At 40.6% G+C, this 243,793-nt stretch overlaps 1 protein-coding gene across 2 annotated transcripts; it reads left to right on the forward strand.

Annotated features, from left to right (window-relative positions):
- The first annotated feature begins 44,430 nt into the window (after positions 1-44,430).
- Positions 44,431-239,183, forward strand: VAV3 (vav guanine nucleotide exchange factor 3). Of its 2 annotated transcripts, XM_063135512.1 has the most exons (27): positions 44,431-44,740; positions 89,165-89,281; positions 113,369-113,427; positions 115,915-115,980; positions 116,522-116,630; positions 118,082-118,174; positions 120,657-120,725; positions 122,404-122,507; positions 124,786-124,885; positions 125,791-125,886; positions 128,276-128,344; positions 130,113-130,199; positions 131,871-131,956; positions 133,600-133,732; positions 134,491-134,600; positions 162,435-162,536; positions 165,158-165,255; positions 173,033-173,055; positions 176,881-176,926; positions 200,785-200,921; positions 204,127-204,192; positions 206,910-206,944; positions 208,420-208,536; positions 209,520-209,607; positions 216,161-216,290; positions 233,574-233,725; positions 236,572-239,183. In XM_063135512.1, the coding sequence occupies exons 1-27, from the start codon at positions 44,537-44,539 to the stop codon at positions 236,611-236,613; spliced, it is 2,538 nt and encodes an 845-aa protein (XP_062991582.1). In that variant the 5' UTR covers positions 44,431-44,536; the 3' UTR covers positions 236,614-239,183. The 2 variants fall into 2 exon arrangements, with proteins under 2 accessions (XP_062991582.1, XP_062991590.1); XM_063135520.1 differs by lacking the exons at positions 44,431-44,740; positions 89,165-89,281; positions 113,369-113,427; ... (10 more) ...; positions 133,600-133,732; positions 134,491-134,600 and adding an exon at positions 135,488-135,644.
- The last annotated feature ends 4,610 nt before the right edge of the window (positions 239,184-243,793 follow it).

A 243,793-nucleotide genomic window follows, 5' to 3' on the forward strand; every position in this document is an offset into this window, starting at 1 on the left:
ATTTTCTCGGTATCATCCCCGTGCATCCAAATGACACACAGGATATCCCGGGAGCAGGCAGGGACGACCCCTCCATTTGCCTGGGATAATCCTTAGGTCTAGCTAAGGCCTATGTCATCGTGGGCAGTATATAAATTACATTGTGCTATCTTAAGCAATCTCTAGCATAATACCAATAGTATTTGCTGGAGCAACAGGGTTTCTGGGGAAATGTGTCACGCCATCAAGCACTATTGCCTTCACACTAGAAATCACTAATGCAATATAATTTACATTTGTGGTGGTGCCAAACTGTATACTGCCCCATGTCTTGGTCACCTATGACGGCCCATTTGCAACTAAAGCCTCTTCTCATGATGCAGTTGGTGACATAGATAAGACTGCTTTCTCAAATCATCCATGTAATCCTATTTCAAACCTATCTTTCTATAGATACACATCTATCACATTTGCATCCTAAACTCGTTCCAAGAAGCTCATGGTGGCATCCATAATGCCTTCACAACAACCCCAAGAAGGGAGATTATGACCTGCTCTAACTAACACAGTGGTTTTCAACTGTTCTGCTGTCCCCTGACATGATGCTTTCCTTAATGCAGGTCCAGCCCAAGATATTTTGCTGCCTGAGGCAAAGTTGCCTCCCTGCACCCCAATTCCACATAGAAAAGAATCATAGAATAGTAGAGTTGGAAGGGGCCTATAAGGCCATTGAGGTTCAACAGGCTGAAATAGAGTGCAGTGGGGTGGGGGCTGCCACCATCCCATTCCCAAAATGCCTGGAGTATAAAATATATACTGGTCCCCAGCTGTCCATTTTAGTTTGACAAATGATGTTGCCTAGAGAGAAAGTGCTATTTTTGATACAGCATATATTACATGCTTGATTGGAGCAAATAACAGGCCTTAGAAAATTTAAATCCAAGGCCATTTTTATTATACACTGCTGCTGACAGGGTCCTCTTGACTAGCGGTAACAACAGATGGGACTTCAATGATTGCAGTTTTAAAACATTATGGTTAAAATGAGATGTGCATAAACATATATCAGGGCACTTCCAGTGCTGTTGCTGCCGCCGTTGCCCATAAGGATTTCACTGTTTCTAGCAAAATAATCAGCACATTAATAAACCAGCTTTCTGGGGAAGGAGCATGTAGAACACATTTTCCCTGTCTTTAAAATGTGCAATATTTATATGCTATTTAGAAAGGAGGCTGTTAAGTCTCATTACAATATACCTTATACCCTAGTGGGTTTTTTCTGCCTCCTCTGACTAGAATGAGGTCTTTGCATCATCTAAATAGGGCAAGAGAAGCACAGAGCTTTACAGGATTATTTCTAGCACTAATCAGCACTTTAATTACCTTCAGAATTCTTCAGAATTGACTTTGAAATGCTAACAAGCTGAGAATTCAGATTAGTTAAACCTCTGATCTTGTTTTTGTTCTGTTTTGGAATTTTGAAATCTGCTCTGGCCATTCCATCCAGCCTGAAGAGGGATGGAAATGAATAACTGGTATGTATGTATGTATGAAGGGAAGTTTCAGGTCTCCATAGGTGTTTCTAAATCATGAGTTGGCAAAGGGTAGATCTCCAGATGTTTTGGACTTCAACTCCCAGAAGGCCCTGTTAGTATGGAAAGATTGGATTTTTGAGGTCCAAAACATCTGGAGAACTGTTTTCTGCCCACCCCTGTTCTAGATGAGGCCTTTATCCTTCAATTGCCCTGCCTCACATATGAAATTTTAGAGGGCCCTGGATGGCAATGACTTCTATTTGTAGCCCTCTCATGTCTTAACCAACACTTCTTCCATCTCTTTTCTTACCCCAGAAAATCTGGTAAGGTGGAAAAGATGGAATCGCTGCACAATGCCTTCGGACTGGTAGCACTAGAAGGCAGGGCCGGCCCTACAATTAGGCAGAGTGAGGCAGTTGCCCCAGGCAGCAGATGCTGGAAGGTGGCAGCAATGTGATGGAGGACAGAACAGTGTGCCACATGGCCTGCCCTGTGTCATGCCCCACCATTGGACTCCTCATCTGAGAAGCAAGTTAGAAGTCCCAACAGACGATGATGCCCAGGTCCTGCACTGCAACAGGGGCCTGAATCTGTGGGGGAGCCTGCTGAGATCCAGCTGCTCAGGAAGAGGGGGACTCTGCATCAGAGGAGGAGGCTGAGCACCCCCCAGGTCCCAGGAAGCAATGGTACCAGAGGAGGCAGGCCCAACTCAGGGAATCTTGGTGATGTGCCAGGCTGCAGTAGAGGTCTAATCAGGAGGAAAGGGGCTCCTAATGAACAGGGCTCTGACCAGAGAGCTGTAACATGCTGCAGGTGAGCTGTGGGTGGTACAACATGCTTTGCTGTTAAAAGCCTTCAATGGCTGAGTTTGGATGATACTGTAATCAACAGTTGTTGCCCATTCTGTTCCTATTACCACCACCCCAGGTTGATTAGCGTGTTGTCCAAACTCAGCCAGTGACTGCCTAGCCACTGTTGGAAATAACCGTGTTCTAACAGCTCTAGTGCCTTGTACCTTGCCCTATGACTGATGCACTGACTGTGATATTGGCCTTGGACTCCTTCTTGGTTCTGCTTCTGGATTGAACAGTGTGTCTGACTGCCTAAGTATTTTGACCCTGTCTTCTCTTTTGATCACTCCTGGATTAGCCTGACCCCACATATTTGAGTGCTTGCCTGTGCTTAACCATTTGCCTGCTTAATTGACCACTCCCATGTTTATGTCCCTGCACTGGCTAGCAGAGAGCCAGGACTCAGTTCAAAGCAGGACATGGTGCCCCAAAGCTAGACTGCTGTGTACAGGTGCAGTGGAGGATGGTGTCCCATCATCACTATTGCAGAAAGATTCAACTGGTAATCCAGTTGGCTTTTGTACATGGAGTGGGAGGGGTGCTATCTTTTTCTTTGCCTCAGGCAGCAAAATATCTTGGGCTGGCCTTGCTATGAGACTTCTGTCTGGAAGCACCCCAAGTCTATCTCCTCCCCTGCTTATTGCTTGCTGAGTATTCATAACATCCTAGGTAACCTCCTCTTGTTACTTTTATAGCTGCTGTGATAGCTCAACTTGCAGCAGCTACATAGGTGCCTATTGTGTACACCTCCATGAAGTCATGGCTGGGCCGTGAGTCTTTGGGTCTCTATGGCTCCTCCTGGAGGCAACAACAATAGTGTGGTGGCTGCCAGTTGTATGAATCATAGAAACATATAGATGGAAGGGGCCTATAAGGCCATCAAGTCCAACCCCCTGCTCATTGCAGGTATCTACCTTAAAGCATCCCTGAATGAGCTGTCAGCAGAGGACACTCCCCCAGAACCTGGTGGGGAGTATCCCAACCCCTGAACCAAGGTAGTTTATTGAGAGCAATGGGAGGACAAAGCTAAATGTGGGAGGGGAAAGTATAACAAGTTAAAAAAGAAAACAATGCCCCAAACATATTCCCCAAAGGAAAACTGCAACCCCACATTTTCTGCCTGGCTGGTGTGAATTGCAGAGGGCTACCAAATTTGGCAGTTGGTCTACAATGGATTCTCCCTCTCCCAACCTGGTAGGATTACTCTGTAAGCAAATTATCAATAGAAAATTCAACCTATTCATAATACATAAATAACATAATGGCCAATAAATAAATAAATGTACAATATTGATTGAGGAATGTGCCTTCTTTCTCCTGTAATTAATAAAGGGAGATCATGTTGAGATTGCATATAGTTTGTAACTTTTGCCAGTACTGCGAAATCACCAAGTTTGTTGTATGACTGAGTGGGAAAACCAAACCAAAAAATACAGTGAATGGGGGCCTTCATTTTAATACCCCAGGGTAGTGTCACATCACTGGCATTATGGAAAAATCAACATGACAGCTCCCAAACCCAGTTGCCTGGTGGTGATCAGAGCACCAGGAATATTTTTAATGGTGTGTGTGTGTGTATGTGTGTCGAAGAATCAGGGGTTGCTGGTATGCATTTCTCTCTCTCTCTCTCTCTCTCTCTCTCTCTCTCTCTCTCTCTCTCATATTAGAAGAATCCCAGGCCATGCCATGTAGCTGATTAGTGGGAGATTCAGGAGTGATAAAAGGAAGTACTCCTTCACACAGCGCATAGTTAAACTATGGAATTCATTTCCACAAGATATAGTGATGGCCACCAATTGCTACTAGTCTTGAGGCCTATATGCTACCTCCAATATCAAAACAGTGTGCCTGTCAGTGGAGGCGGCTGAACCTTATACCCAAAATAGGTTCAGGACCTTCGATAGCTCCTTTAGAATTCTGGCTGGTTCTGACTGAAACCCATAATAGATTTACAGTGCCACTGAAATTGGAGCCACCAGGCTCCACTGATGCTTATGTATACCAGCTTCTGGGAAACATGGGTGAAAGAATGCTGTTGAACTTGTATCCTGCTTGTGGGTTTCCCACAGGCAGCTGGCTGGCCATTTTGCGAACAGAATGCTGAACGAGATTCACCTTTGGTCTGATCCAGCATGGCTCTTTTTAAGGGGTCGCTCCTGCTCATTCTGCTGAGTGGGACCTTGGATATCTGCCCCCAAATCCTGCCCTGAGTGCACCACTGCTGCCTTTGACCATCTGCCTCCTTCTCCCTGCTTGCATCCTGCTATTTGCTGACGTGCATCCTGTGCTCTAGTTTGCTTTCCTTCAACCTTGTCTGTTCCATTTAGGCAGCCCTGGTGGATCAGGATAGGATACAATGTTCCACTTTGCAGTTATCAGCACTACACAGGACCAAGCCAACGTTTACTTTTATATTACTGAGTTTTGTATGCAATTTAATTTTTCTGTCAGATCTAGTGAATGTCTATAAATAACCTTGCTGCTACTCAATGCAGCGTCCTTTTTAGTGCCTGACCTGGAATGTTGAAAGTCGCTGGAGCTCGACATTATGTTTGCTGGAGCAATTACCATGACTTCAGCACAGAGTAGTTCTTCATGGCAGGGATGCCAGCAATGATAACGGCAATTATATTCCTACAGTGGTTAAGGCAGCACAAGGGCGAGGGGGGTGGGGGGTGGGGAGAGTAGGATTTCTACTCATAGTGGAATTGTTTGTGTGGAGCAATTTTGACCTTTGCTAACCACACTAAGCTTACTTAGGATGTATTTTCTGTTAGCTCAGAAAATTCTAGAAGTTAACTATCCAATATGCTGTCAGAGAAGCCCACCATACAAAGGACATTTGGCACAGAGAGGTACATCCGTGGTATTGGCCCATGTCTTTATAAAAGGGAAATGTATGATATTCAATTTGAGAATGGTGTCGTGATTTATTTATTTTGTATGAGTCCTGCCATGGGGTCTCAATAACATGTAAGGTGATAATCATTTATACTATTAATTCACAAATTATGCCAGTGCACACAGCTCTGAAAACTTTGGGATTGTAAGAGCCATTAGTTACGGAATTCATTCATTCTCATGGCACACTTACAGTTCTGAAAACTTAGCTAGATAGTAATAAAATATAATAAAGTTCTCTCCCTTTGCCATGTTTTCCCCAAGAAACCTCACCTTTATCCCTATAGCAGTTTTGGACTTTAAAGAAAGGTTCAGTTTGTTTTAATTTTAAGTTCTTTTTATGGTCTTAAAGAACTAATGTTTATGGTCTGTGTGAGAGATAAAAGTATGGTGTTTAATAGACTGGGCTGCATCCAGATTTAGGTGTGTGCAACTGGGCTGGTGGAAGTGGACTTCTCTGCACCTTCCTCCCCGCAGCAATCCCTCCAGACCACTGGAAAAGCTACACCAAGGGTTGGGGACCTTGCTGATGGGGTTGAGCTGTGGTGCAGTGGGGAAGGAGAGGTACCTCTCCACACACCCCTCTCAAATCAGGCAGAGGCATTTTTTGTGCATGGAGCCCTTCTGTCAACAGAAGGCAAATCCTGGATTCAGCCTACAGAATTTATTAAGGAAGTGAATAAATTTTTTAAAAGCTGGGCTGGGGGACAGAGGTGGGTTTTTTTTAATGAATAAGGTATGAACGAATGTATAAAAACATGAGTGTCCATGTGGCACTTAAAAAAAAAAATGCAGCCAGCCTGCATGAGCATGGAAGGCAGGGCAAGATTGACAGCTGAGCCAGCATTCAATTTCCTGGTATGCACATCTTTCATTTGTGTTGCAAGGCCAGGCTCACACACCAGCTGAAGAATTTGCTGTGAGCTTGCTTTTTATATTACATCTGCCTTCACCCTCATTTGTGACTAAACCTCATTCCATTCAGGGCTGAGCTGCAACTGAACTTTACCTGGGCTGCACCGAATATGTTCCACACTGAAATATTAATACCATAATCATACACTATGAAAGCAATATTCATTTTCTCCATATCTGTGCCACACAGGCCCTTTCTACACCTAAGGTTTATCCTGGGAAAATGGAGGGATCATCCCTGTGTGTCACTTGGATGCACAGGGACGATCCAGGGACGATCCCGGGGAAAAAAACCAGGTATAGAAAGGGCCACAGGAAGTACAAGCTTTCAGTAAGTACAAGTTGGGGACCATGAACAATAAATGCCTCCATATTTTGAATTTGGTCTTACTCAATGTGAGAGAATTATTGGGTCACAGAAACCTTTGTTTGTTTATGTCTTTTATTTCATTGTACTTCGGCAATTTTGTATTATTTTTTCCATATCATTATACAAATTGTTCTGGAAACACCAAGGAGATACAGGGTTCGGACAACACAATGATCAACTGTTGCTTAAATAGTCAACCATTGACTATTGTGTCATCTGGTGATCCTTTTCCACACCATGATAATTATTTCCTTTTATTGGGTTGTGTGCTGGGCTCTGCTGACTATTTCACATGCCTACAGAGTCATGAGGCAAGAGCAGCAGAAATCCCTGCCACTCTTGCCCAGCGGGGCTCTATGGGCATGTGTCAGCCATCCTAGGAAGTGCATGGGGAGCCACCAATTGACGTCTATTGTGTGAAAAAATACAGTTGCCTAACCTATCTTTTTAGAGTATTCACAAAATATTTTCCAAATGTACATGACTTGTGGGTTGGGAGGGAAATGGCACATACACTAATGGAGGCTTCCCCAACCTCATTCCCTCCAATTGCACCTTCCATCATATGTGTTCATAGCTCATCTGCTGGCTGGGAATGCTGGGTGTTGTAGTCCAACACATCTGGCAGATGTTGGGTTGGGGGTGGCTGTTTTACATGGTCCACTTTCTCCATTTTTGGAATGAGGTAGAACATCTGAGGAGCTATATATCAGTGTGTGAGTGTGTTGCTTTATATATCTATATATCAGTAGTTCTTATAACAACCTTGTATAGTAGTTTGTATTATAATGAAACTACTCAAAAGTTGCAGCCCTAGGTCTCCTTCTATTCTCTCCTTTGGTAAATCCTAAAATTCCTGGTAAATTCTTAGTAACACAAATGTCTAGTAAACCAAAATGCATGAAGTGTCATGCATCTGATAAGGTCTAGTTTCAATCGTGTTAGTCCTCATATTGTAGTTGGGAGACTGAGATTGATTGGCTTGCCTTAGGCCACCTCTTATGTTCATGACTGAACTAAAATTTGAACTGGACACTTCTTGGTTCATGACTTCCAGTCTCCACAATTACACTACATCCATTACCACTATTTACTTATTACATTTATATCCTGCCTTTCCTCTCTGGAGCATATGTTGGCATGGTATCCACTGGGAACCAAGACAGTTTCCCATCCATGTACTGACCAGATGCAGGCCTGCTTAGCTTCAGCAAGTTAACTGTATCATGTACCTTCAGTCTATTTCTTGTGCCATTAGTTAAAATTAATTATCTGTCTTCCTTTAAAATGCTTTAAGTATTATACTAAAAACAATAAAATCAGATGTGTGGAATTTTATTTTTCACTCACATTTGACAATGTATCAAAGAATGAGGGAAAATATTTTATTCCTCCTCTTCCTTCTTCCCTGGTCATATTTAACATAAATTAGTCTAGCAGCTACTAATCTCTCTCTCTAATTTCATAGGTGTGATTGTTATAGCAGTGATTATTAGTGGAGGCAGTTTTTTGTTATAGGATAGGATTATCTGCAGACATCTTCTAACAACCCCCTGAAGAAGGCCTTTGAAAGGACACAGGCCAAAATGCATCAGGCTTTGTACAAATACATCTTATTTATTTATTTATTTATTTTTACTTATTTATTACATTTTTATACCGCCCAATAGCCGATGCTCTCTTGGCGGTTCACAAAATACAAAACAAGGATCAGTTCTTGATTTTCAAACAGAACGCGAGACAGAAAGTTCCTTGATTCTTAACTACAAAGATCACTCAGCTCACAGTTTGGCCGCACAGCTCTGGTTTGGCAGGTCAGGAGCGCTTCTTTTAAGCCCTTCGGATATTCCAGCTGAGAAATGCAAATGCTTCCTTCCGCCTTGGGGCCCATGCCGCCAGTCCACATGGAGAACAGGGCTGTGCAGTTAATGCGCCTGGCTTCTTTTCTCTTTGGGTAAGGGTGAAGGTGGTGAGAAAAGATGAGGAGAATGGAGGTAGAGATGCCACCCCAAGGAACCAGGGGGGCGTTAGAGGACCAGTCCCGGCCCACACCTCACCCCCAGCCACTGCGACGCCCACTGTCTCTCCACATCCTGAGGACCGATTTCTCCCTTCTTTTGATTGTTATGGCAAAGGGTTTTTCTTCTGAAGATCTTATTTCTAGGACAACATTGGCTCATGATTCTTTTTTGAGTTGTTTTCTTTTTGTAGTTGAGTCTTGGGTCATCCTTACATAACCTGAATAGCTCATTCTTCAAGAATCAAGCTAAATGGAAATCTTCCCTCTCCAACATATTGATTCCATTCCTGTGGGGTTTCTCATGAGATCTCCTGTGAAGAACACACCTGTAGAATTAGTGCTGATTCCACTCCATTTTAGATAGACTCATTCCCTGGGTTCCTGGCATTTCTTCCGCTATTTGGCAATGCAACCCAAAGCTGAATGCCAAGTATGAAAACTGTGGCTAACAGCTGCTAGTCAGTGGAGCTGAGCTTCATAATATTTTCCTGCCATTGAAAAACAACACTAGGCAGAGAATTAGAAGGGAAATTAAAGCCAAAGATGCTTCCATGGCTAATATCACAAGTCCCCACCCCCACATGACAAGATGCCAGCTGGGTCATGACTAACTACCTCTATATTTTAGGAATGTGCTTCTTACACACAGCCCCTGTTTGCGCAATCATGGTGTGGTTAACAAGCCATGGTAGCTTGTTAACCCTGCCATGTGTGCTGATTGGTGCTGGCAGGATTTCCCTAATTACCCTCACAGGCACAGCTTTCCATGTCTTCCGAACTTGGATGGCATGGTTTGTTTAAGAGGGCAGCAACCCTCAACCTATGGGCTATTGTTATTTGAGGGTTGCTGCCCCATCCCTCAACCAAGCGATGCTGCCTGGATTAAGAAGACACAGCAAGCCATGCCAGCCAGAGTAATTAGGGAAATCTGGCTGGCATGCAACTGGGACACATGGTGCACCTGGCACACACCTTGCTGCAATCATGTGAATCAGCCCACAGTGATTTGGTTTCTCACATCATGACAGCCTACTGTAGCTTGATTTTCCTATAGTGCAGTTGTGTTGTGCTTGCCATGGCTTATTGTGTTGTGTGAACATGGTAGCGGTTGCTTGTGGGCTTAGACAACCCTCAAACAACCCATGGCTTGTTTTAGGATTATTTTAGGGTTGGCCACTTGTGCATCACTAACAAAGAGGACAAAAAAAAAAAAGACATAGATATGTATACTTTTTGAATATGTTAATTTATATGAACAGATGCAAATTAAGAAATAATGACTATAATGCAAATAGAAATACAGTACATCTCACAATAGTGAGGGACATTGTGACCAGGTGACCTGTGTGTAGCGCTGGGGTCAAGGGTAGGCATAGTTGGGAACTGGTTGAGTTCCCTAATCCAGTAGGAGCCCACTGAAAAGAGCCCTGTGGACTTGCTCCAATATTTCCACCTGTGTGTTCATCTGCCTCTCACTCAGACAACTGTGATAGTGAGAAGGAGAAGGAGCAGGAGCAGGAGTTGCCACTGCTTGCTTGCTCTGTGACTGTCAAGCAAGTAAGTGGCAGCAATCATGAGAAACAGGATGCGAGCCAAAACAGCTGGTGACAATAGTGGTGAGAAGGTAGATTCACTGAGGGAGGAAGCACATTGAGGGTGTCCTAGCCAAGGGCCCTCCAAAACCTGGGGCTGGCACTGCTGGTGTGCCTGCTCAACCTGCTGTCCAGGTGCTAACTCTTGATGAGAAACTTCAAAGCCCCTGCTCTACCCTCTTATGGTTCTTTATCTTAAACTGGACTTTTTCTGGACAGCCCTTCCCAGGATATTATATGCAGTGCATGATGAGGCCTTGGTGCAATTATGAGTTCACTGCCTTAGCAAGTCATTATTTTGTCTGTGGGAATAAAGCATACAAACACCTCCCCTTGGGATGAGGAGGCACGTGTTATGTAGCTGTGTTATTACCTGCTATTAGAGTGCTTGACCATCTTCCTGAAGACAAAATCAGGAATGCTAGAGATGCCAGAGAAGGAATAAAATCACAAAGGCCATTCACTGATGTTCAAATGTTTGGTGGGATATTATTTCCTATGTATGGTGCAAATGCTGTATTAAACCTACTACTAATGCTGTCACAAAGGCAGAACAGAAGCAAATGGTTGGTGTTATGTAGAGAGAGATGCTTGAGGAAGAGAAAGAGAGAGATTGAACTATTGATGGCAATGCAAGTTTAATGTCACTGGTGGGCCTAGAAGGCTCAAAGGGGGAGCTGAGAAAACAAGGCCAGAAGCCTTGATACACTCTGTACGCAGGCCTCTGTATGTAGTTTGGTTCTTGCAAGTGAACTGCATGATGGGATTGGAATAATGTATGCGCCTGAATGTGCTGTAATGCTAAAACTGTTATATCAGCAAGGAAATGGTTAATTGGGATTTCTAACTGTCAAGACCTCTTAATATAGTAGAAGACAAATAAGCTAGCTTGAAAAGGAGGACTGACCATCCAGGTCAATCTGACATTGCCAGAAGAATTTATTTATTTATTTATTTATTTATTACACTTATATACCACCCCCATAGCCAGAGCTCTCTGGGCGGTTTACAGAAATTCTAAAATTGAGATAAAAACAAGATAAAATTGAGATAAAAACAAGATAAAATTGAGATAAAAACAATACAAAATTTAATTTTTTAAATTATTTTTAAAACACAGAACATACACACATAAAGCATTAAAAACCGTTAAAAAACTAAACATGTGGGTGATTAAGATGGTTATAGGCTATCTGTTGATAAGGAATAATGAAGAAGTTTTCCTTGATCTGTCTTTGTTTTGCTTTAGAACTTTGCGAACTGCTAATTGGTTAAGTTGCTACTATGTATAAATATACCTGCTTTTCACACTATCCATTGAGAAGTTCTTTGTCTGTAGGACTTTCTCCATTCAGCTGTATTACGCGCAATAAAACAGAGTTGCTTTGCAACCAAAGTAGATTTTTATCTTTGACAAAATAGGGGACACTTTTTAAATAGAGGACTGTCCTTTATAAAGTAGGACACATGGTTACATTGGAGTAATCCCTATTAGAATGTAAGCCTATGCGGCAGGGTCTTGCTATTTTATTGTTTTACTATGTACAGCACCATGTACACTGATGGTGCTATATAAATAAATAAATAAATAACAACAACAACAACAACTCACTAAGGCTTACTTCCAATTAAACACGCATGGGATTGGGATATAAAGATGTCTTGCAGTGCATGTGAGAGGCAGGAGTTACGAAAGAGGAAATGGGGGTGGGCGACAGTTAGAAGAAAAAAAAACACACAATCTGCAGGCCACCTCTAGCTATTCTTTCTCTCTGTAAACCCATTGAGTGCCAGGATGTCACCAGAGCAAAAATGCTATAGAAAGAAAATGAAACCAAGCTTCATGCAAAGTATTAAACAATTTTGCTTGCTGAATCTATTATTAACAAGGTTAAGAGCTAGCTGCCATACATATCAAATTAAAGACACATCAGGGGAAATTTAGTACGCAGTGGTGTTTTTAGGTTTTGCCACAGATCCAGCTTGCATGCTGTTATCACTTTCCATGTAAAAATAAAATTCATTTGAATGTTATGTGCATTATACCAAACACTGACAAATGGATTGCAGAAGTCTGTCACAAAGAGTTAAAGAGTAAGAAGGAATGGTTTATGCTGATAATCCCAATGGAATTTAGATTTTTAAAAAGGCTGTGAACTGTGAATCCAGTTAGTTGGATAGTGCGAATTAAAAGTTTAGATACTGAGTTTTTCAAGTATTAGGTGGTTTCCATGTCTATTCAGAGTAAGCTCCATTGAGTTCAATGGGACTTACTCCCAGGTAAGTGAGTATAGGACTTCAGTCTAAGTCAGCGTGCCTGATGCTGAGTCACAAGCCACACAAAGCTTGGGCTGATTATTTTTAGGCCAAACAGTTTTCCTAAAGATAGACTAGGCAGTAAGCCTATGTATGCCAGTTGCTGGGGAACATGGGTGGGAGGGTGCGATTGCACCTGTGTCCAGCTTGTGAGCCTCTTGTTGACAGCTGGTTGGCCATAATGTTGGACTAGATGGACCCTTGAACTAATCCAGCATGACTCTTCTTATGTTCTTAACAATTTTTGTGAGACATTATTTGAACACAAGTATATCACTTCAAGGGCAGTGATATAGGGCAGTGTTAGCATCCCACTTAGGGATAATTTCTTATGTGGGTAATTGTACGGGTTTGTTGAATATACTTCATTTAAGAAAATTCTTGAGTTTTGTTTTCTTTTGGATCCTCCTCTAGCCCACGAGTGGACAATTTGTAGCCCTCCAGAAATTTTGGCCTACAACTTCAATCTGCCTTCACTAGCATAGCCAATGTTGAAGGATGTTGTGTAAACCAAAACATCTGGAGAGCCACACCTCCCACACTAATCTCATCTCTTATAAACCATCATCACTTGATTCCTATACCACCTAGATATTTGTTAGGAGATGGAGTCCTTTGAAATCCCAACAATAGCTAGAAAGGATTTTTCAGTGTTAACCCAGTACTGGGATCTGAAATAGAAAAAGGTACAGAACGTGTATATCATGAAGCCTGTTACACATGGAACGTATAATTAAAGGTGATTTAAAAACAACAACCACAAACAGGTATCTGGGAGAGCTTGGAAAAGGGTAATTGGAGCAATTTTATTCTTGTGGCATTTGGTGGAAAGGAGGGGAGAAAATCATGGTTAATTATTCATTAGTTTGAAGATCTAAAACCTGCCTCAGACCGATTGACATTTTCACCATCTGCTACTAGGTTCATTTAAATGGAAACAGATATTAAAGCACTTTTGACAATTTATAAAGGCTGCTATTAAAATAAGGCTTGGGGCTTTCCCATTAATATCAATCCAATTATTTTTGGTGACTCATTCGTTTTTATCAAAAAGAAATGTTTGATGTTACAGGGCAGCACCAATTCTTAAAAAAAGAAAAGAAAAGGAAACTGTGCAAAACCATTTTGCTGTTGAAACTGAGAAGGACAGAGTCCCATCGCCTGGACTTGGAGACAAAATCTCTCACATCTTGCCATATTTGCGAGCTGTGTAAACACAGGCTCTTATATTCACACTTGTCTAACATTAGACATATGCACTATAGTTTTTACAGTTAAGGGTCAATGAACACATACTGCTTCATGCAAGGCAGGAATTAGTTTCATCCCCAAACATGCAAAGCTTCATCCCAAGTATCTGTTTCCCTCGAATTATCCCCTACAGCGCTAAATTGTCGGCATTGTTGTTGTTGCTAAATCACACCCCAGGCGGCAGCGCTCCTAAGATCATTTGCAAAGGGTTTAAGGGGGAAATGTAAAAAAACCCATAAAAAATCAACGGATGACCCAATCCGATTCAAATTTGGTGTGCTTAAAGCTCTCCTTAATATCTATTACTGTGCCAATTTTGAAGTCTTTATCTTTAAAGCTTACGCAGATGTAAGCATTTGTTTAATTCATATCAAATCCTGCTCCTGCGCCCCAGTGACCGCTTGGATGATACGCTCGAAAACTAGTAGCTAAATACCTCGATTCTTTTCCCTTTATAGCACAATTAAAGCAGGATGCATGGGAGTACTTCACCATCAAAGCAGATTATAAACTGGAACACTTCGAAGTCCTTTGCACGCAATTCACAGTGATTGCACAGTATAACGCTGGTGTGATAATGTTAGTAGTATCTACCAAAGGTTCCTTAGTTAATATGTATGCTGGCCATTGTAAACAGAAATAGCAGATAAAATATTGAAAAGGCTGGCAAATCTCTTCTTTCTTTCTTTTAAAGTAAAGCATCATTTATTTATTTTTGAAAAATGTACTAATAAAATACAATGAAGCCACAACAAGCCACCTTATATTTCAAACTATCATTTGTGAAGTATCGTATCATTGATATCATAGCACTATTGGTAACCATATAAGAAAAGGGCCAGTTACTAATGCAGGGATAGGTGACTTGCGGCCCTCCAAATATTTTGGCCTACAACTCCCATTAGCCTTTGGCAATAGCGACTGAAGATGGGATTTGTAGGCCAACACAAATGGAGGCCCAGGTGTTGACTATCCCTGCACTAATACTTTGTGGGAAGAATGTGCACTATCCAGTTGAGAGCAAAATTCAACTCTGCTAGAGCTATGGTGGCTGGAAAAAAGAAAGCAAGGGAGGCTGCACTGCTTATTCCCTTGTTTGCGTGGATGGGGCTCTGACAGTTCGTATAATGGCGGTTGGTAGAGGTGCACAATGGAGAAGAGAAAACTCTGCTGTCTAGGGCTAGCTCTGAGGGGATAAATGAAGAAGATCCCTCAAATTCCTATCCAGTCTTCCTGAGGTTTTGGACTTCAGCTCCCATTAGCCCCAGTCAGCATGGCTGGTGGAATCTTGGGAGTTGTAGTCCAAAGCATCTGGAGAGCAACAGGTTGGGGAAGGCTGACAGAGGCCTTCCTCATTTTGGGTTTGTACATCAGATTAGGCTGGAGAAAGTCCAGTGCTTCTGCTATTGCTGCTTCCTTTCCTGCATCTATTAGGAAATGGAGATGATGTCAACCAGAAGCTGTCATCCTGTTTTATTACAATTATGGGGGTAAGAGAAAGCTAGGGATAGATAGATCCATCTATTTCCAGTCCCTGTCAGTTTTCCATGTGTTCACTCATAAATCGGTTCTGTTCTGTTTCCGCATTAATCTGTTGTTGTTTTTAAAAAGAACTCATAAAAATCTACATTTAAATATTTATTAAAATAAGTATGCTTATCAATGTCTTTAATAACAGCATTTATATGCCACCCAATAACAATTATTAATAACTATTATTAATAATACAAGAAAAACAGCAAAGTCCAACATTAAAAATTCAGCATTTTTTTAAAAAAAATTCAAGCATATTTTCTCTTAAAATACTCATTTTTAAGTTTATTTCATCTCAAAATGCATTTCTTCTTAAAAAATAATTTATTAATTTTCCAAAACAAAATCAACCAAAAGAATGAAAAATAAAAGAAAAAGAAGAAAATAAATAAAAAGAAATACATTGAATTTAACTCAAATTATTGACAGAGGGTGGTATATATAACCTCTATTCATATTTTTTGCTTTGCTTTACAGAGCAAGACATACGTGGAGTCCATGGGCTGCTTAGAAGTTTTCTAATATGCTTTTGGATCCAAGAACTGCGTTGCAACATTCGGAGACGTGCAAAATCCTATGGATGGGTCAGTTCATACCAGAATTGGCAAATATCTGATTTCTCAAGCATCCTTACTAGGAACTCAGGAAGGTTGCAAATCAATGCTCATGGTGACTTTCCCCACTTTGGGTTTGTACCTCATTCAGCTTTGGCTGGGGACTATCTGGAAACTCTCATGCTACTGCTGCTGCTTCCTTTCCTGCATCTGTTCTGAGAAGGAGGACATGACGCTGAGCTTCTAAGCTGCCGTGCTGTTTCATAAGCACTGAGATTTCACCATGTTTTTTGTCTTAAGGAAAGAGAGTAAGAAACCCAGCCCTCCAACTTCTCATCTTTCTGTAAAGAATATATCTAGGGAAAAAGAAAGACTACTTTACATATATACTCAGAAATCCTTTACGTGTCTCCTCAGAAATAAGCCCCATTGAGTTCAGTGGGACTTATTCCCATGTAAGAATGTATAGAATTTCAGCCTAAAGGAAACAGAAGGCAAAGGCCCTTTCTTTCCTGCATATATGCAGGAATTATATGGTAACAGATGGGAAAGTGCTACTGCTTTTTCTTTTTTTTAATAGTCCCACTGTGTTCCCTCCCACCCCACCCCCAGTGTTGGCTGATCTAAAATGCAGCATCCAGAAGGACAATATGGTTTATCAGTAGGTTAATCCTGCTTCATTCTGACTATTACTCCACAGTGTGCGAGGAGCGGGGAGAGACACCAAACTCTCTGGAGCATCTTCCTGCTTATGCGGGTGGGTGGGGCAGCTCCGTCTGTTAAGATGTGACATCTGTTAAGCTGCCTATCTGAATTATCATAATGGCTGGCTTGCATTCAAGAGTTAGTCGAGAGAACAGGTTGAAGGAAGCACACATGCTGCATTTAAAAAAGAGCTGTTTGTATTTAACCTGAGAGCGTTCGTCTGTGCTGAACATCTTGCATTAGAACCCCAAATCGCGAGGGTTTGTCAAATGCTGTGATTCACATTAGGATCATTCCAGAAAAATAAACACAACACACTGAGACTTTAATCTGAACCAGACCAGATAAAATCTGGTTTGCAACTTCAATTTGGGTGTGTTGTATAATATGCATGTATCAAAATAAAAAGTTTCTTCAAGATGTTTGTGAAATATGATGTTTAACCCAATGCAGCACTATAATATATATGCCAACTCAAACACAGCATTGTAACAGTTATAAGTGATGTTTTGTTCAGCAACCTGGGCAAAGTAATTCTATGAACTAGGCCAGCCCTGCCATAAGGCAGAGTGAGGTGGCTGCCTCAGGCACCAGAAATTGGTGGTAGGGAGCACCAAGTGGTATTGGAGGCTGTGTGTGCTACACAGCTTGCCCTGCTGTCCTCAGGAGCAGTAAAGGATGCTGTCCCATTGCTGGTGTTGAAGAAAGATTCAAGTGCCAATCCAGGCAGCTTCTGTACATGGAATGAAAGGGCATATTGTCCTTCCCCTCAGGCAGCAAAAAGTCTTCGTATGGCCCTGCCCACAGGCTTGTGGGAGATAGATGTTGTGGCAACAAACCACCATATTGAAAGCTCTACCAGGCCCACACTGGTAGAGCAGAACTGATGGGTGTTCTTCCTTTTTTTCCTTTCCTTTTCAGCTGTTCCTTTATGGTGTGCTTACAGTTTCCTTCTCATTTGTCCCACTGGGAGACAAACTAAGTACACTAGCTCCTGGACTATTGTACTTCTTCCTTTGTTCTGGACATGGGGGTCTTGGAGTAACAGGAAGGCTTTGGTTTTAGAAGATCCAACATCTCCCTCAATTCACACAGATATGCTCCCACAGCACCTGCTTTTTGCCCTCTCCACCATTAGAGTACAAATGGTGGATGAGCAATAGCAGTGGACCTTTCTGCCGCCATTACAGGGAAGCCTCTGAGGGAAGGACCTTTATCTCCAGTGGCGGAGCTCTCTTGAAGCTCTCAGAGAAGGAGCTTCAGTATCTCCTATGGCTCCTGGGATGCCCTCTCAGGGATCACAGGATTGCTCCCACAACCATCATGCGGTGTTAATTTAATAAAAAAAAATAAACACTGGTCTTCCAGAAATATGTTACAAAATAATAAGATAAGGCACAAGCAGTAAAATGTATAACACTGAAAATATTCAATAATAAAAGTAGTCCACAAAAACCAAGTTTAGAGTGAAGGTGGGGGGAAACAAAGCTTGGGAAAACAAAAAGTTTGATGCCATAAAGATAACAAAAGTAGGCGTCCAACAATCCTTCCTGGAGAAAGCATTTGAAAGCCAGAGTGCCCCCATTGAGAAGACTCTCTCTTGGTTGCTACCTGCCTCACCTCAGACCATGGGAGCACCCAAACAAGGGCCTCCTCACCCTGAACACTCGGTAAAGCAGCTGACCTAGGCACACGTGCACAGAAATTGTTGTGTCCCACTTCACAGACACCTGAAGTGGTGGTGGTGGTTAAACAGTTGGGGTTCTGCATTTTCCAATGTGAAGCTATCCTAAGAAAGAGCATTCCATAGGTCACCCTGAAGAAGAGGACTCGACTTCCAACTCTGTACCACAGGCTAATGGCAACCCAGTATTAGCAGAGTGCACTGCCCCCACAAGCTGGGACACTGTCCATTTAGGTTAGTGCTGTGCTGGAAATTTCTCCCACATTAATTTTGATCATTCTTATTCAATTTGATTGAAAAGGAATTGCTTTCAAAAAGAAAATTAAAAGAGAAGAGAAAGACTCATGGGTTGGGTTCAAGGTTCTACGGCTTCCTTTACTGAGAAAGTGGCTGAGGAATGTGTACGAGTGTGTCCTGTTTTTCATTGTACAATCATCTCTCTGCACCTGCGCTAGAGATAAGATGTACCCACAATCACCCCTCAGAAATGTAACAATGTTACAAATGCTGAATGTAAAGAATGACAATTCCTCAGAGGACTTTTTTTTCTTTGAAAAGTCCTGAGATTTTTCTTCCCCCCCCACCCCCGGAAAAAGGCCACTTTGCAGAATTTCCTCAATTTTTTTCTTCCCCATATTTTGGTGGGTTTGGCCTCCCCTCCTGGAACAATGCTAGGTATAGCGTATTATGGAAAATAGAAAATGCGGTCCAGGCTACCAACACACTTTCTGCTGTTGCCACTTGGGGAAAAAGAAAGAAGCTGTGCTATGACGTTTGCCAATGGTGAGCCTTACCTGTGAGAAATTGTTGGAGAATTTCTCCTCCCGCTAGAGAAATTCGGTGGAATTCTCCTCCCAGTTTCTCTTTCCATAAGTAGAGTGGAGAATTTCGAAAGGTCATTTGTGCACAGCTTGTAATTTAGATCCCTACCAGCTGTCAGCTGTGGACCCAGTGGTGCAGTTAGGTCATTTTAAATACTGCTCTTATGGTCTGTGTGGGGTGGCGGTAATGTGTCTCACTTCAAAATGTGGTAAGCTAACCCTGCTGCAGTTGTACATTCTAATGAGCATTCTAATGAGCAGGGCCCTGGACTTGTGCCCCAAAGGTGGGTGGGTTGAATGCTTAGTCAGCCAACATCACTATTTAAGAACTCTGTTGGATTCTGGCCACTGTGGAAGCTAAATCCTCAGTCCCAGCTCTTGCAAAGCCTGTGCCTGCTCCTACTCCCATTGACAGGAATCTGTATCTGCTGTCTGAAACCTGTTGCCTGCTTCTCATTGTTGCATGACTCCTATTCAAGGCCAGCTGCTCCAGGCGTTATGGAATCATCATCTGACCAGAATAGAACACATATAACTGTCGCCGAAACTGTGAGAAAAAGGGAAGTGGGAGAGTTTTGAAGTGGGAGGGGGAAAGGGAAATGGGAATTTGTTAGGCCAGGCTCAAGTACAGCCATCTGAAAAGATGTGCGGGTGGTTATAGGTCCTCCTGAAACAGCATGGAATGGTATCCCATCACAATTTGGGTGCTGCATGCAATGTCATAACATGTGCAGTGAGCAATATTGCACATGTATGTGTGTATGCCCTGTGTCTTCAGTTGATCCATGTCTGTGGATATGACATTAGAACTGGACATAATATGAGCATGGCTTATACGTAGTAAGCCTAATGCTTGTGTTCCATGGTTTGTGTGGTGCAGAGAGGAGTGCACATGGACTCACTACACTTTCTGCACAATATTGTGAACCAGCCCTTGGGATTTAACGTGTCCAAGCTTCTGTACATGCATTATATGGATGACTTGGTCAAGAGGCACTCTAACGCAGATCCCCTTGCAAATTCCCCTAAATGCTTATTAGAAAATATGCTCTCTTTTAACAAGGGACTTGCATAGGTTCAACTGTATACACATTTTAAAGAGGCATGGCTGGAGGAAACCTTAATTCTCCCCCACCCCCAGCACACAACCAGAGGTAGAGCATCTGTTGCAATGGGCCAACAGCTCTTATTTTCAGTCCAAGCCCTGTAATCTATCCATTGTTCATCTCCATGAATTCCTAATTCTAGTCTCCACTAATGTCCCTTCACATGGTTTTGGACAACCCCCAAATCAGACATGATAATGTGTGGTTGTGTAGCTGATTTAAAAATAAAATAAACACCTATTTCAGAGGGGTATGAACGAGAAGGGGACTGGGTCATGGGAAAGGGGGGCTTTAACCCTTTTCCTACACAATGGTCCCAACTGGAAATCACCCCACCCCCTATTTGCAATGGCAGACTACCCCCTACTTGCCTGCTATTTACAATGTCACTGTTCAGACGACACACCAAGCCGCGGTTGTTAAGCATTTTGAGCAATTGGGCCTGTTCAGACAACACTATCCCATGGTTAGGCCGCTAACCCCTTTGCAGCAAATGGTTGGTGAGCGTGTTTAAACCATGGTTATGTAGCCACCATAGTTAGGAATGCTTCACACAACATGCTAAGCATGGTTCACACCACACACTAAGACATAATGTTTAGCTAAAAATACTTAACCCACTGGGGCTTAGCATGTTGTCTGAACAGGGTCAAATATTATGGCTACCATGGTTTAAACATGCTCACTAAACATTTGCTGAGAAAGGGTTAGCGGCCTAACCATGGCTTAGTGTGTGGCCTGAACAGCGGCAATGGTGGACTCCATTTTGCTATTTCTCACAGATGGTGCAAGGTGAGAGGTCAGCTGCTACCAGGAATGCAGCAGAAGTCAATCCCCTCTCCCCCATGCCATAGTGCCAATCCAGTTTGGATGCTTAGTTTTAAAATATTTACCAACGCAAGGGCAAACTATGACAAATACCATGTCTAGATTCACCCTAAACTGAACTACATCAGATTTGGATAGCATGCTACCGATTCGTGAGAGAACAATTTTAAGTAAAGGGAACTCAACTTATTTTTAGTCAGTCCATTCAGCAAATCCTTCTACCTTCATCATGGGAAACCAATTCCATTAAGTAAGAATCATGACAATATAGATTTCATAGAGGCTGGAGCAGGGTTAACCAGGAAGGGAAAGGTTTTAAAAATACAATTGAATCATTGTCTAACTTTCTTACAATTCATTTAGCATTTTTAAAGGGATATCAAACTGGCAAATTCAATGGCATACATGATAAACATGTTACTGTACTTATTTATTTCATGATTGTATTTATTTCATAATCATATTGGCCCGCAAGGAATCTAGGCAGTTGCCTGGCAATGTATTTGCCATGCATCTTTATGGATCCCTATGAAACCTTCTCCCAAAGCAGGCCAGGCTTTGTCAATGTAAACAAAGGATATTAGGGAGGATAAGGAAATCAACGCCTCCCCCCCCCCACAAATCCCACCCTTCCATAATCTGTCCACTTCTATTTTGTGTAGTTGTGGCTATTAGGTAGTGATTTGCTCAACACCACTGACTGTATCTTCTGAATCCATATCTAAGACCTATTTCTCACTGAGGTGGTAATAAACCTGTCTCTGGTCTGTACCACCTCAGACAGTAGCTGGAGGCTTTTGTGTATTCCTTCATACAAAAATAAGACAGCTGGCATCTCAGGGACTGAGTTAGGCTAGAACACTTTTCCCTGGCAGTTTTCTATTCTTGTTGGACTGCAGCTCTCATGATTCCTCACTATTGGCTAGGGCTGATGGGAATTGCAGTCCAACACCAGTAAAGTTTCCTACCTATGACCTACCATCTGAAGTGGCACAGCCTGCAAACACTTTTACCACCTCAGTAATTTTGTCCTACCTCACCAGCATGCTGTGACAAAGCGAGGCATGGAGTGGGGGTAAAGAGGGCTTTAGGGATAGGTGAAGGCTGTGGCTGAGATCCGTGGCTATGGCCTGCAGGAGTGGTAATTTGACTGAGGCCATAGCTAGATGGGGCAAAATCCTGGGGCGATCCCCGGGATTGTCCCTGTGCGTTCACATGACACACAGGGGATCCCAGGAGCAGGGATGGATGATCCCTCCCTTGCCCCAGGATCTCACCCTCCCCTTTAGGCCCATTTTTTCCAAGGTCTCAGGCGCTCTGTGCCCATTGGGGGTGGGGTGGGGGGAGTGGGGAAAACATTTTTTTTTTAAAAAAACACCTACCTTCTGCTTACGAGTGCTCGTGCGCTGCTGCCTGTTTAAAAATAATAATTGGCAGGCGCAATGCCTCTCCCTCTGAGGTTGTCGCACGCTGCGTGTAAACAGAGGGGGAGCTCTCGGGATAAAAACTTCGCAAGATCTTCACCCTTCCGGCGTGCAATAACAGGTAGGTCTAGCTAAGGTCTGAGAAAAATGGCTGGCCAAATGTGGCCTGTGAACCAGAGGTTCCCTGACGCTGCTGTACCACATGAATATGTTTTCAATGGCCGTTTCCCATCTGCAGACAAGAAAGAGGCAAATGGGAAACTCATGTTGGTTAAAAGCTCGGGGGAACTCTTGGGCAAGACGCCTTCAGTGGGCCATTCTACACCTTCTCCTTGCCATTGTCACTGCTGTCCATTCGCCTGCTCTCGCCTTCTAGAGCCAATTAACTTTTGTAAACCGCCCAGAGAGCTTTGGCTATGGGGCAGTATAGAAATGCAATAAATTAAATAAAATAAATAAATAAAATAAATAAATCCACACTGCCCCACAGAGGAAGAGGGCAAAACAAGCGGAAGCAGTGCTCCTTCTCATTCCTGTCACTGCTTGCTCACTTGGGTCATTTCAGCACCTGCCTTTTTCCTGGGATCATCTCTGTGCATGCAAATGACACCCCGGGGATCCCGGGAGCAGGCAGGGAGGATCCCTCCATTTGCCTGGGATAAACCTTTGGTGTAGAAAGGGCCTTGGAGAGGGCAGGTAAACAGCAGGAAGGACGGGCAGCAGGCCATGGATAAAGGATTGGTATTGCAGGGGAACATGGCCATTTAAATATATTTTGAATCAACCACAGAAGATAATAACACACATGCCATTTTGCCATTTAGTCTCATTCATTCATTCATTCATTCATTCATTCATTCATTCATTCATAGTTTATTGTGTCTTAGCAAATTGCCATTGTACACAAATACAGCAAAAGGAGAAGGGGAAAAAAACTATACAATTTAGACCATTAAGAATTGAATAATTTCCCACACAACCTTTGAACTTTATGGCACGTATTTGTAGAGCATTGACAAGAAATTTAGATGTTCTAAAAGATACATACTTTTCAGCATCAGACAATAGGAAACAAGCCTTAATAATCTCAGGTAATCCCTCTCACTCTCCCACAGTTCTGGTCCTCATCCGGATCACACACACCTTTTTAAACAGTGAATATACAATTGCTGATTGTGTGATTGGTGTCTTGTCTTGTTTGGTCCTAAGTACCTAACCTGAAATGGCAAAACGTATGTGTATTACTAGGCCTTGTGAATCAGGCAGGTGTCTCTGAACAGCCTGGAAATAAGTCCAATTGAAGTCTGTAGGATTTGAGTGAACCTACTTAGCGTTTGGCAGTAAGTTTTAATTTACAAGTTGACAATTTAAGAATAAAACATCAGACTCTGCCTGAACCTCTGGGTTAATCACCTCCTTTCCTTCCAGCAGAATATAGCAGTAAAATATGCCCTGCATTAGATTCAGCCACCATTGACTCTCTGAGCTTTAACATGCTTGGCTCAGCAGTTTTATTGTCTTTCATATGTAAAGTATCTTCAAATAGACCTCTGGGGAACCTTTTATAGCACTATAGATTCTTGTCTGTACTTACTTTTCACAAAACACTTTCACAGCAGCATCTGAAAAGACGGCTGCAACTAAGGCTCCCATCGTGACACATGCAACTAGCATATTTTGATCATGGTTAAAAATAAAAGGTGTTTTTGCAGTTACACTTGCCACAATGTGCCCTTTCAGAAAGCCAGCGTTGGTCCTCCTATCATGTCCTTGCAAATCTGCAGGGCAGGGGTGGGTGGACTTTAGGGTTACAGGATCTACTTTGCTTTTCACTAGAATCCCAAGATCCACCGATCAGTCAGGTGCAAACTAATGGCCCCAGAAGCTAGGCACAGAAATATAAAACAAGGTGCTTCTGAGTTCAGCCCAGCTATTTGTTTTCAGTACCAGAATTGGAGCTTGTACACAAATCTTTTCATGAATATTTCTATTATTATTATTTCTTCTCCTCCACCACCCACAAGTTTTAAAATTTCAACTAGAGTCGGAGTTACGGGTAGGCATGGTTGGTTGGGAACCAAAGGGTTTAGCTAAAAGGTTGCATTTCAGTGAGCAGAAGATCTTTTGTTAAACTCAATGTGTTTCACTGCTTATGCACGAACTCCTTAATAAACTACACATTCTGCTATGTACTGCTACACTTTGATATATGTGTGTATACACATACACTGTCATGGTGAGCTTCTGCACATCAAAATGTGTCTCACTACAACAGTACTCCCATTTTTAAAATAAAATAATACATCAACAGAGGAGCTGATGATAAACTTCTGAGGTCAACAGATTATGGTCCTTTCTAGTGGTTATTATCTTTTAACTTGATCAGTGTGTTTTCTATTATTAGGTACTACATCTATGCACCAATTTCACACTGCCACTGTGCTGATGAGCAGATAACCTATTTCCTCTGGGTGAAGGTAGTTGATTCAGGACTTGAAACAAACCTCAAATTCTGCCACCTTTGCAAAGAAATGATGCCAGTCAATCATCACATTGTCTAGTTATCTTCTACTTTTCGAAGTTTCCCTCCTTTGAATCACCCCTCCAAAGCTCTGGAAAGGCAATGGGTAGGATCTACCACAGAGAGGAATCTTACTTCAACATTGGCAATGGTTCCCTAGTGCACCTCGAGTCAGCTATTAGCTTAGGCGATGCTGGGCTGACAATATACCATACAAAGCTCTGTCCTCCAACACATAGCCACTGTTCCTGACATCTGCAGTATGAGGTTGTTGCCTCGCTTACTCTACCTAATGGTAGAGCAGGTCCTGACTAATTTATTTATTTATTACATTTCTATACCGCCCAATAGCCGGAGCTCTCTTGTATCTTCCATGCCAATTTTAATGTGTATCTCTGCATGATGAAGATTTTTTGATTAGATTGGCCTGCATATTAGATTGATAGGGTTTTTTTTTTGCTGTTTACTCTTTATCCTTGTAACCTGGTGTGTGTTTTCCTGTGATTTTTATCTGCTGTTTTTCTTGTATTAATCATTTTAATGTTTTGTTGTTGGTTTTAAATTTGTTTTCTAAGCCACCTTGAGTGGTTCAGGTTTTGAACCAGAAAGTTGGGATGTCAATATTGTCAATAAATCATCAACACTGCACATGGTAAGATCCAGGAAGTTGACCATTATAATCAAATGGAGTGCTTTAAACTCACACATCTATATCATTCCCATAGACTGGGAGAGTAGTTGCAAGAAACTTGCAAAATTGTCCAGTCTAGTGGGTCCTTCTGAAGAAAATTATCTAGTCTAGTGTGCTTTTAAGAAAAGTATCTAATCCAGGCCGGATCTACACGATTGCTTTAAAGCGCTTTATAACAGTTTTATAGCGCTTTAAAGCAGTTAAAGCGCTTTATAACTGTTATAAAGCGCTTTAAAGCAGTAGTGTAGATCCGGCCCCAGAATGCCTTCTCAAGAAATAAAATAGCTTTGTCAGCTGACCATTCAGCCTATTCTCAGAAATACCAAAAGGGGAAGAAATTTCACAATCTCCCTAGTCAGCCTGCTGTGAGGCTGAATTAAGAACTTCGATTTTCAGAAAAAATCAGTGTAGTTATACCTTTAATTTACAACTCTCATTTTTTGTCCTAATCTTAGTGGATATGAGCAGTTATGATTTACTTTCTCTAGGACACAACCCTATACATGTTTAGAAAGAAAAAAAATCCAACAACTGGCTTCCCCTGCTGACCGAGGAATGTGGGGAGATATAAGATATATTTTTTTCTGTCTAAACATGCATAGGATTGCACCCTTACACATTTTTCTTAACATCTAAGCTAAAGCTACCCAAGAAGCTAAGAGCATCCCTACATTAAGGGGAATCCTGTTGTTTACCCAGTGCTGTTGTGCTTTCTGGTTCTTTGGCATGATTGATATGAGTTGGATTACACGGGAGGAGAGGGGCAACAAGGCTGAAGATCCTTCTGCTTCCCGGGTCTCCTTTAAACAGCAGACATGGTTGAATTAAGGGAATGCCTCCCTACCTCCCTGGCATATGTGCAAAGGAGGAGGGAGTCTTATTTTTATCTGTTTCCCTGCAGCCCGCATGAAAACTAGGACTTACTTCTGAGTAGAAGTAAGATTGTGCTGCAAGTTTGCAACCCTCATCACACATACTTGGGAGTAAGCCCCATTGAACACAATGAGATTTACTCCTGAGTAGGCACATGGAGACCAGATCTGCCTCTCTTTGCTACAGGGAGGCATTTTACTTCCATTTAAAGTCTTTCCTCAGCAAATTCATAGCCCAATACCAGATTTACACGCTGCTGAGTTTGCACCATTAAGGGTTTATTCCAGCTTTTCTCTGATCTATCCCAAAACAGAATAGGAGGGGAAACCACAGGAGACATTCTGTTTGTTTACAGCATCATTTAATTGACCCGGAAACTTCCGTGAGTGGCCAGAAATGAGTGTGCTATAAATAGCTCATTTAGAGAAGCCCTAAGTCTTTCCTTTTATAACATGCTCCCCTGAGATTGTTTATTGCTAGAGTTTCAAATTTGCCTTGCAGTGTGTTTTCAATATGAGGGCACAGTCTGGGATGCATCTGAAGAAATAATAGCGACTGTGCTTTGCGTTGGTTACTGGAGTGTGATTCCCTCACTACAATCAATCCTGCATACAACTGGAATATGAAAGAAGGGCTTTCAGGTAAGGATGGATGAACCTGTCAGTCTCATTCCCCTCACCCCTCTCCACCAGGATCAATTCTTTAAAACAAACAAACAAACAAACAAACAAACAAATCAAGGCCTTTGTGTCCCATTTATGTAAAAGATGCTTGAGCCCAAGGATTTGTTTTGAGTACTGGAACTGACGAGAAGCCAAAGGTCTTCATATATATATAAAATCACTGGTTTCCCATCCCCATCCCAAGCTTTCTTAATTTCAGCAGTGTAATTTGGTGAGGGCAAGCCTGACGTCTGCCCACCCTGATTTTACATTGCTCTTTCTTTCTCATACTTTATATCTGCTTTGTTTGCCCTCAGTGACAAAATCATGTAATGCAATCTGACTGGCTACGTAGCTTTATGATGTCATCTCATTTATTATATGATCTTCAGTTGGCTGCAATCACCCATCTGACTGATCCACGAAGAAGAAAGAAGTAGTAAACAGAAAGAAAAAATGGCTCTGAAGTCTTAGTGATGTCACCCTGTAGCACTGTGACATGATCCCCAAGTGGCTCTCATGTGACTAATTCAGGAAGAAGAATGTAGTAGTAACTAGAAAGAATAAAAAATAGCACTGAACCAGCAGCAGACAGGGACCCATTGTGGCAGAAAACACAAATATTATTTTCTGTCTAAACATGCATAGGATTGAACCATTAGGCAGCTTTTATGTAGCCTCTGAAAAATAGGTGAGCTCATACAGGGAGATTCGTTCTATCAGGCTTAGAGTTCCACAGTTAAGCCTCCTTCACAGCAATCTGATTATAATCTTGTAATCATGTCCATGTACTGCACACATAATCATGTTAGAGATCCAATTGTAAGTGATGTGTATATAGGATCACAGCCTAAGACATCAGGTACTGTGTAGCTTCCCACTTCACATACTGCAGTAGGTGAAGATCATTTTGAACAGCTATGATAACAAAATGTGTCAATAACTTTTTTCTGATGTATTTAAAATAAACAAATAAACAAACAACAACACCCTTTTAGCTTTTCAATCACTTAGAGATTTTTTAAAAAATGAATGAACACAAGCAGGTGAAAAAGAGTCTTCTGCAACATGAAACAGAGGGGATGTCTGCAGGCAGTGATTTTTTTTCTTTTCCAATACGCAAGTTTCCATCTGTGTAATGATCATCACACCTTGAATCAGACCCAGAAGCTAATCGGCAGCTAGTGTAGTTACTTCAAAATTGCATAGCTATATAAAATCACTGTTTTGCATCTGTCAAAAGGTGGACAGCTGCGTTCTGCACCAGCTGCAGCCACACGCTCATCACACACGAAATAATTTTTAAAGTTGTAATGATGCACAAAACCATGTTACAAGCAGACCACTGGAAAGAGAGCTCCCTGCACAATGGGTGAGATAGATCAGGCCTGCACATTTGTGACCCTCCAAGTCAAATGCAGCCAACCACTTCTAGATAAAAGGCCCTGCCAGATACTTGACAACCCCCTTGTCTTTCAGCCAGACATCTACATTGTCCCAAATGTGACATAAGAAAAAGCCAGAGGCTGGGAGGGGGGAGGGTTGCAGGCAGAAGAGAAAGCTTCTGGTTTTTATATTTTATTTTCAACAACAGACATGGATTCAAATTCATTGTGCCAGGAGCAAATGTATCCAACGGCTGAGACTGTGACATGAACAACAGGAAGCCTTAAAAAAAAACACCCAAAGCACACACACCCTAGACTGAGCTTCCTACTCAGTATTTTCCAATGTAATAACAGCACTGCTGAAACAAAACTTCCAGAAGCCCATTACTAATGGAGTCAGCAGGGGCTCCAGCAGATGCCATAATACTGCTCAGAAGGGTTCAATTTGAGTGTTCCTTTGCATTTAACAGTTCCAGTGTCTGATAGCAGTAGGCACTGATCTCAAAAATAAGTTTCAGTTCTTCAGTTTAGAACAGGGTGTTGGCTTGATTTTCGAGCTGGGGGATAGGGGAGAAGGGGATCTTTTAATTCTATTTTATCATTTCCCACCATTCATACTGCTAACTAAAATCCCAAATGGCAGCAAAAGAAAACAGCCAGTGAACAACCAAGTCCTTTCAAGGGCTGTTTTAATCATCAATTGGGGGTGAACGGGTGGGTGGTGGGTGGGAAAGATGTGTTTAAAAGGTCAGAAATTCAGGGCTAACCTTAAGCAAACCTCCTTGGCAGGATGTCACACTGAAATAATCGTGACTTCTCATTTGCTTAGGACTGAAGTCTTGGACAGTGATAAGAATCCATACATTTTACAGAACGCAATGAGAGTAGTAACGAATAGGTATGAATCAGGAAGTCGTTGGTTTGAATTTCACCTCTGCCATGAGCTCACTAAATGCCTGTAGACAAGTCACTCTCTGTTAAGGCTGAACCATAAGCATCAGTATGAGGGGAGCCAGGAACCAAGAGTTGTGCCGGGGAATTAGAGCCAAGAGACATGATGAAGCACACTAGAGCCAGCAAAGACATTGTTGCTCTAAGGCAATGTCCCAGACTCCACTGGTGGATAGGGCCAGTCCCGGGATTCAGAATACTTCACTGTCAGAGAAGTTCCAAAATATAGCTCAGGATAACCACACAGAGACTCAAGAGTTCCTGGCTCTACCTCCTCCCACTCTCTCACAGCTATCCGTTCACAAGATGGGGGAAATAAGACTGTCCTTCCAAGATATTTGTAAGGATTATGACACAATAATGTATTTGAAACACTTTGAAGACTAAATGTTCTAACACCCCTGCATTTGCAGGTGTGTGTGTGTGTGTGTGTGTGTGTGTATGTGTGTGTGTGTGTGTGTGAGAGAGAGAGAGAGAGAGAGAAAGAGAGAGAGAGAGAGAGAGAGAGAAGTATAAGGTAGGGTGATCATATGAAAAGGAGGGCAGGGCTCCTGTAACTTTAACAGTTGTATTGAAAAGGGAATTTCAGCTGGTATCTTTTGTATATATGGAGAACCTGGTGAAATTCCATCTTCATCACAACAGTTAAAGGTACAGGAGCTCTACTAGAGTGACCAGATTTAAAAGAGAGCAGGGTACCTGCAGCTTTAACTGGTGTGGTGAAGAGGAAATTTCACCAGGTTCTCTATACATACAAATGACACCTGCTGAAATTCCCTTTTCAATACAACTGTTAAAGATACAGGAGCCCTGTCCGCCTTTCCATATGGTCACCCTGCTGCTGCAGGGAGAATTAGGCTAAAGAGAATAGAAACCTTTGAAGGAGGAGCTGGGACCAAAGAAAGTGAAATCATGAAAAGGGACATGAAATTGGGAAAGAATATTCCTTCTCTCTGCATGTCATTGTCCCAATTATGGTTCCCTACTGCTATCATCATCATCATCATCATCATCATCATCATCATCACCACCACCACCACCATCATCTAGGTGTGCTAAATGTATTCACATATTTAATGTATCATGCAATTTGGTCCTTTGCTTCCAGGCTGTTAAGCACATCAGCCTTTGTCCCTTTACTTGGGGTAAGTTATTCCGGTTGCCAGGCATGCAAATGGGTCTGAGACAACTGAGGCTTGGGTATCATAGCTGCCTATATTACGAAAACACCATCCCACCTAAAGCAGAGAAAAACACTGAGCATATTTGGCAGTATCTTTCTTCTTTACTTGAAATATTGCAGGTTCCCTAATAAGCACAGTCTGTTACTTTCCTTTCTTTTTGGCCATGTTTCACCAGCCGTTTATTCCATGATAATATTGAAGTCATCCCTACCAGGCCACATGACACACTGTGATCTCTGGTCAACCCGTCAGTTATTCAGGAATATCGCTGACTGGTTTTGTAGCGGTTCTTCCAGCTATCTCACTACAATCCTGACGTCCACGGCTGTTGCTGTTCGGAGCGAGCTCCTGGCTCTACAAACACCCAACCCTCTGTCAGGGGCATGTCCAGCGGTTTTGGAGGTGGACTGTCTGCCATTTTCAGCCCAGTTTTTGATTGGCTATCGGCACATTGTGGTGCCAACTATGCTTTTTTTAAAAAAAACAATCAAATCTCTATGCTGCATCACATAATCGCTGGACCTCCTATCCACCCTATGTGTAGCTGCGATTTTGTGTTCATGCGCATCCCTCCTGATTCATTATATATAGCGGCATCATCTGCGCCTCACTCACTTCACCTGATCCACATGCAGAAGCGCCATCACGGGACACACATTCTCCTGCAGCGGCTTTCCTTTACTTGCGGGAAACTTCCCTTGTGTGTGCTCCATGAGTGACGATCGCGCAAGTGGGAAAACTCGCAACCACTTCTCCTCCTTTGCGAAAGGCTGGTCGGTCGGCGTAGATGAGGCCTCACTCTCAGCTTACCTTCTCCCCTGCTGTTCACTCCAACAAAGTGGTTCAGGAACAGAAGGCAGAAAGACTCACAGACATTGGATACTTGGCTCATCAAGACTACAAGAGAGAAGGATCTTGGAATTGTTGTGAATAAGCTGAATATGAGCCAACAGTTTGATGTGGCTGCAAAAAAAGCAAAAAGAAAAAAAAAGCAAAAAAAGCAAAAAGCAAATGCTATTTAATAGAAGTATAGCTTCCAAATTGTGCAAAGTACTGGTTCCCCTCTATTCGGCACTGGTTAGGCCTCATCTTGAATATTGCATCCAGTTCTGGGCACCACACTTCAAGAAGGATGCAGACAAGCTGGAGGGGGTTCAGAGGAGGGCAACAAAGATGATCAAGGATCTGGAAACAAAGCCCTAGAACTGGGTATGTTTAGCTGTGAGAAGAGAAGGCTAAGGGGAGACATGATAGCACTCTTCAAATACTTAAAAGGTTGTCACACAGAGGAGGGCCAGAATCTCTTCTCAATCATCCCAGAGTGCAGGACATGGTCTAAGTTACAGGAAGCCAGATTCCAGCTGGACATCAGGAAAAATTTCCTGACTTTTAGAGCAGCATGACAATGGAAACAGTTACCTAGGGAGGTTGTGGGCTGTCCACACTAGAGGCACTCAAGAGGCCGCTAGATAGCCATCTGCTTTAAGGTGGATTCCTGCACTGAGCAGGGAGTTGGACTCAATGGCCTTATAGCCCCCTTCCAACTCTACTATTCTATGTTTCTATGAGGGTCATTAGTATAGAAATGACAACCAACAAAAATTTGAGAACAGGATTGTGATAAGAACTGAAATGTAGAGTGAACAAGTTGTTGTGTGAAGTGTCCTACACAAAGTGTCTAAACTTTATATAAGACACGGTGTATGCAAAACACTATGGGAACTATCCAATACTGTTACTGTGCTAGTGCTAATGATGTTACACTAGCATAAACCAACATTAACACAATGTCATTAGCACTTGCTTAGCAAAGGGGAAAAGTGAAAATTTGCCACAGATTTTCACCAGTGTGATTTGCCACTGAAATTCAGGGTGCTTCTCTCCACCTTTGCCTTGCAAGTGCCAGGTGTGGCTCTGTGGTAAATCAAATGCTTTGTATGCTGAAAGTCCCAGGTTGAATCCCTGGCTTCTCCACAGAGGGTTAGGAAAGAATCGTGCTTCAAACCCTGGTGAACTGCTTCCAGTCAGTGTTGACAATACTGGGCTAGATGGACCAATGGTCAGACTCAGTATAAGGCAGTTTCCTGTGTTCCTATGCTAATGATGTTGCACTAACGTTCATTTGCTCTAGTGCTGTGATAGCATTGGATACTGTTGAATGGGCTGCATCCGATGTTAGCCTAACCCAGGGGTTCTCAAACTTTTTACCTCCAGGGGCTGCTTGAGGGAACTGTAAATGACTGAGACCCAGCAGACACAAAATGGTGTACAGGGTCGGAGCCAGTCACAAAATAATGAGAGAGTTTGGTATAATCAGTGCCTAAATTGTTGGACTGGGAGTCAGAAGATCCAGGTTCTAGTCCCCACTTGGCCATGGGAACCCACTGGGTGACTTTGGGCCAGTCACAGACTCTCAGCCCAGCCTACCTCACAGGATTGTTGTTGTGAGGATAAAGTGGAGAGGAGGAGGATTATGTATGCCGCCTTGAAGGAAAAAAGGCGGGATATAAATGCAATAAAATAATAAATATTGATATTTAATCTGATTGATAGTTGCTAAATTCTTTGTCAATTTCCTTATAGCAGGGAATTCCATAACTGTTTGCCTCAACTATAGCTGTTGGCTCTAGAGGTATCATTACTCAGCCTCCCATTTTGGGAAGAATTTGTTGATCCAGAGGCTCTAAGTTTGGGTTTCTAATATGGCGTCCATGGGAACCAATGTACTCACGGATACTTCCCTTGGCTATCCTGGTTGTAATTGTTTCTTAAGATTTTTTTAAATTGTTCTTTAAACTGGGAGACTGCCATGCTGCAAAACAGAGTGCTGCCCTTTTTTGGATTCAAAATCTTTATTTGGGTTCAAAAGAGTGGTTTTACATTTTGGAGCTCAAACGTTCCACCCCCACTCACCAGGTTCTTGGGCTACTTACTTTGTAATTAATCTTACCAGTTTGCTTTCTGGGAAATGAGTGCTTTGTGACTGGTTAAGCCCACCATGACAGTCATTTCATGAATAAGCAAGCCTCTCCATCGTAGTCGTTTTGTGAGAGTGCGTGCCCACCAAACCAAAAGAGTTAGGGATCCCTGCTCTAAGTAGAGAAAACTGCCTCTCAAAGTCCTCTTACTCATCCCCTGTCATTTCTTCTTCCCTTCTTCTTTCACACTTAACTTTTACCCTTTTTCCAACTGCCAGTTTATTTCATCCCTTCATCCTGATGCTTTTACATTCACTTCCTCCTATAACAGCTTCCCTCTCTTAGTCCCTTCTTTATTATTTAATTATATTAAAATAATAATAATAATAAGCCTTGCTCTCTAATCACTTTCTGCTGCCACTCTTGCCTATGGCACAGGCCAGTCAACCATGGCACAGGCAAGTCAAGCAAAGAGGCACTGGGCAGATTGCAGCACCGAGAGTCACAATTTGAGAAACCTAATACTTTGGCCCACCTTCCTTAAGGCTCTAAACTCAAACTTCCAAGAAAAGAAGCACAATTTCTTCCCTCAGAACACAACTAAATAATAATCAGTCAAGATAATCTTGTAGGCAGAACATGATGAGAAATCCTGAAGAAACTGTAGGTGGTAACATCGTGATGTTGCAGAGAGGGTTACTTTGAAGTTAATTTAAAATAAGCTGAAATGGGCAGGGAGTACGATACAAGTAAGATTATTATTATTATTATTATTATTATTTATTTATTTATATAGCACCATCAATGTACATGGTGCTGTACAGTTAACACAGTAAATAGCAAGACCCTGCCGCATAGGCTTACAATCTAATAAGTTGTAGTAAACAATAAAGAGGGAAGGAGAATGCAAACAGGCACAGGAAAGTGTAAACAGGCACCGGGTAGGGTGAAGCTAACAGTATAGAGTCAGAACAAACTCAATATTTGAAGGCAATAGGGAAAAGAAAAGTTTTTAGTTGAGATTTAAAAGCAGTGATTGAGTTTGTAGTTCTCAAGTGTTCTGGAAGAGCGTTCCAGGCGTAAGGGGCAGCAGAAGAAAAAGGACGAAGCCGAGTAAGGGAAGTGGAGGTCCTTGGGCAGGCGAGAAGCATGGCATCAGAGGAGTGGAGAGCACGAGTGGGGTGATAGTGTGAGATGAGAGAGGAGAGATAGGCAGGAGCTAGACCATGAAGAGCTTTGAAGGTCAACAGGAGAAGTTTATATTGGATTCTGGAGTGAATTGGAAGCCAGTGAAGAGATTTCAGAAGTGGAGTGATATGGTCAGAGCGGCGGGCCAAGAAGATGATCTTAGCGGCAGAGTGGTGGACAGAGACCAGCGGACTGATGTGAGACGAAGGAAGGCCAGAGAGAAGAAGGTTGCAGTAGTCCAACCGAGAGATAACCAGTGCGTGAACGAGAGTCTTGGCAGAAGAGACAGACAAAAATGGTCGAATCCTGGCAATATTATACAGGAAGAAACAACAGGATTTAGCTACTGCCTCGATGTGAGGAGTAAAGGAGAGCGAGGAGTCAAATATAAAGCCAAGACTACGAGCTTCCTTGACCGGAGTAAGCGTGACATCGTTGACAGTAAGAGAGAATGAGAGGTGAGGAGGTTTAGGAGGAAAAACAAGCAATTCAGTCTTTGCCATGTTAAGTTTCAAACGACGATGAAGCAGCCAGGCTGAGATATCTGAAAGACATGCCGAGATACGATCGTGAACATCTGGAGAAAGTTCCGGAGATGAGAGATATAATTGTGTATCATCGGCATAGAGGTGATATTGGAGGCCGTGAGATTGAATAAGCTTACCCAAGGGCAGCATGTGTCACTTGATTTCTGGCAAAGAGTCTATCAGCTGGATGGTAGAAATTCAGCAGACGCTTGATGGCAAAAGCTGTACTGCTTGAGTATTTACTTGTCAAAGGTACAGAGTTTTTCTCAGGAATCTCCCCCCCGATAGCAATCTTTTGGGGGGACAAAATTGCAAAATTAGTAAGGGCACTAACTCTGGAGTACTTTTGCAGTAGGCTTCAAAGAAGTCTAACTGTATTCAGAAGAAGAGTAAGGCTGCAATCATATGCCCACTTACCTGGGAGTAAGCTTCATTGAACTTAGTGGGATTTACTTCTGAGCAGACATGCATAAGGTGACTAAATTTGCAACTGTACTCACATTTTGTTTAGTCCTACTGAACATAGTAGGAGTGATCATTCATAGAGCGAGACTCAGTCAGTCAGTCAAGTTTATTGCTTTTGGCCAATGGCCTTTGCATAAATAAGCAACAACAGTACAATCACCAACAAATATGGAAAAACAAAGAATTCACAGAAGTTAAACATAATGCATATAACACATGATATACAAAATGTAAAAATAGAAAATGGTATAAAATAGCATGTCCTAAGGATAAAATGGAAAGGAGGATTATGTACGCCGCCTTGGGTTCCTCAGAGGAAAAAAGGCGGGATAGAAATGCAACAATAAAATAAAGATCAATAAGTGATATGATGTAAATCATATATGATCAAATGCAATCATCTCCTTTACAATTGATGGCTCCGCTGCTATGTATTTCTTTCTGATCTGTGGCAAACAGAGCTACACGCCAAGTCACATATTTATCCATATCCGCTAAGAGGTAAAACATCACTTCCAGTGGGCTTGGGCAAGAACAGTTTTCAATTAAGAGTGCAAAACATAATGGACAAGGTACTCTGGCTCAGGACAACCACAAATGCAAGTACACTCATTCATTGGGATGCCCGTGTCTCCCATCTCTATAGGCAGTATCCATCATATTTAGCCTTAACTCTGTAAAAGCTTTCTGAAGTTGTACAAGTGTTAAATTGTTAAAATAATCTGCACATTCACAAACCTCTTTGAGTTTAAAATATAATAGTGCACATGAGGATATATAAGCAGAGTATAGGTCCTTTTGAGTAACAACCTCCCTTATAGTTCTCTTGATGATGTTTTTATGTATATCTGGTGGGAAGCCTTTAAGCTCAGTCAATGAAAACTATATTTGATGGTAAATTGAGCAGCATGATGTACCCAGTTTTTAATTGGTAATCCATTAGATAATTCTATCAAACATTTTTTGGGTAGCCTAGTATTATCCATCTGTTGTAACTTAAACCAATAGCATATTATTCTTTTGTCTGTTTGGCTCTCTATACTCAGCACACAGGTTTCTAACCTAATCATAGCAGATAATACATCTTTATGTAAGCCTAGCAACGCTCTCAAAAAGTCGTGCAGAGGGGGTTCTAAGTGTAACACCTTCGAGGTGCCCCAAGCCTCTGTCCCATAAAGGATTTGTGCCATTGTTTTGGCTTTATAGATAGTTAAGGCAGGGTTTACTAAATTTCCTTGTTTAGAGGCAGCAAACTTCAGAATCGCCTTAGCTGATTTAAAAGCTTCATTTTAATGTTTGACAATTGTTCTTTCCAGGAGGCTGTTTCTGAATGGACCAATCCCAAATATTTGAATGTTTTCACTTGATTTATGATATATTCATCCAAATCCCAGACATGCTTTTTAGGGCACTTCCCAAATACAATAACCTGTGTCTTAGCCTAATTTATGGTAAAGGCATTTCTCTTACAGCATGAAGCAAGCTTTACAAGAAGCCGTCTTAGTCCCATCTGGGTTCTAGACACAAGTATTAGGTCGTCAGCATACATTAATAGCAGAAGTTTTTGATTAAGAGTTGTAACAGGGGCAAACTGAGACCATCCAGTTCCTTTACTATATCATTAATGTAGAAGCTAAACAGAAAAGATGCCAAAATGCATCCCTGTTTAACTCGAACAAAAGTGTTTATTTTCGGTGTAAGGTGGCCTGCCAGATCAACTTTGTCTTGCACTGATGTAGTATACAACATTTTAATAAGAAATAAGAAATGATGGTCTATGTTTGTCAATTCCAATTTCTGCCACAATAAACGTCTAGAAACTGTGTCAAATGCTTTCAGATCAATAAAGGTGATATACAACTTTTGCTTCATATTACGAACATATTTACACATCAGAAAATTCATCACAAAACTCAAATCGACTGTAGACTTCCTTCTTTGAAATCCTGCTTGTACCTCAGATAATAGGTATCCAGTACCTTGGTCTCACCTTATAAAGTTCCGAGGGGATCAAGTCTTCTCCAGGAGCTTCATTAGCTGACTGTCTAGCAATGATCCCTTTGATCTGATTCAAGGTGACATCTGGCCATTCAGGGAAGTCTAATAATTGGGAATGATGGACTTGTGAGGACGCGCCAGTTTGAGGGACATATATTTCAGTAAAATATTTCTCCCACTCCTTTCCTTGCACTGATGCTTCTAGTGACTAAGTTATCATTCATGTATCTTGAGCAATCAAGTTTGCTAGCAATGTTTGCTTAATATGGCTTGAAGGGAGTTAAATCTACCTATTATAGCTAATTTTTTTGAGCAGGGGAAGTCTCCCATATGATTCTATTGAGCCTTCCTCATTTATTGTTTCAGGGTGAATACTAGGCCTAATCTACACCAAGCAGGATATTGCACTATGAAAGCAGTATGAAAGCAGTATATAGAAGGCAGGAGCCACACTACTGCTTTGTAGCAGTATTGAAGCGCACTGACAACTGTTGGGGCCCTTTGACACATGACATATACCGCTTTCATACTGCTATAGCCTGCTTGGTGTGGCTCCTGCCTTTTATATACCGCTTTTATAGTTCAATATACTACTTGGTGTAGATGAGGCCCAAGTTGGAAAATTCTGGATGTTACTTTCTTTTCCATTACTGTCTGGCATATCTTCTAGACACATCAAGTCCTTGGCTTCAACTATCTGTTCTACCTTACTCACCTTCCCTGCTAGATTTCCTTTCACTTGATTTAGCGGGTCTTCAAATAGGGGGTAAGTTGTTAAATAATCAAAGACTCTTGTGACTTCTATCCTCTGATGCCAGAATAAGCTCCTCATCTTATATATCTTTGCAGCTATAGTATCATCTCTAATGGTTATTAGGGCTCTAGCAGTCAAATAATTGTAGAAAATGTATTCTACCCTCTGTGTCCTCTTCTTTTAAGAAGTCTGTCCTAGGCCGTTTCTACACCTGCCTTCCCACCCCACCCCCATCCCCCGAGATCATCCCTGTGCATCCAAATGATACACAGCGAATCCTGGGAGCAGGTAGGGACAATGCCTCCATTTTCCTGGGATAATCCTTAGGTGTAGAAAGGGCCCTAGATGCATTTGCCTGTTGAATGAGATGTTTCCATTGGAGCTGTGTTTATGAAAGCCAGTTGAGATTTTTTCAATACTAAGGGGAAGGGATGTTTCTAATGTGTGGAGATGGTAATTCCTGTGGTTTTCTTTGCTCCATCAATTCCAATCCGCTCTCGCTAATGTCTTCATCTAAAGAATTTAATACTTTTGAGCAGGGGATTACATCCTTTACAATTACTATTACCTCTCCTTGCTGTCTTGGTTTGTGGGTAGGTTCTGCCAAACTTATTTCCTTTTCCCTCTCTTTTGTTCTTCTCATTTCACTCTTTTACTTTCTTATTTTTACAAGGTTTAACTTTGTTTTCCATAAGTTTGAACCATCTTTTAAAGTTAAAATTTACTGTTCTTTTCATATGGTTTAGCTTTTCCTTCTGATTTTGAGCGCTTACTCTCCTTTTACATTTTCTGCACTTCTTTCCCCTGTACTTCTCCCCTTTTAGCTTGCTTCAGGCTGAATTATAGCTTGGGGCTGCAAACTTCTTTTTGTTCTTTCGGTTGTTTGGCCACTTCTATAACATTGTCATTTGGAGGGGCTGCCTGCAATATCCCTTCACTTATCATTGGGCAAATTACTTGTGTATTAGCCATTATTGTGCCTATTATGGCTCATTGCTCTATTAACATAGCATGCCTTTCGAAGATTAAGTCATCTTTGGTATTATCTATATCATCCTTATTCCCATCTGTGTATTCTGCTTCCCATAGGTTACCCTGAAGATTTTGAGACTCTACCTCCACAGACATTAATTGTTTTGTTATCACTTTATCACACTCCTGAAATTCAGCCAGTATTTTCTCCTCCCTCCTTAGCAATTCATCTAAGGCTGGCAATCCATAAAAAAAAAGCTATAAGGCTCTCATTATGGCTACGGTGGGTACTCATTGATTCAATATGTGTCTTATTGCTTCTGTTTTCAACACACGAGTTAATTTCCTGTACTGTGTCATTATTTATGCTACTTAAGTCAGCAGGTGGTGATTCCTTGTCTGTTTCTGGTGGCATGCTTGATGACTTTTCCTTTAATTGGCCCTCTTGATTATCTCCTTCTGCACCAATAATGTGTCTTTCCTTCTCCCTCTGTTTAATCCTATCTGGTTTTCCCCTTCAACCACCAGAAGTGGTACCATATTGAGCTATTTCCCTGTGCAAGTATTCTGACTCCTAGTAATAACCATATCAGTTAGCCAGCACAGCTAGTTAATGCTGCCAAACAGTGTCACTCATTCATATCACCAGACGCTATTGTTTAAACCTGTTAATTTTCAAAACCAAACTAACCCATAAACTAAAACTAGACCCTTAAAATTGAAAAAACTGCTTCATACAACAATCGAAGATGCAGCTGCATATAACAGACAAAGCACATTTGCTATCCTTTTAAAAATAACATTCTCAAATTCAACCCTTCCGACCATCTCTCCATTCTGCTGTCTCTCCACTCACAGGTCTCTGAGCAATACATAGCTCCCCAGCACCCAGTAGACGGGGGAGCAAGGGACAGTAAGTTACAATGCTATAATTCTCCAAGTGTCTCTGGACTGTCACTTTGCCTATCAGTAGGCCTCTAGGCAGCAGCTTCTTGCCCATGGCTGAGAGCCCACAGGCTCGCACCTCCAGCACACTGGAGACTTTAGTACCTGTGAAGATGGGTGGAGCAGACAAACACTCTCAAAGCTCAGCCAGAAACACCACACCTTTTCTGCAATGGCCCTCCCCTTTAGACTTCCAGCACACTGGAGGCTTTAGTACCTCTGGAGATGGGTGAAGCAGACAAACACTCTCAAAGCTCAGCCCAAAACACCACACCTTTTCTGCAATGGCCCTCCCCCTCCATTGGGTGAGACTCATAATTATACCTTAAACCTGAACCCTTAGGCCATGAATAAATGCCACAAATACAACAATTAGGTAAGGTGTTACCTTTTCCTGATAGCACTCCTGTGTTTAATTGAGTAGATATTCTGATGAAGCCTTTCCATTACTTCATCGTCATACTGGGAAAAACTGCCCTATTAAAAATCTGCCTGTCATACAGGAGACCTGTCAGAAAAAACGTAGCAATCCTAGAGCAGACAAAGTGGGATTTTGAACTGTGAATCATGATCACTGCTGTAGTAGAGGGAGATTGCAGAGAAGTGCAGCTCTGGGATTTTTTTTTTAGATCAGGAATGCTTATATTATCTGCTAAAGTGTCAGGTTAATTTATGGATTTTCCTTGCTGTAGCAAGTGGATGAAGTAATAACAAGGCTTTCAAGGTTTACCATTAAAAATAACAAAAAGAGTTATTATGGCATACCCTTCGGTGGGCTACAGTCCATCAGATGATTCTCAGATATTTACTATTCTTTGTGATATCTTAACATAGAGGAAGTCAGAGAATGAAAAAGATAATCAAGCCATGGCTGGATATATTTCTTTCTGTGGGATATAAATGCAAGAAGCAAAAAACTTATTGGAGACTATCGGAAGGAGCCAGTGTGGTGTAGTGGCTAAGGTGTTGGACTGGGAGTTGGGAGATCCAGGTTCTAGTCCCCACTTGGCCATGGAAATCCACAGGGTGACTTTGGGCCAGACTCTCAGCCCAACCTACCTCACAGGGTTGTTGTTAAGATAAAAATGGAGAGGAGGATTATGTATGCTACATTGGGTTCCTTGGAGGAAAAAAAGGCGGGATATAAATGAAATAAATAAATAAATAAATAATAACCCCAGAACAATAAAACGTTTAGAGATGAAACAACAAAGAATCCTGTAGGACCTTAAAGATTAAGAAATTTATTATAACATAAGATTTTGTGGACCAAAATCAACTTCATCAGATGCATGAAGTGTTATCCTGAGTTAACTGGTATACAAGCACACACATATTTCCCCTGAGGCTTGCACAACATAAATATAATAAACACATATAAATAAATAAATAAATAAATAAATAAATAAATAAATGATATTAATTATTGGATTATCATGGAGCAAATTGATCAATGTTATTTTTTTGACCCGTTTAAAGACTGCTATCAGAAAAGCAAATATCAATTTTATAAATCTGAAACATTATTATTATTATTATTATTATTATTATTAATAATAATAATTATAAAGCGCCATCAATTTTCATGGTGCTGTACAGAATAAAACAAAACAAGACAATCTGCCGTATGGCTTACAATATAAAATAACACTGAAACATGTTATTTACTTTCATCTATTTCCTGTCTTAGCAAATCAAATACTGCCTCAAAAGTCCTGCAAGACCAGGGAATGGATCTTAAAATGTTGCATATCTGTTTCAGGCATTCAGAGCTTGTTTGTTCACATATTTAGTTTATGTTAACCTACAATGTGGTAAAGTTACCCACAACAGGGTGAGTTAGTATTCACAGGTTCCAGGGATGATTCTTCACATCGTAAAGAAATTACACGGCTCAGTCCTAGTATGTCTTTCCTATACACTGAAAGTTAGTTCCATTCAAACAGCTTGTTTAGAATTGAAATGCAAGATATATAAGTTTTTCATAGAGAAAATATTCATGGCGTTGATAGTGGTGTTCAAAGCTCTGCTTCTGTTATGTCCTGAGCTATACTCCCAGGACTTTCATTTAATTTGGTTTCAGCATGGTTTACAAAGTTAAGGTAGCAATAGACAATGGGCATAAATCTTGCCTTTCAATCCTAAACATGGTAATTGTATAGGACTTATTTCCAGTGTGTTAGTCTCAGAATCTCTTTGTAAGGTAAAGGCTGTACTCCTCTGAAGTAAAAACAAACCTGGTGAGACACCCTCTGAACACGTATAGAATGTCACACATTACAAAATTCTGAATAAGAGAGGTCCATTTATAGATCAATGTGAAACACACACATTGTCACATGATCACTACACATGAGGTATAGGTGTGCTTGGCTGCATGTTCTTATGCTGGGAAGCTGCAGCCAATTGTTTTGCAACAAACATATGCCAGTGGAAAACACATGATGTGATAATCTACATGTAGTTATTCATTATTTTTTAGATACAAGTGCTTTCCTTTCTATGTAAGAAAATTATAACACGTGCAACAAGATCTTAGAATATGTGAGGAAAGCTTTGGGCTGATTATAGGATTGCGCCCTTAATGACTGTATCATGGTGACTTGTACATGGCTCATCACAGAGAGGTTTCATAGCACCTGAAACTAAATGCTTTTTGTGGAAGAAAGTTCACTCAACTGCAAGTCCTCGAAGGTGGGTGGATGGATTTATGCCTGCTGGCCCCACCCTAGCTGAAGGTCTAATGGTGCCATTCTTCTGTGTTTTGACTACATACACAGAAGTAAGTAGTGAAGGGTGTCTTCTCTCTTCCTCTTTCTGCTGTCTTGCCCCCAAGAACTGGAATGTGTTCCCTCAAGAACTATGATTGGCCCCACTCTCTTGTCCTTTAGAAAGGGTGTGAAATTTTAAAATGTGTAGTTTTGATGATTTAGCAGTTTGTAATGTTCAGGCTTTTTAAAGAAGTGTTTTAATGTTAATTTTAAGTGGTTGCACAACTCTTCAACAACTTCTTTTTTTAGCAGATAAGGTGGTATATAAATATTAATAATAAATAAGTAAGCAAACAAATAATTCCCTTTCCCATGCATTTCTTTTTTATTTCTTTTAAGTATTTCTAGGCTGCCTTTTAGGGCAATGCCGTTTTTTACATAGAAAGAATAAAACATAATTCCTTCAATTAAAAAAATTTGGTGAGAGCCAGTGTGGTGCAGTGGGTAGTGTTGGACTGAGACTCAGGAGATCTGGGTTCTAGTCCCCACTCAGCCATGAAACTCACTAGGTGGCTTTGGGCCAGTCACTGACTCTCAGCCTAACCTACCTCACAGGGTTGTTGTGAGGATAAAAAATGGAGAGGAGGATCATGTAAACCATCTTGTGTTCCTTGCAAGAGGAAGAAAAGCAGGATATAAATGTAATAAATCAATAAAATACAATACATAACATACATTCAGTAAACAGCCTAGAGCTCAACTGGACAGTAGTCTCCTGTAGAAAAAAGCTGTGTCCATAAGCCCTTCTTAGTCATGGGGCCAGTGACCTAACCTGCCATTTTTATTTTATTTTATTGCGCGTTGCAGGGCCTCGAGCGCGGCTCAGGCCACTCTGTAGGGCAGCCTTCCCCAACCTTGTGCTCTCCAGGTGTTGAACTACAACTCCCAGCGTTCCCATGCCATGCGGGGGTTGCTGGGAGTTGTAGTCCAACACCTGGAGAGCACCAGGGGAAGGCTGCCCTGGGGGCTTGGCGCGTGAGGGGAGAGCGAGTGAGCGCGCGGGGTTGCGTTCCAAGGCGGACGGCACAACAGCCAAGCGCGCGGGTAGGCGCAGGCGCTCTCGCTTCCCCTCTCGCTCTCTCCGTTTCCTCTGTGCCGGTGCCGGGAGGGGGCAGGCGGGGAGCCGCACGCGCAGCGTCTCCGGCTGCCTCCTCTACAGCTGCTGCTCTTCTTCGCAGTGTGCGCCAGGGGCAGAGCAGGAGAGGCGCTGCGGCAGGCAAGGAAGGAGAGCGAGCGGAGCGCTCAACTCAACCCAGCCCGGCTTGGCTTGGCTTGTGCTGCTACGGAGTTCTGGGCTCCTTGCAAACGCGGGCGCTTCCCCGGTGCCGGGCTGGAGGGCGCGCATGGAGCCTTGGAAGCAATGCGCCCACTGGCTCATCCAGTGCCGGGTCCTGCCGGTCAACCACCGGGTGACCTGGGAAACGGCGCAGGTGTTCGACCTGGCCCAGACCCTCCGCGATGGAGTCCTGCTTTGCCAGCTCCTCAACAACTTGCGTCCGCACGCCATCAATCTCAAGGAGATCAACCTGAGACCTCAGATGTCCCAGGTAAAGTGAAGCGGGCGGGCGAGCTTGTGTGCGCCGCTTTCTTCCGGGTCTCTGTGTTATTGTGCCTGAAGCCCCTCTCCTCTCCTCTCCACCTCCCGATCCCATACATTAATCGCCCGGTTTATGCCTTTGTTCCGTTGCAGGGGGTCCTCCGGGGTTGGGTGGGTGGGTCACTTTTGTTTGTATTTTGCTTTCAAATTGTTAGCCAGCCAGCCCTCGTCGGGGGATGTTTGAAATTGGCAATAGAGTCGCAAGATGCGCTTTGGGGGTTACAGAGATGTAAATAGGGAGATGGCTGGCCAGATTTTTTTCGGGGGTGGACGCTTGGGTGGACGCAATCAAGAAACAAAGGTAGGGATCCCTATGGAGTTCCTGGAAGCTGAAAGCTCTTTTGGAAACAAGAACATCAGTTGTAGATCCATGATTTGGAGAGGGGAGGAAAAAGGAAGCACCTTTTAATAATAATGATAACAACAACAATCATTTTATTTCTCTCCTATCCTGTGATTGAATGTTTGCTTCACCGTGGCCCATGTATTTCTTTTTTGTGTGTGATGTTGATACTTTTTATGTGAGGTTGTAGGGGGATGGGGCGAAAGCCTAAAGAGCGGTATCAAAATACTTATTTTACTTTGGAAACTAAAGTATGCTGTCTTTCTTTAACCCTGTTTCCCCATTTCTGCCTGTATTCATTTGGGTCAGCAAGTTTAAACACACACACACACACACACACACACACACAGAAATGAAACGAAAGAGGAACTGTGTCATATAAAATGAGGCATCTAGGAAGTTGACTGCTTCCATTACCGTTATCTGTAATTACTATAGGCAGGGGACATGATAAAAATTCAGCCCCCAAGCAAAAAAAACCAAAAAACAAAACTGCTGTCGCCCTCTGAATGTTTCATGAGAGGGTTTAAGCATTTATTCACTTGTCTGTTGATATAATGCATATAGGGAGACTTGGGACAGTGCCAGAATTGCGTTTGTGAGGAATTTGGTCTCCAGAGAGGACTGAGAGCAAAACATCCATGGGGAAGCTGGTGTTATAAATCAGAATTGTGTTCTAGCATTTTGAATCGGGCTGGCTTCAAGGGTAGGCATGGTTGGGCCCTTGCTGAGGGAATACACCTCCTCATCAGGGGCCCAATGGCAAGACCCCCCTGGTGTTGCTCCTCCTCTTTACAATTACAATCTTTTTGTTCGCCTGTCTCTTGCTCTGGCCCTGATAATGGTGGTGGTGAGAGGAGCAGGAGCAGCAGAAGCCACACTGCCTACTTGCTCTCCATCTTGCAACCAAGTGGTAGCAATGATGATAACAAGGATGAGGAGCAATAGCAGTGGGTGATAATGACAGTGAGCTGGTTGGCTCACTGAGGAGGGGGCTCATTCAGGGTCTTCTGCTCAAAGGCCCTCAGAAACCTGGAGCTGCCATTGCCTTGAATGGTAATATTGGGGCTTGCAGATGGGCTCTTCTGTTTTGGTGAAGGTGGTTGGGAATATTTTGGCCTTTAAAGAGTAATGGGCACAATTCAGCCAAAGTGGTCATGCTTCAGTCCCATTGATTTCAAAGGGTGTGTTCAACGTAGGCATAAAATTGACTGCGCTGTGTGTTCTCAGATATCTAAATAAAAGGAAGAGATCCCTCTGACCTTTTTGACATTTACCACATTTGGAGAGTTGAATTGCCTTTATATTAGGTTTTAAAAATGAATAAAATTCCATGTGTTGAGCCAGTGTGAGTGTTGAAATGGGGTTTTGGAGATGTGGGGTTTAGTCCTACTCAGCCATGAAGCTCACTGGGTAATTTTGGGGCAGTCACTGACTTTCAGCCTATTTTACTTCACTGGGTTGTTTTGAGGATGAAATGGAAACAATGGGACAAATCAGCCATACAACTACTGTGTCCCATTATTTTCTATTGGATGTGCAGCACAATCCTAAACATGTGTATTCATGTAAAGCCTCCTGATTTTAATGGGATTCTGCATCCTGCTAAACTAACCTACTGCATTCAGGTACAGTGGAGGATGCTATCCCATCACTGGTTCTGAATTAACAATTCCATCAGCGGTTCTGTGAGCGGGTGAGGGGGCATCTTGTTCTTTGTCTCATGTTCAAAATATCTTGAACCTGATGGGACTTATTCTCAAGTAAGCATGCATAGGATTGCAGTCTTATGCCTAAATTTTGCTGGATTGGAACCTTTAATTTAACCTAGTTTTATTTCTACTGAAGCTAAAGGGACTGAATGGAGTTGCAGATCTGGCTCTTTTATTATTACAGAACTTAAAATCTGTGTGCATTCTGTATTGCTCACGTGCATATATTTATGCACATCTAAGACTGTATTAACTTCTTATTTCTAAGTTTCTAGCCTGCATATTAGCCTTACTGAAAATTGACAGCCCAACATAATGATGATGATGATAATAATAATAATGCATAATATTTATGTAAGGCCTTTAACCTTTTATGTGGTGGTTCTGAGTGCTTTACATGCATCATCTCAGTAATTATTGAAACCATCCTATAAAGTAGGTCAGTCTTCTTATCAGCCCCATATTTCTGATGAAAGGCTAAGACTACTGAGCAAGTTTATGACTGAAGTGAGATTTAAACTGGAAACTCTCTGGAACATAACTCAGTCTCTTACAGTGCCATCCTGTACATGTCTACTCAGAAGTGACTCCCATTGAATTCAGTGGGGTTTACTTTCAGGGGGTATAGGATTGCAGCATGAATCACTAAACTAGCTCTACATTCATACCTTCACTATACAGTCACTGTTAATTTGATATGTGCTGTTGCAACCTTTTGGGTGTGACACCAAGGCAGGTTCAAGAGGACTTCTGTATTATTTAAATCAATGTGATGTGGAAGCCCTGATCTTCTGAATGCTCATAGTAATTTTGCATATGATTACAGCCTTAAGTGTACTTGGGTGGGTGCTGAATTGTAACCTATGCATATATTTTTAATTCCTCCATTTTATCCTGTGCATAACTTTACTGGAGTCTCTGGAAATTCAGTCTTAATACTGGCTGTTATCCAGACTCCTGCAGTTTTCTTCTGCGAGAGAAAAAAACTTTAATGCACATACAGGGGAGAGGCTTTTCCCCCATGGTGCGTTGTATGCTTCTTCCCCACAGCAGTGAATGGGAAGGCCCATTGGGGGAAAAGGCATGTATCAGTGCTGCTGAGCAGTGGCCACTGGTCTTAAAACACCTTTTGTCCTTTGAAGACCCAAGTGCTAATTGTCGTTCTTTATAAATTAGCCATAGCTGAAAAGAGGCTTCTTCAGTAAGGAAATGTGGCTGCAGTGTAGGTGATATGGGCAGGATCTACACTACTGCTTTAAAACACTTTATAACGGTATTGACAACTATTGGAGCTCAGAACACACTCCATATATAGTTTTCAAACCGTTTTCAAAGTGTTTTATCCGGCTTGGTGTGGATCTGGTACTGGGCTGCAGTCCTATAGACAGTTTCCTGGCACTAAGTCCTATTGAACTGAATAGGACTTACTTTTGAGTAGGCATGTATAGGATTGCATTGCTAGCCTGTCAATCTCTAGAGCAGGAGTAGACAACTGGTATCCTACAGATTATTTTGGCTATAACTTCCATAAGCCCTAGCCAGCATTGCCAATGGTCAAAGGTTACTGAAGTTGTGGAAAGCATCAGGAGTGGAGCAGCAGGAAAAGGAAGGACAGTGGATTTCTCCCCCTTGCACTGTGGCATATTTGGGCAACATGCAGGGGGGGTACAATGGGGGGAAGCTGGGAAAACAAAAGAATACCATTTCCCCATGTGTGGAAATGGGAAGCCCCATTTGATCACATGGGAAAAATTTCAGGGAAGTGCAAGCAAGGTTCCCGGGCCTGTTTTTGTGCAAAAACAAGACTGGGAGCAAAAAAGAAAAAAGAAAGAAAGAAAGAAAGAAAAAGGGACCTGACCAGGCTGTGATCAGCCAGGCAGGGGGGTATGGGTAGTGACTTGGGTACCTAGATAGCGATTGCACCCGGCTGGGCAACAGCAGCAGGGATTTCTGCCTCTTTTTCCTCGTGACTCTAGGCAAGTAAAATAACCCATGGTGACTGACAGACAACATGATATCCCACAATGGGTTAAATAACCCACTCTGCAGAGCGTGGGTTATCAGAGTGTTTTATTTTGGTGAAATAAGCTATCACGGGTTAAACGACATGATAACTGACTTGGTTCGGACATCACGATAACCCACGATGGGTTAAATAAGCCATGATGGCTTATTTAGCCCATGTTAAATAACCCATCGTGGCTTATTTAATCCATGTTAAATAAACCGTCATGGCTTATTTAGCCCATCGTGGGTTACCGTGATGTCTGAACCAAGTCAGTGAGTGCTAATTGCTGCATAAGTTTATTCAGGGTTTATATGTACATGCATTCCAAAGCATGATACTTGGTTGATTACTGTAGACTTGAAACAGCTCCTAGGGTTGCCAGCTTCTAACTTAGACATGATGCCTGATCACTGAGATGTTATTTGGGAATACAGGCTCCAGCTAGATGAGTGCTATGTCAGTCCATTGTCCTTCCCCTTTCACTTCCTACTGTAGTGAGCATTATTCATTTTCTGCTTCCCAGCAGACAGGGTATGAGCAGTATCCCATAATACTAACATACCAATGGCTAGAGTGGTTTCTTGAAGGTTGTTATCTTTGTTCCTGACTGCATTGAACTTGAATGGACTTACTTCTGAGTAGACTTGCATAGAATTGTCCAACTTCTGTCTCTAAACAGCAAAAGTTCTAGGTTCTTCGAAGGCAAAACTTTTCTTCGGGTTGCACATGCCAAACTTGGGAAACTCACTTCAGGAAAGCTTTTATGCATGTAGAATGCATCCGTGGGATTTGTTCTGCATCCCAGCTGGCAATATGTTTGCTAATTGCTGCTATTTTCTCAGGCCTGAATTGTGAATCCACTTGTATGTGATTTTTTTTCTGCCTCTCTGATCTTTAAACTATTGCATTAGTCCCATTTAGTTCATTGGAACTTAATTCTAAGCATAGTATTACAGATTGGAGTTGCTAGGTCTTATTTACTAAGGTTTTTTTTAGCCCTGTGCCCAGTTATCAGTACTTTGTATACATGAGCCACTTTAGAGAGCCTATTGAAATATTTAAGTGCTGTTATATGCTTGCCTTGGTTTGTGGAAAGGCAGTATTTAAATATATAGGCTAGGTAATGGACTAGAATTGTTTCCATACAGTAAGTAATGTTCCAGTCTTTTCTTCATCATCTGCTAATTAATACTAGCTGTCTGGTCTAATAAAAATGATTTTTCAATCATCAGTAAGAAATAGTAGTGGTTTGGTGCTTAATTTTTGAAACCAAAGCAGACTCTGGTGTGCTTTTGCTAAAAGGCAGTTTGCTTAAAAGAGCTCCGATAATTGTTTGGATTTGTCCAAATATGATAGATGAGCTTATGCTTATCCACATTTTTGCTGTAAATTGTCGTTACTATAACAGACTGGCCAGTGATTGTAGGATTTGCCTGATCCATTGCATGTTTACTCAGAAGTAAGTCCCGCTGAGTTTAATATGACTCACTTACTAGCAAGTGTGCTTGCTATACACATTAGATTTACCTGGAGTAAGTCCAGAGTAAATATGCATAGGATCAAGACGTTAATGTAGTGTAACTCCTGATACCCTTCCATCTATGGCTTTTTGGGGAAATCTGTGTACTGTCTTCCTTGCCTTGATCTTGCAAGTTGTTTGTGTCATCACAGAGTCAGAATGGCTAAACTTAATGCAGATCTGTTTAGTTGTAGTTGACTTTACCCATATAGAAAAATAATGTGGCATTGCATCCCAAGTGGGTTTAAACCTGATCATGTGGTGAAACGTTAAAATTAATGGAGAACTACATTGTTGTTTAAATTGTTGATTGCCTCTCAGATAGAGTCAATAGAACTCTCCAATTTATTTCATGGTGCAGAAGGCTGCTAACCTCCTGTAAGTGCATGCTGTATTTCACAGAATCATGCTACGTATTTCCTCAAATAAAATGCCTTTGGTAAGCACAAAAATGTATTTTGAGAATCACTGACTACCTAAGATGTTTGTAGCATAGTAGGTTTCCTAAAGAGTAATTACCTCCTTGTAGGAAACCCCCCCCCAACTCGTACAATAAAGGTAGCTTTCACCAGATGCTGGGGAACATGGGTAGGAGGATGCTGTTACATCGTGTCCTGCTTGTGGGTCTCTGGTTGATAGCTGGTTGGCCACTGTGTGAACAGATTGCTGGACTAAATGGACTATTGGTTTGATCCAGCATGGGTCTTCTTATGTCCAAGGTTAAGAGTTACCTTCGTGGTGAAGATAACTTAGGCTAAACTCCAGTAGAGCATACATAATCTGCGGAGCTGTTTATGTCTAGTTTCCCTAGTGTATTACATTGCTGTGGCCTCATCTGATCTTGATCCCATCTGACCATATTGCTTTATGCTCAGTGGAATGATGCCATCCATGACAATGGGTGGTAGACTGTGGTGTGGTTGAGCTCTGTGTAAATGTCTTTCCATGTTCCCTGCATTGGGATACAGCTCAGATCTTTGGAGAACGTATGAGATATAAATGTAATGAATGTTGCTAATTGCATCATATGCTAGAGAATATGTAGGACTTTTTTTCCTGGCAAACTTTCATAGGATTGTGGCCTTACCTGCAATATTGTCCTGCAACTCTCAGCCTTCTAAGACAGCATGGCTGGCTGGGGAATGCTGGCAGTTGTAGGACTTTTTTCTAGCTAAACATGCATAGGATTGCACCCTAAGTGTATGGAAGTTATCACCTCATAAAATTGCTTTCTAGCCTGGCTGAGCCACATATGTTTTTTTAAAAACAAAAAAAACAAAAAACTCTTTTGAAATCCTTTAATCTCAGACCCTTAAATATAACTGTATAATCATGCTGACAAGGCAGCCATGCTCTTTGTAACAAGAAAAAAGGCTCCAGGCATGAGGGTGAAAATGCTGGCTCACTCATGCATGTGTGCTGAAAAAGCTCACTCAGTGTAAGGGTGAACATGTCCAATTTTTGTTTTGTTTTTTTAAGGGCTGGATGCACACTGAGGTTAAGCTTCACAAAAGCAGAAACATTTTATCAGCCCTGATCACCTGGGGACAACTTATACTCACCCCAGGCAATCAAGCGAGTGGTCATTTGCCTCCTTTAGGCCAAGTCATCCTTATAACTTGAACGAAAATAGCTTCATTGTTTTAACACTCCCTGGACAGCTGCTTCGTAAACTGGTTTTGAAACACTTTCTTCAAAGATGTCAGATTTCTAAACAGGAAGACTAAAATTACTGGGAAGCCAGTGTGGAAACAGGAATGTTTGTTTAAATATATTTAAAAGTAAACTTTGGATTAACTCAATAGCTTTATAAAATCCTTCCTTAACATTTAATTTTGAAGAGTGGAGAGGACCTAGTTTTGGGATGTGTGTACTACTGTTGGGCTATGGGCTGTGCAGTTATTTTTACTTCCAGGATTTAAGCACTAGAGATTAAAAAAAATCTTCCTAATGGACAAGAAGTTTTATCACCTGAAATCCATGTGCATAGAAATAACCCTGTAGCTGTCTTTGGAAGGAAGCAATGGAAGACGTATTAGGGGAAATTGTTCTAGATAAAGAAACATTTATAAGTTTCTGTTTATAGTATAAACATTTTTAAACTTTATACATTCAGAAGACCCAACTGTTAAATCTATGTGCTATATAGTAGATTGGATCAAGATTTAATCATACTTAAAATAGACCCACTGAAATAAAGGAGACATAACCTAGTAATGACTAACATAAGTTACTTATTTTAGTGGTTCTTCTCTAAGCATTACTATCCAATCCAATGTAATTTCTGGCTGCAGTTAGAAGGTTGCATGTTAAAGAACCATTTGTAGGAATTGTTCAATGTAGCCTTCCTCCTAACTTCTTATTTTTGTGTGCTCCGGGATTTTTTTCTCCCCATGGGTAAGCACTAAAGAAAGTGAACTTCCTAGTTCCAAGTGCACAGAAAGTTTTACTACTTGATTCTGCTGAACCAGGGATAGGCATGTAAGCAGGAGTGGCTGAATTAAGCAGACTGAATCCGGAAAGTGAAGGGCTTGACAAACTTTACTGAGTCATAAACAGGCTAAACAAAACTGTCAGTAAACTATTAATTACAGCCGTCTTACTGTTACAAAGTCCCTTAGCTAAGTAGCAGAGGAAACCAGGCTGGGTTTCTAAGCCACAGTGGTTTGTTTAAGCCCTGGCATATGCCAGTGCCTAATTGTGAACCTGGGTACGGCTTGTCGTCCAGACTGGGATAGCATAGCTTGTTGGAGGGGGAAATAATCCTCAAATTACCCATGGGCTATTGTTGGGTTAAATGAGGGTTGTTTCCCCTTCCAACAAGTCATGCTGCCCAGGTTCAAATAACATGACAAGGCAAGCCTCAGTGGGCAATTAGGCAAACCGCACTTGGCACACAGCATGCTTTAACAAGCCACCATGGCTTGCTCATGCAAAGGGCTATTAACTCTCAGCCTACCCTACCTCACAGGGTTGTTCTGAAGATAAAATAATGAGAAGGACCGCATAAGCCACCTTGGGCTCCTTGCAAGAGGCAAAAGGGTGGAATATAAATGCAGGGAAAATCTACTTCTACAGAACATACTAGTCTTTGACTACACAAGAAACAGGGCTAGCATCTGCTTTCTCAGCTCCAATGTCTGGTTTAATTTATTTTTAGCTGTGTATATTTACTATTTTATACTGTTTGTATGATTTTATCTGTATGCCATCCTGAGATTTCAGAGATATAGCATGGGATACAAATGTTTTAATGAAATAAATAAAATAAAGTAATTGGGACTGCTTGACTGTTCCAGTAAAAAAACCTTGAAGGGTTTTTAGACTCTTCAGTTTAGAATAATCAAACAACCTAATTTCCCCTCTTCCTTAAGCCACTTCATCTTCTCTAATGCCACACTTCCAAAACGAAAAACACAAATTGATAGCAGATGGTCCAGGAGTGTCATCTGCATTGTTTCATCTCACCCTTCCTTAGGGTAAGATTTTTTTCCTTTGCAAAGGGGCATGGGGGAGCAGGTGAAGTGGGGTGCAACTCATTTTGAATTTGGCCTAGTTTGAAAGAGGATTAGGCCAAACTTAAAGTGGGAATGGTCCATTTAAGAATTTTTACAACCCTCTTTTGCTTACTTTTCCCAATTTCAGATGATGATGACAATTTATTACATTTCTATACCATCCCATAGCCGAAGCTGGCTGGCTGGTTTACAAGAATGTGACCCTCAGAATAGTAGCTACATATGGAGGAGGTGGGGGAACGTTGGGGTGGCCACGCATCCTCTTTTACAGAGGACAGTACTCTATTTGAAGGACTGCCAGGTCCAAGTCCAGTTTAAAGAACTATTCAGAACTTTTCCCCATCAGCATTAGCACCTGAATAGCCGACTGAACATGCAGGCACACAGCTTGTCTTGGTCCAGATTTCCACACTAAGGTGGGCTGTACTGTATTCCTATTTAAATTATAATAATTATGCATAAATTGCATATATACACATATAAATTAGCATATGCAAATGTTATGAAACTCAGTGCCCTCTTTTGTCTTCTTTTTTGGAGATGTATGTCCTCTTTTTTTTTTGGCAATTCATAAGTGGCCGCCCTATATGTGATTGCTTTTACCAGTCCTTCTTTAATGATCTGCAAGTTCGCCATACATTGGACATAATGTCTACATAGGCATGAACAACATTATGATTAATCATCTCCCAGATTAGATGGAACATGTGCAGAAGACTATAGGGGCTTTGTCTGTAAACATTACATCCAGTGTATGGATGCTGGACAGGAAAACATGATTGTGCTTCTCCACCACTTGAAGCCTCATCTGTATGTAGGGTGACCATATAAAAAGGAGGACAGGGCTCCTCTGTCTTTAACAGTTGCATAGAAAAGGGAATTTCAGCGGGTCTCATTTGTATGCATGCAGCACCTGGCAAAATTCCCTTTTCATCACAGCAGTTAAAGCTGCAGGAGCCCTGTCTTCTTTTGTATCTGGTCAAGAGGGCAGGGCTCCTGCAGTTTTAACTGTTGTGATTTCACCAGGTGCTGCATGCATACAAGTGACACCTGCTGAAATTCCCTTTTCAATACAACTGTTAAAGATACAGGATCCATGTCCTCCTTTTCATGTGGTCACCCTATCTACATGTGACTTGTCTGAACTGTGGCAGTATCGTTGGAATTTATCAGTTTCTGTTGGAACAGAAATACAATATGGTTTTTATCAGTGTTTAATTATAAGGGTCCTTCAAGACTGAAGCCTGCCATAACAATTATATTCTCCAGAAGTTTTCCTTTCTTTAAAGATTAATAGTCTTTTTTATTAATCTAAGTGGAGAAAAATCCATAAGGCCGAGATAATGTTTGAATTCAGAATTCTTTGATACTGAGCTGGGGAATATTATGAAGAAGAGAAAGTACATTTCTTTTGGGTAAGGACATAGAGTCCTTTTGAATTATAGTTTGTAATTCTGAATAATGGATGTGTGGTTTAGTTACACTTATAACAGTAGTTCTGCAAGTAGCCCCACTGAGGCCCAATTATTTTTCTATGTTTGTTCAATAATATCTGACATTAAAAAGTCAAATTACTCATCAAGTATGTGGGGAAAGTTATCTGATATCTCTTACCCAGTTGTCTGTCTGTCTGTCTGTCTGTCTGTCTGTCTGTCTCTCTCTCTCTCTCTCTCTCTCTCTCAAAATAATAATAATAAAGAACAGCAAGAAGAGCTACAATTCCATGTTTCTTTAATAAAACCTTCATAATGTTATAAATGATATATCATTGTGCCAAGGAAATACAGGGCAGAGGTACATTTATTCATGTCTCAGTACAAACTTCTGTTTGAGATTTTCTAGAAGAAAAGGAACCTGTGTATAGTTTATCTGAAGTGCTGTGATGTTAGTAACAACGTTTACTGCACTATAGTATTTAGGAAGCCTTGTGATAGAATAGTAAGCTGTTGTTTGAATGGCAGGGATGGCTGGAGTGTCCTATGATAGCATTGGTTATAGCCACATGTCTTATTCTGTGGAACCAGTTGCATCACCCAGTTGAAGTAGGAGCTATAGTTTAGTGGTGGAGCATGCAGAAGTTCCCAGGTCCAGTCCTTGGCATCTCCAGGTTTATTTATTTACTTTCACTTAAATGAATGGAAGTGGAAGAGTTCTCAGGTAGCAAGGCTGGGAAACTCCTTTCCATTCCTGACAACTAAGAGACATGCTGCCAAAAAGGCCAGACAATAGTGAGCTTTGACGAATGGTCAAACTTGGTTTAAAGCAGTGGTTCCCAAACTTTTTCAGGTCACCGCCCCCTTCGTTCCACAAACTCATGCCCAGTGCCCCCTACCCTACACTATAAAAATCATTATTCAGAATAGCGGTTTTCAACAAATTAATTGAATATTTATTCAAAACCCAATTGCATTTTTTAGTTTATTCAGTTAAACATAATTGATGAACTTGATCCAGTGATATCATCTTTTCAAAGTCTGATAGTCATTTAGCAAGAACAGTAGATACCACATTTAGTAACTATGGTAGAGTACCTCACTATTCTGTAAATGCTTAATGTGAAATTCTTGATGAAGTGATACCAGTTTCATAATATCTGGTTTAAAGTCGCTTAACATGAGTCTTAAATCACCATATTTAGTAATCTGGAGTCAGTTTCTTTGCTTGGAGAGAAGTAGGCAGACCACACTAAAACCACATTCCTCCAAATATGATGGTAGAAATGCAACCAGGAGCTTCTGAACCACTCTCCATAGTGCAGGATAGCGATCAGAAATTTCCTTCTGTAACCAAAACTCCTGGTACGATTTCTTAAACTTTGGCTTCAGCTCAATGTCATTTTGTAGCTCAATTGGCCCCTTTAAATGGGAAGCACCCGCTGCAGGCTTGCTGAGGGAGGGATGGAAAAGACAGCGAATGCCTCTGTTTTGCAGCCGGTGTGGCGGGGCACACCAAGCAGGGTATGTCTCTTCATTAGCGTTTTGGTGCTTTTGAAACCTTTCAATTCACCGTTAAAATGACTCTTCTTAAACGGTATTAATACATGTGTGGATTCTTCCCCTATATGGCTTGGGACCAAACCACCACATCTGCTGCTTGAGAGATCTAGGTTCAGGAAGCGTGCACCTAGAGAGCCAAAAAACATGTGCAGCTTTAAGACCGCAGTGGCCAAGCTGGAGAGTAGTGTCACAATGCAAAGAACCCCAGAGGCAAGATAGATATGCATATCAGTCTTCTTTCCAAACACTTGCTGTTTCTGTTCTGTAGAAGTTCCAGTGGATATTGGTCCCAAAGAGGTGTAATTTAAAGGATATGTGTGAAATACAAATCTATAGTCTTCCTCAACCTGATGCCCTCCAGATGTTATGGACTTCCAACTCCCATCAGCCACAGACAGCGTGGCGAACGGTCAGGAATGCTCAGAATTTTGTCCAAAACATCTGGAGTGCACCAGGTTAGGGAAGGCTGCTATACAATGTAAAAACAGAACATTCAGTATATGATAATACTTTGGGCTTGAGCAGAGAAAGAGATGACAGTACTATAGTGGAATAGATTTGACAATGTACGTTTTGAAGAAAAAAGATATTGAAGAAGATGCAATTAGAACAATTTTTTTAAATAGAGGACACTACAGGCAGGATGGGGGGGACAAGTAGGGTGGGAGTGTAAAGTGAAGAGTTGAATGTGCTCAAGTAGGTGTAGGAAGCTCAAAAATGGGAATCTAAAGTGAAGCATAAGCGAGAGAGAAAACAGTGATTCAGAGTTGCTTGGGCTTCAAGCAAAGATAAATCAAGACAGCTGAACCTTGGCTATCATATGTCCCTTTGTCATTAGGCCAGGATAATTACATGTTGCTGTTTACCTATCCAAGCATGCTGACTGAGGCTAATTGCCAGGGAAGTAGCATTTGTCATCCACACTATCTAGCATAGCTACTAGCAGGAGATATATGTTACAGAAAAGTAAAAGATCTTAGAGTTCACCTCTGACCTCTTACATTTCAAAGTTTAGGAGTGGAGAAAGCACGAGGAGGGATTATAGGGAAGAAATGGGAAGAGATTGATAGATAGGGAAGATGAACAATTCATGTTGATATAGAAAAGCAAGTTGATGGTTTCTGTCTCTGGGCCAAACTACATGTTATGGTGTGTGTGTATATGTATGTATGTTGGGGGTTTATTTATTTTATTACATTTCTATACTGCCCAATAGCTGAAGGTCTTTTGGAAGGATGTTTTATTGTGACTAAGATCTAGCTCTCACTTCAGACTGCAGAGGGAGTTCATATGATTAAATACTTCTCCACTAAAGAAAACTGTCAAGGAGAAGGCTAGTCTTGAACCCTGTTCCTTTACATACACTTTTCTGTATAGAGGGACTTATTTGTTTGTATGGAAGAGCGTTCACTCATAGTATGAAGTGGTATAGTCCAGACACAGATTTACCATCTCTGTGAGCACTTGATATAAGAAAGGGAACTGTGGATTGGATTATACAGATAGCAGGGCCTTTCCCCCCAATGGTTTGCAGTAAGCTCTGTGGAAGACTTAACCAGCAGTACATGAAGGAGGGGAAACTGGTATCGTTTATACTAGGTTTGCAGGTTGAGGAATTATGATTGGGGAATGGAACTTTTAAGAAAACAGCAGTTTGTGCTTGAAGTGTCTGCCTTGTTCATTTTTACTGTATCTTTATTTTTTCTCTTATGTTCTTTCCTTGCCACCTTGTTACTGGAAAAATAGTGTCATGGAACCTACTTGCTTCCATTCTTAATATCAATATTTTGCAACGGTGACTCTGTTTTGAAGTTTCCTCTTCATTTCCACCCTACATGATGATGCCAGTTTTGCTGGTTTTTCAGAGTTTGTGGGCCTTGAGAAAGGAACTACAGTGAAGTCACATTTAATTCACAGATACCTAATTGATGTTGAAGCTTTTTATTTATTGCATTCCTGAGCTAGGTTGGTTTGAGAGAGTTGCCCAAGATCAAGTTCTGCGGCTGAGTGGGGATTTGAGTCTGGGTCTCCTTGATTCAAGTCCCTGACATTCTGCCACACTGGATCTCAAGATGTGGTAATATGTGCATATTATGGGGTAAGGGGAGTTGTGGGGGTTGGCCAGTCTAGCACCACACATGACGGGCTAATTCAAGCACAGGATCAGCAATACAGATGGCAGGTTGCCAAATGGAAGAGCTTAGCCCAAATAATTGACAGGGAACAACCTCAATGAAAACCTTGGCCCTCTAACCTTAGGATAGTGGGATTCTCATGAGATATTATTGGAAAGACATATACACAAAGGAACACTACTGAGGGAACACTACAGACATTATTTTAATTCTAGCAGCTATGCTTCTTCTTCTTCTTCTTCTTCTTCTTCTTCTTCTTCTTCTTCTTCTTCTTCTTCTTCTTCTTTTTCTTCCTCCTCCTCCTCCTCCTCCTCCTCCTCTGTAGGTACAGAGCTCCCAATTTATATCAGGACCCTAGCATGGGGGTTACGGGGGATTTTAAGATCATGATTGGGGTCCTTATGCCTACTCTAGGGAAAAAATGAAAAGATACAGCTACATTGCAGGACCATCATAGTTGCCTCTTTCCTGTAGCTGGATTCCATGCTGCTGTCATGTAATGTCTTTCATTTGGGTTGTGTGAATGACATAGTACTGAGTCATGCCAGCATTGCCTTCCATGGAAGCCAGTGATGCTGGTTTGAGAAGGAATCAATTATATGTCTGGCTCACATGTTTACAGATGTCATCAGTGCAACAAACACATCATTGTGCATGAATTGGCCCTAGAACCTCTTTTAATTTAAAGTGTCCATAAAACTGTGTTGTATGGAAATGAGGTGAATATGGAAATAAAATAAATAAGATAAAATGCCCATAGAGCTGTGCTGTCTGGAAATGAAGCGTTGCTTGGTTTGCAGCAAGGCCCTATCGCTTCCTGCGATACAGCAGTCCTTGGTAAATTGATTAGCTGAGATCAAAGCTGTAACTGACGGGAATGCTGATTTGCAATTGAAAGCAGTCTCCCGTGATGAGAGGATCATGTATGATAAAAGCAGATGAGCGGTGTAGGGGACAGAAGGGCTGCTGGTAACATTAGATGTGCAAGTTCTTAAACAGCGAACTGGAACTCGTGCTTCTTCCGAGCTGGTGTCAGTTTGGATTCATGAATCCCTTGTGGGTTCAGTTAATTTATGTATCCTCTGGTCCAAGAACTACTTCGCTTTCTGTAGATTGCTACATGTTTTACTGCTGTTGCCTCAGCTTTGTTTCCTCTGAATAATGAGGCTGGTGATACAAAGAGAGATGCAGTACTACAGAACTGCCCTTTAAAAATAGCTATTATATGGAGACAAATCCTTGATTGTCCTTGGGAGGGGGCTTCTCTGTCCCCGAAACAAAATGACATGGTTTGGTAAAGAGTTTGAAGACAGGAGGATCTCAGATTTGTACCCAGCATCTTAATTTCCCTCCTCCAGTACATTCGAGGCTAGCTGTAAAGTGCAGTCCTAAGCAAGTATCCTCAGAAGGAAGTCTGAGAGCTAAACCACATGCAATGTTAAGTGCATAGCATGTTAACTGATTTTTTAAAAATATATCTAATGTAAGTGCACAGGGCCCCAATCTGGATTGGGTCCAGCATGTGTGCATAGGGCCTGCCTTTCTTTCTTTCTTTCTTTCTTTCTTTCTTTCTTTCTTTCTTTCTTTCTTTCTTTCTTTTTAAAAAAGCTTTCTCATCTTGCTGCTCCCCCTCTCCCAAATTTGTTCCCCCATATGGGGGCTAAAGAAAGAAAGAAAGAAACCCCAGTTGGTTCCAGTGGAGACCTTTTTTCTCCCTGCATGCAGGTAGAGGGTAAATTTAGTTGGGAGAGTAATGCCTGGGGTTAGCTCCATGCTAAACATTTATCTATTTATTTATTTATTTATTTATTTATTACACTTGTATACCGCCCCCATAGCCAGGGCTCTGTTTAGCCAGTTTACAGAAATTCTAAAATTAAGATAAAAACAAGTATACAAAATTTAAAATTCTAAAACACAGAACATACACACATAAAGCATTAAAAATTGTTTTTTTAAAAACTAAAAATGTGGGTGATTAAGATGTGCCGCCATATGCCTGGGCAAAGAGGAAAGTCTTAACCTGGCACCGGAAAGATAGCAGCATTGGTGCCAGGCGAGCCTCGTCAGGGAGGTCGTTCCATAGTCTGGGGGCCACCACCGAAAAGGCCCTGTCCCTGTCATGCTACATTTAAGGTAGCATGAGTTAAATGGGCCTTATCCATTAGTAAAAGGGATTAGGATTGCAGCTTGTAAAAAGCTGAAGGGGCACATAAAGAAAATGACCTGGTAATGACAGGAAAACAGCAGTGGAGTGGCAGTTGGCTTCCTCCCCTGCTTGTGACTTTCTGGGAGGCATCTGCTTGACTTCTTTTGAAAACCAAAAGGTGGACTAGTTGGGCTGATCCATCAAGACAATTCTTTCTTATTTATTTTGAGATTTATTTATGGTGTTATCTGCCAACTGTGTTTCTTGACATGGTGTACAGTGGGAATTAAACACCGTAAATCAAACAATAAAACAAAAATCACAATTTTAAACCCAATTGTATATAAAACAATTTATAATAAAATGCAGCTATATAAATGTCAGTGAAACTCTGCAGTAAGAGAGAGAGAGGGGGGGGGGGAAACAGCTTTAATCACAGAATGCTTCCTTTTAAAAATAGATGTTCTATCAGAGTAGACTCCCTGTGAGATTTAGACCACCTGGAACAACAGGTTCCAAATTCTGTAGGCAACCTACATGGATACAAATGGTTTCTCTGCAGAAGTTATTCCTCCTCATGTAGAGGACAATGAGAAAGGGGGAGTATTATCATGCTCCTTCTCACACTCCCTCCTCTCATGTTAATTAAACTCAGAAATCGAAAGCCTATATGCAGCTACAGTGAAGTGGGAGGATAGGCTTGAGCTACTAGTGTAGGTGTGTATAAATTAGTATTTATCTGCGAACTCAACATACCATGCAAACAGTCCCAAAGGAGGAGACAGAGCAGCAGTGTGAGGGTGCTAGGTGTGGGAGAACAGGTGACACTCCAAGTAACAGATACTAAGATGTGTCCCACTCCTATGTGCGTAGGCACTTTTAATGTGTCTCTTCCTTTCCTCAGAGTCCTTGTGTAACTTGGAACCTGGGAAATAACAGTTTCCTGTGGTGCTTAGACTGGAGAATTAAATGACTTCAGTCAGATTACATACATCCAGCCAAATTAGACATTGCATTTCATTTTCTTTTTGTAGATAGTGATCTGTTATGGGTCATCATTAATTAGAACAGTAGCAGTGTGTGCTTAGGAGATAAAGCTGCTTTCCAGAGATGATTTCCATTCATTTAGAAATTCTGCAGCAGAGGAAGGGCAAATCTGCTTAATTCTTCTTCCTCTTTTAGCAGGATAGGACTTACTGATAGGACATAAATATACATTGGGCCAAAGCGTCCAAGATGTGCACACTCAAGGATGTACTGCTGTAAATGTAGCAAGATAGAGAGATTTCAGTGGCTATCTGTTGTAATGACGGTAATCAAATTGGACAAAAACAAAGTTAGTGGTAGGGAAGCAATTCGGTTTGTTATGTGGAACCAATTTCTTCCACAATTCAGATAATCATCAGTAGCTTTCTTTTCTAAAATGTGATATCATCTCCAAGCTCAAGATACATGGGACTTCAGAATTGTGAAATAAAAGCTGTCTCTTCAGTACAGGGAAGTGACCTTGCCATGCTTCTCATCTTACTTTAAATGACATACTTTTTGAGTCTTGCTATTCAAACAGCTTTCTGGGCATTGCTGCTGTATAAGCTCCATTCCAAGGAGAACTCCAAGTGAATGGAGATCACAAAGCAATAGACATTTATTAGAAGGTGTCTTTTAGCATAATAGAGACAGCTGACAGTTTTCAGATGAGACAATGTGCTCTGTTTGTTTTGGACCCCACTGGATTATGCTGGACAAAAAGTGGCAAGAATTTGATTTGAATGGCTATGGCAATTGCCTTCTTGCTGTTTGGCTCAGAATATTGTTCAGTTTAATAGGAAGTCAAGCATTGGCCATTTTTACAGTTGCCATCAAAATATTACCTAGACAGGTATTTGAAGCAAATTTAATCAGGTGAAACATCTTGGGCATTCTGGAAGAGTTCTGAAAGAGATGAAAAGTCTGGTAAATTTTCTCAGGAGGATTTCGCACAACTAACATTTTCAAATTTGCCATTATTTATTAATTTCCCCATATATTCCTACATGAGCTCTGAGATTGTCATCTGAGGCTTTTGCTCCAAATGCCCCTGCACACTGAGATATGGTGGGTGGCTACTTGGGAGTGGGCCTTTTTTAATAGTAGCCCCCCCCCCCATCTTATCGAATATGCTCCATAGAGAGATCCATCTGGAGCTTACTTTGGCAACAACCTTTGTATTATCTCTTAAGGCCTTTTAATCTTGTATTTCTGCTGCTATGTTGTATTCTTAAATTGCTTGATCTCCATGGTATTTTTAGATGTTCTTATGGGGCTTATTTAAGTCTCTGCTGATTTTAATTGATTCTCTTAAGTTGTTTTATTATTTGACTTATATAGATTTTATTTATGTTTAATTGTACATTGACCCAAGAGCTTTAAGCTTTGGGGCAACTAATAAATTCTAGAAATAAGTAAATAAGGTCACAATCCAATGCATGTTTAGACAGAAAAAGTCATACGACTCCCGGCGTTCTTGCTGGCTGGGGAATACTGGAAGTTGTAGGACTTTTTCTGTCTAAACATGCATAGGATTGTGGATTAAATGAATATTTATAAGAGAATGCCTATGAGAGGCACTGAATGGTCTGTGTGATGTGTAGAAGCTGGTGCTGCAAAGTTGAGAGAGGCAGGCTGGCCCAGAAGTGAACATCGACACGTGACAAATTGCGGTGGAATGTGTGCAGCTGGTACTGGCTGCATCAGTAGTGGGTTAGGCATAATGAAAGGTGCGGGGAATGGCATTGAGTGTGCTGAGTGAGTCTGATGATGAAAGGATCCTTCCTTTAACAGCTCAAGTGGAGCAATGCATACCTGGTTCCCACCAAGACCCTTGCCTGGCAGATCATGGTGCTAAGAGGGACAGTGACCCATGGGTTGCTGATTGTACAGCCAGCGTTAATGTTTGCAAGTTTAAAAACTAAGTTATTTTCAAAAAGGAAACTCTTTCTCTGCTTGAATCACCTGCCATTCCCTCCCTCCCTCCCCCTCTTTTTTGTGGTGTTTTGTTTTGCTGTTGACTTGAAAGAGAATCAAATGTTAACTTTTTCTTCTATTTTCTGCAGTGTTGTCTTGTTGAAGACTGAATTGCTTGTTTTTCCTCCTAAACCTTCTCCTCATATCTCATTCTCTCTTACTGTCAATGATGTTACACTTAGTCCGGTCAAGGAAGCTCGTAGTCTTGGCTTTATATTTGATTCCTCGCTCTCCTTTATTCCTCATGTTGAGGCAGTAGCTAAATCCTGTTGTTTTTTCCTGTATAATATTGCCAGGATTTGATCATTTTTGTCTGTCTCCTCTGCCAAGACGTTTGTTCATGCACTGGTTATTTCTCGGTTGGACTACTGCAACCTTCTCCTCTCTGGCCTTCCTTCTTCTCACATCAGTCCGTTGGTTTCTGTCCACCACTCTGCCGCTAAGATCATCTTCTTGGCTCGCCGCTCTGACCATGTTACTCCGCTTCTGAAATCTCTTCATTGGCTTCCAATTCACTTCAGAATCCAATATAAACTTCTCCTGTTGACCTACAAAGCTTTTCACGGTCTAGCTCCTTCCTATCTCTCCTCTCTCATCTCACACTATTGCCCCGCTCGTGCTCTTCGCTCCTCTGATGCCATGTTTCTCGCCTGCCCAAGGGCCTCTACTTCCCTTGCTCGTCTTCGTCCATTTTCTTCTGCGGCCCCTTACGCCTGGAACGCTCTTCCAGAACATCTGAGATCTACAAGTTCAATCGCAGCTTTTGAAGCTCAGCTAAAAACTTTTCTTTTTCCTAAAGCTTTTAAAACCTGATGTTGTTTGGACTTAATACTGTTAGTTTTACCCTACCCTGTGCCTGTTTACCCTACCCAGAGCCTGTATGCATTCTCTTCCCCTCCTTATTGCTTTACTATGATTTTATTAGAATGTAAGCCTATGCGGCAGGGTCTTGCTATCTACTGTTTTACGCTGTACAGCACCATATACATTGATGGTGCTATATAAATAAATAATAATAATAATAATAATAAGAAAATAATGATGATTTGAAGTTTGCTTTTTGAAACTAACTGTAGTTATAATTGACGAGGTTTCCTAGGTTTGGGCTATGTAACAAGCTGTGGTTAATCAAATATGGAAGTGAAAGCTTCCGAACGCCTCCTCGTGGCTATGCTGATGGGGAGGCGGGGAAGTGTGTGAACTGATCCCATGACTTGCTGTACTTATTCTTGTCATGCTAAACGATGATTTAGTGGTTTATGGTTCAGACTGCACACTTAACTATAGTTTAGTGTGCAGTCCAGACCTGGCCCATGTGTCATTTGTGAAAATGCTGTCATATGCTGTCTACCCACCCCACTATCCACAGTATCTCTTTGGATGATCCATTTCCTTCTCTATTGCTGCTAATTGTATATATAGCCAGGAATTGTATAGATGGCCAGGAATGTATATTATGTTTCAGCATGTATCCTCACGCCTTCCCAATTTCCAAGATGAACAGTTATCCCACTTTGCCTATGACTGCACATGATGATTGGGAAAATATGAATTCTGAGCAAAATACCCATTTTATGTGAAAGGAGCAGCTGTTACCTGTAACATAAAGGAGAGGCCTTGTGGAAAGTTCGCTCTGTATAAAATGTACTTTTATGTTCTAGTTCTGCTGATGATACTTTTTGATTTCTAACTTTTGACTTGCTGAATTTACAGTTCAGCCCTTACTTAGGATGCTACAGGCACAATGAAAACACCATCTGTTTGCTCCAAAGATGCTTTGGAGATGAAACTTCATAGGAGAAATATAGGGTGCTTAGCAGTGTGGTGCTTTGCTTGATTATTTTTTTAAAAAAAGCTTTTGTGTGTAAATGTGTGGGTAGGTGATGAATTCATTTATTTATAACACTTGTAAATTGTCTTTCCAACAATTTACAATATGCTAAAACTCCTGGTAGATTTTCAACGTAGTTTGCCACAGTTGTGTTGTCTTCCTGGATTGTTGTAATGTGTACGTTTTTATAAACTCACCATGGACATTTCAGCTTATTTAAGATCAATAAGATTGATGAAGCCTAAATTAAGTCTAAGAAACAAGACAGTTTGAATCTCCTGCGTTCCCAAAGAAAGAAAATTAGTGGTTCTGTAATAATTCCACTTTACAAAGTCAATCATTTGCAAATCTTACTGCAATTTTATGCATGTGTACTTGGGAGTAAACCTCACTGAATTCAATGGGTAAAAATGTAGAGGATTTAGTCTACTACAAGGGTAGGCAATATGGTGCTTGTGGGCACCAATGTGTCCCCAGATACCATCCTTGATGCCCACCAAGAGATCCTCCTCCTCCAAAATTTTATTTTTAAAATATTTTTAGATTGTCTTACTGGCAGATGGAATTGCTTCAAAGAAAAGAAGGAGCTTCTAGCTGCTCCCACGTTCATTTCCATTGAATCCCTATGGGCAGGTTATTTGTCTTTTGTGACTAATTATGCTCACCCATCGCAGCCTATATATGTTGTGCCCAGGACAGTGTCTCACATTTCCAGATGTGCTTACAAGTTTGCCCACACCTGGTCTAGTAGATGTTCAGGATTGTTGTGTGTGACAATTTTGGTTGAAATTTGCTAACTGTAGAAGGCTTTACCAAATTGGTGTCACTTTTGAGTGTATCTGAAAACTCTGCAGTGATAGAAAAGAGATCTGTTTTAGTATATTGCCCAAGTGACTGAGGGGATAAGCCACAGGCCAGCCTGCCTGCCGCCTGCCTGCCTATCTATCTATCTTGTATTGTGCCCTTCCTCTTGAAAGAGCTCAGGGTAGCTAACAATCTCAGTAAAACAACAACATTAAAACCAATCCCCAAACTATAAATCAACAACAAATACAATAAAAGAAACCTGCAGCAGAATTAGATAACTACCACCAACGTTCAGTGAGCTCCAAATGTCTGCAAAACAGGTACTTTTTAAACTAATGCATAAATGAAAAGTGCATAGGTGACAGTCAAAACTTTACAAGGAAGGTGTTCCATAATTAGGAAGCTACCATCAAGAAGGCTCTGCTTTGTGTGTCAGTCTCATGAGCCTGCTTTCCAGGGACACTACCTCTCCTGCTGATCTTAAAACCAGATCACTGGCAGCCAGTGTAGAGCTTTCAGGATCAATGTAATGATGTCACGTGTAGGTCTTAACTAGGCCAGAGGACTAGTTGAAGACAGGTAGGTTTATTAGGAATTAGTTTGAGAATGTCAAATGTCTCTGCAAGCTTATCTCTGTCAGAAGTTCCCATGGGAGTAGCTTGTTCACTCCCTGTCTCGGCCTTGAAGCTGCTGGTCTGTGGGAACTTGGGAATGTTTTGGAAAGGTGTGGGGCCCATGGAAGCATCACCGTAGTGGGTTGTGCAGTCCCGCCCTGTTGGCACATGGGTATGGTTTATAGGTCAAAGGACCTGTCTGTCAAGTGGCATTGAACAAGCCTTTAAATGCTGGTGCAAAGCTGAAAAAGCTTTGCTAGGTTTCATCTCTCTCAACGCAAGGCCTGACCTCCCTCCTGCTTTGGATTCCATCTCCGCTTGGGACTTTGAAAGCACTCTGCACATAGATGCTTTGCTATTTGGACTTTAGATATCTAAGAACTGTGCCATGATAAGTACTGTGAGGCTTTTCATAGACTTGGACTTGCATATGCTGTGGATTGTGTGTATGTGCTGTGGTTTGTCTCAGGAGATGGAGAGCTCCCCTGGGGCGGAGGTTACGTGCAGGGAAGTTCCTGAGCCTGAGATATTCCCTTCCCTGTGATCATGCCTACTAGGGTCAGCTCAGCGTTTGGCAGGCTGAGATTGACTGGTGCTTGAACTTTCTCTCTGCCCAACTCAGGTGGCAGGGAGTTGCCAGTGCTAACTAGAAAGCATGGGACTCCTGTGCCTGGGTGCGTTACCCTACTCGTGATCTTGTTTTGGCTTTAGTCACATCCCCATGAGTTACCAGTGTATGTGGCATCTAGAGAAGTTCCCTTGGGATGGTTTGCTAAGCCTTTCAAGAATTCCCCTCCTTCCACACCCTTTGTGATTGCCCGAAGCACGGGGCCTAAAGTGTTCTGACCATCATTCAGCTTTAAGTGTATTTCTGGAGTGTGTAACCATTAAGCAAAAAGAGAAGGTGTTGTCCTTAACAAAATATACAATTATCCAAATACACAGGGTTAAGGAAAAAGACTGTTTTAACAAAGTTTTAACACATACAAACAATGTAACAACTGTATCAAACTTTTAAAGTGCAGTAGCATCTGCTGTATACATCTGATAGCATCAATGTTATACAAAAATACCAAAAACAAAGAATTAAAAAGCAGGTCAAATGCGTTTCGACACCAGGATGTCTTCTTCAGTGACCGCGGATTCACAGAGCTCCTGTAAAATGTACCTATACGGGCTGACTTGATAGAAAAGCCCTAAATTGGATAGCCAATGTCACTCCTGTCTATCCAATAAAGCAAGCCTCAGTCTGTCTACTGCTGAGTGCGTTGCTATCTTGGAGCAGCTGGTGTTGAAACGCATTTGACCTGCTTTTTAATTCTTTGTTTTTGGTATTTTTGTATAACATTGATGCTATCAGATGTATACAGCAGATGCTATTGCACTTTAAAAGTTTGATACAGTTGTTACATTGTTTGTATGTGTTAAAACTTTGTTAAAACAGTCTTTTTCCTTAACCCTGTGTATTTGGATAAGTGTGTAACCATTAAGCCTGTTACCGTGAGATTTCCTCAATAAAACAAAGTCTCACTGCTGTGATTATCTCATGTCAGTTTGCTAGCACATGTGAATGCCAGAGGGAATGGACATGCACATAAATATTATCCTGTTTAACAACACCCGGGCACCAGCTGCACCTTCTGGACCATCTTCAAGGGAAGTCCCATGTAAAGCAGTTTGCAGTAATCCAGTTGGGAGATTAACAGAGCATGGACTATGGTGGCAAAGTCGTTCTGGTCAAATAATGGCTTTAGCTGGTAAACCAGCCAAAGCTGGGTATAGGCATTCCTCACCACTGAAGTTACCTGGGCCTCCAATAATAGTTTTGAATCTATGAGTACCCCCAGACCACATACTGCTTTTTCAGGCTGTCTACCTAATCCCTGGACTTGGGATTCACCCATCCACCTCCAATTTATTGGGATTCAACTTCAGTTTGCTGGCCCTCGTCCAACCCATCATTGCCCTCAGACACTGGTTAAGTTGGAACCCTGAGTTGTGCGAGGACTCAGAGAATTTGGGGGGGGGGGTCGTCAAGCCAGGCACTGGAACACACCAGAGTCAGGAAGACTATTTTTGTTTAAAGTTGCAGCCTAAATACAAAGGGCGTCTATAACTCTTCCTATTAAGGGGAGCCAATGGCCAGCTTCAGTGCACAGAGTTGGCCAAGTACCTGCAAACCCTTTACTGGCCCAAGGAGTTGCTTCAGCTGAAGCCCTAGTAGTCTATCACATGGAGGAGCTGTCCACAGAGCCATGGGTTCCAGATTCTAACCCCCATTCCCCTGCAGCTCCTCACAATCACTTGTTTGTCCCTTACGTCTGCCATGATCTCACATGGCCTCAAGCAAGGCTCTCCATCCCAGTCCTTTAGCTTTAATAAGGGTTACTGATCTATTTTACAGGGTTGTTCTAAGGATTACAAGATAATGTATGTGAGATGCTTTGAAGATTTAAAAAATGCTAGCACTACACAAATCTTTCTTGATCTTTATCAACTGCAACAAAAATAAGCAATATGGTTGTGACGGTATCATTTTGATCTCCCAACATTTTTCTATGTAAAGTACAGATTATACAAACTGGTTAAGTAGAGAATAATAAAATGTATGTTGGTTTGATAGATAAAAGGAACTAGGCATGCCCTTCAGACTATCTCATAAAGGATTACCAAAAAAGGAATATTATTTGGTTGCTCTTGTAAGTTAGTATTTTTAGTTGGTACCTCTGAATTTGGGAAGAGCTATCAAGGCCTCCTAGGCTGCCAAAGTTACTTGGGGATAGTTCCTCTTCCTTCGACCGCCTTCATCTCTACTCCGAGCATGGAAGAACTGCTTCTGTGTGTAAAAATGCCACACTGCAAGAACATCCTTCTGAAATGCAACCATATGGGATATTTTTCTTTATTCTTGTTCTCAATTGTAACCAAGCTGTTGCGTCATTTGCCATTATTTTATTTATTTATTTATTTATCATTTCCCTACCTTTGTCTCTCCCTCCATCCTTCTGTTATTTCTCCACTGTCTCTTTTAGAGTGCAAGCTAATTGGGAGCAGGGATCCATTTGTGTTACTTGTGTAACCCTGTAAGGTGCTATTGACACGGATCACACAGTCTAAATAATAACTTCTATGAAGAGAGAACAACACTTCTCACTCATTACTAGAAGGCACAGGGTCTATCTGGCATATTAATGTAAGGGAAGATACCACAGCATTCCTGACTAGTTCTGTGATATTCTTTATTGGTTTAATGTGCTTGACAACACCAAATATTTGCAAGAACTACCACACACTGTAATCTGCTTTAGCATTTCTTAACTCAAAGCCCATGAACTGCTTGCCATCATGTCAGAACATTGGGTGCTTGGTTTATGAGCAAATCAGATAAAGAATATGCTGTCTGAGTGATGAAGGAGGCAGGCTGTTGGTTGGGAATAAATCGTAATGGAAATACTGACAAAACCTGAGCGCTGGCTTTTATTTTATTTGTTGTGCACAGTTTAGCAGTGGGGTACAGGAATAAAGTGAGCCACAAGAGTGCTGAGATTGAACACTGATATGGAAAATTTCAGATGCTTTCATGCTGGGGCCGCAAGTGTAGTCTTAAGTAATCAAAAGAGAAGCAATTTCTTTTGCTTCCTTCCTCTCCCACTGACACCAGAAACATGTCAGCTGTTCCTCTGTTACTACATTTGATGTAAGAAGGATTGACAGCTGGTGCAAGGGCAGAGGCAGGGATCAATGAACTATATAATGGCAGGCTCTAATCCCTAAAGAATGCCGTGAAGTCTAGAAAATGTACAGCTCAAGCCAATGCGTGTCTACTCAGACATAAGTGCCACTGTGTGGAGTGGGGTTTACTCCCAGGTAAGTGTGTGTAGGATTATAGCTGTGCATACTTAATGCCATGTGTATCCTACACATGATTTTTAACTTCCAATTCTGCTGAACGTTTGCAGATGAAACTCTTCTGGCACTTCGTTCCATTTCATAGTTAGACATTCTGATACTTAAAAACAGCAGTAAAAAAACAACCTAAAGTTGTTGTTTTTTTAAAAGGAAGAAGTTAAAAAAACATATTCAGTTATAAGTGGGTAGTGACGCACAACAGCTTGCAACTTTGGAAGTTGCTGTGTAATGGACTGATCAAGAGAAATTAGGGAAAGATCACTTTGGCACAACTCCAGGTAACTAGATTGTTAGAGGTGCAAGAAGTTACCTTTGCTTCAAACATAATGGCTATGGATGTAAAATTTTATTGCAGTTTGTAAATCACTAAAAAAATGCCTCATTTGGAAATGCAAACAGGAGTGCAGGTTTTCAGAAAAAGTTTGCAAATTCCTGAACTTGCGTTTGTATTCACACAATGTAAACTTTTTAAAATTCTCTTCAAAAGTGCATAATTCTTCAAAAACGCAACACTAACACACAACTTAAAGTATGCATTTTTTTTAAATGAACAACTTTAAAAATGAACAACTTTGGAAAAAGTTTTCCCATTTGAAAGAACTGAAGAACAAGTTACAAATGAGAACAGGAGCAAGCCAAACTGAGCTTTGAAGTAAAGTTCAGAGAATTTCAGTGAGCTCAAGCATCCCTGATGCTTCCATCCCTTTCTGCATATATGTGTGGGAAGGCTTTGTTTTGAGATGATCTGTAATAGCACTGCTTAGGAGGAGTGGAGAAAAATAAAGCCCAGCCCCTGCTCCCCCCCGAACTGATTAGTATTATAGTTGGCTATCTCATTGGAGTAGCTCAATGTGGTTAGAGCCGGACACAAATGGTGTCTTGAAATTCTCCATGTTACTTCTGATGAGAGAAATTGCTTCACTGAATTTCTCTAGGGGGAGGAGAAATTCTCTAGCACTTTCTTGAAGCATGGGAAGACTTGCCATTAGCAGTGACAGCTAAATCTTCTAAGATTTTATTTTGTTGCTGCTTCAAGGGGTGGTGGTAGCAGCTGTGTTGGCTGTCTGACCACCATTTTGGGTTCACCACAATGCCCCGAGCCTAGCCTTAGATATTTCAGAGAGATGCCTTTCAAAAAAGCATTCTAACACTACAACTGTAAATGCACGCAGTCTTAGGACTAAAATCAGTATATTAGTTGCTGCTTCATATTTAAGAATGCACAGCTGTGTGTTCTAAGGTTCGACAGGAAAAAAGCATCCTAGCAGGAAATAGTAAGAAACTCCAACACAGCAATTTTTTAGGGTTTACTTCCATTTTTAGGGTTATAATACTTCCTCATACTTCCATTTTTAGGGTTTCATATTAATTTCATATTGATCCAGAAGAGTTGAATAGCAAACACACAAGGAAAATGTCCACATTTTTATTCTTGGAACAGATCCCACACATGTCAAGCTTCTTCAGCTTTTTTTCAAGGGTATGTTTCTTTTTCAATGCGTTCAAAGGAGAGATGGCTTTCTTCTTTTCAATTGCTTTCTGTAGTTGTTTCCAAAGAGCTATCGGGAAGAAGAAAGCCTGCTCGCATTCAAAGGCATTGCAGGGAAGTTATCACTTGAAAAAGTTCAGGAGATGCATGCAATGTGTTCAGAAAATTCCAACAATAAAAATAATCCTTTAAAATTCTTCAGAGCCTTTCCTTTCAAGGAGCTTGTTAGCAGTGGAAATATGAAGCTGCCTTATTCAGAAGGCCAGACAATTGACATATAATGAGAAACATCTCTTGATGCTCATTTGGGAGGAGGGGTTAAGCTTCAAAACAGGTGTAGGGAAGTCTGAATTTGACTGGAGTACTGGCAATACAGGGGAGAGAAATACAGGTACCGGTCAGTGTCCTCTGCATCTGCTTTAAAGTTAAAATAAAAAAAACATTGGGAGATATTCACCCATTGTGTTCAGAGATATCTGCTCCAGCATTGCCTTCCACATGTGTTGAACTACAATCATCCCCAGCATACATGGCCAATTGTAAAAATAACATGAAAACCCTTTCTCCACTCTGAGCTCTTCAGACGAAGGGAAACATACGAATGTAATAAATGCAAATAAATTTTAGCATGGAATTTTATTGTGAAATAAAATTAAAATATAGGCAAGAAAGGAAAGAATACACATAATTCAACAACTAATAAAAAGAAAAAGGAAACTTACTGAATTTTGGATTACAGTATAAATCATAGGTATACCTTTGGGACAATTGAAGTAAAACACCCTATGGGTAAGCTTATCTATTCAGAAAGTTTGGATGTTTAAGTAAAGTAGACTAATCATGGTCAGAAAAAATTATACAACTGTATTTGATTGGATCAGAAGGGCTTCCACATAGGATGTAAATGGAAACCATCATGCTATGACATCTTTTTGAAAATTGCTTGTTGTACTTGCTGAATACGTTTGTACCTAAGATGATCTCCCAATTATTATCAGTCCACTGCTTTTCAGAAGGTTGTATAGGAGACTTCCACCTAGGCCTGTGAAGTAACTTTAAAACAAATTAAATTAGTTTCTTCTCCCTCCCTCCCTCCCTCTCTCTCTCTTTCACACACACACACCCTCAATGCCTGGCCAGGGCCGTCATGATTTTCCTTGTCCCCACAGAAAACAAAAACTACAACTCCTGGCATGTCTTTTCCCCAGAGCTGTGACCTCCTTCCCTTCTGCTCCCAATGGAGCCTAGTAACTGAGGCAGCCAACCCAGGCACTCTCCCTTCAGGCCCAGGATGGCAAACCAAAGCCTAATAAATCTTCCCTCCCACTCAAGGCATGCTGGGAGTTGTAAGCATAAGCCTAGGTCCCTGAATAATGTGTTAATTTTTGAATACCGGCCGATGTGTGGTGGAAGACAACTGGAGAGCAGGCCATCTTAGTTGCGGCACCCTGCTTATGGATTTCTTTTTCCCAGGCAGGCTTGCCTAGTGACTGCATTAATGGCTTTTAAGTGCCAAGTGGTTTTTTTAAAAATAATAATAATTCCAAGGTCTTTTAACTTGATGAGATTTTTGATGCTGCGTTCCCCCCCCCCTTTTAACTAAACCACAACATTCCAAGGCAGATGGAATTTAGAATTACTAAATAAAGTTTATGATATTTATTTATTTATTACATTGATATACCCCCCATAGCCGAAGAGCTCTGTAAAAGCCTGTCTTTACTATTGAAACAGAAGAGTGAGTGGAGGAATGACTGATAGCTGAGGCTATAGAATGGAGTGGTGGGCAGGGTTACTGGCAGTTGGGGAAAGTCAGAAGGAGAACAAAGACAGTGAGAGGTCAGGAAAGTGAGAGCTGTGTTAGGACTGAGAGATCCGGGACTGGTCTGGGCACTTGCCCCTTTGTCAAGCTTGTTTCTGGGCATGTGCAGAGTGCTTCCATTTCCTCCCTCCCTGTTAAGGGTGAAGGCTGTGCATGTGCTTTCCTCAATTTCTAAGAAAACAGTGATATCGGGACGGGTTGCCTTTGAGCATGTCCAGAGTTTGGCCTCTCAAAGACATGCTGTCGTATGTAGCCACACATGGCAGGAGGCACCGCAAATGGATGCAGTCCATTTATATGGGTTGTTTCCTTTTATGCTGAATGGGTTGACTGCTTGAGACTGACCTTAGAAATCACAATGGCCACCAAGGCTAGTAAATCTGGCCTTCCACTGAAGGCATGCTGGGAGTTGGATGTGTAAACCTAGGTTTTTATTAAATTCTTTAAAAATACTTAAAACCTCAAAATTCAAGTTTTTAGATTTTTTTCTGATTCATGTACATGAAGACCTGTCTGGGTGAACAGTATTAAGGTAGTACCATTTGTGGAAGTGTCTAAACATTTCGGGACATACGTGACACACACATATTTTCCACTTTATAGGTAGAGATAACTAGGAACAGAAAGTCCAACTGGTGCCTTCCAAATGCTTTGGACTACAGCATTCCTAACCATTAGCCATGCTACCAGTGATTGATGGGAGCTGATGTCCAAAATATCTAGAGGGCATCAGGTTGGGGAAGGCACAAAGTGTCTTTAAATCTGCAAAGAGCATTGAAAAAATAAGTATTGCTTATTTTTCAGTTTTTCCCATCCCCCCCCACCCCAGGCCTCAACATTTATGGAAATTTTACATTTCTATGTGAAATATCTCTTTTTAGGTGCAATGACCAGAACTGTATACAGTATTCCAAGTGGGTTACACTATAAATTTATATAAAGGAATTATGATTGTGGCAGTTTTATTTTCAATTCCTTTCTCAATTATGCCTTGGAATACATGGAATTTGCGTTTTTCACAGCAGCTGTACAATGGGTCAACATTTCCATTGAGCTGTCAACCATGTTCCCAAGATCTCTTTCTTGCTTAGTCACCGCAATCTCCAATCCCATCAGCATATCTGTGAAGCTGGGATGCTTTGCTCTTGCTTATATAGAACTGTTGCTGCCATTTTGATGCCCATTCTCCCACTAGTAATTTCACTTTGTTTTAAAAACCCTAAATATTTGGTGTCAGCAGCAAATTTGGCCATCTCACTGCTCACTCCTAGTTCCAGATCATATCATCATCATCAATTAGTAGGAGTAGTAATACATTTATTATTGTTACATTTATATCCTGCCTTTTTTCCCTCTTGCAAGGAACCTTTTTTCCCTCTTGCACAATCCTCTGCATGTATATACTCTCAAGAAAATCCCAATGAATTTCCCTAGAAATTACAACCTAGTAAGAATGCTTAAGTATGTGATCCAAAACACTCCAGAGATGCTGGTGCTGGAGGCAAAAAGGCAAATTAAGGCTGTGATTTGAAGCAGACTTACAAGTGAGTAAGCATCACTGGATACAGTGAGTGGGGCTTATTTGGCAGCAAGGGATCAGGGATCCATTGGAATCAATGAAGCTTTAAAAAAAAATTAACCTGTGGGATTTGGAGACAAAGAAAGGCCAGGGAGGAAGCTTAAACTCTTCTTTCACAAAAAGCCATGGTCCCTAAATACACAGAGCTGCCAGAGAGAACTACAACAAAATCCACACACCCCTTCAAGCTAGTGCATGGGACTCATTGCACTCAGTGGAATTTACTTACGAGTAGACATGCCTTGGATTGAATTGAAAATCAAGCAGCAGCAATTAAGAAATGAAGAATAAAAGAACACACACACACACACAGAGCAAGTAAGTTGTTAACTGTAGGATTATTGTGCTGGAAAGGAGAGGAAATTCTCAGTATCGTCTCTCACACTCCTCCTGGCCAAGGCTCCAGGCAGTTTTTAAAAGGCTACAATCCCCTACATACTTACCTAGGAGTAAGACCATTACACTCAATGGAACTTACTTCTGAGAAGACACTGGTTATTCCACTAAGGAAATGTTTGCATTGTAGGAGGCAGCCATTTCCCCTCATTGTTCCAATCTAGCTGAGGCAGGAGGGTGTGGGAGAGAGAGAAAGAGAAAGAGAGAGAGAGAGATGCTACTGAGCATGAATGCACTATGGACACCATCTACATTATAATGGGTAAAAAAATATTTAAAAATGAACTAAAGGGCATTTTTTTAGAAAAAGAAAAGCTATTCCATTAAATAGAAGATCAAAGGAAATGGAAATCATCAGGATTTTAATTAGGTAAGCTCTAAATTCCTCACAAAAGGTGGATGAAATAATCACCAGTGTAAATTTTCAGATCCATTTTGATTGAAAGAGATTTTTTCTTTTCTACTTTAAACTGTCTTCCTTCCCTCAGTCTTTCACCAATCTTCTTGAAATCTTCAGTTTATGTGAAACCGACATTTCTTTCTGGCACATTTAAATTTCAGGAAGATTGGTGAAACGGTTTTGATTTTATGAATGTTAGAATGATTACCCCCCCCCCCAATTAACCATTTATCATGGTAGAATGAATACTGACCTGCTTCGCATGTTATGCTAACTCATGGTTTATATAAACATTGGTTTGGTTTTTTGCTCTATCCAGGGTTTGTCTGATAGATGACTGAGCAAACCATGGTTTGTTTTCTCAGTCCCTGGATTGTTGGTTTCCCTCCTCTTTCATCTGCTTCCTCTCTGTATCCAAACTGCCTTTGTGCACTGTAGTACTGGCATGTAAATAAGGGTGTTTGTTTTATTACTCTTGCCCTCTGCCTCTGTAGTTTGGTGAAATAACCCATGAACAACTCACAATTCTGGGTTCGCATGTAATGACAACCTTTGGTTTTAACAAATGGCAGTTCACAATCCAACAAGAAACCATGGGTTCCAGGTTTCGAATAAGGTTTGCACATAATGACAACCTGTGATTCAACAAACCATGGTTAATTAAATTATTGTTTATTGTTACATGTGAACCAGGTCAAGGCAAGTCTTCTAATAATCTCCTTGGTTTTCTTCCCATCTCCTCTTGGATGATCATGTAGAGTCATTGAGTGCATTGAGAATTAAGCCTTCATCAGTGATCTCTGTTTTGTTCATTCAGAGTGCTTTCAGCTATTTTTATTGAACATCGTGACAATTACTGGCGTTGGCAGAGCAGAACTAATTTAATCTATTTTGGCTGCTGAAAAGGAGCCAGACATGATTTGTAAGGGGAAAATGGTCAACTCTGAAAACAAAATATTTTTAAGTAGCTTATTACCTGACTTTTTCATTTCCTCTACAGTAATGCATGTGCGCACACACCTATGAATATATAGATTTTACATTTTTTGTTTCTTATGTAATTTACATAAACATAAAATAGAAGACTAGAAAACCTGAAATTGGTCTAGCGAGCATCACGGATTGAGAATTGGGTACTTTCCAGCTCACACTTTTAGCTACTTCGCTTCAGCAGCTTTAAACACAATGCTTCTCTGATCAGGTACCTGATTGGTAACCGTGTGTCTTATATTCTGCTGGTGTCACTACTTGCATTTGCATCTCCTTAACTGGTGATTATGTTTACATTCTAGTATTATTATTATTATTATTATTATTTATTTATATAGCACCATCGATGTACATGGTGCTGTACAGATAACACAGTAAATAGCAAGACCCTGCCGCATAGGCTTACAATCTAATAAGTTGTAGTAAACAATAGAGAGGGAAGGAGAATGCAAACAGGCACAGGGAAGTGTAAACAGGCACAGGGTAGGGCAAAACCAACAGTGTAAAGTCAGAACAAACTCAATATTTGAAGGCTATAGGGAAAAGAAAAGTTTTGAGCTGAGTCTTAAAAGCAGTGATTGAGTTTGTAGTTCTCAAGTGTTCTGGAAGAGCGTTCCAGGCGTAAGGGGCAGCAGAAGAAAAAGGACGAAGCCGAGTAAGGGAAGTGGAGGTCCTTGGGCAGGCGAGAAGCATGGCATCGGAGGAGCGGAGAGCCCGAGCGGGGCGATAGTGTGAGATGAGAGAGGAGAGATAGGCAGGAGCTAGGCCGTGAAGAGCTTTGAAGGTCAGTAGGAGAAGTTTATATTGGATTCTGAAGTGAATTGGAAGCCAATGAAGAGATTTCAGAAGTGGAGTGACATGGTCAGAGCGGCGGGCCAAGAAGATGATCTTAGCGGCAGAGTGATGGACAGAGACCAGCGGACTGATGTGAGACGAAGGAAGGCCAGAGAGAAGAAGGTTGCAGTAGTCCAACCGAGAGATAACCAGTGCGTGAACGAGAGTCTTGGCAGAAGAGACAGACAAAAATGGTCGAATCCTGGCAATATTATACAGGAAGAAACGACAGGATTTAGCTACTGCCTCGATGTGAGGAGTAAAGGAGAGCGAGGAGTCAAATATAAAGCCAAGACTACGAGCTTCCTTGACCGGAGTAAGCGTGACATCGTTGACAGTAAGGGAGAATGAGAGGTGAGGAGAAGGTTTAGGAGGAAAAACTAGCAGTTCAGTCTTTGCCATGTTAAGTTTCAAACGACGATGAAGCAGCCAGGCTGAGATATCTGAAAGACATGCCGAGATACGATCGTGAACATCTGGAGAAAGTTCCGGAGATGAAAGATATAATTGTGTATCATCGGCGTACAGGTGATATTGGAGGCCGTGAGATTGAATGAGCTTGCCCAAGGGCAGCATGTATAGAGAGAACAACAACGGGCCAAGCACCGAGCCTTGCGGAACCCCAACTGAAAGGGGAAAAGAGGAGGACGAGCTGCCATTAGCCGACACGCTGAAAGAGCGACCCTCTAGATAGGAGGCGAACCAGTTATAGACAGAGCCACAGAGTCCAAGGTCGTGGAGGGAATCTAAGAGAAGATCGTGATCAACCGTGTCAAAGGCTGCGGTTAGATCAAGGAGAATAAGAACGGAATAATGGCCTTTAGACTTGGCAGTAAGAAGATCATTGGTGATCTTGGTAAGGGCTGTTTCAGTGGAATGCAAAGGACGGAAGCCAGATTGAAAGGGATCCAGAGCAGAGTTATTAGAGAGAAAGTCAAGACAACGAGAGTAGACCAGACGTTCCAGGATCTTTGAGACAAAGGGCAAGAGGGAGACAGGTCGGTAGTTAGACAGGGATAGTCGATCAAGAGTGGGTTTTTTGAGAATGGGAGAGACTGTAGCATGTTTAAAAGCAGAAGGAAATGAACCAGAGGACAGAGAAGAATTAATGATGTGAAGCAAGGACGGGAGGATAGCGGGGATAAGATTAATAAAGACGCGAGCAGCATGGGCTAGATGTTGCTGCTGTATGGATGTGGCAGCAGCATGGGCTAGATGTTGCTGCTGTATGGATGTGGCATTGAATCTAATGCTCAATGATGGCAGGGGAGAAGGTGGATGCTTAGCAACCTGTTAAAGATGTTCTGAACGTTCAAATGTATGAAAGTGAATTGGAAAGCTGGAGGGATTTGGGTCAACATATCACAGGGACAGAAAGCATGTGAGAAGTGGGAATATCAGGCCCAATAGGTACACTGGAGGCATTCAAGATGCAGCTGGAGAGCCATCTGTCAGGCATGCTTTAAGGTGGATTCCTGCCTTGCGCAAGGGGGTTGGACTCGATGGCCTTATAGGCCCTTTCCAATTCTACTATTTAACGATTCTATAAGATGAAAGGGAGTTGTTTTCTATGTCAGCACAAGCTGTGACCCATTAATCTGAATGTAGTCTACCAGCCAGTGGTTGTGGCCTGCCAAGTATTTGATAAATCCTTGGTTTCTTGCTGTCTGAAGGTCAAACTAGATCTGATGTTAATTGTGCAAGTGCAATTAAAATGCACATTTTTGCAGTTGAAGGGAAGCCTTCATTGGCAGCAATGGGAGTTCACTTTGAAATGAAAATGACATCTTCAGACAGGGAATTTTTATTGGGAATGTGGCAGGCAGAGAGAATTAAGCTACCTATCTTTACCCCACCATGGTCCTGAAAGCTACCTAGACTTTGCCCAAGCTACTATTTTCGTAAGAGAAACTGCACATTAATTGTGTTCACCCAGTTAACATCTAGTTTAGCCCTCAGGCATTTAGTGAAAACAGGTTTTTTTTTTTTTTTTACTGAAGCTCTGTTGGGCCACCATGACATTTGGCTGGTGGGCTCAACATTGGTCCATGATATAATTTTACATTTGCTAAGGTTGTCAAAATGCCTAGGTACAGTTTTGAAAGTCCCACTGAAATCAGTGGCAGTGTACCCATATGTGTACATGATTGTAGCCCCAATGCATCTTCAGGTAGGATTCCTGCAAACTTTAAAAATACTTCCATCTGGAGGCTGCCAGGGTGGAGAAGCCTGGTTTACAGTATGAAAGCCAATTCCACAAACAAGACTTCTCCAACCCAGTGCCCTTCACATGTTTTAGATGACAGCTCCTGGCATTTCTCATCATTGGCCATGCTGGCTGGGGCTTGTGGGAACTGATGTCCAAAACTTCTGAATGGCTCGAACTTGTGGGAAGCTGCCCTAAGTCATATGTGGCAAGTGACAGCCTTGTCTCAAGACATTCAAACAGGGAAGGTTTGTAAACTGGAATATTTCTAGTTCATTTTGTGTTGTTTCCATCTCTTCTTCCTTTGAGGCTGCCAAAGTGTCACAAGTTACAGATATGAGTGTGGGCAGGAGAGAGAGTAAAAAAAAGTGGGCTAGTAACTTTTTAAGGTATATTTGCACGAAGCCACCATGTAATTTAGAGCAGAGTTTTTAAGCAGATGTTATGCATACTCAGAATTCTATGTTTAAGCTTACATGGCAAATTAACTGGCTGCTAGCAGACTATTAGGGGTTATGACATTGAATTTAGTTGTTCTTTATATCTTTTAAGAGATATTGTGCAACACAACACTTTGTGCCTCTTCAGAGTGCGTTAAGGAGAATGAAACCAACCATTTATCACCATTTGTCAATCCTGCCTGCATTGGAAAGAAGGACACATCTTTAGTTACAATGCACAAAAGTAATTCCTTTAAAGTAACAAGCCTCTTGACAATAGGATGAAATCACCCTGTTGCCTGAAAGGGCACTTAGCGTCTTTGGTTTCAGATTTAAAGGCTCAATAGCCAACCATTTTATCTTTCAAACAGATTAAATGGTGACTCTCTTAACAGCTAACCTAACCCGATTAACAGACCAGCTGTGCAATTAATACTTCTAAAAAAAACACAGAACCTAGATAGCTATCCATATCCACCCTTTTTTTACCGTTAAGGATCACAGAGAAAAACCACAGAGAAAAACTTGACCAAAAAACCCCTTAAAATGGTATATTGCAAGTATTAACCACTTCCTGAAAGAGGCGGGCATTAATGGGACAAGAGAGCCATAATATATTTGTTCGTGGAAACAGAATTACTTTTCAAACAAACAGGAAGGAGAAGATGCCAGAGCTGGCCCTACCATTTGTCTGGGTGAAGCAGCTTGCTGAAGGCAGCAGATTTTGCAATAGTATCAAAGCACAAATTGTCAGCTACAATATTTTTATTATTAGAGGAGGAAGCTATTTTCTCAGCATTTTAACACTTAATTTAACTTAAATTTAAACTTTGCTGTTTTAATTCCATATTTTAACCTATATCAATTTTTGCTGTGTGGTTTTAATCCTGGTTGTGCTTTTTATATTGTATTTAGTATTCGTGTTTTTTAGATTGTTGGTTGTTTTTAAGCTTTTCATGGTTTAAATTTTTGTGAACCGCCCAGAGAGCTTCGGCTATTGGGCGGTATAAAAATGAAATAAATAAATAAATAAATTTGAAGAAAGCTATTAAAGGAGAATTCAAATGAGGATTTTTGACTAAATGATGATAATGCCTGAACATCTCCAGATGTGGATCCACCCTCACATCTACTCCTGTTTTCAAATAACCAAGGCTTAGGGGTTTTTTTTATCCTGTGCGCTTATAATCAAATATTCTCTGCATCAAGAGAATGATTCAAATGGCAATTGTAAGGTCCCAATATAATTAGATGGCAAATATAAAAATGAGTGTACACAGACAATTGACACAAAACAAGGAGTATGCATGTCCACAATTTTATTTATTTATTTATTTATTTATTGCATTTTGATACTGCCCAATAGCCTAAGCTCCCTCAAAAATAAACCCCTATCACATTTATTTAAATTAATATTTTCTAATAGTTCACTAGAAAAAATTGTTAACTACACTTTAACAGGTGGGGTCAAATGCACCCTAACAGCTATAAAAACTATTCATAAAATGTTACTGTTAGTCTCCCACAATTCCATTTTCTAGGCAGTCCTCAACCATGATGAGGTGTGAGTAGCCATATGGCAGTTCAGGGGATAAGGTAAGGGCTTCTTGATTTAGTGAGAAATTTATTTTTTTATAGTTATGGTTTTGGGGTCAATTCTACTCCTGTTGGAATGAGTGGGGCAACTGAAAAGACATTAAACATAAAGTTCAAACTGACCTCCACCAAATACCATTTAAAATTATTAGTTATTCATCATATGTACCTGCTTGCACTGTAAGATCATCCTCAGGGGCCCTTCTCCATGAGCCCTTGCTAAAAGAAGTGAAGTGGGTGGCTACCAAGAGGAGGGCCTTTTCTGCTGTGGCACCCTGGGCTGTGGAATGAGTTCCCTAGAGAGGTTTTCCTGGCATCTATGTTGTACTCCTTCTGGCGCCAAGTGAAAACCTTTTTATTTTCCCAGTATTTTAGCTATTTACTATCCTAGTCCTTTTAATTTGAGGTTTTAAATCTGCATTTTAAACCTGTATTTTAAATCTCTGCGTTGCTGCTTGGTTTTATTTTGTTTGTACTTTTATATTGCAGTTTTATTTCGTGGCTTTAAGCTAGAATTGTTTTTAATATTGTATTTTAAATGTGATTTTAATATTTACAGTATATATAACCCGCTTAGGGATTTTATTATATTTAGAGGTATATAAATATTACAAATAAATATGTTTATGAGGCATAAGTACGATCATGTTCATGTACCTATTTTATGGATAAATTTCAACTGGAAACTTAAGGCACTTGTTTATATCATAAGTTAACTCTGTAAATTATGTAATGTTACTTACTACTGATATTCAAGTTAAATTATTATTGAAAACATTTTCCTTCATGTTGGCAAAGAGCAATGCAATTAAAGGTGGTGCTGTAGTACTTGAATTGGCCTCTGAATGCCTTCTTATAGTTAGTTACAGCACTTTTCCTGATCTTCGCCCACTTTGGTTGCTGTTGCGCTCTTCCTTTCCTCTCCAAACTCTAGTATGCCAGACTTGGAACACTAGATCTCTTTGAAATACCTTTTCCCATGCATATTTCCCCCCTCCCCATAAGATTGCATGCATTGTGTGCTGTTTGAGAGCCACTTGTGTTGGTGAAATATTCTCCAGGGATCATAACCTTTTTAAAAAAGAAAATATTACCTGTGCCCCATTGACTTTCAACAATCCATTGGCCCTATACCTTTCAAGTAGCACTACAGTATTGTCAGGGATATGTGTTGGGACTGCTGCCACTGTCAGAAATTTCTAGTTGTAACACCTACATATGTTACATGCTGACCTTTTGCCTTTCCCAGCAAAGAACAAAGTCATGTCACATCCAGTGAGTATGGGGGCCCACATTTGAAAGTGTCCTGCAACCAAATGAAGAGCTGGGCCAAATACGATGGTATTCCACTCATTGAGGACGCTCTCAGAGAGGTCTGGGTGTATAATTTGGGGTGCAATGCTTGTTGTGGGATGCACATGGCTAGTTCCTTATCAATGTCTGCACACATTGAATATTATTGGCATGGGGGGCATCATCTTGAAAGCATCTTGTCTTCAAAGCATTTGGCTAGATACAATGCTGTGCCGTCTCACAGAGGTCACTCACCTACAAGTGAAGCTATAAGATTTTGGGAGGGGGGGAGTTTACTGTGGGGTACACACCTCCAGTTCTGCATCCATTTCTACATAGCTGAGTATTATTTGCATACAGTTACCCTCCATAAATGTGTCTTGTATCTCAACAAAACATTGGGCCGGATGTGATGCTCTGACATCTCACAGTGGCCTGGAGGTCTTGGTATGTGATTTGCAGTGTGCCAATGTTTTAACATGGAAAAATGGTTACTGAGTGCTTCAAGGTGAAACATGTTCTGGCCAAGATCCAATGCTCCCAGCAGACAGTCACAGCATGCCTGGCATTTAGGTAGTACAGAGGAGCAGGGGAAAGGATAGATTAGAAGCCCACGGAGCCAGTCCACACTCTGCTCTACATTGAGAAAGAAAAGGATTCAACCTTCAGTAGTAGTAATAGGAATGGCTGAAAAAGCATTAATCATGGATTATAGCATAGACTTTGCAGGAATCTAACATCAATTTTCCTACCTGCTGGGTTACAGAACAGAACACATTTTTGATGTTTATTCAATATGGCACATCCTGATGTGCATGGACACGAGAAATGTAAAGAAACTTACTAGAGCAAGTATAAACAGAAAGCAGCTAATTAGACACTAAACAGGCAGGAGATTGCAGTGGCCAGAAAGAAGTCTCAGAGCCACATTTATAATAAAATGCAATGTAGGAACATGAAAAATGGCATGGCGCAATAGCATTGCTTCCCCTTTTTCACTTCAAAACAGTCAGCTTTCAGTGCAAAAGGTTGAGGCTATAGAATACAGTTGGATGGTCACAGCGTTTGTGCTGACAAATTCATGAAGGATGGCTGAAGCATTAACATCTTCTGCTAGGTGTTATTTATCAATATTGAATTCATTGATGAAAGTATTTTTTAAAAGTTTGCAGGGGTCCTACCTGCAGATGCATTGGGGCTTATGTTATGTCCTTTGCTTATGTTGGTGGCTGGTGCCGTAACTGTAGGTGGGTGAGTGTGGGTGTGTGGTGGCAGTGGTGGTGGGGAGGGGAAGTAGCCAGTTGTAGGAACAATGTTGGCACAGGTTATCCTACATCACTGGGAGTCCGTGTGGTGTAGTGGCTAGAGTGTCAGACTGGGAGCCGGGAGATCTGGGTTCTAGCCCCCACTTGGCCATGGAAACCCACTGGGTGACTTTGGGCCAGTCACAGACTCTCAGCCCAAGCTCACAGGGTTGTTGTTGTTGTGAGGATTAAAGTGGAGAGTAGGAGGATTATGTACGCTGCCTTGGGTTCCTTGCAGTAAAAGAGGTTGGATATAAATGCAATAATAAATAATAAATAAAAATTCTTGCACCTTGATGGCGATGTCTCATGTACCTAGTTCTAGTTCAAGAAGCCAAAAAAAGAAAAAGAAAAAAGGGAGTGGGGTGAGGAAGCTAAGAAGGGTAGTGGCTAAAGTGTTGGACTGGGAGCCAGGAGATCCAGGTTCTAGTCCCCATTCGGCCAAGGAAACCCACTGGGTGACTTTGGGCCAGTCACAGACTTTCAGTCCAACCTACCTGACAGGGTTGTTGTGAGGATAAAATGGAAAGGAGGAGGATTATGTACACCACCTTGGGTTCCTTGGAGGAAAAAAGGTGGGATATAAATGCAACAATAATAGATGTGCCATTAGAGTGCAGGAGGCAGAAAGCTCTGCTGAACTGTGCTTTGCCAGCTCTTGGTAATTTCTTTAGCTGTTGGAAGTATAAAGCTTTGCTCAAAGCAGATTCACTTCTGAGTAGCAGGTGGGTGGGTGGGTAGGTAGACCTAAAATGATAATTTGCCACATTCGGTATGCAGACTAGTTTTCACTTCTGCATAACTAAATGTAAAATCATAACTGCATAATCCTCAGGGGTATAATTACAATCCATTCTGTTTATGCAGTATGCATTTGTGGTGCTATTTTTTTAAAATCTGTAAGTACTGTGCATGTATTTTCAGAAACTGTTTAACTAGAATTCTAATTAGCTATTTTGGTGCACGGATGCACAAAGTGCTTGTTTTCATATGTTATATAATTAATCCTGTTGTGGCAGCACCTTGTAAATAAGTGCCTGAAGCATTTTGGCTCACTTGCCAAGTTAAAAAAGAAGGTTGTGTCTTTAAAATTATCTTAAATATGTTAACTGGATACAGTGCCTTGTGCCAGGGTTGTCTCATTGTTACAAGTTTGCTGGCTTGCCTCAGCTGGCACACTTTTAAGGTCCTACTGGAGGACATCCAACTGAATTTTTAGTTTAGTTTTATTGTCTCTTTATTACCACGGATGAGCCATTTGATCTTTTGTTTTGGGCACCAAGATGTCTTATTTATTTGTTTATTTAGTTAGTTAGTTAGTTATTAAATTTATATACCGCCCCATAGCTGAAGCTCTCTGGGCAGTTTACAAAAGTTAAAAACAGTGAACAGTGAGCCACACCTGTATCGTGCCTTCATTATATGTACATTATGGTTATTTTAAATTTGGACTGAAGGAACTTAGCATAGATGATGGCTAAAATGGATGCTTTCATGCGGAGTTGTTTTCTGGGTCTTTACTGTACCCAGGGCAGACCTCTCCCCATTCTGTTGCTGGTTCGCATGGCAGCCTCATGGTATTCTCTTGTGTAGCTTTCCCCACTTTTGTACCCTCCAGATGTGTTGGGGTACAACCCAATCATCACCAGCATTGCAATTCACAATAGTAGCCAGGATACACAGAATTGTGAAACCAGTTTTATGAGCTCAAATTATCATCATCATCATCATCATCATCACCATTTCGATACTGCCCAATGGCTGAACCTCTCTGGGCGGTTTGCAGCAATTTATAAGACAATAAAACAATAAAATACAGCACAAAAATTTAAATAACCAAAATTTAAAACAATTTAGACAGATAAAACAGTTTCAATAAAAAACGACTTTAGACGACTAGCACGACTAGCATAAATGCCCCATCATATGCCATTAAACACCTGAGAGCAGAGGGCAGTCTTAACATGGCACTGAAAAGATGACAATATTGGCTCCAGGCAGGCCTCTGTCGAGGGGCATCTCCCTTATTGCCACCTTTGTAAGGCCTTAAAGGTTAAAACCAGCACCTTGAGTTGGGCTCAGAAACATACAGGCAGCCAATGCAAGCAGGCCTCATACTATTTAACATCTATGTGAAATGGTTGAGTGGAATCATCCGGTGCATTGTTATCAGTATGCTGATGGTACACAGCTCTACTTCTTTTCATCTTCATCAGGTGAGGCTGTGGATGTGCTGAATCAGTGCCTGCCTGTGATAATGGATTGGATGAGGAATAATAATTGGTTTTATGTAGTCAGACCTTCTGATCCCAGTTATTAATCTGGCTGCTGCAGTTTCTACAAGCTGCAGCTTCTGAACAGTCTTCAAGGGCACCTCACATAAAGTCCATCACAGTAATCTAACTTGGAGATTACCAGAGCATAGTTTAATGAAACCAGGATATCCCTGTCTAGATAGGGGCATAGCTCGGCCACCAGCCAAAGCTGGTAGAAGGCACTCCGAACCACCGAGGCCACCTGAGCCTCAAGTGACAGAGATGGATCCAGGAGAACCCCCCAAGCTATGAATCTGCTCCTTCAAGGGGATTGTGATCCTGTCCAGAACAGGTTGAACACCCCCCATCTCATCAGAAGAACCAGCCACTAACAGCATTTCAGTCTTGTCTGGACTGAGCTTCAGTTTATTAGCCCTCATCCTGTCCCTTGTCACAGCCAGGCACTGATTCAGCACATCCACAGCCTCACCTGATGAAGATGAAAAGGAGAAGTAAAGCTGTATGTCATCAGTGTATTTGACAGCAGCACACTCCTAAACTCTGAATGACCCCACTCAGCAGTTTCATGTAGATGTTAAATAGTATGGGGGACAAAACCAACCCCTGAGGAACACCATGCTGGAGAGTCCAATATTCCCAAATCTCCACCTTCTGGAGCTGGCCATCCAAGTAGGAGTGGAACCACTGCAATACAGTATCCCCCTACTCCCAGCTCAGACAGTTGCCCCAGAAGGATACCATGTTTGATGGTATCAAAAGCTGCTGAGAGATCCAGAAGTATGAATAAGATCATACTCCCCCTGTTTCTCTCCTGACATAGGTCATCATATAGGGCAACCAAGGCTGCTTCTGTGCCAAACCCTGGCCTGAACCCCAACTAAAATGGATCCAGGTATTTTGAGACATTCCCCCTTGAATGATAGCCTTCCTATGAAAAGCCTATTTTGAAATACAGTTTGTCATTCATTAGGGGGATCAGTTATTTAGATAAAAAGTTAAACATCTCACCAACCTCACATGAGCCACTTATAGTGTGCATGTGTGCACACTAAACTAGTTCTTTGTGCCCCTTCGTTAAGGCCATGAATCCCTGAGAAATTTAATGGTACTAAAATGTTTGTGATAGGTATGTCCTTTTAAAGATAACTGTATGTACTCACAGATGATTGGATGGCACACTAACAGGATTTTCTTTTCCTCTTTAGTTTCTGTGTTTGAAGAATATAAGAACATTCCTTTCGGCCTGTTGTGAGATATTTGGGATGAAGAAGAGTGAACTTTTTGAAGCCTTTGACTTATTTGATGTCCGTGACTTTGGAAAGGTATTTATAACTATATCCTCAAACAATTGTGTCTGTATCATAGGTGTGCACAAGGGGTGTGCCGGATGTGCCCAGGCATACCCTTATCTCTCAAGCAATAAGTGCCAAATTGAGGCCATTGAGAAGGGATCCAGAGGGGTATCCAGACACAGTGGGAATGGTCCTTCAGCTGCCTTCTGGTTGCTCTGCTGCCATGCTGAAGAACCACTGCCTCCAAGAGAGCACCGTTGCTCCCAGGAGCAGGAGTGAAAAGGAATCGCTCTGCTGGGAGCCTGTCTACTGGGAGCTGAGCTTCAAAGAGGCCAGGAGGAGGGCCCTGAAGGCTAATATCACCTCGTAAGCCCCTCCTCTGGCCAGTGTCACCACAAAGCCCCATCAATGCTGGGGCTTGACAAGCACCTCCTTATTCCCCCCTTCACCTGCAGTGGCCCTCCTGTGGTCAGGCAAGTTGAATGTGGAGTCGGGCATCAGTGTCTACAGTGTTTAATAAATAAATAAATGAATAAAAATAATGTCCTTTATGATTAAGTATTCAATAAATTTTCACTAATAATAATAATAATAATAATAATAATAATAATAATAATAATTCTTCCCTGGGTGCACACCCTAATGAAATGTGCTGCACATGCTATTGTCACAGTTAGTGCTCCTTCATTTTGAAAATTTTCAGAACTCCCTCCAAATTACAGCCTTTGTTTGATGGTGGAGGAGAACTAGTAATTTCATATATGTTAAACTCAGCCTTATTATCAGTGTATATTGGTTCAATACTAATTTAAGTGTCATGGCTACCATCAAAGAATCTTGGGAAAGGTACTGATGATTCTTAAAGCCCACAAAACTTCAGCTTCCAAGAGGGAAGAAGGAAACCATTAAACTGGTTTAAACCTGTAGTGTGGATATGCCATTAGAGTCATTAGAACTTGTTCAAGGATGACAAGGACTTGCTAAATATGGTGCCAACTGCCCAGTGCAAATCAAGATTACTCTTTTGGGTATGCATAATGTCAGTGTGTAATTTGACCCTTATATTCAGTGTAGAGATGTAAAATGTCTGGAAATTTTGAAGCCATGGGGAAAAATGCCCCCCACCTGTTTTTAAGGATTTTTTTTTGGATTTTTTTTGAAAAATGGGAAAAAAGCAATATTAGCACTTTTTAGAAATTGAAAGTCATTTTGTTACTTTAGGAACATAAAATGTAATTATGTACAAATTGGTTTGGCAAAAAATTATCACATTTGGCATATTAAAGTACAGTGCATTCAAACAATTATTACAAATTACAAACAATTATTACAAATTACAAACAATTTCCTTTTTTGAATTTTTACTATTTTTTTTTTGTAACAAATGGAACTACAAGCTCCTGAACTGTAAGGAACCTCTTTGGTTTTGCATGTTTATGAGGAACAGGCAAAAAACAGAAGAAACCATCAACATGTCTCCACTAGTCCTCCAGAGTTCTAAAATAAAACATCCCATAATCCATTTTTCTTCATTTCCCCCCAATTTTCCCCATTTTTTTGGGAGGGGGAGGCTTTGGACCACCCCCACTGGAAAAAAAAACCTGTTCCCTCCCTGAATTTTTTCATCCCCCCCTGTCATTCACATCTCTAATTCAGTGTAGCTTCAGTAGCCATTGATGCAGCATTTTCAGTTGAATTCCTGTTCTTGACATATTCATTTCTATCCACAGCCATTTTCATCTCTGTTAGTGACATATTAGTAAGCATGTGTGCAATCCTATGCATGTTTAGACAACAAACAAACAAACAACCCCACCCCCCTAACTTCCAGTATGGTTGTTTGGGAAATGCTGGAAGTTATAGGGACATTTTTCTGTCTAAACATGCATAGGATTGCACCCTAAGTAAATCTATTTGCTTTGAACAAAGGCCAGAGCATTAAATATAAATGCTATACAATAATTGATATAGGCTGTATTTATATAAGAAAATTCAAAACAAGATGTAAACTAACATTATTAGATTGTAACTACAGAAAATGATAAAATGTTAGAGGCAGCCAGACAAAATGTGCCATCCCTTTAACACAGTGGTTCCCAAACTTTTTCAGGTAACCGCCCCCTTGGTTCCACAAACTTATGCCCAGTGCCCCCTACCCTACACTATAAAAATCATTATTCAGAATAGCGGTTTTCAACAACCCACTAAGGAAGATAATAACAATAAAATTCAAAACAGTAACAATTAATTGAATATTTATTCAAAATCCAATTACATTTTTTTTAGTTTATTCATAATTGATGAACTTGATCCAGTGATATCATCTTTTCAAAGTCTGATAGTCATTTAGCAAGAATATTAGATATCACATTTAGTAACTAGGGTAGAGTACCTCACTATTCTGTAAATTCTTAATTTGATAGATGGGCTTGATGAAGTGATACCAGTTTCCCAATGTCTGTTTTAAAGTCACTTAACATGAGTCTTAAATCACCACATTTAGTAATCTGGAGTCGATTTCTTTGCTTGGAGAGAAGTAGGCAGACCACGCTAAAACCACATTCCTCCAAATATGATGTTGGAAATGCAACCAGGAGCTTCTGAACCACTCTCCATAGTGCAGGATAGCGATCAGAAATTTCCTTCTGTAACCAAAACTCCTGGTGCGATTTCTTAAACTTTGGCTTCAGCTCAATGTTATTTTGTAGCTCAATTGGCCCCTTTAAATGGGAAGCACCCGCTGCAGGCTTGCTGAGGGAAGGATGGAAAAGAGAGCGAATGCCTCTGTTTTACAGCCGGTGTGGCGGGGCGCACCAAGCAGGGTATGTCTCTTCATTAGCGTTTTGGTGCTTTTGAAACATTTCAATTCACCGTTAAAAGGACTCTTCTTAAACGGTATTAATACATGTGTGGATTCTTCCCCTATATGGCTTGGGACCAAACTACCTTCTTCCATAAAAATGTCTCTGGGTTTTAAGACCTTCTGGAGAGGCGCTTCTTGGAAAATACCACCTGGAGCGCCCCCTACCGCCCCTTTGCCTCTTAGCACCCCCCTATGCAATCCCAACCCCCCCCCAAGGGGGCGGTACTGCCCACTTTGGGAACTACTGCTTTAACACCTGCCTTGTACAGTTAAGCATCACAGTCCTGAGCACGCCCCGCTGTATATTTTCAATCTGTACTGTTTTCTAACTCATTCTACTTTTTTAAAAAAACCAAACAATTCTGATCTTTTACTGATGTTTCTAATTGCTGTATAACGGATAGAAAAAAATATGAGCTATTCTGTACTCCAGTGACTGCAAAAAGGAGGTAGAAGAGCTGTATTTGCTACTACTACTGTTGCTACTGTTATTACTATTACTCCTACTGCTACTAAAAATAAATGAGAATACTTCTTTGCATATTGTGCAAACACCTAATCATACATGGGTACAGGCTGCTCATTGCAGGGTCAAGCACAACTTCTTCCTTCTTTCCTTCCTTCCTTCCTTCCTTAGTCACCTACTGAGACAGCATGTTTATGCACATGCATCACGCACAAAGCGTACATATATATGCATGTACACACGTCATCTGGGCAGGAACAGCAATGTACTTCAGGGATACTGTTTGCATTCTGTCCCTCTCTAGTTTTAGCAGTAGTTGCCATAACTGCTGCTGTGGCTCTGTGGGACCAAGCCAAGGCGCTGCTGCTGCTCCACCACCTTGTAAAATGATGTACATTTCTGTCCCTTTTTTTAGAGCACTAATGCATTGGTATCTGGAGTTTACCCATCAAGCACATTTTAGTACCTTAGTTAGAAGACTTCTGAACTTCACTTGTGGACTGCCCAGAGAGTTTCACCTATTTGGTGGTATAGAAATGAAGTAAATAATATTTAATAATAATAAACCCATACCCACCTCCCCAGAACAGAAAATGCAGTTATTAGAACAGTTATTAGAACTGCAGCCAGACATTTAACATGTGTTTCCCAGTGTGTTTAAAATGTTTTTATTTTAATCCCTGTGATGTGGCTTTTATATCTGATGGTCATTTGAGTTATGTTGGCATGTTTTATTAGTTTTATATTTATGATTGTTTTTATTGGGATGTTATTTGTATTTTTGTGTGATTGTCAAGATGATGATGATAATGGTTGTGTTTTGTACTATGCCTAGAGAAATGTATTCATGAGGTATACACTAACTCTCCAAGACAAATGGAGACCACCAGATGTAGGTTGCCAGGAGCTGTACAGTCCCCTATTTTGCAATCTTAGGCAGGAAGCTCACATGAAGTTTATCAAGTCCTCTTAAGCTGTTATTCATGTCTGGTGTTGGAGAGTCGAGCACATGACCTGAGAGGCTTGGACCTATTTGGGTGATGTATCTTGGACCTAGAGACCTATCTGCCTTCAGAGCGCTCTTCAGGCACAGAACTACATACAACATTAGTTCTAGTAATTCACAGGCGCTATGAAGATTCCTAACCAGGTCTGTTCCAACAATATTGGCCACACAGGCAGCTATTTGACCGTTAGTAGTAGTACAATTTTATTGTTTATCTATAAGTTATAACAAAACCAAGGAACATTCAACTTTGACCAACAAAATCAGCTTTCAGTTTTCTAACTGCAAGCACAAAAAAAGAAACACGCAAAGGAATATTTTTCATTTTCAAACAGCAAAAATCATACCAGTTCAGTAGGAGTAATAAAATTCTTCCTGAGCCTTAACTCTGACAGATATTTTTCATATGGCTCCTTATAAAGAGGACATTGTGTAACAAAGAAAGATTTAACTTTGATTTTCTTTCTCCAGTCCGCTTCAAGGGAAGCTGTTAACAGCTTTTTATAGGCAGTGATGGTGGAACTCACAGGTGGCAAATGGTAGTTGTAGCAGTATACAATTCCTCTATGTGCCATTCCCTCTACGCCAATAAACTCTAGAAGCAGATGCAGCGGTGGCTGGAGCAGCTCACATTGTCCTCTTAGCATTCCGTATTCAGACTAGTTGGAGCTTTAAAAATATTTATAGCTTATTTGTACCCAAGGACTGGAGTCTGGTTATGAAAACAATGAACTCTCCATCTATTATTTGTAAGGACTAAATGTTTTGGTAGTTTGTACTTACTGGCTTTGTGAAGGAATTGCAACGTTTGATGTGAACTATTGGTTCTGCTTGGCAGAGATACTGTGTGTGCACAAGCAAATGTGGAATAACTGCACTAATGGGAAAACTATATATAATATATATATTATATACCGTCTATACAATGCTTTAAATAATTGTCTGGAAATATAAGAATCCCTTGCCTGATGGAGCTAACATATCTGTCTTTAGCTCCCCTCCCCAGTTAATTTAATACATATTTGAGCTATTTTAATGTCATGATTTTATAGCAAAAGAGTCTTGTGGTAAAAACTGAATGAATTTATTATAGCATAATTGGGTCTGGTGGATTAGAGTCCACTTTATCAGATGTGCAGTCCACTTCATCAGTAGTTTAGGTGTAGCTGTCTTTTTGCAGATACTCATCCATGCTGAATGTGTTGATGTTCAGGGGACAGGACCAGCCAGGGATGCAATATCTGAGGTGGGGCCAATAGCATGCTGCCACTTCCCCTAATGGAGCTCCTGGTACTCATGTGTATAACTCATGAAGGGGGCCATATTGGTGCAGCATTCCAGCAGCTGCACCTTTTCCATTTTATTCTACACTGAGGATGGTTCTCAAACAGATGCTTTCCAGAGTAGGAAAAAGGTTTGTTTAGAGATGGAGCATTTTTTGGGGACCGCTTCTATACAGTTGAAGGACACCATCTGAGCCATTTTACAAAAGTTTGAACTCTGAAGTTAGCATAACATTAAATCATAGCTGCTTACGGTGCTGGATGATTTGTGATCACATATGATGGCTTGTTGATATTTTGAGGACAGTCTTCCTGCTCCCCATAAAATGCTGCTGAGGTAATGGGTTTATTTGAGATTTTTTACTGGCGACTGACTTTTCATGTGCTCAACTGCTTTCCCCTTTCTGTTTTGTATGTTGGCATACCCACATAATTCAGGTTATGCTAGAACAGTCTTCCCAGGGAGTTGCAAACCAATGCATCTATAGGGCACCAGGTTGGGATGTCTGTGCTAGAGAACCTTACGTTTCCCCAGCAATGCAAAGCTTCACAAACTTTGAGTGCACATCTTTTTGGTGATTCTTTGATTGTTTCACTGTATTGTTTTGAACGCTGGCCAAGCCATGGCAGCCTTTTGTTAGGCAAAATGACCCAGGATGTTCAAGGAATATTTCTTTATGGCAACTAAACATTAGAGGAAGGTTCAGCATATGAACCCCCCAGTACCAAGGCAAACCGTTTAATCCCCCTTTCTCTAGCTGGAGGGAGGGGGCAAGATGAAGGCACAGTAGAAGTGTTTTAGAAAAGGGAAAAGAAAGAATGGGCTGTTTTTAAGAAAGAGCAGTACAGAGCGAGAGCGAGAGAGAGCGCTGACCTGCAGGTAGAAAGCACCTTGTGGGTGAAAATCTCTCTTTCTGGGGATTTGACATGGAATGGTGGATTTGCTGCTTGTTAGAGTGTTTAAGCTATTTGCCTCCACCTATGCTCAATTTGTAAATAAATCAAAATGCCATAACTCTCCAATGACCTTTACTCCAAAGTGAAGCCAAACCCATGTAAGCACCAACCCTGGAACTTCTTAATGCTTGGGTAGTGGGGGATGTATAACAGTATTCATTTATCCAGGAGGCATTGTCTTAACTCGGAATTGGCTTCACTTGCTCTCAGTGATGATATCATAGAGCCAAGTATGATTACCTATGCTGTATCGTGACATCATTAGATTGAGCACATGATCTACAATTGCCTGGGATTGCCTGTATGACAAACTGAGGAGGAAGGTGTAGTAATGAGAAAGAGAGAAAAAAGATGGCACTGAAATGGCAGCAGATAGGGGAAGCAATGGTAGTGAACAGGATTGGAAAGAGCATTTGGCATAGCCCTGCTTTGGCTGCTTGTTGAATCCCTGCATTGATTCTTATCATAATTAATTACAAATAATTTCAGGATGGACAGCTTTCCTGTAGAACTCTGAAAGATTTTGCCACCTACTTTTTGATCAATAAAAAACCTCTGAGAGTAACACCAGATTCTCAAAAGGAGCATTAACTTAATTTATGTACACTTCACCTTATTTCTCTGGAAGTGCTCCAGTGGCCATTTTTTAAAGGGTAGTCAGATTAAAATATATGTTCCCTGTGGTGATTCCTGATTATGGTGGTGTTTCAACTAAAGCTCAGAAGTGACAAGACTTTTTGTTTTATTGCAGTGCACTCTATAACGGATGTTTTGATTACTTATAGCATGACGTCAAAAATGTTAAAAGGTCATTTTAGGAACGTAACTACTACTCGAGGGTGGGGTGTGTGGTGGGGATAGGTAACTGATACTTGGAAAAGGGATACAGTAAACTCCAGCCAAAAGAATGGAACACGTAAGCAAGACTCACATAGTATGCAATCATTTTAACCACCCTGTCTGTGCTACGGAAATCCTGGCCATGACGCAGCAGGGACAGTGTGACCCAGCTGAGGTAGGAGATTACAAAGAGTGCTGGATTGACACCAAGTTTGTGTCCAACAGATTCCATGAACTGCTGATTGAGATAGATATGTGTTTTTTTCCCCTCCTGTGAACACACTCTCTCACACACAAGGCACCAAATTTCACAGAATATTTTGAAGTAACAGGGGCAGGCTTTTTTACATGGTCATTACTGGAGTACTGGATTTTTATTTTGTTCTTTAAAATATCTCTGTTTTAGAGACAAAGAAGTTAGCCTGGGGAGAGCGGTAGACACATGGGCAGGCCCTGCTACTCTTTAAAGAAGCATCAGTTTTTGTCAAAGCAACAGCTTGTCCTTAAAGGTATTCAAGACTGCTGCAGGGCAGCCAGCAGGAAGTCTAAGTTATTCTCCCCCATTCTTATGGCCAGATTTTAACTGCAATATGGCCTCCTTTGGCCATTTCCAAGACAGGCAAGATGTGACACAAATTCCTGCATGTTGGAATAGACACCTGCCATCGAAAGACCTTTAAGCAAGTACCATCAACTGTCAAGCTAACTAACACATGAGGCTATTTAGTGCCAGTTGTGTATTTAGTTAAATTAAGCAAAACAGATTAAAATCATGCTGTATTTGACTGCAAGAGGTTTAAATAATTTTTAAACTTAGATTAGACAAGATGCAGGTGTGTATTTAAGCAAAATGTGTTCATCAGATGAATTGTTTAGGAAAACAGTTGGGAGCTTAATAGTTGCTTGTTCAGTTCATCCTCTAAAACGTCACTTCATGGGTTATTTAACACCTTGAGAGGTAAAAACTGTTTCTAATTCTTGATGAGCCAAATACGTTAGCAGAATTCTGCTGGCGCCTGCTGTGTGCATGCACAGGGGGAAATTGACATTAGCTAAGTAGTTAGGTTCAATGTAATCCTGCTTTCACCAAAGCCTGTAAATGACTTGAGGGAATATTGGTTGCCTCTGCCATTACAGAAGATGAGAGAGTTAAAAAGAGATTCAAATATAGGTCAACATTGCAATGGGAGCTTGCATTTTTTTTATTACTGGTTACTTTGATACTCAAAGTACAGTATCAATTTATTATGTAAAGAGCATACAATCCCTTGCTAGGATGACTAAGGGAATGTATCTTGTGTTACTCCCATGGGAGATCAAACCGCCCAATGTGGTGGACAGGTTTTGCTCCTTAAAAAATTGTGTCCCTAAGTGCAACCCTTTCCCCCCTGTGGAAATGAATGGCATACGTCAATATATTGGGGCGAAGGAAGTCAATGGGTCAATTTAGGGACACCTTTTTTCCAGTGCTAGTAAATCTTCTATTAATGCTGGAGATTATTAATACATTAGTAAATGTGTGGCTTTTGCTGTAGATCATAACTACTTTATACTGGGTTTAATATGTTTCATTCCTAAGTCCTTTATGTTAAATAGAACTGAGCCACACATTCAGCCTGTTCAACTTATTATGAGTAGTCACAGAAATAAACTCAAAATGGTTATAAGGACACATTTTATAGGACCTATTTTACCTTGGATTGATTTTCTTGTTTCTCCTCTTTCCACTTATCTTTTCCTTCATTTATCTTCCCATATCTTTCCATCTAATGTTATGTTTTGACCCCACATGAGTGCCCTTGTAAGGCTGTTTTATGTTCGAAAAACAATAGTGGATTTTTGCTTTAAGCTCTATAGAAAATAATCAGTATGTCAGAATGCCCCTTCCTCCATCCCCAAAGGCATCAAATTGATTTGTGTTGATTCATCATATACATTCTTGGCAGACTTTGTGTGTGTGCTATGAGCCAAACTGTAAGGCTTTTTGTGACCTGAGAATCACTGTGTTCTAGCAAGTTATTGGATCTGGGTTATATGTACTTCCCTCCCTGTTAGCCTGTTCTTCAATGCCATTAATTAGGCCGCTGGGTGGCCTCTGTGAAGAGCCTCATTATGCTGTCAGTGCTTCTGACTCAAATCAAAAATCCAAAAGATGGATGTAGGCATAGAGACACTTCTCAGTGACCTTGAAATTTCTGTTTCTTCTTGACAATATCGACAGAAATATCTAGGTTAAGTATTTTTAATGCTTGCAATTATGCAAGCTATTCCTAAATGTATCTCTTTATGAAATGAGTTGCCATCTTTAAGATGGTTGGTAGATCTCTTCGCTTCATCCTTTTTGGCCCTCCTCTCTGTAATTGTTCTGATTGTCCACAAAAATTACACTACACAGTGAAATTATGTACTGGTACCTAGTGATGGGTGAATTGATCTCATTACAATTCATAAATTGGTTTCCAAGGTACATTGACTACCATTAACTCAGGTGAAATGCCTTTGGAAATGTCAGAGTATCTTCAAATTCTGGCGTGTGTGTCACTTAAGTGAATTTTGGGATTGTGATGTACATAATATGATCTTTTCACCTCCATGCTTCATGATACAAAACATCATGATTCATACTTCTTGGATTGGTTGTTATCACATGTGCTTTGTTTAAAATAGTAGATCAACTGTAGCTTCGGCTATTGGGCAGTATAAAAATGTAATAAATAAATAAATAAATAAATAAATAAATAAACATAGAGCCAACACGGGTGGAGGCAGTATCCACAGAAATAGTCAAATTAGCAGAAGCAGCAACAAGAATAGTGCTTGTTTATTGCAAGCATTTTGTTTTTCATGAGAAGTCTGCTTCGGTATCTCGCACATGCACATTGCAAAGGAGACTTTTTTGTTTCCTCCACAAACTAAAATGTTACAGCAGCCAACATCTGAACATGTGCAAAGGTGGCAGAGTTTAACTGTCTCATCATGCCAACTGAGTCATACTACTTTTTAAAGTGCGCAGTTTAGAAAAAGTGTGGCCACATCATAGATTTGTATGGAAGCATTCTGATCCTGGCTGTTTTATTTAAGGTTCCTTTCATGGTGATCCAAAACATGGGATTTACCTTTTTCACAGCATTCACATACTGGGTTGATCTTTTCATTGAGCTATCCACCACAACTCCCAGATCCCTTTCCAGGGGTGCTTCCAGATGAGGCTTTTATTGTGCAATCATCTTGCCTTATTCACAGAACTTTACAGGGTGTCCAGACGGCATTGTATTCGACAAGGAGGGGGGGCTCTCAATGGTAGCACCCCATCTTTGGATTGCCAACTCTATAGAACAGTGGTTCCCAATTAGCTAAGTACTGCGGACCCCTTGTTTTTCAAATGCCAAGCTAAGGACCCCCTACTTTTGAAAAATTAGTTATCTCTATGGTAGTTACCTGTGCGAAGCAATTTTTTTTTGAGAAAATAAGGGGTAGCCCCTAATAAGCAAAGGATTTTACGTATACTAAAAAACAGACCATAAAAATTGTGATATTTGTGATATTACCATGCAAAAATGTTAATGATTTAGTTAGGAATATAAAGATGAATTTAATTTTACTAACATCCAGTTTACAATTGAACAAATTATGACCTGTCTAGCAGCTACTAAACCTAAATGTGATCGGAGAAATCATGCCTCTTTTTGTCTCGAACAATCCCTTCCACATCCGGTTCAATATTTCCTACTTTTAATCTCAAATCTGGATCAACATCGAGCCGATTTCTATGCTTGTTCTTCATATAACAAAATGTCAAAAATGCTTGTTCACAAAGATATGTGGAACAAAAGGGAACTAGATGTTTCAAAGCTTTTTCACCTAACTTCTTATAATCAGGAAAAACCTTCACCCAGAATTGGTCCAGTCTATATTCTTTGAAAAATGATTTCAATGAACCATCACAAGTCACATCAACAAGTGCATCTTGCTCTTCCGCAGATAGAGTTGTTAGTTGTTCATCACCACATACAAAAGGATCCATGAATTTTCAGGATTAGGTGCAGGGAAGTAATCTCTGAAGCTAGTCGCTAAATCACGCAGGTGCTTTTGCGCATGATGTCACCGTCGAAGCAAATGGAGTGGGGAGACGTCGTATTTTCTTTTATTAAAATGCGGACCTTGCAGAGCTAATATGTGAGTGGTGCCACGGACCCCCTGGGTGGGTTACATGGACCCCCTGGGGTCCGTGGACCACCGATTGGGAACCACTGCCGCAAAAGCTTGATTGGTACCAATGATCATTTCAGCTTGATCATTTCACCATCAAGTTAAAACCAATTTGCCCTAGGATTTTGAAGTGTAATACTGGTTTACCTTTAGTTTGCTCCACAGTCTTATGGTTCTGATTTGTTTTTGTTCTGGCATATCTTGTGTTTTATATCCCTGATGTACTAGAGTTAAAGGGTAGTTTAAAATTATGTTCAATAAATAAATGACAATTGATGAAATTAAATATCAGGATGTTCTCAGATTTCAGGACTATGGTTTCTTGTGGATTCTTAATTCAATAAACATATTTGGCATTGTCAACAATTTTGTTACCATAGTTTTAAAGAAATATGAAATGCTGATGTTTACTGGTTTTCCAAAAGCTTTAACAAAATTTAAATTTGAGAAGATGACCTCAACTGGGTTTTTTATTGAAGGCAAATTATCAACAGAAGTCTCATAGCCAGGAAAATGTGCTGTGGTTCGATAGTCCTTAAACAAAAGCAGCTCATTAATTATCTTTTATTTTTTAAATTTTAAAATTCTTCACGCTATATCTGTAATGTGAACATTATTCAATAGTTCCACTGATTTGGTTCGTGCCTGAGTTCTAATCCTTCTAAGAGATTTCCTCGAGGGTCCCAGTGGTGCCAATTAATCACTATGCATGATGAGCCTACATGATATTTGGGCACAATTAACTGAAATGGAACTGCTAAGCTCAGTAAAAGTTCAATAATAATTAGTTTTATGATTATGGATTTCAGTTGCTTCTCTGAAGCAGAGCACATTATCTGTCTTCATCTGGGATTCAGTCTGCTATATACAGGATGTCACAGTACCAGAAATTTCATTAGTTCTCTTGCATGACTTTTGCTCTCATAACTGCTCTGACGAGACTTGTAACACTCATGAACTACAGTAGGCTAACCAGCTTTCACCTGTGGTGTAGTGGAGCCAGGACTTGCAGGATTGAAGCACAAGGATTTTTTTTGATTAGCAGGGCCAATGACATCAATTGGTACCTTTCTCAGACTGTGCACTCTGAATTTAGCTGCAATGCTCAGACTGGGAAAGAGGTTTTTTCCCCCAAAAATAATATTTTCGCGTGAGATAGCCCTGTTGCAACACAAATGTATTTTGAGGCAGCTTGGCAATGAAAAGGCTATTAAGTCCTATTAGCTTTATAAAAGACCTGTTCTTAAATGAAATGAAAACTGCTAGAACTGGTTTGTTAACTTTGAGAGATTAAGGGTTCAATCCTATCCGGATTGTCCCCAGTCTCTGAACTTGGATCCTGCTGAATATCCAATACAAGGTGGGAAGAGGAGAACAGATTGTCACCTCTGCTCTCCAGCTTCCCTGCATTTTTGTTTGATGGGCGATTTCACAGCACCGTGGAGGAGGAGGCGGGAAGAAGTTGTGGCCAGGCTGCCACTGTGGCCTCCTCTCTGCCCTGCCCCTGGAAATACCCTCTTTCCCCCATCTCTATGCTCCATTTTCAGCGTACACAGAGGTAGGTGGTGTCGTTCTCTCTACGCTGGCTATAAGGATGTGGGGAGCATGGTTCCCTGGCTCTGAGGTTGGACTCCTGTCTCTGACCTTGGAGCCAGGAAACCAAATTATCCTATGCCCTCCAAGGCTGTCTGGAGGCGGGGGAGCACAGAGTTGCTCTCTAAACGCTTCTTCCAGCTGTTGGGGAAACAAACTCCTGCAAAATCTTGAGATGATGGCCTGTTTAGGGACATGTTGTGTTTCCTCTTTCCCCTTTTTATGCAGACTCAAGTCTCTCCAGCTAAAGTCCAACATGCTAACCACTACATTGCCCCTTTGCCAGCTCACTATTAGTAATGGGCAAACTTATCACAAATAAATTTGTTATTTACTCAGAAAGCAATAAATCCGTGTAATCTTGGATGAGAGTTCTCCATTAATTCAAAATCTCATTCTGAGTATTTTTGCACATGTGCAGTATCAAGCTGCATCTTGCTAGCTGTAGTATCAATGCAAATAATGCATTATGACATCATTATGTACTCCTCCTGACTGGTTGTTTCCATATGGCCTTTTCATGTAATGTTTATTCGCTATTGCCGATTGGTATATGGAAGGGAGAGCTATGGATTGGTATATAGAGATGTATATCACTTATGTGACTATTTCTTTGAACACGATTGGTTTGTGGAATGAGTTCAAATGCCAACCTTTCCCTAATGGGTTAAAATGACATCCTCCCATTTTTTCCTGAAAGAAAAGGGTTAAATCAACCAACTCGGCACATGTACAGAAATGCTGTAGTTAAAATACAGACTGCGCATGCTCTGAAGCTCAGAAACTATCTCGAAATTAATAACAAATTTGTAAGACCAGGATCCTAGATCGCTACAGAGGAGGGCATTATGAATGCACAAATTTTGACCGATGAGCCAAATCATTATGAAATTTGACAGCATCACTACTCACTGTTCTGTGCTTTTCAGCGGAAATTGGGTGTTATGCTATATACTGCTTCTCTTTGGTGTGGGTGTATGTACATAATACATGTACACAGACAGACAGACACACAGATATATAGATCAATACAGATGCCTGCATTTTGGACTCTCCTTGGGGGCGTGGCTATCAGAATGTCATGATGAGTGCCTGCAATTTACCACTGGTTTTCAGTGGTAACAAACATTCCATATATTACTCTAATGTGTGTACTTTTTTTTCTGATACCTTTTTTTAAAAATCCAGAAACTATTAGAATACTACAAAGCTACAGACAAACAATAGAGTCTATAGAATATAACTTCAAATATCATGTATGCCAATATTGTTCTACAATATTGATATTAGTGCAAAACCTAGCAACATTGGCAAACAAGTGCCTTGTCTAATATGAAATATATTTAATACAACTCATATTCTTGATTAACTCATGAAAACGTCTGTAAAAGGAAGTTTTAAAAATGAAATCTCCCCCAGAACTTCCTCCATCAAACCACCATGTCCATTTCTTTCTTTCCGATAAATAATAAATTCATTCCACTGTTTCATTGCTCTACCTTCCCAATTTTTTTATATTAAGTTATTTTATACATTAATATTCTTTTCCATATATTGTTTTCCCATAACTAGGATCTGGGCTGCAGCTAACATGTTAGCAATGGGTTGACCCTCCTCTTTCTTTACAAGGCCTTTAAAATTGCCTGATAATAGAACCAAAGGGTTCATAGGTAATGTGCGTAGTCTTAAATCCCCTGCTGGAGTGAATACAATGTTGAACCTTTAAATAGATTCTGAAATTATATACCTACACAACTATATTCAGGGTGCTCAATTTTGTTCTGATATCACGCTGCTAGAGGCTGCTGGCATCTGGCTGCATTTTTAACTGTTCTCTGCTATTCCTGTTTCTTTGTGTCTGCTATGCTTTCATATAATTATGTAATAAAGTTTATGGAGGATATCTTTCAAAATAATCAATGGGGAAAAGGATTTTAAAATGCTTTCAGGAGGCTGGTATTTATGGGCAAGCCGCGTCTATTACAAAACAGGAGGTGTTGGAAGTTTCACCTTGAGAGATCTGCATTAAAATTGAGAACTCTTCCCTGTAGATGGGGGAAGAAAAAAAAAAGAGAGAAGAGAGACTTTATTTATTTACATAAAGTTTTATATGTTACCATTTTGCTGCATGTGAATTTTTCAGAGCAGCTCACTACAGCTAAAACGGCAACATCAATTGTAAAACAAAAATAGCAACAGTAAAACATACAGACAGGCATAACAGGTAATGCAGTGCTTTTTCAAGAAAGCAAATTAAAGAACTATAAAAAATAAAGCAAACCAAAATATGAGGATCCTATGAACATAAAAAAGGCATTTTTTTAAAAAAAGTTAACTAATTATATTGAAAAACAAAAAAAGTATGCATGTAAATAATTTATAAAAACTGTAAGAGAATCATTTCATTAAATATTTAATATTACTAAATGAATCAGGTATATAAAAAACATCAATTGTAATCTAATGAATAAAACCATAAATATCATAGTTGTGATTATCATAGATTCCAAAACAGTGTTCGTGTCTATGTATTTGAGTAGGAAAATTTTTGAACATTTTCTCTCTACTCTTTGGTAGCCAAGCATGGACATAAGATAAGACAGGTTGTCTTTGCCTTAATTAAGGGAAAGACTCTAGGGCGAACCCGCAAAACATAAGAATAAAGTAGTTTTGTCCTTAAGTGAATTGTTTTCCTCATGAATAGCCAATGAGCCACCCCACCTTGATCAAGATTGGGACAACAGTGGGTGGCAAAGGGTTTACAACCCCTATCCCTAACACCAGGGCCCTGATCTGGATTATGGCCCCTCTCCTGGCTATTTGCAAGGGGGAAAAGATCCTCCCCTAAGGGCAGAGCTATGTGATTGCTGTTGCTTGTAGTCTTGCTGATTTCATATATTGGCGTTGGATATATAGTTCTCACTAGCTTTTTGTTTTCTTTTTCAATGCAGTGGATGAGATTGCATTTAATACAAGTGTGAAACTACAATTGATTGGTGATTAGTGGTCTTTGTTGCAACTGTCGTAAGTGCACTGAAATTCTAATAAATGCCTCTGAGAGAAATCAGATGGAGAAGTGGCATGAGAAAGAATGAAACTGATATGTGTGAAAGTGTTTTAACATTCGCTGCAAGTGTATTGAGCCTTGCTAGATCTGGGGTGCAGAAGCTCAGGTTTGGGAGCCAAATCTGACCCCCTGGGATGGCCCCAACCCCACATTCTTAAAGATTGAAATGCTTCTCCCAAGGCTTAGGTCCTGGCAATGATAGCTTTAAGCTGCAATAAGCTTCTATTTTGGCCCCACCCCTTTTGCCTGTCACTGCAATGTGGCCCCCAAGAGCTTCTTCAAAATCAACTTCAGTCTTCTGGCTGAAGGAGAACATTAGAAGAACCTTGCTGGATCAGACAAAGGGTCCATCTAGTCCCGCACTCTGTTCACACAATGGCCAAGCAGCTGTCAACCAGGGACCCACAAGCTGGACATGGTGCAACAGCACCCTCCCACCCATGTTTCCCAGCAACTGGTGTATATAGGTTTTCTGCCTCTGATATTGTAGGTAGCACACAGCCATCAGGACTAGCAGCCATTGATAGCCTTCTCCTCCAGGATTTTTTCCAACCACTTTTTAAAGCCATCCAAATTAGTGGTTATCACCACATCTTGTGGTAGAGAATTCCATAGTTTAGCTATGCGCTGTATGAAGAAGTACTCCCTTTTATCTGTCCTGAATATCCCACCAATCAGCTTCATGGCATGACCCTGGTTCTAGTATTATGGGAGAGGGAGAAAAATGCCTCACTATCCACATTCTCCACACCATACATAATTTTGTACACCTCTGTCAGGTCTCCCCTTAGCCTCCTTTTCCAAGCTGAACAATCCCAGCCATTTAACCTTCCCTCATAGGGAAGATGCCCCAGTTCAGTGGTCCAGTGCCCATGTGTGACATGTTTTTCCAGCATATGAATCAGGTATACACCAACATTCTGTCTTAAGGCAGCCTTTCTCCAACAGTGTCTTATGCTTTAATTTCTTGCTCAAATTTGCATAAAATTTGCTATTCTGAAGCATCAGGTGAGGATGCTGTGATGTATAAATAGATTTTAATGGAAGACGTGGTTTACATCTGATTATGTTCATTTTTCTCCTGAGAAGTTCTGGCATCTTCAGTGTCTTTTATCTAGAGCAAAAGGGCTAATGATTCTGATCCTTGAGCCTGTTTCTTTTGTAATGCAGAAATGAAGATGAGGTTTCTGCTGGGCTTGCTTAACAGTCTTTTATGCAAGAGGCTCAACATTACCTTTAAAAAAGATTCCTATGGAAAGTGGATTTTAATTTTTTAAACACTAGGGCCTTAGCTAGACCTAAAGTTTATCCCGGGATCGGCCTGGGGTCATCCTTGTTCATGTAAATGACACACAGGATATCCCGGGAGCAGTCCGGGATGACCCCGGATTGATCCCGGGACAAACCTTAGGTCTAGCTAAGGCCTAGATAAATACTTCACATGTTTGAGGGGTAATTATCTTCATTGTGTGCTGTGTAGACTGAATTTATGCTAATTAAATCCTTTAGGGTGTGCTCCCATGCATATTTACACAGAAAAAAGTCCTACAACTTCCAACACTGGGAGTTGGAGGACTTTTTTCTGTTGAAACATGCATGAGATTGCAACCTTCTTCTTTGTTTTTTAGAAGCACATATAGTATAGGCTTTCATACTACAGTGCAGTGGTTGACCAGGTAAAACGCACAGGATGTATTGCGGGTGTTAAAGCTTCTCTCAGGCCCTTTGAGGCAATTCACATGGGCCAGTTTAGGGGGAGAGGGAGGAAACCTTTGGTGGGCCAGATACAGCTTATTCAGTATTTGCACTGGTTTGCAATGTCCTCTTGGGTACACACCATTCTCTTTCGTATATTTTAGAAGAGTACGAATCACAATTCTCCTATAGTAGAATAGATACAAGTAACTCATTCATCATGGAAGTATGTACATAAAAGAAATTTGCAGTTGATTTGTATATTGACATTTGTGTTAGAATTGTTCATTATGATTTTTAATACTATAAGCCAAGCCATCTTGATTACAGGGGAAAGTGAGATACAAAAGATTTAAATAAACATTTAAACTTGTGGTGTGGTGTGGCATATATTCAGTTAAAAAACAAAGGAAGTCTCTAGTCCTTTAATTAGTGGATGTTTCAGGGAAAAACGTGTAGGCTGTATTCTTCTCAGTTGAACAATAAGAAAAAAATGTGCAGGTTGTATTCTAATACATTGGCCAGTGAGTGCAAAAGCACTGATATGATTTACAAGGACTGGGAACTAATGTTTTAATCAGTTAAATAGTCTACTATTTTTTACATCAGAAGTTCTGGCTACAATCCTGGGGACAGCTGTGATGGCCAAGTGCCCTGGGAATGTTCAGAACAATGAATTTGCGTTGCAGAATTGCCACAGGAATTATCATAGTTCTTCTTTAATTTTCCACCTGTAGTTTTTTTTTTTTATGCTGCCACATTTTCAGGCTTGTGTTAAAAGCTAGACGATTCAGAATAGATTGCCAGGATGTACAACACAGGCATGCTTTGCACACTGTATGGGCTTAACTGCTGTGCGCTACCTATTCATGTTCTAGTCTAGAAAAAAGCCCTAACCACATCCATGTTGATGAGTGAGTCTACTGTAACTGTAAGCTTCTGCCTGAATTTAGTTAGGTGTGCCCAGGGCATTAACTTCATGGTTCTTGCTGATGCTGAATTGAGTTTTACAATGTTGAATTTTCACTATAACCCCCTCACCCATTTGAAGAGATTTTATGTTATTTCCAGTGTTCAATAACAAGCTTTTCATGTCAAAAATGATTGCTCTTGTTTTAATGCATGCCTCCTCTTATATGATTGCAATTTTGCTCCAAGTTTTTATAAACATTGCTCATTCTCATAGTGTTCATTTCACATCATGTTATCTACAGTCCTCAGTGTTAAGGTATATTTTATTTTGATGTTTGTGCTGATGAGTGCATGCTATAAATCTGCATGTCTCATCTTTGTATAGAACCCAGATTTGTCTCAATGTAATTTAAAGGTATATTACTGCTGCCTTTGAGATGTCTACCAATAAGATCCCATGCTGGAAATGTTGTGATGCGATGGGCTGACAGAGGTATAGTTATGTCACTGACATGGGGCCTAAGGAAACATGCTGGTTACTTTGATTATGTAGTTATAATTCTGGGTGATGTGATTGCACATCTGAGTTGCATGTGCCAATTATAAATCAATGTAGGCAACATTTGAAGAAACCCTCAAATGCTGGAAACTGACCATGATTCTTGTGGTTGGTAGAAATTAAAACAAAAAAGGGGAGATATGTTTTGGCTCAGTCATAATTTATCTAATTGTGTAGTCTGGTTTGGTGGAGTCAAATCCAGCTGTCAAAGACATTTGAAAAGCCCTAAAATGTCCCATTATAATTAGGGAGTTACATGGAATTCGTCCCAAGAAATTTACAATGTAACATGGTAGGCACTAACTATGCATTGTATTATGTTTTGTTGTAATATGTTTGGAAAATGGCTTTTTTTTTTTTTTTATAACTTACGGCTTCCCACACACTGTGCTAAAAAAACCCACCTGTTGGGATGTTAGTAATTAAAAAAGCATTTCTACAAGTATGCTTTCAGTTTCAACAAGATTGTTTCATACTTAACTATCGTGTTCATGGTAATGTTGTAGACTTGTTTGGTAGCAATTACATTAGCTCCCAACATGAATGCTAAGAATTTTTTTGAACAAGATTAATCTTGCAGACTTTTCAACAATTAATTATGGCACATTGGTTGACAATAAAAAGTACTGATTAATTGGGAAAACAAGTTATTTTTCTAACAGCTCCTGAAAATGCAGAGTTGTTAATGGTGCTAGACAATGAATTTGTGAAGAAATTATTTGTGGAACTTAGCACAAGTAATTCTGTCTGTATATAGTTTGTACATTTGGCTGATATTGCAGTATGCCTCTGTGTACCAGTTGCTGGGGACATGAGCTGGTGGGTGTTATTGCACTAATATCCTCCTTGTGGGTATCTTGTGCTGTGTGAACGGAATGCTGGAATAGATGGACCCTTGGTCTGATCCAGCATGGCTCTTCCTACGATGCTATATTCTTATGTTCTCACATAGGCTGCAGGGACCAAAGTACAGCTTTGTGGGATAGGCTGAAGACTAGGAAGGACCCCCTCAGAGCCAGGCATTTGGGCCCATGACAACTACAGGGATGGGGGCACAATTACTACATAGATGAGGTGGGATGCAGATGTGTGGTGGCAGCAAAAGCAGCAGCAAGGGATGGTGGTATGTGGCAAGTGGGGTAATGCTACTGTTGTCCCTTAACCAGGGATTTAAAGGCTCGCTTCCCCGGCGTGTTAATAGCCAATCAAACACATGAGGTTGGAGAATACACTTAATCCATTTACTTCCGATACTGCAGTATGGGGGTGCTCTCCGGTTCCACAAGATGGAAGCACCCAGAACAAACGAATCTCACAGTATATATAGGCCATGACTACAAGAGGGTGTTAGTCTCTTTCTAACCCTTCTATGGGTCAGTTCTGGATTAGAAAGTTAAGTTACATTCAATTTTCAAGTTAAGGTGCACAATCTCAATGAGTCATAGGTTACATTCAATGCTCTATTGGTCGAAAGTTTTCCCCTTTGTCTGCTAGGACATGATGTCCACCATTAAGGAATGCAAATTTAGCATATAGCCACATGTAGCCACCTTTTGGCAGAGAAGCCATCTTTAACCCTTAGCACATTACATTCATTAGAGAGATGAAATCTCTCTCTGGGGGCATCTCTACCACCATCGGAACTATGAATTTTCATTCATTTTGGATTATGTTATGAGGTGTTTGGGGCAACATGTTCAGAAAATGAGCCATTCGTTTTAAAACAGTAAAATAGGCTTCATTTTAGGTTAAGTACATTCGTATATTGAATGTGTGAGCATTTACTAGTTATGAAGCTTATTTGCAAAGTATTCTAGATTATGAGCCACATTTTTCAGTGCTACAAATAAAGGAGAACTTTATGTAACTGGGATGAGGGATCTTTTGTGGCTTTAGCTCTAGTCAGAGTGGAAGATATCAGCTCATAGTAGAACACAGCAGTGGGTTATAGAAGAACACAGCAGTGGCTTAATATTTTAAATTAATGCAGAATAACGCCACGCAGTGACCATATTAACTCTCTCCTGTATTTCATACATTATTCTCTTTCTTGCTCTTTAAGAACTGTACTATTATCTCTGCCTCCTCCAGTGATTTCTTGAGTCTGTTCTTAGAGTGCATACCTTAAAAATTTAACACAAGCTGGTACTTACCATTTGCCTTGCTGGATGTTGCTGGAATATGTTTATTGAGAGACATGTTTGGACTTGAAGCAGTGGTTTGTCTTACAGCTCCCTCTTTTGGTAGCAAGGTGGAGTGGGAATGGTTTATTCTCTTCCTCAATTATTTTGAATGTTTTGCCGGTATGTTCTGCATACATTTTAGATGAATATTAAAAAAAGAGTTTTGTTTCTTAATTATCTCTCCCCCCTTTTGCTTGCATGTTTTATTTATTAAGAGTTGATTAAATTATTACAATAATGACTCTTATTCCCATTTTCTTATCCCTGTCCCCATTCCCAGACAACAGTCACATAAAATGCCTGAACAAAACAACTAATACATCACACAAGACAATCACATAGCACATGGGGAGAAAGACGAAGGAAGCAGGAAGGGGAAAGGGGATGAAGGCAAGTCACCTCTACAGGTGCATCTGTCTAGCTGAAAAGAATAGATTTTCCATTTTTAAATGATGGATAACAATAAGTACATTGAGCTCTAGAGCTTCTTGTACATTATCACAGTAACTCCGGTATTTGCCCTGTAAGGTAGGCCTTTATTATTATCTGCATTTTAGAGATGGAGGTCTGAGGCTAAGAGACCGTTACTCATCTAAGTCCAACCTATGAGTTCAAGGCTGCAGATTGAGCATTGGATTTCACATTTCACATTCATGAATCAGATAGAATTCATATTATAAAGCTATAGATGATTTTCCTTTTTGGATTTGCTACAGTGTCAGTAGACCCTCCTTTCCCTGCCACCGACATTTTTTGTTGTAAAGTCAACTTTTGTTCAAAACTAGTAATCGGATTGCTAACTTCAGATAGATGTGTATGTGTATAGGGGACAAGGTCTAATTCTCCATTGTAGCCACTGTTAGTGTCTTCTTGCAATCAGCATTCAGGCAAGGGAGTATTTTTCAGTTTGGATGGTAACTATAATTCTGTTCAGGATCCAAAGAACTGTGAAATGTGCACAAGGGCTTCAGGAACTTTTGTTTTTCAAACAGCAGCCTACTGTGCCAAAAGGCAAGCTGCTTTGGAAACAGAAGGATTTCAAGAGCAGTTCGCAATATATTGTGGAGGAGAGGATCCACTGTTCATAGGCTTTAAAAAAACACGAAACTTCAAAAATACTACTGCAGATCCTGACCTATGCGTATACTTACGTATACTATGCGTATACTTATCTGAAAGACATGAGATTGCCCGTGCTCTGAGATCTTCTGGGGAGGCATTTCTCTCAGTCCCACCAACATCCCAGGCATGTCTGATGGGTATGCAGGAGAGAGCCTTCTCGATGGCTCGAAGGCTCTGGAACTCCCTTCCCAGGGAGACTAGGCTAGCTCCCCCTGTGCTACAGTTTCAGAAGCAGGCAAAACCTTTTTAATTCTATTTTAACTTTTGTAATTTATATTTATATGTTTTAGTTGTACATGTTTTAATCTTGTAAACCACCTTGAGTCCCAGTACTGGGGAAAAGGCGGAATAATAATAATAATAATAATAATAATAATAATAATAATAATAATATGTACGGTGTAGCTCTTTCTGCATCTTTAGTTCTGTTGCTTAGCTGGATAATTCAGTATAGAGAGTTATGAACAAAAAGAAATATTTCCTTATTTGGCAGTAAAAAACAGCAATTTATAATGTGTATATCAACGTTTATGATGTACTTTATGTGGATTCCTTGTATCCATAGGGAGAAAATGTGCCTACGGTTATTTAAAATCGTTTTTAGGCCACCTTTAAGGAGTGAACAGTGTGCAAGATAAAAAGAATACAAAACTAAGCAAAACAAATACAATAGAAAATCCGTCAATAAACATCCAGTAAATAGGCTATAAAAACAGACAACACCAATATAACTTGCAGGCCACAGACTATGGAAAGGAGAGGAAAAACTGGAGAGTCTTCAGAGCCTTCTTGACGCCCTGCGAAGAAGGCTTGTGATGAAACCCTGATAAAAGCCGATTCAAGCAGTTCCTCCCTCCCCTCAAATTAACAGCTGCTCTGATCATAAACTAGTCCTACTTTAATATCATATTCCTTACAATATTAATTGATTATATCCCTAACAGTGCAATCCCATGCGTGTAAGTAAGTCCCACTGTATTCAATGCAGATTATTCCCAGATAAGTGGGTGGAGGATTGGAGCCTAGCTGGTTTTCTGAGCCAGTTTAAAATAATTCGAATAAGTCTGTTAATAAAGTAATTGAGTCATGCTTAATTAAATTGTAAAAAGTGGCCTAGGAAAACTTCTATGAATATGATTATGTGAAATGGTGAGCACTGGAATGATAAGATTTCAATCTAAGCATGTTTGTGCCAGTTCCATTTAAAATCAGTGAGATGCATAGTCTAAAAACTCATTGAACAAAAATATTATGTACCTCCTATTTATTTGTTAGATGTTGGCTTCCATGGTTTAATGGCATTTGAATTATAGTATACATTTTTTCTTGTAATTAAACAAATGTTTTCAATTCCTTCTGCAGGTTATAGAAACATTATCGAAGCTTTCTCGCACTCCTATTGCATTAGCTGCCGGAAAGAGGTACAATTGTAGTTGTGGATTCTGTTTTTAGTTTGATTTTTTGGTCATACCACAAGTACGTTTTGTGAAATGTATTAGCGGGTTAAAATCATTTTTAAAATAAAGATGCAACTTAAAATTGAGGAGTAATCTAACTTATATTAAAAATCTTCTGTTATGCAGTATAAATCTACTTAAACGTGTGTACGTTATGGAGACAGAAGACAAAATACAAAGAAATCTATGCAGAATGATACCAGCAGAATTAAAAATAATATAAAATAAGGTTTCAGAAGTGGTACACCCCAGCCTTTATATCTGAGTTAGCCAAATGATTTTACTCATTTGGGTAGATTCATGCGGCATGGGCTTATGACAAATTGTCAAAATATATAAGGTGTTGGTAATGGAATTGGGCAAATAGAATTCGTTAGACTCCCAGTGTTGTTGAATAAAGCAGTCCCCATGCTTGTACAATGAAGACTATAATCACATTCACTTGATAAGCCAAGACATGAATGAGCTATGCATACAGCCTTCCTCCTCTTTCTTCTGTTCCCAGTATTTAAAGCTATGGTTTGAAATTGCTTTAGATCCTGTCTTCTTCTGAGCCTGATAATCATAGCTTCCTAGTTTTAACAATTATAGCACAACAAGAAGTGGGGTGGGAAGGGGCAGCACATAGGCAAAAGGTTCATGCATATCTCACCTTCTTAAGCCAAGTTATGATGATCTGAAATGGGACGATGTGGGAATATGGGACATGCACAACAGCCGAGAGGAGCCCGCACAGTTAACAAGCACAAAACAGGAGACCATTACACTAATAATGTGGATACAAACTGTGCAGCTAGATAACTACATTAGCTAAACATTCAATTCTTTATTGTCACAACACTTACAATATATATAAAACCATAGAATGTTATAGAATTTTTTATATATGAAAAATCAGAGCTACTTTTTTGCTATAAATATAATGCACAGATGATATATAGTTATAAAGCAATATGTTTGCTGAGAAGCTGCACAGAATGAGACATGTTATTATAAAGCACATACTTGCTATAAAACCTCTATACAGAGTGAAATGACTACTCCGGATTGTATTTACGTTTCATTCCTTCAATATGGGACATGCCTCCATAGCCAGCAACTTTGGGTTCCCTTATTTTAAGTCATCTTGAGCTCTTTTGTCTTCTTTCAGGCCTAGCACTGACGTAACAAAGGGGCCTCTTTCAACTGAGGTTCAGAGTGGACTTCAGAATCATGTATTCCCTCTCCTGTCTGGAGTTAACCATGTCATGGATGGTTAACTCCAGACATGGATGGTGTCTGGATGGTGTTGAAGCATTGCCTGGGTAGCATTGTTAACTGCAGCTAAGTCTAGCCGGGGCTCACTTTAACCAGGATTGAAAAGTGGCTTCGACACCAAGAAAGGAGAAATCTCGATAATTGTTTTAGATTTATTTATTCCTCTATAGGCTCCATTAGGGGTGAAACATCAAACCACAGGTAGAAGAAATTCCATGTTTACACCTGACTCTTAACCTGTGCAGGAAAGTCAGAAACAAAACAATTGAACTTTTTGCCTCTTACTTCTATTTGAAAAACCATCACTCACTTTAAACTTTTGAATCAGTAGGCATGGCTAGACAGGGCAATATCCTTGGGATTGTCCCGGGATCATCCCTGTGAATTCACATGATGCACAGTGGCTCCCGGGAGCAGGGATCCACTGTGCCCTACCCTTTAGTCCACTTTATGCCCTACCCTTTAGTCCACTTTTTCCACGGTCTTGAGACCACGGAACATGTGACCGGGCATCGCGGGTTGGCCCGGCTCCTTACAAGTAACTGTGAGGAGCTGGGACCCGGGCACGGGGGTGGGGTGGGATGAGTGGGATTTTTTTTTTTAAAAAAAACAAATTTTATGATTTATGTTCAAGCGCTCATGCGCTCCTTCTCCTTTAAAAAACAAAAACAAAATGGTGGGCGCAGTGTCCTCTTCCTCCTGGGATGTCATGCGCCGTGTGTAGACAGAGGGGGAGATCTTGTGATAACCATATCGCGAGATCCCCCCCCTCCATTGTGCTAGACCTCGTAGGTCTAGCCATGGCCACTGATTCCAAATTCCATGGAGCCACTGATCCCACATTCCATGGCTTACATGCCAAATTCCTGGGAAGTTTGCTGCCCATTGTCATGTATCCTGAGGCAATATTACTGTAGTTTCCTCTCTGCTTTTTAGTTCTTACTGTACTGTTGAAGTTAGAGTTCTGGTCTTGTGAGTATTTTGACTCTGGTATAAAGATTGCGCATGTCAGAAGTACCTGTATCTGCTGCTTTTAGATATCCTACTGAATGCATCCAGGCTAGGCATACAGTTCCAAACTATATTCAACACACACAAGTTTTTCCCACACGTGCTTAGGCTTTCTATCTTGTGCATTGAGGTTATGGCAAAGTTATGGCAAATTTTCACTTTTTTAATCTTTTGTCTCCATAGGCCGTTTCCTACAGAAGAGAGTGTGGATGATGAAGACATTTACAAAGGCCTTCCAGATTTAATAGAGTAGGTTGTAAATTTGTGTAGCACAAAAGTTCTCTCTACTGTATCTCATGTTCATAAAATCCCAAATATTCTGTAAATCCTAGGGATGAGCAAACTCACCCATGTCTGATCCGTTAGAAGCGCCCCCTGCTGCTGCCCTTGGTTGTTGGGCTGCACGAGCTTCCTTTAAAGTCTGGCAAGGCCTGATGAGCAGTCGGCAGCCATCTGCAAATGCTTGGTTTATGCCTTTACTCTTGCATAAATGGGTCCTTTATGGCCGCCATTTACACAATTGGGGGGAAATATGTAATTTCTGGAGTCTCCTTTGTGGTGCATGATGGAGGCTCTGGATGAGGATGGACAGCTGCCGAGTGCTTGTCTGGGCTTGGAGCACGGGGTTGTGAACGTGCCATGGATGCCCAACTAGGTCCAGAAGGGGGCGTGGTGGACGTACATGGGTACTCCATTGGACTCCCGGACTCAGTTAGGTACCCACAATATCCCTAACCCTCTATATATTTTAATTTTGTTGTCTTGTCTTTTTTTTTACTTTGTCTTTTAGTGAGACTGGTGTTGATGAAGATGAAGACCTTTATGATTGTGTTTATGGGGAAGATGAAGGTGGAGAAGTGTATGAGGATCTAATGAAAGCTGAAGCAGCACATCAGCCTGTATGACTCACAGTTGTGACAGACTCCTAAAAAATAGTAGTAGTAAAACATTTAGGCCACGATCCATGCTAACTTTAAGTAGAATTACATCTCACTGATTTTAAGTGGAGTGTTAAATGCTTTCTAAACTCTATCCCACTGAAGTCAATGGTATTTAAAAATACTTAACTATATGCTGGAATTTGCCTCTAATAGTTTTTAATGGGTTATTTTAGCAAACAATGGGGTAAATAAAAGGTAGATAAACAAAATAAAAATTAAAGACATCATCATCATTTTAACATTCATTTAATAACCAGCACTGGTTTGTGTTGTTCTCTTTCTTACTAATAAGATTGTACTCTTGTCTATTTTGTGAATTCTTTTTGGTTCTTTTTCTCATAACAAAACCATGTCAGTGTACAGATGAGCAGAGCTGTGAATGAAATCGCCCCAGGCTAAAACAAATTATGAAGTACTAAAACAGATTTAACAGGTGTGGGAAAATAAAAATGTACGTGCCCGGCACAAAAATGACAACAATATAGGTGCCAAATAAAGCACTCTAGGAAGCCATTCCACAAATGGGGTGCCCAGTGGAGGCTGATGACTCTGATGTCAGTGGGATGGTAAATCCACTCTGGATTTCAGTCAGAACCAGTCAGGACTCTAAAGGAGTGATCCAAGCTGCTGAACCTATTTTTGCGATAGGGTTCAGCATCTTGAATAGCTCCTTTAGAGTCCTGACTGGTTCTGGGTGAAATCCAGAGCGGATTCAGTGCCCCATGACATCGACACCACCAGCCTCCACTGGGGGTGCCACTACTAAGAAGGCCCTTTCACCCATAGCTATATGCTGCACTTCACTTAGTGGGGGCACAAGCCGTGGACTTTGCATAGTAGTGCTTCCGCTTCCCTCCTGTTGTTTATATGCTAGAAATATGCCTATCAAATTTGATAGGTGAGAGAAATTCCAGTGCTTCTCCCCACCCAGACATTATATCCCTAGTTATAGTATCAGTTATAGTTATCATACTATAACTATGATCCCTAGTCATCTATTCCTAGTTATAGTATCAGTTATAGTTATTATACAACAAGGGGATCCTGTGATAAGTGTAAATGGCAAGAAGATCACAGCTGTATGTGTTGCTCCATTTTTCTAGCTTTATCTATCATTATTTATTTATTTAAAACATTTCTTGACTGCCTTTCAGGACAGAAACCCTCGCAAGGCGGCTTACAACAATAAAATCCAAAAAAAAGTTAAAAATTATGCTAGAAGTTTACAGCATCATGTGTATGCTGGCCTCTACTGCCCAAACAATAAAATTGAAAGCATTTCATTGCAGATTATCAGAGATTTTCAAGCATGCAAACTCTGACTGTTTCCAAAACAATGCGTTCTAGTAGGAAAGTATTCCAAATCCACATCTGTCGTGTTAACAACTAACCTCTTGTTGACTTGGCAGAAATGTCCTGAAAATGACATAAGAAGCTGCTGTCTTTCTGAAATAAAACAGACAGAAGAGAAATACACAGAAACATTGGACTCCATTGAAAAGGTACAGTGACTCAATAAAAAATGTTCAGTAGAAATATTCTAGTTTGTTGTCTTTGGGTTAGGGAGCCCAGAGAGATTTCAGGAAGGGGACAGATATACAGGAAGTTTCAAAAGTATGCTTTTGATTATATCAAAGGTTAAATGATGAAACAGCTTTGCAGTGAAAGAACATTTGTTGTGTTGTTGTTGTTTTAAAAATATAATAACTATAGCAGTATTATTAACATACCTCCCTTTTAAAAACAATCTTTGCCTTGTAAATCTAGTAAGTAGGTCCATCTAATTCTAATTCCCAAATGTTGTGCCTTGGTAAATAAATAAATACATAAAATAACTAAAGTCCCTTGTTTTTGGGGTTTTTTTTTAGTAGTTTTTGTTACAGAGGTCAAATGTTGCATCATTTGTATATACACATATGTCTCTACATTCCATATCGATTCAGATACAAGTTTTTGCCTAGGGTGAACTTCCCCCTCTAATATTACAGTCTTCCTATCCACTGCAAATGTCTGTATATAGTGATGGGGTGTTCTCCCCTCTTCTTCTTTATTCACAAAGTCAATAAATTTCTTCCAAATACCCGCAAATTTATTTTTGCATAATTGTCCTCGCACATTCCTCATTTTATCTGTCAATTTTTGTAGAAGGGCAATCTGCCAAACTCTTTGATACCTGTTATCAATGTGAAGCCCTTTGCCATCCTTCCAGTGCCTTCTTGCCGCCAGTAGAAGGTAGTCTATTAAATCCTTATCTAATAGTTTATTGTCCAGTCCTTTATATAAAGTTAACAGCGCTAGGTGGGAGGATGGATGAACCCATTGTCCAGTTATTGAGCTAATCTCCTGGAACACTTTGTTCCAGAAAATATTCACCTTTGAACATGACCACCACATATATAAATATGTCCCGATTCCTAAACAACCTCTCCAACATTCTGGGGATGTCCCTGGACTCATCATGGATATTTTTCTTGGCATCAGATACCATCTATGTGTCAATTTTAACATTAATTCCCTGTTTTTATATGATATTGTACTAAATGGGCATCTGTCCCACAGGGCATTCCACTCTTTTTCTTCAGTTCAGGTTCCTAGATCAGTTTCCCAGACAATCCTGAGTGGATCCTTTATACCAATTTCCTGAGTTAATATCCACTTATATAACTTTGAGCTCAAACCTTTTGTAATTCCTTTGTATCCCACCATCTCTTGTTCAAACGCTGTTAAATCCCTAGTAGCCACAGTTTGTAATTCTAGCCAAGAGAGGAGGGCCCATGCTTGTGCAATTTTTATCTGCTGTCTTTTCTCCTCTCCTAGTTTATCTATCAGTACTAAAGTCCCTTGTGATATAATGTACCCACCTGCTCAGAGGTCTTCCACTGCCTCTATGCAGGATCTACTGATCTGACCTTGACAATTTCTAATTGGCTTCCATTGAAAGTCAATGGTAGAGCTGACTTAAAAGTTCTCTAGTGCAAACTTTCAGCCTGAAATTCAAAGGAGGGGTGGTAGTGGAAAGACAGAGATGCACAAAACAGTTTTTTTAAAAAGAAAAGGAAGCAGTGGTTCTGCAAAGAGATAAGCAGCCCCAACTCATGGGTCAAATTTACCTGCTCTCCCCGAAATTGCCACCTGAACATTTGTGGAAGGGCAATCTTTGGTTATCTTTATAATTTCTTGTCTCTCTTGGGTTTGTATCATTCAATCATTCTTGTTGCAGAGACATATCAAAATTACTTGTCCTTAGAGGAGGGAGCCTGTTACATCTGTGCGTGCCACTGCTCTGTACTTGTCTCTTTCAAATGAGAAGGCACATAGAGATCAATGGCTTATGCAAAAACTCAAAGGGTGGGCTTTGCTTCAGGTGTGTGATTCTTACTGTTACGTACTCTAAAACTAATGCTTTTGTCTGTAAGAATTGAGGCCAGAACTACACCAAGCAGGATATAGCTCTATGAAAGCTGTATGAAAGTGGTATATGGTATGTGTCTTGGGCCCCAACAGTTGTCAGTGCGCTTCAGTACTGCTATAAAACAGTAGTGTGGCTCCTGCCTCTTATATACTGCCTTCATACCACTTTCATAGTGCTATATCCTACTTGATGTAGATCTGGCCTAAGTGTGCCTCCAAATTTAATTCAGAGGAGAGTATTCCTCAGCTATCAGACGTTTGGAAAATGCTGATTTATATCAATCTTCATTAGTGTATAAAGTTCCAGTGAGTTGGCCAGTGACCTAAGCCCTATTCAGGTGTTCAAAAAGGGGTTAAAACGTACATGTGAGGAGAGGAAGCTCAAAGATAGCCCCTTGTATCTGTGGAGGCTCTCCATGTGATTGAGAACGCTGATTTCCTAAGGCGTATACTTCTAAAACACAGGAATTTGCTACTCTTTGCCTCTCTAAATGAAGCTACATATCCCCAAAATGTCTTTAGATATGTGTGGCAAGTATGTTAATATGATTTGTGTTTCTTTTTCCCTTACAGTTTTTTATGGTGCCACTCAAAAGGTTTCTGACAACATCCGAGTTTGAGACAGTATTCATCAACATTCCCGTATGTAAATGAATTGAAAGACCGTGGGTACTTGTTTTGTCACATACTGGCCCTGTTCAGACAACACGCTAAACCATGCTGCTTAACCACAAAATGGTTAATGGAATGCATTATGGATTCCGTTAATTATTTTGTGGTTAAGCAGCATGGTTTAGTGTGTTGTCTGAATGGGGCCACTGCTGGGTTGTAGTCCACAAAATGGTGCTTGAAAATACAGTTAGGATGAAAGGAGATGTGGTTTTAGGAGCTATGCATGCAAGTCTGTGAATATATTTGAAGAAATGGTAGCAGCTGGGGTGCACAATTAGAGCCAAGACCATTCAGGGCAACTCTTCAGTGCACCTGAAAGATATAGCTGTGATTAGAGACCTGGTGTGAAGTGGTACCGGTGGTATCTTCTGAAGGATGTTTCTGGCCGTGAGAGCACTTGAGATGCTTTCAGACTGATGGCTCTTACCACCAACAATCAAAAAGTATTGTGCACCTGTTCCGTCTTATCCTCATTAGTGTTTTTTTCCTGGTGAAAGAAAAGATGGAAGGACCCATGGGAAAAATATGGAGAGCTACAAATTGACATACACCTCTGCAAAATTTTGGACCCCCCCCCCCCCCGGTAAAATTCCATGAAATAGGCAGGGCAATTGCACAATAAAAGCCTCATTGGGAAGCACCCTTGACGATAAATTCTTGAAGTCTAGGGGATGCTGCCCATAGCTGTCCTGCACATACCTACTGTTGTTTTATTTCAACCCCACATAGGTTTGCGATCATGTAACTGTATGTTTACGACACCTGAAAAAAATGTGTAATATACACATTGCAAGTAGCAATGTTTATTGCTTTCCCACTCTGCTTGTCTCAGCACCTTCTGTTTCTTGAGGAACACATTAAGATTGCAGTTAGCTTGCCAGAATGATGCTATTAAGCTATCCAATGTAATGTGCAAAATGAAATATTATTAATCATTTTATCTCTAAGGCCTGGAGCAGGTGTGATGCTACCTGGCTCTTAGGGGACCATGCTGGGCTGGATTATCAGATTATTCCTCTGCCTTTCTCTTGTGGCACATGCAAATTCACTTGAACCCCATACCTGAATCTTTCATTGTGACCTCAGGGACACTCCTAAATCCTGTTTAACAACCTGGCATTAATCACAAATGGAGTTTACATGTTTTACATCTTCATTTTAATTGGAATGAACAATATTCACATGTAGCGGTGGACCTGGAAATTAATGTAATGGAGTGGGGTGTATGGAGAGAAGTCCCCATGGTGTGTACCCTTAACCCCAGGTACATAATGTAAGCACAAGGCCTAACACATTTGCTTGGCTTAAAATAATTCACTACATATATTTTAATAGGGGAAGATACATTTTGAAAAAAATGGTCGTTTACCCAAAAGATTACCTATACTCAGGGAAACATGATCGTGCCGGCTTTAAGATCAAAAGCTATAATGCAATAAAAAGTACTATAAAATGCATTATACCTTTCGAATTATAAGATCAAAAGGTAAAATACAATATAAGCCCTCATTTCTGGCAGTTTCTTTGGCCTAGTAATGGTTTCTGTTGTAAATCAGTTGGCGAATAATTTTATTGCATGACTAAGGTTTCAGTCCTTTACATGCTTACTTTGGAGTAAGTCCTAGAAATGCTGCATTTTTTGTTTCAGGATTTGGTGAAAATTCACAGAAGTTTAACCCAGGATATCCATGAGTCCATTGTAAACAAAAGTGACCAGAACCTGTATCAAATTTTTATTAGCTACAAGGAAAGGTAATAACACATTTTTGTTTTAAAAATGCTCACTGCCAATAACTTGAACATGAGCTGTTAATATTCCTTTATCTGTTGTAAGTACTCTATTTTATGTAGTATGCTTTTAGAGAAACACTATTGAATTTTTCTTATGAGCTGAGAATAGCATGAGTAGCATTCACATATAGCTGGCAAAGTGCTTTGTGTTGAAAGCTAAATTGAATTTTGTAGAAAGTAATTCTGTAGAATGTGCTGCCTCCGTCCCCTTACACCATGACCTATTTTGTGACTGTTTTAACAGCTGTCAGTCCTATTTTTCATAAACCAGATCACTGTGTGTTATGCCAAGGTACAGTAAGCCTCACATTGACAAATAGGCCACACCCCTCCCAAATATGACTTATATTGTCAATCTAGCTTTGTCAATCTCTTCTTCTGACCTTTCGTAACCAAGGATTAGTGACTGATAAAACCACTATTAGTCCCAGTCAGGTTCTCTCCCCTGCCACCCCTGCCGTGCCAGTAACCTTCTCAGAGCTCTTTGTTCCAAGGTATCTAGATTTCCACATTAATGTTCAGTAGCTTCACATCATACTAAGTTCCTAGAAGCATTGGGAAAGTAGGTGGCGGGGGGCAGTCTAGTAAACCTTTTCGCTATCCATTTCACTTCTTCATATGAATTCCAAAGAAGGAAAACCATATGGGAGAATTTGGCATTCTGACTTTCAAGAATCTTTTACTCTTGTTTTCTGAGTTGATCTTTCAGAGATAATCTGGGTGTTCAGAAATGGCTTGAAACACAGACCTTTTAGGATTGTGCCATGTCAGAATGCAAGTGGGGATAACAATGCTTCTTTCAAAGGCTGCCCCCAAACCTGCATGCACAGACAGTGAACATGTTTGGGCAAAGGTTGGGATAGCCATTTCAGTTTTCTATAGGCAGGGAGTTTTTGATGCCGTCATGAATCTGCCATTAAGTAGTTCCCTCTGACATTCAATTATGTAGTTTCCTCTCACATGCATCCTGAAGAGCTATAGTTTCAGGAGGGCTGTGTAGAGTGCAGTTCTCATTTATGTTCCTTTCCAACTGGATCTACACCTATAGTGAGACTGAAAACTAAAGGTTGCAAAATTTAGGGAAATTATTTTTGTGCTTAATGTTAGAAAAATGTTAGTGAGAAATAATAAGCTGTTGCGCAAGATAGTTTTAAATTATTGTGCTCTCTTTCCTCTACGTTAGGAAAATCTGTCTAAGAAACCCTGTCTGATCTTCATGGCTGTTGGTGTTGGTTAGTTTTTGAATGGACATGTTACTTAAATGCTAATATAGGCCCCTTTCACAAGACACCTTAAACCATGGCTATAACCACGGTGGTTAAGCCAGAAAGCCAACCTGTGTTCAGAAGACACATTAAACTACAGCTTTAACCATGGTGAATAAAGCAAAAATCCATGGTTTAAGGTGTCTTCTGAACACAGCCTGGCTTTCTGGCTTAACCCCAATAGAAAGACAGGTAGACTCTAGTGTTGAAGAGTAGAAAAGTTTTTAATCTCTTTACACGAATGTCTGTACTGTTTAAAAATATTTTTGTAAAAAACTGTAAAAGTAAAAAACAGTTTTTTACAATTTTTAAACAGTACAGACATTCGTGTAAAGAGATTAAAAACTTTTCTACTCTTCAACGCTAGAGTCTACCTCTCTTTCTATTGTTTCTGGCTTAACCACCATGGTTAAAGCCATGGTTTAAGGTGTCTTCTGAACGGGCCCATAGTGTGAACGTGGCTGGCACCTGAGCATGGTAGGCCAGCTGTTGCAGTAAAGAAAACACACACACAGTATAACCAATCTAGTGCTAATCATATACGGCAGTGTATTATTCACCACCTCTTTTGAAGTCTGTCCAGAAACACAAGAAATATTAAGACTATCTCTTCTGGTTTAAAAGATATTTTGCAACTGTATTTTCAGCCCAATTAAGTTGGTATTAAATTACAACATGTGCTTTCAAGCAGATGGGGGATTTTTAGATATAATTTTGATTGCAATCAATACCTGAAAAGACTGACCTGCATATCTTTAAGGGGGTAGTACAAGGGTGATGCAATGCAGCTGGGAGCGGCACAGGCCTGGACTTCCAGGGCTTGGGAACAGGACAGTTTCCCCACATGTCCAAGAAAAAGGCCAGGCCTTGTGGAAGCTGAAAGTTTTGGGGCATGATAATAAAGTTGTTTGAAAACTATTTAAAATAACCAAGGAGACTAATTGCTTTCTCTCTTTCCTCTTGTCTCAATCTAGATTGGTTATTTATGGGCAGTATTGCAGTCAGGTAGAAACGGCCATATCATCTTTAGATAGTATCTCCAAGACAAAAGAAGACGTTAAGTTGAAACTGGAGGTATCAGTGCAAATTTTGTTGTTGGTTTTTAAAAAAGTTACCTTAATCTCAAACCTTATAATAGAAACTCTGTTCCAATCTGTGTTTAATGGTTTATTTCTACAAATTAGATTAATAGTTAGGCCTAGTCTACACATTATTTAGAACTAGGTGGGAGAATCCTGAGGTGGTAAGAGTGGAGGTAGAGATTGCCATATTTAAAGTTCTTCCATGTAAAAACAAAACAAAACGCCCTTATCACTGTCCCTTCATGAAAAAAAAAATCAGGTCAGGGAGAAATCTCAGCCCGCTGCTTACTATCATAGCAGAGGGATTTTTATACAAGGGAGTGTTGCAGAACATCCCCCACTCCAGTGATTCTTCACCTGTAGTCTGAAGATGTACAGTCTATTTTTGGCACATCAGAATTTTACCATTGGATTCCCACCTCATTCTGCATAACCTGTAATCATTTTGTGAGCAACTTTGGGCAATCCCCCAAAGTTTGATCCCCGAGGGCCAATTCCCCCCCCTGCCCCCCCAGATCCAATGCAGGCTGCACTCCCCATGCTGGTGCCCCCACACTGCAAAAGAAAAGGGGTAAAAAGGGGGAGAAAATGAGCTACGTTTGTCCATTTTAAGTCTATTGTGCTATTGAATTTTGGCAGCCAATCATGACTTCCTTCTTTTTTTAATAAAAGGGAGAAATAGGGTGGCGGGGGCACTGGGGGCTTCATTGGAGTTGTGGGGGCCACAAGCTGCCCACCCCATTGGCGTAGACAGACTGAGTGTACTAGTAGCTTGGGTAACTTACACAAGTGCTTTTGAAAATTAAAGATATATATGTATGTACGTATGTATGTGTGTGTGTGTATATATAAAATACCCAAATCATATTGAGGCCGTTCTTGTTCCTGTTTAAATAGGAATGTTCCAAAAGAGCCAATAATGGGAAGTTTACTCTGCGGGATCTTCTTGTGGTTCCGATGCAGCGCGTCTTGAAATACCATCTTTTGCTTCAGGTGCTTCACTTTTAGAGTTTATAACTAGAGAGCGGATGCGCTGTGCTGTTTTTTGGGGTATGGTGATTCTTGTCTGGCAAGCAGAACTGTTTTGCTGTGAGCATTGCTGTTTTGTTAGAGTCATAGAGCCTTGCATTGCAAGTCCTTCAACGATAGCATTTAGACTGCCCTGCCAATTTTAAACTGCTTTCTCTGTTTTATCCCCTCCCTTTTTTGCTTCAGAGGCTGTACACTCAACTAATCTGGTTGCATGCATGCCTCCTCCTCCTCCTCCTATATGCCATCTACTTGTCTGTTTCTCACTTCTGTTACATGAGATATTCTAGACATAGTATCATTTAGTACGACACACTGAACAAGTCAGTGCCAATGCAGTATGAATTTTCCCACCCACGCTCCGTGCCAATGGCATTCATCAGCAGGGCAGAAAATCTCCTGGCGTCCTGGCCCTGACTCCTGATGGCTCTTACTCATACAGAGTTGTATGCCGCACCTGGCATGAGGCGGAAAGCTTGCCCCAGGGACCTTGATTCCCTTGATGAGTGTAATGTCTAGACGAGCTCAGAGGGGATGGGAAAGTCTCACTTTTGATTATCAGTCAACACTTAAGAATAAGCTGCATTACCCACCACTGGAAAAGGTGGCCATCTGGAATGATTCCCACACAATACCTGAGTGCTTTTTTTTTTTAAAAAAAATCATATTTATTTATTTATTTATTGCATTTCTATACCGCCCAATAGCCGGAGCTCTCTGGGTGGTTCACAAATATTTAAAACATTCAAAGTATAAAACAACAGTATAAAACCATACTATAAAATACAATATAAAAGCTCAACCAGATAAAAACAGCAGCAATGCAAGATTACAAATTTAAAACACAGAGTTAAAATTTATTTATAGACTGTTAAAATGCTGGGAGAATAAAAAGGTCTTCACCTGGCGTCTAAAGGCATATAATGTAGGTGCCAAGCGAACCTCCTTACGGAGCTCATTCCACAGCCGGGGTGCCACAGCAGAGAAGGCCCTCCTCCTGGTAGCCACTTGCCTCACTTCCTTTGGCAGGGGCTCGCAGAGAAGGACCCCTGAGGATGACATTAGGGTCCGGGTAGGTACATATGGGAGGAGGCGTTCCTTCAGATAGCCTGGCCCCAAGCTGTTTAGGGCTTTAAATGTTAAAGCCCTAACATTTGAATTGGGCCCGGACCTGGACTGGCAGCCAATGAAGCTGGAAAAGGACTTAATACATTTCTATACCCCCTTTCTGCTAAGGCACCCAAGATGGTTTAAATACTGAAACAAACAAACAAATGTTGTCCCACAAAACCCAGACCAACACCAGATGGTTTCTTCAGGCGCTGAAGGCTCAAGCTTCTCGGCCTGGGCTTCTCTTCTGCCTTTCCTCAGTAGTCCCTGGGGAAGGCGGGGGAGGAGCTGCCCAACAGGCCCCTCAGGCCATTGATGGTCTTCAGGAGCTGCTGGCATGAACTCCCTGGCTTGGGCTTCTTCATGTCTCTGATAAGGCTGATACATTCATATATTAATACCAAGCCGAGTCTAGATGATGCTTTTAATGCTATACATAGTCGATGCTGGACAAGAAGCGACCACTTTCTAGGCTATTTCCTTTCCGTGCTGGATTATAAAAATGCTATATTTATTTTGAATGCTTCCCATTATAACCCACAGAGCGCATGGCTTCTGTGCAGTTAGTCCTATAATGAGGCTAGAGAATCTTATAAATATCATTTGATAGCTGTGCTGGGAGACTCATTAGTTCAGTTGCAAAGAACTATATTACTCCATTAGACTGTCAGCATTGCTGATGCTTATAAAATGTCATTTTAAAAAGAGTTTCTACCTGTGCAAGAAGCTGTATTTTGCCTCTGCAGTGCTCTGTTCCATTCTGTATATCATGCCCTGAAATGCATTTGAACCAACTATGGTTGCCGATGTCAGTATTGTGATTTTCAATAAAATTTGGTGGGGAGAATTCTAAATCAGTCTTATACTATATAAAACTTTTGTTTTAAGATGCTGTCTTTTGATTAAATGCAATTTTGAGCAGTTTTAGAGATAGCTATTACTGGGCCAGTTTCCACGTGGGGAGAGAGTGCTGGAAATGTATTTTCTTGATACATTGTTGATACGTTCTTGAATAGTGGAAATGTAGCCCATGTATTGATAACCGTATTGGATATAGTACACCCACCATATTCCAGGTTTCTGCAGATAATGGGTTTAGCCCATCGTTTTCTTCCTAAGGCAAAATGGTCCTGTTTTTAAATAGTGATATACTTTGTAATTCTTCATTTGAGTCAAAAAAGTATATGCTGTCTAGATTGTCAGATAGCTGTCATAAGAAATAACTGTGTATTCTGCTATACAGGAACTGGTAAAACACACTAGTGATAGAACTGAGAAGGCAAATCTAAAACTGGCACTCGATGCAATGAAGGTAAGTGAGACTAATAAATTGGTTGAGTAAACCCTCTCTAGTGTAAAATTGTAAGGGCCTTTTCTAGAAAGAATTTATAAGCTAAAGATGTTCGAAGCGTGTCCCTTTATTTTCCATTGTGCTGGGCACTGGCAATGCATTCACTTATATGCAAAGGCATATAAGCATAAATATGTCATTTTTACAATTCAGGAGAAAACCATTGTTTTATCATTTAATATTTATCAAAATATTTTCATCAGTGTCTTTTGAACTGAAAAGACAATACAATTTTTTCCCCCTGAAGGATGCAGTTCCATCAGTGGAACAGGAAAGGGGGTGATTCATCCTCTCCACCCGCAGCCTCTTTTGTGCCCTCTGGAAGGCAGGGAAACCCTCTGGAGCAGGTTTTCAGGCAACGTGGAAGATTACAATGGGAAGGAGAGAGGGAGAAAGTCCCATTGTGCTAGCAGACTCCCTCTAGCGCAATGTCAGCTCTAATCCTGCATCTCTAGCCTTCTTCTCAGTTTTATAGCACATGTTGAGTGTATGCATGGAGGAGGAGCAGGATTGCATCTGCTGGCTTCATCCACAGCCTACATAGATCAGCTGGCCTTGCCTTGACCTCTGCATGTTCAGTGGAAGGTGAGAATGAGCTCTGCATGTGTTCACACATAACTAGGATGACCATATGAAAAGGAGGACAGGGCTCCTGTATCTTTAACAGTTGCATAGGAAAGGACATTTCAGCAGGTGTTATTTGTATATATGGGGAACCTGGTGGAATTCCCTCTTCATCACAACAGTTAAAGCTGCAGGTGCCCTGCCTTCTTTTAAATCTGGTCTCTCTTGTATAGCTCCTGCAGCTTTAAGTGTTGTGAAGAAGAGAGAATTTCACCAGGTTCCCCATATATACAAATAACGCCTGCTGAAATGTCCTTTCCTATGCAACTGTTAAAGATACAGGAGCCCTGTCCTCCTTTTCATATGGTCACCCTACACATAACCAGGGATCCTGATTGCACCAAAGTTCCCAATGATGTGTATAGACACCAGAGCTGGAGCCATCACTCGGGATCCATTGCCCTCCATGCATTTACTACATGGGTGACAGGAAGGTGAGAATAGGACTAGTCTGTGCATTATGCCCCCACTTACTTTTTGTGCAGATCAGACAACAATATTTTTAAACCATGTGTGTTTGCGATGCTTCTACCCAACAATCAGGATACAGTTTTCTTACGAGGAGCAGGAGATCAGGGGTCTTGATGGTTCCTTTTTTTGAAGGTTGTTTGAAAGAAACAGAACTTCCAGAAAGATTTTATATTCTACTTTGTTTGTGTTGCTATAGGGAACTATGTACTTTTTCGAAAAGCTTTCATGTTTGGTGGCCAGTTTTCTAAAGAGATTAGTTTTTAACCATTTTAAGCATACAGTGAGGCTCCTGCTGGATGCTTCACACACTTATGATAGAAACAGGTCAACATTAAAGGTTTAGCATGTTCTCTGTTCTTCTTTACAATGTGTGTGCATTGCTCCACCACAGGAATGTTAGTCAAGGAAGCACAATTGTCCGGATGCATGTTTCTTTAGTGTAGATGTAGGGCGAGATGTACTGCTGTCTCATAGATTATGTTTCTACAGTCAGTATATGTTAGTATTTTAACATGTAACCGCTTCTACTGTAGCATGGGAAATGGCTCCCAGTTGTCAGTTTTCCTAACCAAATGTAAACAATGTAGCCCATGGTAGTTGCCCCTTAATTTTCCTTCTCTTTTCTGTGGTTTAGGACTTGGCACAATATGTAAATGAAGTGAAACGAGATAATGAAACTCTCCGTGAAATTAAACAATTTCAGTCGTCAATCGAGAATTTGGTATGTCATTGTCCTCTACTACTTTTTGACCTTCGTATATTGGTTATCTGTGCTTTTTCTTGACCATCTTGCTTCCTCTCCCTTCTTAAAAGTAAGTGTTTGGGCAAAACTAAGGTCTGCTTACTGCAGGCTTGGTGTTAGCACTGGGCCTGTGAGCAGTGTAGCATACGCAGAGCCAAGATGTTGCAAAGACAGCTGGAATGTAGGTTCAGGGAAGCACCAGGGAGGTAAATAGGGAAATTGGAAGACTGAGAAGGGAAGAGGGAGGATGGCAGGAAAGTTAGTAGAAGAACAGCATGTCTGATGGACAGAAAAACCTAGATCAAGGTTAGACAACTGCACAGGCAAGGCAAGAGTTGGATTGTTGTCCTGGCTTAACTTGGAAATATTTATTTCAAGAAGCACCAGTGAACTGCTTACACATCTGTAGAGTGGTGGAAAACTATGGTGAGAATAGTAGAAATAAGCAATTTTACTTTTTACTTCTACTACTCTGCAAACCTAAAATGTTTGAGAGACTAGCTTTGGTGGTGTTGAAAATGGTTAAAATCTTTAATAATTCTTATCCGTATGCAAAATGCTCGACATTTTGGATTAGTTGTAATCCTTCCTCAGGAGCTGCATTTAATGAAATTAATACAGTTTAAAATATATTTGCAAAAATAAACAGACATGGAACACAATACCTTTATCAATCCAAACTTTTAACCAGAGGTTTGTTGCTTATATAATCAAGATTTGAATTTTTTGAAATTGGCAGCAAATGGTTTTTATTTGGGAATTGAACTTTGTCTACAGACATTATCGTATGGAAATTCTTACAAGGTGTGAATTGTGAAGCCTTCCAGAGGATTATTTTGTTTAAGTATATATACACAGCAATTTCTACTAGCCTATGCTGGAAATAGTACAGCAAACTACGTATCAGACACATTATTTGGTTCAACTACACGTTCACCTAAAATTCTCACCAGACCAGGAAATTCCCTGTTCAAATCTTGGCTGATCCTGACAGCTGGATTGCTTTTAATTTTTTTTTAAAATGATTACTATACAGCTCTATATAAATCTTTGAAGTAGCTTTTATGGGCTAAAATTTATTTCATATGATAGTTCACAAAGAGCACATTCTGTAATTAAGACTCCTGGGAGACTGAGACCACAATTCTTAACTCCTGATGGAGTGGTCTTCATAAAGTCTCATGTAGGTTGGAGACAGATGTAGTATCAAAAAATGGCTCACAGCAGGTTCTTCAGTTGCATTCTGAGCCACTTCCACAACAGAATGGCCTGGCGGGGTAACACACTGTCAGTCTTGATTCTCTTAGCATGCTCTACCATGTTCTCCACCACTCCTCTTTCTGTTATGAAAGCTTAAGCACCTGATTTCTTTGTTTACTTTTCACTGGTGGAGAGGTGTGAAGCCGTATTGAACAGGAGGCGGTAGTGGCAGCAGTAGTACGTGAGGTACTGAACTTAGAGGTGTTCATCTGATTGGCTTGTATGCTTGTCTGATAGTTCCTTTGTGAAGGTGGGCTTGAAACACTGTGAACATGCTTGAAGTACTATATTTCGGGTTGACATCTGCTTCAGCCTTGTAGCCAATTCAGGATGTCGAATGCCACAACTTCCTCCAAAGTTAATTAATGTATGCAATTCTGATGTTTTCAGAACCAGTCACTTTTACTGTATGGAAGACCACAGGGTGATGGTGAAATAAGGATAACAACTGTGGACAAACGGGCAAGGCAAGATAGGTGAGATGAACCTGAGTTTGTGTTTATAAAAAAATAGGATATACCATTTATGCTGGATATAAATATTCTTTGAGTAGTCACAAATTGGTGTAAGTATGGAACTGCAATATTTAATGCCAGTATTTCATATTTAACCATATCCATACCTGCCAACACTTTATGTATTAAGTTTATATAATCATCCATCAACAGATATTCTCTATTAAACAAAAAGTGAAACAAATGCAATATTATATATATATATATATATATATAAAACAATAAAAATAGAGCATAAAACTTTTCTTTCAATGGAGACGATTAGTGGCTCAGAATAGAAACCCTGAAATAATGAAAACAAAAGATTTATTTAAAACCCACATTTCTTTAAATGGCCTAAATGAATAATAAAAAAAGTCTTTACCTGGTGCTGAAAATACTAAAAAGAGAGTACTGGGCAAATTTTTCTTTGGAGGCTATTCCATAGCCACCACTGAGTGCCACCACAAGCTTCTAATGTTAATGTTGGGTCCAAAAGCACCCCTAAACTGTGAATCTGATGCTTTAGGGGTAGTGCAAGCCTCTTCAGAACAGGTTGAATACAATCCATCCACATGGACAAACCACCCACCATTTTAGCTGGATGGCGTTTCAGAGCTTCTATCATCTCACCCGTACCTCCTGGAAGAGAGCGAGTGAGAGCTGACATACTGCTGACATCTTGGATAACTTCTCCCAGTGGTTTCTGCATAGTCAGACCATGGAATTCCCTAGCGCAAGATGTTGTGATAGGCACCAATTTTGAAGGCTTTAAAAGAGGATTGGACAAATTCCTGGAGGAGAAGGTTATCAACGGCTATTAGAACTGATGCCTTGGTGCTACCTGCAAGATCAGAGGTGTTATGCCTATGTAAACCTGTTGCTGGGGAACATGGGCAGGAAGGTGCTATTCCACTCATGTCCTGCTTATGGCTGTCCCGTTGACAGCTGGGCAGCCACTGTGTGAACAGAATGCTGGACTAGACAGACTCTTAGTCTGATCCAGCGTGGCTCCTATGTTCTTATGATGGGTCCTCAGCAGTGCTTCTGCTGGCTTTATATTCTTGTTATGGGGGAAAGAATAGATCCCTCCAGGACCCCAAAACACCAGCACCATCTTCTAAAATAGGTCCTTCATGTAGGAATAGAACCGCTGCCAAGTGCACCTGACTCAGAGAGCCTGTCTAGAAGTATCCCATGGTTTATAGTATTGAAAGCTACTGAGTGATCCAGGAACATCAACAGGGTTATACTCCTCCTGTCTCTCTCCCAGCAAAGGTCAACCCACAGGGTGACAAAGACAATTGCTGACTCAAAACTAGACCTGAAACCTGATGGCAGATGACACTGGTGTGACTTCTTATAAATCTAAGGCTGAAGTCCTCAAAAGTAAGTGCCCATTCAGCTCAGTGGGACTTACATTTGAGTAAACATGTATTGAATTGTGCTGGAATTGCAGTTCACAAACCAAATTTCAATGGTGATGCAACATTCCAAATTCAATATCTGATCTGAAATTTTAACATTTTGGGAAATTTAATTCAGATATGCTCGGTGCAAAGGTGTCTCAGATGGCATTTTGCCTTGTAAGTCCTTGAATATGGTTATATTTTCTTTTTTCACAGGCACATCTTCCTGTTTGACTTGGCTTTAATTGTATGCAAACGGAGAGGTGATAATTATGAAATGAAGGATATAATTGATCTTCAGGAGTACAAAATAACCAATAACCCCACAACAGACAAAGAGAACAAAAAGGTAAAAGTATAGGAGGCAGTTCATCCACAAGATGAATTTTGAGAGCATGGATATTTGTAGATCTTTATTGTATTTAAGAAGTTTACAAGCATTCTTCTCCATATTTATTTATGTATAAGCCCCCTATGTAGTAAACTAGCACATCAGGAAAAATATTTTTCTCTCTGGGCCAGTATCCAATGGGCCCTTCTCTGGGTAGCCAGCCCCACTGATTCTAGTCCATCAGTTACCCCTACCGCTCATGGAATGCAATGTACGTCATCTGGGGGGCAAGCTCGCAAATGAGTGGAAATGCTTGCTTTTGGAAGGGAGAAGGTTGGTGGAGATCTCCCCCTTCCAGAAATGAAAAATTTCCACTCATTTCAGGCCTGGACCTCAGAAGAGCTACATTGTGTTCTGCAAGCAGTAGGGGCTGGCCACATGCAGAAGGGCCCCGTTTGATACTGGCCTTGATATGCTACTTCATTTTGACAGGATCATTTTTGGCAGGGATTTTTATGTGGGAGAGGATTCAGAAATGACCCATTCTCACCAATTTTGCTGCCTTGTTCTGCATAGTATTTATAATGGCACTAAAATGTGTATGAAGCTCTTTGAACTCTCTAAAGCATTATGTAAGTTCCTCCTCCTCCTCCTCCTCCTCCTCCTCCTCCATGTTGAACTGGAAATTAAGCAATGTGTCCCCCTAAACATTTTGCAACTCTGCTGTATGTGAATTCTTAATAGATAACTTTTGAATTACCTTATCATTTAAACAGTGGTCTTATGGCTTCTACCTCATCCACATACAAGGACAAAATGGGCTAGAACTCTACTGCAAAACGAAAGATTTGAAGAAAAAGTGGCTTGAGCAATTTGAAATGGCACTGTGAGTAGTTCTGTATCACACACAAAATTTTCCTGACTGACCGACAGGAATTAAATGTTTAATAATCCAGCAAAGATTTCATATTGTTCATTAATGTAGCTACGTGCATGTGCTAAGTCATTTCTAAAATGCATGTTTAAGAAGCCTTGGAGCAGATATTTACAGGGCAAAATTAAAATTCTTTCAAGGAAAGGCAGAGGGAGCTCTAAGCCATGTTTTCATGCTTCACTTTCCTCTGAAGATTGTGTCTTCGTACTCCAATATCTAGGGAAAATATTAATGGATTTAGCAATAAATATTTAACATAATTGTGCCTGATTTTGCTATCATTGCCTTGGTAAACTAAAATGTATTACTGAGGGAGATGGGGTTGTTGGCTTTTTTCCTAGTGGCTTCTAACTAATTTATTATGTGGTATTTGGATCAGGTTGCCTGGTTTATTAAATTTGACTTCAAGGATTTGATTCCTCTCTCTTTTTAACACAACAGCACAACGGCACAAAGAGTTTATGTATTACAGAACCCTTTCAAAGAAATATAAAACAATTGTGATGCCTACTGGAACTACACTGTTTTGTATCTTCGTTTTGCCAATCAAAACGTAATTAACACGTAACAACAGAATTCTCATGCTAGATTGTAAGCCTATGCGGCAGGGTCTTGCTATTTACTGTGTAATCTGTACAGCACCATGTACATTGATGGTGCTATATAAATAAATAAATAATAATAATAATAATAATAATAATAATATTTCTTTGATTTCTGATGAACTCAATGAAACACAAAATAAATAATAAAACACAGTAAAATGTGTTCAAATAAATACTGATAGGAGCTGTGCTCATCAGTAGAGATTCTCTGCTGAGGGGCAAATATACTAAGATGTAACTGCTGTGTTTACTGCTTGCTAGCCACAAGCCAATTTCTCAGTCACAGAAATTAATTATCTTGGGATTTGGATACGTGAAGAATCTCCAGCTCCTAGCCATGCCTGTGACGTGCCCTGAGCTCTGTGTTCCCACACCATCAAAGGTTCAGCAGGTGGGCACTAGAGCCACGGCATGTTCAATCATGCTGCCTTTACTGTGGAATGCCCATCATGAGCAGTATATCTGAGCCCATTTTATTATTTGTGTGCTAGTATGTTACATTTATATCCTGCCTTCCCACCAAGAAGCTCAAGTTTATAGTGTATCTTCACAACACCCCTGTGAGGTAGGTTGGGTCCAGAGATGATGACTGGCCCGAGGTCACAGAATGAGCTTTATGGCTGAGTGGGGATTAGTATCTGGGTCTCCCCTGCCCTTATCCAACACTCTTACCACTACGACACAGTGGCTCTGCTCTTGGTGACTAGCGAAGATATGGCTATATTTCAGAAGGCATTTGTCTTGCACGCTACTTGATTTGGAGTTTTGGTTTTATATGTGTTTTAGTTTTTGTTGCTTGTTTTATGATTGTTTTATTATTTTCTCATTAGCTGTTTTGGGAGATCCTTTGACTGAAAAGTGGGATAAAAATATTTTAAATACATATTTCTTTTGAAGTAAAGTAGAAATCTGTCAAAGACAATAGAAGCCTATGTGGAAGCAGATACCAACTACCTCGGTGTAAAAAAGGGCTACAAAAATGACAAATGTGCACACGTCCTCTGCTTGATTATATATTAAAGCTGGAAAACAGATGCCTTACATTGCAATTCTGTGCATGCATATTCAGAAGCAAGGACCCACTGTGTTCAGTGAGGCTCTCTAGTAAGCTTTGCTTAGATCTCAAAGACCTGCTCCTGCCCTGCCTCAATGTTGGGTTATTTTTCCCTTAGTCTCATCGGCCTTTTCTATTCCTGTGACTTCAGGTGCTTTGCCCCTTTAATTCCTGACTTTGCTTCCCACTCCTTGCAGTGGACGCTGCCCACCTTGTATTGCTATTGGACACGCTTGGTGTCCTTAGCATGTAGTCACAAATCCAAGATGGTGAAATCTGTGTTAAAGACTCCAAAGCTGCAATAACTTGGACTAGACTTTCCAAGTTGAGAGCTGGATATTTATTTTTTGGTTTTAATTTAGGCCATAGTTTTGTGTTTCCCCCACCTCCCCGTAACGATCCTTCTATCCTAACAATTTGAGGTGCATAGACTCTGCCTATGTGCCCCTTTCTTTGGCTTGTATGCAACCATTAATTCAGCTCTCTCCAACCCTTCTTTGCAACCTGAAATTTTGCAGTATCACTCAGACACACCCTACAAGTCTTATCATATGCAGGTTCCACATATCACATGCAGGTTCTCTCTCCCACATTCCACCATCCCTTCTTCACTTCACCTGGCTTACACTGACATCCCAGGTTTTACACAATCTCTCTTAATTCCATTATTTATACACATATAGAGCTCTTGACTTTGATGCATCCTACTTGGATACTGCCCCTTTGCATCAACTAAGCAAGTTTGTTATATTGTACGGTGCTTATAATTAAATTTAATTATAATTAGTTATTCAGTGTTTTTGTTCAGAGCATTTCACATAATTATAGCATTGCAATCCTTATAGCAGCCATACAGTGTAGGTTTCTATTAGCATTTCCATATTTTATTTATTTATTTATTACATTTCTATACCGCCCAATAGCCGGAGCTCTCTGTTCCAGATGGACAGAGTGGCTTGCCTGAAGCAATCCAGCAACTTAATGCTAGAAGCAAGATTTAAACTATGGGCTTCTGATATGTAGTTCGCGCTCTTAGCCACTACTCTGCATTACTGCCTTCCTGTTTTGTTTGTGATATGATATAAGATGTCATTTCTGATTGCATAACAGTTTTCCCCCCAACGGTTAGCACTTTATCAGGTGTGTTCTAAAAAGAGATAGCGAGAACTTGATCATTTCTACTAGGAGTTTTAATATATCATGCAGCTCAAATGACCCAGTGAGCACATTGCATACATTTTAAGTGAACCAACAATTGATGCTCTGAGTGATTTACTTAGCTTCTGCTGCTGTTTTGATGAAGACATTAGAGGTTTTAATGCTTTCCAGTTGTCTGCTTTCCTGCACGTATGCTGTCAGCTATTAAAACCGCATAGCCTTGTAAAAGCGTTGGATGTCAGCCAACAAGGAACACCGCTCATAACCGTCCTTTAGTAAAGGTGATTTGTTGTTGTTGATTATCATAACTGAATACAACCAAGGGAGTTGGTGGCTCAGTAGCTTAATGTGCTTGACTTCTGTGTGGGTTCTGTTTTGGCTTATATTCAGAATTGCAAATTAGATTAGTGGTCTTGGCCAATGCATTCTTAATGGCGTCTTCTCTGCACCAAAAAACCACATCGTGACCAAAAACTCTTCTTCATGATTGGCAGCCTGCAATCTAGAGCAGCACAGACCTACAGCAATCTAGGCCACAGCTGATTTAGCAGTTTGAGTTGGTTAGATAATTCATTAAGGTTGCAATCCTATGCATGTTGAGACGGAAAAAAAGTCCTACAACTCGCAACATGCCCTTGCCAGAATGGCTGGCTGGCAAACATTGGGTGTTGTAGGACTTTTTAAATTTATTTATTTATTTATTTATTTAAAACATTTATATCCCGCCCTATATCAATAAGATCTCAGGGCGGCGTACAGATAAAAGCATACACTATAAAAACAGTAAATATACACAGCTAAAAACAAATTAAATATTCATGCATAGGATTGTGTCCTAAGGTCATTTCATGTGTTACATGGCAGCCAATCTAGATTTAAAGTACGAAGAGGATGACTCTCCTATTATTATTATTATTATTATTATTATTATTATTTATTTATCCTAATGAAACACCAACCAACCAACCACCAACCGTATTCCACAGATGTTTCCATCCAGCTCTTCCTTATAGTCCCTTATGGCATTGTTAAATATGTTCCTGTTCTCATACAATCCACCTCTCAACAGGTGAACAGATCTCTGCCTCATCTGATTTATTTTATTTATTTGTTACATTTATATACCGCCCCGTAGCCGAAGCTCTCTGGGCGGTTTACAAAAGTTAATTTGAGGGGGCGTTTCTGATAATATCCTGTTTTGCTTGTTTCTGATTTGAAATGAAAAAGAAGAATCTAGACTTAGGTTGTTTGAAATAAATGTTGTTGTGTGGCTTCAGGTAATGTAATTTGTGGGAGGAACAGAAAGATAGCCCCAGATAGCCACTCACACTGCTGGCATCCTGTGGAGTTTGTGTGTACATGCAATTTTAAATGGGTGGGCTGCTTTTCTAGTCTGTCCACAGAGCCTTGGCTTTGATACAGCAATTGGGGAAAGGCACTGCACAGGGAGTATGTTGATATTTTGAAATTGTGTAAATAATCAAATGTATATTTTTCAAAGAATGGGTGTAGTTAAAGATTGGAAGTAGAGAAACGCAGCAGCAAATTAGGCAGATGTCTGTAATGCAGGCAAGAAATAGCTGAGTTAATTGATGCCAGTTTGCTAACAGTTTAAAAAGGGAGTGTCTTAAACAGTTGGTAGGAAGGGGTCGGAAGGAGGAAAAGAATTGACGAAAGGAACTAATCGGTGAATGAAAATTGCTGCAGAAGGAGTTGGAAACAAGGTTGCTGATACCACATCGTTTGGCTGGCACGGGAGGAAAGCTTCAAAGCAAAAGGTCTGAAAAATGAAACTCCCAGAGACTAATTGCTGGTAGGAAAGATTGTTTAAAAGTTCTTAGAAGAAAGGAAAAAGAACTATGCAATCTGAATATGCAATGAAAAGAATTGTATGTTGTTCTATTGCCAATGCTGAAAAGTAAAGCTATACTCCTATTAACATTCTTGGCGTAAGACATTATCTTTACAGCAGTGTGAGGGAGTGAGCTTGAATCCGCTGATTCCTTCCTCTCGGGTGAGGAAAGAGTATAAACACAACCCAACAGAGTATTCAACACCACCATTCAACTACTCCTCAACACTTCATGGGGAGTATTCAACACTACCCACTACCCAGTTGTGCATTAAGTCCCAGAAACTGAATGAGGCTGAGTGCCATATGGGGCGAGACTTTATATCCTTGGCTCCACCCCCTGCACGAGGCTGTATGCGTGCGAGTTTTCCTTCTGGCTCCTCGCCCCCGCAAAAGCTGTCCCCCACCCAAGCCATCCCCGCTGGGTGAGGATTGGGCTTACTGTCCTCTGTGTTAAGTTTTGGAAGGAACAAACCCGTTTAGCTTGATTCAGCAATGTGTTTTGACACAGTTTTTTTCCTGTGAGCTTTTGAAACAGCTTATCTGTTTTCCCAGAGTTCTCTACTGCCATATAATGTTGTTGTGTACATGCTGATGCATGCAGGTATATTGCCTTGTTACTCTGCAGATTGTAGTTTGCATTTACCTGTCCTATACCTATCCTATGTTTGCACTTTGGCGGAAAGCAACTAGGCAATTTAGTGTGCCCCTTCCCCAACAAATGCACCAAAAGAAAAAAAGAAAAGAAACCTTTAAACCTGGATGGGGGATGGAAATAAGAACAACATGTTGATATGAGAACTGAACCAAATAGAGAAAAAAATCATCGATTTCTGTTTGATCAGGTAGTCTGGTCGTACGGTTAACAGCAAACAATAACAAGTTTGTCAAGAGCAAAGGATTAACATTAAAGAGCTCAATTTTGTGATAGAGATGAGCTCTAGGAGCCGGACAAATTCATCTTCTGAGCCAGGTCCATTATGGACTTTAGAAACATCTGTTGTTAGTGTTTTAGTTCTCTCAAACGGTCTTACTTTTTATCTTTGTTAAGAGAATGTAAGAAACAGTGTGGGTAGCATGCAAGAAAGATGTAGGATATTGATATTGATTTACTGGCACTATATTTTCTGAATTGTGTGTCTGTCTATCAATCTATCTATCTATACTCTCTCTCTCTCACTCTCTCAATTTCCTGTGCAGTGAACAGATGGTTTCACTGAGCTATTCACAATTACATCCGGATAGCTGTGCTTGAGAGCCTGTGGACGCTTGACTTGGAACTTATCAGAGTGTAAACTCAGCATGAAGTTTATCTCAGAAGTTTTCTCTTTCAATCCACTGTACATCTTAAGCGCTCGCTTAGATTGAATTTCACCTGTCATTACGATGACTGGTTCACTAATTTCTTTAGGGTCTTTCTGTGCTTTCTTACAGTACTCTCTAATCCTCTGTGTAAAATTTTGCTATCAGAAGAATTTTCCACCTGGTTATTCAAACTCTCTTCCAAGCCATTAAATATAAACCTAAACAGTTTTATGTATTCACATGGAAAGGCTTTCTTGAAGGATTTGGAATTGTGGTAGATCACAAGCTGAATATGAGCCAACAGTGTGATGTGGCTGCAAAATAAGCAAATGCTATTTTGGGCTGCATTAATAGAAGTAAATCTAAATCCATATATAGCACTGGCTCCCTTCTATTCAGCACTGGTTAGGCCACATCTTGAGTGCTGCATCCAGTACTGGGCACACATTTTAAGAAGGATGCAGACAAGCTGGAAGGGGGTTCAAAGGAGGGCAATCACAGATCTGGAAACAAAGCCCTATGCGGAGAGTCTGAAAGGAGCTGGGCATGTTTAGCCTTGTGAAGAGAAGACTGAGGGAAGACATGGTAGCATTCTTCAAGTATTTGATAGGTTGTCACACAGAGGAGGACCAGGATCTCTTCTCGATCTGGGTGAACATCAGGAAAAACGTCCTGACTGTTAGAGCAGCACAACAATGGAACCAATTACTTAGGGAGGTCGTGGGCTCTCCCAAACTAGAGGACTTCAAGATGCAGCTGGACAGCCATCTGTCAGGGATGCTTTAAGGTGGATTCCTGCATTGAGCAGGTAGGAAGTTGGACTTGATGGCCTTATAGGCCACTTCCATCTCTATATTTTAAGATACATGGAAGAAAATACTATTGCAATAACTTGTACAATTTCACTTCCAAATCACCTTTTAGCAGATTTTAACAGTTTCACAGATGGTTTCACTTTTTTCTTCTGTCTACATTCACTTCTTTGGTTGGTAGCATGGCACTTTCTCTTGATACACTAGTTACAAGTTAGTTCGTATACTCCACATATGACAGCAGCTCTCAACACAGACTGTTTTTGTTCCCATTTGCTTTGAAAATATTGCCATAATGCAGACATTGACCCAGTTTAAACTTGCTAAGGGCTGAGTCTGAGATTCCTTGTTAATTGTGCTGGAGCAAGTTTGTTGCTAATAATAATAATAATAATAATAATAATAATAATAATACAATTCTATATGTCCCAATAGCTGGAGCTCTCTGGGCAATTCACAACAATTTACAAGATAAAATACGGTATAAATATTTAAATATACAAAATTTAAAAACAATTTAAACAGTTAAAAGTAATTTCAATAAATTACTAGACCTGCTCAAACAGCTGGCATAAATGCCCCATCATATGCCATTAAATGCTGGGAGTAGAGAACTGTCTTAACCTGGTGAGTGTTGGCATCAGGCAGGCCTCCGTGAGGAGATCATTCCACAATCAGGGTGCCACCCCTGAAAAGGCCCTCTCCCTTGTTGCCACTTTCTGAGTCTCCCTTGTTTCAAATCAGATGAAAAAGAATGGCCCTCTTAAGGCTACCTAATAAATTCAGGGATGTGTGATTTGAAACATTGACCCCAACAGGCTCTCCTCGGGCCAGATGACGCTCCCACATATTTTGCTTTTTTTCCATTCTGAGAGAGGTACAGATTTCCATGGCTCTCTCAATGCAGAGAAATGCAATTCAGGTGGCTGCTTCTCTCAGAACTAGCCAAGTTTTGTATGGCAACCCATGGGGAATGGTACTGAAACTGCTCAGCCAGTGCTAGGAAGAGCAAATGCTCTTCCCAGCAAAGTCGAGTCCCTGGCTTCATGCAGCATGTGACATTACTATGGGGGCCAAGTCCCTCTCCCGCTAGAGGAAACCAAGGAGGCTTCTCAGGGTGGGTGCAGAACCAGGGCTGGCTCGAGACATTTTGTTGCCTGAGGCGGACAAGATAGCACCCCCTAATAGTCTGTGCTCCAAACCCGACTGAACTGACAGTTTAATCTTTCTTCAACACTGGCAATGGTACAGCATTCCCCAGCAAAGCCGAAGGTTGCAGGCTAGCTTAAGGGTCACAGGGCAGGCTGTGTGGTCCACAGCTGCCTCCTCCAGAAACTTGTTGCCACCTCTCAGTTTCTGCTGCCTGAGGGGACTGCCTCACTCTGCCTAACAGTAAGTCTGGCCCTGTGCAGAACACTTGGAATAGATGTACATTTCCCCCTGATTTATTCTAGGTGGATAGGTGAGCAGAAGAGGGGTATTGTACCTCCATTTCTTATGTTCCTTCCATTTCATATGTTCCTTGTTTTTGACTTACTGGTTAAGTTCAAGTTAAACAGTTCTTCTTCAGACCGTGTGAAAAACACATATGCATAGCAACATCTTCTGAAGGAATATTTGATCTCTGATATATTGAACACTGACGCATTAAATTAAAGCTGTTAATGTTAATATCAATGTACTTTAAAAGCCTGAGATGTATGCTGAATTCTCTGAACAGCATGAGGAAGCACGTCATGTTTTTTAACACCACGACAGATCTACATTTATGCTTGCTTTTATCATGGTGAAATTCAGATGTGCCGTTTAGCTTTTTCAAGAGATGTTCTGTCACTTTTGCAAAAGTGATTTCTAAAAGAAGTGGCAGGGGGTACGGAGCAATCATTTTTAATTGCGGAAAATGCTTTTTCTCACCCAGTGAGTGTTATATTGTGGATTTCAGGTACTGAAATAAGGTTGTACCAAGCATGCACATGAAAAGGAGAGAGAGAGAGATTGGCTCAGTTTATTTATTAATTTATTTATTACATTTCTATACCGCCCAATAGCCGAAGCTCTCTGGGTAGTTCACAAAAATTCAGACAACATGTTTCTTAACGATGGAGTTATTACACCACCGTTGAGAAATGTGTTGTCTAGTGGGAAAACCACCCCACAGTGGAGTTCTTTTGGAAAACCCTCCATGCTGAATATCCACATTGTGCAGAGGAGAGTTCCTGCACAACCATTGTGTTGCGTGTTATGTGGACGGTTCCAAGGAGTTTTCCATTGTGCTGAGTTGACTTTTCCAACCGGCTAGAGAGTTCCCTGTCAAGAGCAGTGAAAGGAGTGAGTGCCGCTCCAGGAGAGCCGCTGGGATTGTTTTTTTGCAGCAATGGCTGATGGGATACCATCGGGAGGACCAGGGTAGAAGAGAGGGTGGAGGAACTGTCAATCAAACACCACAATGGATTTTACTCAACTCCACGGTAGTCCATGGCCACACAGTGGTAGAGTTAGAACATGTTGTGTGGGGAGTACCCTCCCTAAGAACTCAACCGTTGAGTGGAGTTTCCACACTGCGTTGACTAATGTGTTGTCTGAACTGAGCCATTGAGAGAGATTAAGAGAGAGTCGGGGAAGAAATGAATATAGGGCTTCCATGGTTTTAAGTTAGTTCAACTTGGGGCTACATGCTGAGGGTGGGCGGATGTGGGGAGAGCTTGCCTTTCTTCCTTGTTAGATAAACCCAGTATTTGGTTTGACTTAGAAAGCAGGGCTTTGATGAACCAGCCTTCTCCCCTTCCCCACCCCACTATGTAATTCATGGAATAGTCATTCTGGGCAGGTTTAGCACCTTTTGCATGTCTAATAGCAATTTCAACCACTTTGTTAATGTTCCCAAAACAGTTTGAATTGTTTGGTATTTAATTTAGCAGCTCATTTGTTGGAAGGACTTGTTATTTTAGTTGGCTTTTGCATCTGTTCCATTGTATAAAGACTCTGCAAAAACATACAGTTTGTTTGTTTGTTGCATTTATATTACACCCTCCCCCACAAAGAGCCCAATAGATAATTATTTGGCAATGTATATGTGTTTATTAAGGGTGTGCCCTCCCTATCGAGGTTGGGACCACAGTGGGAGGGAAAGGGTTAACACACCCTAAACTCTCTCCCTCCCCCCATGATCTGGATTGGGGCCCCTGCAATTACTTGAGAGTCAAAAAGAAAAGAAAATGTGGCTGCTAACTCCATCTTTAAAGTGGTGTGTGCATCCCCTCCTATGAGAGAGGAAAGGTGGAATGCTTGTTATAAGATGGTTCTTGCCATCTGCAGTTCTTATAAATACATAAACTTCCTGATTTTAGTTGGCTAAATGGTTTTAATCATTTTGATTCAGGGTGTTGAACCACTTTTAGCCTGGACGTTGAATTCTATTTTGGAAAAGGTATCAGAGTACACATTCCAGTCGTGATCAGGCCGAAAGGCAAAAGGGTTAGGGCCAAAATTACCAAACCTACCAGGATATTTTAGCTTAAAGCTCTTACTGCCAGGAACTGAGCCTTTCAGCCTTGTAGAATGGGGAAAACTACATAAAAATGATGAAACCACTAAATCATTATTGGTTGGGAGAAAGAGGAGGGGGCCAGGGAAAGGCGGGATGCCCATTTCTGGATCCCACGAAGGGTTGATTTGGCCCCAGCGGCTGAGATTCAGCATGATTGAATGTTGTATCCCTTTTGAGTTTGCATTTCTGTTAAATTGTCTTTGGACAAACACTTGGATGCTTGTCATTTGGACAAGAGGACTGAATTGTATTCTTTTTTTCTGATAGCAGCGCTTTCCGCTTTACTGTGCTTCCATTGCCTTCATTTCCAAAGTAAAACTGAACTTTTAGTTAGTTCGTCACTTGTGTGAAGCCTTGCAAGCCCTTGTTGACCCCATTTGTTTATCTATTCTACCTTTCAGGGCAAGCCCTCACAAGGGAGATTACAATGAAAATGATAAAATGAAGCTAATGATTATAATAATAAAAACAAGATCAGAATTAAAACAGATACAGGAAGCCAGCAATAAGATCAATACGTAGTTTGGTGGAATTTTTTTAGAAAGTATTTATGGAGTGCTTAAAGGGCACAAGAGAGAGTTCTCAGAGGGGGGATTCCAAATGTGTGGGGTCACTACTCAAAAGTCTTTGATCAGGTTAGCAGGTACCAGAGACAATCTTACTGGTGGTTCTGCAAGCGTGGCATCTAAGTCTGATTTTAGGCCCAGGCAGGCTTATTTGGGAATATGTTGTCTTTCAAACAACCTGGTTGCAAACTGTGTAGGATTTTAAAGATTAACACTAGCACTTTTGGAGCTGATTCAAAATTGGGGTGATATTGTCAAACTATCTAGCCCCACAAGCATTCTGGCACCTTAATTTTATACCAGCTGAAGTTCCAGCCTGTATTTAAAGTAGGGCTGTTAGAAGAATCGATTTTTGGGATAGAGCGTGGCAATTTTTTGCCAGCTTGGCCACCCGGACTCCATCTCACTCATCCGTGAGCTGGCCTGACTCATCATGTGATGAGTCAGGCCAGCTCGTGATTTTTGTGGTTTTTTTAATTTGCAGAAATACGATTTGCACAAAATCGTGGCTGTAAATAGCGCAGTTTGCACAAAAGTGTGGGCCTGCAGTTTGCACAAAATTGTGGGCCTGCAGTTTTGTGCAAATTGTGATTTCCATAAATATTTACAGCTGCAATGTTGTGCAAATCATGGCATGCAAATAATAATAATATTAATAAAAAGCTGGCAAAGTTCCTGAGTTTTGGGAACTGACCTGCCACTCAGCTCACCAATGCAAGCTAAGTGTCACCATGGGGATCTGTTGAGCCCAAAAAAGGCCGGATTTCCCGACGGTTATCTATACTTTATAGGCAGCCCTATGTAGAAACTTACAGTAGTCTAGTCTGGAAATGATAGTCATGTACTTTCTTCTACCTCTTCTAAAGTACAGGCTAGACCTAACATGCACATGTGGGTGGAAAAGAAGCCTGTGGCATGGTGGAGGGTGGATTTGAGTTTGAGAGGTGAAAGGGTTAAGCAGTCTGTCCTGTCCTTGCTGCTCCTCTTCTTAAATTTACAGCCTCCTAGCAACAGCATATTATATCTAGTTTGGGTGTGTGATGAAGAACTAAAATTAGGCTTCTTTATCAAATCCAAATAGAGTTGGATATGTCACTCTCCCGCTCATGTGCAGTCACTAAATTTTCCAAGCAAATCTAATGGCCCCAGTAAGACAGGGCCTTTTATTGATTAGCATTTCATCTCTCTATAGAACAACATTTGGAGTATATAATGCCTCATATGAAGAGCACTGCATGTGGTTATTCTTTTGATAACTCTGGAAGTAACTTCAAAAGTCTGTAATGTACAAGGTAACTTGCAAAGCTACAGTTGCCTAATGCGGGGTTCAAATGCCAGTTATTTAACAACCTGCCAAGAACAAGTTGGATGCAGTTTGATGAGGTCTTTATCTAGCAGTGGATTGGTATGAATGAAAAATGGTGCCTTCATCTCTCCCGGTTATTACAGTCCATATATAGTTACATGAATAAATCATTGTGAAACAGAATTGTTCTTCCATAGGAAGAAAGCGGCTAAAGCATGGTCATTAGCTTGATTGAAACAATGCATTACATATCCAGAAAGCTAGCAAGATTAAATCCTTTAATCTCTAAAAGGGCAACCACCCTATGATCAAATAAGCAAATTTCCTAGCCAAGTCTTAGAAGTAAATTGCATTCTCTTGATCAAAAGCACAGTTTACTTGTGATACAGTTAATTTAATTAGGCAACATGCCTTTTTGTTAGATATCCTTTGATGTGATAAATCTGGGATGTATGAGTATTAACATATGGAGACTTGATTGATTGATTAATTCAGTAAACGCTGTTTTCAAACATTATTTCTGAGCTATAGCTAGGAAGACCTAAATAAACAAAGAACTTCTCTAGAAGAGAAACAGAAGAAACCAGTGGCGGTATCCAATGCTGCCTGCATGCCAGTGAAACCCACTTGTAATGCAGCAGGAAGCTGACGCTTACTAAAGCAACCCTGGAAACAAGCCAAAATGTTTGTTCCAGTGCAGGGCAGGGCAGCAGAGGTCACAGAAGGTAGCTGCACTGACCTGTTTCATTTTTTAACGGAAACAAGTTTCCATAAAAACAACATTTCCGGGTTGTTTTAGGAACTGCTAGCTCCCTCTTGTGCCAGCAGTCAGTCCCATGGGTGCAACAGTATGAGTCAAGGCACAGTGGCTGTAGTGGATACTGCCCAGTTTATTTTATGGGAATATTGTCTTTAAGACATCTTGTATTTGTTTATTTCTCTAAATAATGGTACACAGTGATGGATGGACTTGCCAGCCTCATGTCATTTTGTTGGAGGACAAGAGGTCTTCCAAAATGCAGACATGGTCTGCAACTAAAAGTTTACTCTTGTTTGGGAATGCATGATTACCCTGGCACTCAAATCCCATTGTGTTCAAGGATCTCTGCTGTATGTTTTTGTTGTTTCAGTGACATCATAATAGGTGGGAGTTGCTTCTATGAAGGCTTAATTACAAAAAATTGAAACGGAGAACCAGTAAATCATGGGGTTTGAGAGGTCTTGCTATATTCTGGCTTTGTTATAGTTCCAGCCCAGCACTCTTTGTCCACACTCTTTTTATGTTAGTAGTGTATTTTTTTTCTTGTTCCTAGGTCAGGTGATATTATTGCACAGGTCCCTTTGCTCGGCGATGTTGCTGGGTTTATAAATATGGTAGGTTTGGAAATGAACCCTCCCATTTAGGACAGAACTAGCTTTAGATTGCAATCCTACACCTACCCAGGAGGAAGTCCCACTGAACTCAATGGGACATACTTCAGAGTAGACATGTATAGTATTGCAGTGTTACAGTATCAGAATCTTCAATTTCGGCTAGCCTTATAAATAACCAGTGGCCATTCTGAGCTGTCCCCAGCCTTTCCCCTTCCTGTTCCCTAAAATGTATCTTCTAACATTAGCAATGAGGAAGAGGCATGAGAAAGGCACATGGAGGATCCAGGTATTCCTTAGGTCTTTGTTAATCTCCTTTGGTCATCTTTCTCAGTTTTTTTTCCTGAGAGGATCCTGTTTTGTTTTATTCCCGTGGCTAAGAGAAAAGGGAATGGAAAAGGAATAGAATGCATAGAGGATGCTGCTGACCCGGAGTGGGGTGGACTAGAAGGGGGCACCCCCAATGGTCAGACTTGAAGCCCTGGGGATCACTTGCATAAGTAGGGGGGGGTGTCTTTAACATTTTAGAGATGGGGAAAAGTGCTCAAGATCCCCAGGATCTAAAGTGTTGCTCCGACCCTTGGGAAACCCCCTCTTCTAGTGCACCCCCCCAAGTCAGCAGCATTTTAATATATAAACCTTTATAAACCGCCCAGAGAGCTTCGGCTATGGGGTGGTATATAAATGAAATAAATAAATAAATATAAAAGTGCATGCCAACCCCTTTTTCAGTCCCTAACATAATAGCTGCTTTTAATTTGATAGCTATCAAATTGAAAAAGGGGTGCTGCCAACTCATGCCAAGTGGGGATTCTTAACAGGGCACACCCAACGGTCCAAGCAGGCCTTTAAACTGTGGAGATAACCCTGCTAAGGGGATGATTTACACCCCATTTCCCCACCTGTTAATTGTAAAAGGGTGCCAAACCAGCCTCTGTACAGTCTAGCCTTGACCGTAACCTTGTATGTTTGGCAACTCAAACATACAAGGATCCAGCGAAGGCAACTGTGCAACTGTTAAACCAGTGCAACTGTTAAACTGTGCAACCAGTTAAAAAAAAAAGGGCGGGGCATTTGCACACATTCAAAGGGGCTTGGAAAATGTGGAAAAAATCCTGGGGCCATTTTTAGCAAACACACACAGGCTACAATTAGAATCAAGATCAGATTGTGGACAGAAGCCTTAGTGGCAGACAAGACAGGTTCTGTTGCTAAATCCTTTGTGATGCTGAGCAAAGCTGGCTGGAGGACTGAGGGGAAAGTAGGGGGAGAAACAACTGATGCCATATCCCCATCATCTGTTGGGTGCACAAACCATGCACTGTGGGTTGTTTGCAAAACAACCCACAATGCATAGCTTGTTACCCATGATGGGTTAACATGTTGTGTGAACATGCCCCATGTCTTGGAGTGCTTTATATTGAGAGAACATTCAGTCATATAGTTTCTTCAGCTACAGCCTGATGTGATGTATTCCAGGAAGTTTTCTGAGGTGATCTGCAGTTTGTGCCAACTAAGCTTAAGTTTAGTTGTATAATAATGTAAATTGCACAGTGTTCTTTTGGACAAATGCTTCATTTGGTCTAAAGTTTAGCTTAGTTTTCTGTAACCCCCACACACCAAAACACATATACACACAGCACAAATATTTATTCCTTATCATTGAAATTTTAGGTAGAAAAGTATTTCCCCCCTTAAATACGCATTTTTCCTAATTGTTGGGGGGAAATTAATTAAATTGAAATTACTTGGCATCTAGGTGGGAGGAGGTGAGTTGTTAATTAAGTGCCCCGGGAAAGCAATTTTTCAAGATTTAATTGAAATGTTTGTAATGGGTTTAAGCAATGACTCTGCAGTGGCCTTGACATGGAAAGGTGAGAATGTGCATGGTTTTTAATTGCTGAAGCTTGGCCAGTATTGAATAGCTGCAGTAGCTTATGAGAGAAAAGTGTGTGTGCGTGTGTGTAATGTGACTGCACCTTGCAAATTCATCGGTGGACGCAACACAAGTAACGGGAACAGACTTATTTAGGTTAAAGACAATGGTGGGTATACAAAACAATAGTTACATATTAGCCCTTAAAAATTAGGGTTGGGAATAGAAAATGTCTGAACTACTGGAAGTGTAAATTTCTAGAATAGTCTCCCCAGAACAGGTGTAGAAGCCAATTGACCTTGGAAGTATTTTCCTTTCAATCCAGCATTGCAATACCAAATCCTAGGCCAGATCTCCACCAAGCAGGATATAGCACTATGAAAGTGGTATATAAGAGGCAGGAGCATGTTTCAGTGGATATTGACTTATGTATAGGAGGGTCTCCGAAGATGATCTCAGTAGGTGGGCAGTCTTAAACAGGAGAAAGTGGTCCTTCAGATTTGTTGTTTATTCGTTCAGTCGTTTCCGACTCTTCGTGACTTCATGGACCAGCCCACGCCAGAGCTTTCTGTCGGCTGTCGCCACCCCCAGCTCCCCCAAGGTCAAGTCTGGCACCTCCAGAATATCATCCATCCATCTTGCCCTTGGTCGGCCCCTCTTCCTTTTGCCTTCCACTTTCCCTAGCATCAGCCTCTTCTCCAGGGTATCCTGTCTTCTCATTATGTGGCCAAAGTACTTCAGTTTTGCCTTTAATACCATTCCCTCAAGTGAGCAGTCTGGCTTTATTTCCTGGAGTATGGACTGGTTTGATCTTCTTGCAGTCCACGGCACTCTCAGATACCCCAGTCTTAAAACCATTGAGAACTATTGTTGAAGGTTAATACCAGCACTTTGAATTGTGCCCAGATACAGATAGGGAGTCAGTGTAGCTATTTCAGTAAGGGAGTCACAAACTCTATATATGCAGCCCCTGTTAAATCTGGCTGCTACATTCTTTACCAGCTATAGTTTCTGAGGCAGCCCTGTATAGCGCATATTGCAATAATTGCATTTACCACTCCCACTAGTCACTTGGCCAGTCTGCCTCTGGCAACTCTTATTAGCCAGGATGAGTGAGGCCATCAGTCCATCTAGCACAGTGTTATTGTCACTGTTTGTGGCTCTCCAGGGTTTCAAGAATTTTCAGGGATTGTACCCAAGCCCTTCAGCATCTAAAGCATTGGTCTGCCACTGAAGTTTAGCAATTCTGTGCATCCTCGGGCTGCACAGATTTAAAACACATCAAACTAACCAGGCTAACCGGTTCAAAAGGTGTTCTAACAGGAGCTTTTAATTATTTAAAGAACTTATTTCTCACAGCCACACTCTCATTGTCTACTGTTGTTGCCTTGATACACAATTTGGGTAGCTCTAAATCTGAGTATTTATACATTCAAACATACATACATACTACTTACTGCTTGATATCATAAGATATCTATACAGTTTACATAGAAGATACATAAAATACTATACAAAAGCCAATGTAAACAAGATAAAATAATAAATACATTAAAACCTGTACAAAAACAGTAGCAGAGCAGTTACTGCATTTAAAAGTCAGGAAAAAGCACAAGTTAACAAGTGTGTCTTCAAGAATTGCTTGCACCCCACATGGGTGCCAGTGCCTACGTGCTGTTACTTGATTACACAGTGTTGATCCTGGGATGACCAATGAGGTGTCCTTGGAAGTTCTGAGGGGTCAGTTTGGTGTCTACTGGGGACAGCGGTCTATGCAGAGCAAAGCTTAGGGTTTTCCACTTGACCGTACAAATCAGCTCTGAGATTATTTCAATACGTAGTTGATGGCTCAGCTTATTGTACTGTTTATATGATCCACTTTTCTTTCTTTTCTCTTTTTATGCCATCCCATTTCCAGAAAATCTTGTTCATGTCAGAGCTAAATGTATTTATTTATTTATTGTTATTTATTTATTTATTTAGAGTATTTTTATCCCGCACCTCAGCCAAAAGGCTCTCGGAGTGGCTTACAATGTATCAATAAAGTATTATTATTATTATTATTATTATTATTATTATTATTTTATTATTATTATTTATTTATATAGCACCATCAATGTACATGGTGCTGTACAGATAACACAGTAAATAGCAAGACCCTGCCGCATAGGCTTACAATCTAATAAGTTGTAGTAAACAATAAAGAGGGAAGGAGAATGCAAACAGGCACAGGGAAGTGTAAACAGGCACCGGGTAGGGTGAAGCTAGCAGTATAGAGTCAGAACAAACTCAGTATTTGAAGGCTATAGGGAAAAGAAAAGTTTTTAGCTGAGTTTTAAAAGCAGTGATTGAGTTTGTAGTTCTCAAGTGATCTGGAAGAGCGTTCCAGGCGTAAGGGGCAGCAGAAGAAAAAGGACGGAGCCGAGTAAGGGAAGTGGAGGTCCTTGGGCAGGCGAGAAGCATGGCATCAGAGGAGCGGAGAGCACGAGCGGGGCGATAGTGTGAGATGAGAGAGGAGAGATAGGCAGGAGCTAGACCGTGAAGAGCTTTGAAGGTCAGCAGGAGAAGTTTATATTGGATTCTGGAGTGAATTGGAAGCCAATGAAGAGATTTCAGAAGTGGAGTGACCTGGTCAGAGCGGCGGGCCAAGAAGATGATCTTAGAGGCAGAGTGGTGGATAGAGACCAGCGGACTGATGTGAGACGAGGGAAGGCCAGAGAGAAGAAGGTTGCAGTAGTCCAACCGAGAGATAACCAGTGCGTGAACGAGAGTCTTGGCAGTAGAGACAGACAAAAATGGTCGAATCCTGGCAATATTATACAGGAAGAAACGACAGGATTTAGCTACTGCCTCGATGTGAGGAGTAAAGGAGAGCGAGGAGTCAAATATAAAGCCAAGACTACGAGCTTCCTTGACCGGAGTAAGCGTGACATCATTGACAGTAAGAGAGAATGAGAGGTGAGGAGAAGGTTTAGGAGGAAAAACAAGCAGTTCAGTTTTTGCCATAAAGTAGACAGTCCCTACCCTCAGGCTTACATTCTAAAAAAAAGAGACATGACACACAAGGAAAAGTGGATGGGGAGGGAAGAGGGAGAAAATAAAAAGAAATTAAGGAGACTGTTTAGGATGGTAGGAAGGCCCTGCTCCGTCCTCTCATCTCCCAATGGAGGGGCAAACCAACAGCTCCTTCTTCCCCACAAGGTGAAGATGTTAGCCCTGTGTGTGTGGGGTCCAACTGAAGCAGGCTCTGATGGTCCCTACCTGCTCCAGTCTCCCTCACATCTTCTTCCCCACAGGGTTATTTATGTTATTTAAGTAACATAAATGCTAATGTTGAAATACGTGGTATATACATTTCTTTCACTAGCATTTTTTTTGGTAGAAATATTGCATGGAAGGAAAGAGAGGTTTTTGTGTGTGTATTGAACAATCTCTGCAGGGAGAATTTGGACATTTTATTTTTAGGAATTTGACCTTTTGCAGAAAAGAAGAGGTCTTAAGGTCATCCCTGCCCAAAAGAATGAAAACCCATTGTATTATACTTCACAACACTTTTCTAATATATCTTCCTCAGACAAGCTATCAAATACTGCCATATTAGGATGAGGTGTATGGGAGCTAAGCAAAATGATAGAGTGTGCAGATGGAAAGACAGTTTCTTTCTAGCACAACCATTTTGTAACTACTAATAGTGCAGTAGAAGCTTAAATCTGATGACAACTTAAACCATGTTCTCCGGTAGAGTCAGGAAGCTGCGTTCTGAATGTTTGGCATTGTATGTTTCTGGTTGTACAAAAATGGCAGTAAACATTATGCTGGTCCCCAGGAATTTAATTGTGAACTGCCCAGAGAGCCTTGACTATTGGGCTGTATAAATATTAAATAAATAAATGCCTTTCTCCAGTTTTTGTGTTAATACAGCTCTAAGCTTGCACATTAGCTCAGGTTTTGGTGTTGAGACATCAACTGATCCTGTTGATTTCCCTCTTGTTAGAAGTATTATTTCCCTTCTGTCCAATTATATTCATTTATATATTTATTGATTTATTCTGCCTGCACTATCTCCAGGGCTCAGGACAGGTAGACATCTTTGCATAACAGAGAAGACTCAGCCTCCCTATTTCTCCTGCCTCTCCCAAATGCACAGATTCTTCCAAATGTTATCAGACAGCAATGCAAAGGAGTTACCATGACTCGCTGGACTTCTCTGATGAATCACCAACAGGCACTGCCACCTGTCTTTTGGGCCTTGATGCATGATACTTGATCAACAGACTATCCTAACCCACTTGATAGGAAAAGGGGAAAAGGGCTCTGATTGGGACAGGTATAAAAAGAAAGAAAAGGGAAGGAAGGTACCAATGCCAAGGGTGGGGGGAAGAGATGAAGACTCAAAAATCCACATTTGTTCATTTGAGCATGTTTGAGGACACAAGAGTTGTGCATCTAACTGGCCCTGAGGAAGGATATCTTCTAAAAAAAGGTTTAAAACATTTATATACTTTGTAAACCAAAATCTTTCTTTTTTTATATATTTGAGACTCCCTCTCTCCTTTCTTATTTTATGGTGTGTGTATCAAGTGTCCAGAGCAGTACCATTTGCATAAAACTTTCCCAGAGAAGCTCTTCCAAATGATTAAACAAGATTAAAGCACCAACATATTCTTTTCTCTTACCTCTGTACTTGAATGTAAAGCCCACCCCTGCTCCTGTACCACAAGCATCTATTACAATATGGGATAGAGCAGGAGTGTATTTTCAGTAATATCGGGCAATGCATTTTTCCTAGGCTAGACCAGGATGATCAGGGGTCTGGAAACAAAACCCTATGAAGAGAGACTGAAAGAACTGGGCATGTTTAGCCTGGAGAAGAGAAGATGGAGGGGAGACATGATAGCACTCTTCAAATACTTAAAAGGTTGTCACACAGAGGAGGGCCAGGATCTCTTCTCGATCCTCCCAGAGTGCAGGACACGGAATAACAGGCTCAAGTTAAAGGAAGCCAGATTCCAGCTGACATCAGGAAAAACTTCCTGACTGTTAGAGCAGTACGACAATGGAATCAGTTACCTAGGGAGGTTGTGGGCTCTCCCACACTAGAGGCCTTCAAGAGGCAGCTGGACAACCATCTGTCAGGGGTGCTTTAGGATGGATTCCTGCATTGAGCAGGGGGTTGGACTCGATGGCCTTGTAGGCCCCTTCCAACTCAGCTATTCTATGATTCTATTATTCTAGTTCAGGGACTGGTAGGAGGCTTGTATGTGTGAATGTTTCCCCATATAATAACTCCCTCCAATAGAAAGCTAGTGTATCAGGGAGAAAAGTTGTAGCCTAGCTTTCGCTTTGCCATGCTAGTTTTATTATGTGCAAGGTTTTGTTTTCTTTTTAAACATTTAAACATGCTATTCCCCCACCTGTAGCCTACATTGTTTTAAGTCCCAGGAAAATATGTGTGGGTCCATACATGCTAATCTTCACTGTATAACTGCAATATTACAACATGTGAGAACTGGACATCACAGGTAGAAACATCATTGAAACATTTTTTTGTATCACTTGACATCAGCTCAAACAAACTACTGTTTTTTGGAGGCCATTCACATATTCAGCCTCAAGCCATCTAGTGATATGTATTCATGGATGAATCGGACTTTGACATTTCTTTTATTCTCTTATATCCACAAGCCAAGTAAGCTGATCTTTTAAGAATTAAATGGCTTAAATATGAAATATTTTGGGTTAGAATATATATAAAATGCTGTAAATTCAATTAGTGTTGGACAATAACTTTTATTAAAAGGAAGTGGTGGTGATGGGAAAGTACTGAAATAAGGAACATTTAAGAAGCCTTCCCTATAGGAAGTAATGCTTGAATAAATGTATAATTTGACACATCCTGCTCTTGTGCTTCATATCACATTATTTCAGCCTCATCAGATGTGACACATAATTTGACTGTATAAACCACTGTGACACAATGCATAATGCCTGGTCAAATATTGAAATGAGGAAAAGAGTTTTCAAACCCATAGTTAATACAGCATTACATTGCATTGATAAGGATTTTCCTTCTTCCTTTTGCAGGCAAATGGGTGGGTGGATTGTTTTCCTCTCTGCATACATACTCTTCCAGGAGGTTCAGAGCCCATCTTACCTCACTGTAGTATTGTCAGGACCTGAGCCTGCAATGGGTCCCGAACCTGGGACATGTGAGATGTCAGGTGATGGATCGGTCTGTACTGTTAGGTGGTGGATCCAGTTGGCTCTGGCTAAAGGAAGGAAGGAACTATATGGAAACCAGCCAGATCAACAAGGAAGTCTCTTAGCAGCAATGGGCCAGATTGAGCTGTGTTTGCTTGCTGGTCTCGGCAACAAGGGTCTCTGCCGGTCTTGTCACCTGAGAGGCTGGTCCTTGTTTCTCCTTCTGCCATGCGTTGCTTCTCCTCCCCACCTTGATATGTACTCTGGCTAGTTGGAGAAAAGTATAAATGAGAAATTGTTAATATTGATGGAAGGAATAGAGCAGTCTTGATCATGGAGTCCTTCTAACAATCCTACCCAGTGGTTCTTTTGAATGTGGATCCTAATGACACAACGAGAAACATTAAATCTCAACATTTCATGGATTGGTGGAAAGAAGGTGATTAAACCGTGAAGTCTTACAATTTCACACATAATTTAATCCCACTGAAAAGGATGTAGGAGACCTTGTCATTTCCCCTAAAATTGGGGGTTTTCAGCTGAAGGAGGCTGAAATATTTTGAAAAAATACCCTGCCTTTCATGAGTCCTGCCACTGAGCAGGGTGGTATTCAGGTTAAAGATTCTCTGTGGTTTGGGGTAGGAGGGCACAGTTTCATGCGGCTTGTGGCTGCCTCCTTTTGGGGTTTCCATGAGGCTTTTGTTATTGCTGCTGCCACCATTTTCAAACCTAGGAGCCGAATCCAGCCAAAGTTAAGCACTCTTTTAAACCCTTTTGCTTAGATCCCTCCCATTGAAATCATGCATTTAACTCACCATTTGAAATCATTGGGACTAAAACATGCTGCACATGTATAGCTAAAAGCAGCACTTTTTTTTTTTTTTTTTACTAAAGAATGCTGTACAGAAAATGAGCGCGGTGGCTACAACTCATCTTATTAGAGTGAAGGCAATTTGAATTGTGTGAGTTTGCATTCCGAACTCCCCCAGGCTAAACGTGAATACCATCACTGGTCTGAAGTCATATAACTGAGATCTAGGTTTACCACTAAACTGAGACTGATGTTCATATACTGTACTTGGGGTAGTAAAGTAGAAAAGGGGAATTATGCATCCAAATTATTGTGTGGATTTTGCTGATGTATACTTTTGCTCTCGGATTAGCCATCCAGAGAACTTTGATTAAAAAAGGACCTATAATTGTGTAAATGTTTAAATAAATTAAATTAATAAATATTGTATCCTTCTCTAGGATCATTCTATCATTTTAGTTTGTTACTTCAGAGCATGTCAAAAGTGGTACATCTTAGCTGACTGGCATACTTCTTTTTTGGGATGAACCCCAGTATGCTGATGACACGCAGCTCTATTTCTCCTTTTCATCTTCAGCAGGAGAGGCTGTGGATGTGTTGCACCGGTGCCTGGCTGCGACAATGGACTGGATGAGGGCTAATAAACTGAAACTCAATCCAGACAAGACTGAGATACTGTTAGTAGGTGATTCCACTGACAGGATGGGGGGGGGGTGTTCTACTGGTTCTGGATGTGATTGCACTCACCCTGAAGGAGCAGGTTCGTAGGTTGGGGGTTCTTTTAGATCCATCATTGTCACTTGAGGCTCAGGTGACCTCAGTGGCACGGAGTGCCTTCTACAAACTCCGGTTGGTGGTCCAGCTACGCCCCTATCTGGACAGGGATAACTTGGCTTCAGTTGTCCATGCTCTGGTAACCTCCAAGTTAGATTACTGCAATGCACTCTACGTAGGGCTGCCTTTGAAGATGGTTCAGAAGCTGCAGCTCGTGAAAAATGCAGTGGCCAGATTGATTTCGGGAACCAGAAGGTTCAACCATATAACACCTGCTCTGGTCCGCTTGCTCTGGCTGCCTGTATGTTTCCGAGCCCAATTCAAGGTGCTGGTTTTGACCTATAAAGCCTTACACGGCTTGGGAGCACAATACCTGACTGAACGCCTCTCCTGATGTGAATATACCCGGTCACTACATTCAATATCTAAGGTCCTCCTTCGGGTGCCTACTCTGAGAGAGGCTTGGAGTGTGGCAACGAGGGACAGGGCCTTTTCGGTGATGGCCCCTAGACTATGGAACGATCTCCCTGACAGAGCTCGCCTGGCGCCAACCCTGCTATCTTTCCGGCGCCAGGTTAAGACTTTGCCCAGGCATACGGCAGCACATTACCCACATGTTTAGTTTTTTAACGGTTTTTAATGCTTTATGTGTGTATGTTCTGCGTTTTAGAATTTTAAATTTTGTATACTCGTTTTTATCTCAATTTTAGCATTTCTGTAAACCGCCCAGATTGCTCTGGCTATGGGGGCGGTACATAAATGAAATAAATAAATAAACCCAAGATGTTTTTCCACTGATGATATACCCAGTATGTCATCTCTTGTTATAATAAACCCATGAAATATTTATTTATTTATTTGTTACATTTATATCTCACCTTTCCTCCAAGGAGTTCAAGTTGAGGTATATGATCCTTCTCCTCCTCCTCCTCATTTTATCCTCACAACCACACTGTGAAGTAGATTAAACTGAGAGTCAGCCCAAAATCACCCAGTGAGCTTCATGGCTGATTAAGGACTAGAACTTGGGACTCTCTGGTCCTAGTCCAACAAGACCTGGTTCACTTGTAACAACAACCGAGAATACGGGTGATTGAATCCTCAATTGTCGTTATATGTAAACCCAGAACTATGGCATTACTGTAGGTTGTTAACCATGAACAAGCCAGGAAAAAAATCCATGCTTTGTTGTTGGGTTGTGAACTCTGGGTTGTTTTAACTCTGGGTTGTTGTTATGTGCAAACCCAGAATGACAGGTTGTTCATGCATTGTTTCAACAGGCAACAGAGATGGCAGGAAAGAGTAGTAAAAACAACAACAGTCCCTAGTTGCTCTACATGCAGCACTACAGCACCGTAAAAATATTTGAGATGCAGGGAGGGAGTGGGCGAAGGAGGAGGGAATCAAACACTACAAGAATTGAAAAAAACAACCTGTGCTTTGAGTGATTATCTGAGTGATCATGGGTAAGCTCTGGGTAAGGCAGCAACCCATATTCTGAGTTGTTATTTGCGAATCAGGTCACTGGCTCTTATGATAGAATTCCATTATTTATACATCCTCCCATTTTAAATTTTGTAACAAAAATAAATGCAATGCCTGTGTCACAAGCTGGAGGGGAAAATAATTTTCTGTTTACTACTGGGAAGTTTTACACCTTTTAATATTTCTGTTCACTTGTTAATGTGATAAAAGCTAAATACAAAACTATAAAATAAATGTTCCACATTGTGACACAAACTACCTTTTTCTGTGACTAGAAATCAATGCTGGCATTATAAAAATTGCACATGTAGGTTACACACGTAAGGGTGATGTGTTCCATTAGCAGCTGGTGTGTTCATTTCAAATTGCTTATTTAGACAGGTCTGTTCGCAGATGACAATTTGAGCAAATATAGCTTTTGCTGGAAAATCTATACCTGAGCAAATGTCAAAGTAACTGAAACATCTCTGGTTTGCATTTCTGTCATGGGTTCCTTGTTTAACCAATAACTATTGAAATGCAATCAGGCATTATTGTAGTTAAAAGGAATAAGAGACATTAAAAAGAGGCTCAAATTAAATGTGTCTGATAATTAGGACCTTTTCAAAGATTTATATAAACAATATTAACAGTTGGATCCAGAGTTAGCCATGCTTAGAGTAGACCCACTGAATTCTATGGACTTGTTAGTTAATGGGACTACAAGCATGACTAACTCTGGATCCAACCCTATAACAATTTAATTAAGTTGTAACATTCCAGTGATAGAAGCTGTTCCATCGGGGAAATGGTGTTATATATATGTGTTCCCCTCACCCCTACAAAATATTGTCTGGAGGCTGGGAAACCCTCAAGAGCAAATTTTCTTGTGGCTCAGAGAGCTGCAGACAGAGAGGAAAGAGGGAGAAAGTCTGGTTGTGCTCGCGCATTTCTGCTAGCAAGATGTTGGATTTAAGTCATTTTTAGTATTTTTTAAGCACTAGTACTTTAGATGCTAGTCAGGTGATGAACAATATGAATGAGACAGTAACACATTGAGTTTTCTGAAAGTTTTCTCATATCTGTCTATTTAGTATTAGAAGTGACTAAATTTTTCTTACAAGCATTTATTTTTGGCATTGCTTTTGACATAACTGAAAGATCCCCGGGCTCCAAAAACTTCATTATAATAAGTTCTTCCTGACATATTGTACGGGGTTTCTTTCTTTTATTTTCCCCTTTCTCGTTATTTCTTTTGGTTTTTTTTTTCTCTTCTCATTTTGTTTTCTCGTTTTGCATAAATCTATATTGCATCATGGTAATGGTGGTGAAATCTCTAACATTGATTGACTGAGCTGATGTGAATCTGGAATGTTCACAATAAATTACTCTTTCAGAATAATTGAATACTTGGGGTACAGCTTCTGTGAGGGAGAGGAAAGAGGTCAGTTTGGTTTGGATTCCTTCCTCATCCGGCTCAGTTCAGACAACACGTTAGTCAATGCAGTGTGAAAACTCCACTCAACAATTGAGTTTTTAGGGGGTACTCCCCATACAACATGTTCTAACTCCACGATTGTGTGATTGGGTTACCATGGAGTTCGATGTTTGATTGGCAATTCCTCCACCCTCTCTCCTCCCCTGATGCTCCCAATGATATATCATCAGCCATTGATGCAAAAAACCCAACAACAATCCTGGTGGCTCTCCTAGAGGGGCACTTGCTCTTTTTGCTGCTCTTGCCAGAGAACTCTCTAGCCAGTGGGAAAAGTCAACTCAATGCAACAGAAAACTCCATGGAGCTCGCCACACAACATGCAACACAATGGCTGTGCAAGAACTCTTCTCTGCACAGCATGGGTATTTGGTGTGGAGTGGTTTTTTAAAAAAAACAAAAACAAAAAACACAACTCCAGCATTGCGTGGAGTTTTCTGCCAGACAACACATTTCTCAATGGTGGTGGAAAAACTCAACCACTGAGTTCTAAAACCACTGTTGAGAAACATGTCTGAACTGAGCCGAAGGGAAAGTAGGATTAGAATGAATCCTCTGCAGATAGTGGGCAGAAGTGATGTAGTTTCCAGCTATCAGGCCCGGTGCTGCCATAGAGGCAACTCAGGCGGCCGCCTAGAGCGCCAAGCAAACGAGGGCGCCGAAGCCACTTCCAGGCGCGCCGCTTCAAAGCCTCTGCCCTGCCCCCCAACCCCAGCGTCCTGGCTTCAAAGCTGGGAGCGGGAGGGAGCGGGCGGTGAGTGGGCGAGCAAGGGGGGAGCCATAGTGGTGAGTGAGCGGGGGCGGCGTGTGAGCGAGGGGGGAGCCGGAGCGGGCGGGGGCGGTGGGCGAGCAGGTGGGCGAGCGTGCGGGGTGAGCAGTGAGTGAGCGAGCGAGCGGGTGGGCAGGCAAGTGAGGGGGCAGTGAGTGAGCGAGCGGGGGGGGGCTTCAGAATGCGCCTGCTTAGGGCGCAATACAGTCTGGTGCCGGCCCTGCCAGCTATAGAGTTCCAAGGCATCCTTGCCATTGCTGTTGTATATTTAAGAATTTAATAAAAGAAAATGTGGCCAGTTATAGCTTTTAACAATTATGCCGTTATCATGATGACCTGTCACATTGAAGGGGAGACAAGGAGCAAGAAGCAGTTAAATTTTGCACATTGATTTGAATTAACTAGCCAGGCATCTAATCTTAGTAAAAAATCAGTCTTACAAAATCTTAAGAGGCTATAACGGTCTTGCTGCAATGCAAAATTTGCTAGTTAATAGAAGATTGCTATCTGCTGTAATAACTTTCTTTCTAGGACTCTGCAGATCTACTTCTCTGACAGGATGTTGCTCGTAAAAGCTCTTTTTTCCTCTTCTCTCCCACCAACACATATTAGGTAGGGCAAAGGGGCCCTACATAATCAGGTGGAGAAGGAAGACCTAGACACTGGCGCTTCAGCAAAAAGCAACCAACAGCATATTAAAATGGATATTTCAGCAGCAGCATCAATTAAGGTTGAAAACAGAAAAACAGCAAAAGTGGTGTCTGTCCCTGGTTTGTATATCATTGTGAATATTGAGCTAACTATAGCATCTTCTTTTTAGGTCCAACATAAGGCCACATTATGCTGAAACAAGTCCACATGACTTCAAAATGCATACTTTCACTCGCGTAACATCCTGCAAAGCCTGTCAGATGCTCCTGAGGTAAGTGTCATTGGGGCGGCATAAATCGAATTACAGCAAACTTGGGGGGGAAAGCCTGTTGTGTTGAATAAATGAATGGAAATTACCTCTCTGGCTAAAGCAAGGTCTCCTGAAATCCAAACTTAGTTGCATAAACTGATAATTCATTATCCGGCTGTGGTGTCTGGATGCATGTTTGACAATAAGCATGGGATTTCCAACTCTGTTTATTACTGGTGTACACAATGGTGACCAGTGCTGGGAGTTTGTACATGAGAGGAATGCGAGAATGCTTAACACATGCTGTGGAGATCCCAGCTAGGGGGAAAATGGCCAGAGCAAGGGGATGCAGATGAAGGGTTAAACAATCTTTCCAACATTTCCCATGAAATAAATATTAATAATAATTAATGAAAATTAATGGGTGGTATAGAAGTGTAATAATTAACTAATTAGCAACGAAATAAACACTGCTGAAGAGCCAAGTCATTGTTGAGTTTAAAGAATGGGTTGGCTCTTCAGGAGTGGCAGTAATAAATGAAGCTCTGGTTAGGTATGCAGATCTTCTCTGCACATGCATATAACCTCTTTCGATCCTAACATTCTGCTTTGTTCTTTTAGTTTCCTGATTCAAAAGGCTTTACATGGTCTTACTGAAGTCAGTATTTTGAAGGCTTGTAATGAGCCACAATCTTTATTTGCAGCCTGTTTTCTCCTCAAGGGGTCCAAATAAATTCCTCTCTTGTGGACTGTACTCTATCCAGAACGTAGAGTATAGTCTGTGAGTGGAAGGTGATTGGAAGGTTAAGTGTCCATGAAAAGATTTCTGTCAGTTAAAGGCAATGGAAACGAAAAACCACTGAGCCTCTTTCCTTGAATAGTTTGAACCAACATGTGGCTATTACTGAGCATGATACTTTTCAGAAAAGGAGCCTCTGTTCGATATCCCCTAGACCCTGAGAAGCCTTTATTGTTAATGAGCCATAAAGTTATTTTTTCTCAGATAAGCCATTTCTTTTTTCTTCATCGCCCCGGAAAGATTTATTGCACTTTTTAAAATGTATTTATATTGTAATATGTTCTCAGTTACTGAAGGTAATTCAGAAATTGTGATGATCCAGTGCCTTTCTGTGAAAGCAAAATAATGATGAATCTGTATTCTGCTCTCTACCATGGGGGAAAGCATTATCTGTGGGAAACCTCTTCACTCCAAAGCTTCTGTTAGTAGAGTAGTTGCTACCACTATTTGTATTGCTTCCTGCTTGTATTTCCTTTAAAGCCATAAATGCTGCTTTCCAAAGCAACCTTTGGAGAAAAAATGAATCTAAGAAAAATGCCAATTATAAAACATAAAAACGTTGCAGTTTGCAGTTAGTATTACATGGGGATCGTCCCTGTCCACAAAATATCCTAACAGTTTTTACTTCATGTAATAACAAAGGTTATATCTATGAATGTGGTTTTTGGTGGTGGTGGTGGTGGTGGTGATGACAATAACAACAACCAACTTTTAAAAAAGTCATCTGAATTTAATTTACTGTTAACTCCTCATTGATAGAAAAATTGACTGTATCAATCCTGCATTGGGGTCAGATGTATCCCAAGAAAGCCTTACAAATTAAATGCTTGGCTGAACTGTACTTGATATGAATGTTGTTATGGTGTTGTTTTTGCTATGGTTTTCATGGCTAACCTATGCTCTAGGTCGCAGTGATAAATTGCTAGTGCTAATATAATCGTCGAACCAGGCCAGGTTTAAGGTTTTGATACTGGCCTGGTTCAGACAACATGCTGAACCATGCTGCTTAACCACAAAATGGTTAATGGAATGCATTCCGTTAACCATTTTGTGGTTAAGCAGCATGGTTCAGCGTGTTGTCTGAACCATGCCTATAGTGTACAAAGCCCTAAACAACCTGGGACCAGGATACTTGAGAGAGTGCCTTCTCCCTTACCATCCTACCCAATCACTGAGGTCATCGGAGGGCATGCTCCTGATGGTTCCACATGGACCTATGGCCATGTGGAATCCACCAGGAGAAGAGCTTTTAGCATGGTGGCCCCTTCTCTTTGGAACACTGCCCCTGGAGGTCAGGCAGGCACCTGAAAACAACTGTTTTGAGAAGCCTTCCTCAACTGACTAGCCACTGTTTTTCTGGTTCCTTTGTTTTTAAATTGAACAATTTTAATTTGCTTTTTACATCATCTTTCTTTTACTGTTTATACCTATGTTCACCACTCTGGAATCTGTGTTAGATAATTGAGCGGTATATAAATATTGTAAATAGATAAATTCTTTAAATGAGAGATTTTACTGAACTTTACTTCTGTTAAGTAAAGGGTACACTACCGAGAATAGATCACACTGGATAATCAAGCTGCCTCTAGTGATCCTTTTACTTGCATTTCCTGTAACAAACCCATGATCAAGGGATAACGTAAATACACCCTGGTATATTTTTTCTTGGTTCAGTTTTTCAAGTGTCTTCTACAAAACTTAAAGTTTCATTCAGGTACAATTCCTGGCCCATACCATACAGAATACAACTTTCCGAACTGTCCTTTTGAAAAGCCTTTTATGTACATTTTATACACCAAAGATCTGTCTCCTAATTTTTCCACTATTTAACTTTATATTACAGGGGGACATTTTACCAAGGCTATTTATGTTCGAAATGTGGTGCTGGAGTCCACAAAGAATGTTTGGGAAGACTAGACAGTTGCAGAGCTAATTTGGGTGGTAAGTCATTTTTATTGTTTGGGTTACTATTTTTAATTGGGCCATAAAACTTGCCAGATATAATTAAGGTTTAATTTCCTTCTAATTTGTGTTCATTGTATCACAGATACTTTTGTAGTGGTCATTTATAAGGATAATTATAATTCCATTTTGAAGTCAGAATGACTCTCCTTCATTTCTCATAACATAAAAGAACAAGAGTAGGAAAATTACTGTTAGATCGACCAGAATGATCTATTATTTATTTAATTGTTTTAAACACCGCCTTTCTACCAAAAAATGACATTCAAGGTGATTTAAAAATAATTTAAATAGATTAAAATAATAAATACACATTAAAATATTATTCTGGTCTGGATCCAAAGAATCATGTAACTATTTCTGCATACCCGAGGGAGCTTTTGTTTTTCAAATGGCACAGCCCCTCTTTCCAACTTGCTTTTGAAATTGAAGAGGAGACATTGGGTATTTCTGTTCAAGGACAACCAAGTCAAAAATCCCAATGGGCACGCCTAAGGTCACACGATGTAGCTTATATGGAGGAAAAAGCTATCTATGGTTACTAGTCATGATGGCTATATGCTTCATCCAGGATCAGAGGCTGTATACTTGGGAACAACAGTAGGAGGGTGCTTTTGACCACCTGTCCGGCTTGTGGGCTTGCCAGAGGTGCCTGGTTGGTAGCTGTGGGTTATAGGATGCTGGACTAGTTAGGCCGTTGGTCTGATCTGGCAAGGCTCTTCTTATGTTCGTTTTATCCCAGTTCATTTGAAAACCATCTTGGTTGCCAGAGTGTAAACTCCACTGAAAACTGTCTTTAGAATTATGGTGATGATGCTTTTCCATTCAACAGGAGCACAGGGCAGCTTTCAGCCATAAAATTCAGGATCTAAAATACTCATGAGTATTAATTCATATAAATATATAAATAGAAAAATAATGCTATTTATTAGAAGTCAGTGCAACATAATTAAAAGCTAAAAGTATTCATAGCAACATAAACAGGCAGTAGCCCCCCCGCAAAAAAGCCTAATGAGCTTCCTAAAGGCCAAAAGGGAACTACACTGGCATCATAGGTGCCACTAACAAACAGGCTCTGTCTCTAGTGATAGGCAGTACTGTCTTAAATAAGGAAATCACTTGAAGGAGGACTACACCAATGCATGGGAAGACTCAAATGAAAGTCAAAAATATCACCTTGAATTTTAGCTTGGAAACAGGTTAGTAACTAGTTATGGGGTGTTTTTTTAAGAACTAGTGTAATTACTAATTTCTAAATCACCTAAAATCTATTTGGCGCTCTACAAAATAAAATAAACGATAGTGTCTGCCCATGGGTGTGCAATTGAAATAAGACAGATTATGCAGGAAGGGGCAGAGGACAGGAAATGGCCAGGAACATGTTTTCAGTCACTTTGCTATCTAAAAATAGAAGAGAAATGTCTCAGGTTGCTGAAACGAAAGATTTTATTTGTTAAAAAGTCCGATGCATTTCAGCCTGAGATCCTTGTGATATAGGGTGGGATACAAATGTCTAAATAAATAAAATAAAATAAAATAAATATTTCTATATTAAGGCCTTCAGGGGATTATCAAAACTTCTGCAGAAATTCTTATAGTAAATGCCTCCTGCTAAAATTCACTGGTGACTAAATCTTTGTTTTCAGCATCCTGAAACATTTCTGTTCTATTTGTGGGTCTATTTTTGATGCTTTCCTGCTTTTACATCTTTGTGCTATCTAAACCACATCATGCCAGTCCTTTTACAACTTCATTGGCTGCTAGTCCAGGTCTGGGCCCAATTCAAAGTGCCCAATTCAAAGGTATTAACATTCAAAGCCCTAAACGGTTTGGGGCCAGGTTATTTGAAGGAATGCCTCTTCCCATGTGTACCTGCCTGGATATTAAGATCATCCACAAGGGCCCTTCTCCGTGAGCCTCTGCCAAAGGAAGTGAGGCAGGTGGTTACTAGGAGGAGGGCTTTCTCTGCTGTGGCACCCCGGCTGTGGAATGAGCTCCCCAGAGAGGTCCGCCTGGCGCCTACACTATACTCCTTTCGTCTCCAGCTGAAGACCTTTTTATTCTCTCAGTATTTTAACACTTAATTTTAACTTAAATTTAAATTTTATTCTTCTAATTCTGTATTTTAATCTTATATCAATTTCTGCTGCATGGTTTTTTCCTGGTTGTGCTTTTTATACTGTATTTTGTATTTGTGTTTTTAGACAGTTGGTTGTTTTATTATGGTTTTAATTTTTGTGAACCGCCCAGAGAGCTTCGGCCATTGGGCGGTATAAAAATGTAATAAATAAATAAATAAAAAGCAGAATAAGAGCAGGAATAGGAAAAGCAGGGTGAAAAGTATAAAAGAAACTTTTTGAGCAACAAAAAGTACCTTAACAGATATGCATTGAACTTGGCATAGAAAATATTGCAAACCCATTTCAAACCATGCATTCACACCCTGGTTTGCAGTCAGTCCTTAACCATGGTTTAGGTATTCAGTTATAACACTTAACTGTGAAATAAATAGTCTGAAATAAATAGAGATGTGCAAGAAATAAATAGTGAAAATAGTGTCTGAAATAAATAGTTATGTGCAAGTATCATCCCACATCAATTTATCCAGAAAAGCATTTGGGCTTCTTGAGTATTTCTGTTAAACACTTCAAAATCCTCAAGTAGTTTTTTCTGAGCATTCAAGAGGAATACCTGAAAAAGTGAGAGAGAAGGTGAGAGGGCTTTCCTGCCATTTCAGCAACTTTACCAGAGTTTTCTGGGGTGAAGCTAAGGGGGAGTTTGAATTTTGAGGTCTCCAATTCAATGTCTTGCATCATCCTTGTAAATAAGTAATAATTTCCTGCCTCTTTAACACATGGTTATGTTATTTTACAGTAACATGAGACCTTTGAGTATAGTTATGCGCTGTCCAGTTTTGGAGAAAGTTGTCCTGGGAAATTCACTTTTCTCAGGAGCTTGATATTATGTGGAGGGCATTTTGATTTTTTTTATCATGCCTTTAGCTTTTGGCCAGATTGGATACCAGACTTGAAAAAGCATTATCTTTTGCAAAAAGCACAAGGAATATACCAACCAAAGTATGTTAATGATTAGAACATTTAAAGAGCACTGTATTTCTAATTTTAGGAAACCAGGGCAGAGGTTTTAAATAAAGTTAGAAAAGAACATCCAGCATCTTTGATGTTGTAAAATGATAATTTATTCAATTCATTAATCCATGAAGTTGTCTGTGTGTGATCTCTGCCTCTAGCAATTGAACAGAAATTGTTTAAATATTGCATCCTCAAAAAGGGCTTGGGAAGAACCTGCAAACCTTACTACAGTTAATAGGGTGGCTGAACACAGAGGAGGACAGGTGCTTATATTATTATTTATTACATTTATTATTTATTGCATTTATGTACTGTCCCATAACCAAAGCTCTCTGGGTGGTTTACAAAGATTAAAACACAAAACATTAAAAACAAATATACAAAATTTAAAACCATAGAAAGCATAAAAACAGATTACATACAGATTACGTAACTTTTTGATAGTTGGGCAAGAGAATTGTCATACAGGAGAAAAGCTGCACCTGCTTAAGTTGCTTCTTCTGCACATCTATTAAAGGTGCAGGAGCCCTGTCTTTCTTTTGTATCCAGTCACCCTGCTCGTTAATCAGGCCTTTCCAGTGATTAGTATGATTGATTTTGCATTGTTGTCCAGGCATTTACAGTAAATTGTAGATGTCTGGAAAAAAGCAGACTGATATTTGCATTTTATGGTTTTAGGAAATCCATTCATAATCCAAAAAGAAGCTCAACAGTAAATGCTTGTGCTCTGGCAAGGAGACTGAAGCCCGTTATTCCCTGTATCATCATGGGAGCTCACAAATGAGGGAGCTGCTGGTCTGCTCTCTGTCATATTTTAGTGCCAATAGTCTGCAGATGGCCAGAAAGTGGAACTAGTGCAGCAGGGTCAGGTGATACAAGGGACCAATAGGGTTACACCTCATTCTGGATCCTCAGTTTGAGCAACTTACATTGTTTAGATATAGCATTATCTGCTCTCACTTTCTCGGCTGAACAACCAGTTGTGTATTGGTCTATCTGCTTGTCCTGAAGCAGCTACCTTCCTGACAGCAGTTCTAATTTGATAAATATAAATAACAGAACGGCTTACAAAGAAGGAAAAAATGATTGTTGCACTACTATTCTATTGTAACAAGCTAGCCTCCATTTCCCCAAAAAGCATTTATGCAAGCAGGGAAGTCATGGGTTCTAAAGTCTGACGATGTGTAATTCTGTAGGGTATGACTATGAATAACTGCAAAAGAAGGAACATGGAACCCTTTCCCTAAACTTCTAATTAGAAGTTCATGGAATGAAGGTAAATGGTTGTGTCTTGGTCAAATTTAATCCCACAAAAGTTGATGGAGACTTATTTCAGTGGTAAGCTGAAGTTGATTATTACCAGCGGTCAAGTCATAGTGGTTATGCAAAACATTAAAAAACCCACCGGGGATTAGTGTAAGTGCCACTGGAGGATGAGAGTCACAGAGATCCTTCAGCATTTTGTTTTGAAGAAGGTGAATGTTTTTGCTAAAAGTTGACAAAACATTCAGTGTTGAAACATTCAGCCTTGCGGTTGCTGTGTCTAGGGCCAATAACTCCGATTTTCAAATCTAAGTTTTTCTACAGAGTATACATACAGAAGGGAGCTGAAGCCAATCATGTATAATGCACATGTCTGCAGCTTTCACACTTAACATGTTTAGGGGTATACTTAACTGTCTCAAGTGCAGACTTCTAAAATGTGATGTGTGAAGTGGCCCTTAGCCAAGCTTGTTTTCTGTTATGCTCTCCCTATAGATGAAGCAGAGAGCCATGACCAAATCCATAACAGGTATGCATTGGCTTTTGTGCATACATGTTATGTTTTTATGTATACACCTGAACTGTTGCGCATGTACATTTTTGACTGCTATGTGTTCTTGAGGAAATGCTGAATTTTGCCACACAAATATCTTAAGACATTGCGTCCTGCTTGTGATCTACCTAGCGGCACCTGGCTTCATCAACTATTGTTAGAGATGGAGTGCTACACCAATGGTTGTCATCCAGTATGGGGATTGTTGTGATCTTAAGACCAGTTTGGACTTGACACTTCCAATGCAGTCTATTTGGCATCAGTCAGGCAACGTGCTGGGGAAATAACTTGGAAACGTGCCTGGAAATGAATCAATCTAGCATGTGCATTACATAATTTGTCTTGCCAAAGAGCATGAGCTGTATTTCATTTCATGATAAGCTATTCAAACAAAATGGAGGGCAGGCCCACTCATGTCTTGAACTATATGCCACTCTGAATACACATTTTAAAAAATGCCAAAAGCTGAACTTTGTTCATAGGAGTGGTCATATTACGATGTGCACAAGATTATTCTTTCTTGGTCTTCCCCTACTCCAGCCCCCCCCCCCATTTTTTAGTTTTTATGACATATAGAATCATTTCATGCTCTCCACTTCCCTGAGTAATGGAAAGTCCTACAGTATTATACAGTTCCTTTCTGAAAAGATAATACTTTGAGATTTAGGCGGTCCTAAACATGCTTACTAGAGAGTAAGCTACATTGAGCGTAGTGGGATTTAGTTTCAAATGAACATGAATAGGATTGCGCTGTTGGGGAGGATGGTTTGCAGCATCCATTGATTTACACATACACAAGTTGAGCAGAAGAGGAGAAGTAACCATACCAACAGGCAGTGTAGTTTTTAAAGCAGCATTAATTCCTAAAAGCTACTGGACGTCCTTGGAGCTACAAGACTGCTTCATGTCAGTAAGCTGCAAAAGCATTATTTTCCACTCTCTGCCAAGAATCCTGTTTTAGAAATATACAGGTAGAGTTGATGGAAAGCAAATAGGATTGCAGACAGGCTGAAACCTTTCCCATCCATCTGCTGAATTTGGAACTGCTTCTTCATTTTCTGGATGATTCCAAAACTACCCCTCCCCCCCCACCTCACACTCAGACTGGGCAAGGTTTGTTCTGCAGCCACTTCCTACCTTACTCACCAGTCCAACAGAATGGCCTGAATCGCTCATTAATTAGCATCAGTTGTTAGTAGCCAAGCCATGCCAAGACTAAATCCAAGTCACTGAGTTGCAGAGCAGCATGGCTCACAATGAAAAGGAAGAAAAGAAACGCTCTTCCAGAACATCTGAGATCCACAAGTTCAATCGCAGCTTTTAAAGCTCAGCTAAAAACTTTTCTTTTTCCTAAAGCCTTTAAAACTTGATGTTGCTTGGACTTTATACTGTTAGTTCTACCCTACCCTGTGCCTGTTTACCCTACCCAGTGCTTGTTTGCATTCTCTTCCCCTCCTCATTGCTTTACTATGATTTTATTAGATTGTAAGCCTATGCGGCAGGGTCTTGCTATTTACTGTTTTACTCTGTACAGCACCATGTACATTGATAGTGCTATATAAATAAATAAATAAATAAATAAATAATAATAATAATAATAATAATAAAGTTCAACACTTAGCAATCTTTCTAAACATAAACATTGATTCTTTTGCTTTATGAACTATCCCCTGGGATATTTGTTTGGGTGGTGTTGAAGGCAATTCAGGCTATATTTTTCCACAGAATACCACCACATGTGGGGCTTAAAAAACAATTAAATCTGCACACACAAGCACAAATGCAGCCCATAAATTAAATCCTTGATTTTAATTTCTATGTTTTGAATACCAAGATACAATGTTTAAGTTGTGGCTGGTTCGCAGATATTCATCAATCACTTGATTTCTTAGCATTTGATTATTTGACAGTTGAACAACTCAAGTGAATGTTGTGAACTGGCTCAATTGAAAAAAAAAAAAGCTGGCTGGGATCCAAAGAGCTTTTTTATTTTTATATCTTAATTTTTAATTTTTAAACAAAACAAAACAGGAGCAATCCTATCTGCCCAGTGGGATTTTTTTTATTTAGCACTCCCCCCTCCTATGCCTTGCCATAATCTGGTTTTGAAACACTTCATAGAGGCGAGCTGCTGTTTGATAAACACAGATTCGAAGCCTCCTTGTGTGTGCAGAACTAATTGTGCTGTTCTTTGGATCCAGGCCACATGTTTGGGGGTAATGCAAAGCAATATGAAAGTTCTATTTGTGGTATATGATCTGTGACAGCTCATTCACATGTGCAAGTCAATACGTGACGATGCAGTCCATGAGTGGTGATTGTGCATGTGTGGACCAGACTGAAGCCTTTTTGTGCTTTATTTAAGATAGGATAAATTACAATGTAACACATTCCGTGGGAGAAAGATATGTAAAAATATACTGTATAATGCAAAAGCTGCTAATACCTTTTAGATATACTTCTCTTGGGAAAAGGAAGTGCTGTGCTCTTTACTGAAATCTGGATTCCAACTGCAATGCAAATTTAACATTTGAAATGCCTCACCTCTGTGAGTTTCTGCTGTTCTCAAACCATTTCAGAAAGTTTGGGTGATCTTTGGGTTTGAAAAGCCACATGTCACTGAGTTAAGCGTAAACCCAGTGCTGTTTACCATGAGCCAATAAAACTAAGTGAACACAGTTTGCAAAATAACTAGCAGAGCCCCGGGGCAGTTGGAGCATAAAACAGGTATCAGCTAGCAAAACAAAGCAGTTCCGTGTACTCTCACGGTACCACAGAGCTAGGGATTTTTTGTCAAACAGAGTGAACTCTCCGTCACTAACCATGCCAACTTCTACATTTGTTCCAGATCATGGGACCCTGAAACATGAGGTAAGTGCGCCTTTTTTGAGATTAAATGTGACATTTGTTTTGTGAGTAATTTTAAAATGCTTTTTATATGTATCTGCATTAGCATAATACAGATAACTTCTTCCACCCCCTTCCTGTAGTTATTACTGTGATCTCTGAAGCAGTTCAGGCTTTTGTGCATGAAGTTCTTCTGCAAATTTAAGAAGAGAAACAAGGGGTGCAATCTGGTCAAGATTAAGCACTTTCAAGTTTAGTTGATTTAAATGAGGAAGGAGTTACTCAAGTTCGTAACTCACTGTTTATAGCAATGAGAGTTGAATGTGCCTAGTGTTAGTTGATTCACTCTGTAGGTTGTAATAAATTTCAGGGGATTTATATAGTTTTCTTCAAACTTCCTTGATGTAGTTGGCAGAAAATGTATAAGGTAACCAAGCAAGGCAATTCTCTTTAAATTCAAAATTATGGGCCACCACATGATTTCGGAGAAGTTACAAGTGGTCTACATTTCTGTAACATTCTGATGTAGGAACGAAGTTGTTATTTATTTATTTATTTATTTATTTATTTTATTACATTTATATACCGCCCACAGCCGAAGCTCTCTGGGCGGTTTACAACAATTAAAAATAGTAAACATTAAAAGCATACAAAAATTTAAAAAACATAAAAACAGTATTAAACAACAGTTTTCAGGCTGTATGCTGCAAAACGTGCAGCTAAATGCTGTCTTACGAAGCTAAATACTTGAAATAATGGAATTACTTGACATATCTTTAACATTATGATAGAATGGTAATGGAAAATAGGCACATGTTCAATGAAAAGATGTTAATTTCAGAACATTGCATGATCTTGGTGGATTTGGAGAAAGGAGCCCAAGGTTACTGCCCTTGGCTTTAGAAAAGGACAATGTATTCATTCTGTTGTATTGATTTATACTACTTGAAATACAAGAGGCTCAGTTAAATATGGATAATGAAAGCTACTTGGGCCACAGCCTTAGCTCTACATTGTTTCATATCTTGCTATTTTTGAGAGCAGTGCTTACAATTTTTGGAGTGTACTTCATTTACATTTGGAAGGGTTTAATGTGAATTGTAATCGTAATGCTTGGTTAAAAGTGTGGATTATCCCGTAAATTGTATTTACCATACTTTCTCCAGTGAAGTTGCAACACAGAAATTTTACTTTGAATTGACAATGAGCAAATTAAGCTGGTTCTCCGAAAACTTCAATTGCAGGAGTTGAGCTAGAAATACTCTTTCTTTGGAGGGGGGTGTTTGCCTTGAACGATATGCTTTATTCTCTGTGAGAATAAATATTACAAATATATCTAGGGGTAATGCTGTTGATGCACAAAACTGAAAATATGACATCCTGCAAAATAGATCTGCAATGTCGAGATTGCCATGGCAGTGGTATACCCAAAATGGCCACCATTAGGAGTTCCCATGTCCTGCAAAACTCTTCAGCAAACCAGCCAGTTAATCTTTAGTAAACTATAAAGCCATAAAAGCATGAGATGATTGATATTGGGGCACTTACCTCTTCACCTATGTGGCACTTTGATTGCTTAGATTGAGGGTCAAACCAGGGTCATGGTAGCATATGAGTGTAAATCGTACTTACTAATTCTTATTCCAAAATAAAATTGATTAGTAAAGTTGGTTATTTATGGTTTCAGTCTAGAGTCTAAGAATGAACAGGTGCAAGACTACTCTGTGTTTCCTGAAGAGATTATATAATCTCAAAGTAAAGAGTGGCTGTTTGCAGAGCTCCAAGAAAGCAGGGAAAAGTTCATTGTGGAATAATTGCTGTATATTCTTGCAGTGTTTTTGCATATGAGATTCCTTACATTTGATCATGAGATGTTGAGGTTTGCTGGATGTTCCTCTCCTCAGAGCATCCCACCACTATAGAGTTATATATAAACTGCCCAGAGAGCTTCGGCTATGAGGCGGTATATAAATTTAATAAATAAATAAATAAATAAATAAATATGGAAAAGGCCTGGCTTGAGTATTTTGTATACTTTTAATGTTTACTGTTTTTAACTTTTGTAAACTGCCCAGAGAGCTTTGGCTATGGGGCGGTATATAAATGTAACAAATAAATAAATAAATTAGGCAAGATGACTTGGCCTGCCTTAGGCAGGAAAGTTTAGGTTAACGCTAAAGTACAGCAAATTGTTACATCATCATCATCATCATCATCATCATCATCATCCTTCTTTATAATGACAATAATTTACTGCATTTGTAAAAAGCTCAAAACATAATTTGTACATCCGAATTTTCAACTGGGGTTAGGGAGACAAATATGGAAAATAGATTAACGGGGAGAAGGTAATCATAATAATTTAACCCAGATAAGGAGTACTATTTGGATTTTCTGCCTGAGCCCCCAATATGTGTTGGGCTGTTTTGGGGCCCTGCAGTTTCCAAGTGAATTTTTTTGATATTTCAACATTATTCTTTAGTTTAGAAAAACACTTGTTATGTAAAGTTTGTTCTAAAATGTTATTTAAAATATAGCCTGTTTGGTTTAATGTGCTTTGCTGTCAGTGTTCATATTCCATTGCATTGTCTTGAGATATTGCGATTGCAGACAAGCTGGCCACAGCTCACTTTGATAACTAACCCTAGCTAGATGAAGACTGGGTTTTGCATGATTATAACCTGCTCTTCTACTTTGCCCTTCCTCCCAACCTTACTATGGTGGTTAATACAGATTTTAAAACAAAGTTTCTTCTTCTGAGTTTATTATAATTGGCATTCGCAACAGGTTCCAGAGCTTTTATGTGGTCAGTTGGAGCTTCACTATAAAACCAGAGCTTTTGAAAATCTTTTTTTTAAAGGAAAAAAATGATTGTATTTGAATACAAATTAAGAAATTGTGCAACTTTTAGTGAGATCATGGTCAGAACAAACATGCAGCCCAGGATTTTTGTGTGTGTGAGAGAAATGGCTTCCCTACCCCTTTTAATTTTTTTTTATAGACATCATTTCCCCTTCTCAAGTAGCGGGTATGAGGTCTATAGAACACATAGCCACACTTCCCCCCCCTTCTCCAAATGTTATCTTTGGCAGACAATTTCCACCATTTAATTGCTGTGTGTTCTTCTACATTAAAACAAAACGAAGTGAAAATGATTTTTTCCCCTCACATGACCTTTCTGATACCAGCTCTTCAACTACATTACCATGCTTAGACCTGGTTGAATTTTTGTGATGGAAATTCTGAGAATGATTCTCTGGCATGGGAAACTTCCCTCTGTGTGTGGTGAGCTGTGTTTATAATTGCTGTTCCAGACTTTTACACATGTTGAAATATCTAGGATACCCTGGAAATAAATTCCAGAAACAGTAGGCATGGCTGGTCCTACCATGAAGCTCAGTGAAGCAACTAGCTTCAGAAGATACCATGAAGGAGTGGGGACAATGAAGGCAAGACCTGGTGTTTGACTGACACAGCGAGTCTCTTCAAAGGAGGATATGGAATCTGGCTCTCCAGATATTGCTGGACTCTAACTCCTATCAGCCCCTGCCAGCATGGCCAATAGTGAGGGATGATGGAAGTTGTAGTTCAAAACAATTTCAAGGGTCACAGGCTCCCCACCCATGCTTTAAGGTGCTTGCCCTAGTGAGGGAGTAGGAGGACAGACACCATTTGGGCTTTGCTTCAGGTAGCAAAATATCTTAGAAGGCAGGCACTTCTGACAGGAATCCTTATTTTAACATTCACCTCTGCTTAGTAAACTGTCAAAAGAAGACACATGTATAATATTTCAGAGTGGAGAGGTTTTTTAAAAAATAAGTCTCTAACTTGTGCTTTTCAAATACACAGAAACGACCGAATGGACTTCGAAAGAACTCCAGACATATGGACCCAGGTTTGTTTTGCTCTTTTTCATCATTAGAACGTTAAACTCCTACAGGAGAATGATGAGTTGGAACTTTGACAGATGATTATTTCCACCATCTCTTTGCTTTTGAGGATTGGAACTTCTGAGAACTGCCGTCTTAACAGGCAAGTCAGTGAGAGTACTGAGATGTAAATTGGCATGCAATCTGATTATAGAAATCTGTGGTATTGTCTTGTCACAGGACTGAGAAGATAGAATACCCTACCCAGTTTCTTACCACATTAACTGTAGTGGTTTCTTGCTACTAAAAGGAAAGTTGCTTGCATGCACTGTTATAGTAACATTCTCTTGTCTGTAGGCAGGCCCAGCCCAAGGCAGGTCACCGCCTGAAGTGCCAGGGACCCACTGCACCCCCATGGCCCCCTCTCCCTCCCCACCATGGCTGCCACTGCCCCTTCCTGCATGTACCCAAGAAGCAGCAGCCACTTGGTTGCCCACACACCTCGCCACACCACATCTCCTGACCCTGCCTGCTGCCAGGCAACTTAGTTTTGTGAGTGTGGACAGGCACACCTGCGTCGCCAGCGCACTGCTTCTTTTAAGTTCTTTCTGCCTTCAAGAGCCACATCAGCGCAGTTCCTGAAGGCAGAAAGACCTTACAGAGGCAGTGCATTGGCGATGTGGGCAGATGTGTCCCCGCTAAAGAAAGTAAGTCAGCTGAGCCAGGAGGCAAGGCGCAAGGGCGACAAAGTGGCTGCTGCTTCTTGAGGCTGCATGGCTAGCAAGACGCAGCAGACCCTTTGCAGGGGGAGAGCTCTGCTCTTCTCCCCCTCCTCTGCCTGCTGCACCTGCTTACTTCTGCATAATGGTAAGGCCAGCCCTGAGCCTTCGAGAAGGCAGCCACCAGGCTGCCCACGTGGCTCCTTCTCTGAAACTGGAGGAGGACAGCGGCGGCGGTGAGGATCAGCCAATGATGAAAGTGACAGTGCAGGCGCCGGCTCACAGCAAGTGGAGGCATGCTGAAGAACAGTATCAGCAAGGGCTGTTAACCCTTGCCTTGCTATGCCAAGGCTGCCTTTGCCAGGATGGTCAGGTGAGCCCTCCTGGCATGGGTGGGGGACACAATGGGTGGCATCCCCCACCCCCTGCTGCTTCATGCAGGAGCTTCCTCCTGCTTCACATAAGGCCAGCTGTGTCCATAGGGGCTACTTCTATGAATTGGAGCAGCCATGGCCTGCTTAAGTCCTGCATCTGATACACCACAGCTGACACTGGGTGTCTTGGTCTGCTGTAAGGGTGGTCTCCGGGCATCAGTGCAGTGCTACTGTTTTCACTTCTAGCTGATTAAGAAAGCACTGAAATACAGGATTGGAGGCTTTTAGCATGGCTGAAATCTACTGGCTTAGATCCAGATCAGCTGTCAGGCTGCTAATCACTTCCCTGACCGTGTTTTCAAGGGTACAGTCATATGACTAACTGAACTCCTGATATGTGTGTTGCTGCTTTGTTTTTACAAGTGGTGCTCTTAAACTTTGTTTACATACCTAGAAGCCTCTGGGCTTTTAGTTAAGTCCTCCCTCACCTCATGCAGCTCAAACAGAGCAATCCATTTTAAGCACGGAGCCAAATCTTGCAAGGCAGTGTGTGTGTGTTCTTGGCAGTTCTTGTTTTTCCTGGAGGGGCCAAAGGCAGCTGGAATCTTGAGGTGCGAGTCCCCAAATGGAATGCACCTTAACTTGTATGTTTGAATTTTAAATAATTGGCAAAGGCATATAAGCTACTACTTTGAATTTGCAGTTGTCAAGGGTGTTTACGGATATACACACTGTTTAAACTTCTGCTGTGAAGGCTGCTGCAACCTCCTCCTCCTCCTCCTCCTCCTCCTCCTCCTCCTCCTCCTCCTCCTCCTCCTCCTCCTCCTCTTCTTCTTCTTCTTCTTCTTCTTCTTCTTCTTCTTCTTCTTCTTCGATTGATAAACTTTTTGGCCGAGCATTTTTCTGCAGCTACATAATGTATGGCCAAGGTGTGTTTAAAAACTCTGTTCCCCAGTGCTCTGTTGCAAAACAATAGTGGGTGGAGGGGATTTGCAGGGGGTTGGGCCCTTCTCCTCTTTTCTTCTGCAATCCCCCCACCCCCAGCAGTTTCCCCTTGGCCCATATTTGTGTCTAAGAAGCAGTGCCAGGGTTTGGAAATGTGACTTGGCTGTGGAGCATATACTTCCAGTCCTTTGTCTAAATAAATAAAATGTCATGAGAGTTCTTTTTCTTTAGACCGCCCAGAGAGCCCTGGCTATGGGAGCGGTATATAAGTGTAATAAATAAATTAATAGTACTGCAAAGGTTTGCCTCCCCACCCCACCTCACCCCATAGTGCTACTTTATAGTAATTGTGTAAAGAGAGGTTTTTTTTGGGGGGGGGGCATTATGAGTTCTTTCTCACAGTTTAATTATGAGGGATTCAGATACAAGGTAAGTTATGAGTTGTTAAATGTTTCTAATTGGAGCAACTTGAGAACACTGTGCATTTAATTTGAAAATAAGATTGCAGCCTAGAACCAAACGTTTGGGGAAAAGCTTCATACGTGTAGGAGAAAGAGATTGATAGCTATGTTGCGACAATTTCTGTTGCTCAGTTACAAATGGTTAAAACTCTTTGATGAACTTTGGTTACCGCATGGAACATTTTGGAAGAAATGTAGTTGTTGCCTCATTGTCCCTTGACAACTTTTGTCATACTAAAGAGACTGAAACTTATAGCACAGGGGTTAATGGAGGAGAGGGGAGAATCCAGCCCATGGGCTTAATGTGGCCTGTGTAGGTTCCCCAACTGACTCACGGAGCACTCATGGGTTCCTCCAGGAGCTGGGGTTGGAGGGCAAGCCTGACCCCCCGGAGGAATCCCTGATGTTATCTCCAATCTGTGATCAGAGATAACAGCAGGGGATGAAGGCAGGCAGGGGCCACTTTGCCTACATGGAAACTTCTTCACTGAGGAAGACTCTGTGCAGCACAACGTCCATGGTTGAGGCAGTAGCCAGACAGATCCAGCTGCTGACTCAACCACAGCAGCTTTGCTTCATTGATCCTTCACATTCTTTGCTGGACTGAGCCACTTCATCTGCTCTGTGTCCTCTTTCCAACGGAAGTAGGATCAGGGCAGGTGAAACCAATGCCTAGTGGACGCACTGGAAGGTACATTTTTTCAGTGTGCCCACCAGGTATCAATTAACATCAGAGGTTGCAACCCCTTTACGTCATTTAGCCTGTAGTGGACTGGATGTGTGTGTGTGGGAGGGGGGCTTCCACTACTCACCCAATTTTGGCTCCTTGCCCCTGGTTTAATGAATGCAGCAGCACTCAGGAAAACATAAGTAGTCTTCAGCATTGTCCCTGTTAAACTTTTCTGGGTGCTGTTAGTGCTGTCTTCTGTGGGCCTCAGTGGACAAGGTGACAGAAATTTCAGTGATTGGATTTCCCATCTCTTTACATTTGAGCAAATAGCATCCGTGGATTGGATCAGGACGGAAGGTATAACCAGGCAAATAGCAGCTGGGGAAACCTTTGTCTTCAAAATGGTGCTGGAAGGAAACATTAAATCCAAGTTGCTCTGCTGCTATGTGTTTGGGAGGATTGTTTTAGCCACTACCTGCTCATTCTCCCACAGTGAGAGGGTAGGAGTGGCAAGATTTTACCCCTGAGGGTTGTTTTCTCCATTTATGGGTGCTTAGGTTGGAATTAGGTGTGTCAGAGGGAGAGAGGAGGGTAGGATGATCTATAGGTAAAGGAATAGGACAAGCCTATTTCTTCTTCCAGTTCTTCCCCCAGCCTGGAGAATTCAGAATACCTTGTCAGTTACCTGCTCAGGTGATTCTGGTGAATGCTAGACCTGGTTGCTCAACTCCCTCCCACTACAATCTAGAATTCCTGAGACCTGGAGGAAGGAGCCAACTTGGTGTGTATTATTGAAACTTGTCTGGATAATGTGCTGGATCAGGTTTGGGTCCAGTTTCTTCCAGTCAGGTTGTCTGCCCAATGTCAAGGATGGCCAGGTAGATGGACTGGCCATGTTCCACTAAGATACTGTATTGCTTGCTAAATGTTATCTCCCTTAGGCTGCCACTCTTGGGATACCTGGCCTAAATTACTTGCACAATTTCCCTATTAATTTATATATAACAAGAGGCACAGTTCTTCAGAAGCCATTCTCCTCCCCACAAAAATAGTTTGCTACCTAGTATCTCTTCCTAACAATGCATGTCTCCCCAAGCTTTACCCTTTGAAAACCTACCCTATTTTTTTTCCTTGCAGCCTAGCCTGATTTTTTCGTTATTTTATTGCCTGATGCCAAGAGAGTAATGATATCCCTCTATTGAATTTATGCTGCTGGGCACAACGGGAATCTGACTGTACAGGTCCATGCCAATAATTATTCATGGTGTCACATGTGTTTCGTTCCAGAATTTGTTTTTATAGCTGCCATTATGCTTATGGTTCTTGCAGCTTAAGTCCCTCAATGCTTCCATTGTTGAACTGTCTCATGAGGGTTGCAAAAACAAAACAAAACCCCAAGCCAAATCAAGCCGAAAAGTGGGGCTACCTCCCATAATTACACCAGCCCTGCAGGTTAGAAGTTATCTTTTGTGTCTTGTGATTGCAGCCAGATACCAAACTACGTGTGACTCAACAACAGCAATTAACCAGCTCTGTGGTTTCCCAATCTAATATGCTCATTTTCCAGCAAGTCTCTTCTTCCATGCTTGGAACTGCTATTTAAACTGTAACAGTTATGCCAGCTACAGTGCCTCTCCCCAAAAGAATGCATTAACTCTCTGTGGTAGGGCAAGAACCAGCATGCTTCATGCCTGCAACCAACTTCTTAAAATCCACCTATTACTAAGTGACCCAAATGTTCTGTCTCAAAGCGATTTGCCTGGGTCAAAGCAGTTATCTAGTTTATTCCACTAGTCTGTTTATGGCAGTGGAAAGACCCAGATTCATCAAAGGCTATATAATTGTAAGTTTTTGTTCCCAGTTGATTATCTTAAGCTTCCAGCGGTTTGGGTTTGGGAACTGGCCATCCATAGTCTTAGGAGCACCTAACTCCGCATAGGATTGAGCTGCAAAATGAAGCACACCCTGGCACATTTTGCAGCCAAATCCTGTTCCCTTCAAGTTAAGGTTGGGGTAAGATGAAGGCGGGGAAAACAGCACCAGAATCCCCTTGTTACTTAAATGTGGCTGGTTCTTGTAGTACCATCACAAGAGGCTTCCATGTTGGTCTGACTCCTCTGTAGTTCCCTCCTCTGAACAGAACATAGTGATGGCACACAAACTGATTTCCTGCCTGATCACCTTCAGGTTCAAGACCTTGTACGGGCTTGAGTCTTGACTCGTATAAACAGCAGTTGGTATTTTCTGCTCTACAAATTAGTCTAGTCCTGACTTTGTCAAAATAGTCCCCAGTTGTTCTGTTACCATTTCCTTCTAAAAAGCAACCAGTCTCGTTGTAAAGAGTACATTTGAGAAACTTGGCCCCGCTAAGACTGTATCTACTTCAGGTTTCTCCTTCTGGTGGCAGTGAGCTTCCCAGATGAGTTCTGCATTGTGTAAAGAAGCTAACAAACCACAAAATCCAACGCCACTTAAACTTCAAGAGATTCAAGGTTTAGCTGGGATGAAGCAACCTGCTTTGTCAGCAATATGCAAAGGCAGGGATTTGTGTTGGAAGGGTGCTTCAAGACCTTTTGAAATGTTGGTCCCAGCAACGGTGGCGGGAGCAACATTTTGGCTTCACTGTGGACTGCAAAATGTCTTGTATTGGCACTGAAGATATTTTAACATGCAGGCTCATCTAAAAAAATTACATTCCATTAGATCACAAAGTATGGAACAATTATTATTTTTAAATCTTTGACGTTTTTAGACCAGAACCCTAAAATGGCACATTCCAGAAACAACTGTGGCCTAATCTACACCAAGTAGGATATTGCACTATGGAAGCAGTATATAAAAGGCAGGAGACACACCAAGCAGGATATAGCAGTATGAAAGCGGTATATGGAATGTGTCAATGGGCCCCATCAGTTGTTAGTGCACTTCAATAGTGCTACAAAGCAGTAGTGTGGCTCCTGCTTTTTATATACCGCTTTCATAGTGCAATATCTTGCTTGGTGTAGATTAAGCTTGTATCACACAATTCTGTGTGGATCAGCCTTTGCGTTAGATAAATGAACTTCCTCAATGCCATATAGTGAGTTTAATTGAATATAGGCCTCCCATATAAAACTCCTGTCCAATGCATTAGACATCTCTTGTCAGTAATTTTCATAAATAATCATAGCTAATTTTAATTATCAGAATCTCCCTCAGAAGCCTAATCAAGAGATAAATCACTGAAGGGAAAGGAGGAACTATTGAATTTTACCATACATTTAAAAGGAAGGGTTCCCCCTCCCCCCCAAAAGCTGACTCATTCATTTAATTCAATAATAATTTAACTGCTACTTCAAAGTACTGCTGCCACAAAGACTTGGGAAGCCTTGTAACACTACTGAAGTCTAAATGATCTTATCTCTTATTTGGGAAAACACTGCTTTGCTGACTTGCTGAAGAAACTTTGCAGAGCTTGTGTTTCATTCTGTCTTAAAGTGCAGGAACCATGCTACACATTACCTTTTAAAGCACAATATGCAGACATGTCTGTTTTTTTCCTTTCCTACTCAAAATTAAGTGCCAAGGAACCAATTTGGATTGGGATCTTAGAATGGGTAGTGGGGGGGTCGTTAACCTTTGGATGACACCCTGCCTATTATTTGCATAGGAAAAAAGCAGGGTTGGCATGAGACATTGCACTGCCTAAGACAAACAGATCCATCACTGCTTTCTTCTTCCCCCATGCTTGCCTTTTTTGGTTGATTTTTTGCTGCCATTGGCAATGCAGGCGATCCTTTAGTGGTGGCAATGTAGCTGATCCAACATAGCTGATTTTTGGGGCCATCTTGCTCCACAGTGCTGTGCTCTGAAACACTGAGGGGTGAGATGGCCCCAGAAGTCCTAGGATTGCCTGCACTACTGCTGAGCAGTGGCATTGAAAACAATGGAGCTATCTTGTCCATCAGTGCCACAATTTGAGGAAGGGATGCCAATGGCAGTGTGGAGGTGTCCACAGCAATGGCTGGCCCTGTGGGCAACAGATGGGCCCCCTCCTAATCTGTTGCCTGAGCCATGTGGAAAAAGCCATCCGGGACTAGTCTCAGTTGAAATGGATGCAGGCTTTCATTCCCTATGCAAATCCCAGGGGTGGCCTCCCAGATCTCAATCATGATTACAGTGGGGAGGGGGGTCAAAAAGTTAAAGCCCCCCTACCCTATGCTAGACTAGAGTCCCAATCCAGATTGGGTCCCCACACTTACTTTTGAGTAAAAAAAAAAAATGAACAGACACAGCTGGGTGCTAAGTCTCTCTACAGAAGGAGCAGAGGACTGACACAGCCCCACCCATTTGTCTGCTAATGAAGTCAGATGTTTATCCTCAAAGCACGTACTCTGTGCATCTTTTATTGCTTTTCTCCCTGTAATAGCAGTTGCCAAAGCTTTATGCCTCTGGTACTGTGAAGCTCTTTTCAGGTGTGAGATATACTTCATAACCGTATGAGATCTTAAATAACAGGTGTTCACATTTGGCGTACACTTTGGAAAGTAAAGAGGACAGACCTTTTGCTGATGTGTTAAGTACCCTTTGCTAGTTCTTACGCTTTTTTGCCAATTTCCTTTCACAAAGGGGAGCTAGGCATGCCATGAATATTTGTTGATACCTATTCCTTTGGCAAAACAGCTTATTCAGTCCTGCGTCTTGAATAGCCTGAAAGACAGAATATTCCCACCCTTCATCGGGGGTTGAAATCATGAGGATGGCTTGCAGTGGAAGCAGGGTTGTTCCCCCATCCAGGGTTTTGCAAATTATATCGCTTTTATCTTCTTTGGACAAGTCCGTTCCATATACAAGTATTCCATTCACTTGTATATAGGGAATAACAGTTCATATTCCCTCTGTCCTCTGGGACTTTTCCATATTGTTTTAAGAACTGCCCATGTTTTCCCCAGTCCTTAAAAAGCCATCTTTGAAGTGACACCCTTTCTGTCACCCACTTTTGTTTTTCTGATATCTCTCTAAAGCGGGGGGGGGGGGGACGACACTTGTGGCTTTCCAGCTGTTTTGGTCATAGCTCCCGTCATTCCTAGCCAACATAGCAAATAGTGAAGGATAATGGGAGTTGTGGCCCTCCAGATGCTTTGGCTACAAGTTGTCCACCCCTGCTCTATAGTTATCGACTGTGCTGTCCTTTCAGTCTTGCCATATCTGTCTTGTTTCCAACAAGGCCAGACTCCCAAAAGAATCCTTGCTACAATTTTGCTAAATCTCTTGCCATTTTCTGTGTTGTTCTTCTCTTGCAATCTGTATTTCGTTTTTGGCACACTGTTGTTGAGTGCTCCAACTTTAGGTGTTTATGCTCTGATAAGGGTGTTTTTATCTTCTTGGCCCTGGGTCCACTTTTCCCCAATCTTTCCCAAGTATCCAGAGGGCACTCTTTGCATCCCAGGGCATAAAGCGCAAATGGGTTGTGCTGAAAAGCCGTGGGAATTTCCCAATGAGTCTTGATGAGCAGTACTGATGCATTTTTAAAGCATTTTCATGCTTTAGTCTATGGGGAAAAGTGCATTTGGGTGTACACTTTCAAAAAATGCATACTGAAATGTATGCATCTTCACATTTGAATGAAATGAAAAACACTTTGCAAGCAAAAATGGGAGTGAGGTGGTCTGAAATTTAAGATGGAACTTGGAGAATTTTGGTGAGCTTGGGCATCCCTATCCAAGATCTAAGGAATGAGGGATGTTCAGACTACATTGGATTTCCTCAGAGGTCATGGCTTTGGTAAACAAGACATGAGTTCTCTAGTTCCATCACAGTTTCTCTAATGCAGTCAGTTTTATGTTATGTAATCTCTTTTAAAGATTGTCTGATTAATCTTTAACTTGCCTCATTGAATTTAACAGGAACTTCATGGGGGACATTACAAATATTGCTCCATTCTTTCTAATTTTTAGGTTATTGTTTAACTTAATGGGTAGGCTCTTTGTGAATGGCTTCCATAACTTGGGGGGGTGGTAGTGGTAAACCTGTATGCCTGACACAGTTGTTGAATTTTATTTGACAGCAACAAATGTTGAGACATATGATGTGAACAATTGTGTGTGCAAAAGATGTCATGGAGATATGGGTCCCAGTTCTCCGAAGCAGAGCAACATCTTATACAAATCTTCATAGTTTAACTGGGGGATGGGGTACAATTTATGAAAGAACCTTGAACTGGACTATTGTAATGCATTCACATATGGTCTGCCCTTGATACCAAATAGTTTAGAAGTTTCAGCTAGTTTTATTCTGCAGCCCACTTCCTCAGGGAGTGGGGTGCTGTGGGCATTTTACCCCAGTGCTCCAGCATCTGCATTGTAGGTTCCAGTTGTATCTTGGTGTTCATATAACGTGCTACCACTGGACTATAATCAGTACAAAACTTGGAGTCAACATACCTGTGGTGTATTATTTTTACTGTTTATTTATTTAATGTATTTTAAAATTGTTAGAACTATAGCCTTTGGTTCTTAGTCTTTCTTGCATTTGATGGTTTTATATAGCTTTTATTTTGTAAGTTTGTTTATAATTTGGGGTGTTTTATATATATATATATATATATATATATATATATATATATATAAAACAACACATGCAAAATATATAGAGGCCATCCACACCACCTAACCCACTGTGATTACTATGACAAACACCTTTCGTGAATACTTAGGGGCTACATAGAGTTCCCCACATTTGTAAAAAATACCCTTTTCCAGATACACATTGAAGCATCGTCTAGAAATGGCATAAGACTTTTTAAAAAATCATCTTATATTTGGTGATCAGGGTTAGGGTAGCACTTAAAGTAGATTTTTCATATGATAATTTCTACAGGCAAAATGAATATGCTCTGTGGCCATTTTTATCCACTCTGGACATTACAGAGATATTACTCAGTGCACATTGCTGCAGAATGAGGTAGCATGTTGTTCCTGCTTTATCATTCAACAGCTGGCTTTAACTGGGAAGTAGCTAATAACTTATATTAAAAACACTTATAATGCAAATGCTCAGACCTGGTGCAAATTAACTGTGATGCATGTGCACAGAACCGGGATTAACAATCCTAATTAAATTGTGCTAGAACAAAGAGAATATTTTATTGTATTTGTGGCTGTTATTGTACTTATTCTACAGTGAAGGCAAGTTTTGTAATAAGGTTTCCATTTATTAACAGGAATGAATTCTACTACTATTCTCTCTGGTTATGCCTAAATTGTAGAACTCTTTGCCCCGGGAGGCTTTCTCTCTGTTTAGGCAGGTGTTCGTTTCATAAAATAGATAAGTTTTTATCTATTTTATCTGCTATACCTGTCTCCTTTTATTATATTGCATTTTGTGGGGTGGGGAGGGAAGATTTTATTGTTGGTTATAATTGTTGTTCGCTTCTTGAATGGCATGTAAATGCCAGAAAAGTGGGATATAAAGTTTTGTATTGAACAACTACATAACAATTCTGTGCTAAAGCGGAAATTAGGGCATGTAATGAATGAATATATGTTGTATTGTAGAGTTGGAAAAAAGTGCTGAAAAGGGCAACTAAAATGATCAAGGGGTGGAGCAACGGCCCTGTTAGGAAAGTTTAAAACATCTGACATTGGTTAGCTTAGAAAAGAGGCAAATAAAGGGAGACATGCTAGAGGTGTACAAAATTTTGTAGGGTGTGGACAAAGTGGACAGGGAGACATTTTCCTCCCTCTCTCATAATACTAGAATCCAGGGTCATCCCATGAAGCTGATTGGTGGGATATTTAGGACAGATAAAAGGAAGTACTTCTTCACACATTGCATAGTTGAGCTATGGAATTCACTACCACAAGATGTCGCGATGGCCACCAATTTGGATGGCTTTAAAAGGGGTTGGGCAAATTCAAGGAGGATAAAGCTACAAATTGCTGCTTGTCCTGATAGCTAAATGCTACCTCCAGTATCAGAGACAGTAGGCCTACATATGCACACCAGTTGCTGGGGAATATGGTTGGGAGGGTGCTGTTGCACTCATGTGCTGCTTGTGGGTTTTCCGTGGGCAGCTGGTTGGACACTGTGTAAGCAGAATGCTGGATAGATGGTCCCTTGCTCTGATCCTGCATGGCTCTTCCTATATTATTAGGTTAATCCCCTTCTTTCTTCTCTTGCTTCCATCCACAGTAATAGTCTGAGGACACACAGTTGTAACTGTAATAATAATAATAATAATAATAATAATAATAATAATAATAATAATAATAATAATTTCTTACCCGCCTCTCCATCCTGATCGAGGTGGGGAACAACAATAAGTATAAAATACATAAAATATTGATTACATTGTTAAAACTTCCTAAAAACATACTAAAATACACTAAAAGCATCCTAAAATTCCACTGGATAGGCCTGCCGGAAGAGATCAGTCTTTATAGCTTTCTTAAATGCTAAAAGACTGTTAAGTTGACGAATCTCCTCCGGCAGGCCATTCCACAGGCTGAGAGCAGCAGAAGAAAAGGTCCTCTGAGTAATAACTGTCAGCCTAGTTTTGGCTGGCTGAAGGAAGTTCTTCCCAGAGGACCTGAGTGTGTGGGGCGGATTGTACGGGAGAAGGTGATCCCGCAGGTAGCCAGGACCCAAACCATGTAGGGCCTTAAAGGTGATAACCAACATTTTATACTAATCGGCAGCCAGTGAAGAGATTTTAAATCTGGTGCAAGGTCATGCAGGCAATCTGCTGTCTCTGTGTGAATTGCTGTCTTTGGGCCCAAGGGTGGTGGTCGAGAAGTGAGCTAGGGTGCAAGGAAATGGTTATCAAAACCCCTCCATTCAGTCTCTCCTTCCTTGCCCATCCAGAAATCAACCCTTTGTTTCTGGTTCCATTCTTAAGGTGAGGATTATGTTTCTTGCCAAGGCTTTAGATTGGCATTTAAAGGTATCTTCTTGGGTTGCTTGACTAGGGTGGTGATCTGGTAGTCAGTAAGACATTTCCATTTATGTAGAATTTCCAGGCTTTGCATACAACACCACCTCTTAACACAAATAGGATAAAGGGCATACAGTTCAGTGGACTTCAGTTACAATAAAAGCAGATAAGCAACATGCTACCATCAAGACCATCTTGTTCCTAGCTGCCATGAGAACCTTGCTCAGAATAAATGGCATAATAAACAAGATGTTTGGGTGATGCCGACACAGATGCAAAATACATATGTACAAAAGCCATTACAGCTGTGCTTCTCACTAACATTTCCTTCTCTATATCTTTGGAAAATTACCAAAGATCAATTTCTTTCCAGCCTCTCATTTCTATCTCCCTTCTTTTCCTGCACAAACCCACATGACACAAAGAATCTTCACATTTCTCTTTGCCTCTTCATATGAAGTCATCTCCTTTGCCTCCTCATCTGCGAGTTTGAACTGTTATGAATTTGGTGCCCAGTTCACGTTCATCTGTATTTAACTTTATCATTGCGAAGTAATTCCTGTAAAACTAATACTATGATAAAATATGCAACTTGGGAAAATATTTTTCCCAAGTTGCATACTACTGGTATGCACTGATGACGATGTTTTCCAGATCTATGTCAGTTGTTTTGGTTCACTGAAATAATATAGTGAATTTCTTTTTAGATTGGCTTACCTAGAAATCGAAAGCACACTTTTAGAGTGGTGTTTTTGTGTGTGTGTGTGGTGGTGGTGGATGTAGAGAGAGATTCTGGCTCTCTTGGACTTAAGCTGGACCTTGCAGTGGCACTTTCATCTGCCTTTCTAGCACTGCCCAACTGTTTTCCCCAGGATTAGTAAACTAGTAGCAAAAATGCAACATGGCAATCGCAGGTGCTGCTCATGTTCTGAAGCATGCATGGCATCTTCATGGAGTTGTAGTCCTGACACATCTGGAGGGCACCAGGCTGGGGAAGGCTGCATTACCGTGTTACCGTTTCATAGTCTGGACTTGACTTGTAGGACACTTGCCAGAAGGGTTAGCCAGCATTGAGGTACAGCACCTCTGTACAGCACCATGTACATTGATGATGCTATATAAATAAATAAATAATAATAATAATAATTGAGGTAGAGTATGATTTCACTGTGTGCATGCAGTAGTATATTAATTTTCTTCGGTGGTAATCTGAATGCATGCTCACGATCAGCTAACTAAGAAAATTTAACATGACTAAGGCCTTAGCTAGACCTAAGGTTTATCCCGGGGTTGTCCCTGCCTGCTCCTGGGATATCCTGTGTGTCATTTACATGAACAGGGATGATCCCGGGATAAACCTTAGATCTAGCTAAGGCCTTAATCTCTTCCACAGTTTTTTTTTTTAAAAAAATGTTATCCTAGCCAGGTAGAGGTCACTTTTCTGTAACAGTATGAAATCACGTGGATGAAAGCCAACCATGTGGGTCCTGTCCATTTAATTGGCAACCCACTGGGAGTGGGGTGGGGGTGATTCCATAGATAAGAGAGAGGTGAGATTTGGCCTCCACTCACATAGTTGGGACATTTTAACATTATCCTAGAACAGCCTTCTTCAACCTAGTGCCTGCAGATGTGCTAGACAACAAAAACAACAACAACAACAACAACAACAACAACCATACTCCTTAGCCATCATGGCCATCTGGAAGGCAGCAGGCTGAAGAAGGCTGCTGTAGAAAAGCAGCTCCTACATGACTGGGGTACACTTTTGAACTAAGAACTTTACTGCTAAAGTTCATAGTTCTTATGATAAGGATCAGCTATCATGTTCTCAGCTTTGAGGAGTGAGCCCAGCATGGGATAGTCCTACTATCTATAGAAGAGCTTGTCTTAGTTAATTACACTACAGGAAGGCTTGACATTAGAAGATACATAGCACAGTGTTTAATCTAGTCTTGGAGTTAGCACAGTTTAGAGGTTATTAGTTAATTAAGGCTTGGCAGGTGCTCATTTAATCAGTTTGTGAGGCATCATAATTATGGTCATAATAATTTTATTAATCAGTTATTAAATGCTAGTCATCAAAGAAAACTCTCCGTTTTATAATCTACACACAAAAGAAAATGGTTCCTTAGTAGTGATTGAGCAATAAGGCTCTTCGGAGAGGGCTTGTATTGTGGAGAAGTCATTATTTTGTTAAAAATCCAAAAAGTAGTGAACAAAAGTAAGGAGAAATATAGCAGTTTTTACGTTGGCCTAGCTCCAGCTTTGCTAATATAAAAACTACTATGTTTGCCTTTACTGTTGTCCTGTACCTGCCAGGGAACCTTTGTGTTTCACCTGCAATTGGAGACAAATCCAAGTAACAACTGGATTTTATATTTTCAAATCAGCTGTTACGTGATTCTTGGTTCAAAAGTCCTGGGTGAAACATGAAGTGGCATAACACCTGTTGGGGCCTTATCGATTTAAGTCTTCTCCACCTCCTGCACTCAGCCTGAAGACCGTGACGCTGCAGATTTCATTACTTTAAAAAGCCAGACTTTTTCTTTCTCCCCTCCCTACCCCACTGTTTTTGGTAACATTTTGCCTGATGACAAAAGAAGAAGCTTGCCCACAATTTTGTGCGTTGCTGGTTGGACTCAATAAACTATTGCCTGATCGTGGATTTTGGAATTTTTCTTATGGAGTAATACAGCTTACTTTGTGTTATAACCTTTTAAAAAGCGTGCTCTTATGCTTTTGCTACTCCATTAGAAAGTATTAAATCATTAATAATGCATTGTCAAATGCAATGAACAATGAAACCTGTTGCTTCTCTCTCTCTCTCTCTCTCTCTCTCTCTCTCTCTCTCTCTCTCTCTCTCTCTCTGTGTGTGTGTGTGTGTGTGTGTGTGTGTGTGTGTGCATGTTCCTATTAGCCAACAACAGTCTCTACAGTAATTTGCATGATGGCGGCTTTGGAGTCTCCAAATCAGAGAGACTGTTAAGAGTGCTTTTTAGATTATTTCAGTTATTTCTGCAGATATAATATTAGGGGAAATATTAGGGAGAAGGAGGGATTATCAGAGTGAGTAAACAAAATATGAATTAAGATGTCACAGGGACTAGTTTATAGGGTGGAAATTATGTGGATTTAGATGGTAGGTTTATCTGTCTTTGGGGATGATGTGTCCCTTGACTTATAGGGATAAAAATATAAATGTTTATCATTTTGGCAGTTGACGTTGCATTACATACATAGAAACATAGGTGATGGTGAGCACAGTCCAAACTGTTTTCATGTGTCGCAAATGGATTCACTAGTCTCATGGAAGCGAACTGTACATTTGTACAAGACAGCTACTCAATGCAACATCAGTAAAACATTGTTCACTAGATGAGCACTGGGAAAGAAAGGAAAAAGGAATGCAATCCTAATAGCTTTATCACACCAGCATTATACTGTGCAATCACTGCAAATTGCATGCAAAGGATTCAGAAATTTTCCACCTTCTAATCTGCTTTGATTGTGAAGTACTCCCATGCATCCTGCCTTAATTGTGCAGTAAAGCAAAAAGATTCACCGTATTTAGCCCCTACTTGTTGAGTGTATCTTGTGAGCCGCCATTGGGGCGCAGGAGCAGGATTTTAAATAAATGCTTACATCTGCGTAAGCTTTAAAGATAAAGACACCAAAATTGGCATTAGGGAGAGCTTTAAGCATACCAAATTTGAATTGAATTGGGTCATCCGTTGATTTTTATTGATTTTTTACATTTCCCCCCTTAAACTCACTTCCTGGTATGCAAAGGATCGCGGTAGCCCGGTAGCAAAAACAACAACCGCAAAAGCTTAGTGCTACAGGGATAATCCAAGGGTAGCAGGTATGTGGGATGAAGCTTTAAACCACTTGGAAGTTCCACTAAAACCAGTAGGACATATTACCAGCTAATGTGTTTGTAATTGGGGTGCTGGCTAGGCTGTAAACTATTTTAAAATAGGACATGCCTGCTCAATATTTTGTATTGACAATATTCACTTGTGTCATGGTGTTGGATCAATACTTGCTAGTACACCACTGCCCATTTCCCTGAATGCCTGAGCTCCTCCGAAATCAACAGTTTCTAGAGGGCTTCCCTTAACAGAGGGCAAATTGTCTGTTAAGGGAAGCCTTCTAGGAACCTCAAGCTATTATAGCCATTAAGTGCGGATGACAAGTTGATAAGACACAAGGAACCAAAACTTCCTCTAATTCACAGTTATATTAACACCACCAATGGAAACAGGAGTCATATCTAGTAAATATTGCTAATGGAATAAGAGGTGTGATTCAAAGCATGCACAAAAATATTTTTTTGGTGTTTTCCTTCTATCTCTAATAAAACAGATGCAGATTATAATTAGGACACACAGGTTGTCCTGGACTACTGCTCCTGATTGATCTCTCTTATAGATACGAAAAAACAAAGTGTGACGCTTCTCATCAACAGCAGTGCAGTTCCATACAATTTAGCCCTATGCTTCGTGAAAACCCAAACATTGCTAGCTGCTTAATCCTAAAATGTGTTGCATTTGCTGGAGGAACATCCAATAATATTTTTCACCAATGAATAACTACTTTGTATACTGTTTATGAGAAGTAGGCAGAAGATTTCAGTGTATATAAGAGGCATGTGCTTGCTTGGAAATATGTGAAACATTTAAGTATACTCATGAGCCACCATTGGCTGTAGCTCCCTATTGAGTGTATATTGTGGATTTTTCATCATGTCACATTTGGAATGGCCAATGTGTTTAGGTTTTGAGAACTGGAATCTTGCCATTACCCTCAGAGATGGAGTTTCTATGCAATTTATCTGAAAGCTGCAAAACCACTAAATTAAATTAGATAATCACTACCTAACTCTTCCTTCTGACTCCTGCAGCTCAAGTTAACGTTCAATGACACTTTCAGTGCAAAGTTTCCAAACTTTGAATGTACCACAGGGGATACCCATAAACTCACTTTTGAGCACTGTTTTCTTTTCCTTTGTTTTGTTATTCTGTTTTATAAAATCATACATGCCCAGAGCTTAAAGGGGTTTTTTCTTTGGTTCTGAGAACAACAGATGCTAGGGTTTTGGTGTTTTTTCTCCCAAAAAGGCAGGTTAAAGGTTACATTTACTTCTGCTGTAATTTACTTCTGCTGTTGGTAGGAATAGTATGTTACTTTCTTTATTGGCATTGGAATGGCACTGGGACTTTCACTGTGTTCAGAAATATAGAAACAATTTAGGAAACTAAAAGGTTGTGTGTGTTCCTGTCCTTGACATACCATATTGTTGGTACATTGACACTTAAAGACCATCACATTAGAATGGTGCATTTACAAATCCAGTTTTAGATGAATATTCATAGATTAAAACAATTACTTAATCTTTTCAGCACACACATATGTAATATAAACGTGATAGACTGTGCCTGTGTTAACAGTGGATATTCCTAATCCTAAAGGAATCCCAATCAACGGAAAGTTTTCTCTTGTGGCTGGAAGTTTGGTAATGGTCCCTATCTAGTTACTAACATTAGATTTATGGTGAAGAATGGCTCCAAAGACTGAATTTTCCCTTGCCTCTCATGTATAACCTTTGACCGTCTACACCTTTAGGTTGAATAGATACGAACTCACAGCTATTATCTATGATGTTAGCAAAACCTTTGCTCCTCGCTTCCATACTGCCTACATTTTTATAATGCTTAATGACATTAGCAGTCTTCAATGTAGGTAGATAAAGGGTTATCTTTAAAGCACAGGTGTGTCATAGGTACTTTTTCATGAACTGTTATTCTTTCATGAACAGTCGTGCTGAGTTCAGTGGGGCTTATTCCCAAGTGAGTGCCTATCAGACTTTCTTTCTTTCTTTTTAAGGGAGGAAGCTCAAGCCACACTTGGAAATAGAGATGGATGGATGTGTCTGTTTCTGGTCCATGTCACTTTCAGAATGTTAAGCTGCAATTGTTTAAATAGGACTGAAATATCTTCTTCTTCTATTATTATTATTATTATTATTATTATTATTATTATTATTATTATTATTATTATTATTTCTTACCCACCTCTCCGTTTGGATCGAGGCGGGGAACAACAATAAGTATAAAATACATAAAACTGAATTAAAAACATAGTATACATTATTAAAACATCCTAAAAACATCCTAAAATTCCACTGGATAGGCCTGCTGGAATAGATCAGTCTTTATAGCTTTCTTAAATGCTAAAAGACTATTAAGTTGACGAGTCTCCTCTGGCAGGCCATTCCACAGTCTGGGAGCAGCAGAAGAGAATAGTATTGAAATATCTATTTTAATAAGCATTTAAATGCAAATTTTCCTCTCTCTCTCTCTCTCTCTCTCTCTCTCTCTCTCTCTCTCTCTCTCTCTCTCTCTCTCACACACACACACACACACACACACACACACACTAAACTGCCATGGACTGTATTACAACATTTGGAGAACTGCAAAATCTATTGCCTAGCTATGTTCAGAGAGGTGCAGATCTAAACAGTTCGTAAAGGAATTTGTCAATATCAAATTCCTCAGGCATCCCTCCAGCTTCAGATGCATGTGGACTGATGGGGTTCTTTGGGATTGAGGAAAAGGCAGTCTGCATAATGCTCTGAAACTCTTGTCACATATTCAAAAGCTGATAAGTGGCGTTTAAATTTCTGGGCCTCAGCCCTTGCTCAAACTAAAAGTAGCCTGCAGTTGAAGGGCAGGGGAAATGTAGCTAACTGGAAAAAGGGAGTTCTAAAAAGAGGCCTGTGAGTTTACTGTTACCAATTCTACTCCCAAAGCCTACTGATTAACTCATCAGTGTTAATGTGGACTTTGTGTGGACTTACTGTTTAGTGGTTGAAATAAATAATCCAGTATCAGCTCCAATGTCTTTTAAATTGGTGCTCAAAAGTTAGGATTCCGGTCAATTATCCACATGCATAACATGTCCCCCCCACCAAAAAAATTATAGATTCAATTCAGCTAAGCACTGTACTGCTGTATATTTTCAATAAGTGTGTGTTAATATAGAGTAGTTATGGTTTGTTTATGTAGCTGGGTAGCTGAATTAAAAAATCCTTATCAAAGCTAGGAAATTATCCCCATACCACAGTTTATATGTGATCCCTGCCTCTGCAAATGTAGCATGGGCTGGCTGCTCATTAACATTATGAGGCTGATGTATCTTCCTCGTTTTGAAACTTTAAAGATCATGAATTATGTATGTTACCTCCAGAAATGCTGATTCTATATCCGTAATCAATACAGGCAATCTCCAAATGTCTGGGTATGCTGAAATCTCAGGTGAACATGCTGTGCATGAGTCAGAAATGTTACATTTACGTGGAGAGCCTTTACACATTTAGAGGAGCAGTTGAATGTTCATTGACTTTGGAAGAGAAACATGTCATGATACACCTTAAAACTATAGGCAAAAATGGCAATATAATTTGAAAAACTGGACTAAAACTGATAGTGGTACATGGAGCATTGTGTTTGCGTTTCTGTGCGCTGCTTTAAGTTGAGACATCTTTGCACCACATAAAATAGGACAATTTACACTAAATATTCCACAGTAAGTAGTTACCTTACAGTTATTATTTTTATATGAAAGTTGTTTGCTCATTAGGTTATTGGAAGGCATTTCAGTCCAGGGTAGCTTTGAATATGCTTATGTAGCATTTATTTAGACAGGGCTATTGCAGTGGCTTACAAAATTGCACAAAAAATGCCAACAACTTACAATAGCTAAAATAATTTTAAAAGCCCAATAGTGTAAAAGCAGTTTTAAAAGCCCAATAGTATAAAAGGTTTCCAGAAAAGTAAGGTTTTAATCTGCCTCTAACAAGTCACAGGAGAACCTGTTAGATTTGTCTTTTTAAAAAAAAAGAAGTAGAAGAAAAAGGTTGCCATCATAGAGAACACCCCAAATCTGGCTTCCTTTGTATGCCCATCAGTGAATAAAGGGTGTTGCACAAATCCACCTCAGAGCACATGGGGGAATATATTGGAAGAAGGAAATGCTGTGGATATGTGTTTGGGAGGCTTGTACACAGGGGGCGATTTTTTGTTCGTTACCAGTGAATTTTGTACACACGAGTCTGATCAGGATCTGAAAAAGTGACTCCGTTTGTAGAGCAGCCTAGGGTCCATTTTTCATTTGAAAAATTCATATAACCTGGGTTTGACTTGTGGGCAGATAACGTCCAGTCAGGATGAGGGAATCATGAAGGGAAGCAGGAGTGAAACCAACTCCTGTTTCGCTGGCATCATCGCCTCCTTTTTCTTCTGGTCCTTTGTTTCCTAAATCTCAGCATAGCTTATGCAGGCAACTGTAGTAGACTGAAGAAGCGGTACGCATGCATACATTCTGGAGCTTCAAATGCAGGAGCGACTTGAAATGCCATGTTATGGGCAAGCTAAATAACCTTGTGTGTGGGCTACTCAGCTGAACCCTGCCCACTAAGTGAAAACACAGGTGTTGGCGTTTGCATAAAAAATAATAATAATAATCCAGTGTTAACTGAAAAATTCTGGAAACCATCCCAAAGTTCTTATTTTTACATACACAGATAAATTTCTAGGAATTGGCCATTTATTTTTTTGGCCAATTGTCAAACAAAGTGGCTCGCCTCTAAAAGGACCATGTCTGGTAAGAAAAACAACTACGAGTATTCTTCTGGTAATGTGATGGATATTCTGCCCTAACAAGCAGTCACCGCAGAAGTTTGTCTTATAAACACATCTTGTCTCATCACAGCTTGCTCATATTACAGCAGTGATTCCAGTTCAATATTTTAAGCAGTGATCATATCACAAGGAAAGTCTTTGGAGTGAAGAGTGACTCAAGAACTTTACCACTTTTGCTGTCAGCTCTGCATTTGAACCCATGGTCAGATGTTCCTCAGTAACTTCCAGATGAGTCTCTGCACGTCCTACACGCACCCAGTCAACATTTGAGATACAGCATCACCTGACATGACCTTCCCTTGTTAAACAAATAGTAGTAACAAAACTTGAATGTGTCTTTGCTTGGGCTTGAAATTATGGCCTTGACAGAATGATTTAGTAAACCTATGTCTGGACTGTATATTTTATATTACAGGCGAGGTCTCATGTGATTCAGTGTTTCTCCATATAAAAAAGTTCCTGCCATGTAGACAACATATTGGGGCAAAGTGCAGGAGTACGATGTAGCTTTTTAACGAAAACCATGGTGAACTCTAGCAATTCCTTGCCATTTGTTAGCACCTCTACACACACACACACACACACACACACACACACACACACGTACGTTAACTCTTTGAAGGGTGCATGCTTTATAAAAACTGCACATCTGTCTTAATGTGTGTGTTTTTAAAGTATCAAACTTAGCATCATTTTTTGCACCATTACATATTTGCAGCTATGAATACATGTCCTGAAAGTTTCCAAACACTTCTTGCAGGTTTGCAAAATCCCCTGTGCCTTGTTCCACATTTTAGCCGAGTGCCCAGAATGGAGAAATGGTGCATTAGAAACTTTTCATGGAGAACAAGATGGGCAATGACACAGTGTACACCTTGCACAATGGTGTGCCGGGGCGGGGGTAGTAAAAGACCATCAGCTCACTTTCAAAGTGGAAACAATTCAAAACTTTATGGCAGGTCTTTAGACAGGGAACAAAGCACAATAATGCTAGGACCTGAGTTAGCATGCAAACAAATAATGTGGAAAAACCTACCCTCCATAAAACTGCATATCTGTTTTTGCAGTTAAATGTCATAGAATCATAGAATAGTAGAGTTGGAAGGGGCTTACAAGGCCATCGAGTCCAACCCCCTGCTCAATGCAGGAATCCCTAAAGCATCCCTGACAGATGGTTGTCCAGCTGCCTCTTGAATGCCTCTAGTGTGGGAAGACCCATGGTTGTCCTCAGTGAGGCAGAAATAGCCACAGAAATAATAGTGAGGACTTCAATCACAACAACGTCAAACATTACCTCCTGCAGCATGATCTCTCTCTGTAAGCTACATGTGGATTAACTAGAGAATGTATGAATAGGGCTGCAGGGCTGCACGCACAAACCCCACACCCAATGTCCTGTCATGGATAGGGACAGCTGAACGTGCAAAGGTCTGAAGTGCGATTACAAATGTGTTCACCGCAACATGCGTAGCATCCCAGTTCAGACCTTTGCATTGATTGCTCCACAGCCCTGTTCACACATTCTCTATGAATGCCTGCATTGGGCTGCTGTTGACTTTGAACTGTGGTCTGAGGGAGCGTTCTTGAAAGGTTAAAATGTGGCTTGGACATGATTTGATTGATCAACCAAGTAAATTCCTAGGAAATAATTGCCATAACTTTTTATTGAAGGAAACACCTTACCTATTTTAAAGATGTTCTTTAACTTTAGAAAAATCAAAATGAGTGTGTGTGTGTGTGTGTGAGAGAGAGTGAGAGAGAGAACCTCCTTGTTTTGTAAAAGATGCCCCTTTAATATCATTATTCACCAGAGAGGCCAGTTACTTGGTGCTGCACTGGAGTTATTTTGCTTGTAGAGTGCTGTTGATAGGTTGAATTACTCTGTAAATCCAATAACACTTAAGAAAAATGAGATATTTTTTTCAAACGATTTTATCAGAAACATGGAATGGTTTGTGATTCCTGTTGTCTTGGACAGGTTTCCTTTTCGTGAGTAAGACTGATGCAAACCTGCTGAATTTATCCATATCAGCGTCTAAAGCGTTACTTCATCACATCTATCACTCCTATTTTTGCTCTAAAATTAGAAAGATAATCTTGAGATATAAATTTTTTACAGGGCCAGAGCTGTATACACTCTCAGAAAAGGATGAGCATCCATGGCAATGAAATCGACTATTGCCTCAAGAGAGAATTAATAGGAGGACAGGACTGAGCTGATGAAAAAATTGATTCTTTTCCATTTAACCGTACATGCTGTGCTTTTATGAAGTAAGCAGCAGCCTAAAGAACAATATTTTTTCTTGAGTAACCAAGACCCCCCCCCCTCCAATAAATACAGCTGAGGCTTGAGGGCAAAAAACTCTCCTCCTCTCATTATTTAGTTCATATGTCAAGTACAGTAAGCTGTTGAAACAGGTTCGACCGTTCCTCCACCCTAAACCACTTGTTGGAGACAGTCATGTTATTTCAAGCATTCATATAGTTCCCCCTTGAGTTTTAAAACCTGAGACTTCATTTTGGTTTTTGCGTTCTGTGACAATTTTGTCCTTGGAATGAGATTTTTGTTTGTATTTCTCCATTTTTGTCATGCCTTTCAATGATCCTTGGAAGTAGCAAACCAAAGTTAAAAACAATAAAACCTTAGTATAATTTAACATGTCTTACTGAAATCACCAATAATTATATATAGCATAGCAGTATTCAACAACAGGTATGAGCCCTGGCTCTGTGGAGAGCACTTGCTTTGCATGCAGAAAGTCTCTAGTTCAATTGCTGCCATGTCCTGGTAGGGCTGGAAAGATTGGTGCTGGGAACCCTGGAGAGCAGGTGCTAGTCCATGTCGACAACCCTGGGCCAGATGGACCATTGGTCTGATTCAGTATAAGGCAGCTTCCCATGTTCCAGCATAAAATTCAAAGGAACACCTGGTGCCCAGCGATATAGTCACCTTCGTTTGGGAGACAATTCTACAGGATTGGAGTTAAAGATGCTATCTTTGTGATGATGGTTCTTGGAGGGTTCATATGAGATAATGCACTGCCTTAAGATTTTATCCTCTGTAACCTCACTCCCTCCTCTCTGTTTTCACAGGCTTACCAAAAATGCAAGTAATTAGAAACTATACTGGGATACCACAGCCAGCTCCACATGAAGGTCCTCCACTACACATCCAGATTGGGGACACTATTGAGCTCATCAAAGGGGATGCACACAGTTTATTTTGGCAGGTAAATTACTTGGCACAGAAATGGTTCTGTTTGATTAGGTAAAGCACCCTTTCCCAAACTGGTGCCTTCCAGGTGGGTTGGACTGCAACTCGCTCTCATTTCGTCAGGGGACCACGTTGAGGAAGGGTTAAATTAACTGAAGATGCCGTTAATTTCAGCAAAAGGTCAGGCCATCTCCTCTGGGCCAATCAATTTTCTGGCTTGAGAAATTGCCCTTGTACAGAAAGTCTCAATTCCTATTAGGTCTTTACTGCAATGTCACTTAAGGTACAACCCAGCTCCAAACCAAATCAAGTTGAAGGAACCCTAGTTAGGCCTTCTAGAACAGTGCATAACCCTGAAAAGAAGTTATAGTGAATTTTGAGAATCAGCTTCTATCAGTATATTCTCTGGCATAGTAATTTCGCTGTCTGCCATTCCACTAAAAAAAGCCTTCCATTCAGCTTAGTGTACAGCACCTGCTAATCCTCAAGATCTCTGTTCCATTCATCATTGTGGAAAGGTCCCCCACTGTTGCCACCTCAACTATTACCATTTTTTCCCCTAGCACCCCCTGGCAGCCAGGCAATATCCTGGCATAATAGTGTCTTTCTGCATCTTACCCAGATCACCAGCCCTGCTTTCCAGTTTGATGTGAAGCTGTTTCCAGAATTTACAGCCAAGAATGTGGTCCCATGTTTCATGTCTGTTTACTGAGCACACTCCCTGCAAAATTGTTCTGGTATTTCTTGTTTCTCCAGGCCATGTTCTCAATTCTAGGTTGGAGGCAGTCCTGACTAAGGAGACATGGTCCATTGGAAATATCTTGCATGCCTTTTGAGAAGAGCATACGTTACTCTTTCTCCTGAAGAAAGAATACCATTGATATGTGTTGGAATTTTTGAGACATATTACTTTCACAAGCTTTTACGAGGACATAACCTGTTAGTAATAACAGTCACCATTTCTAGACTTTTTTCCCCTTCTTGTTCTTTTGGGGTTGTCTGGAACATTGAATTAGATGCTGACTTAGTGTCCTTTTCAATCTGTGCCGCGTAAATTTCAAGATGAACTGATTTTTTTTTTAAAAAAAATGTTGTTGCAATTTGATCAGACAAATGTAATAGCCAGTTCTATACATATTTAGTTCAAGGGTAAAATCCTACCTGATTTCAGTGGGACTTGCTTCCTGATAAATTTGTTTAGGACAGCAGTCTTCATCTGCACCAACAAAACCAAGGAGTTGGGTCCAAACTTAAATCCCATTGATTTCAATGGGTCTACTCTAAATATGACTAAGGCCAAATTACACACAGGGGATCCCGGAAGCAGGCAGGGACGACCCCTCCTTTTGCCTGGGATAATCCTTAGGTCTAGCAAAGGCCTAAGTGTGGATCCAGTAGAAGAGACCAGTACAAAGAATACATGTACTTTTCCGGAGTATGCAGCAATATATATTGGTACTACCATGTTTTTATTGTTAGTTTTTACTGTTAGCTTTTATTGTTTTTAACTGATATTTTATTGCCTATGCTTTTATTGCTTTTAATGTTTATACTGTTTTATATATGGTTGTAAGCCTCCTTGGGAGGGCTTCTTCCCTGAAAGTCAGCTAAAAAATGATATATACCTAAAAGATATTGTGCAATTGCAAAGAGAACCTGCAAAGTCAGCATTGCATCACACTTTATGTTGTATGTCCTGGCATCCCTGGGAGTTTCCCCCCAGGTTTAAGAATACACCACTTTGTTCTGTACAAACGCACCACACATGACAGAGTGTTCTCCAAAGGTCTAATATTGCAACTGTACTCTGGAGAAGTGTCTGAAAATTCCATTTAATGCACCAAGGTTTTGTTCTTCATTCTGTCTGTGTGTTCTAAATTTGCCTGCTGTCCTCAGGTGCTATCCTATCAACATTATTGAAGTAAAATTGAGCTGGAAGTCCAGTCAGCTACTGTATGTGGAATAGAGGCAGGGATGCCATCTTGTCTTTGCTTCAGTCAGCAAAATGTCTTGGGCCTGATTGGAACTTAGTTATTCACTGGCTTTTGCAATTCTGAATGTTCTGACAAAATCCTCAGCTCAATAGACATCTGCTTTAAAATGCATATTTTCAGAGAAAATACATTTTAAAATGTGTCGTTATAAACATACTTAAATGCATTTTTCTGCAGGTTTTTTTTAAAAAAATAGATTAATGCAGATATAGGATGGAAGTAAAATGAGTGGACACGTGAGAAATGGTCCAAACACAAACTGATTCATCCATTTCTATTCTGGGGACTAATCTAAAATACATCCAAGGAGAATGACAAATATGAAGTATATCCCATCACTAAGAAAAACATAATCTACAGAGTTCTCTTATTATACGTCAGACCACTCGAGTGCCTTTTACCAGCTTCAGCTGGCTCACCACCTACGGCCTCTTCTGGACAGGGATAGCTTGGACACAGAAGTACAAGTATTAGTAACTTCATGACTGGATTACTTCAATGTACTCTATGTGGGGCTGCCCTTAAGCCTGCTCCAGAAGCTGTAGCTAGTGCAGAATGCAGCAGCTCAGGTGTTGTCAGGAGCTGCCTCTTTTCAGCATATAACTCCTTTACTGGGGGAATTGCACTAGCTGTCTATTGGCTACCGGGCCAGGTTTAAGGTTTTGGCACTAGAGTACAAATCCCTAAACAACTTGGGACCAGAATACCTGAGAGAATGCCTTCTGCCTTACCAACTGAGGTCATTGGAGATGACCTGGTGGTTCTACATGAACCTTTGGCCCAACTGGAGTCCACCAGGAGATGTGTAGTGCCCCCTTCTGTTTGGAGCTCCCTGCCTCTGGCGGTCAATCAGATGCCAACACTAGGCTGCTTCTGGCACTTCCTGAAAACAACTCTATTCCAGGAAGCCTTTCTCAATTGACCGTCCACTGGTTTTATATTGAATAATTTTAATTTGCTGCTTTTAATCTTCTTTATTTTTACTGTTTTATTCCTATGTGCACTGCTCTGGAATCTATTTTAGATATGGAGTGGTATATAAATATTGTAAGTCAATAAATAATAATCTATGTAGGGGTTAAACATATGAACAGTTTATTGGGCTACAAATTATGATGTGCAAGTTTAGATTGCTCTGATATACAAAGGGCTGTACCCACAACAAAGATGGCATTTGTCAGTATGTATTTTTTGCTTCCTACCATGATCTTTTTTGTCTCTTTGTAGGGTAGAAATCTAGAGACCCGGGAGCTTGGTTTCTTTCCAAGTGATGCAGTGAAACCTTGCCCATGTGTAAGTAGAACTGTGTAATTGTGTTTGTCAGTGTAATTGTTTTCACAAAAATATCTGCAGTGTGCTTGCCTGGTTCATGCCAAGGTTTTTTATTATTATTATTAATCCTGCCTATTGGGATTTATATTATGTTTGTGTTTCTTTGTGTTTGCATGCTACACTTAATGTTGTTTAAAAATCTAACATTGTTATGTTCTTGGTTATTGGACTTAAAATTGGTAGTCTGAAGGGAACCTGCACAAGAGACGGGTTTAACTTATTAGAATTTAATAAGTTAAATTGTCTAACTAGTTTTCAAATGAAGTGCACTCAAAGCCTACAACAAATATGTTGTGCAATAAAGCGGCTGTTTTCTTAACAGTGAGGCAAGAATGCTCTGGTTCTAATATATTCCCGTCATCTTGGGTTATAGAGAGAGATTAAACCATAGTAATGACTTCAGAAATGCATCTAAAAATCAGGAAAGCTGTCAAACCAAAGCTCCCAGCCTATTTTATCATATGTCTACGTGCTTTGGCTTTCCTTGATTCCTTCCCCTTCTTTCCTAGCAGAGGTGTGGATAATAATAGCTCATTGTATACCAGGTTTGTAGAATGAGATGGCTGGATTGGGAATGGCTCCAACCCAGTGCTGTAAGGCAAAATTGCCAATCCACCATTTCTCTCTTGCCCTTGCAATGTAGACATCAGCACACTAGAGTCAGACAGCAAGTTCACTACAGAAAGGTGCTTACAAAGCAAATAGCTTCGAATGGCTCAAGCTGGAGAGCCAAGCTGCATTCTATGAAGAATGTGTTCAAAGATTCCAAACGCAAGGATATCTAGATCCTCAGGCAGAAATTCCTTTTCAATTCCCTAAAGGCCAATTGGTCAGCTCTCATGGGTAAGCAATCACCAAGTCTTCCCATGGAAAAATGGGATGGGGGAGGATTATGTTTATATGTGGGGAGGCAAACAAACCCTTCACAAGATATGAATCATAAATATATCCAATTCTTAGCTGAGTCTGGTGAGATTCTGTTCTTCTACAACCATTGTTGTGAAAGCATTCCATTTTTCACTTCTCATGGCCAAATCACATTATTTTAAATCAAGCCGAGCATCAGCTTGATATACTGGGTGCCCCCACATGCCCTACCAAGGCCCATTGGGGCTGTTGCATCAGCTGCCATCCACCACCACTTGGGCCCCTACTAGTGCTGTTACTGCAGCTGCCAACCTCCCCTTGTGCTTGCTTGTGGGTTTATCCAGTAGCCATGCTGTAATGGGCCAGGAGCTGAGCAGCTGCTGGCTTTCCAGCCCGCGACATTGCTGCCATTATTGGGTAAGCCTACACATGAGTAAGGAGAAAAATGGCAGCTACCCCCACCTGCTTGTGCACTCACTAGGCTTACCTGGTGGTGGTGATGATGTAATGGGCTAGCCCATGGAAGCATTGCTGCCACCAGGTAAGCCCATTCACAAGTAAGGGGGAGTGTAAGTCTTGCAGCTGCAGTAACACCATTGCAGTAACCGTGCATTGAGGAAACTCCCCCCCCCCCCAAATCTAGAGGTAGGCCTGTGTTAATGAATGAGGCCTGTAAGGCTCATTCAAGATAGCATCTTCCTTCCATCTACCTTCTGGGATGGGTGGGTTGATTTTCACTGGGATTGTGGTGCAAGTGAAACAGTTAATCCCCCTCCATGTGCCTGCTGGTCCCTATTCTGATTGGTATCCTTGCAGCTTTTTTTAAAAAAAATCCAGATTTATTAAATGTGATCACGCAATTAGCATGTGGTCCAAAATCTTCTGATTTCCAGCTTAAATTTATGCACAGTCAGTTTCTAGCCAATTCTTCTCCCCATTGTGGTTTTTGTACTTCCTCTGAAATTACATTCTGTTGTTGTGAAACTTGCCTGAATTTGCAGTATGAATAAACATCCGTTCTCAGTGTATTAGAGGAACAATCCTAGATTGATGCTTTACCACTGTTCACCTGGAAGGGCAAAGTACAAACATTCTGTTATGACAAACGATAACAGCTGGAGACGCTGAAACATCTATCAAATCTTCAAGGGAACATAATATTTACTATTATTATTCGATAAGCCTTTAAAACCAGTCCATATAAAAATGCCCAGAAACAGCATAAAATACATACATCAAAAAGCATGAAGAATAAATATTGAATGAGAAATAGCTGAGGTCTGAAATATCTATAGTATGGTGTGTTCTTGGATAATACTGATAAGGATTTTTCTGTAAATTTGAAAAATGGGGCAGGAGAACATTTTCCATATTGTATGAATAATAGCGTGTGTTTACTTCTTTCATTCAGTTTTTGTTCTTGTTTTTGTTAATTATCAAATGAATTTTGTATCAATAATTCTCCTGGCATTTCTATGAAAGTGGCGTTGCTCCTGGGTTGAAGTTGATTTCACATGTTATAGTTTAGGAACTATTCTGTGAGACATCCTGGACCTGTGAAACAGTTACAAGAAGCCACAATTGGCCTCACCTCAGTGCCTTGTGAATGTGCAGTGTATATATGTACCATTGCCTCAATGATATGATATATCTGTTTTGGTTGTTCATTTAAAGAAATAGGTGGACTGATTACATTTCATCCATTTTATGTATATCTACGGGCTCATTTCAAAACAGTACACCAACACTGTTTATATGGTGGATTAGAATATTATGCATTTAATTGTAATTTGTTTTCTCTCAAATCTTAGGTTCCTAAACCAGTAGACTACTCTTCCCAATCATGGTGAGTAACTATAAACAGTGTGTGACATGTTTGTTGGTACTGGGAGATTAAATAAATAGCCCGAGAGAAAAACTGGTATTAATAGCAATCTAATTTGTTGCGGTTTAACCTTTCTGATCTTCTGCAGAAGGCATTTCGTTGAAATGTAGGCAAAAATAATTGAACATATACACTGCCTTACAGCATTTTTGATAGGTGTACCTTGCTTTATGATTTTGAGAGTTTGTTTGCAAGTTTATACACACACAGGGATTGTGTCCCTGTGAAATGATACAATGAAGAAGGGATGGCTAAAGATCCAAAGAAACTCATGCCACGAATGCTTGCGTGCTGGTATCCCCTCCCCTGCCCTCCTACCGGACCACTGTTTGCTCCCACACCCAAGCCCATGAACCCCCAGCCGTTCCGCTGCTTTGTGTACCACAGAATGGGCTGCACCTTATCAATCAATCAATTTATTGAAGGCAACCAAATACAGGTTTTAGCCAATTACATAGATAAAAGTTATACACAGATTATAAAAGCGTGTCATATAAAAAAGAATAGATAAAATGTTATAAAATGTTAAAACATACATGCACATACAACTAAAACCTTACATGTTAAAATATTAAAACATACATGCGCATACAACTAAAACCTTACATCTCAAGGCAGGCCACATGAGTTTGTCTAAGCTGAGCAGCCTTCACAGCAAAATTGGCTGTGTTAAACATTACAAATCTGTCTGTACTGGACAGTAGATATTTGACCTTGTCCATATCACTGAGGGTAGGAATCCCTTGAGAGCTTCTCTAAATATTTTTCCCTAGGTGTTTCCTACAGTTTGCAGTAGCATATAATGTGTGGCATCCTCTACTCATTGGCTGCTACAGATGCATAAGGCGCTGATCTCTGGGTATTTTCTTAAACCTGCCTTCCAAAAAGTTTGATTTCATTGTCTAGCAATGCAAGGCGGTGAATGCCCTACAAAGAGGTGGATTTACATCAGAAAAGTGTTTCTCTATCCTGTGGTGCCATTTTAAAAAAGGGTAGGCATTAGAAAATCTAGATAGACAGCCTCCATATCCTTTTTTGCAAATAGCTCTTGGAGATGCACTTTGATTTTGTGTCTGCTAGAATGAGTTGCAGCAACAAGAAGGGCATCTGGATCAAGCCCATATTTCTGAGTAAAAATTTACTTTTAGCTATCCAGGTGGACAGCCAGGACTGCACCTTATAGTTTCCATTGGTGGATGAGAGAGGAAAAGGAGGGATAGATGGTTCTGCACACCTCCCTGATTACTTTTCTTTTTAGTACAGCAACTCCTCCCTCTCCCCATCATGTTGTAGCACAAACCCTTTGTGAAACTTGCGAAACAGCTTGTGGGCAAAGGCATGGGTTACAGTTCACTTGAAGCGCCACTGCAAAGCCTCTTTAGCTCATGTCCATTAGGAAGGCAAGCATGGTTAATATGATTCACACTTTGTTGCAGGTATGCAGGAACGATGGAAAGGTTGCAAGCAGAGACTGAACTTATCAACCGGGTAAATAGCACTTACTTAGTGCGGTATAGGACTAAAGAGTCGGGAGAATATGCCATTAGCATTAAGTAAGTGAAATATTATTCCCCGCCCCCCTGCGAGTACATTTCTTCTTTTCATTATTGTTGCAGTTGATAGGTGAATGTATGTAACCAATATGAAAAAAATCTGACTGTCACTTTCACTTACAGTTGGGTACAATTTATTCCCTCTATTGAAATGAAATGAAATGTTTATGAAAATCCTGATGGTTTGAAAAGTAGTTTTGGCCTGTTTGTACCGCTTGTAACCTTTCTTGACTAAAGTGTTCCTAATTCAGCAGTGGTAGTCGATAGAAATATACTTTTTTTGCTCATGAATCAGCCCTGCTGTGTGTAAAGGGCTGCTGTGGAGGCAGAATAGCTCTTTTATCCAGCCACCCTGCTTCCGTGTAGAGAGGAGATCCCAACCCAGGGTTGTACATCTTCAGCAGTACCCTCTGCATCCTTTTCTTAATTCACAAGACCTCAGACCTCCTCCTTCCTATTCTGTTAGTAATCTGTTCAATGGGGAAGGTGCACTAATTGACCTATGGCTTTGGGCACAAATGACTTTATGCTAGTTAGCATCGGGTGATTTAGTGGTCCCATTTGCATCTTAACTAGAAAATTGTTTAGAATTGATTTGACTACTAAGTGGAGTCAAACAGAATATTGCCCTTGAATTGAATTGAATATGAGTGGGAACAAGCTTAAAGTGTCTAAAGAATATAATTTATTTTTTAAAAAATAAAGGTGCTGGTCTGTTCTGCCAACTTGAATGCAAGCAGTATTATGGGATCCCATAATTAGTTTGTGCTAGAAGGCCCTTTCTAAAATCTGAATTGAGAGTGTGTCTTTATCCAGGCCCTAATAAATGTGTTTTGTTAATTAGGTGTCAACGGTGTATTGGCATGGATATACATTTTGTCTTACAAATTTATTTGTGTAGTGGTGGGGCATGCCCTTAAGTAATTATTGATCTTTGCTGATTAAAAACACATTTATATTCATAAGTTATTCATTGCCCATAGGTACAATAATGAAGTGAAGCACATCAGGATTTTCACAAGAGAATGCTTTTTTCACATTGCAGAAAACAGGAAATTTAGAAGTTTACTGGTAAGCATAAGTTTTAATTTTTCCCTTCCCCCAAGAAACCCTCTCCCCCACAAAAACACTTATCTAACTTCATCTTACCAAACTTCTAAGTTCTTCTTATTGAAGACTGATTTACTGGTTTGACAATGGAACCAGTTACCTAGGGAGGTTGTGGGCTCTCCCACACTAGAGGCATTCAAGAGGCAGCTGGACAACCATCTGTCAGGGATGCTTTAGGATGGATTCCTGCATTGAGCAGGGGGTTGGGCTCGATGGCCTTGTAGGCCCCTTCCAACTCTACTATTCTATGATTCTATGATTCTATGGATCTTTAGGAGAAATATCATTGCTAGATTGGTCTGTATTTCTTACCACTATTAAACATGACAAATGCTCATACTCAAGTTGGCTTCAATGAATTTGTTAGCTTTTAAGACACGTTAACCACTGTTTGTGTTCACAATCATAGGGATTGATGAGGTGATTAAGATGGGGAATCAGTTTCTCAACTGGGGAAGAAGCGGGATGAAACAGCTGTTAAGTTGCCAAATATCAAACAGAAAAACTACCTAAGGGCAGCTGTATTCAAAAAGATTGTGTCCTTTATTACAACACATATGAGGTCATCAAGCAGCATGCCTGAGAATGTGTTAGAGATAAACAGATTCCAGCTGCCTCGGTTTATTTATATAGCTTATATCCCTTGAAAAAGAGTCACCCTCAAAACACGTTAGGAATAAATTATATGATCTTTCTTTATGCTGTTTGTTTTTCTTGGAATTGTCTCAGTACCAACTTTCCGTAGTTTTTGGTATTGAAAATGAGCACACACATTGACTTTGTCCTTGTATTTTCATTGGTGTAACAAAACACAAAGTTATACCAGTGAAAATACAAGCAAACACTTAGTCATGTATCTCCAGGTCATCCATCCTACAATTAGATGATGAGAATTACTGTGTTCCGTAATCTGCCCAGTGAAGCATTTTTGGCTCTCCATGTTCTCTTGCCCCCTTTGTGATTCTCTGTTTTCCTATCACTGTTGTTGCAGCTTAGGCTATAGTTTAAATGCATTCGGAACACAGATACTTCAGAATTCAGCATGGATGCTGAATGTTCCTTATCTAATATACAGTGTAATGTGCAATTAAAAAAGCTTACATTAAATCCGCATGATGGGGGATTTGCCTTAGGTTTTGTTTTTGTTTTTGTCTTTTCTGGGCTCCCCATACACTGATCAGTTATAGGGCAGCAGTCAGTGAGTGCCCTCAGCCAGTCTCTGAATCTGCTGTAGGGGTTGCAAGTGAAGCCCCCATGATATGTTTCAGGTGAAGAGGTTGGCTGGATACATGGCTGGGTCTTGGTTTGTACTTGGGAGGTAATGTACCTGCAGGGTTGTTCATTTCAGGGTAGGCATTTGAGGGGACACTGCTAAATTTTAAATTTTGTATACTTTTTAATGTTCACTGTTTTTAACTTTTGTAAACCGCCCAGAGAGCTTCGGCTATGGGGCGGCATATAAATTTAATAAATAAATAAATAAATCCGCAGAGATCTTTTGCTGACTTGTCCAATCCTGCCAAATTAACGTTTTTGGCTACCCAAGTTTGGAAATAAAATACAGGTGGTTTACTTCCTCCCCCCAGTGTGGAAATAATAATAATAATAATAATAATAATAATAATAATAATAATAATAATAATATACACCCCTACCCTTCCTCATATAGTTCAAAGCAACTTACAAAAATAGTAAAACACAACACAATAAATACCACAGTTTATGATGGGACCAAACAACAATAAAAGCCAGTAGTAGAATAGTTGATGAGCAATTGCAGTAAGAAGTAGCTGTCACCTTCTCAGATATACCCATGTTTGGGCATTCCCCCTTATGTATTTCCCCATCGTGTGAGGAGGGAGAGTAGGAATGTGCTTTTTGGGCCCTTCTCCATCTGTTGTGTTCCTGTTGGCCCAGCCCTTCAAATGTCTACATATTGGGACTGAACCTCTTTGGAAGGGAGGCTGCTGTACCCATGTAGGGTCCCCACATGATTTAGAACTCTGATCTTCCATCACTCCAGATGTTAACCCCCAACCCACAGAGGGCTGCAGAGCCATCTGTCAGGAATATGACAGATGAACGCATCCTCCCCTCGTGCAATGGGGAATGCGTGACGAGGAATGTGGAATAGGGCTTCTATCTTTTGCTGTTTGATGATGGGAACAAAGGGTGGGGGGTCAACAAATTACACTTTCCTGCTCTGTTTCTGAATTTGCTTGCTTTATGGCACAATTCTATTGGATCTGCCCTTGATACTCATAAGCCTTGTATAGCTGGTATTCCTGCACTGCAGTTTAGGCTGGGGAGGGCTGAGGATACAGTGTAAGCCGTCCCCTCCCTTCCCCGTCCCCTGGCATGCCCCCTTTCCCTCCTCTCTGAGCTTTCATTTGTGAGCTCATAGCAGCAGTTGGTGCAGTTCTCTGATGAATTAGCAGTTTACAGAAAATAAAATGCCTTATGCTTTCAGTATGGGAAGCAAAATGCAGCCCATACTGAAATAATTAGTATTATAATAATTATAATAATTATTATTATAAATAATAATTAGGTTTGAAATAATTAAATGATTTGCTTTTGCTTTGATCTTTGTACCTATTTCTTAACGTTTAACCTGTGTGGGGGCTCCTTTTGGATTTGTTTATATAATCAGGATACGGAGAAACAGATACTATAGTCTGAATGCTTGTAGAAGGGATTTCAGGAGTTTTGTAAAATCTGTATCTTGCACGCTTGCCAGATCCCTGTATCTCTATGGCATTGGTACTAACCCTGTTGCCATTTACATGATCACATGTTCTAGGTGGAACCATAATAGTACCAGGAGTTGTTTACCTCCAAAACTATTCTCTAATATGTAAAGAAATGGGGGGCAGTATTCAACGGGGCACTTCTGCCCCTGCCGATTCCCTTCTGCCCTGCCAATTCTGATGTGCAAGCAGCCCCTGCCACTTGCGCAATGGTGATATAGTGCTTCTGGCGAATGAATGGAAACACTCATTTCCAGAAAGGGGCAGGTCAGTGGAGCTCACATAAGGGAGTTCCGTTGACCTGTCCTGATCCATAACAAGAATTTCTGCTTGTTTCAGGGCTTCCTCTAGAAAGTGCTAAATTTCTGTTGTGTAAGCGATGGGGTCCAGCTTGTGCAGCAGAATTGGCAGGACCTACCTCTTGTGAAAGGAAATCGGTGGGGTGGATTATGTGGGAGCATAAATGCTCCATTGGATACTTCCCGAGGAGTTGAAATAAACATCCCAGGATAAAGTAATTCCATATTTAATGATTATGAAAGTTGTGATGAAGGAACTTCTTGATCCGATTCTGGTTTTGATATCTTTAATGTTGTGATAAGTGGAATATGTTATTTCTTCTGTAACTCAGCTGAAGAAGCTTAACTCAAATCAAGCATCCTTTATCAATCCATAAAAGTAGTTGCCAAGGGCGTCATGGTGACTACCCCTCCTGTTTGGCGAGTGTTCAGTTTCTCCTCTCTGACTCAAGTGAAATTACTTGATAACATGAGGCAGAGAAGGATTTTGCATGTCAAAAATCTGTTTTTAGCATGAATTCTGAATACAAAATAAGCCTCCGTGGGCAGAAGTGGGCTCATTTGAGTTCTTGTATCTCTTAGTTTTTCATAATCAAAAGTGTTTGGAGTATAAGAGTGAAGTGTGCTTCCAACTAAATCAGAAAAAGCAGTAACAGTGTCTTGGCTCCAGAAGCTTGGAAAATGCTGACACATGGACTACCATGTTTAGAGCTAGAAAATGATAGCATTCCCAGAACTCAAGACAAATACCATCTGAAAATGCCTTAAAATTTTTATTTATTGCATGTTTTTGTCCTGCCCTTCCTTCCAAGAAATTCAGGGCAGCTTATATCCTGCCCAGAGTCACCTAATTAGCTTCATGGCTGAGTGGGGATTTAAGCCTAGATTTCCTGATCTTAGTCCAACACTCTAACAAATCCATGACACCAGCCCTCAAAGAAGAATTTAGGATCTGTATTCGAGAGCTATTGCTCCTGTTGCTTGTGAACACAAAGATATACTTTTAAGAGTCACAACTGTTTCTGCTCTTGCATGATGATGGAATGGTAATAAATTATAATGAACACATCTGTCTTGGAGGGAACACATTCAGACTGCAGTTATTTCTTTCACATTGAAGCCCTGATTGCATCACCAGCCAGGTGCATTTTAGTTTCATCATCACATTTGATTTTGAATGCATCTTCTGACATAGGTGCGGCTCTTGAAAGTGCATGGTATGTCTTACAAAGATAACAGGAGAAGCTGCCTTGACTTGCTTTTAATGTCATAGTATAACAAGAAATACAAACAATTTCTTCTTATCAACGCAGAATTTCTTATCATCCACTTAGAGAGCCAGCCACTGTTGTTTGCAAGGGTCATGCTATTATCTGATGTCTTTGTGCTTTGAAACTATCATGTGTACTTTGAAACGAACAAACTGGACAGACTGGACAGAAGAGATGGTGACTGGTTCACAGATTTCTGATCTGCTCTTCTAGAAGCATTTGAAAAGCAAATACTTAAATTGCAGTTCTAAAAGAGGCAGATAATCCTTTGACAAGGGGAACTAGAGCTGCATTTGTCACAGAAATTTGCCCCCTGATTTCTGAATCAGGAATGGATAAATAATAGTATCTGATACTGTTATCACCTTGTCTAGTAAAAAATTGCACCAGGGTGAGCTTTTGCACTATTTACTTTTGTACTTCTCTAGATGATTGCAGTCTGTAGGAAATATCCTGTTGCACACTGTAGAGATAAAGTAAAACATGAATGGTGTTGTGACAACTTCAGTGTTTGAGGGGAAAACCAAAGTAAAAGGTAGAATCCCTATAGATCATGTATTCACACGCAATGGAGGACCAGTGATTCAAAACTGGAGCCATGATTAAACCAAAGCTAAACATTTTAAGTCTCATTGATTCCAACAAGCGTGTTCAGCATGTGCTTGAATCTCCCTCACTGGTAATCAATGGGATTTAAGTGTTTGTCTTTAACTGGATTGTGATCATTGTTTGGAGATTAGAGATTCAAGGGTATATTCAAAGCTGTGGTTTATTTTATTTATTTATTTTGCTTAAATCATTTGTAATATGAATGCATATAGTTGTCACCTTAAAGAAGATACTAACTTCAGATACTAGCATATGAGAGGCTCAAAGGTGATTAGTAGTTTCTGTCAGCTCAATTTGGAATTGGTTCAGAACCTATGAGCTCTCTTGGTGCGTGGCTTGAATGCTCAAAAAAACTTTGTCCCTTTTCTGAGAGTTCTAGCACAGCTTGTAATGTACTGGTTGTGCCCTGTGCATGCATATTATTGTATTCTTCCTTAAAATTCAGCTGTCTTCCCAAAAAAAACAACTGGAATAGGAGAGGGATTTAGACTGGAATAGCAGAGAACGACTGGTAATAGATGTATCATTCTATTGCCAGTCCTTTTCACTTTCACATGTGTTTCCCTCATAAACATGTGTTCCATCCCATTTCTGAATTAATCTGTGGTTTAAAAAAAGATCCACAAGAAAATGTGCGTTTAAATAACAATTTAAATACCTATTTCTTATAAAAAATATGCATTTCTAAAATTTACCTACCCAGACTCAAACCATGTGAGCAAAATACTTCACATTAGCCTGAAACCAGAAAGGAGTAATTATACAGGCAGTGATAACAACACTGGGGCAAGTATATATATGTAAGGCCCAAAGGCATAATTCTCCCAAATAGCAGATGAGGTAATAAACCTGTATTGGGATTAATGTCCCTGTGAAGATGGTGAATACTTCCCTGTGAATAAAAATGTAGATGTCAGGAGCAATAATTCTTTCCCATGGCATGATAGATTTTTTTTTATCTGCATGATTAATTTTTACATGTGAAAACTGTTCCCCTGTAAACAGAATGTTTTATCATCTGCTGTTTGTGAGAACTAGGCTAGTCTCAGATGTGTAAATGTTTTTAGATATCATTTCTTATTGTAAGCTGCCTTGAGCAGTTTTGGGTGAAAGGTGGGATATAAAATGCATTAATTTCTGAATGTATGAACATGCAATATTGCCCATGTGTGTATTCAACCTACACCATTTATGAGGCTGATCTGCCTGTCTCTTGTGAAGGGAGATGCCTTCTATCTTACAAACGTCATCAGTAACAAGCAAAAGAAGTGCCATTGTTGTTTTAGTAGTCCATCCCCATGTTTTAGTAGTCCATCCCCATGTTTTAGTAGTCCATCCCCATGTTTGAGTAGTCCATCCCCTTGTTTGAGTAGTCCATCCCCATGTTTTAGTAGTCCATCCCCATGTTTTAGTAGTCCATCCCCATGTTTTAGTAGTCCATCCCCATGTTTTAGTAGTCCATCCCCATGTGCAAAGAAATTAGTGTACCAGTTTTCATAAAGCTGCATTAAATTTTGTGTGCCCAAACACTGGAGGATGATAGCACACACTGAAATTCTAATCTCTCTTTTCTATGTTCTTGAAGGAACTTGTGGAGCATTACAAGCGTCACTCTCTCAAAGAAGGCTTCAGAAGTTTGGATACAACTCTCCAGTACCCCTACAAGGAATGGGAAAATTCGCTGGACCAAAGGAGTAACAGAGCAAGTAGCAACTGTGAGTATTACCATTTGCTGTCATTTCAATAACAAAGGAACAGCAATAGGTTAAAAACATCTTCATTTTACATTTCTGACATATAACCAATTAATATGTTAATGCATTTAGCTAGATTTTTCTGAAGCTAAGCAGAGTCAAGATCTGCTGACAGGTTTATGAACAGGTCTAGTTAGACTTCCTGACTGCCTGTCCTTAAATCAAATTGCCGTTCAAATATCTATTAAAAATGTAAGTGAGCGATTGATTTGTAAACAGGAATTTTGCATTGGCTGTGCTGTTTTTGGCTACATGAATTAATAAACATGTAGTTCTAATCTTGCATTTGACATTTAAATGAATTATTTGTGTGATTTAAAACCACAAAGTATAAAGCAGTATTTTTGTGAGGGGGATTAAGTTCATAGTGATTCCCTCTACAATGTTGCTTGTTTATGTTTCCAAACAGGATTTTTTGGGGGGTGGGGGTAGGCCTTTCTAGGTATTCAGAATTATAGAATAATAGAGTTGGAAGGGGCCTATAAGGCCATCGAATCCAACCCTCTGCTCATTGCAGGAATCCACCTTAAAGCATACCTGACAGATGGCTGTCCAGCTGCCTCTTGAATAACTCCAGTGTGGGAGAGCCCACAACCTCCCTAGGTAACTGGTTCCATTGTCATACTGCTCTAACAGTCAGGAAGTTTTTCCTGCTGTCCAGCCGCAATCTGGTTGAATGCCATTGCATGTAAAAAGAACATCAGGAAAAGGCTTGCGGGATGCAGCAAACACACATCAATAAACATAGCAAGGGAAAAGTTTGCTAGCGGAGGGGAACGCACTGGATGTCTAATTACAGCTGTGCATGGAGTGGGTAATATTCTTTAATACCTATGTATAGACTGAATATGATTGTTGCATACATATGCATACACACACACCTATCCTGCCCCAAAGTCACGCCTTCCTTGCAACTTACTCAGAAATTGACGTTGTATATAAAATGCATCTTTTTAACATAGTGTGGAAGTGTCCATTGATAAATAGCGCCCATCGCTAAATAGAAGCACATTGGAAGATTGCCAGACGATACATAGATTTTTTTAATCTTCTGCAAAAAACAACAGTGCAGAGTCTGAAATATGGTGGAGTTACATTACGCTCAGTATCTGAGAAGGCATGGGAAATGCTAATAGTTTTGATAACAAAAACTTCCAAGACAGCCCAGTCTGGTTGCTGATATCTCTGGTTTTGACTAGCCCATCACTTGTGTTATAGAGTTTCATCTCTTCGATTATGCTTTATTTCCCAACAACACTTATCTTCTTATTTAGAAAAAACTTAGAAAATCAAGCTTGTAGGGAAAGATTTAGCATGTTTACCCACATGGAGGCTTAAGGCAGATGTTTCTTTCATCACTTTGTGATGTGATTGTAAAAACCAGCATTGCCCAGAATTGCCCATTTGCATTACACCTCAGCAATCACTTCCACATTAAACAATGATCAGAGGTTATCATTGTTTGAGGCTTGAATATGAAAGCCTCACATATGAAAACACTCTTACGCCTCAATTCTATGTATGGTTACAGAAAGTGGAACTTAATTCCAAGAAGCACAACCTTTACTGGAAAAAAAAATCCCTTTGTATTTTGTTCTTCATTCCCTCTATTTGGTGGTTTTTCTATTAAGCAATCTAGTTTTTTGTTCCTGAGGTTTTTTTCTGACTCACATTCTTCCAGTGCTTCACTTCAGTTTTCAATTGATGCATATGCTCTTTCTTCTTCTCTTTATAAATTCCCTCTTCTTTCTCTTGCATTACTTGGCTTCATAGAGTTAAATGTACAGCTTCCTTGCATTACATTGTCTTGTATTTTATTTTTTCACTCTGGTGATTCTTGGGTATGAGCAGACAGAAATATCATGCACACACACTCATCATAAGAGTAATAAATACAACTAACGTTAAGATCTTGTCCTGTGGCTTTGCAGAGGCACAGCAAATAAATATGCGGATTGATGCAACAAGAATCAGGTTGCTAAATAGTTCAGCTGCAGACATTGGACACCAACTGTGACTTTTGTCTCTTCTCTTCTCCCCACCCTCGGTAGTCAAACGCATGTTGCTTTATAACACAAACAGGTGGCTATGAGTGTGTTGTCAGGAGATTAAAAGCCACAGTAAGACCATGGAGCTTGCAGAATTATAGCCTTTCACAAGAGTCCCCAGAAGTGTGAGCTTGCCCTAAACCAGCATCTCATTTATTAACGCAATATAATTTTATTTTATTTTATTTTAAGTATCATTCCTGAGATAACTTTAGTGCCATTTCCCTGCTGCTATTCAAGAATTCATAAGGTGGCTGATCAATAAACTTTCAATAGACTTGTTCTTTCTACAATAGACTTGTTCTTTCTACAAGGCTAGGCAAAATAAAGCTTCATTTACTGCAGAATCCTGTACATGTCTACTATGAAGTAACCCTCGCTGAGTTCAAAGAGAATTATTCCCAGATTATGTGTTTATAAGATAGCAGCCTTAGTTGATCACTTCACTTCATTTCAGAAAACTATCCAGTGGCTCTATTTTTACACTTATGTCCCTCAGATTTGTTGAAAACAAGTTTTCACTAGTATGTCCTTTAAGAAGTTAGGCAAAATCTAAGGCCTGATGCAAATGCAACAATAAAGCTATGATTTGTTTAGAGAATTAGCCACACCGTGCTTCAGGCTTGCATGCTTCCTCTGCCTCCCCCTTGTGTGTAAGGGAAAGAGAGGAGATTAGAAGCTTCTGCTTCTAGTTTGCAGCAAAGTGCAGTTTGCATTCAGAGCTGAATGCAGTTTTCAAACCACAATCTGAAACCATGATTTAACCACAGTTTGAACCTGGTTTCATTTGGACCGAGCCTCGTGTGGCGCAGAGCGGTAAAGCAGCAGTTTCTGCAGCTGAAACTCTCCCCACGGCCTGAGTTTGATCCCAGTGGAAGCTGGTTTCAGGCAGCTGGCTCGGGTCGACTCAGCCTTCCATCCTCCCGAGGTCGGTAAAATGAGTACCCAGTTAGCTGGAGGAAAGGTAATAACGGCCGGGGAAGGCAACGGCAAACCACCCCGCCATAAGGCCTGCCAAGAAAACGTCAGCGAAAGCTGGCGTCCCTCCAAGAGTCAGTAGTGACTCAGTACTTGCACGAGGGGTTCCTTTCCCTTTCCCTTCATTTGGACCAGCCTTTCCCAAGCTGCTGCCCTCCAGAGGTGTTGGACTTCAACTCCCATAATTTCCAGCCCATGTTGGAGGGCACCTTGTTTATTTTATTTATTAATTAATTAATTACATTTCTATACCGCCCAATAACTGGAGCTCTCTGGGTGGTTCACAAAAATTAAAATATTCAAAGTATAAAACAACAGTATAAAACCACAATATAAAATACAATATAAAAGCTCAACCAGATAAAAACAGCAGCAATGCAAAATTACAAATTTAAAACACCAAGTTAAATTTTATTTATAGACTGTTAAAATGCTGGGAGAATAAAAAGGTCTTCACATGGCGTCTAAAAGCATATAATGTAGGTGCCAAGCGAACCTCCTTAGGGAGCTCATTCCACAGCTGTGGTGCCACAGCAGAGAAGGCCCTCCTCCTGGTAGCCACCTGCCTCACTGCCTTTGGCAGGGGCTCTCCGAGAAGGACCCCTGAGGATGACCTTAGGGTCTGGGCAGGTACATATGGGAGGAGGTGTTCCTTCAGATAGCCTGGCCCCAAGCCGTTTAGGGCTTTAAATGTTAATACCAGCACTTTGTTGGGGAAGACTGATTTAGATACTAGTCTGTAATCAAGCTATGGTTTGCAAAAGGCCTAGCTTTCTGCATCCAGATAAAACAGGAACCAGTTGTTTTGTGCAAACTAGAAGCAAATGCTTGGGGAGGGGAGGAAAAGGGACCATATGAGCCTAAGGTCCACTGCAGTTCATTTTCATAACAAAATAGCCTTCCCTAACCTGGTGTCTTCCAGATCTCTTGGACTGCAACTCCCATAATTCCTTGCCTGTATAGCCAATAGCCATGCAGGTTGCGAATTATGGGAGTTGCACCAACACATCTGGAGGGTATAAGGTTGGGAAAGGCTGCTATAGAGCTTTGACTATTGGATAGTATAGAAATGCAATAAATATATAAAAAAATAAATAAAAATATATAAAAAAAATAATTTGTTAATGTCTGAACTTGGCCTAGGTGTCCACAACTTTACATAATTTTGTCCATAATTTGAATGGAATTATTATCCCATTCTGATTACATGCTACATGTTGTCATAAATGTTAGATCTTGGATTGGTTCTGCCCATACAACATCTCACCGTGATAACTGATTCCTTCTTTACGCTTTATGAATAGTTTCTTGAAAGGTTCCACTATTTTATTTAGTCATTATCCCATCTTAATAATAAAAAAGCTGTGTTAAAGTGATTTCTAAAAGTCCACGTACTAGTTGAGGTACTTACTATCAGCTTTACCCATATCCATGTGGTTCAGACACTTCACATCCAGAAGAATTCTGTTGACTTGTCGTCTTCATATCACACTTACCTTTCTCTGATAAGCTTCAGCAAGGCTAAGAAAATGTGACCCAAAGGCACTTTTAAGAAGCCCTACTGAAATCTGATTGAAGGTAAAGTGGTTTATAGATCACAACTGCAATAATTAAAGGCTAGATTAAGGCTGTATGAGACCCATTTTCTTGACCTTGCTTGTGGAAAATGGGAGTCGGTGACTTGCCCAGACTTGTCAGTGAAAATCTGTAGGTGAATGAAGATTTGAACATTTATCTTTCCAAGTCCCAGGCTATCACCCTCTCAGATCAACCTTCACTTTCTTATTTCTTCATCTTATATCTCTGTATAAAAGGTTTAAAAAGAAAGAAGAGGGTATGACCTGATACACTTCCTTTACCTCACACGGAGAGATGGAGTTGGCCAAAAGTTTACTAAGAGGGACAGTCCCAACCCAACCCAAAAACAATTTTGCTGTACATAATTTAAAAGAGAAATCTATCTTCCTGGTCTTCCTTTTAATCCTACTAGTCCCGCAGTCTTGCTCAGTTGTAAATACAATGGAAGTAATTATCAAACTGAACTGGAAGATTGTTGGCTCTTGGTTACTTATTCCTATTCAAAATCTAGTTGAGCTCATAAACATGTTGGTTTCATTATAATGACCCTGTGGAATCAGGGGAAAACAGAGTGAGCGATTATTTGTGGATCTGCAGCTCTGATGTTGGTGTTGGTTTATTCTGTGCCACACTACTTGTTGATTTGGGGGATGAACATAGAGTACCTTTTGCTGCACTGGAAGCATCAGGAAAGTCAAGTGGTATAATTGTAAGTTCTCACCCCTCCCACCCCCCAAGTGAGATAGCAGTATATGGAAGATAGATGGTTGAATGGGAATTTTGGACAATCCTATCTCTGCCTAACAGTGTGTACGGCCCACATATGTAGCCTCTTTGTTCCTCCATTTGTGACACAAGCAATCAAATCAGGAAGCCTCTAATTAACTGAGGTTTCCTGTTTCATCCGAACTGGGAAACTATGGCTACCAGCTTTGGAACAAGCCAAGATATTAAAACAACCACAGATCGTGGTGTAATATCCTTTCATGTTCTGAAACTAGTAACCATAGTTTCCCAGTTCAGATGAAACTGGAGTCTGTGGTTAATTCTGGGCTTCCTGGTTTAATCACAGCTTTTGTAAAGTGAGGAACAAAGGAGCTGCATGCAAGGGCAAAGCCCTGCTCTTATCTCAGTTTATTAAACCAAGATATGATAATCTAAACTGGCTCATAGTCTCAAAGGAGAGAGAGAAAAGTACATATTATGTTCCTTTCTGCATTGAAAAGATCTCCCTCGTTGCACTGCTGTGATGGGAGAAGCAGCACTTATTAAACATCACTTATTAAACATCTCCTACTGTGGAGCTGTGAAGTGCATAGGTGTCCTCTTTGATTTAGAAGATGGCAGCATTTAGGTGGCTCGATGCATTCAGTCATGGGTCCATTTTCTTTCTGCAAAAGAGAAATCTGTGGTGTTCTCTCCACAGTATAAAATGGTGCATGTGCAAAAGAAGATGCTATGTCAACTTCTAGCCTCTCTCTTTAGCTCCCAGCAAAATCCACAGGACATGCATTTTGATGGCGTGTCATACAGAGAAGAGTGGCTGAAAACAGGCCATGCAATCATCCTTTGTATCTACATCTCTTTGAGGGTGTAGAGCACCACACAGAGGGGAAATCAGCCCAAAACTTTGGCCGTGTTCAGATGCCACTTTAAACCATGATGGGAATAAACTACTCACAGTAGCTTATTTTGAAAATAAGCTGCTGATATCCCCCATATGATCAGACAAAGCTACTGTGTGTAATCTGAGTCATTCACCCTGCCCTCCTGTCCTGCGGCAATCCTCCAACCCTAGCAGTGGCGCTGTTTCGCCCATTGACAACATCACAACAGCTTGTTTTAACCTTCTACAATATCCCAATGAGAGGGAAGAGGTTTATTCAGCACATTCAGCATCACCCAGACAAGGGGTGGTGGCTCTAAAATGCTGGAAGTATGCAGGATTGGGATCAAACTTCATACACTTCTTGTCCTGGTCGGGAGGCATGTGATACACCATCAAAATCCTGCATGATTATACACAAAAGAGCAAAAACTCCAAGTGCACCCAAAAGGAGGTGCTGCAAATAAACCCCTGGAAGTTTGCAGGATCAGGACCAAACTTCATACACAGCCTTCTCTAGCAGGGAAGCCCATTGAAAACCCTGCACACTGACAATGCTACGTGAGCAAAAGCACTTTCTCATTAAAAAAGGGGGTGGCAGCTATAACTCCATGGAAGTTTGCAGCAGCGGGACAAAACTTGTTATGCTGCACCCTTTGGCAGGGTAGCACACAAGGCAAAATTGCAACCCTATGCAGCTGCCGCCACTCGACCAAGATGGTGTTCGATTCTTGGGGAGGTTACAGAGAGCACTCCCAGGTGAAGGGTTAGGGTGCGGTGCAGTTGAAAGCACCATCACTTGCTAGGCAGATAATGAAAATAGAGATCTGCTGGCTGGAGGAGAGCATCAGCAATGGTTTTGACCACTCTTGCCTGGCAACTCTGTAGACGACCAAATTAACCCAGTGCGACCTCCACACAACATGATAACCTATGATGGGTTAAATAACCCACTCTGCAGACCGTGGGTTATCAGAGTGGGTTATTTTGGCCAAATAAGCCATCATGGGTTAAAAAAAAAAAACTCCCAACAGATGACACAGTAACACATGATGGGTTGAAAAACCATCATGGCTTGTTTAACCCGTTGTGGGTTATCATGATGTCCGAACCCAGTCTTTTAAGTTTGAATCCACCCAATATATTTTTCATCCTGGAAGCCACTCATCTTTATTTATTTATTTATAATTTTATTTACGTCCCAAGGAGCTCAAAGTGGTATACATAGGAACCTTACCCCCACTCTACATTTTATCGTTATTACAACCCTGTGAGATACATTTGGTTATTATTTTTATTATTATTATTATTTATTTATTTATATAGCACCATCAATGTACATAGTGCTGTACAGAGTAAAACAGTAAATAGCAAGACCCTGCCGCATAGGCTTACATTCTAATAAAATCATAATAAAACAATAAGGAGGGGAAGAGAATGCAAACAGGCACAGGGTAGGGTAAACAGGCACTGGGTAGGGTAAAACTAACAGTATAAAAGATAGTGACTTGGTTAAAAGATGGTGAGGATATCAGCCCTGTCTCTTCCGTCCTAGCCCAACACTAGTTCAACTGCCACATTACACTGCGCTCCTTAAAGGCAGCTGTTCCAGCATAGGAGGTGCCAGCATGAGCACAGACAACCCGTGGCTTCCTGGCTTCCTTCTGCACAATGCACATCCCTACTAATTCTGAGACGCAGAAAGGGAGTGGGGGAATGGCAGAGTAAGCGCAAATCTCCGGTCTCTTTACCTCTGCTCAGGCAAGAGCAAAGAAAGGAGCAGATGAGTGGATTTGGAGGAGGGCAAAAATACCACTAAGTTCCTTTAGGCAAACTTTTAGGTTTCTTGTTACCAGAGACTTAAGTGATAAAATTACTATTTCAGTATTATTATTTTGACCAATATTTCAATGTCATTTTGCTTGTCTCTCTTCTCCCCCCCCTTCTTTCTCTAAGCCCCCTCTTTGTTCTGTGGGTTTTCTTTTGTAACTCCTCCAGACTACAGCTTTGTTCCCCCTTCCTCCACTCCTTTCTGGTCAGGTACTGCTTTACTGCTTTTATATTTCTTCTCAATTTGCTTCTGTTTTTCAAATATAATATTTCCATTAGGGAAGGGACGGATCCCACCCCCCCACCCCCTTGGAGCACATAATTTGACCAAATAAGAATTATGTTTTAGAATTGTGTTCTCCTAGCCATGGGGGAGCCCTTATTTCTGAGCAGCTCATGCATGGCTGGGAGAATGTCTTCTAGTCAACAAATTAATGAAACAAACAAATGAATGGAAGACCAATCACATAGCTAATTCAAATGAACTCTCTCTTCCTTTCTCTCTCTCTCTCTCTCTCTCTCTCTCTCTCTCTCTTTCTCTCTCTCATACACACACACACACACCCAAATAAGGTCATCTAAATGTTCATCCAGTTATGTAGGAGCTGTTCATGAATAAGTGGTTCCGATTCATCTTGGAAAATGGCTAAAAAGCATCAAAGCTGATTTTGGATTACAATGCATTCAGAATTTGGGTGAACGATGCAACGCTGAGGCCAGGCTAAACCTAATATATGGTCATGATTATATTATGTCTGTTGAAGATCTAAAATTATCATATTCTACCCTTTAAAGCAGAAATAATTTTAGATAAAATAAAATACTTGGAAGTGGCCTTAGACTCTGAAAAACCATGCTTTTGTGACTCCAGTATTCGTCCCATCCCTAAATAAAACCATATTGCATTCTGTGATAAAGTACTTTCATTCTAGAAAAAAAAGCTTTCTTTAGCGTTTTGCATGTACATTGTCTACAAGTTAATATTTTCCATCTGTTTCTTTCTATGCACTTGTATTGTTTACCTTATTCTCTCTTGAACTTCTCTTGTTGTGTAAAAAAGCATTTACAGTTTTTAAGACGTCTCAAGGGACCATGTTTTTTCTTTTCTTTTATGTGTTCTCTTCTTAATATTAGATGTATAGCTAAAGCCTTAGGGTGAGAGTGTTTGTGTGCATATAATCTATAGCCCTCCAGATGTTGTTGGACTACAACTCCCTTAATCCTGACCATTGGCCATGCTGGCTGGGGCTGATGGCAGTTGGAGTCCAGAAACATCTGGAGGTCCACAGGTTCTCACACACACCCCATACACACCGCCTGATTGTCCTTGCATAAAATAGAGTTCCACCACATGAGAATTCCCATATTCTGACCCAGCATACTTGACTAGAAATGCGTAGGACATCCTCCCCTAACCTGGTGCTTCTAGATGGATTGGACTGCAGCCCCATTCAGTCCCAGCTACCATAGATGGCTGATTTGTTATTAAAAAGACTGAGTTGGTGGGGTGGAGCCAGGGATGTATTCAAGTAGCTTTTACCAACATGCGGCCCTTGAGGTGTTTTCGGCCTACAGCTCCCAATGGCTCATGCCAGCCTGGCCAGTGATATTGAGAGTTGAGGTCCAAAAATATCTACAATGACCCAATCAGGTATTTTAGCCTGATTTACTGTTCTCATTGCTATGATTATTCCGTTATTTCTGTTTTGTGTAACCCCTTCCCCCCTTCATATGTTTTAATGTGATTTTAGACTGTAAGCCTCTAGGCAGGGTATTGCTGTTTTATTTGTATATTCTGTACAGCACCAAGTACATGGTTGGTGCTATATAAATAAATAAATAATAAGTTGGGGAAAATTGAAGTAAAGCCTTAAAGTTGTTTGGGTGGGCCAAGCAATGTAGTGTCAATAGAAGGAGGAGGGAAGGGGGAAGACAAAATTCCTAGATACTGAACCTGAGGCAAAAATACCAAATAGCAGGTAAAATACCAGAGAACTGGCATCCCTGTTAGTTTCTCTGCTTGTGACTTCCTTGGGGCATCTGCCTGGCAAACTGTTTTTGATGCAGTGCTGGACTAGTTGGGTCTTTGATCAGATCCTGGTAAACAAGACTTATGGTCAAAAGATGTTTTCAGTGCCGGGGTTCTGTGTAATGGAGTAATAAAGAAGAAAGTGCATTTTGAGAATGTAGAGAGTAATCACCAATTAGCCACCATCAGGTCTCCTGTGTTGCATATTACAGGCGGAAGCTCCAAGTCAAATTCTCCTCCCTTACCCATAAACATGATATATACTCATTATCGCTCAATAAAATTGATTGGCAGTTGTTTCAGAGCAGACCAAAGGAAGTAGTTTTTCACCCAGTGCATTGTTAACTTTCTGACAGAACAATCTGTACGTTCGGCTTCCGAAATGTTAGGTTATGTTGGGAGGCAGGGGAGTTGCAGGCGTATCTGCCCGCCCCCCTTGCTGGATGTTTTTTCTTTAAATTCTCCCCTGTTGGTTCCACTGGGGAGGAATTAGTCACGCCAGGTCCGGGGTGATGTGTATGTATGTGGGCTATCCTGGGGCTTTGAATCTTGGCTCCTACCCTTGTTTTGCCCCCAGAACACCACTGATGATGTATATACAGCTGCAGAAGTTTCTGCAGGTACAAGTGAATGAGGGTGGATGCCCCCCATTCCACTGAACAGAGTTCTCTGCTGATGGAGGGGGATCTCTGTCCCACCCTTACGCCTTTTGGAAAGCCACCTGTGGGGACTAGGGTTGCTCTGATTGATGTTTTTAAGAGGGGGATTCAACATATTTAAGGAAGATGTTCACAACCATGATAGCCTCCATGTACAGGGCCAATATATTTCTGATGTTGGGCACAAATAACAGGGCAGGGCTGTCATCTTCATGCCCTCTTTGTAGACTTCCCAGAAATATTCTGGGAAGGCCACAGGATGCTGGATAGAACTCCTGGCTCAGCATGGATGGGGCCCTCTGTCACCATGGCTTGCTTGATATGAGCAATGCCTTATTTAAGGTTCTCCTTGCTTTGCCTCTGAATTCTAATAGCTCCCATCCTTTCTCTTGCTGCTTTCCTTCTGTCATAGCTAATGTACATCTCATAAAGTGACATAGGGGAAAGGATATGGCATTTGACAACTTTGCTAGAAGTGTTTGTTTAGTGCACACCTAGGGCCAGTTGTGGACAATATTTACATATTGGGTTGAAAGCTAATATGAAATGGCAGATTCTCTCTTTCTCACCACCCCCACTTTTCCCCCACCCCCAAATACGCCTTATAAGCATATTTATAATACTGGCTTCTGCTTAAAGGTATTATGTATTAGATACGATAGTGACAAAATGGGGTATAATTCATTTTCAGGCTATGATTTGATCTTAGGCATTTCAATTTTGGTCACTGAAGTGTGTATAGTTATTATTTTTTTCAAAGCACAGTATCTGTTACTGTTATGCGAAGGCTGCCACAGTGTGTAAAATATTGCATTTTGGTACCATATGAGTCCACAATAAAATATGACACGAAAGCGTGTGCAGCAATTTTGGAACGCAAATAGTGATCTTTATCATAGCTGTCTATATATTTTTCTCATTTAGATACCATTTTATATATACCTTCTACTTTTACATTGGGAAAAGCCAGTTTTGCTCTCTGGGGTGGGTGGGGGGTAGAATTTGAATGTCTGTGACTCTGACATTGAAATATTTTTATGATGATGATAAGAATTTGGGTTCAATAAAAGTAATCATCCTCCCCACCCCCGGAAAATTGAATTCTTAATGATCTTGCCTTTGCAGTCAAGGATCCTTTTGCGGTGATCTGAGAAAAATCTTTTCTTCTTCACTGTTCTAGGTGGAACTATCTGTACCTTGTCTTCAATTTTAGCACGAAGGGGGTGGCTACTCCTATATATCTTTCCTTACACCTTAGGATCAGTGGACATAACTTTAGTCCATCTCCTACCATTTACTTGAGTTTGCGCGGCTGGGAAAATAAACATGGATAGTTTTAGTAGCGGCATGCCGGTTATAGAATGCCTCCCTCTTACCTCTCTCTTCTGGTTTCTTCCTACCAGCATTTTAAGGAGTTTTTTTTTTTATTTGTGTGTTTGTTTAATTTCTGAAGATCCTTTTTAAACTGCAATCCTATACCCACTTACCTGGAAGCAAATGCTATTGAACTCCACAGGACTTACTTCAGATTAGACGTGGATAGGATTGTACTGTGAACTTTCAATTAGTCTAAGGAATTTTAACTAGAGACGGATTGGATTTTGTTATGTATGTGTTTACTTTAAAAAAATCCTGCTGTTTCTAAAATATTATTCTAATAATTATTATTATTCTATTCTAAAATATTAATTTTAATGCTTTTTAAATAGTTCTTCTGTTTTATTTTTCCTGTGTTTTATTGTTTTTATGTCTTCTATGTCACCTTTAGTATTTAGACAGAAAACTCAAAAATAAAAATAACAGGAAATGGCTATATAAGACAATAATGGCTACTTCCTGAATGCTAGTTTACTTACACCAACAACTAGCTCAGTTTGTAAGTGCCAAGACTATTTATAGGATAGTCTCCAAATCCATAATAAGTTCAGCCATGGAAATTGGTCATAAGTTTGCAGTGTTTGTGGCATTGTCAATTTTCCCTGATTCCTTTTGCACTTATTTAGTGCAACTCTTGAAACCTGGTTTTTTGGCTTACTGAAACCCCATTCACACGCACACCATATGGGATCTTCTGTATATATAAAACGCTTAGGTATGTTTCCGTAAAGGCTTCAGCTGATACAGGTTGCTAAGCCCCTCGCCCAACTCCTCCAGCCTTTCCAAGGTAATCCTACCCCCCTTTCTGCCTCTTCGCTCCCCCCCCCCCACGAAGGGGAAGCACCACGGTCCGGAGCATGAGCGAAGCACGGCTGGGGCCCTTGGTGGCCGGGTGGGAGGTCGCTCCCCTGCTGTGAGCCCAGGCCCCGGCCTAATCTCATGCGAGCTGGGCAGGCGGCCCAAGGCTGACAGGAACCCCGGGAGAGGGTCTGGATCATGAGCGAGGCACGGCCGGGGCCCTTGGTGGCCAGGTGGGAGGCTGCTCGCCTGCTGCGAGCCCAGGCCCCAGCCTAATCTCATGTGAGCTTGGCAGCCAGCCCAAGGCTGACAGGAACCCCGACCTCCCTGCCCCCCAGGTCTGCCAGATGGCGCTGTATCGGTGGCCTCCAAGCAGCCCCTGCCCCTGCGATGATATTTAATTAATAAACTTTAAGATATGCTACAATGGCGTATGTTACACCGGGTACAGCTAGTAGAAAGGAATTACTTCTCTGTGATACTATCCCACATAGTTGCTGTGTGTGTGTGTGTGTGTGTGTGTGAGAGAGAGAGAGAGAGAGAGAGAGAGAGAGAGAGAGAGAGAGAGAGAATATGCTACAACCATGTAGGCAGGTATGTTGACCTGGTAGCACCTGAAAAAAAAAGTTTGCTTGCTCAACCCATCTAAATTCTGACCTTCATCCAAGGAATGATGACAGGTAGGGAGTTATTTTGCTCCATCTTCACAGCACCCCTCTTAGGCTGAGAGATAGTAGTATGGTCAAAGCCATTCCAGTAAACCTTGGACTCCTAATCCAAGTCAAATAGTTTTTTCACTATTGTTTTGGGACTGTTTTCCTTTTTTTTACCACAATGGAGGGACATGGTGATTTTACAATAGAATTTGTCAATACTGAACGATATCACAATAATATGAAAATTCAGGGTCACATAACAAAATGGACTGTTTAACACAACGTGTAGTTAACATGTGTTGGCCACCAGCTTAGTTGGTATTAAAGGAAGACTAGACAAATTAATGGGGCAAATGTATGTCAAGAGGTATTAGCCAAGACAGCTTTAGACTTTACATGTTGTACCTTTAAATACCAGTTGCTGAAGACAAGCAGTGAGGAGGATTGATGTTTTCATGCTTTTGAGATTTCCTGGAGAGATCTGGCTGGCTACTGTTGGTAACGGCTGCTATCCAGTGGAGGCGAATTGGCGTATGAAAAGGGAAAGACTGAGGGAAGGGAGCAAGTAATATTGTCTCCTTCTCCAAGCTCTGCTAAAAGCATTAAGAGATCAGGACTGCTAGTTCTATACAGCCCCCTGAATTTACCATTATTAATACTATTACTAAGCAAATTATGGGAAGATTGTTCTAAACAAGCTCTAGTTAGGGCTAAAACAGTCATTACTTTAAATCTGTATCTAGCAGCTATATATTTTGTTCATTTTTATTCCTCTAGTGGTTGCAGAGACTTAACTTAATCCAGTCTTAAATGCCTCCCCTAACTCCCACACTAGAATCCTGATCCACATTGGAGACCCTGTACTTTATGGTTAAAAAAAAAAAAAAAAAAAAGGCGGCCGGGGGGGGAGGGGAGAAAATAAAAATAATAAAAAAGATGTAAATACTAATCACAGATTTAAATAATGTTGTTTTGGTCCTAAACATATTTCAGGCTGTAGTCTTGAACTACTTAGCTCTCATTGTCTCCAAGTTGCAGGAGTTACCTTTTGGGCATGATCCAATCCAGTGAAGCACATTTAAACGTCAAATTGTTCTCAGTTGGAGAATTAAGCACATGCATAAAATCTCTCTGGTTGGTTTTGATGGGAGAGATTTATGTATGTACTGAAAATGTTCCTATTGAAATCAGTGGAACTTACAAGCCCTTTAATTTGGTTGGACCATGCGCTTTGTTTCTTGCATATACATATTTACCCAGAAGTAAGATTTACTAGGCATACTCTCAGGGAAGAGTGCAAGAATATCAGAACAAAGCCCAAGATATAAACTGCTTCAAACAATACGATGAGCCACAACTGGTTGAACCATGGGTTGTTGTTGAATTATGGGCTGTTGTGTTATGTGAATCCAGCCATGCTAACGAACCATGGTTTGTTAACCACAAACAATTCATAGTTCACAACCCAGCATTGATGGGTTGTTTGAGGTTAACAAACTATGTATTGTTAGCACAACAATTTATTTATTTATTTATTTGTTACATTTATATACCGTCCCATAGCAAAAGCTCTCTGGGCGGTTTACAAAAGTTAAAACCGTAAACATTTAAAGTATACAAAATTTAAAAACATAAAAACAACAATATAAAAACAACCGTTTATATTTATTTATGGTTCAGTGACAACCCACACTCTATCTGGGTATTCTCTTTAGTGAGTCCCTCTCGTGGAAAGGGCATAGGGAGGCAGCGAAATTGAAAGCACAAAAAACTATAGGGGCTCTAATGAAGTTTTATTATAATAAAGGGGGACAGTTGATCGAACCTGCCCTAAAAATCTTTAACACCAAAGTAATACCACAGCTGCTTTATGGGTCTGAAATCTGGGGGTCTGACAACACCACGACCGAAGCCTTGGAGATTGTGCAGAACAACTTCCTTCAAAAACTTTTCTCTCTTCCATCTGGTATCCCTGCAGCTTTTTTGCGCACAGAAGCTGGTAGTCCTTCAGTTAGGGCAAGAATTGAGAGTGCGCAGCTAAAATATTTTAAACGAATCGCCATCTTGCAAAATGAGCGTCTTCCTACTAAGTGTTTTCTAGAAATGGATAACAATTGTCATTGGACGGCAACATTCCAAAAGCTCCTGTATAGTTATCATCTCCCTGAATTGAAGTTTGCTTTAAGCATGGATAAGAAGCAACTAAGGGATTGGTGTTTTTGGGTAGATTCCAGGAGGGACCTACAACTTATTAAAAATTCTAAATTCTCTCGGTGGTTCCCTCTTCTAAAAACAGAACACTATAGAGTATGTTATCTGTCCAAATTGAGGCCACTGCCCCTGAGAAATGCTTTCATTATTATTATTATTATTATTATTTATTTATATAGCACCATCAATGTACATGGTGCTGTACAGATTGAGGTTTCAAGTGATGCCAACTGCAGTGCTGGATGGACGCTACCACAAGGTACCATTTGAATCGAGATTATGTATCTGTGGTCAACAACAAGTAGAAGACATAACACACTATATGTTAAGTTGCCCTCTGTATAGGGACCCAAGAGAGAGACTCCTGAAACTGCTGCTGACACATGGAGGCATGAATGCCCAAGCAGAAACAGTTCTCTTCCTCCTTAGCGATACCAACAGTTATGTCACTCACAAAGTGGCCCTGTTTGCACTGGCAGCGAAAAAGATTAGGAAGAGAGAACTAGATAAAATTGCTATAAACTGCCACGGAGACTCAGAGTGCTGAGCGAAATGAGAGCTTTAGTCACAGTAATTTTAAGGTTGTCTGTATGGTTCTCTTGGTTATTTTAAACTGTTGTGTACTTTTATAGTTGTATGCTTTTCTATGGATGTATTTGTCATGGCCTTCGGCTAGCACAATAAACTGATGATTGATTGATTGACAACCCACACTCAAACCATACTCTGGCTTGTCATGTTGTGTGAAACCAGACCAAATTTACAGTGAAAACATTTTCTGTGGTCTTTCATATTTATTTATTGATTTATTTAAAACATTTGTTTCCCGCCCTATATCATTAAGATCTTGTTCTTCTTGTTCTAATTGTTCTTCAAACAATTGTAGATTAGTTTCATAGGTCTTCTTATGTACCTATACTGGTTTACTCTTTTAAAGCTTTTAACTTATGACCTGTAAAATATGTTTCGTTATAGAAGTGTACCATTACCTCTTTTTTGGGAATCCTTTGGGATTTTCCAGTAAGCCTCAGGCATGAACATTTTTCCATTAGAGTGTTGGGGACAGATGCCATTTCCCCCCTTCTGCAGGCATTGCTTTGTGCCACATCAAATGCTACTTTGGAGTGTCCACTGACATCCAGGCACAGTGTTTTTGGAGGCCCAGGGCTCCAGTGAAAGAGGGCTGCAAAATGTCCAGGGTGTGTGTTCTTATGTGTACTTAGGATAAATCCATCCCCCCTCTATTTCAGAGTTTTTTTTGTTTTTGTTTTTTTAAAGGCTAACAAGAAAATGTTACACCGGTTGAATTTCTTTTGCACTTTTTCATACGTCCAGCTTGCATTTCTGCATTAAAAAAACCCTTTGTTTTCACTTGTACTATAAGCATATGCAAAAAGAAATTGCTGATGTTACTCGACTGATATATGCAGTTAGGAAACTTCTAATAAAGTTGCCTTCCTATGTTCCCCTCCAGTGCTGAGTCCCAAGGTCCTTGGTATAGCCATTGCTCGCTACGACTTCTGTGCAAGAGACATGCGTGAATTGTCCCTACTCAAAGGAGATGTGGTTAAAATTTACACGAAGATTAGCGCCAATGGCTGGTGGAGAGGTGAAGTAAATGGAAGGGTAGGTTTCTTTTTTAGACTGCATAATGTGTGTGTGTGTGTGTGTGTGTGTGTGTGTGTGTGTTTATTTCTTCCTGTGATTCTTTCCATGAATCTTTTATTTGTTTGATTTATATGAAATATATTTATCCAGTCTTTCTGAGGGTTGGGCTGCAATCAAAGACACACTTAGCAGGGACTCAATCCCATTGAAATCAGTGGTGCTTCTTTATGAGTAGAAATGCATAGAATTGTGCTGTCAGGGTGTTTGACCAAACCACAAAGTTCAATAATTCTAGAGCAATAAAATGAACATTACAGATTAACAAGCATAAGAATAGAATGAAGCAGCCTTATGCCTTTCAAAACATGTAAGTTTTAAAACTTCTGCCCAAGGCCAGGAGCATTTCTGCCCATCCTCAGGGAAGACATTCTTAAGCTGAGCTAAGAAGATCCTTGTAGCTGATCTTCTCTTCTCCTGAAGTGAGGGCGGTTGAAGCAGGGTCTAACCTGCAGAAGTTGGTTGCAGCTGGTCTGGTACAGGAAGGGGCCTACTCAAAGGCAGGTCTCAACAAATCTGCTCACCATGGTGAGCATGGCCCAGCTTCTGGCGAGCGTGTCAAGCACAAATCCTTCCTCCCAACTGTAAAGTTGCAGAGATGGGCAAGAATTGCCCTGGCTGTGTTTCAATAATCCCACCCCTTTTTCTAGCAAGAGAGAGAGGGAGAGAAAGAGAGAGAGGTGGTATGTGTGTGTGTGTGTGTGTGTGCATGTGTATGAGACTCTTGTAGGTGTTGTTTGGGTGGGTCTTGCTGAGCTGTGCCTGAACCTTACATGCTCCCTGCTTCTCTTTCCCTTAGGAGAGAGAATCAGGGAGGGGCAGGATTCTTCAACCATTGTTCAGCGGAGGTGCTGAAACTGGATGCTCTTTTCTTTCTTTTCCCACAGAAAAGATGGCGGTAGGGATTCCTTTGCTGTTGGATAGAGACACTTGCCTCTGGCCAGCCAGCAGGGTAGAGGAACCTGGCAACTGCCATTTTTGGCCAGTCCAAAATAGTAGTCCCTTACTTAAAGACATGCAGGCCCTAGGCTATGAAAGGTATAAATGAAAGCATCAGCTCCACGATTTCAGCCCAGAAACAAACTAGGAACCAGTGCAGCTTTTATAAAAGCAGCTGAAGTGTTTGGCTTATCTTTAAGGACAAGCCCCATAAAGCACATTAGAGTAGTGCTGGTGCTCTCTAGATCATTGAGACATTGCCAGGGCAATCTGCAGCTTTGTAGTTGGGCGGAAGGAGTTTTGCTTGATATTCTCGCCCCCTCAGCCTGTCCAAGAGCAAAGTAGGGTACAATAGCACCCCAGACACTGTTCCTGATTAAACAGGAATATACTAACCCCATCTTTCACTTAGGTTCTTTTCATTGTCTTGATTAGCCTTCAGAATCTATATTGAGTTGCTTTTTGTGGCCAGTGTACTAGCCTGACCTGCAAATACTTGAATGTCAGCAAGCTTCCCCTGATGATAACTGTTACCTCCTTTGATGAGCAGGTGGGAATGGTTGTGCTATTTGCACATTGAACCACGCAATCACTAATCCTATTACTTAAATCTTGTATTTCCAATTGCCACTTAAAAAAATGAAAGCATATTTTCTATACCAGGAGACCAGAATAAGTAGGAAATTGTCATTCAGCGTAGTTTTGAAAAATGGTGGTTACACTTCACCCGTGTATGGGAAAACACAGTTCGAACTGTTAATAATTAGACATTCTTTGCTATTAATTCTGCCTAGGCTTTCTTTTTCTTTTTTTGTCCATCTGCAGCATGCTTGGGGAGAAGCAATCAGAGGATGAGTTTTAGATCCACACTGCCAAAAAGTGTGTTGGCATGTACAATTGCCAGTTGCCCTCATTTTATAAGAACACTGCTGTAAATCATATCCTGAGTCAGGGAGAGCCCATTTCAGGACACAGGAATGTGCTGGCTTTGTAAAGTGCATGAAAGCAAAGCAAAGACAGTGGTCAGAATATTTAGAAAAACAGACATTATTTATTTATTTATTTATTTATTTAGAATATTTATATACTGCTCCCCATTGAAAAATTTTGGAGCGGTGTACAAGGTAAAATGAAAATAAAAACAGAATAAAACCGTTAAAACAAAATTTAAAAAGAAGCAAAAATCAGAACTCCGAGGCTGCATGTTAAAGAAAGGCTTCTTGGAATAAAGATGTTTTCAGGAGGCGCCGAAAGGAGTACAAGGTCGGAGCCTGCCTGACAATTTCCTTGCCTGCACTACTGCAAAATGCAGGCATGGACAAACATGATTATATGGGTGGAGGGGAAATCCTGCCAAATCGAAAACAAGAATGAGAAGGACTTGAGATAGAACCCTTTCCCCTAACTCTGAGTTTTCTATGTACATGGACATTTTTTTTTGTATTCAATCACATTAGATCATGTGAGTCCCCACCTGCAGTCTGAAGTGGTACAAGCAGGTTTACCAGCTAATTTGCTGACAACTAGGTCTCAGTTTCAGCTACTAATACCTCATTTGTCCTATCTCCCTGCCTCAGTTGAATGTTCTGAGTTGCTAAATCAAGAGTTGTTAGTCAGCTGTATTTGTGACCAAGTCCATATTTTTCACAAGCATTATTGAATCATTAAGTTGTCTCTCTTTGTTTGGAGAAAGGCTGAATGTTCTAGCACAAAAGTTAGACCATTGCACACTGGCTCTTTTTCACTGTTCTGAATCAATCCCAATTTGAATTGATGGAGTGGTGGGTGGGATCCCACAGAGAATTATGGTGAGCCAAAGGAAAACCAGTCTAATGTCACGTTGTGCCCCTTTTTCTTCTTTCATTCAGGTGGGTTGGTTTCCATCTACCTACGTAGAAGAGGATGAATGATCTACAGATCTAGTTGGTACTTTTGATCATAAACTTCAGGGACTCTGAAATTCAGACGTCTGCAAAGCATTATTCGTCTTGTTAAGTATTTGAAATGCAGCGCTTCAATCTGTTGAAACCCTCCAGTCTTAACGCTGGGATTACTGAAGAAGTTTGTGTTGACAGATTAATATCTCACTCGGAGCTGTGCAAAGAAGCAACCTGTCCGTCTGCCACCACTGGGGACCAGTACAAAACTCTAACCTCACCTTCCTGAAAAATCACTTCAAAACAGACTTTTACAACAAAAAACACACACGCTTCATTTCATTCCATCCACAATGAATGCTAAGTATGGGTAGCAATTTATTAAACTTCTCTTCCTTCCTTTGTTTCTTTCTTTCTGTGAGCTATCATCTCTGATGGCTTTAGGAGATGAAGGCTTACTTTATTGTTGCTTATCACTGCTGGCGGGGGGTGGGGGTGGGGTGATGTCTGAGCATTCCAGTAGTCATGTGGTCAATATTATTTGTCTTGAAATATCCAGCAGCACTAATTAACCTTGCCACTCACCAAGGCTGTAATTTTTACACACACTTTCTGGGGGACTAAACGTAATTCAACACAGTTCTGCATGCCATGGGGGATGGGGAGGTGGAAAGGGGAACAATACAAAGGAGTTTTGTGTTCAATTCCAAGGTTATTTTAACAGGTTTGTCTTAAATCTTATTAAAATATTTCATGAAACAACAAACTTTAAAAGGCGGCTTTTGGCTTGGCATACAGTTGTATTTCAAAAATGGAATTATATAGAATTTAAATTACAGGCCCTAACAAAGAATATTCCTTACAGTAGTTTTTACCACACACCCATATATTGTTCCAAATTGTATGTATTTAGGAGACATTGGCTGTGTTTAGGAGACACCTTAAACCACGGCTTTAACCACAGTGATTAAAGCAAAAAGGCTTATTAGCCATGGTTAAAAGCCATGGTTTAAGGTATCTTCTGAACACGGCCGTTATATGGTCTGGCTGCCTCCTCAGGACATTGAGGTTTGTCTTAGTGTAAGAGGAACCACTTGTTTTCATTATACATTAAAAAAATTGCAGTTGGCAATCTTTATTCTACTCCACAAGCTTGTGTGGTGTATGCAGGCAATCCCAGTTGGGTAGAGACACATGTGTGAATGCACACAAACTGTTTTGATCCTTACCCACCATTCCTAATGCAAACTTGCTTCTAATTGAATGCTCGCTCATTCAGCTGTCTTAGGATTCTAATTGAATATTTGCAAAGGCATCCAGCTCCCTCAGCAAACAACCCGCCTTAGTCCAGGAGTTTGCCAAGAAGTAAAGATGAATGGGGTGGATGGGTTTTTGCAGATGTCCATTTAGAAATGCTCTGCGGAGTTTCATCTTTTATAGTTTAAATTATTAACATCAGCAGTTATATATACCTGTAGTTTAGAGAAGTTCAAAGTGATGTAAATTCTGAATTCATTGAATACATTATTTTGATGGAATCAGTTACAGCATTTCTAAATGATTCCAGAAATGTATTTAATAAAATGGCCTGTCCTTAAATGTTAGTCTAGGAATGCTTCCTTGGTGCTTTTCTTTTTCCGTAATAACTAGTTTTGTCTGGTGGACCTGATCCTTAAGTCGGCAAAATTGCCTTACCAGGAGTTATTGCCTGTTTTTAATAGGGTAGGGTTTTATCTCTAGGTCTATGAAATGTATTGTGCTGTGTTATCAGTGTTTGTATGTCTTGTAGGGGGGAAATTGGCTTAAAATAAAGATTAAGAAAGGTATCCTTTCCACAAAACATTTTGATGAATAGTTTAGAGATATCCTAAAGTTTCTGTTGGATGATTTTTGCAACTCGGGGGCGCTAATGGAACTTGGAGAAGTGAGGCCATATCTAAACACCTCCCTCCTGTTGGTATTCAGGCACCCTGACCCAGCATTTCCTTGCACACAGGGAGTTCACACTTACACAAGAGGCAGCTTTTAATATGTGCAATTAGGGTTGCCAGTTTGCAAACTGGACATCCTGTAAGTCTTTAGGACTGTGTAGCAGTGCTTGACCCTTGGGCCCAGAACCCACCCTTCTCCTTCTGCCTGTCAGAACAAGTACTTCTTTTTGCACCATAGCAGGCAGCAGGAGAAAAGGAAGCTGCGCCTTCTTTTAACTCCTTCAGAAATGTTAAGAGGCAGACGAGGCCTCTGGATTGCGACTTGGCAATCCAACATGAATCTCTTTGCATAGGTGGAGCCTCTCTTTCTAGGGAAGTGAAAGGCTGCCTGGGTGGGTTTCTAGTCAGACTGAAGCTTCATATGTGCAGAGAGCTCTGGGTCAGGACTGTGTTGTCTTCGTTTAATGGGCTGTGTTGAATAAGTCAAATGCTGTTGTATTTCAAATACCAAAGATTTAGTGTGCCATAGCCATTGCTTCTTTTATTTTTTTTCCTGCAGTGCATTTCCTTTGTATACCCTTGCTCTCTTGCAGTGAGCTGAGGCAGTACTTTAATTTGTAATATTATGTAAATATGTGAATATATTAATAAACTGGTTAATTTCTTGTTTAATGAGTCAGAGTTTATGGCTGGTGACTGCAACGGCTTGAATTGCTATTTATTTATTTATTTATTTGGTAGAGTCGTCATTTCTAACATGTCCTATATACATTTCTAATCTCAAATATAAATCCAATGCCAGTGTATATTTTGTATTGTGAGGCTGGCTGTGTACCACATATGCCATACATTTAAACAGGTAATGAAGGATGCTAACAGTGCCATTCTGCTTTTGATCCAGTGGCAGTTCCCACTAACGGGGCAGGGAGGAGGATGGGATGTGAACTGATTCTCCTTCCCCGCTGCAGCCCCCTGTGCCCCCTCCCATGCGATTCCAGGGGATCCTGCAGTCCTCTGGAGCAGATTTAGGGAGGTGGAGGTGCAGGAGCTTTAGCTGGGAGGGGGAATTTGTAAGCATTCCCTCTCCTCCCGTTTGTGTAAGCAGAGGTCTCTGCTGAATCAAAACACTTTCTGCAAACCTTTAAATTGTATTTTATATCATGTTTTTATACGGTCTGTTTTATACTTCGAATGGCTTCAATTTTTGTGAACCGCCCAGGGAGCTTCAACTATTGGGCGGTATAAAAATCCAATAAATAATAAAAATAAACACACACACACACACACACAAACACACACTATATCGTACATCAAATTTGAGCTGAAACATCAGCCCCAACTTCATAGCCCTTTTCATGAATTGTGAAATTGGACTCATCATTGGGTGGGAGAGAGGTCTGAGAATATGGGTAAATTTTTACTGGTTTTGGGGGACAGGAGACCTTCCATGCAGTGCCTTGGCCACACAAGGACATCCTATCTTTATCCTGCCTCCTATTTTCAAGTTTTGGTCTGCTGCTGTTTTAAAATGCTTTGATCTAATTGTTTTTCATTACTATATACTGTGTACTACTGTAACGTTGTTTTTTAAAACTTTGCAAGCTGCTTTGTGTATTTTTATAACAGAAATGCAAACTTGTCATTATTTTTATAATTATTAATTTTCTACAGCATTAGAAGATAAGTGAGCAAAGGGGCATTGCCTAATTTCCTATTCAGCTGGGCAAAGCTCCCTTATCTTTTTGTACTGTGCTAGCAGCTGTGGGGAAGAGGTAGTTTGCTGTTGCCTGCTCTGAACAGTCACAGAAGAAACAAAATCAATCTACGTTTTGGGGAGAGTTTCAAGGGGACTCTCCTCCCAAATTCAAGTACCACTTCAGTGATATTATGGCTCAGCTCTAATAATATTTTTTTCCATTTATAATGTTTCTTCATGTAAATCCAGTGAGTGGTTTTCAAACGATGTTCTGGATAATCCCAAAGTTAAAATGCACACACTAACTGGGTTGTAAAATGTAGTAAATACAGACAAAATGAACTTATGTACAGAAAATACATACAAGAATTTTGTAACCTCATTTTTTAAAAAACAAAAGAACAACTTCTTACATCTCTCAAAAACATAGCATGAAAATAATTATATATAAAACACACCAAGCATTTTTCGAATGTAATATCTTAAGTGGTCAAATGCTTTCCGATTATTATTTCCTCATATAAACATGTATACAGTAAAGCCTTTCAGACCAACCTACCAAAGAATGAGTCAATAAAAACAGTATCACCAACAATTAATGCTCATTCTCATACCCATAAGCAAGGCAAAAGTAACATGTAAAAGTCTATACTTATATACACTCAATGCATTAGCACCCAAAGGCAGTAATGAAACACCACTCCAGTCTTTACCTTCAAAAAAAGGCATACAAACAACTAGTACTCCCAGGGACCAGTAGAACCGAGGGCTTCAATATAAAACAACAAAAACTGACAGTTGTTTGAAGTTGTAAGGAAGTGTTACGTGTGTTCAAGTAAGATAACAGTGAGGCACAATTGGTCTTGCCTGGCTTGAACTGAGTGTGTGCCATGGCAGAGTCCTCTGCAACATGGCTGTGATGCTGTACTAAATGAGTACATGTGGAAAGGATTTCTTTGAAAGTGTTGCAGCCACAGCCATATCTTGAGCTTCATCTTCGCATAAGCAAAGCCATGTTGGCACTAAAACTGAACTGTTCATTAAAAATCTTGTGACTGGTACAATTTATTTATTTATTTATTTATTTATTACATTTTTATACCGCCCAATAGCCGAAGCTCTCTGGGCGGTTCACAAAAATTAATAACTCACTCTCGGTACAAAAATAACTCACTCTCGGTGAACTTTGAAATGGCTGTTTGATAAGCAACTTCCTCTTACAGGACGAACAGGAAAGAGCTAACTTAGCCATAGAAATTACAGGAAACAGTTGTTGTCTAAGTTTCCTATTTCATCAACAATACTTTTCACATGCTCAGTGTTTTATGCTTAAGTGACCAGCAATTGCTAATAAAACGGCTGGCACACTCAGCAAGAATCAGAGAAGGGTGCTCTTTTGCAGAGGTACATCTTCTCTCCATTGCAATGTGAATTCCTTTCTATCAATAAGAAGTGTCTTCGTAATGTTTGGGCCACAACAAAAGGAAGAAATAAATAAAATTGCTCATCTAAGTCACCACTGCGGATGAGTGGAATCTGGTTCCTCCGCTGCTATTAATTTTCTGTCTTTCATCCATTAATTTCTTGATTTGCCACATCAGTAAGATTCTAAGAAAGACACCTTGAGATCAATGCCACCATCAGCCAATCCAGTAAACTGTATAGAGGGGAAGCAGGGCCATTGTTCTATCAGCCATGCTGACAAGCCATGCTTAATTCCACGCCCCCTTCCCTTCCTGTTCCTTTTTCCTTGTGTGAGGTGTTTTTATACATTGTCTTGTCTTGCTTTACTGATTGGATGTAAGCTACAACAGGAGCCTTTTTGGTTGATGAGTGGTGGAGAAAAGAAGCCACCGGGGCTTCTTTTCCTCTGATGATGATGGTGTTGTTGTTGTTGTTGTTGTTGTTGTTGTTGTTGATGATGATGATAATAATAATAATATAATAATAATAATAATAATAATAATAATAATAATAATAATTGTTACCCACCTCTCCCTCTGGATCAAGGCGGGATACAACACAAATGCAAACATCATCATTCGGACCCAGTCCCTATGTTTTCTCTAATCCTCATTTACACACAGTCCCATTCTCTTGACAAAAGTATGATCTACTGGACAGATGCTCAAGTCTGAAAATGTCTTCCGCCACTACAAGACATTAACTGAACTTTGAAATAGCTCCTCAGCACACAGTTCGGAAATAAATTCTGTGTTGTTTTTTGAAAATTACTTATATACATGTTTAAGCATAGTTGAGGTTGAACACACTGGTCTTTCTTGATGATAATATTGCTCATTAAACCCCCCCAACATATTCGTGTATAACCACTAAGATAAGAAATCAATCACAACAGCCTTGCTGGATCAGACAAAGAGCTTATCAAGTCCAGCAATATTTTTCAAAACCATAGTGATCCAGATACAACAAGTATCACTTGTTCGTTCCCAGGAATTGGTATTATACAATCAGCAATCAGAGTTAAACAAAACCCAATGTTCAAAATCAGTATAACTGTCATGGCCAATAGCCCTGTGGCAATGAATTCAACACATTTAGCTGCGTTGGGTGAAGTACAACCTTCCTTTATCTGTCCTGAATCTTCTGCCAATGGAATTGCACTCATGTCTTACTTGTGGTCTTCCTGCAGGCAGCTGGCTGGCCATTGTGTGAACAGAATGCTGGACTAGATAGACCTTTGGTGTGATTCAGCTTGGCTGTTCTTATGCTCTTAAATTTCATTCGGTATTATGTCACTGAGAACACAGTGGGAATCTGTTCTTGCTCAGTATAGACAACATCCCAAGTTTCTGTTCATTTTTTTATTTGGAACGCAGTGCATTTCAGCCCAAAAGGCCACCTTGAAAGTAACTTGTAGAAAGGAAAACCAATAAATATCCTACTAGTAGATAATACAGCTGTTAGCAGTCCTTCATTGAATAAGGGATTATTACTAAACGACCATCCTAACAAACAGCATCTGGGAATATCACCCAAAGGACTATTACAATTGTCTGTTTTAAAAGGGATGGAGGTAGAATCCAATTCCTCATTTAGACCTGTTTGGGGGTTTCCTGTTGGCAGCTGGTTGGCCATTGTGCAAGCAGCATGCTGGACTAGACGGACCCTTGGTCTGATCCAGTATGAACGTTCTTATGACCCTGTGGAACCAAAGTCTTAAATTCCAAAATCCACTTTCTCTTTTTAAAGAAGAACCTTGTCATTGTCCTGATTGGCTCTTTCAGTTGCCCCAAACCAATATTCAATACAGTATGATCTTTCTCTATAAAATGACCCACTGAAGGAGTACCAACTTCTCATTTTGGATATCACAAAAATGTTCACCTATTCATCTTTTAATAAGTCTATATGTTTTTCCAGCATAAAATTTATTACATGGGTATTGAATAGTATGAACCACATTGTTGGTGCTACATGTTGTGAAATGTTTCAAGGGATGCAGTTTATGGATCAAATAGTCCACATATCAGTCGTACTTGCGATTAACACTGATACCCCTAAGTAGTCACAAGCATAATTATAACATAGGTTTGTACTTCATAATAGACATTTTGGGGCAGTG

This window comes from Elgaria multicarinata, chromosome 1, assembly GCF_023053635.1.
Source record: "Elgaria multicarinata webbii isolate HBS135686 ecotype San Diego chromosome 1, rElgMul1.1.pri, whole genome shotgun sequence".
In the NCBI taxonomy this organism is placed as follows: Eukaryota; Metazoa; Chordata; class Lepidosauria; order Squamata; family Anguidae; genus Elgaria; species Elgaria multicarinata.

Coding starts and splice junctions, on each gene's coding strand:
- VAV3 (XM_063135512.1), top strand. CDS start 44,537: ATGGAGCCTTGGAAGCAATGCGCCCACTGGCTCATCCAGTGCCGGGTC. Junction 128,345..130,112: donor TGGCACTCGATGCAATGAAG/GTAAGTGAGACT, acceptor TCTGTGGTTTAG/GACTTGGCACAATATGTAAA. Junction 131,957..133,599: donor AAACGGGCAAGGCAAGATAG/GTGAGATGAACC, acceptor CTTTTTTCACAG/GCACATCTTCCTGTTTGACT.